We start from the raw sequence: 216277 nt of genomic DNA, 5'->3' as shown, positions 1-216277 counted from the left end.
GAAGAATCATAATCCATCATCTTATTTTACCCATAAAACTATACTGTCTGTTGCCAGCTGTCCTGAAATGTCATCCTTGAGATTTTAACCGATTCTCTCTTCTGGTGGAGGAACTGCAGAAACTCCCAAAGGAAGGAACCTCTTGGGAAGGCCAGGCAGAAGGAGAGCATCGCCAGGGGACCCGAAGGGAGCCTGGAGCACAGGGCCAGGCACTGAGAGGAGGAAGAGTTGGCTGCTGCTTCATGAAGTGGCATGTTGGCCCTCCCAGAAGGTCTTCAGGCTGAGGCTGCCACCTCTTCAAAAGGCTTTGGCAGACCCTGCACCCGGTCAGGCGGGGGTGGTGGTGGTGGAGAAAGGGGTTTGTGTGTCCTTTCCTGGCAGTTCTTGGATGGGTGGACTTCAGTTCCCAGTATTCCCCAGCCATCCAGGCCTGAGGCCCTCCCAGAGTGGCTGAGGCTGGGACCCACTGCTCCCTCCCCACGCTGTGATCCTACGAGAACACCCATACAGTTTGTGCTCAGAGGAGGAATCAAGTGGGAGCCCTGCTTTCCCTTCAGAGAAGATGTGTGCTGGCTGGGGGATTCTGGGATTCCCACACAAACCCCGCCAAAGTTAGGAAGCACCGATTGCCCCGGGCGCAAGCTTTCTCTTCCAAACGAAGTAGAGTAAGGGTGCTCCTGGCTTTCCCACGTGGCCTTTGCCACTGGAGCTGCCTCTCTCTCTGGATCTCTCTGGCTGCATTCAGTCCTCCTCAGTTTATCCCGGAAGCCCTGGGATTTCCTCCTCATGCTCAGCCGAGGTATAAAGTTGACGAGTGCCAAGTTTTCAAGTGGCACAGGCGTGGTTAAATACACACTGGAAACCCTTGATTTACATGGGCTGATGGGAGGAAGCAGAATATCTGCAAAGCCAAATGGCACTTTTACACATGCCTGAAATGGCAAGTGGGATTTCACGCACGCACATCTTAGCCGTTTTAAACACGTGCGGTTGCACTCAGTGTGCGCATTCTGCCTTTTATATAAAGACTTCGCTAAAACGCGGTCCATTACACCCAGGGCTTCCTGCTCATCCCTCTCTATGACTAATTCAATAAGCTAACCGGCTTATGATGTCTCCCCTGCTGCAATATGCACAGGATTGCAGAAATAGTTCCCCCCTCCAAGGAGGACGGAGGCTTCATTTCCCTCACTGGAAACGGAGCAACCATAGACCATAGAGCAATGGGCAGGAGGAGCGCATTAAATTTTTCCTTTATAGATAGACAAAAGCATGGAGGGAAGTGGGCAGAACGTCCTACCATGCAGGGAGCTCCTTCATGCAGGGAGCTCAGCTCTTCTCAGTGACTTCTTCACATTCACGACGTTTTCTCGGTTGTAATAAGGAAGAAAAGGCGAGCCTAGCCTTGTTCCCTTGGAGTTCCTGGTGGTCTCCTATCCAAGGAGCCTATTCATTTCACAGGATTAAAAAAATGGCATACTGTTAACTATAATGTTACATAAGATTTGACTTCCTTTATGCTTTCTTGGTTTAGATCCCTTAAAGAAAGGTTTATGTTCCAGTGAAGTTGTTAACAATTGTGCTATTGATCCTACTGCCGATACATCCGGCGTGCCCATTTTGTTTATCTATTCTATCTTTCAGTGGCTTCAGACGGGAAAATAGTCTCCTTTTAGGCAACTAAAAATGTATTTGATTGGCTCGATTAACTCTTCATTACACAAGCTATCATTTCTGATCCTTATCCTGAGCTTAATAATTTAGCTTGATTAATCTGTTAAAGAGGAACTGGAAAAAGGAGATCCGTAATGAACTGTTTCAATGGCAAATTGGCTAGAGGCTTGGAAATATCAATTCAATTCATACAATTCAATATGAATGAAATATAAAGAATGATTGTAGTAACGCACGAAATTTAATTGTAACCAATCGACATGCTTTCTGGAAGATGTAATGAAGAATGCTTTTGTGTTTTTTTTTTTGTTTAATTAAAACAATAAAAAAAATAAACAGGAAAAAAAATATCACCTCATGTTTCGTTTTAGCTGTCTGAAAATTAGGGTAATTTTTGACAGTTTAATGTCAAATTCACGCACCAGCACAGGGACAAGATGATAATCCGAGGGCTCGATTAATTTCTCGCCCTGCCCCTTGTACTTCGCAATATGAGTGATGCTATTTAGAGGTGCTCCAGAAATGCCACCTGCCGTCAACCGGGCAGCCAGAAGAAATGCCAGGTTCCTAAATAAGAGCTGTGGTGCCCCATTCGTTTGGGGAAAGACCCCTTAGAAGCGGCAGGAATGGAGACCTAAGCAAGCAGCTCAGCTCTAAATCTTCCCTCTGAGAACGCAAGTTAATTGTTGGCACAAATCAGCTGCTGGAGGACGAAGACGGGTCCTCTCGCCACTCCTGTTCAACACATACATGAAGCCGCTGGGTGAGATCATCCGTGGTTTTGGGGTGGGATACCACCTGTACGCTGATGATACTCAGCTGTACATTTCCACCCCGAACCACCCCAACGAGGCCGTCGAAGTGATGTCCCGGTGTGTGGAAGCCGTACGGGTCTGGATGGATGACAACCGACTCAGGCTCAACCCTTCCAAGACGGAGTGGCTGTGGGTTCCGGTTCCCCGGTTCAACCAGATAATTCCATCTCTGGCCATTGGGGGCATTCAACTTGCCCCCGTGGAGCGGGCGCGCAATTTGGGCGTCCTCCTGGATGCCAAGCTGTCCATGGATGAACATGTGACAGCTGTGGCCAGGGGGGCGTTCCATCAGGTTCGCCTGGTGCGCCAATTGCGCCCCCTATTGGACCGGGACGCTCTACGCACAGTCACCCATGCGCTGGTGACGTCTCGCCTGGACTACTGTAACGCTCTCTACATGGGGCTTCCCTTGAAATGCACTCGGAGACTACAGTTGGTCCAGAATGCGGCCGCGCGGGTGATTATGGGGAGCACCAGGTACTCCCATGTGACACCACACCTGCGCGAGCTGCACTGGCTTCCTGTGGTCTATCGAGTGCGTTTCAAGGTTTTGATTACGATCTTTAAAGCGCTCCATGGCTCAGGACCTAGTTACCTCCGGGACCGTATTCTGCCCCATACATCCCTACGACCTATTCGCTCGCACAGAGAGGGACTTCTCCAGGTGCCGTCCACTAGACAATGTCATGGGGCGGCGCCTAGGAGCAGAGCCTTCTCTGTGGCGGGCCCAGCCCTGTGGAATGACCTCCCCCCGGATATTAGGACCACTACAGACCTCCGCTCCTTCCGTGTTAAGCTCAAGACCCACCTTTTTCAAATATCTGGCCTGGCCCAACCATAACTTCGTTACGCTCCTGAGGGGTTTTTAATTCAGCAATTTTATTTAGGGGATTTTAAACTGTGTTTTAACTGTGTTTTTAGCTGTGTTTATTGTCTTTCACTTGCAGGTCTACTCTCCTCCATGCACAAATGTAATTGTCCTTGTTTTTTCGTATGTATGTGTGTCCTATGTGTATTTTATCTTTTTGACTGTACGCCGCCCCGAGTCCTTCGGGAGAGGGTTGCGGCTAATCAAATAAAATTTGATTTGATTTGATTTGAAGAGCGGTGGCTCCTCTGCCTCCCCTCACAGAAGATCCATGGATTCATTTTCTCACCCTTGCACACTCGTAGGCTTTGGCTCTCTCGCAGCAAACTAAATAAAGGATGCAAATGTATTGAGGGTTGAGTGACTGTAAGAAACGAAGCATTATGGTTGCATACCAGAGTCATTTCCTATGAAATCTAATTAAAGGCATGTATTAGCTACAGAGCATTCACATTACACACACGCATCCACTTGCGTTACCCCAGGCAGTGAGAATAACGGCCCAGATACTCCCAAGGAGCACTTAGCCTTCCCCCTGGCCTCCTCACAGCCTTCTCTCCCTGGCCATGGGATCATTCCTAGCCTCCATTCGTGGTCACCAGTGCTCTTGACTTTCTGCCTGGCAGGCAAAGGAAAGGTTTTCCTTTGACTAGAGGAATATATTCCACCTGTACTCCTGATAAATGCACAGAAGATGATCTGTCTGTTGATGGATCAATACATGTTTTTGGAAGAATACAACTTTTAAACACTAGTCACTTGCTCGTCCAGGCAGAAGGTGGAACAGGGCAATTCTGAACTCTTCCCGCAGAGTTCAAAAGTTGCATTTTACGCAAAAAGAATTTAAATCCAAACCATTAAGAGGAAGTAGAAGCACTTCTCTGTCTCCAAGCAATGTCATCTGATTGGTCAATCAATGGTCTGCCACTCCCTCCTTCGGAAATTATTCTTTTGCAGCAGTGGTAAAATTCAATTTTAGCCAAAGCTGACTAGAAATTCTGCAGGCTTTGCTCCAAAAATCTCTGAAATGCACCATGTTGAGGAAGGCTGTTTACTTCCCCACCCCTTCTGGCTTCTTGATTAAAGCACCCCTGCACCAATCTTCACCATAAGCTTAATGTTCTTCCAGGAAAGAGCATCTCGTTGGGGTTTGACAAGCTGGTGTGTGTGTGTGTGTGTGTGTGTGTGTGTGTGTGTGTGTTTTCCCCCCTGCACCGTTTAAAAGCAAGAGCCTCTCTTTGGTGTTCAGGCTGCCAGAAATGTTTTTCCTGATCCCTGTTCTTCCTGGTGCATTTTGACCTTGGCATCAGCTGGGTTGGCTGCATATTTACTTGGGCAGACTCTGAACTACTGCTTTGAAAAAAAAGCCTCCAGTGGTTGGAATAGCCGTTCTTTAGCAGTGAGCCTGCTCAGAAGAGAATGCATGACAAGACGTCAAACGGCATCTGGGTAATCCTTTAAATGACGCCCCTGTGCTTCAACTGCCAGGCATCTGAGCATTCCCACCTTGAGGGATGGGACGGCACCCTGTTGAGAAAACTCATCATTAGCAGGAATAAATGACTGCGGCCCCACTCTCTGCCTCCAAAATAGTTACGTCACACCCATCACTACACAGAAGCCTTTCCAAGTGGCTGCCGCTTCAGAGAGTGAGCTAAACAGGCGGTGAAATTATTGCCAAAGTCCTCTTAACACTGGAGGTTCAAAGGAAAAGAGATCAACTGTTGTTTGATGGGCAGCAAAGAAACCAGGAATCAAAAACCTGTAAAAATGTACACATCTAGCACTTGCACAACTGGTGTAAATAAGCTGAAATCAGTTACTAGTTGCCTCGGTGCTCCCCAGTTTTTTCTTATTCAGATGGCAAATCCAGGGACTGAAGAACTGAAGAGACAAGAAAATTCTTGTGTCTTCTTAGCCCTTCTACGTAAGGAAGGGACACCCATCTTCCGAATATGCAAACCGGTGGAGATTTATGGCTGGACAAAGCAGCAATTTAGCAGCCCTTATTCAATGCCCTGGGATTCAATGGTACACTCTCTCTCCCTCCCCTCCCTCCCTCCCCTCCCTCCCTCCCTCCCTCTCTTTCTCTCAGCTAAAAGATCCTGCTTGCCCAACTGAAGGAGGAGGGCAGGAGCACATGACTCGGAAAGTTTGCTCCTCTCCCTGTCCCTTCTTGCCTGCAGATGTTTGAGGGAAAACAGACGCAGGAGACAGACTTCCAGGGTCCCTGGGTGGACAACGTGCCCAGACGTGGCTTGGAGAAAAGACGGTAGCTGGAGATGTTCAGCAAATGCCCTTTTAGGTATCTGACAACATTTATCACCGTGGAAGTTTGAGAATACTACTTGACCGTTCAGGGTTCAGATGCCAATATTTCTATCCTGTCTGTGCCAATTATCCCTCTCTCCCCGAGTGAAATCTTTTCATGTCGTACATGAAGTCGCTCAAGGCACCCTTCCCTGCAGCCATCGTTCTCTTAGAAAAGTCCGACCCTACTTAAAGCAATTAAGACACACATACGCTCACACACAATCCTCTCCTTTTTAGCATCCCATTAATAATAAGATAATGAATTGAGAGCTGCAGGGTATAAAATCTCTCACGGAGGAGCCCCAGAAGGAGAGGATTTCTCCTCCCGCCGCATCTTAACTTTCCACCCTTCACAATTGGAGCATAATTCATTTTCCACGGTTCATCCAGGCTGCGACTTTTCTGGCAAGGTTTCAAGTAGATATCAATTGTGTTTTTCTTTCGTACAATTATTCAAGCAGTACCCAAGCTTCTTTCAGGCACAGAACTGAAGTAACCAGGTAGTGATAGCAGAAATTGCTGGGATCAATTTAGTTCATCCCTTGTACTCAAATACACAAATGCAACCCACAGAGATCGCTAAGCCAAGGTGTATTTGATCATGGCTTATGGAATAAACCACAGGGGTGCTGTATTTGATGTATTTGATCATGGCTTATTGAATAAAGCGTATGCTATAAACACCGATTCTTGGGATTCACACAATGTTAAAGAACTAAAGAAGTCACAGTAGGACGGCAGGAATCCAGACACATCAACCCTCTTACATACCTGGCCGATGTTTCTGGTATTCAGACTGACGTATGAAACCTCTCCCAGATGGTTAGTTGGGCACTTAAACCTTGATAGGTGCTCATTGCTTGGGAAGGCCTCCATCACGACTCAGCTCAGAAGGAATGTGAACATTTGCAAGGGAAGCATCTCCTTCGTAGGACTTTTGTTTCCCCATTGGCTCCTCAGGCTGCCTCCTAGGGAGACGTGGGGGTGCCGGCCAAGGCTTTCCAGCTGCTGCCCTCCTTCCTTCTTTTTAATGCGAGGAAGCCAGCTGGAGCATTAACCCTGCAAAGACATCTCACGCCAATCTTGTCAAGGCCAGGGGGTTGACTGACAGAGGAACAAAGCACCTCAGTAGCCAAGGCCAGGGTTGATTTCCAGGAGGAGAAGGCGGGGGGGGGGGGGCTGCCTGTTCCCGGGGCAAGGAAAGGCAGATGAAGATGAGATTTACTTTCCTTACAGGGTATTCAACTGTCATTAGATTGTTTTATGAAGATTTATGGATCTCTTGCAAGGTTTTCCCCAATGGCTACTGTGAATGCGCCGCAGAGTTATTTTTACAGTTCAGGAACAATCCCATAAGGGTTGCTACCCTACCTGCAGCCATAAGGTAAAGATAGAGCTTCCCCTCCCACATAGCTGCTAGTCATTCCCGACTCTAGGGGCCAGTACTCATCTCTGTTTCTAAGCCAAAGATCCAGCGCTGTCCAAAGATGTCTCCGTAGTCATGTGGCCGGCATAACTCAATGCCGAAGGTGCACAGAACGCTGTTACCTTCCCACCAAAGGAGGTTCCTATTTTCTTACTTGCAGCACTTTCGAACTGCTAGGTTGGCAGAAGCTGGGACAAGTAACGGGAGCTCACTCCATTATGTGACACTAGGGATTCCAACCGCTGAGCTGCCAACCTTTCTGATCGACAAGCTCAGCATCTTAGCCACTGAGCCACCGCATCCCTTTTCACCTGCATCCATAGCCCACCCCAAAGGGAGTTAGCGGAGGGGTGGAGGTGGGGAACTGCCTGAGAAGCAAAGGCAGCAGGGCTTCCGTTGCCCTTCCAGGATTTGTTTCCTCTCTCCCTCCATTCTCCTTCTGCTTCAATGCTGCAGTTAAAGCAGAGAAATGCACCTGTTCTGCACTGGAGCCCCCACAAGCCCCAGCTGAGCAGAGCCAGTCGGGGGGGGGGGAGAGCTATGAGGGAGCACCTAAGTGGCAGCCCCAAATTCCTCCCCCCTGAATTATGCAAGGTCAGAAGAAGCAAATGCCAGAAGGGAGGATATGGGACCTTCTTGTTACCGAACTTAAGGGGAAATTTTCTACCCACCTGGCTAGAAGTCACTGAATTCAGTGAAATTCCCTTCTGAGAAGGAAGGCTTTGGACTCTGCCTTGACGGACAATCTAAGCACAACGTCCTGTTTTGTCAAAAGCGCAGAGCTCCCTGGACCTCTTCAGAACAAAGAAGAGAAGGGAGCTGTGCGTTTTTGACAAAACAGGACGTTGTTATAACGTCCCTTTTATGATCCCTTCTATAAAAAGGGATACTAAAAATGAAGCAAAACGTAAATAAAAAGAAATACTATAGCAACTCTTTCCCAGCAAATGACTGTACAGGCATCTTTTGACCTGCTTCCAAAAAATGGTAAACCAGACTAATTGTAAACCACACGGATACAGAGAACAAAAATCCACCTGAGCTGAAAGAAAGATTTAATAATTGGTTTATGCTGGAAGCAAACGATTCACATTCCCGGTTGGAATCAGATCTTATTAAGATAAATGCTTACTTTATAAAACAAAGGAAAGTTAAGATTCATCAAAAGGAGGATGAACATAGTTTCTTAAAATAAATGATGAAATATGAAAAAGTTATCCAAATTAGTTTGATATATTGGACCCAAGTGTAATGAAAGCATTGTAATATATAAATATTGGGCTAATGTTTCAAATACCATTGGATGTGATCCAGCTCAAGTTAAATATTTTAAGTTTCATATAATATGCTTAAGTAAAAATCTTGTATACACTTTTCAGTTCAAATGTACATTTGAATAAATAGCATTAGGATCAATAGGATTTTAATTATATAATTTTAAGCATTTCTTAGTTTATGCTCACTTGCACTTTATATGAAAAAAGAAGTTCTGTATTTGATACTCCGAGTTCAGTTTCATCCAAGGGGCTCTGCCTGACTTCAAGTGGGTGACGAGGAAAACCATCATACAAGACCATCGTGAGATCAGCCCTGGGTCAGGGTTCCAAATAGCATCCAAAAGTAAATCAGAGTCCAAGGCAAAGGATTCCTGAAAGTCCCAATTTATGAAGAGAGCCTTGTTGGCACATCTGGGAAAACCCGAATCTGAAAGCTTCCCGGTTTCCCCCACCCAGTTGAAAGTCCAAGATCTTGCCCCCATACCCACAAGTCCATCCCATGGTCCAATCTCCCACTGCCACAAAGACAGATTCCTCCCATCCAGTTCCGGTCAGGTGCAGAGATGCAAAAACAAAGGATGACTTTGGCTTTCTAGAAAGAATTTTGTTATGGCTACATATCATCTAACTCCCGACAATCCCCCCCTCCCATTTTCCCACCATAGAAAATGCATAGTAGAATAATAGAAAGTGTAGCAGGCCAAAGTTCCAAAAGGAAAGATGGCTGCAGGCCTGACACCTTGAAGATCAGGCCATCACAGCCCAACCCGTCTCGGAGGGCCCTCCTGGATGCTCCAGGGTGTTCACAAGGCGAATCCAGGCCTCTTTCCTGACCTTGTTCCTCTCTAGCTTCCATCTGGAGGTGTGTGCTGCTCTCCCCACCCCTTAGGTAGCCCTTTGTCCAGCATAGACAGGTCCCCAATATCCTTCTGAAATCATTCCCCATAGTGGCCCTCACCACCTGTTTCGGTTCATGGACTCCAAAGCCAGTAAAGCCCTGGGTAAATTAGCCTCAGTGAGTGGAGAATATGAAGTCAAAGAAGGCACTTTTGTGAATGTGGAGAAAACGTGGAAAGTAACTAACCCAGGGTCAAAGTAAGCTCAGCTAGGAGAGGCTGTCTTAAAAACCTGCTCAACAAACAAGCACTAATTGTGGGGCGAAATCACAGGGGACTCCTAGGGATGCCTAGTGGGAAATCATTTCCCCCACCCACCCCGAGCAATCAGTAAATGTCCACATGACCCAATAAGTTTTGTAATTCTTTCCCATGGCAGATGGCATTGCAACTATTGATTTTGATATATTGCTGGAGAAGAATTTCAAGTGATTATGTGACTATGAAATAGTTTATACACGTATACTGTATGTTTCCCTCTTCCACCCTGGGCGCATAGGTAGGTGTATATGAAAGCCAGTGGGATGCAATTAATTTGCCAGGCTTCTCCCCTGGGGAAGATTGGGGTGAGGGTGCTGGGCTCACCCTCATTTGATCTGGGTTGAGGGAGCCAGACTGGGCCCCCAAAATGGCCCTTCCATCATGAGGGCCCTCCGAGGTTCTCCCGTGCAGGCCAGAGAGCGACTCCTTCCTTACGACCAGATGGGTCCACTCCGGCCTCTCTGGAGGCACAGCCTGACCTTCTCTCCGGAAGGGAAGGGAAGGCTCAGGGGAGGCCTTGCGGTTCCTCAGTTATGCCCACTGGCCCCGGCTGCAGCTTCCTAGCTGGCAGGAGGTGCTGACTTAGTGGATCCCATGGAAGGGAGGCCCTGCGCTTTGTCTCTCGTTGCCTTGGATTTCCCTCTCCTCCTCCTCCACTCCTGCCCACTTTCCCTGCCCTCCTGCCTGCACAGGCCGAGGCAACGGGAGACCTTCCGTAGCAGTTTCTCCAGTGCCTGAAGTTCTGATGCCTTTTTAAAAGGGAGATTTGCTGAGTTAAGGCACAAGCGCCTCTTTAAAGACGCCTCTTAATAGAGGTCAGCCAATTCACCCAAAGAAGCGATTTTCAGGGTAAGGAAACAAGCAAATCGGTTTTAGAACAGTTTGATCTAAAGCTTCAAAAAGAGCTGAAAATGAGACTGGGGGGGATCTACCACAAAGGAGGTGTGATGCCGCCAATTAAGCTCACATCCCTCAACCAGAAGGTGTTAACGTTCTCCATTTTCCTTTTTTTGCATTTTAATTCATGCAAATTCAATTTGGACTGACCGTCATGGGGCTGCTTTACCACGCATGATGCCAGCCTCCCTCCTTAGGGCAGAAGGGGGAAACCGTCTACCACCTATTCAGCCCTGGGTGTCAGGATGGGGGGGGGGGTCCTGCAGCCAGAAGGCCTCCTCGATCTCCGAGGGCTCAACCGTGCCATTCTCCCCCTCCCCCCCCCACAGTGCAAAGTTTGGTTCCAGCAAAACACGTTTCCCACATTTCCCTCTTCCTGCTTTGGGGTCCTTCGCTGGCCAGGCAGCCTTTCTCACCCTTAGCTAGGATTCTGACCCCTGTTAAAACTTCTTTGTTCCTTTGAGTTTAAACCAATGGTCGCTGCATCAGGAAAAAAAGGAAAAACACAAATTCCTAGAACATGTGCAAAAATAGTGGGAAGTGCAGCTGTTTTCTCGCAAAGAAAGGCTACAGCAACTGGGGTGAAAGAGAAGGGGGAAAGCTGATCTAGAGGTAGGTGGAATCATGCAGGGCTTTGTCCAAAGCTAGCCGTTTTCAGTTGACTGTGGTGGTTGGCTGGGTTCAAGCCCACCCGTGGACTGAGCTGTTGTTGCCAAGGTCACATCAGATGGAGCTGAGGTTAAATTATCATTCTGAACATGGAAATCTTTGCATTAATGGGAGTCAGCCTCCATCAGTTTATGTTGCCTAGGGGAACCCTGGACCCCCAAGTCAGCACCTGGTGTGGCCCAAGGGATCTCTCTCTCTCTCTCTCTCCCTCCCTCCCCCCCGCCTCATTCATCCACTGAAGGAGACGCAGAAGTGAGAGAAGATAACAACATTGTCATATCACATATTCACTGCTTTCTCACTGCTTTTCCCATTGCTGTTGTCCTTTTAGCCACCCTGACTGACCACAGTGATCAGTCAGGATGGTTAAAAGAACAACAGAAACAGGACAGATTCATGGACAATTAGACCATCAGTGGCTATTATTATGGATGGTAGTGATGACACTTTTTGAATCCTAGACAACAGGCTTTCAATCTTGGTTTACGGGAGGTGCCATTGGAAGTTGGGTCTCACTCCCTAGTGGAGTCCAGAGCATGATGACCAACCCTCTTCACTGAAGGTTACAGATTCTGACCCAACATGCTGGTCCAGGGTGGGTCAGTAGATGTTTTCCAACTTGTCCCCCTTTCTCTCTCTGCACACGCACACGGAGGGGGAGGGGGAGAGAAAAGGAGGGAGGGCGGAATGCTTTCTTGCAGCTTTCTTAATTTCCTTCAGTTGCAAAGACATTTTTCTTGTAATGTTATATCCATAAAAGGACCGAGGCATGTCTGTTCAGTGTCTATATTAGATTAAACTGGATATGCACAAGGTGTAATATTTTTGAAAAACATCAGAAAAAGCTGGTTTTATTAAATTGTAAATGCTTTTTTTTTGGGGGGGGGATGCTTGGAAAAGTATGCTTTCATTGTTTCTTCTTCTTGTACTTTAAACATTAATTTGACTCCCTGGGAGAATCTCGCAGTTTGTACAATTCAAATGAATTTAATGGGAAAAGGTTTGGGATTTCCTTTTGAAGAAAGTCAGTCCACAGTACCCGTGGACTAATGCAATAACATTATAATAAAATAATAGCTGGATACTTTATCTAGCTTTTATGTTCAATTATTATTTTATTATTAAAAAATATTATTTTAGGCCACCCTATTGTGACCCAGGCCTTTCTTGTGTGTTACAATTTCTTGGGCTTTATTTGTTGGTTTGGTAATCTCAGTATGTGAGCCTCCTTTGACACCAAGCCAAATCCAGGCAGGGTCTGGTGGAGCTTCTTCTTCCCCCCCAACCCCTTAGCAGCCCACTGCTTTCTTCCCCCTCCCAAGGCCCGGCCTTACAGTTTCCCCCCAACGCTGCCCTCTTCTCCCACCAATTGGAACATTTCAGTCAAATAAAGAAATAAAATTTAAAAAAACCTATCCAATTCAATTTGGACGTCAGAACAGACTTACACCCGGCCTCCCAAATAATATTGATTTGGTAAATTTCAACCAATAAAAAGTCACAAACAAAAAGTTTCCGAATTGTTCAAAACAATTTAGGTGTGTTTGATCTCCCGCTTGATTTTTAGGACTGGGCGTCATAAGGTCCACGGCTCCCATTACAGCAGTGGCCCTGGGTGCAAATAATGCCAGCACAAAAAGGATGAGAACATCTTTTCGTGCTGTGCTTATGTGAAGTCACGTGACCTGGACCTCCAGATGTGGTATCTACAGAAGCCAAAAATCCTGATTTTCCTTCTTTCTCTCTTATTTTTTTTTTTAATCAGGGTTTCATTGCTTCCTGAAATACATTGATTTATGGTCGAGGACAAAGATCTTTAATGATGACTGTAAATGTGGATGAAATTAAAAGAAAAGTAGATGGAAATAGGAAAAAAATTACGTAGAAAAATAGACAGAAATCTAGTTATAATGCTTCGTTGTCCTACATCTATGGAAAATTTTCCATAGCCATCCTATGTTGACATAGTCTATTCAAGGGATCGAGAGAAAAGAAGCTAAACTGGGAATATAGAGCCAGAACTTCAAATATTGCATATAAAGAGTTTATTCTTTTAATGCTCTTCTTACAAAACTATTTTTCTTAAAGGAAGCCTACAGTCAGTAGAATGACTCTTTTATTAGAGAGGCAAAAGTGTCTCGTTTCTTTATAATCTTGGCTCCCTATTTTTAGCAATTGATTCCTGCTTCTTAGGATTCCCTGATTTTCCTACCTTAAAACTATTTAATATTTTTTTTTGTGATGTGATGTATTCATGAAAGAATACCAGGGGATTTTAAAAGGCAAAGCAGCAGAAGTTTGTTTTATTTAAAATACAGCTGGCAATTTCAAAGGTGAATTCTGAGTGTGAGCTCTCTTTCTAGCTGGCCAAAGAAAACCAATTTTCATCTAATTTAAATAAGAGTATGTGAATTGAAAATTAAATGAAAAGGTGTGTGTTGCGTTGAGTTTCTCCGTAATGAGTTCCATGTTTTACCTTCAGGATATTTGGGAGCCGAGATTCTTCAGGGTTTCTATCTGCAAGCTTTGGGTTAAAATAATAATCCTCCCAGTTAGTCACCTATCACCTTACGCTGATCTTACACCACTGTTTCAAGCAAGAACACTTTCAGTCATGTCTGTAAGGGATTAAAGCTTCTGTGTAGCTGGAATGAAGACAGACAAGTCGCTTTTCAGATAATTCACGTTTCATGCTAGCAGCCCGTGGCTTGTGGCCTTCAGGCTGATTTCTTTTGTTCTACCTTTGTCTCCATCAAAAGCAAAACCTGTTTACCAGATCTGGCAGTCAGATCAGGAGGCAGAACTGCAGGCAATGAAGCCATTTGCAGGAACCCCCCCCCCTTCAACTCTCTGAGAAGAAGGGGCCCCCTCTGGTTCCGGCTATCTAGGCTACCAAGATGACAGGAAGTGATTTTAATGGCAACCTTTCCGGGCTGGTTCAGCCCCCTGAGGCTATGACTATGGAAGGGCTTCTTCTGAGCTTTCCGTGTGGCACTCCCACTTTCTCCGCCTGGGGTCTACAGACTGCAGTTCCCATAATTCCCAGCCATGGTGAAGAAATGCCGTTCCCACCTACCTGGAGCGGGCTTAGCTGCAGCAGCCTGGGATCCTGCAAACAATGCATCTCTCCTGGCACAAAGACATCTGCATGGTACACAGTTTGCTGTAGGGAGGGTGGAGAACAGAGCTTAGTTGGGGGTGGGGGCGGGGAGTCCAAATCACGAGCACCTGAAAGGCTACCCCACCAATTGGTAGCGACACCTCTTGAGATGATCAGCAATGGCTGTAAGGTGTTTCTTTTCTTTAATTCCCAGTCTGGCAATAGCAATTGGACGTATATATCGTTTCACAGGGCTTTTACAGCCCTCTCGGAGTGGTTTACAGAGTCAGCCTCTTGCCCTCAACAAACTGGCTCCTCATTTTATCGACCTCTGAAGGACGGAAAGATGAATCGACCTTGAGCTGGTCGGGATCGAATGCCTGACTGCGGGCAGAGTCAGCCTGCAGTGCTGCATTCTGACCATTGCTGGGATTCTTCCATCCGTGTAGAGGGCTTGCCATGTCTGATCCCGGTTAGCTTTTTCAAGAGACCTTCTGCCACCCCTGAGCCCCCACATGGGTGGGGGTCCCTCGGTTGGCTGGATGCTAGAGTTTGGCTCCTTTGAGTTCCTTGCTTCTTTAGGCAGGCCTAAGAAAGACAAAAGAGCACCTGGGACTTCCAGGTTTCCTTTCGTATCGTTGCACTAATAATATTGGAAACTGCTCTCAAGCAAAGCAGCCCTGGACCTATCCCAGGGCAGTCTCCAAGGGCTGGCTATAAAATAATCAAGGTGAGACTGAACTTTCCCCTTTTCTTACCTGCACACTTCTCTCCAGGAGACAGGCCTTCAGTCACATCCTTGTATCCACCATGTGGACTTTTGGGCTTCCTTCCCGACCAATGGGCACCTCTGAGGGATGGCTTCCCAAGTCAATAAATTAATATCAGGGGACATAAAGAACAGACTTTTAAGCTTTATGGCAAGGGTAAGGGGTTCACAGCTCAACCATGGCTTTATAAGGACGCCCTCTCCCTCCCCCCCTCTCACATGCACCATTAAACCTGTGGCAAACACAGCATGAGTGAGGGGTAGATTGGAGTGATTCACAAGTTTCAGGGCAGATGAATAAGAATCCTGCCTGTAGGTGGGTGTGCTTGCTTAAGGATTGCTTTCATGAAGAATTTATAAACCAGGATTTTATCAGTAAGCCTCCTTTGGCAAACTGGGCCAATCAATCTGTAGGAAAGAGAAGATATGGCAGGCTTTGGGTATGAAAAAATACATTAAGCATAACCTGAAGGGGAAGAATGGATGCAGTTTAATTAACACAATCTCATACTGTTGCATTACGCTAACTACATTAGACCCATCAGTCTGCTTCATTTTTTCCCCTCTAGTTTTCAGCGTTATGAAAAAAGGAGGAGCCGCATTTCTACAGAATCATCACGAGTTAAACTGTTTCCTAGGCTTCTTGGCCTGGAAAGATCAAGTGATTTTCTGTAATAATTGTTCCAATAAAACTATGCCATGCAAAATGAAATCAGTAGTGCATGACAGCAACAGTGAATGTTCTTTGGAGTCATATCTTCTTCACATGATTTGGATTAATTTGGACTTTAATCTTTACCCTGTTGGAAAATCTCGAGAACCATGCCCCATGCTTCAGTCATAGCTTGATAATATAACCAAAATGCAGTTTGAAGCCAGAGTGAAAAGTGCACACGCTAAATATGAAAAACCAAACTGTGTCCCAACTTTTGTTCTTCACCTTCAAATGATTTATATATCAAAAGGACGTCATCTCACTCTCATTTATTAGGTAGGTGATACAAAACAAATGCTCTGACTTTAACACACACACACACACACACACACACACACACACACACCCCATTTTCTTACAGGAGCCTAAGGTGGAATTCATTGCCTTCTCTTCCCAATTTAATTTTATGGCTGAAGAAAGTTCAGCCAAAGGACAAGGACTAATGAGAATTGTTAAGCAATCTGACAGCCACATATTAATCACACCTCTCTGTAGGGTTCTTTCTGCCAGGGTCCCCCCAAAGAAATGAGCCTGAAGGACCAACTTATTAAATCCCCGCCCCCCCATCTCCAGGGCTCCCCACCACCTGTCTCAGCCTTCAAGGCAATCTTCCTCCCCTTGAAGGGCCCTTTTCCTCTCTCTTTCCTTCACTGCCAAAAGGGCCCTGGGGTTGGGCTCCCAGCTGAACTTCAAAGAGAAACCCGTCGCCCGCATACATGCATACCAAGTCCCTCTGTATGCATCGTGGGCAGGTATGGCTTTAAAAAGAGGTGGGGGCGGGGGGGGGCATCAGTTCAGGAGCTGCTATTTCCCCAACTTAATTTCACCAATGAAAGAGGAAAAGAAGGACAAAATGAGAGCTTTCAGTGAGTCCTGAAGAAAGCAACATGGCGCTTTGCAGATGGCCTAAACATTTAAACCTTGTTTCAGTAGAAAGTTTATCTTTCTCAAGTCCTTTGAAAGAAAGAAGGTGTTGATTTTTAAGAAAAAGTGTCAGTACAGCCCCTTTCAATAGGAACGATTCATGTAAGTTGTGGAAAACACAAGTGCTGCTTCTAGGGCACAGAAAGAACAGAACGCCAGGCAATCCACTAGGCCCAATTAAAGGGCCCGGGTGTTCTTTGCCAAGCATCCATTTCCTTCTCTGGTTCACAACTGGCACTCTTGTTGGCTTCTAAGACAAAGCAACTTTGAGCAAGACATTAGACAGAGTGGCCTATTGATCATTTTCTTTCTGTTTCCATTTCTACATATTTCTTTCTATCTCTGTTGCTTCCTATTGATTATTTTCTCCAAAGAATTCAAGAGTATATATACATACACACACACACACACACACACACACACACACACACACACGCTGGTCTTGTTGTATTCGGGTCTTTTCCCATGTAAGAATGAGATTGTCTTGGCAACGTTTCGGTGAGGTCTCACTCGCCATCTTTAGGCTGGGTTTGGGGCTATATATATATAAGCCCTCCTATGGTAGATCAGACTAGTTATTGACATGGTAGATTTCCAACAGTGCGATCCAATGCTGTATGGAAGCCATAGGGGTGGTGGAGTAGGGTGCTGAGGGAAGGGGCCCTAGGTTGGAAAACTAAACAATAACACCCTCCTGCTTCTGAGCAAGTGTACTGAGAACAATCTGTGCATCAATAATAGGAGCTTCAGATTTGCAAACAATACAAAGCAAACTGGATGCATCCCAGGTACAAATACAGGCACCTCCTGGAGTAGGACATAGTATGTCAGAGTGACCTTAAAGAGGCCATCATCAGCCAGGCTATGGGAGGTGCTAAGTGTTGACCAGATCCCAGGCTCTTCTGGTTAATCCTCAACCTGCACGTGACAACCAACCAATGTCTTAACGTCATTCAACATTGGCAAAGTGCAGGACCCAAGCCAAGTTCAGCATTTTCAAGAAATACTTAATGGAAAATTCTCTGCCAATCTACCACTTGTAGGAACTATGCTGAGAAATAGATGCAGTCTGGAGATGTCATCACACAGACTGCAATGGCTATATTTGGACACAAGGCTGGTCTGATGAAAAAGCCATCAAAGAGACCATTTCAACAGCCCTCCGGGCCAAGAACAAGGCCGAGGCTGACAGGCAGAGTGACCCATTATCTGTCTCAAAGAAAGGCGAGATTAAATCCAACGTACAGGCAGAACCATGAGAAATGCAGGACGAGCATTGGCAGAGAAGAGGTGAGAAGGTGGAGCACTATTCAGACAAGCAAATCGTCATCATAGACTTAAAGGCAGCTTATGGCCCTTCTAAATCAGGTTGCTCCCCCTTGTTGTCATCTGATGAGCTGAGCCTGATCAAAGACCATGAAGGACTGGGGGGAAAACCCACCACCTGAACATTTTTCCAACCTGCTCATTGGGGCATCCACAGTTGAACCTGAGGTTTTACTGCAGATTCCTCGGCTACCAGTTTTGGATGCCCTCAACCTGCCTCCCTGTGCTGATGAGATCAAGAAAGGGATCTAGCAGGTGAACTCAAGTAAAGGAACAGGGCAGGAGGGCATCCCTGCTGAGATCCACAGCCACCAGGTCCAAATACATCATGTGTTCATGTCTCACAGAGGAGATGCATGGCAAGTGTAGAGAGACATACAAGGCCCCCATCCTGAACCTCTATAAAAATAAAGGGAACAAATCATGTTGCAGACAGTATAGGGGTATTATTTATTAAGTTTACGTGCGGCCTATCTCACAATCACATAACTTTGAACAGTTTATAGCATGATGAAAGCATTGATGTAAAGATCACAACAGTAAAACAGTAAATGTTAAATGACAAGATGGTGGCCGCATGCAATGGGGAGGGGGGGGTGAGGTGGGATCTTCCATGTATTAACAGCTCCAGAATGGCAAAGCCCCACCCAAGCCCCAGACTAACTGGCAGAGCCAGGATTCAAGGCCCTTTCAGAAGACTCAGAGAGTCTCACCTCAAAGGATATGATCCCTTTGTGGAGGGGGAATCACGGCAGAAAAGGCTCTTTGCCTGAACTCCCCTGTTCAAAGTCCCTTGGCAGGCCTCTTCTGCCACTGATAGTTCTTCACCGCTGTCCATCGCAAGCACCATCATTGCTGCCTTTTTCTCATTGTAAGACCCCCCAATGGAAAAAAAAAACCTCTGAGGCTTGAGTTTCACCTCAAAGTTCCATTTTATTAGAGATGTCATGTTGGCACATCTGGGAAAACCCAAATCTGAAAGTTTACAGGTTTTCCCCACCCAAGTGAAAGTTCAGGATCTTGCCCCCACACCCACAAGTCTATTACATGGTCCAATCCTTCATTGCCACAAAGAAAGATTCCTCCCATCCACATGCCTCCAGGTGCAGGGATAAGGCGGCCTTGATTTTTTGAGAAGGAATGTTATTATGGCTACATATCACCCATAATCTGTATAATCCACCCCCTCCCATTTTCCCACAGTAGAAAGTGTGGCAGCCCTGAAATCCAAAAGTAAAAGATGGTCTCCAGGTCTGACACCTATTTACCTTTTTTGGCCAAGGCACTTGACACTGTAAACGCAGAGACTCTCTGGGTCATCCTGAGGCCTTATGGAACCCGAGGACATTTGTAAGGTTGATTTAACAGTTGCACGATGGAATAACAGGGCAGGCTCTTTATGATAGAGACTCACCAGGTGCGTTTGCCATTCCCAATGGGATACGACAGGCTCCGTGTGCTGGCTCTGGGCCTAGTCAAGCTGTTCTCCCCTTGCAGGGTGTCAGGTGCTGTCCAGGGTCCTGAAGGAGGGGAGCGGACATCAGGTACTAACTAACTGAATGGCTGTCACTTTGACCTTCATTGCTTGACTGCATGGACAAAGAACCTCCATCACACAGTCCTTCAAAAAAAAACCTCTTTCCAGGTGACTTTAAAACAAGTGTTAGATCAATCCTGGAAACTCCAGCACCTTTTAAGCTCTTTAAATAATTTCCTTCTGGAACCAGAAAACGAAGAAATAGTCTAATGTAACAGAATGTTTCCTAGTTATGATAAATTCAGTTATTGCTTCTGAAATGCAGGAGTATATTTTAGTGGCTTCATCCGTTTTGTTTTGTTAACTTGGATTGCCCGCCCACCCCCCGAGTTCTACTCTTAAAATAAAAATAAAAACTTTTTTTTGCAAGATTTTGCATTTTAAGGAAACCCTTATCAGCAGAAAGAAATCCATCCGGATCTGAACTCATTACCGTAACTATGCTGCCACCTTCTTGGAATTGCTTAAACACCCCTCCCCCCTCCCCCCTCTGTGATAAATCATAATATTTACATACCAGGAACAATATAATCATCTTATTTAAACTCCCATTGCAGCAATAATAGTTATGAATAATCACTGCTCTTCCTGCAGCTTATCCTGATTCTCCTTTTCTGTACATAATTGGCTGTGATCTCCAACATCTTAGTAACAATCAAGTGGTTAACTCTGCAGCATAATGCAGGTGTCAGTGCTTTGTTTTCATCCTATGCCAAGTTTCTGGATTTAGTGGCGTAGTTGCGTAAATTTAAGGCTTACAATCCAGGGCTCTTTGAAATGACCTCCCAACACCTGGTACAAGCCAGGTTGACATGGATTGGGGCGGCATTTTTCTGCATTCTTATTTCATACCTCCGTATATTAATGTGTTGCTTGGATGGCAGTTGTTTGTTACCTTGTCTATGTCAAAAATATCAATCGATCTTAGATTACTGCTTATTCAGCAAACATGCAACATTATTATAATACTTTTTAAAAGACTTAATATGAAGTTATGTACTGTATATTAATTTTAGCCAGGGTTTAATATTTTGCACATCCATATTCTTTTAAACACTATGCCTATTATATGGAAATTAGTGATCAAAGGATGAAAATGGATCACCTATGGCCTTCCTACAGCTAAGGAATGAGTGTGAATGTATGGCTCTGTTAGTCCGGGGATTGAAGATCTTACAGTGTTTGTTGCCTAGGATCGAATTGCCCTCATATAACTAAGTTTCCCCTCCCCCTCTGTTTCTTTTTATTTCCCCATGTTTTCTTTTTCTAATCTATTTAATTAAATAAGTAAATGGCTTTGTAAAAAAATCTCTAGGGCCGAAAATGACCCAACAGCATCATCCTTGGGTAATGAATGAAAATACAGGGGGGGGGGTAGTGGGTGGGCAGTGTGTGAAAAGGCCCCCAGAATCTTAGTCCCCTGGCGATGGTCTCCCACCTGGTGGCCACTTAATGGCCTTTTAATGTCCTTCTTTGTCCGGGAAAGGGAACCTGGCAGCAGCAGCCACCGTCTGAAGGAGCTCATCTTACAGCAGAATGGGGACTCATCCAGTTCAGCAGAAGGGAAAGTCGTGGCCTCTACCTGCTTCTCCATAGAACTGTAGAAATATGTCAAACCTAGGAAGATAATAAAACCTAAAGGTCATTTTCTGAAGAGTAATTACACAGCGGCGACTCAAATGAGTCCCAGGTGAAGTAAGATTTATGCTGACTTACCTGGTTCTAGCAAAACAAAACAAGTAGAATATATGAGGGGGCTGCCATACCTTTGTCTCAAGGGGAAAATGGGAACAATAAAACAGTCATTTGACTATTATCCAGCGCTGCAACATTGGAGAAGCCAAACGAGAGGGACCCACGGGGGGCCTGTGGGTTCCTTCTTATATCCTATTTACGCAATTTTTTCCTCAGTGGCCATAGCTTGGAGGCTGTTTCTTGAACACATACAATATCTGCAACTTCTATTTAAGTGCTTACCTGCAAAGTGGAGGCACCAAGTAAAATTTTGTTGGTAGCAGCTGTGTGGGTAAACTTTCTCCAGCACAGCCAATTTAAAACGACTTAAAAGAAAGCTAAAGTGAAATCACTTGTTCCCAAGAGCATTACAACATATTGGATAATTGAAAAGAAAGGTGTTTCCCTAAAACACATCCTGGAATTGAAGAACAGAATAGCCCCATGTAATTTTTCTCTTAGGAATTTTTCCTAATTTCACTCCCTTTGCAAAGCCAGCATGTGGTTATTTTCTACTGTATTCTCTCTTTAAAGGCTGGTCTTTCCTCTAAAATGATGTTATAAGCCATCTTTCTTCAAAAACATCTACGAGAGAACCACTGAGCTCAGAGAGCATGAAGGACTCCATATTCATTCATGTTATTTTCATAACTTGGTTTCTTTGGCTATGCAAGTAAGCTAACATTTATTGCTACTCCAACTGCCCATCTGCAAAGAACGAGTGGCAAATGCAAGCTGACTTTTGATAACAATCGATGATGTACATCAACGTTTCCCCCCCCCCCCCTGCCAAAACAGGTGCTAAGGCTTCAGATTCCTAGCAGCTTCGTGGGGCTAATGTGTCCCAGGAGGTTTCAGCTGAAAGAGCGAATGGCTGGTTTTGACTGACCACAACAGCAAAGGCCACGGACTATCCGGACATTCAGGATATCATTTTCAGGCTGAGGCTGAAGGCCAGAGCGACGTCCTCAGCAGTTCTGGTCCCACAGCAGAGAAGCTGCTCTTGAGCTCAAGCATCCAAGGAATCACCTCCCCAAGTTCCTCGGCTCCCCTAGAGGCTTCGTAATGAGAGAATCATTGACACCCCGCGGAAACCACACACAGTCATGTTTCTGCCATAAAGAGGGGATGGGAAGAAAATGCATGTAAAACAACGACATGCTAATGAGAGTGATATGCAAATGGAGTAATTACGCTTTAAATTGGAGTAATTTTTCATTTGGAAATTCTATCTAAGGAAAGAATGGATTCAATAAATGGAAGTACAGTACGTGGCTTTGCATTTAAAAGAAATTCTTTGCTTTGTTTCTGTAAGCAGTTATGTTACAAGATATTGAAAACAGAAACATTAGGGTTTTTTTTAAAAAAATGTAATAAACATTTATAGACTGGAATACTGCTGCAGCGATATAGGCTGTGAAATTGGTAGGAGTTCTAGAAATCTCCTAAATTAAAAAAAATGCACTTTTGACTTGGTTCTTTGTTTATATGCTTCTTTTTTTTCTTTTTACTTCAAATATTAGCTTCTCTGAGTTCTTTTCTTTCTTGTTCAAAATCTAATAAAATATTACACACAGAGAGAGAGAGAGAGAGAGAGGGAGAGAGAGGGGGAGAGAATGAAAGAAAGAAATAAGTTTGCTAAATGAACAAAAAGAAATTTCCGTTGAGGAATTTGCTGAACTCTTCATGGTAAGATTGGGTGGAGCCTGCACCGCCTGCAACCAACATGGATTGTGGGAAGAGAGTCCATGAGGATGACGGTCATGGCAGTGGCAGAAGGCCGTGACTTGGGGAAGGGAGAGGTCTGAGAGTCTTGCAAAGATCTTTACATCTTTACTTTAATTGTGACTTGAAGTTATAGTTCATAAAAATGTAATAAATAGGCTCATGGTTATTTTATTTTTGAGCAGAACTTTTTTTCAGTAAGGTAATAATTGAGGTCTCTGTTTTGTTATAGACTTACACTGAAAAAGAATCTTGGATCTAGAAAACAGGATTAACAGGGGCAAAAGGCTGAGCTATAAGCATTCTTACTTTTTTATACAACAAAACTCTTTTTGGTAAAAACCCTCCTATTGATTTCTAAGATATTGATGACCAACCACCCTCAAACAGTTAGGCCGGTTTAGCTGAACCCTCCCATCTCTCCTTGCAGTTCTTCTTGCCTTGACAGCTGTGATCCAAGCGTTGAAGACCAGTGGGGGAAGGATAAGGAGGAGGAGGAGGAGGGAGATTTACAATAGCCATGCTTGACTTTAACCCAAGAGGTGAGAGTGGGCATTTTAAGGTAACCTTGGTTCTCCTATCAGTGCATCTTTATCATCTATGCAAGTAAGAAATAAGAACATTTAATTCCATCCTAGACTGAGAACTGATCTGAAGAAAACTGCCCCTTTCTAGCTCTTCATCTTTCTTAACATTCAGCGTTTCATCCCCCTTCAGAATTTTTTTTTAGTTTTCTGAGTTCCTCAGACTATTTAATTCAAATACATACAGATCTGCATATAAAGAAAAATAGTGATGGGTAATAAAGACCACATTTTATTTCAGAAAGTTGCCCAAATGAAATGTTTTTCTTGGCCTGAAATCAGAACCCATCAAAGGTCAGCGCTGGTGACAAGAAGCAACATCTAATTTATGTTCTTCTGACATCTGAGATGACTTCTCCCTCCCAGACGCACATGAAATGCAGGTATGATTTTTAGCCAGAGTTTGGATAGAAACATCCTCCTAACAAAGGATGAAGCGGTTGGTCCATGAATGAAAGCATCAAGCAATGAGCACAGCTCACAATGTCTACCTACTGGCTTAGGAGTACAGCAGCCTTTGATTGACATAGTCTGGAAAAAGGAATAATGTCTTTTTCTTTCAGTCGGAGACATAGGGACACTTCCCCATGACTTAAACATAAGTACAAATCGGAGCACAGCTCTGGTTGACTCATTCCTCCCAGGACCTCCCTTGTCTCCTTTCCAAGAAGGTCAAGCCCTGGAGGAAGGCAGGAAACCTGTCCCATACCTGCTTTTAATTTCCCTTCAGAAAATTACATGCTTCATTTTCTCCTGAAGTGCGCCAGCATTGACGTCTGTCCACACGTATGTCTGTGTGGCTTTCTTAGGGCTGTGCCAACATCACCAAACCGGCTTTTGAGGAGCATCTTTCCCTCCCAAAGTCAACAGGAGCCACCTTCCATTAACCCAATGCCTGAGCCCCCCTTCTCCTAATATTGTGCATGGCAGGAGCAGAAAAGCCCAATTCAGTCTTTTTCAAAGTTGGCAACTTTAAGCCTGCTGGGTGAGGAATTCGGGGAACTGACGTCCAACATCTTGAAGTTGCCAAGTTTGAAAAAAACGATGGCTTCACTGCATCTATATCCTGTCTGGTTTGTTTTTTTAAAAAAATCAAAATGATATGAAATGTGGAAGCAAGTTTGTATTATTTTGAGCAGGTAGACCACGTTACCTAGTCTTTGGACTGCATTGAGACAGAGAGAGATATTCTACCCAGAAGTTCATTGTACGCATTGTAATAGGTGACATATGTTTTCCCCTCCAAATGCATACAAAGCATCACATACCAGCTGATCCACACAACTCTGTCGCTTAATTCTTCTTTCCAATTCAAGAGGGTGGCGATGTCCAATTTAGAACTTGCAATAGTTTCACATTTTCAGCATATTTTCTTTCCCAAATTATCTTCTCATGCGTGAAGCTCACAGAGGGAGTTTGTTGGCTCAGGAGGACAATTAACTGGTTTATAACTGAATACTTTTATGAAAGTTCCCCATCATCTCCTGGAGAAAATTGAGATCCAGTGAAGGGGGATTTGAGAAGTGTCTACAGCTGCCGTTGCTAATTTTGTGTGGATGTATGTAGAGTATTAATGTTGCTGACTTGCAAGAGGTTTCTTGTGCCACGCATAGTCTGTAATTATTCCTTGAGCTACATCACCATACACAAGAGTTGGGACAGATAAATATTATTATTAAATACACGCCTATTTGAACATTATTAAAACTGGGATCCACACAGGGATTAAAAGGGGTTTTGAGTTCTGAAAAGAGAAATTGATTGCTAGGTAGTTCTTGAACTTTCAATGCTCCACAGCAGGTTGCAAATTGCAGGCATAGAGAATCTCTGGAGGCCCTTGAACTAATTCCAAGCAATTAATTCAGATTTCTAGCAACAGCCACCCTTGGAGTCCAGGCATCTGCTCTTAATCTTGAGGATGCCAAAATGGGTGTCACGACATCATATGCAAGGATGGAAGAGATGGAATTTGCACTGGGATATTGTGACACACATTTCATCCCTTGTACCCTGCTCTGTGTCTGTAGCTATGAGTGCTGTCATAAGCCTCATTTTAAAACTTTGATTCAACTGCTGTTTAAACCAATCACCCCTTTAAATTGAATATGGGACTCCACATGAATTCAGCTCCACTGACTGACTGGGGGGCGTTCAAGCTGATTGAAAGGCACTTTTGTCTTTGTGCATCTATATTTGCATTGAGTCGAATCAAACCTGCAAGGCAGTTTGATTCAACAGCTTGATTTGAAAACTTAAATAGAATTGAACTGACACTTGGATGAACAGCAAGTCTGAGCTGATGAGTCAAACTGAAATTACAGATTTGAATAATAAATCAGATTATTCCCCCCCCCTACAATCTTTGCCATTCTCCCCGTATCTTTTTGCTCAATTATATATCACCATTTGCTTATCAATTTTTTCTTTCTATTTTTGTTTCTCTGTTCTTTATTTTGCTTCTATTAAACTTTCAGGGGGCTGAACTGCCATTCCACAGAATCAAATGCAAAGTGTCGTATCTCAGTGAGCCCTTTGCACTGAGTTCCAAACCGGATTTCAGTAGACACTGCCGTCTTCACAACAGACTTCAAATAATCCTGTTGTGCCATCCTTCAGGAAGAGACACAATTCCCAGATTCTTCTTTCCCAGGTATATGTCAGCCTGTGTGTGTGTGTGTGTGTGTGTGTATGTGTGTGTATGTGTGTGTATGTGTGTGCACATTTGCAGGAGAGATTTTAAAAGATAAACCAAATCTATAGAACCTTTCCCCAGGACTCCGCAAGGCATGTTCCTCCTGGCCACTGGCAAGTGATCTTCCACTAGACAGCCTCGCACTGACGGCTGCATGTTTGAAATTAAAAGCAGCTGATGCCATTGGAAAGGAAAAGAAGCAGCAAAGAAGAGTTCCCTCCCCCTCTTGGCAACTCCCCTCCCCCCCAAAAAAATATGTAAAGAGGCAAGAGGGGGGGGGGCTTAGGACAAGCTGCTGGCTGGAATAAGGTCCCTGCTCTGGCTCTGCTGGGAAAGACGTCAGGGAGAAGAAGGATGCAGGAGCCGAAATCCATATCACCGGCAGATGATAAATGCAACCGTTCTTTCACTGAATTTCTAGCGTGAGTTTTACAAGGACAGATTCATAAAATCTTTTTTCCCATCAAGGTGAGCAAAGTTAGAATTTGCTAGGTTTATCTTTCCTTCCCGTTTTAAAAAATAAATTTTAAATGGCTGTCGATCAGATATATCAAACATTATAATAAATATACATTTGTGTTTATAAAGTTTAAAAACCACCATTTAGTCTTATTTTTATTCTTTGTCCCTTTGAGCCAGTTTTGACCCCTGGTGACTGCCTGAGCAAGTCCCTGCAGTTTTCATGGCAGGATTTCCCAGGAGTGGAAGCTGCCATTGCCTGCTCACTGGGGTCGGGAGAGAGCGACCGGCCTGAGATCACCCAGCTGGCTTCATGCCTTGGGCGGGACTAGAACTCACCGTCTCCTGGTTTGTAGCTTGTTCCCTTCGCCACCAGATCAGTGCGGCTGTTCTCTAGAGGCTACCCGGAGATATCGAGGAATTGGGTGGATCAAAAATGGATTAAATAAAGAAGGGCTAAGAGAAGAACAGAATATTAACAATAGGCAGGCCTTCCAATGCTTCTGAGTTGGCCTCGTGATTCATATCATTGCTATTAAGACCGTACATAAAGATTACTTAAGAGGAATACTAAAACAGAAAGATATTGCATATATTTGTAAATATTAGTACAAGTTAAAATTAAAGGGTATTATGTACATATATGAATAATTATGCAATATATAGAATAGTGATGTATACAATTGAAATTGAAATAGTCATGATGTAAATACAAGCGATAGCGATACTGGAAGGCTGTTATTAGTGGAAGGGTGGTGTAAAAGTTGGAATATTTAATGAAAACTAATTAAAAAGAAGAAGGCAGCAGTTTGGCCCAGGTTTGGTTTCACGGTTTTCAGCAGAATGAAGTGTAGAATACAAAGGCGGCAAAGAGCAAGAGTTCAAAAGGCCCAAGGATTTGCCATGAAAGGATCCCCCTCTCGGACTTATTTATGGCCAGCATGACTTTGTTCCTGGGCCGAGGGATGGGCTGGAGGTGAAGCCTCCCAGAGCACAGCAGCAGTTGGGCTGAAGCATAGGAAGACCCCCCCCCCCTTTTTCTGGCTCTGCCTGTTTCCCTCCGCTCTCTTCCCAATCCTTCCGGAAGCTGCCAAGGGGAGGAGAAGTGCCCCCAGGCAGAGGGGATGGCACCCAAAGGGGGGCGGCTTGAGAACAGGCCCCTGTAATGGGGAGCTGGCAAGAATCGAGCCGCCTCCCTTCTCTTTAGGCGATTTCTTCCTTCTTCTGGTGCATGGCTGGAAACTGAAACTAACTGAGGAACAGATACTCATGGAATTAAAAAAAAACCAGTCATGATGCGTTTGGTGAAGAACTGAAGGGCAGGAAAGTTTAATGTGTTTCTTACTTTTGTCTACCCGAAAAGGCAAAACTACGCTCTTATCGTGGTTATAAATCTCTGATAGTTTTGCAAAGTGGTCATTTAAATAATAAAAAAAGAATCCATCAACACGGTAGAATTGATGAGAACAAGCAAGCTGAAGCCAGACCGTGTCATTCAGGCGGCTTCCTCTCCCTAGACGTCTGTTGAGGCACACCCAGCTCCTCTTGAGCCTGCAGCCCAGCCAGAGGTCACCAGCCGCCTGACCCTCTCAGAGCCCAGATCAGAGAACCCCAGAGAGGGAAGCGGCCATTCGGCTCCAGAGCCTAGCCTTTGGCTAAGGACCGAATTCCCAGTAGTCGAGGTTTCCCCCGTTAACCCTGCAAGAGGAGGGGAGCCTCCCAGTTGGCTGTGCAACTGGCTTGGCCCCCTAGAACTGCTCCTGCTGCTGTTGGAAGTTTTAAAAAGAACTTTGCTTTTTTGCTTCTTGTATTCGCGTTTTCCTCTCTGGAGTAAGGGAAGAGAGTCTTAATCTCCTCCTATGTGTAGCCTCCTTCTGGGAATGTGCATCTTGGTACGTTTTTATTCCCGGTGCCCTTTGCATTCTTCCATGCGACTCTCAAGTGGGGACTCACTGCAACCCCGGAGTTTGGCTGCCTTTTAGAGCACAAGACCTACTTTTTCTAGAGGCAAACCCTGCACCTCTCCAGATCCACCGTCTCCTTTCCATGCTTTAAGATCTTGGCAATCTCGATTGATGAGACCAATGGTAGAAATTACAATCAACTTATCAATGATTATTTCTACATCTTAAATATCATTTAATAATAATAACAACTGCAATTTGGGTCTGTATATTGGATCAGCCAATCCTTCTTCTCAGAAAGATCTGGGCTTTTCTTTAACTTACACAATATAAGGAAATAAAACTCATATATCATTCATATTTTGACTTTCATTAGCTGCAAAATGTACAGATTGTCATGGCCTGCTACAGTAGAGTATATTAGGAGTCAGCACTAAGTGGCTTTTTATTTGTTTAATTGCAAGACTGTCTTGGCTGGAAATTAGGCATTTCTGAAATTTATTCAATAAAAACGTCAACCGAGGGTTTAAATGTTACACCTGCTGGAAAACCCGGCAGTCAGAGGAGAGCAGCGGTTGGGCTCTTGAAACGCCCGCTGGGGTGACGGGATCTGAGGGCAGAAACAAGGGGTTGGATTCCTCAGAGGCCAGAAGGATCTCTTGCTCTTGCAGAAGAAACACGGCCTGATTTTAGAAAAGGAAGCCTGCAAAGGGAAGGCTCTTCCTCCTCCTCCTCCTCCTCCTCCTCCTCCTCCTCCTCCTCCTCCTCCTCCTCCTCCTCCTCCTCCTCCTCCTCCTCCTCCTCCTCCTCCTCCTAGGGAACAGATTGGCAGAGTTTGTCAACCGATTGGGGTGGTGGTGGAGAGAATCCGGAGAGGAGTTCCAAACTGAAATTCTGGTATTTCCAGATGTGACCCCAAAAGAAAAGAAGCCCACCCACCAAGCCCCTCCTTCCTGTGAGTCTGTAGACCTTGGTTTTCAGCCGATCAGAAAGTGCCAGCCTTCCTGGCCGATGCTAGAACAGGGAAGTCTTAGTGAGCCAGTTCTTTGCAATAACCAAGATCAAACACAAACCAGCTCCTCCGCCAAAAGAATCCTCGGTCCTTGCAAAGGAGATTCCCCTCTTGGCCTAGAAAACTCACAGCTGGAGTAAGAGGGAAGGAGGAGCTGCTGGGGCCATCCAATGCCTCCAGCCACAGTCTCCTCTGAATGAGACCAGGCCAAAGAGTCATCTGAATATTCCCAGGGACCCCAGAAAGTTTTCTGTCCCTCTGAAGTCCAGAGATACCAAAGGAAAAGTAAATCCTTTCCATCTCTCTCCCCTCCCACCAGAAGGAGGGTTTTGCCTGCCTTCTGACCCTCCTTTTTGCCAGTTGGCAGTTTTCTGATCTTTGCTGATGTCATCAATTCAGTCCTTCCTCATTGGCAGCATTTCCCCCTGGACTCAAGGACGGTGCAGCTCTCTTGGCTTACACAACAGTCCCTGTTTTTCACCCACTCAAGGTCCCTGGTTCTCCACAATAGCTTAGTGTCGTGTGTGAATTCTGGTTGTGTGCAAGGTCTCCTTTCTTGCATCTCCGCATTTGTGCATCCACGAATAGTTTTTTTTAAAGAATTTTTTTTATTGTTTTAATTAAACAAAACCACAAAAAAACCCCATTCTTCATTACATCTTGTAGAAAGCATGTCGATTGGTTACAAATAAATTTTGTGTGTTACTATACATCCTTCATATTTTTAATTTACATTTTAAAATAGAAGATCTTTATGTATTTTACCATCAATGTACCATCATTCTCATTTAGCTATAATTATTTAAACATGCGTTTACCTAGAATCATTTGTATTTAAAGACACAACCACCTACTGGCATTCATTAGCTACTCCTATAAACCTCCAATAATTACCCTTTCCTTTCCCCCCCCCCCAACTCACTATTTAAGGCTTATATCTAGTTTCTTTTACCAATGCCAAGACATATAAAAATCATTAAACATTATCCATTAACATTTCCTTATTGTTATTATAGTTATCTAATGAAAAAAAAAGAAAAAAAGAAAAGAAATTGTCATTTATATCACATCTCCTCCCCTCTGACGCAAGAAAAATTACATCTTTATAATAAGGTCTAAACAAAAGTTTGTTAGTAAAGTTTATAAGTGCCCAAGAAAAATTACATCCTTATAATAAAATCTAAACAAAAATATATTAGTGAAATTGATAAATCTTTTCCCCAGGTCCCAATTTACAGTTTATATCCAAATTATTTTTACTAATTGAGATTATTATTTCATTGTTATTATCATAATGAGTTATTAATTAACAAATAAATATTTTAAAGAAAACATTCTAAAAGTGTCTAAGAAATCCTACGTATTAATCACCAAAGGTTAACTAAAGTTTGAGTTATCAACCTTCATCATCAGCCACGAATGGTTTTATTGGAGTAAATGGACTGTACCAACTGTACCAGGTGTGTTTTAGCCAAAGGCATAGGAGAGGTGGTGTGCTGATAAATATACGTCCGCCAAACAGTGCCGGGGGGCGACACCCAGGAGCAGAGCCTTCTCTGTGATGGGCCCAGCCCTGTGGAATGACCTCCCCCGTGACATCAGGATTACTTCCGATCTCCGCTCCTTCCGTGTACAGCTGAAGACCCACCTCTTTCAATTATCTGGCCTGGCTCAATCGTAATTTCTCTTATTCCTCCTAACTGTTTTTTAAATTGTCTTTAAATATTAATTCTTAATTGCATATTGGGTTTTTACAATTGGGGTATTTTAATGCTGATTTTTAACTGTCTAAATGATGAAATTTGTTACCTCCTCCGTGTATGTGTGTTTTGTATTTATGTACGTTTATGTGCTGTTATATATCTTCTATGTTTTATGCTCCATTGTACGCCGCCCCGAGTCCTACTTGGAAAGGGAGCGGCTAATAAATCCAAATTATTATTATTATTATTATTATTATTATTATTATACAACCGGCCTTGTTGGCTCCATTGCCACCGCCACACCATGCTGATAGCCGCTGAAGAGTTGATTGGCAGACTAAGGATCAGGGCCCAGCTCTCCTCTCAACCGGCATGAAAAATTCCAGAAAACCGGCTTTTGTGAGCACGCCAGTGGGTGTTAACCCTCAGCTTCAGAGTTTGGAGCACAAGGGAATTGTTCATGAGGGTTAGCTATGCCAAATGGAGGCTGTCTCCTCTTTAAATGTTCCTGAGAGGAGTTGCTTCCTCTTCATACTAATAAATGCCCTAAACAACTTGTTCATCCTCACCACACAGACTTTAAAGGGAGGGGGCCATTTACCCCCTTCCCCTTGCTGGTGATATCCGTTCCATGTGAGCAGATTGCCTCTGGACCTCTGGCTTCGTTGTTTGTAGAGCACTAAATTTTCCAAACCTTTCAGGCAAAGAAGTGGGTGGGGGGGGGAGAGGGGGACATTTTCAGGCCTGGGAGACGGGAGGATTAAACTGGAACCGTCTGCAGAAAATGAAGAAAGCAATAATGCAAACTTTGTGTTCAGTCAGCCTCTTTGGGGTCCATTATAGATTTGATTGGATAACTTTTCATCAGCCACAATGGAAGTGGATTGATGGAGAAGAAAAACAATTGTAGACATCCAAGCCTTGCAGCTGCCATATTATCATCCTAATGGAATGAAGGATCTGATTAAGGAATTAAAACTCCATTCTTCCACCAGCAAACAGGGATCACCTTTAGAAAGCCTATTACCTGAACAAACAATAACTATCCAATAAACCAGGATATATGCCAAAGCAGTGTGGGTTTCAGGATAGGGAGTCCCTGGCCTCAAATTCAAATCTTTATTGTCAATGCACACAACCTGTGTACCATGAGATTGGATGAGCGACAGAAACAACCAAAGCCCACAAAATCAACAGCAGAGCTGACTTATATCCTAGCCGAAATGCTTTCCTTCCTTCCTTCCTTCCTTCCTTCCTTCCTTCCTTCCTTCCTTCCTTCCTTCCTTCCTTCCTTCCTTCCTTCCTTCCTTCCTTCCTCCTTCCCTCCCTCCCTCATTCATTCATTCATTCATTCATTCATTCATTCATTCATTCATTCGTTCATATTTCAAATACCACTTGCTCCTCCTGGAAAAATGAATAATTCCATCGTGGTGCTATCCTGGAATTATAGGTCCCTCACTTGCTTTAGTAGACTAACCGTGAGCTGCCAGGCATGGCATCGACACTGAAGCCAGGCCTGTTGAGATGAAAGGGGCCAGGCTGGTGTGTGGGGGTGTGGGGTGGGGTGTGGGGGTTGGGGGTTGGAAGATTTGCGAGGACCCCTGGCCTGGCCTGACTTGTATTCTGCAAAGCTCCTAACCATCCGCTCTTTCTTTTTTCTCTTTGCAACCCCCCCCCCCAGTTTTCGGGAACCACCTGACAAAACCCCCATCTTCTCAATGCAGCCTTTTCCCCTTGTCTTTCGATCGCCCTCCAGGGAAAAGGCCTCTCTCTACCTCAGCAGCCGCCTCTTCACTGGCCTGAAGGAAAACCTTGAGCGTATTCAGTCAATCCTTCTCTTCCCCTTGCCTGGTCTGCTTCTGGCTGATGCTGGTAGTAAATCCATGAGAGATTGCCACGAAGATGCAGCCTCTGGAGCAGTTTCCCTCTTCCTTTCCAAATAGCCACAAATCAGTTTGCTTTATAAACAGTCCAATCTATACAAATCTGGGTGGGTTCTTTTATTTTCCTTTGGTAATATTTAGCATTACCTTATATAACGTATAACACCTCTCTACCCATCAACTCTTTAAATCTGATGTTTTTTTTTAAAAAATAATAATTTCACCCATCATCTCAAAAACAAGCATATTTTCAGTTGGTTGATAGGAAATAGTTTCATCAGTCTCAGTCTTCTGCATCAGATATTTGATTGATTTATACATATTATATATTACTTTAAAATACTAAAACCGATGAATTTGGAATCGACAGATATGACACTTTAGGTCTCCTAAGAGATTGAAAGGCTGACTTTGGAACAGTTGTGGTTCAAAGCAATTGACCTTATCAGTGGACTCAAGGGGTGGATTTAGCTAAAGAAAAGCCTCTCGCTGATTTTGGCTAATTTTTTTTGGCAGGTGGAATTAAGCAGAGTCAGTCCTAATTAGGGTTAGATACTCAATGCAAGCATTCAAGTGGTAAAGTAGAAGAAACACTGCTGGTAGGGTCATTTTTCATGATATACCAACCTGCAGGGTATCTATCCATTATTGATTGTTCTACTGGCTCTTTGCGAATGTACAGTAGTTGCATCTTATGCACCTTGAAGTTCCAGTTCTTTCATTTCCAAGCAGTGCAAAGTTTTAGAGAAACGCCATCAGCAGTCCACTCCATGCCCATTTCTCTCTGCCTGTTTCCACTCAGATATCTCATAACAGAATCACAGTGTGTGTGTGTGTGTGTGTGTGTGTGTGTGTGTGTGTGTGTGTGTAAAACAGGTTGGAGAGAGATGGCAGATCTTCTCATGCACATTGTCCTTTGTGGCATGCTTGCCAGCAGATTGGGTTGTACAGCCCCTTCTGCTCTGATCCAGAAGGTATTTGGTCACCATGGATCCCTTATGCTGGAAGTAAGTTACCCTTCCTCTTGACGTGGGCTTTGGCCCATTCTTTGTCTTCCATGAATGACTTCCAGCTCTTGTCACTTCCCCTTTGCTTAAATCGTTGCAATAGCAGCCAGCCGAGGAAGGTTTGTTTTAGGAACAGCTGAAAGGAGGTGGTAAATGTCTCTGAACTCCCTAACTCTGCCAGAGAGAGAGAAGGGTGGAGTGGTGGGGGGGGGGGGAGAGCCCTGACATGGGGTGCATTTTTATCAAGCAAGAGTTTGAGAGAGCTTCAACATGACCCTCGACTCCTTCTTGGATGGATTTCCTTCCAATTATTATTGCAAGCTTTTGCAGCTTTGCTATCCACACTTTGTCCTTAAGGTCTGCTGCATAACAAGGGGTTCTATTCATGTAAATTTTCAATTAGAAACTTATTTATACAGATGCCATTGAAACTGCCCACCATGACTTTCCTTAGTCAGAGGACCTGAATGAGAACCTGAAACTCAATGGCACCAATTCAGAACCAGGTTTTGAAATCCTACTGAGGAACTGAATGCAATGTCTCCTATTTATAGAAGAGGTTGCTCAGGAGCGTTTTGGGGAGAGGATCCCCTGGAAGCTCCAGGCGGCACTTGCAACACACGTACAAAATAACCAGGCAGAGCTTTGATCGCCCCACAACGGGCCGCCATCGTGTCTTTTTTTTTTAATAAAACCACAGCTCCAGAAGAGGCCACATCTTTCTACAGACTTGGCTCTACCAAAACATTTTATGACTTCATACCTTATAAAAGAATAACTAGAATAATGGGATCCTAATTATTTTGGAGGATTTGAAGCACTTTTGAACACATCTGTGTAAAGATCCCATAACTCAGACATCTCTAGCATGTTCACTCCCAGCTAGCTAAAAAAAATGTTAATTTTTGTTTATAATAGAATGGGAAGAAAATTAGTAGGTGTGAATCAGTATGCAAGGAAATACCTTGATCTTCAACTTACTTTTGTCAAACTTGGTTGGCAAGGAAATTATTCTGTAGAGGAAAGAGAGGATAATGACCGAGTTTTTAAAAAGAGCAGCTGATATGGCAGAGTCTTGAGGAAAAACCAGATAATTAAGTTTCTTCCTTTCCATGGAGATGAAGCAGCTGCTCATTTAGGCTGTTCCAGTTATCTCACCCATGCTTTACACGCAAAGGCAAAATAGGCCGTTGTGTGTTGTTGTTCTCGGAGAAAAGCAATTAAGAAAGTGCTCCCAAAATAGAAGGCATCACTACAAGCTCAGCAAAACCATCTATACCTTCTTTCCCCTGAAGACAGCGTTTCAGAATCGATCCGTCCCAGAAATAATGACTTTCCCTGCTGTTTACAGTAAAGCTGCAGCATTTTCTGGGCCGCCAAACATTTGATTTCTCTTGCAAGATGTTCATTTCAAGGCTTTGGCTGGACTGTGAAGGCCCGGATTAATTCTGGTGGAACTCAAGACTGGAAAGTAAAGCTGTCTGTGGCACAGAGGCCTCCTAGGGAAGATGGGGGGGGAAGAGGAGCCCCCGGCTAGATGGCTGGGTAAGATTTCAGGGCACCAAGACTCACACTTTTAAGAGGGATTCAGTTGTGTGGCACCTGGGCAAGCATCTCAGGGCATCCCAGCAAGTGATGGATTCCCATCTGCCTGCCATTTTCCATCATCGCTGGAAAGTCACAATTCTCTGGTGTCTAAAAAGTTCCAAGAGAGCAAGAGGTGGAGCCCAAAGTCCTTAAGATCCAAAGCTGGTTGACCTTCTCCAAATATACTGGAAACTCTGACAAGAACTGATTGCAATGGGGAGACCAAGTAGAAGAGAATGGAAAGAGGCAGCTGTTCCCGTCTTCACAGGCTCAGGGCTGACCTACTGTGGAGGGGATGCTCAGCCTGTTGGATGTTCCTGAAGGCCAGCGTGCGTAAGGAAGGAGCTCTCTCAGCCCCACCGAGGCGCAGGCCTTCAGCCTATAGTCCCTGTGCATTTTAATGTCTCTGAGGTTGGAAGCAAGGAAGGGGTGGAGCTGTCAGTATTTAGATGGAGGACTTTGGCAAAGAAATGAGGAGGTAACTGATGAAGGGATATATGAGTTGTAAAGAGAGGGGAAATGATAACTCAGTCCTGGAAAGAGAAAAAGAGTGAGAAATAAAACACCCCATCCTTTCTAAGATGGGGTGGAGGGAAACCTGGCCAGGATTCTAAGGCCCTAGAATTATGCCCCACAACAATAAACCAACATTCCTGGAAGTGTCTGTTTCCTGGCTTGGCCTACTCCAAAGGGCTGACAGGCTCTGGGCACTTCGAAGGACATAGGCTAGAATAGACATTGGGGAAAAAAAACATATATTGGAAGACATCAATGGCCAGCCCCTTCTGCATTCTTGCGGAGGCAATAACCATCCCTGTGCCAAAGACTATTTTGTACACCTGCGTTCAGAGTAGGTCCCATTGATTAAGGAGGCCTATTTCCAAGAACCTGCATACATAGGTTTAGCCTCCTGCCGACTGGCTAATTCACAGAGAACAGGCAGATGCACAGGAAGGCAGTTGCAGCTCGGTCTAATGGAGAAATTAAACGGTGTCATCTCAGTTGTCCTACCTAAGACAGTCATTAGAGGCCATGTTATGCTTTGAGTTCCAGGTTTAGAGTAAAAGTAAAATTCGAGATTAATTTAAAATTCAGTCCAAGATTAGGATCATTTTACCACTGAACTCTTTCCTCATCCATCTATAGAAGCCAATGAGGTTTCCCCCCTGGAGCACAATGTCCCAATTTTAGGGCTTTTGAAAGGTGAACGTAGAAGAAAAACCAGATAAGGCTCATCTCTCTCCTCTCCCTGACATTGGAGTGATCATTCCAAAATATTCTCTTTTTTTTAGAGAAGCAGCAGATCTGATGGCCCTTTTTCTGGGGGGGGGGGGGGGAGGAACTGGAAGGGAGATGCCCAGGACCAGGTGAGCGATTGTGGGGAGGGGGGGAGGAGCATTGCCCCTTTTGCTTCAGGATCTGTGAGTGGATCTGAAAAGACGAACAGGGCCAGGGCAGCCGGTGAGGAGGTGAGGGGCGGAAAGAGGGCAGAGCAGAGAAATGCAGGCGAAGAAAAGGAAGGAGAAGAAAAGGGGGGGGGGGAGAGAAAGAGAGGAAGGGGGCAGAGAGTAGCCAGGCAGGAAGAGAAACCTGGCAACTGTATTTCATGGGGGTGGGGGTGGGGGAACTGCTCAGGCCAGCCAGGTAATAATAATAATACCAGGGGGGGGGGGGGAGAGAGCTGGAATTTTATCTGCCTCTCCTCCTCCCTGTCCTGGCCTGTATGCTTTGATCTTATCTTTTGGGAGGGCAAACGCTCCCTTTCCTCAGAAGCTCTGGCCGGGCGAGAACCTACGTGATTAAAACTGTCCTCTGGTTGGCCCAGCCTTCCCCTTCTGGGGAAATGCAAAACAAACTCCCCCAGGAGAGGCTCAACTTCCCTGGCCTTTATGGTCCTCCTGGGGTGGCTTTCTTCCTTCCTTCCTTTCACAACAACGGCTTTGCCCAATTTTGCCTGCAGAAAACCTCTTTTTTATGCCTGTCACTTTCATGAACCTTCAGGTTTGTTGCCAATGAATACTTCCTGTTCCTCTACATGCACAATTCTTCCGCTTGTGCTGTTTTACACAAAAGGGGGGGGCTATAATTCAGAATGAAGGCTGCAGGCCGATGGACATTTGCCTGAGAAGAAGAGGCTCTTTTAAGAAGATGTTAACCTTGACAGAACCAAACTCTTGGCTGCATCATGGAATATAGTTCTGGGGCCTTAAACCCATCATGAAACCAGCAGCCAGAAGTGGCTGAGGGAGGTTCCTCCTCAACTGGCAACAGAAAGCCCTTTACCTCAGCTTCCACCCATTGTCCCGTTTGGCTTTTCCACTGTCCAAAGGCCTCCTTTTGGTGGCCGTGGCAGAGAAGGAGCTGCGCTGCCCTCTGGCTGCTCTAGTTTATTTCAGAGCGCAGCTTCTCAAGCAAAACATTGGCCGGGGAGCAACCCCTCAATCTCCACTGGATAGACGTAGGCAGAGCCCCTCTCTCCATGGAAGGGCTGCCTGAGGGGCAAACAAGGGGCCACAGCTGCCATCTTGGTTTTTTACCCTTTCCCCCCCCCTCGTGGAAGCCCCTGAGATGAAGGCTACTCCTAAAGCTTGCATCCACTTGTAATGGAAGCTACCCCAAACAATTCCTGGCCTCACTGCAGCATGATTTTATTACAAAGGAAGGAAAGATGGACTTTCTCTCCCATCCAGATGGTTAAAGTCACAACTAGCCAACATACTTATGAGTTACTCCAACATTCTGGGCTACCCTGATTGAGGGCAACCACCTTGGGAGGACTAGCAAAGGCGTCGAATGAGTTTGCCTGACTAGCTGGTAGGATGCAGCTGGGGAAGCCTCCAGAGCATCCTATTTTGAGGGGAAGAAATATGCATTTTGAGACTAGCAATGTGCCTTCTCTCCTGTTCAGCACTTATAAAAATTCATGGCAATGAAGGAAAATGTGGCTAAGCCCATCTTATCCTGCTGCAAAAGCCGGTCTCCTCTCTATGGATTTTTTTAAAAAAAGAAACATTTTCTCATTTTGAAGCCCCATGGAAATTAATTTGACCCAGGAGCCAAATTAATCCCCGGCCAGGACTTGGATTGGAGGAATCCCAGGAAATCCCAAGGCCGTGGCTAGACTGGAAGTTGGAAAACTTCCCAGACGGCAACAGCAAAGCATTTCCAAATCTCTGCCAAGAATTTCACATGGATTTCACCCGTAAGTGGAATTCCCCAGGAGCCAAGCTCACTTCAAATGAAACTGTGTTTTATTCCCTAAACAAATGAAATGGAGCAAGCCAGATGCATGGCTTAAATCCGGTGCTGACGGGAGGGGGGCTAGGTTGGAAATTGATATTCTATTGACCCCAAAGGGAAATTATTTATTGATCAATTAAATCCATACTAAAGTGCATAGATCAAAAAGATCAATGCCGAGTTATTCATCTTGGTTACTTTGCAACCAGCCTCCATCCGGGATCATCATGCTGGTTAGTTCCAGAACACGGTCGCAAACTGGTTCCCTACAACCAGCCGTATCCAATCCTACCTTCACAATTACAGCTACAACAACCAAAATTCATCACACGCACCCTTTCAATTGACCCCCCCCCAAAAAAAACTCTATTGCAACCTAAAGATCCTCACATTGTCATCACCTTTTCCTTGTGGCTCTGAATCAGCAGCCCTCAACCGTTCTGATATTGGGGACCGATTCATAGATGCATATTTTTCCTTGGACCGGGGAAGGGATATGGGGGGGGGGGAGGTGGAACGCTCAACCTAGACCCCGTGCATGCACAGTGTTGCTCACCCACCGCTCAGCTCCAGCTCTGCAGCCCGGTTCTTAACCGGCCACAGATGAGTCTGGGGATTGGGGATTGGGGGGACCCTTGCTCTAAGTGGTCATCTACAAGCTATGGCCATGTTACTCTCCTAAAGGAACAGCCAGTGAACCACCCCTGTTAGCTGCCAGTTTGGATCTCTGTTGTTGTTGTTGGTCTTCTACATTTTTAGGTCACTTCTGCTGAATTTTAAGCGGGCCTCCTCTGTGCGAAGCTGCATGAATGCTGGTCCTGGACCGTAACAAAGACTTTGTTCATACCACCAATTACACGCTATTAATAACATTCCACTGTTTCCTCCCCCACAGTGCTGAGTTTTATTATCTCCTTGAATAGCAGCCACTTATAACTTTCCTTTACATCTTTGCCTGCGGGAAATGCGGAACAAAAGAAGCATGGGGTTCTGACTGGGTGCGTATCGGATGTGCCTCTGCATCCTGCCCTCACAAGCCATTGTGGCAGGAGCCTCGCACAACCTTTTCCCCACAAACGCCCCAGAGAAACGCCCCTTTGCTTGGCCTGCAGCTTCAGAGTCGCTGGGGGTCCTGAATCGGATTTCATGACGACCCTCCATTCCTATCATACTACGAGTTCGGACAATAAGATGCAGGGATAGCAAAGTTCTTTTTAAAAAAATGGGCTTTTCATAATCCCCCCCATAAAGAAAGTCCTGGCTTGCAAACAGCTCCAAAGGTTATTTTGCTCCCATGACCAGCAGCTCCCAGCGCAAAGGAGCCTTGTGATCCTAAATTCAGAAAGCCATACGTGACTTTGGAAGAAATCAAAGAAAGAGAAAGGAAGAAAAGATGAAAAATAGAGCGGGGGAAAGACGTGGCATCTCATGTTCCTCACAGAAGTCAGAAGAACAAATATTTTTTAACCTTTCTCTCTCTCTCTCTCTCTGAAGAGGAGCAGGTCCTCTTTGGCAGAGTCAGGACGGAGTCGACCCCCTGTCCTTTCAGGCCCAGCGGTTGAGACGTTCTGGAATGTTCTGCCTTGGTCTAGAACCTTGTTCCTGAACCCTCCTGGCGGCCTCTCCAAGGCTGATGCCCTCCCGGCTCAGGCAGGCCCAGACAAGCAGTTGCGAAACTGGGGGGGAAAGTCCTTTACTGTCATGCATGTTGCTAGATACTTGCTCTAACTACAGTGGTTTCCACCAGGGTCCTCTGTTCCGGCGGGAACAGAGGTTTAATCCCATTGGTCGAAGGGCCTGACAGCTCCCTATAAAAGGGCTGCTGTCGGACTCAACCTTCCCTGGATTGTTCTCACTTGTTGTACTTAATAAAGAGCGGTTGTTACCGTTGGGCCTGCATGTGCCTCTCCATTACCCAATCTAACACATGTAATTTTAAAAAGATACTTAGTTTCTACACATACACACCAGTTAATATACAGACAGTTTTCGTTTAGTGACTGCCTTGTACACAATGACCTTTTGCGGTGAGGAAAAAGTAACTTTGCAACCAATCATCTCATTTACAACTTTCACAGCTCGGGAAAGGAAAGGAAAAGAAAGCTGAAGGAACTTTGTAAGCACCATCATGGGTTTCACTTAGTAAATGCTTTGCTTAACAACCAACTTGCCGGTCCCAATTGGGGTCACTAAATGAGGACTGCTTGCACTCAGCTGAAGTCACTTCCATCTCCCAGTGTCACAAAGTTGAGTGAGGGCCTTAAACAAAGCTTCTCTTGGAATAAAAAGCCTTGAAGAGAAAGGTTTTCTTGAAACCTTGAATTTTCTGTAACTGAAAATCACAAAGGGACTGAAAACCGTGATTATTATTATTATTATTATTATTATTATTATTATTATTATTATTATTATTATTATTATTTGATGATGGTAATAGCAATAACAATAATTGATAGTGGATCACAACAGCAACTTTATAACTGGTAAATTATGCTCAGGAAAAGACACAAATAGCAATTGTTGTTTCTTGAAATCTTTCGCCATTTTCCACCATAGAATCAGATGTTAGGAAAGGCTTTGCTTTTGATATGTCAGTTCGTCTTTTTTTGGGGGGCGGGCCGGGCATGAAGCACCTTTGATGTGAAACAAAGCTGGTTTCTCCTCTGACCGACATCAAAAAAGGCCCCTCAGATTCTGGGGTCTTAAGCAAAAGCCTCCCTCTCCCCCCACCTCTCATCTGGCTTTGCAAAGTAAAGCTTCATCCCCACCAGACTTTTCAAAGCAGGAAAACCAGGCCAGGCTCTGCCTTCCAGTTGCTGGGCGTACATGGAGTAGCCGTGATGGATGTCATGATTTCTTTTTCCTGAGGATGGTCCACCTTCTTCAGCGTCCAGCTACAGTGGAGACACCGGGTGTTTGTGTCAGCAAATGGGAAAAGGCCTCTCACGGCAGTGGGGAAGGCGGAGGTCTCTCGCCTCTTTCAAAGGCAGAAGTCAGCCTATTGCCCCATCTCCAAATTAGGCTGACGTTTCCTTGTTTTGCCTTGATGCAGCACCCCGGGGGGCCATTTGGGCCATGAGCAAGCACTAAAATCACTGCACATTCAAGTGGAGGCATGGGTAGCAGCTGTTTAGCATTATTTTTTAATTGGCTCTGTCCCCAGGGAAACATACCAGATACCGTCTCTCGCTTCCTCTTCCAAAATAGAGAACGTTCCGAAAAGCAAGACCTGATACATTCCACCATTCAGGGGATTACAGGGAAGAGTTTCAAATATCCCACCTAAGGAATATATAATCAAGCAGTAAACACCAGCCTCATCCAGGAGCCGGCAAGGACACACCCAACGAAGCCATTAGTATATGAAAGGGGAGCAACCGCACACTCGCCAGCACCAACTATGTTACCTAGTTGGGTCATACAAAGAAAACAACCCATCTCCAGCAGCACCAGGGAGCCCTCGTTTCAACCCTCAGCTACAAATATTCTCTTCCATTGGTCACTAGAAAGGCCTTTGTGCTTTTAGCCTTTCAAGAGAGTGCGGCTTTAAATGTGTTAAAGCTCTTTTATTTCCGTTTCCAGACCATTCAGAGAACTTCTACAATGCTTTGCTTTGGTTAGCCAAGATGGATTTTCCCCAGAATATTGTGGCCCAGAGGGTCAAGGGGGGGATGGTCAAAAGAAACCAAGGCGATGGCTGTGATGGTGCAACCCCAGCTGTGGGTCCCAGCTGCCCTCTTGGCTTCCTTGGCCAGACCCTGGATGAGGCCACCTTCTCCGTGAAAGCTCTGCCCTCCAGAACCAGTGAAGTCTCCCCTCTGGCGGGTGGGGAGGAGGGAGGTATGCGGGATATTGACTTGATGGTGAGCGACTGAGCAATACAACCACTTTGTGCAGTTGTGTAAATTTCCCATTTGTGTGGGTCCTCGTAATGCCTTCTGTTGCTATTTCTCTTCTGTTTTTGTGGTTGTCCCCAATTTCATTCATGACATTATTATGTGTTTACTAGAAGTGCTGCAGCAATTCAGGCGACGTATAAAGCAATTAAATAGGTTATTATTATGATTATATTTATTATTAATAATAATACATTTTGCGCCACTGTTTTTAGCGTCAGGTAGGAGAGAATGTCAAAGCTGCTGGCTGCTCACGGCAGGGGGAGAGTGGAGCATAATTTTAATCCTTTCCTTGTTTCCTTCACGTTCCTGATAATAAGTGATTTAATAATTCATGAATTTTATATTATCTGTAAGGATGTATTTCTCTGCAATAATGCAATACTTGGCAGCTTGTCAGATATTGTGCAGCTGAATAAAAAAGCACAAGATATAGGATAACTGCATCCATTTTCTTTTATTACATTTTTACTATTTTATGAAATTATAAAAGCTTGTCATAAAATTCACAAGAAGATTATTGGTTTATAGTGTAAACTAATAATATTTTAATATATTAGCATTTTGGGAGGTAATTATTTAGTGTTATAATGTTCAGATAAGTGTTAATTTTACCAGTGTTGAACGCCATACAATATCAATGCTTAGCTGCTACATTTACTAATTGTATACATTTATATTATTTTAAAGCCCATTTTATGTATATTTCATGTACCAAGTATTTTATCCTTTCCTTCCTCTTAATCCCCTAATTCTTTGTGTTCCAAATATTTGATATGAAATTGTAGAAAGTGATAGTCCGTGACTAAGTACTTGATTTCACTGTTTATTCAAAGTATTTAAGTGCTGTCCTTCATCAAAATCTAATATCAAGACTATTCCACATAATATCAGAGTGGAAAAAACAGAACCTAAATGAAACCACCTGGCACGGATAAACATTTTCAGGTGCCACATCCCTTGTCTTTTGCTAAGGGTCTCTGTTGGTTCTGAGCAAGCTACTGAAAAATGGGCACCTTGAATCCACCCGTTGTTAGGTCACATTTAGGGGCGAGCCTGGCATAACAACCATGGACCCAATGGTAGAATTAGCTTGACCACAACAGAGTGCCCAGCACTCGGGCAGAAGGAGAGAACTGCCTTGGATGTAATTTGGAGCAACAGAGAACATTTTCTCTTCTGCGTTACAACCTTCCAGGCGTTTGGAGACTCTTCTATCATATCTCCTTGCATCTTTTTTTTGAAAGAAAAATCATACCAGGAAAACCCTCCAACTGTTCCTTGCAGGGCTAGGGCAGATCCTCTCTGACCAAGTGATTGCTCTGGTCCCAAGCGTGGAGAAGATGCCAAGGCTTTTCTCACAGCCACGTGGTCTGGAGGGGTTCAAGGGTTGGACCAGGACTGGGGAAAACCACCCTCAGGAGAGAGGAAACATCTGATGAGATGCTGCTGGGGGATTTTTTTTTTTGGGGGGGGGCTGACACCTTCTCTTAGCCCAGCCTTCCTCACAGGCTCTTCTGACCTGGGATGCCCACAAGTAGACAGGCACAAGTAGCCTCTAAGAAGGACAAAGTAGAGCCATTTCGGACTTTGGTTCACTGACTTTAGAATATTTTATTTGGTAAACAGAATTATAATCCCTTTGGATATGAGCTGGCTCCAAGCTGCCATATGGGAAACAAAATGCCCGGGATGCATATTTTGAAAATGGCATGGAATATTACATTTGGTGGCTTGGGGCATTATTTTTATTACGAGGCATATTTTTCATTCTTATTAAGATATTCTGTTTTATTTGGAAGCTTTATATGCCGAGTTTATATTAAAATACAAAGTTGACTGATATGAGAAATGTTAATTCTGAGAATGAAAGATTGCTATGCTTAGTTCAAGATTGTTCAAGCTCCCCCCCCCCAGTAATAAGTAGGTTGACCCTTCTATTTAATTATTGGAAAAAGCATCCAGGTTGGATAATATAAAGACTTATTCTCACTAGGCATTCCTTATATCACTCTATAATTGGGAAATAATTATGGATATTGTAAGCTTTTGGCAAGGATGGTGTATAGGCAGCATTCTGGACCCTTTGAAGTGCTGTTTGAGAAATATTGAGAAACTGTACTCCTTCCAGATCATCTTAGACTAGACACCCTCAAAATTATCCCCCCTTTCCCTCTCAAATGCTATGGAATTTCTCTGAGTGTTATAAAGCAGGACTAAGAAAAATACCAAGCTCTTTCTTTCTCCGTAAGGACTCTTCTGAGAAAAGCAATCAGGTGTGAAAGGCTCGTATGTTTTATTATCAAGCAATGCCAGCTGACTCAAAGGGGGACTTTTGAGATGCTTCTTCCCCCCCCCCCCCTGCTAGACCTACCTTCTAAAACCACTTCTACATTTCCCAAGCATTTCAATTTAACTTTGAGTCTTATCATTTGGAACAGATTCCTGAGTTTGGGCTAACGAGGTAACGAGAAAGAGGAATCTTCTCTGAAACTGCAGGCGGTCCTGGGCCTGCCTTGCTGGCCTTGTGGTTTGCCCTAGTTCTCGCTTTGTGGAAAGAATGATGTCTTTCTCAAGATGGACATTTGCACATCCTGATTATGAGGCACTTGGACATTCTCACCCTGAAGAGCCAACGTGGCAAATTATTATCAGCATCTATGGTCACCCTATTTAAATAACACCCAAGAAGGGAGGGAATTTTGTCCTTTTTTGGGGGGTGGGGGTGGGGGGGAGGGGCTGATTTTGTAGACAGAAGACAGTTTTCTCCTCCTCCTCCTCAAGCAACAGGCAGGTATCCAAGCTTTTTGTTACGTTGCTCCTTCAGGCAGGGGCCACAGCAACACACCGCAGCCAACTTGCCATGGCCAACTAATGGCACGACAACTCACTATGGGATATAGTTATACTAATATTGAAAAAAATAATAGAATCATTAAAGAAAGGATGGCAAAGAAGGAACAATATGAAATGAGAATGACAAAAATTAAAATATTCTTTAAAAATTATTTTAAATAATTAATTAATTAAATTGAATTGTTGAGTTGTCCTGCAGCGAGCTGGCCGTGGGAAGTTGCCCCGCATTGAGTTGGCCGTGGTGAGTCAAGTGCCATGAGTTGGTCCTGTTCAGGTGAGCCGTCTTTTCCAAAAGCTCCACTCCTGTTATCTTTAAAGGAGCCATCAAGGGAGATGCTGAATCGCTTGGCAGATTGGATTAAATGGGGGCAGCTGTCCCTTTGCTCTGAATGACACCGGATGGCTTCCTCTGCCTTATCCCTCCACTTCTTGTCCTGCCTTACTTAAGAGGGAGGCAGAAAGAGAAAGCAGGGGAAAAAAATGATTTTTTTTTGCTTCAGTAAGTATTCCAGGAAATGCAAAAGACAAGAAGAGCTCATTTAGTTTCCTGGAAGACAGATCAATGGCCAACCAGTCCTTGGACATGCAACGGACACAGCCTCAGAGTACATCATCAAGGCTTCCTGGTGCATGTTTGTGTGCTGAACTCAAACATAATTTATTTGGGGGAGGATTAAAACCTAATATGTGCATATTAGCCAGAAGGCCCTGGGTTGCTGCACTGCACTGGAGCCTAAGAACTCAGATAGACAGGAAGATTGTGGCCGTCCCTTAGGAAACAAATAGAAGAGAAATCCTATCATGTAGCCCTCAAAACCACCCCCAGGCCCCCAACCTTACCCCATCCCTATCCTTGGGAAAAGAACCAGTTCTATGGGGCTAAATTTGGATGGGATGGGATGGGGTTTTTCCATGGGGCAGAAGTTCCTCTGGAAAAGGCATCCCTCCAGGAAAACTGAGCTCAGATATGTGCTGGTTACTTCCCAAGGACTTGTCCAGCTGGAGTCCAACTGTAGCCGAATGACTTTGTCATTAGAGGCTGAGAATGTTCCTCAAAGCAGCCCTGAAAAGGACCCCCTCCCTTCTTCTTACCCACCAGGAGCCTCGTCACCTGAAAGAGGGGCACCAGTTGGCCATCTGCAGGTGCAACACGAGTGGTAAAGTGTTTCACATGTTGCTTCATGAAGGCTTCGCTCTTCATCCTTCACCTGAGGGACTCTCGGCAGCTCTTGTGTGGCTTCACCTCCTCAGTAAACCACGATGACCTCCGAGATCCTCAATCACAGAGCAGCCTCACTGGCACATATTGGCCCAGGCAGGGCCCCTGCGACACAGGCTGGCATGTGGCAGGCACCCCTGGGCCAATCAACATGTGCCTGTCGAGGATGTTAAAATGATATTAAAATGACATAAAACAGTAACAACATTATTATTATTGTTATTGTTATTGTTATTATTAAAGCAATATACAACAAATGCTAAAAAAGAAAGGAAGATCTTGTAAGACCAAGAATTCTGTTCCTCAAAGAACAAATTCTCGGAGCTTCTCTTCCCTTCCATTTCTGATATCCGAAGAAAGCAGGAAGAAGAGAGAGAGAGAAAATAATAATCCTGCTGATTAGAACCAGAAGGATGGATGTCTTGGAAATGCAGGACTTAATTTGAGTTTTTACAAGCTACATGGCTCCTCCTTTGAGTAAACAGAGGCCGATGTTCCCCTCTTTATTCTTTGACTTTGTTTACTAGCTATTTATTTTTCGGGAACGCTCCCTCTTCAGCCGATGGCTTGGATTGTTTTCTTTTTTAGGGGGATGAGAAAACTGAAGGCAATTCTTCTCCAAGCAAAACAAAGATGGAATTTTCAATCTTCTCCATCTTTGTTTTAAGAAAGGGCTGGAACTAAGCAAATGTTAGGGTAACAGAGTGCGTTTCTCTTCCCCTGTGGCTCAAAGGGAAAGTCGCCTTTTATTTTAAACGTCTCCTCTAAACTGAAGTTGTTGTTGGTTTTTTTTATCTTCAGAGGCTGCAGCTGTGGGGCAGCTTCTTTCCTTCCCTACTTTGAATCTAAAGCTGTTTTCATAAAATATTTTGATAATATCAAGAGATAATTAGGCAAGTGATAATGGCCTAGGTTTATATAATCCTGTGCTGGAGAGTAGAGTTGTGTTTGCTACAAAGACACGTTCAAAATGTGCCTGGCTTACAAAAGGAACCTCGTCACAAGGATGAGCATTTCATGGGCTTCGGGAGGGAAGGAGGGAAAGAGGGGAGAAAGAGACTCCATCCGCCTCAGGGAAATGTCTGCAAGCTCACCTGGTGGGAACTAAGAAAGGAGGTGAAATCTAATGGGCTCTTTCGAACTGTGGTTTAATCCAGAGGCGCACCATGAGAAGGAACGGTTGCTAAGCCCACGCGAAGGGCTCGGGGAGTGAAGTGGAGCCGTGGGGCCTAGAGCCCCTCTCTGCATGGAAAACGGGTTATGGAAGCTTATTATTAGCCAAAGCCACTCTGACAAAAGAAGACATCGGCCAGGAGCGTTGATGAGATATTAGCAAAACAGGCTCCCCCCCCCCCCCAGTACACGGCAGTTCCTGTTGGTTTTCCAACCATCCAAATGCCTCAAATCCAGTGAAGTAAATCAGATCGCAGTTCCAAGTCATCTGCCAGAAGTGAGCTGACTGAATATGGCTCTGGATTAAGGATTAAGTAGGCTATATTTAAACTAAAATTATGCGTAGAAGCTCTCAGTGCAGAGAGTGCCAAAAGGCTAAGCGGGCGAAGACTTTCTTCGGTGGTCCTGAGTCAAAATGAAATGGGTTTTAACCTGGCAAGCCTTCCTCCTCTTCAGCCCATCTTCCCCAAAAGGGAGACACGGGTGCATAGCAGCATCTTACGGGATTATTGCAAAGAATGTGGACGTACCTGAAGTGCTTTCAGCATTAAAAAAAAACACTACAAAGTTATTTTTTAAAATATTCCAAGATCTTCTTGGAGAATCTGAGCACGTATAAAGCTAGAATTGTCCTTCCCGATGGACGCCTAGTGATTTCATTGATTTCCCTTTGTGCACTTTTCTTGGCACCAATGTGGGAAGTGACTTATGGTGCCTTTTATAATCCCTCCCAGGGATTTCCCTTTGACAGTCGGATCCTGCTTATCTTGTTGAAATCTCACAAGGTCAGCTGAAAAATCACTCCGCCTCAGACCCTTTCGAAATCATGCATATCAATATGTGACCAAACCCCCTCCCCCCTGGCAACCCCCATCCCAGTGTCCAATCTGCAAATCCCTCAGGTGTCATGTGAGTTCCATCTTCAAGGAGCATCATCAGGTTGGTATGCAGGACGGTTGGCCTTGACCGACACCAAGCACTGATCTCCAGCATGCGCAGTAGACGGTGAGACCAAAACTCCCATTTCACAATCTCTCCTGTACTTAAACTTCCCTTCCCAAATACCAGCCCCCCCCTCCCCGTTTCAATGGCAGCCGAAAGCAAATAGCGAAACAGAGGCTGACAGTGAGAATGATAATAACATTCAGATGCTTTGGAGTTGTGCTTGGATGGCACAGGGAACATTTCTTGCCCTAAATGAGATCTTGTCCCTCCTGTAGAGCTCACTCCCTTCGGTTGACTTGGGAATTGCTGCCTGTTCATATCGGGCAGAACGTGAAAATGGATCTTATTTCTAGCTACTTGTTATTAAAATAATGCCTGCGCACTTATCCCGCTGTTTAACATTTGGCTTTCATTATTATAGTTGGAAACAAATAGGAATTTTAGAGGGTTCTTTTAAGCAGGTAATTTCACATTTGTTCTTTTTTTTTTCTTTTCTCTTCCATGTAGCAGAAAATATAATGTAATTTATGGGCAGCTCCGCAGAACTAAATTTCAGCCTGCAAAGTTTCCAGAAGGAAATAATCCATCAGTCTTCATCGCTTGGATTCCATTTCATTTATTACATTAATGAAATTGTAAGCAAATATTGAAAAGTCTGTGTTGGACTGAACTGGATCCAAAAATGCCAGATTTCTAAGATATTTATATGTATGTGTAAGTGATGAGAGTGAGGGGGGAGGAAGAAGAGAAAATTTGGACAATATGTGCTGCTATGATCAATTCTTGCATGTGTATTTGATTCTACCTCAGCCATTTAAAGACCCAGTTTGATGTCCATCAGGCTAGAAACCAGCAGATCATTAGTTTAATCCCCCTTTAGGCACAAAGCCAACTGGGTGACCTTGGGCCAGTCACTCCCTCTCAGCCCCAGGTAGCAGGCAAGGGCACACCTCTTCTGAAAGGCCTTGCCAAGAAAACCACAGGGACTTATCCAATGGCCAAAAGTCGGCACTGACTCAATAGAAAGAAAGAACTTAAAAGAATAAGATTAATCTATTACAAAAAAACTGATGTTCTACACATTCCTTTACAAAGATCACTATTTTGTCAATTTTTAAAATAAAAAGTGTATATTATACTGGAATCTTGGACATTGGAGAAGGTGTCACCAAGTCACGATGAAAGCCACAAACCTACCCACACATGTAAAATAGAGTGAATGAAAATAAAGACAAATTTGTTAAAGTCGTTAATAAAATCCTTTAGTCCAAAAAGCATCTGCAATATATATAAAGGTAAAAGTTTTCCCGTCCAATCATGTCCGACTGGGTGCTCATCTCGGCTTCTTAGCCGAAGGAGCCAGCATTGTCCGAAGACGTTTTCCGTGGTCATGTGGGCAGCATGGCCCTACGGGGAGGCACAGCAAACACACCGGGAGCCCCCGAAGAAACAGGAAGTGGCTCCTACTCGTATTTGCCTGCTTTCGAACTGGGACAAGGGACTCACCCCACCATAAGCACATTTTCTCCCTAAGTGACGTACATAAGCCATGTACGTGACCTTTGCTTGTTGAGATTGCCTTCTTCCTAGAATGGATGGATAGACAGGCAGGCAGGCAGGCAGGCAGGCAGGCAGGCAGGCAGACGGACGTCTCCTGCATTCTTGACTCCCCCATCGAAGGAGCCTTAGAAAGCTGTTGGGGCTTCATTCAGCAAATGGGAGGGAGTCAGCAATGCAGTCGGACCTAATTTCTGATGAGAAAAAACAAGGGGGAAATTAGCATTTATGCTTCATCTACGGGGAAAACGCTCTTCTGGAAAGGACATTATATTAATAGCTCCTAATAGATCTGGTTCAAGGACTTAATTTATTACACCCCTTTCTGCTCACTTATGTGCTCCTACCCAGGGAACACTCCGTTCGAATGCAGGTAGTTCCAAGCTTCATTTATTTGGGGAGCCTAAGTTTCCAGAAAGGTGAAGAGAGAAGCTGACACGTTTGCTCATTGACTACAAATCACCAGAGATCTGTAAGATGAAGTGAATGGGATGTTTAAACATGGTTTGCTCTGCATCGTTTGACTCCTGTCAACTACTTGGACACATTCATGGCGTCTTCTAACCTAGAGTGGGCAGAACTGGTTTCCCCCTCCCTCCCTCCCTCCCTCCCTCCGTGTGTGTGTGTGTGTGTGTGTGTGTGTGTGTGTGTGTTCATTGTCAAGATCCAGGCCCGGAATCCTCTGGTGGCCTATGATCCAAGGCCAACCTAGCTGAGCATTTTCAAGACAGGTCAAATTCGGCAAAGTGCTGCCACCTAGCTGACAAAATATGAATAATATTAAAAGCTTACATACATATAGCTATATCATAAATACAGCGCTATAGCTTACGAAGCAAAGCAAACCACATTCAGACATATAATATTCTTCATTTAAGAATAGTCCAGAATGATGGTGGCCTTAGTAAGGGCGGTCTGTGGTCCCCCTGCAATCCTCACCTGACCACACTGAGCCTCTGCTTGGAGCTTGGACCGTTTCTCCCCCCCCCCCCCCGAGACAGGAGGGGGCCGAGTGTGTGTGCAGGAAACATTATTGTGGTGCAGGTTATCACCTCTTCAGGCATATGGAGCCTGATAAGGGCAGACTGCGGCAAAGACACAAAGTCTTGAGTGAAAGAGGAGTTGGGCACTAATTGATTGATTGCTTATTTTGCTTGGCAAGACCACCCTACCCCGCAGCTGGTTCCCAAAGATTGAGGCTGAAGATGCTTGTGTCCCCTTTTAAGCAGCAGAGAATTCTGAAAAGTGGGTTGAGCCCCTCACCATTAGGAAGGCATTTCTGCTTTCTAGGTGGAAATGTTAAAGCATCTGCAACCTTTTAGTTGGCAAGTGGCCAATTCACATGGTAATTTAATTCAGACCAATCTTTGTGAAAGGCTGAAAGAATTGAGTGTCCAGATCAATCTTTTCAGAAAACGTCTTGGGAGCTAAGTGGTGTTTGACAAAGGCTCAGTGCTTCCAAATGTTGATAAAAGTTGCCCATCTTTCTAAATGACGTGCAGTTCCAGGCTACTTTCTTTGGCATAAATAATAGGAATGGAGGCTACAAACTATTATGAGCATGTGTTGCCTGTGTCTCTGTTGCTCTGTTGTAATGATGTGTTAATTTTAAGAACCTAAAGCAAGGTTAGGTACACGAATTACCCAAGATCTGCTTTGCATGGTTGATTAAATCAGCTTCAACTCAACAAATCAAGTTTGATTCAGGCAATTGGTTTGATCCATAAAATGTGCCCATGTGCAGAATCTATACCAACCCACAATGAAGATTCCTGAATTCAGGTAACAAAATCAATAAGAAGACTAGTCGATCCTCAAGAGATGAGTCAGGACTGACTTTAAGTGAGTTACCTTAACTGAGTTTCACTCAAGGCATTTCCTGGTTCTGATGGGGATTAAGCCAAACGAACATCAAATAATTTTTGTCTGGCGTCTGTTTCGACTCCTTTCCCACAAATTAACCAGTCCTCAACCAAGCAGTGCCTGCCAGAGAGGGTGGGAGGCCCGCTTGGAGAAAACAGACCATTCGGCAGCTGGCCTCTCATTGGTTTTCCCTTTGTGGTTGGGCCGGCCGGCCACAGAGATGGTTTCAAGGGCCGTTCCTGGAATCCCCAGTCAGAAGAAGAGGACTCCCGGATCTTAAAATAGCCCTCGAGCTGTTTCGGAAAAGTTCCTGGTATTCATCATTCACCCATTTATCGGGATCCAAGTAGCCCAGCCAATTTCTTTTGATCCCTGCGAGTGGAGGAATATTCCGTTTTCCTCTGGTGTTTTAATATGTTTTCGTACCGTAGTAAATATTGTTGTAAGCTAGGCGGAGAGCCTAAGTTGTGGGAGGAGAAAAACATTTTACATGAACACAAACAAAACAATTGCTGGCTTTGCGTGTGCGAGCTGTCTTTTCAAGGGATGTGGGGATGCCTGGCCAAGTGGAAGGAAATATTGCCAGAGGATTTTCAGTCTTCCTCTTTTATATCCCTTCAGTCCTTTGATTCGCATCCTTAATTTTCATTAGGAAGAACTCCCGTCTTTGCCTGTTATCCAGAGCCTCCTTCTGACCGGGGGGTGGGGGGTGGGGTTCAGCTTTCCAGGGACCTCAGCCAGGACTTCTGTGGGGAGGGGATGAAAAATTCGAGATGGCAGCCATGACCTGACTGTCAAAGCCCCACCCATCTCCTGAGCTTTTTTGACCCAGCATCTCGGGGGGCCTCCTAGCTGGAGAAGGAGACGTTGAGGGGGGGCTTATTAACAGCCTCCTGGATGGAGCCGAAAGGGGCATTTTTCTGCAAAACAATGCCCCCCCCCAATTTTTGCCCCCAAGACTGTGGGTGGGAGCAACAATAGGGATTTTGGGGTGGGGGCTTAGGACTGACACCTGAGAACCTCCCTCCCCACTATCCATGCAGGTGGGATAGATTCATGCTCCTTTCCAACAGACAGTCCTCTGAGCCAGGACGCAGACTGCGCAAGTACTCCTTTGCTCCTCTGGAGTAGGAGAACAGCGCTACGAAACTTCCTTCCGGAACTTCTTTCTTTGCTCACCTCCTGTTCTGTAGGGAGAACGAGGCAGGCAGGAACTGAGGCAAGGCAGGTTGAAGCTAACACAACATTTATAGTATAACAAGGCAAAATGTCAGGCAAACAGCAGCATTTGACAGCTGACATCCCGTTTCATACTAGAGCTGTCAGACGCTGAACCAATAGAATGGCTGCATTCTCCCGCCAGCTGGCTGCTCGCGCCTCAACCAATCAGGGGCCGGCAATGATAGTCAATGGCGTCGTAGCCTTGAGGACTTAACACCTCTCCTCATACAAAACAGAACCGGTTTATTTCTCCCTCTTTCCCCTTTTCCAGGACTGAGTTGTCCTTCTTTTCTCCCTGCCTGAGTGTCTCTTGCATTCCTCCATCCACGTAACTCTGAATGCCTCTGCAATTAGCCTGCGTTTCGCCCTTTTCCCTTGGAGAGCAGGGATCCGTCCAGGCAAACCCTGGGCTGGGGCTGGGAGTGGGGCTTCAAGGGCCCCCTCCAAGCTCTGCCTCCCCAGGCGCCCTGCAGCTCCCAGGGTGGGGGTGGGAGGCGGGGGCAGGGTGGCACTTGTGTTTTCAAGGGGGAAGAAGTCAAGGACTGTGATTGGCAGCTGATGAGGCGAGGAAAGGATTTTGTACAGTGGAATTTTTTTCCTGGGGTGAATTAAACCTCAATGAAATTAGTTTCAGCCGTACGTGGCAGCTTTTGTACATTTGCCGTCTCAGACTACTAAGAAATTGTGCCACCAATTTGCATCCAGAAAGATCTTGGGAAACCCCCGAGAGAGAGAGAGAGAGAGAGAGAGAGAGAGAGAGAGAGAGAAGGCTGGAGTTCTCTGGTCTGATCCACAGAAAGAAAACCGTTTTTGCCTGGACACGGATCAGCTCTGGGAGCCCGGCCAGTGGCTGCATGAGACTTTGGCCGGTTCTTTTTAGGCTGGGACCCCTATGGACCCAATGAAGCCTTCAGCTCCCCTTCCCCCCTACTAAGACAGGGAGAGGCCGGGGGGAGAATATGAAGAGCCCCCCCTCCCCCCTATATGTTATTGCAGTGTATCTGAGAAGGGCTGAGAAAGGAGGAGGAAGCCTTCCGTTCTCAACTTTAATATTCTTCTTAGACAAAAGTACCTTTAAAAAAAAAAAAGATTATGGGCAAAGCCGAAGAAAGCTGAGGATTTTAATGCACCGAGGCTGTCTGGCTTACGTCTGAATGATTTTCATTCTGTCTTGGTGGATTTCTGCCAATTTCAAAGTCTGATAGACCCAGACTAAATAAATATAACAGGCCACGTAAAGTGGGCAGCTATGAAAACGAATTAAGAAATAGCTCCCCTATTACATCATAAGAGAACATAATAGAGGCTAGACCAAGAAGGATTTGGGGCTTGCTGTGGTCTCTGCCTTCATGCCCTTCACTTCTCCCCCAAAGTGTAACTATATAGTATAATCTGTGTTGAAATCTTGCAGTCCAAAAACAAGATTTGAGGGATGGGAGGAAGGCTAAAACTTAATATTCACTTAGATCCAAGAAGGCAACCTCCCTTTCTTAAGAGAGTTGGCTTCAAATTCAGCCGCTGGTTAAAACCTAAGCCTAATATAAACAAAAGTCCCTTTTTTTTTGTTTCTGTTAAATCAATTTCAATTTAACAGTGCTTTAACAGTCTTATAACTTGCTCATGCACTTTCAAATGGGAAACCATCTTTGTACAATGATGTCCCTTGTGGGGAGGAATTCTGGGGTCTCCTTTCCACCCAAAATGGTGAGTCCACTACCTTCTCTGCATTGACATTCTCCTGCCTAGAAAGGTCCCCACTCCCACCCAGCCCTAACGGGGCCTTTGACCTCTGCTGCCTCAGATCGATTACCCCTAGTTAGGGGAACCTCTTTCTGCTTAAGGTTTAAAATTTCTTTTCGGTGGAAAATTCAATTTAATGCACTTTACTTATTCCCTCAAGTTCCGTGCTTTTGAATTTATGTAGGAATTTACAGAGGCAAGATATGTTAATATAATAATCTAAATTATAGGATGATTTACTGCTTTGTTTTTGAATCTTTTGTTTTTCTGAAACCCTTTGGTTTTGAATCCTTCCTAAGACATTTATTTTGTCCCTTGGCAAGCCCCACTGTATCCGGTCTTATATATATAAACTAAGTGGTGGTGGGTTGTTTGGGTTTTTTTGCTATTTCCTCTCGTTTTTTCTTCTCCCCCTTTCTCCTGTCATTTTCTCATCATTTTTATTTGCACGGATTGCTTAGCTTAAGTTTGTTCTTGTTGTGCATCTTGGAAGATTGCTTATGTTTTGCACTTTTCTGAAATAAAAGATAATGCTTGAGGAAAAATAAAGCTAAAGCTCGGCTCTATTTTCCCAGGAAGCCCCAAAGGATTTCTACGTAGGCAGCCCATATACGCGGACAGCTGGCTTTAAAGGAGACAGGAGAAGTAAATCAGTGCCTCTCTCAGCCATGCGTTGTTTGTTTAATTCCTTTTATATAACCAAAGCTTGCCATTTCTTCCTACGGGGAAGAGAAAAGCCTGAATTTGAGGTCACAACCCTGCTGGGAAGGGGGCCTGGATCTGGACTAGGAGCATGTGGTGCTCCTCAGGGGTCCCCGCGGCCCACAGATTTTCACTCTGCAGGACGGCTTTTCCGCCTCGTAAGGTGTATTTCTACCATTCGAAGTCACAAGGAGGCCTTGAAGGAAGTAAAGGAAGTTCCTTAGATTGCCAAATCAGATGAAGCCATCTTGAGTTGCAAGGAAGCCAAGGCCTTTAGCCTCTTCTTCAGCCTCGTAAAACAGAAAGAACCAAGAACCAAAGAAGAACCAATCTCTACCAGGGTTTGCTTTTTTTTTAATGCTCATGGATGCGCATGTCAGGCAGCCTTAATCCAGCGCTAGAATTTCTCCCCACCCAACAGCCGACGTCACTCTGGGTGCTGGGACAGAGCTGGCTGACTCTTTCCTGCCAGCCTCCGAGGCAAAAGCTCCACTCAGAGCGGGACGGCCGGGGTGGCCAACGGCCATCCTCCCAGCTTTCCTTTCCTTTCCTTTTTTTTTTTATATAAACGGATGTTGCTCTCTTTCTTCCAGGTGTGGTTTTTTTTCCCCAGTGCATGCAAAGCTTTGGGACTTTGGATGAGGAGGAGGAGCTCTGAGGTTCATGCTGCCATTTCATTCAGTCCAGGAAGCCATAGAAAGAGCATCTCTGGAGGTGCCCAAAGCTGCACGGCTGAACTGCCGGACCCGATGTTTTTATTTCCAACTGTTGGAAACATTTCAAAACAGCTTTGTTTCCAACATTAAGGTTAAATCTGCTGCTGACTATGACCACCAGATGGCAGGCGTGCACTTTTCAGTTGTCCCCCTCCTTGCAGGCTCCGGAGGAAATGTCTGCTTGCCCTCCAGATGGGGAGTGAAGGTGGCCCCAGATGCAGCAAAAATCTCTTCAGAACTCACCAAAAAACACCCTCGAATTTGCTGCTTATGGAATAACACAAACGTCAAAATTGAATGCTTATCTTATCCAAAGGTGGTGAAGAAAGAGAAGCCTGCATCCTGTAGAAGCAAAGACCATTCTTCATTGTCTTCCAAAGTGTGCAAGCTTAAAATGTCATTTTTTCTGTTATATTGCAGCAGGTAATGGGTAAGAGGCAGCTTTTGAGGAGACTTGATAGGATGCTTCTCCACCCACCATCATCATGGATATATTAAATGCATAACTAACCTTTAACCTATTTTATTGGCGCTCCATGGCATATTTTAGAATAGAAAATACCGTCTTTTTTTTTTTTTTTTGGGGGTGAGGCAAATTTTATCATTCCCCCTTTGCTGGCAGGCAAAGTGGAAGACAAAGACATTTCTGAAAGAAGCAGGAAGTGTTGGCTTTCAAAGTGGCCGCCCAGCCCCTGGGAAGGGAACGGTTGGCTGTAAGGAAGCCCCAAACTTCCTCGTGACCAGAGGTGAAGGACCATCAAGGCCATCCTCCTGTTCCCAGCTTTTGCCAGCTGAAGGGCTGAGGGAGACTGCATGCTTCTATCAAAGTTGGCCACTCTGATCAGGGACATTTACAAACAAGAGTTTTGTAATACAAGACGTGTTTGTATTGTTGAGGTCGATGATCTTACCTTCTTTCAGAGATTGACTCTGTCGCTAAGCAATAATTCAGAGCACTGAATTTAATCCCTGGGTTTTCAGTTCACATTTTTCACAGATCTCATTGGAAAGCTGGGAAATGCTGCTCAGTGTTAAAATGCTGTTGAACTCCTACAGAGCTCGCTTGATTCAAAGAGATTTGAATTGCCTGGAGGAATAACCGAACACGGAAGGGCAATCAATAAGAGTCAGTTGCTTGTCTTTAGTGCCAATGAATCCAGCATCCTGGTGAAAGCAGGAGTCCCCCAGAAGCCTCGTTTATTTCCCAGTTGCCTCCAGCAACGGCTCACTCTTTCCATAGCAACCCACCAGCTTCTCTTCAGGCAGGCTCTCCTGTTCGTTTCCCTCCAAGTGCAAAGGCAAAATGCAATCAGCAACACACAAGGAAAGGAAACAGCACATGTGTCTGTCTGCCCATGCGCAATTGTGTGTGATTTTTCAGCCTTTGGAAATGTGCAGCCATGATATACATTGGCCCGTAGGCCATAGACGTGGACCCATTCACAAGAAGGACGAGGGGTGACATGATAACTGTTTTCCAATATTTGAAGGGCTGCCACAAAGAGGAGGGGGGTCATCCTATTCTCCAAAGCCCCTGAAGGCAGGACAAGAAGCGACCAATGGAAACCAGTCAAGGAGAGAAGCAACCTGGAACTAAGTGGGAATTTCCTAACAGCGAGGACAATTAACCAGCGGAACAGAAGTTGCCTTCAGAGGTTGTGGGGGCTCCTCATAACTTTTGACTTCTGACTTTTAAGGCTTTTAAGAACAGACTGGACAGCCGTTAGTCCAGAATGGTGTAGGGCCTCCTGCTTGAGCAGGATGTTGGACTAGAAGACTTCCAAGGTGCCTTCTAGCCCTGTTCGGATTGATTAATATTACACAATTAGGGGAAAATCTACTGAAATTTCAGAAAAATTGGGAACATATTATTATCCCACAAAATATAATTATGGCATCAGCAACAATAATGGCTTCCCTGGGACCAAATAGGGAGATAATAACAGCCGGCCGAGAACGCGGGAACTCTCCCATTGGTGGTTTGGGGACCCAAAAAGAACCACGATAGAGGCTTGAAGGAAGCCCTCCTGGCGGGGGCTGCGTGGAGCTAAGGGAAAAGTGACACCCCCCAACTCTATTGGCTTTCGTGCACTCCACACACCCCATTAAGTTTACAGGGAACATTTTTATGTAAACAGTCCAGACAGCCAACTTCAAATATTTTGAAGAAATGTTTATTTAACAACAACATACATGCTAAAAGAAATGATTTACAGCAGCAATTTCATAACATTTTTCCTGCCCTTCTGGGATTCTTCACTCCCATCTGAAATGGAGCAACATAAATATAGTAGTGAAATTGTTTGTCGTCTGGTAAGGAATGCACTTTGTGCCCTGGTACAAAACAACTGAAAAAACCTTCAGATGACTTCCCCACCCCTCCAGGCTGAGAGGCAGACCTCATTCCTCTCTTTAGGAAGCCCATTTGCCCCTCCGAGGGTCTCAGGCTGGCTGCAGGAGGCCGAACTGATCAGCTGGCACTGCCAGAAATCACATCTCCTTCAATGGAGGCGGAATTCACTTTATTTCCACTAACAAAAAATTAACCCCACCTGCTTCTACAGACTGAAGAGGTTGGAAGCAACCTTGAGTAGATCTTTGCTGGGTCAGATACGCAGTTCTCCTTGATGGCAAGTTTGGAAGAAAACGTGGTTTTTCTATGGTTGATTCTAGAATGCTGCCACCTGCAGATCTGTGCCTCTTCCTTCTTTGCAGGAGGCCTCAGGGAGGAGCCCCCACTGGAGTTAACAATCTTCAAAACAAATCGAGTCCACCGAGAGGGTGCTCAGACCTCCACTGTGTTTGGGAGCCCTTTGCGGGTTGAAGATTAAAGCCTGTCGCTTTTTAGGAGAGCATTGATCATGTAAAGCCACGGTACTTATCGGCGCCCGAGGAAACTTTTCAGGACTCTCTAGAAAGGGAAAGTTGTTTAAATACACGCTCAGGAGGGTTTGTGGGTGTAAATAAGGAGCCCCGTGCAATGAAAAAGTGAAGTTTTTAAAAGACTGACGCACACTTACCTGGGAGCCAGCCCCCTTGGACTCTGTAGGAGGTGACACACGTCAGATGGCTATGAATCTCACTGACTGCAGCGACCTAAATCTTCCGTTGAAACATGCACCTAGAATTATGTGGTGCAATTCATAAAACCTTAACCATCTTCCCAGCCTGGGCCTGAGACAGCCTCCAACAAGACTCCAGTGACTTTAAAAGAGGAACGTAAATTATCCAAGAAATTATCTCCCTATGGACGGGTTCCACATCTCCCCAGGGGATTCTTGTTCTCTTTTATAACGTGAAAATAATATTGCCATTGTTTTTCAAGAGCAGGACATGTTTTGTTGCAATTAGCAGAGGGAAAAGTTCTGGTGCCTCCTCTCTGGTGCCGCCTTGTACCAAGGGCAGAGGCCAATAGAAGCCAAGGATGATCAGAAACCACTTTGGGGCAGGGATTCATTTCCTGGACCTGCACTCGACCCATGCAGCAGTCAGGAGGGGCACGGAGGCAGCTCGCCTCACTCCAGGAGGAGGTTTGCCTCCCTCCGTGAGCAGCAGGGCTCCAGAAGGCAGACTGGCACCCTTGGGCAGCTCCTCCTTTTGTGCCACTTGCGCCCATCCCTGAATGGATTGCTCAGGAGCCCTGGCGCCTTAGGCAATTGAACTGTTGCAATGCACTCTACGTGGGGCTGCCTCGAAAGCCACTGGGAAACTATCAATTGGTCCAGAAGGGGATGGCACAGGCGGCAATGGGCATTCTTCGTTATGCCCGCAGAAGAAGTATGCCCTCTACTTTGGGCTCCCATGAGGCTCCTGGGTGTGATTCAAGCTGCTGGTTATTACCTCAAAGCCCTCAGAACTGGGATCCTTGCAGGTGGGCCTGCACTCACAGGTACCCGCCCTTCCCGCCGTTCTCAGAGGGAGGGCACAGCCCAGGTCGCTTTGTTGGAACAAGGCCATCCTATGGGACCCAGACCCAGATATCTTCTCTGTGGCAGCCCCCGCCCTTAGGAAGGAGGAGGTTCCCTGGGACATGTGTTTGGCCCCAAGGGTGGAAGCCTGGAAGACCTGGCTCTTCCACCGTGCTTTGGGATCACGATGTCCTTTAATTGAATTTGATAATTTATTTTTATTATTTTATTTTATTGATTTCAGTATTTTATTTTATTGATTTCAGTATTTTATTTTATTGATTTGTGTGTTTTAATGTGCTATCCTACTTTGTATTAATTGTTTCTGGGTTTTTATATGCCACACAATCACAGAATCTGAGTTGAGTGATTATATGAATGAATGAATGAATGAATGAATGAATGAATCCATCAGTTTTGCCAATAAGGAGATGACAACTCTTAACCTATGATGGTTTTTTTAATGTTAAGTTTCCTGCCTTTGCTGAAAAATCTATGAAATAACAGTATTATAGTGTTCATTATTTATTTAAAATTAAAAATACAGAATTTATACCTGTTAGGAATTAAGTTTTCACTTGAATGATAAAATCACTGTAAAAACAGGAAGGAAATTAATGAACCTGGGTACGTCAGACTATCAATAGAACCCTAAGCACTGTATTTCAAATATGCAGGCTAAGAATTACGACAGTGAAGTTTTAATTTGGAGAGAAAGAATGTTTATGTTTTTTTGTAAAAATTCCAGCAAAATCCAGATGAATTAATGTCGGTGGCTGAACTCCCAGTGCAATGGAAAGACCCAGCAAAAGACAGATGGGGCCACACAAATAACCCTCTGGCAGCTTCGAAAGGAAATGAAAACAAGTTAGGAGTCCTGAAGGAAGTATGAGAAAATTGCAGAAATGTGCCAGGTAAAAGTCAGAAACGAAAAGTCAGAGAATCAATGAAGCTTAGAAAAAGAACTTTTAGGAAGACTATGAGAGATACGAGATCGCTCTTTGCCTACATTCAATGTCTGAAGTTCATAAAGTTAATTTCCAACAGGCTGCACCATTTAAAAACAACAACATTTTAGTAGAGTGCAAATGACTTTAGACCGTCTGCTCTGGCCCATTTGGAAAATCCTGCATTTGGATGTCATTTATTTCCCAATGGCTTCGGAAGCATCACAGTCAATGAGTAGCCATACTTCAACAACTACAACAGTCCCAGTGCTGACGTGAGCCAGGGCCATTGGGCCTAGGAGCCTCATTGGACCGATACTCAGGGAACCACTAATGCCTTCTCTTCCCAACTGTGCATTACGCATGGCCATAACATCCATCTCTAGTTAATGCCATTATATCTGGTGAATCAAATGCTGGCCCATTTGCACACTTTCCCCACCAAGGCTGGCCAGTGAGCCAGTACGCTCAGCTCCACCATCTGGGGATTCTGCCTTGGCCAGCTGAGGTTTTCCCCCTGATCGGAGGAAGGGAAATTCCTTCCAATGGGACGGGTGAGGCCCTGAAGAAGGCGCCGGTGTGTCTCTGAAGGGAACAAGGCCCAGCCAACGCGGCTCCCTTAGGGAAAACCCAGGGTCTGGAACAGATCCCGCAAAATGCCCTTGTGCCCAGGATCCCCGTGAAAGGGCCTCTTTCCCTTGCTAGGAACAGGGCCCTGTGGGGGAAGGAGAGCTCGATCCGAATGGGAAGGCTGATGCCCACGGAGACACCTAAGCCAAGAAGCCAAACTGAAATATTCCTATTAGGACTGTGATCCTTCAGCCACCCAGGGTCTCCCCTTGCAGGGGTTTCAGTGGTTTGTAGCTGAGGAATAAGTTCACAGGAATCATTATTTCATCCCATTGTCCGTCTGTACATTATACAAGGACAACGTTCACAGGTTGACATTCACAGGCTACATCTGGGGCATTTTGTGGGCAAGGAGTGAAAGAGACCCCCGTTCAGTGGGACAGAAGCTCTTCAGGGGATGCAAACCCTGAGTAGCCACGGGGAGCTCAGGTAGCTGTTTTGCACAGTTCTGCTGGAGTTCAGTCCAATACGTGGATGAATTGTAAGCTATTTTATAAAGAGAACTATAGCTAACTTCAAATACTGAGATAAGGTATAATCAAGTTTCCTTAGTTTTCCTTAGCTTCTCACGTCTACTGTGGTTTAAACAACAAGCCATCATGAAAACCACGACTGAGGGTGATGGGTGAACTCAGAATATTCCATCCACAGTATCTGCCTTCTCAAATCTGCTTCTGGGGCCACACTTCTAAACCTGCTTAATCAAAACTAAAGTCCAGTAAATTCATTGCAAACTCTGTCAAAATAAATGCGACTAGGTTAGGACTGCAGAATAGTTGTATACACACACACACACACATACACAAAAGAAATAATAATATTCACATTCAGATTTAATTACTGCAACTTAAAATGCCTGCTGAAGAATAAAAAAATATGGTGCATTTTGTCATTTGTTTTTAAAGCTCATTACTGGAAGATACATCGAGATTTGTAAAAGTTAGCCCTCCTGTTCAAAAACTGCTGATATAAGTCATTTGTTATCATGAGAAGCTCAGGGCAATATCTTAATAACTTTTGAAATTCTCAGCACACTTTAAATCATCCCAAGAAGTTTGCAAGCTCAGGCATTAATACAGATGCTTCTTGTATTCAAAATGTATGAAATTCTGGAAACAACGCTACCCAAGGTGAAAAAAAGTATACTGGTTTTGGGCCAAACTGAGCAAAATTTGGATAGATCTACTGAAATCAATGGAATTATTTATTAGTCATGATGAGTTTATAGTATAGAGGGGAGAAACCTTGCATCTAGCAATGAAATAGAGTAGTTTCTAATTTCATATGCTTTTAATTCACTACAGGTGAATTGCACACTGCACGTCAGTGTAGACATGACATATGAGATTTACCTTTCTTAGGGTAGCTTGGACAGGATCCTAGTTTTGCTAACTCAGTGGTTTCCAGATTTTTAATCTTCAGGGAATTCACCCTTGACTCCATGTTACATCCCAAGACATAGGACGTGTCCCGTATACAATTATTATTTCAGATCAAATTTTTCATGCATTAACTTGGATTTGTGTCATATCGCAAATATGACACACTATTGTCTACTTTGTAATGTGGGCAAGCAAGTCTGGTGCTTTATCAACTGAGGAATATTTTGCTCCTCCAGACCAGCTGAAAGCCACTGTGTCTTTCTAAGATGTCAACAAATCAAGGATTTTTCATGGAGAGTGTTCTATTTTTGCCATCTATATAACAAGATCATGAGCAGAAGAAATATTTTAATGCTATTCACAATCTTCCCAAATTAAAAAAAAGAAAAGAAAATATACAGCATAAGTCATTTGAGTTTCCCTTCATTGTTTCAATCGGTTTCCCTTTATATCAAAGCATAAGATAAGACAAAGGGGCTCAGACTGAACAGGGGAGAAACCATGAGGCCAAAAAACCCTTTGTCAGGATAGCCCTACTAAGAAATTAGATAAAAGGTACTTATAATATAAATCACCTGCAATTTAGTTGAGTTTGCTTATTGTTTGACTCCATTTCATAAACAAGGAATTAAAACTGAGCAAAAGTAAACCTGGAGCTTTTTTCCTAATTAAAAAATAAAATAACAATCAGAATATCAGAATATTATCAGACAAAAAGCCTAGTCTATCTCCCCACCCCACCCCACCCTCAAAAGAGCTATCTTTGACTGCATATTGGTTGTGGTATATTTAAATAGTTGTTTAATAAAATACATCTTTAAGTCAAAGGTTAGGGAAGTCATCAGTAGTAGGCCCAGAATAATCCATCTGCTGTTGCCACGGCTTCAGGGAATGAATGGCGGGGCTCCATGTGACTCTAATGAGTAATTGCATACAGTATTAATTCCATCTTTCCAGCACATTTATAAACAAGAGAACTAGTAGGCAAAAAGGGTGCATAAGTCTTGCATACAACCAAGTGTGAAGGTTCTGTTCCTTAGCTTTCCAAAATCCATGCAGTACTTTAGTCAAGTTCAAGAGAGGTCCCAGAGAGCATTTTTCTCTCTCTCCTCATAATTCCTTTTCAAAATGGCGGCATGACCCATGACAGTGCTCTTTTCTTCAGTCCAAAGAGAAATGCCAAGTGCATCTCACTGCAAAACCACATGGTTTCAGAGTCAGCTTACGTTCCAGAAATGTTGGGGGTCAACGAGATGAGCCCAATGGGAAACGTTTCAGCAAACCGGGCCCATTTTCAACCAAGTGGAAATCATTCAAGCTTCCCAGCTCTTTGTAAACATCCACGTAAATGCCATAGAAAACGTTCGTCTGTATTGCATCTCATTTCCAGTTATGCAAGGTTTTACTTGGATAAAAGAGGTTTTTTTGGGGGGAGGTAATTGTCGCTCAGACACTTCGTGGCGCCCTCTCAAACTCGTGGGTCCTTCTATTTCTACCTTTCTTATTTTCCTGTAGATGCTTCCACTTGTTTGGGTTCACCTGGGCATTAGCAGGTCTCTGCCGGCGTTGTTTACGGTCCCGTTTCCACACCTGTTCGCAGAATTCATCCATTGTGTTTAGGTTGGGGTGGTTGATGAGCTGCATGAAGTCTCTATACCACACTTTCTGGATGGGAGTCATGCCGTTGGAGGCCTCCTTGACCTTGGAACTGTCTCCTTCTTCTTCTTTATGAAGAAGCTCTTCCAGGTGTTCCGTGTCTATGATCTCCAAGGTGACCTTGAGGAGGGTTTGCATGAAGCCGTGCTCCACAGCGTAGCAGAAGTAGAGTCCTGAATCCTTCCGCTGCAAGCTCCGCAGGAGAAGACCTTGCTCTGTCCGGATCAAACGGTCATTTACTTTGATCTGTGGAGGAATAAAATAAGTTCCTGTTTAAGCAGGGAACCTCAGAGAATGAAACTTTGTTCAGCCATGATAGCTCCTTGGATGAGGCTTTCTATCACTCTAGGCTATTTCTCAGATCTTTTTGAACAGGAGGAGGAGGAGAGGAAAGAAAGAAAGAAAGAAAGAAAGAAAGAAAGAAAGAAAGAAAGAAAGAAAGAAAGAGAGGAAGGTGTTCCAACAGTTTGAAAAATGAGTGCAGACTAGTGTTAGAAACATTTGTTTCATTTATTCTATACTTTCTGGACAAGTTTAAACAATAAATAAACCAAGTTTGTTAGTAAAATCGCTGAGATGATGGCTGTTCTACATAGCATACAGAATAAATGATCAGAATGATTGAGCTACCTTATGTTACAACATCCATCTTTAATATGGAAAGGAACTTTGAAGACAATAAAAGCACTGATGTCAAACTACAGACAAACAATCATTATAACAAATGGATGCCTGTTCCTGCTCTCCTCCGTATTAAGTCAGAGGAGACCTAATGACCAAAGCAATCAGCCCGAGTGACGTTCTCCAAGAGAAGGACGATGGGCTTGGCTAGCAACCTCCTTCTCCAGGGTCCCCCAAATAGGGCAAATTCCTGGACGATGGACTTCAACTCCCAGAGTTTCCTACTGATCACAGCTGTTGCGGAGAATTCCTTTTCCTCCTCTCTCATCCTTTTATTAATAATGTATAAAAGAAACCCCCGACAACACTATAAAAGAAGGGAGCGAAATGCTCCGGATTCTTGAAGTCCTCACATTGGGAAGCTGCTCACACTGCAAAACAGCATTTCTCTTCCTTTGTATTCCCACTGTTCCATAAGCAAAATTAAATTGGCAAGGAGACATGTCTACGTATTTGAATTAAAGCAGCTACACTATGTATTTGAATCCATAATTTCATTGTGTTAAGATTTATCAATAGAAAACATTTCATCAATGTTTTCCTTATGGTTCAGATCAAAATTGATGTACTTTGATCTGTGCTAATCGTTCCCAGCTCGATGCCATCCAGACTGAGGGGATTACGATGGGATTTCATCTTGAGCCAACCCGGAACGGCTGTGGCTGATGGGAGCATTGCCCAACACAAGAGGAGGATACAGAGAGACAGTCTATTTTCCCCCATGCTTTAAAAAATGAATCACTTTGGGAATCTAGTCTTACAGAATGCGTAGCTATTGCCAAGCAACGAATGAACTATGCATCCTTCGCACAAAATATGGTTTTCTGCCTTGTACAATTATTTCCTTTCTTCTCCCTTCCTCCTCCTCCTTCCCCAGCTCAGGTGGAAGCTGACTAGCCTGCTTGGAAGAGGGGCTTTCTCGCTTACAAAGGAGGTGGTGATGTTGATGGCAGCTCCCAAGCTACTCTGCCCTCTTCCTTCTCATTAACCCCCCCCCCTGGAAACACGGAAAGCCCAACCGTATCCCGTGGGTAACCCATTCTGTGGGGAGGAGGCGGGGGACACACCAGGGACAGTGGCTCAGGGGCTTCCCGGCAGAGCCTCCTTCCTCAGTGCCTTGAAACGTTTCCCTGGGCCTTGAAACGGAACAAATGAGCAGGTTTCATTGTTGCCCTTACAGGAGGCAAAAGACAGGCTGGTCTCAGGCTAAATGGAAGTCCCCAGGGGGAGACCGCAATGCAATAGGTGAGGCTGATGATAATGAAGACGGCCGTCAGGATGAAAGGGCCGAGGAGCACCAGATCTTACCTCTTCTTTCCGGTCCTCCTTTGGCTTCTGGAACTGCCAGTAGACCAGGGCACGCTGGGACTTTGGGCTGCACTCCAGGAAAGTACTGCTGTTCTCCACGCCATAGATGATCTTCTCTTCCAGCCCACTCCCGCTCGGGTTATCTGCAGAGAGCCGTAAGGGGAGGCGTCGTTGTTTAAGCCTGGCTGCAAGACGGCCACCTGCATTCCCCCACAGCCCTCTGGGTGGGGGAAGGGGGCTCTGTCTCACCTGGGGAACAAGGGTTGGGGACCAAGAGCAAAGGCAGGTCTTCCAAAGCAGCAATGCTTGGGAAATTGCCACAATTGTGTACATATGTGAGCTTGTGGGCACATTTCTTCTTTAAAAATAAAAATCAGCTCCTGGTGATGTCATAGAAAAAAACCCGGAGGCCATTTGCCTTATCCTGGGATGTTTTCCAATTCCTGTACTAGGAGCTGACTAGATGCCACGGAGGTTGCCACCAAATGAAATCTAGGATTTATGTTACTTACCTCATCTCTAGAATAACATAAATCTGGGGTTTATGCTGCTCTTGTCAGCCCTGAGCGGCCACAGCTGTAAATGGAGGATGTTTGTAGAAGCAGCAATCTTGATTGCTACCTATCCAAACCACGGAAGAGAAGCCTGCAAGGCCAGGATCCGGGATCAGCTCTAAGCAACCAGTTTAGGTTGCTCTGGCAAGTGTCCTCCGGCCCACGGACATTTGGCTTCTGCCGTAGGGCAGGTGGGACTCCAGAATTAATTTGACCAGGTCCTGCCCAACCAGCACTCGCCTCATCCTTAAGATTACAGGCTTAACGTTCTTCTGAAAGGAGGCTCAACTTGCTTTCCAAGCGTGGAGTGAATATCCTTTGGAAACAGTGCTGGTCCTGTGCTGCATAAGGACAGAGAGCCTTTATTACTTCCATGGCCCCCGGGGACATTATGGTGCTCCCGCTACTTCTGCTGACATGTTTTTCATGGCTGAACTTCTCCCTGTTCTTATTTTCAAGGACCGCTGAATCCCTTGGCCATTTGTCACCCATTGCTCCATCTCCCCATGCCTCCAACATGCCTGGATCACGTGTGGGAGGAGAGCCCAAGGTAGGTGGAAATCAGAAGGTGCCCTGTAGGATTTTTTCAGATCAGGAGACTCTCTCTTTCTCTTCTTATTAGATGGCAGGAGCTCCAGCTTCCACACCAGAGGGGCTAAAGCAGCAATCCCTCTGCGCCCGGGGAAGAGCTGGAAGCTGAAGGCATCTAGCAAGACGTGTGAGTTGGCAAAGAGGCTCCTTCAGAAGAATTCTCCTCTCATGCTGGGGAACAGCCCCAAAGTAACAGTGAGGCCATTGAGCTGAGCAGGACATTCCTTCTGCTTCAGCCTCTCCCTGGTTACTTAGTCGGTCCTGATAGGGATGATGGCAAACTGCCCTTCCAAGCATCCCCCCCGAACTCTCCCCACCTGCCCCCTTGCAAGAGGTGCTTTGTCAAACAGGAGACAAAGCCAAGGGGATCCACCGACTCCTGTTGTAACTTGGCCTGCAACAGGCGAGGCCAGCCCCATTCACTGCCCTCCGAAGGTGGAAGAAGAGCAGTTGACAAGCAGCAGAATTTACGCCAGCCGTTTTCCGCCAGCTCAAGAGCGAATGTGGGTTGTGTTTATCTCAGCCGTGGGGAAAAGCTCAGAGCCTGCCTATTTCAGCGGTTTTGGGAAGGCCATTTTGAGGACTCTTTCTGTTCCTCTCATGCTGCACAGACTTAGGCATGCGCAAGTCCAGTCGCTTGGCATGCCTAACTTTACATGGGCCGAGACTGTTTTCCTGTGACCTTCTTTCTTTGGTTGCAGCCGAGTTTGTCAGGCATATTGGGGAAGGCTCATCCCAAGATAAAATAGCTGATCTTTGAACTGCCCCGGGGTCCCTTTGCTTCTGGGGCTTCCACGGAGGGCAGCCCTCCTGTTTGGAGTCCATGGCAGTGCCTGGATCCCCTATTACCTTCTTTAATGGGGGTCTCCTGGGGGCTTCCAGGGGGCGAGAGAGCTTGGCAATCAGAACCTTTCCAGCCCTTTTGTTCTGCAAATGAACGAGACGCTGCCTCCTGCAGGGCCCTCCATTGCCCAGGGTTGCCTGTTGGCTGTGGGCCCCTTTGGCAAACAAAGCCTGTGTGTTGAACGGCCGTCCGTCCGCAGGAGGAAGCCAGCAAGCAGGCCGGTTGCTTTCATGCTGATGACAGGCTAATCAGGCCTATCACCTTGAAGAGCTTCGGCTCTCAGAGCCCAAGTAGGGAAAGTCTGAGGGAAGGAAACAGCTAAGCCAACAGTAGATATTAAGCAGTGAGGAAGGCAGCCATTCAGATCTCCTCACCCTTTGTTCCAGGATGGGAGTGGAATGACTTTCCTTTTTATTTTTTTAAAGGATTGTTTGGAGCAAAACTGATCCGTTGGAGAGAGATGGGGAGGGGCTTGGAAATTACCAAGGGGAAAAAGAGCTGAAAGGAAGAATTAGATGGAATGATGTTGAAAGGCAGATGGCAGTTGACGTTCTGAATCTTGGGCCAGAAGGATCTCTCTGTTCCCGGCTGTTGCAATAGCCCTTTCATCAGTATTTCTGCTAGTAGCCTTCTTATCTGCCTATCTGCCCATCTGCAAGCTTTCTGCAAGCTTCTGCATGATACTCTGCTCCCCTAAACTCAAGTAGAGGCCCTGGGATTGATCAGCAAAACATGGCAATGCCTTTCTTTGTCCAGCAGAGGGGGCTGCTGCATTTTGCAGACTGTCCAATTCTGAATTGGAAGGTAAAGATTGGAGGTGGGGTGGGGTGGGGGTGGGAGAGACAAGGGAGCCTCTCTTATGTTGGGATATCCTCAGGTATAGCAGGTTCATAGCACGGCAGGTAACCATCATAGGCACATACAGGTGAAAAGAAATCAAGTTGGGTGGATTTTCATCAAGCTAAAATGCAAATTATTTGGGGATGGGTGTCATTTCCCCCCTATACGTTTCCAGTAGACAGAAGTCAGGTGTTCCATCGGCTCTTTGGTTCCTGCCTTGTCCAGTCTAGTGTGTTGACCTAACAAATTCCAACTCACCGGGATGTTGGAGGTCTGAGCAGTGAGTGAGAGGGTCTCCATTTCGGATGTCCTGTCTTCTGGTGCGCCTACAGGAATCAGTAAGAGAGAGAGAGGAAAAAACCATATTGTTTCATCACATTCATTGCATTTTAAAAAATGAAATTAATATTCTAGACTATCTCTCTTCTAAAACGCAAACAGATCACAGAATGAAGGCTTAATCGCCCACTGACTGTGTCAAGATATTAAATCAAAGTACACATTCAGGAATCTGATCCAATGCCAAAAAATGGAAGAATGAATTCATCAACATTTGTGAAAAAGATATTATAAATAATTGTCAGCCAGGGCTGTGCCTAAAAATCAAGGCTTCTGACTCAGTATTTCTGGGAATATTCTAGCCAATTCGTGATAAGCAAAATGTATTGACGTGCGTTTTGCTTATCACAAGTTACAGATTGATTTATAGACTGTTGGATCAATAAGAGCGGAATTCGCACATTCAGTGTAACTTTTATAAATGCACAAATAAATCTACAGAGCCTCTTCTTGCTTCTGAAAATAAGACCAGTCAGGCTTTTGCTAACTCAAGTCATTTGACTTTCTCGCTAAAGGAAACTCCACTCATGTGTTCTAATGTCTCCTCTCCGCACTATTGTTCTTGTTATTCTCCACCTCTTCCCTCTGAACATCTGAAGAAGGAAGCTTTTTCAGTCTTGGGGGGGGGGGGGTGTCTTTATTTGCTTTGCACCCCACCTTTCTTCTCACAAGAGGATCTAATCCAAGAAAGGCTGAACCAGGCTGCCACCTTCTCCTCCTCGTACAACCAGTTCCATTTTAGGACCTATGAACAGAACTGGATTTGTAAGCATGCTGATCGCCTCCATCAAAAATTAATGGACTCTTACCCTCTTTCCCCCAAAATAAGCCCTCCCCGAAAATATTGCAACAGAGCAGCAGCCATGAGGTGACCAAGCTCGCCACCTCCTGCACCTCAAAAATAATAAGACCTCCCCGAAAATAAGGCCAAGCGCTTATTTCAGGGGTCAAAAGAAAATAAGACCCTGCCTTATTTTGGGGGGAAACATGGTATTCAAGAACAGTCCTGTCACGGAAGAGACGTTGTCTAATAGAGATTTCTTTGGGCTTTTCTGAAACTCTAAACCCACATTTTGAGAGAATTCTTTGCAAAACCTTTCTCTATTAAAAGAGATGATTGGGAATATAGGTAGTCCTGAGCACAAGGAGGAGCTACAAGAGACTTAATAATTGTTTTCTTTGGAAACATCGTATGTTATTATTGTTTTTAAAAAAGGATGTTGCAAAAATATATTTTTTAAAAAAAACCAAACACTGTTCCTGGGAACCATTCTGTTCCTATTGCAAAAACCCAGAGACCCCCACAAGACCCCCATCCAGGCCCTAGAAGTGGAACTTTTAGGAAAAGAAGAGAAAACAAGGATGCGGCTGGAAGCTGAAGAAGAAAGGAAGGAGAAGAGAAGGAAGATGGAATAAATGAGGAGGCAGCCAAAGGGAGGGAAGGGAAGAGAGGTTGAAGAGGCGGCGGTGGTGGAACTGAAAGACCAGGAAAAAAAAGGGCACAGCTCAGGAATTCTTCCCTTTTTTTTCTGGAAAGCTTAACAGAGGCCAGAAAGAACATTTTGTCCTACTGCTTTAAATGGAACTGGAAGATTAATTAATTGGTCTGGAAAATATTGACCAACACCCAACCCCCCCCCCCCCCCATGAGGACTAGGCCAGGCCTAGGAGAGGCGAAAGGAGAGGAAAGAGAGCCCTTCGATTTAATGAGCCAGTACAGGCAAAGTCAGCAGGGCCTTCGTGGTTTTCCCCTTTGCTGCTTTTTAATTGCTTCCATAAACAACAAACCCCTCACCCTAAAAGCCCCAAAGAGCCAGATAAGGAGGGTCCAAGGATGTGGCCAAGGGCCTTTGTGGGGAAAAAAATACGCCTGGTGTGAAATTCCCGAGTTGGCGGACCCCCAGGGCAAGTGTGGCTTTGGAGGGGCCGGTCCACAAGAGTGTGCCTCACTTCCATGGACATATAAAAGCAGCTGTGTGTTTCTTTCAATCCACCTCGCCCAGTTTACATCTAGGTCAGGCAATGGCGCTTCTGGAGGAAATGAACCACTAGATATTGGCACTAAAACAAACAGAGGATGAACTGAAACCTTGGGCATTTCTGAAAGCCGATTGCCACATGGGTGCCCTCGGCGCAGTCCCAGCACCACCAAAGCAGCCCAAAGAGAGGGCTGCCTGTGGGGAAAGGACCGAGGGAGCCCTGGTCAGCTGGTCAGAGAAGAGGGAAGCTTGGACTTGCCTCTTGGCAGTGGGAAAGTAGCGGGAGCAGGAAGCCCCATCCCAAGCGCAATAGGGGTCCCTGGCCAGGCAGCACTCCGCACAGGCTTTCCCGTAGACGTCGCAGCGGTGCAGAGGAAGCTGGGAGACTCCGACCGCCGAGCCGATGTAGACTTGTTGCTGCAGGATTGGAGAGAGAAGAAGGAAGCAACGGTAAACTACTCAGCGGGGGCCAGGGGTTGCGCTCAAGGTTTTGCAGGGGCAACTTCTTCCACCGTTGTAGGCAACACAAACAATAATATTGTGGGACTTGTGGAATTATGCATCCCCCTCCCGGAAAGAGAAACTCCTAACTTTTCAATGGAAATGGAGCTCCACGAGGAATCTTTTTGCTTATTATTAGACGCAGCAAACAAGACAGCGGAGGGCCTACTTACAGAGGTCCTACTCCACATGTTTATTTCTTCCCCACCAATCCATCCATTTGCACTTCCTCCTGCATGGTGCACCCAATAGCTTTTCCTTCACTGTGAAGGATGCATTTTCTCTCTCTTCAAATCCTGAAATCTGCTTTATTGGGCCTAATTTAATCCCTGAGTGCCAGGAGAAAAGTGACTCTTTCAGCCGATGGATGGAAATTCATCCTAATGTTTTGCACACCATGAGATAATAAATTCATCACTTCCTCCTAAGAAAGTTCCTTCCTTCCCAGAAGAGGAAAAACAAGGCACCCAAGGCTCGCAGCAGCGTTGAAGGGTCTGGAAACAGGAACCAACCTGTTCTCAAAAGCCACTTCGGTGCAAGCGTGTGAGGCCAGAAACCTGTCAGAGCGCATCACACAACCGTGTGGCTAGACTGACACTTTATAGGCCCCACTTTGCACAAATGACTTGGGCTTCCTTAGATGAAGGGCGCTTTAATGTTGGGGATTTGTTTGCCGGAGATGGGGAGGTGGGGGCGATTGTAATCCCTCCTGAATACATGAAGAGAACTTTGATCGAAAATCCTTCCACAAACGCCTAGCTTGTTATACATGAAATTGGCTCTTTTTAAAAAAGAATGTGAAAATAATCAAAAGCAGAGCATTCGGGTATTCACACACGCCTGCACACTTGACACCTCAGCAAAGTTTTCAGAATAGTTTTTTTTCTCACAATAGCACATTCTTCTTTTAAATCTCTCTCTCTTTCTGTCTCTCTCTTTTTCTACAGTGGAAGAAATTCCAGACAAAATACTTCATGTCAAATACATTCATTTTAGACAGACTACTAATATTTAATGGGGTTTCCAGCATATTTATGATCAATAAATCATAAATCATTACAATCAATGTCAATAACACAAACACATACTAGCTTTTAAAAATTTAACATTAAAAATAAAATAAAAAAAGGATTTGTGATAAGGTTAGAAAGGATTCTAAGAAGGCCCTCTGCTTTGCCTGCCAAATATCCCAGGATAAATCTCCAGCAAGCAACCTTCTACTCCTAACCATTAAGGAATCCTGTCCTGCAGCAATTCAGAAACAACCATCTTTTGGTGGTGACACAGAAAGTGACCCCTCAAAGGCCACCTCAAGAACTTAACTTGCCTTCTTGCAACACCCCACATGGTGAAATGTGTTTGGTGTTCTTGAAAAAGTTAAGCAGTGTTGTGGCCCACCAGTGGCCAGTGGAGCTGGGAGCAGATTCAGAGAGTGAGGAGGGCTGGGGAGGGAGCTGGGCCAGTCCTGGAGTCTGGGGAAGGCTCTGAGGAGGGCTCTGTGTCGGAGGCAGAGAGGGGGACAGAGCCATCCGACAGTTATCAGCTGCCTTTGGAGTCAGAGATCAGTGAGGCAGAAGAACAGCTGGAGCCTGTTCCCTGTGTGCGCATGTGCAGAGTTGCCAGACGAAGGGAACATCTAAAGAACAGGGGTCGATTTGGGAGTAAGGCCACAGGTGGACGATGAATGGCCCCTCCCAGAGGAAATAAAAGAGGAGCGGAAGGGGAGGGGAGTTTGCAGGAGACAATTAGTTCACTTAATTGGTTTGGCCTCTCCGAGACTCCTTGCCAAGTTTTGCAGATCTTGGCAAAGGCCAGAGAAGGTCTGTGACTGTAAATCTTCCCTTGAGAGACTTTGCTGGATGTCAATGAGCAGAAATCACAGTAAACTAATAAAAGGGGTTTTTCTTGGGACCAGGAGTTTGCTTCATGTTCTTGGGAAGCCTCGGTCAGAACAAGCAGAATAACAGAATTGGAAGGGACCCTGGAGGTCTTCTAGTCCAACCCCTTGCTCAGGCAGGAAACCCCATACCATTTCAGACAAATAGCTGTCCAATCTCTTCTTAAACTTGCAACTTCTGAAGGCCATTCCCCTGATTGATTGTTCTCACTGTCTGGAAAGGTCTCCTTAGTTTTTACGTTGCTTCTCTCTTGTCTCACCTGCACTGAGAAGCAAGAGCATGGGGAGATTCTGCCTGGAGGGCTGGAGGGCCTGAAAAAGTCCTCTGACCTCAAAGGTTGAACGTCCAATAGGTTTTGCTGCGCGGGTGTGTGTGTGTTCTGGCCGACTTTACTGCCGGTTCGCTTGGATGCCCACATGCACAATTCAATTAAAATTGTTCTGAGCATGCGCAGAGCTCAAAAACAAGATGGCAACAGTGGAGACTGGGCAGCCAGTTCGGGGGCGTGGCAGGCCTGGGTCGCGGCCGGTTCCAGCAACCTAGGCCGCCATACTGCTACGGTTTGGCCAAACCTGGCTGAACCAGTAGGAAACCACCTCTGGTTTGCTGGGACGGGCTCTCACACTTTCTGACCTGTGTGCCCCGAACTTTAGCGAAAGGGAGTTAGTCAATGGGACCTGGGAAAAAAAGGGCCCGATATCAGCTGAAGGGCTGTGAGATATGACTAGGAACTGGGAAAGGCCTGATACCCAAAGAGCCTGGGGGAAAAAAAAGATGTCACTGCTTTAAAGCTAATGCAATCCTTAGAAGAGGGAGAAGGCTCGTTCTTTCACTTCGCTTTTAGGAAAGCATAGAAAAGAACTTTGCATTTTCTTGCTTACAGGATTCCACCTGAGAGATTGTAAATATTTATGAAGAGAAAACGGGGTGGAGCAGAATTCACACCTAGAAAGCCAAATGAAGCACTTTGAAAATTCAATAAATATTTAAGAGTTTAGAGGTTCTGCTTACACTTACCTGCTTGGTGGAAATCTTCATGGCTGAGACAGGTGTGGCTTCCTGAAGCAGAAAAATAAGAGTGAAAATCAAAGGGGATTTGAGGAGCTGCTCCGCTTCACGGGATGCTACCTTTGAGCCTTAAAACCTCTGCATTGCATTTATGGTTGCTGTGGAGGCAATGAAAGGTCCCCACGGGGCAATTCAGTGTATCGTCTGAAGTTAGAGGGCATCTTTTGTAAAGCAGGCGGGCAGGTGTATCTCTGAGGCTGACAAACGGAGCTTATAGGTCATAGGGCTCTGCAATGTTTTCAGGAATGTCTCCTGACACGGGAATCCACCTGCTCAGCTCAGGGCTCCTGGGAGAAAGGGAACCACGGGGTTCATCAGATGGGGGCTCCCGGCAGGGCCCACCCCGTGGAGGAGGAGCTTCCTGCTTCGACTGAATTGGCTTCTACCCTTTCAGCCTTCCAGAAGCATGGAAAAGAGGGGCCTCCCAGAGGACCCCCGGGGAGGCATAAGGTGGCCGAGAGCCTCACAGCCACAGTGGGAAACCAAAGCAACCGACCAATAGACCAACAAGTCAAGACCCTCTCCAGGGTAAAAATCCCCCCTTTCCTTCTTTCTTCACTCTGACTCAGCCAAAATAAGTTCCATCTTATTAGGATTTATAGGCCTCCTGCAATGGTTGCTTCCTTCAAAGCTGCTGAAATTGGTAACAGAAAATGTGGAGCAGAAGGAGGAGGAGGAAGAGGAGGAAGGCTCAGGGTCACTAATTTCAGGTAGAAATGCAGTGTTAACTTTCAATGCAAGTCCAAGTATTAAAACTACTTAAGTTCTTTAATTCCCTAATAGCACTGAGGCTTAGACTGATGTCTACTGCATCATACTCCTCTACAGCCCTCTCTGAGCTGTTTACAGAGTCAGCCTCTTCCCCCCCCACCCCCAACAATCTGGGCCCTCATTTTACTGACCTCAGAAGGCTGAGCCAACCTTGAGTCGGTCGGGATCGAACTGCTGGCAGTGGGCAGTGAGTCAGCCTGCAATGCTGCATCCCGACCACTGGGCCGCCGGGGCTGGCATCTCCTACTGCCTCTGCCCTGCTCCTTCTGGTAGTTGAGCATTGCTGGCAGCAGCTCTGAGGCTCCCGTGTGATTCTTTGGCAGCCGGGTATTTTGGGGTTGAAGCTGGGGAGCGGGTGGGAGCCACCCACAGCTCCCCTCAGGAGCCAGGCTCTGCCACGGGGGCTGGAGGAGGAGGATGGGGGGGGGGATTCCGATTTTAAAGTAACTCCTGACTAGGTGCTAACTGAAGTCAGCTTGGCTGAGGGAAGGGAGGAGGAAAATACTGTATCATTTACATAAAATTAAATTTAAACTAATTTAATATTTTTTTAAAAAAAGCATTTAACTGACTTAGATTAAACTGCAGCACAGAAAGACTTTATTGTCCTCCTTTCCTTGCCACATCTACCCAAGGAGCCTGCACCAGTTTATATAAATAAATCAATGCCTTAGTAACCAACAGCATTCAAACTGGGACTCTCAATTGCTCTGCCTTGGGGGCCCTTCAGCATCTGAAAAACGGGCCTTTTGCTGCCCCCTTGCACTAACGTCGCTGCCCCATAGGCAGGATAAATTCTGCACGTTGCTTTTGGGAGTGAAAAGATGGGCAACGAGGCCTTCAAACGTATGGGCAGAATGCAGGGCTGGCAACACAGAAAAGGAGCCCCCGCAATTCCCCTCACCCGAAAGACGGTGATCTCCTCCAGCAACACTTCCTCCAGATCATGCCAGGTTTCCTTCGGGATAGAAACCACTTTCAAAACAGTCCCAATATCTGAAAGAAAGAAACGGACATTTTTGTTTAAGTAGGATAACTTTTTTAAAATTCAATTGTTTTCATATTATAATTAGCATCTTTCAGAAAATGCAGCCATAAATTTGAGTTTAGTAGTTTGATCCTACTTGGCTCAAGGTCGACTCAGCTTTCCGTCCTTCCAAGGTTGGTAAAATGAGGACCCAGATTGCTGGGAGTGGGGTGGGTGGGTGGTGGGTGGGAATCCTTTAACATGATTTATTGGAAAAATTCTCCAATAGAAGTCTCAGATGAATCAAATATCCACATAACACGGACTAGATTGCAATTAGCAAGTGATATAAAGTATTTAAGAACATTTAATGACATCTTCCAAAGTATCTCAAAATCTACCAGCAAAAGAGGGCGGTGGGAATTCTCTGAAAGCAGTAACTGACATCTAATTAACCATAACTCCTATTAAGATACAACAACTATAATGCATATAGTGTATAACATTTGCTGAATGCCATCCCCCGGGTTGTGTGATAGCACAAAATGTGAACAATGCTTAGGTGAAAGGTTTTTTAAATTTAATAAATTAGGATTTAAAAAACAACAACATAGCATTCCAGTGTAGACAACTATTCAATCTGCTGGAATCACAAATGAAAAGATAATTCATTTTCTGAAACAAGGGAGCAGCAGGGAAAGAATGCTCTTCTTATACTTTTAAAACATTTTCCAATAGCAGAAGAGGATAAAGTTGGTATGTGTTCATGCATAGTCTAAGGAAATTCCGTGATGATTGCTTTATAATGTCGGTGAGGTCCAAATTACAACACGTTACATATTAGAACCCCAGGCATCTGAAATGAAACTTTATCTGCCTTCAGGATCAGCTTCTTCAACTGAGTAATTTTTCAAGCAGTTTCACACCACTGAATCGGTCCTTTCTGTTCAGATCAGAAAGCTTTGGATGCATAACTTAATTTACAAGATAGACATTGCGTTATGAATGTCCATGGACTGACAGACGGACTCAGACTGAGCTAAATGATCTTTCTTTACTTCCTCATTAAGTTACAAGTGCAGACGGAGGTAATAAAAGATACATTTGCTGGAGAAGATGAAATGAACATTTCTTTGTGCAAGAGTTCATTTTAGCCTATTAATTTAGTCCGTAATTCTAAACCCAAATACCTAAGAGCACAAGGGCACCTACTTCAATATAAGAAAATAGTAGAATGGAACGGAACAGAACAGAATATTCTTTATAGGCCAAGTGTCAGGCCTGCAGCCATCTTTTCTTTTGTGTCTTGTCACACTTTCTATTATTCTACTATGTATTTTCTATTGTGGGAAAATGGGAAGGGGGAGTTTACGGAGTTAGATGCTTTGTAGCCATAACAACATTCTTTCTAGAAAGCCAAGGTCATCCTTTGTATTTGCATCTCTGCACCTGACTTGAGCTGGATGGGTGGAAGCTGCCAGCGTGGCAGTGGGAGATTGGACCATGGGATGGACTTGTGGGTGTGGGGGAAAGATCTTGGACTTTCAACTGGGTGGGGAAAACAGGAAAGCTTTCAGATTCAGGGTTTCCCAGATGTGCCAACTTGGCTCTCTTCATCAATTGGAACTTTGAGCAATCCTTAGTCTTGGACTCTGATTTACTTTTGGATGCTATTTGGAACCCTGACACCAAATGTGACTGTCTCCGGTGCAGAAGCTCTCAGTGTACATACAAACAACAAAGTGATAGGTCATTTATCATAAATCATAGTTAAAATAGTTGATCTATGTGGTCAGCATTTATTATGAAATTCTGATTTCATTATGTAGTTGACCACTGGGAATCAATTTCCCCCAAAGCAGCCCTGGAGGGCAACACTCCTGGCCAGCCCTGGGATCAGATGAGATCAGTCTCCATGCAAATCCTCACCATGCTGTGGCATTTCACTGCCACCAAAGGAGAAAAGCGGCCACCAATTTTCCTGACTCAAAAGGCCCTCGTGGAATCCCAGGGGCGGAAGGGAGTTTGGAGGCCTCCCAGGACAACCAACCAATTGATCTCGACAGCAAAATCCAATTGACCTGATTCTATTCATTTGAACGGAACTGGAGCATGAAATGAAATCAGTTAAAACAATCCAAATGATTTGTACCCGTTTTCTGATCCACATCACCATATAAATGACATTGCCCTAATAGACGTTTGATATTCATACATTTATTACGTGTGTTTTCTCTGGGGAAAAAAATGCTTTGTTTGTTGAAATGTTTGCTTAGTTCTCACGCTTTAGCACCCTTCTATTTTAATTAATTCATCACTCAAAGACACCCCCCACCCCAAAAGTGATCAGAGCATCTTAGACACTTTCAATGTTGTTTATTTATTCTGCTATGGGGGGAGGGGGAAATCATGTTTCATTAAATTCTTTAAAAAACCCACCGACACTCAAAGTTTATGGGACATTTACTAGGTTTCCTCCTGCTGAACAAAGTTTTAAATCACAGCTTATAATTTATAACTTACAAATTTACGTACCATTGTACGATGTTTCCAATATATTATTGGAAGAGAAAGAAGTCAGAAAGGACGTTGCTTATTAGAAGTGATAAAATTGTCCACATTTGTATTGCTCCTCTCTTTGGTAGGAGAAGATTAAATGAGCAATAAGCTGCTTCTTTTCAAATTGAAGAAAAGTCCTAAAATTCTCTTAACAATTTATCTAATGTGGCTGCCAAATGAAAACTGGCCCTGTTTCTTATTTCTTTCTTTTCTGGATTTATGTTTCAGCTTTCTTTAAGGATTTTTAAAAAATGGTATACACAGCACTCCCTCCTTCCGTTTTAACGTAGGCGCACTCCAGCCCATTCTGGAAGGAAACAAATGGGGCTGGTTTCACTCTCTGGTCCTTGGTCAATCAAAAAACCCACCCTGGTTCTCAGTGTGGAATTTCGCATTCTAGCAGGTTTGTCAAACAAAACAGGTGAATAAAGAAGCCTCACCTGTGCCGATGAACATGACATCGTACTGGCCGTCTTCTGCGTCTACCCGATCCACCACGATTTGGGTGAACTGATAGTCCAAATCTGTCTTGATCATGATGGGCCGGTTGTTGATAGGGAATATGGGGTTGTACATGGCCGGGTGGCTTCTGGCGAAGGTGATGACTTCATCAGGCAGGTCCTTGGTTGAGTCAAAGCCTCCGAAAGTCTTACTTGGACACTGGTGGGAAGAAGACGAGACCATCAGCAGGAACCAGGGGGGTGGGTGGGTGGAGGAGGAGAATGCCCCATTTTACTCTGCTGCTGTCCGTCAGGCCCTGCGGGCAAAGGCCTGCCTGGTGCAGCACTCCAGGTGCCCAGGAAGTACAGGAACCCTTGCGAAGGCGTGCCAAGGCCTTCCTAAGCAGCTGCATCACTGTGGAGGCAAACCAATTTGATTCAGTCATATGACATGTGACGGAAGTTAATCCAATTTGGAGTTTTGATTGAATCAGTTTCAAACTAAATTACTATGCTTGCTCCCTTTGTGAATTCAAATATGCAACTCCTGCAATGTGCTTGACAATTTCTGAATTTCTAATGTATTTATGCCACTTGAAAGGCAACACATGGTTAAATATGTTCTCCCCTTCTGTTCAATCCTGTCTGACTCTTGTAGACCACTTGGACACAAGCCTGCAGTTTTCTTGACAAAAGAAACTTTTTGGAAATGGTTTGCCCTTCCTTCAGCTGAAAGAGAGTGATTGGCCCAAGGGCACCCAGCTGGCTTTGCGGCTAAGACAGGACTAGAACTCCTAGCCTCCTGGTTTCCAGATCGATGCCTCAAACACTACACCAAACTTAGTCTCATAATGAAATAATAATCTTGGTCAATTCAGAAAAAATATAACTACAGACATTGACTTACTTCATTGGAAAGAAAATTAATCATACACATATCAACCTATATACCACCCACAAATACGTATTTATTTATTTATTTATTTATTTATTTATTTATTTATTTATTTATTTATTTATTTATTTATTTATTTATTTATTTATTTATTTATTTATTTATTTAATGCTTTATTCCTTTATTTATTTATTCCTTTATTTATTTATTTCTTGTCATGTTTATGTAGTGTATATTGGAGGTGGTGACCCTTTGAGAGCTTCATGCAATGAAATTTCATTTTAATGTATCCTGATCAGTGTGTATTCAAAGTGACAATACAGTTTTTCTAAATCTAAGTTCTACGTCTTATAAAGAAAAAAAAAACCCAATAAGATAGAAGAGACTAGCAAGCCAGTTCTATGTGTTTTCTTAAATGTTGGGTATCGGTTCAATGTTTATTTTAGCAACATTGCAATATTCCTCTCCATTGGTGACTATCAAAGCTGAGAGACCTTCAGACCAAATGTGGTTAGAAACGCAGACGGCCTCCCTTCCTTGGAGAACTCTGGTGCCCCATTTCAACACTTAAGCAACGGGGAGAATGGCAGCTCCTTTTCCAGGGAATTCCACCCCACCCCATTCCCTCAGGCAGGCCTAATTTTCTTCCAGAGGGAGGGCAACACTGATTGCTTGCATTAATTAGATAATGATTAATCAGAGAATGTACGTGGAATGGATTGAACAAGGAAAGTAATTCAGAAGTAGGTAGTGTTGACCCGGCATCCTCAAGAGCATGGGTGGATAATGTTCAATATTTTTTTCATTTGTTCAATGACCCGATTTTATAATTTAAATGATCCAGCTTCGTAATTTACAAGCAAGCAGATGCTCATTAAGTGCTAAATTTATAATAAAAAAGACACCACGGGGCTTCCCAAAGTGGGCATGTTCTCCTCCAATGCCTAATATGCAAAATAAAACCAAAATGGCTGATACCCGACCTCAGTTTCCGTGTTTACCACACATGACGCAACTGTTCTGGATTCTTCTATTGACTGACTGACTGACTGATGGGATTGACATGCAGCTTTCTGTTCTCCTGTCCAGTTCTCCAGCTGAGCTTAACTCTTTGCGCCTAGGTGCTTTGTCAGAATGGTTCCCATTATTCAATGACTTACAGAAGTCTTATAGTGACTTCAAACAATACTGTGGAACCTGGCTGTCTCCCACTGTGAAGCAGCATTGTCTCGGACTTAGAAGGGAGACCACAACTAAGAGGTCTGGGAGGTAAAAGCAACAAAAACAACAACCCAGAAGAATACAGTAGCAAATCACTTCCATATTGTTGCCAGGACAATTTCTGATTAACTCCATAAAGTACCTATGAGTCACGCTCAGCTGCAAAAGAGGGCATGCATGCCTTTAACTTTTTATAAGAGTCAAATTAAAACCTAAGTTGTCAGCTGTCTGTCACTTCATTCTGATGCAACAGGTGAGCATGGCAACCCTGGTCCAAGCCCAGCTACAGGCATTCTTATTTCATCTAAATTTCAGGCTGTTTTTCCACGAAAAAAATATATTTCCTGGAAAAGTTGGCCCTATAGCATTCTTGAAAGAAAGGGGTGGGGATCTGATAAATGGGAGAGCAGCAAGAGTCTCGCGGACCTTTTAAAAGGACATCTCTTATATAATTTGTAGGATTATTGCCTTCCGAAGGATATCATCTTCAAGCAGAGGACATCCTAAAGGCTATGATTTAAATAGGGGAGCAATTCCCCCCCTTCCACTTGTTTCAAGTTATTCCTGATGTCCCAACTCAACACCAAGACACCCTCCTGGCACCACCAGGAGGTTCTCCAGTAGGAAGCGCACTTACTGTTCCTGGCCGAGGGTACGGCACCCTTCCTTGGTAGGGGACCCACTGGTAGTTGGGACCATCTCTGTGAGCGTAGGGACCCAGGAACACCCGCCTCACGTCAGCCATGCTGTACATACAAACAGCCGAGCCCTTGAAGATGTTGCTGGCATTGGGGAAAAGCAGAAGAAAAACGTTGAGGCATTTTGTTTTCTAAATTGAGAAGGTTTTAGGAAAGTCCTTGTGATCCACATGGACAGAGCATTATCCTCATTTCTATGTGCCTATTTGCTTCTATGCCTTTGGTCTCAGTCCCCTCCCCCCCTAGATTTCTTCTTCACTTTGACCCGTGAGCCTTATGGTCCTCTTCCCGTATCACTCCGAGTACATGGAAAGATTGCTTTCAGGTTCAGTTTCCTTGAGTAATGGAAAGCCACACAACCAATTGACCTCAGAAAGCTTCAAGAAGAGCCTTGGTGTTGCTTCTAGCACACTACGTTCTCCCAACATCCCAAGCAAGAGATACATTGGCAATGAAACAAGACAATGTGAAATTTCTATGATCCAACATCTGTCTATGATTCATGAACCCTTTTGTACTGTCCACAATTCTTTTTATGACTTTTCATGAGAAAATGACAGTTCATTAACTTTTTAACATTCACGGGATTCTCCCAGTTCAAGGCTTAAGAAAATGTCTTCTTTTCTTCCAAGCCCCCCCCCCCCCCCCCGACAGAGAAAGCTTCTCAAAACAGCCAACCCCAGAAGAACAGCACAGGCCATACCTGGACGTGGTAAATACTGCATAGATGATTGGGTTTTTAGGATCTTTTGAGTTCATTAGAAACACATCCTCTGTCAACAAAAGGAAGAAAGAAAAGCAACTTAGGCCAATTCATAATGAAACATAGGCAGTAGCTGATCAGGGAATAAATCTGTATTCACAACTGGTTCTGACACTTACGGAGTTCGTCGAAATGGGTGTCGATGCCATTAGGTCCCGGCACAGAACACATTAACCGTGCTTTCAAAAAAGTTGTCCATTTGTTGACGAGGCTTCTGTGTCCACCAAAGTCATTCTATCAAACAAAAATATCACACCAGAATTTTAAGAGCCTCCTGATTGTCTCAGCCCTGATTGTGACATCTAAAATTACAATTGGAAGACTTGATTTCTGCCTCGGCCAGTATCCATGTGGGAGACTCTGAGCTGGAGGAAGACTTCCAGAGTAAGGGCAAGAAAAACCTCAGAGCACAAGCCACGGTGGAGCTTTTCATCACAGGAATTCTCCAGGGGCTTTGCTACCCTCAAGCCAAGAGGAGTAGAATTAATACAAGAATTGAATCAGGAGACCGTATGAATTGAATAAAGGAATGAACAAATAAATATTGGGCAAGTAAATATATTTATTATGGCCATGAGATTTCAAAGGGCTACTTTATTTCAGACCTGGGTTTTTTTTTTTTTTTTTGCACCTGACATGATTTTTACCTTACAGATCTGTCCTATTCTGGCATGTGTGGCTTTTCCAGAATGCTCCCCATCAATTGCATTTTCTCGGAAGAAAAAATATATCTTGTCATCTTCTGGATTGTCACTTTCAGGGATCAAATGAACAGTAATAAACCTGGGATCTGTAAAGGAAATGCAAAGCACATAGCATCAGGTTACACAGGGCCTTACTGTAGGATTTCTCAATCTCCGGTGATGAGGCTTTTCACAATGGCTTTTCTCAAAAACTCTAGAGTTTTCTGGAATTTACTGCTGTAGGCTTTCATGACTGGGGTCGCCTGGGCATTGCCGAACTTCAGAGTTTAGAGGAGAAGTTTCTGTATACCATTCTGCCTCTGAAGAAGATGTAGCTGATGAAACATCTGGAAATTTCTTCTCTAGAACTTGATTACCAAACTATAAAGCCCAGCACTAAGCACTAAAGCCCAACACTGCCCAACTTCCTGGAGTTTGTTTACTGCCCTAAAGATTTAGCTGTCACCATATCCTTGAAAGATATTTCAACCACGATTGATACAAATGACCTGGAAAGCAATGGGTGAAGTTTTCAGGACTACGCAATGCTTCATATTCAGTTCTAAACATTGATCTTACATTTCCCTGGCCTAAGAGACAGCAAATACTGTAAGATAATTTCAAGTGTGGGAAAATAAACATTCTTTTTGAGGAGTTCACTTCTCATTAATTCAATTTTAAGTCTGAGAAGAATCTGACTATGATTTAAGCAGTAAGGAATTGAGAGGAAAAACTTCTATGTATACAAGATTTTTTTTTTTTAAAAAGGATCTATTATAAATTGGACTGAATTCTCATAGTAGGAACATAAATATGATTTTCATGGCTTTATATGGTTTTTTTCATGTACGAATTATGGCATTCTTGATGATCTCTGATATTGGTTGTTTCCTTGCAGAGTTTTTGTTACCCAATTAGGTAACATTTCAAGGGCTTTATAAAAGCTTTTTATAATGAGAATTACAGTTTTAACACTTGGAAACTGCTTACGCGCAACAGAAGAAAATAAAGGAAACGCAGGGTAGGTTGCAAAACCATCCTCAGTAGGTTTAGTCACTTATGTGGGTGGCAAAGAATGAAGAGTCTCATTTACTTTTGGGCACCTCTGTATAGGATCGTATTATTAAGCAGATGTGCTCCTTAGCTCAGATCTGGCTTTTCTCTTGCACTTTTACAGAAACCTATTGGCTCCAAATCTATATTGAACGTTTCAGCCGGCAAGCTTAGTGGCCCTGTTTTTGCCTCTGAGGTCTGTTCTGTTTGATCTTGATGGGCTGTTGCATGTTCTAAGCAAAGTTGTGGCATGTGGTTTGTGGAAAAGATTGTTTTGTGCATTTCAGGGACTTTTAAGAACATTCTCCATCGTGAAAAAGGCTTAGTTGGTTGTTTATGGCAGTTTCTTTTGTACCCCTTTCACAAGATCACAGAAGCAATAGCCAGCTAAATAAAACCACAAAATCGAAATGTTATAAATAACATAAAACTTTAGTCACTACAACGTGAAATAGAAAAGTGAAATAAGGCTAAAATTAACAAAATTTCTTTTTTCTGGACTTCTCTTTCATCAGGCCTTTCTTTTCCCTGCATGGCTAATCAGGTTATTTGTGGGGATGGGAATCCCACTTCTGCTCTGTTTCCAGCAACTTTAATCTAGCTCTTGTTAAGTCCTGTGTTTGTGTGTGTGTGATTTGTACAAGAAGTTACGAAAGTAGGTTACAGCAGGAGTAAAAAGTCCCCTTTGACCTGCCAATTATACATCTGCCTTCATCAAGCACACTAGACTGCAGAGAAGACAATTGATTTATACGTATTAAAAAAGAACCACCACAATGAAACAATGTTAGAACTGCAGAATTGGCAAATCTTTTCCCCCTCCCCAGTTTCAGTCTGCTAAACATAACAAAGGCGTTTTTTTAAAGCAACACCAGCCCTACTTCAACGTGATTGAGCCTGATCAAAGGAGGCCGAAGCCACCAGTTGCCTTTAAGAGCAGAGGCTGCTCAGTTTTCTCAGCCTCAACCGGCCTTTGAACTCAGGGCAGGCGTTGGAAACAGACCTCGGCTAACAACAACCGTTTAAGTGAGAGAAAGGAGCACTACAAAAAAGAAAAGGCAAGCAAGACGTAATTCTTTATCGTTGTAGGGGTGATGATGATGATGATGGTGACTGATGATGATGATGAATATGGTCTTCTGGTCAGCAGATGCCGCCTTTTCCTTCCCAGGGGTGGGCAGAATGTCCTACTAGACTCCAATTCCCATCTTCCATAACTAGATAGCCCATGAAAGAGAAGCTGTGTCCCAGCAGTTTCTTGTCCAACATCAGTATCCTGTTGACCTCTTTGTTGTGTCCTAAAGAATTTCTTTTTCTATTGCAATGATTAAAGAAAAAGCAAACAAAATGCTCTTCTCAAAACTATGATGAAATATCCCTACATATCAGCGTGGTAATACCCCAAAACATTTTAATGAGGGAAAACTTTTTTATGGAAAGCATCTGCTAGAAGGGAGAACTAAAACTTGTAGGTCACTACCGAAATAATTCAGATAATTCATTCTAAAATTATTAGCTCATGTGTTTTATATTACTTCAGTCCAATGGAGTGAATATTTAAGTGCTATAAACAAATGTTGAAGTAATAAATCCAAATATCAACCTAAAAAACACATTGATATATAGCTTGCATCTATTCTTGAACTAGTACAATATGAGAAATCCAACTAAAATCAAAGACTGTCTCCAGGAAATGTGAAGTTGAAGGTTAATAGACCTTTAAAAATTCACTTCAAACAAACCAAGGAATAGTGGTGTAAAATAAAATACGATTTAGAGGCTTCCTGAGTCCTGAGGGAAATAGAAGACAAGATGCCAATCATTGAGTGACCCAAAGACAAACAGAAAAGACATCCAACAGTTCAATCCTGACCTGATCCTATGCCTACCCTTACTTATGATCAGACCAGGTGGATCTTCGTTAAAACCTCTCCCCATTTCTCTTCAGAGTAACATGGCGTTACTCTTGAGGCAAATACTTGAGGAAAATATTCCACTATTCAGGAGCTATTTTCAGATTTATTCTTGAGAAAAGTCCTACTGAATTAGAAATTGCAAAACACCAAAAATAGAACTAACAAGACCATATTTGTTTGCTTGGAAGAAACAGTTGTAGTTGTGAGGGGGAGTGTGCATAATGTACAATTAGCTAAAAATCCTTGCTAAATTTATAGTGAAGGGAGATTGTATACATCTTTTAACGTAAGGTAAGCCTCTTTTCTTTTGTTCTATGCTTCTTATGAGAAGGGGGGAAAAACGTCTTTCCCTGGAAAATTGACAAACGCAAAGCTCCATATTCAGAAAAGCCCATTAAGAGGAAAGAAAGGCGAAAATGTTGAGCTGTGGTATAATTAGCAGTTTCCAGGGCCTTTGTTCTTAAGGAGAAAACAATAGTTTTGATTCTCTGTAATGACTAATTATACGATGAAGTGAAAAAAATGAAGTGTGAAATTATATGTAATTCTCCAAGTAAATTAGATTCCTTACAAAACAGTCCTTCTCAGCTGCTTCTCAGCCTCTTTCATTTTAAGGAGACAATTTTCTTTTCTAGCCATGTAGAGATTAGGAATCCAAACAAGGAAGGAGCGAAGTGGGAACCTGAATTTGTACAGAGAACTTTAAAGAATTTTGCTGGAGCCAAGCTGATCTTCGCTGGACTTTTGCATGCAATTTGGCTACTTCCGTTATCGTAGCAAACTTCTATACTCTCCCTTGGTGGTTCAGGTAATGTTTCTCAGTGGACACCACCAGATAGTTCATTTGTCACCTAAGAATTACTGGTGAACACATAATATGGAACAGGTGCCCCATACTAGAGAGGAGGGATCTGTCTATGCCAACAAACTATCACCCAGCACTGACCGTCTCTTTTCCCTTCACCTCTGCAGGCAAATTATAGTGGAACAGAAAAGACAAGAACAGACCAATAAAACAGACATACAGAATTCAAAATTCAGAAACACCAATAAAACACAACTGCTAAATTTAAAATGCAGAAAAAGAAAATGATCTGAAACAATTAATAAGAAAAGGAGGCCACCCAGCTTCTGCAAACACAAGCTATTTGCGGGAAACTTGGCAATCTTTGTGACCAGCCAGGGTGGCGCAGTATCGCAGGCTGGCTCACTGACCACAGCCAGCAGTTCGATCCTGACCGGCTCAAGGTCGACTCAGCCTTCCATCCTTTTGAGGTCAGTAAAATAAGGAGCCAGATTGTTGGGAGAGCAAGAGCCTGGGTGCTATTGCTAATGATTTGTCTGAGGTGCTGTAGAAGGAAGATTGCAATTTCTTGACTGAAAATGAAAATGCTTGGAAAGTTCTGTTCACTTCTTCACCTGGGGGTTCAACTCTGGAAGACCATCGGTAATGAGACCTACTGGTATCGCTCCTAAATAAACTGGAAGCAGGTGTGTGTGTGTGTGGGGGGGGGGTGAAGTGCATTTAACTTAACCCCTTCAAGTTGAACAATAGCACAAAACTGAGCTGGATTTGCATCAATATCTGAGGCCATGAAGGATTTCCACCTGAGGTGGAATGTGGAAGGGAAGCATGGAATGCTTCTACACCTGTCTAGGTATTTGAAGTACTTCTACACCTGTCTTCACCCCAATTTTTTACTTCTCAATGTTTCATTTTCACTCACCTCTCAGATATATTTCCTTCCTGTTCCTTCCTGCCTTTTAAACGTTCAATACTTTGTAGACAAAGACAGCTACAAATCTGGGATCACATTGAATATATTTTTGTGGAGCTTATAATTAATTTTCACAGCTAGTGTAGACAAATTTGACACAAAATCTATTAAAGGAAGATTAAATCCACAGCACAGTAAAGTCTGAAATAAGCTCTGCCTGAATGATTTTGTTTTGCTTTTATTATTTTTTTACACTAACTTGTCATGTAACTGAAATTCATCACAGCATAGAAACAACAGTTGGCAGAAACGAGCACAAAAAATAATCTTCATTATGCTTTTTGGTATTCAGTGTTTTTGCATCAATTATGACAGCCCTGCTTGGTATTCATGTCGACAGAATGTGTAATTTCCAATTTAATTTAGCAGTAAAAATGTGAGGAATAAACCTCAGTGTTTTAGCTTGCAGTTTCATTATTTATGGATGGATCTCTTGATTGATATTGTTGATTCCAATAAAATAAATAAACAAATAAACAAACAAATGAATAAATAAATAGGGGGTGGGGTTAATATGGCCAGAATTACACTGAAGAAAAGGAAACAGAATGGAATGCCTCATCACACCATCCATCTTCCTGTCCCTACAGGTCTGCTCTTTTTCTTCTTCTTCTTCGTACTTTAAAGATGAATTATAGTTCACTAAAATATGTCATAGGCGTATCCCCCAATGCATTCTTTGAAATATTAACACTCTCGCATATTTGTAGGTACTTTAATATGGATGAGTTTTCAGTGTTCTCAATTGGGGTGAGTTAGCCTCTCGTTTCCCCAGGGGAGGAAGCCACTGTGGAAGGAAGGCTGGCCCTTCCATGCTTCCACATCCAGGATGACCAGCTTAAGGGGGGAGGGAGATGATTTCAACAGATTCCCTTTGGAACAATCCATTTCTCTACAGACGGGGAATGGGGAAGCTCCCACAGAAGTGCCGGCCTGTCAGGCGGACTGGAGACCTTTTGCAACCTCCCTTCCATCCTCCTTGGGAAAAGACCCCTCTTTACCAACTTTATTTCAGAGTACTTCCTCTGGCCAGCTTTTCCTCCTGGGTACATTTTGATGCCTGGCGGTTCTGCATTTCGGGGGACCATCGGAGGCAAGGGAAACAATTGAATGGAAAACACTCCGTGTCCACCGTAGACCGAGTCCTCCTTTTAAAAGGTGAGGTAGGGGGATTTGAGACGTAAGGATGGTAAAGAACAGGAGGGGGCAAAACAGAGAGGGAAATAACTAGGAATAGTTATCTAGTTATAACTAGGAATCCCACCTCCCAGGTAACAGAACTCATGGGGAAGATTTCTGCACAACAACAGCAGCAGCAGCAACAGCAGAAGCTCCTCCATTGCAGCCCAATTCTTTGGCTGTATGGAAAAAGCAGCTCCATTGCAGGAATGAAGAAATGAAGGGGTTATTTTTCTAAAGTGGAAATATTCCTCTAGATAGGTAATCACACTGTACTCTTCCACTTCATTTATCTTGCTGTTAAAGTAATTGGAAATACATTTTCTTTACAAAACAGAGACAATCTGTGCAAGGAAGGAAATAAATCATCGGATGCCTAATCCTGACAGCGCCATTGAGGCTGAACTTCCTGGGCCGTGATGTGCAGATGGGTAACTTCCCATCCCCTTCAGATCACAATGGAAAGGCATAGAGATATAGATCTCCCCTCCCCTCCCCCTCCCCCTCCCATCTTTTTCTTAGACGGTATTTCAACTTTTTAAAGCTGACTTTATTTGCCTGTGCACTCCCATCTCTTATTTCTATCACTTCCTGCGATGTTTTCTATCCAATTCCTATTCCTTATCTTTTCATTCGCCTCCTCTGATCTCCTGCATGGGACCCTCATGGGAGCGTTTGATCTTCTTGCCAATCAAGATAACACTCTGTGTGTATTTGCACAGAAGAGGGTTAGGGGAGCACATGCACAGCCTGCAAAAGATTGGGGGGCTTTCCAGGAACCAACCACACACATGGAATAGGACGTTTGTTACTTGGAGGCACAGATTGGGATGAGGGAAGAAACAGTTTTGTCTGATAAAAAGCAGGGGCTCATGTTCCTCTTCAGTACCATCACCCTGTTTCTCAACCTAGGCAGCTTGAAGATGTGTGGACCTCAACTCCCAGAATTCCCCAGCCCTCTGTATCTACCGTATAGATCTTGGACATTTTGTTTCAAGTCACTCAAAAGAATTATTGCCAGCATGAATTATGGCTAACAGACTTGGGCTAAGGTCTTAGCCTGGAACAGTTCCACAGCTGCAGGTATTGCTTTGTGAAGTAGAATGGTTTGATGGCATCTGCAGAACTTAAAAGCAGGGGTGAAATTCAGCAGGTTCTGGAGAACCGGTAGCGGAAATTTTGAGTAGTTTGGAGAACCAGAAAATGCCACCTCTGGCTGGCCCCAGAATGGGGTGGGAATGGAGATTTTGCAGTATCCTTCCCCTGCTATGGCCACCAAGCCTCCCCCCCCCACAGAATCGGTAGTAAAAAAAAATAGAATTTTACCACTGATCTAAAGCCCCAGAAGACCTCATCATGGCAGGCCCTCCTTGTTTCCTTGGAAATCCACTCCCAGGTGTTTGAAGATGGAGCCATGTTCAACCGAGTTCCCCTCTACCTTCCAACTTTGGATTTAGAATTGTGGAAATTTACTACTCTCCTATGTTCCTTTCAAATATAAAATTGCAGCATTTGTTGCTGTTTTGAAGCCTGTCAGAGAATGAGAAATAAGACTGTCCCAAAGGTGCTTTTTTTCAAGAGGCAACTGGATTTTCTGGTTTTTCTTTGAAGACATTTTGCTTCTCATCCAAGAAGCTTCTTCAGCTATGGAGAAGAAGAAGCTTCTTGGATGAGAAGTGAAATGTCTTCAAAGAAAAACCAGAAAGTCCAGTTGCCTCTTGAAAAAAGCACATTTGGGGCAACTGTGATGGGCGACTGAAGAATCTTCATAGGTGAAGAAGAAGATTATTCCATCTCTGTGCAATAATACTCAGATTTTGTGGGATGCTACTTGGGGGCACAACTGTCAAAGTGAGTGATGGGATTAATGGGCAGATGAAACAGGGAAGGGGCCAGAAGCATCCCTGCCACACACACACACACACACACCTTCCTGTATATGGATCACTCAGTGGGTGTTGTAGCCTCTCCTCAGAGAGAAATTAGCACATCATTTCGGTACCAAATAAAGTATCTGTCCATGACTGTGCACTCTGGAACCTATCCACAGAATATCTCTGATAGAAGCAAAGGCATATTTGAAGTCCAGAAATGTCATTTATATGGATGAAGTTAAACGGTGCACATATTTGTGAATAATATACTAAAATTTAGTCTGTAGCCCTTCTCTAAACCCAGTTTTTTCACCCCCTTTAATTCCTTCTGATTCCATCCATGCCTAAAGTTTGCTTTGCATATAATTTGCTCACAATACTTAACAGACTAATAGGTCTGTCGTTTATTTATTTTATAAATAGGAGCAATGATTGCAACCCTCCAATCTGGAAGACCCGAAGTGTCTATAGTCTCCACTATCAGATAATAATCCATACCCCAGAGAAGAAGTTATAAAAAAATACACCTTTCTTTCCATAAAATCACACCAACCTCAATAAATTCAATGAAATTGTGCAATAACAAAAAGAGCCCCTTAAAAACAAAACAAATGTACACCTTTAGCTACACTTGCAGAATGAATGATGTATGGAATTATTTTCATAATTAATGTAATGTAGCAGGGAGCTATTTGAGCAATTGGGGATCTTCTTTTTATTAAACCTTGCAACAGCAACCAAAGCCTGGAGCTTTGTTAGAATTGCAATTTTATGCCCATTTGTTTGCAACCGAAGGCCATGGGGCTTTCCAGACCTGGGATTTCAGAGTGGGGAAGCCGGCGGCTGTTTGAACAGGACTGGCAGTTTCATGGGGCTACATTTGTGCCCCATAAGGCAACTTCCTCAGCCAGGTTGTTTGATTTCTGGGCCATCCCCTGGGAGTCAATGAGCCATGGCTTTCTTCCTCCCCCCTCTCCTTTGTGGTCCATGCGCTGTGGCCTAATCGCACTCGACCTCCTCCAAGGAGAGTTTGCTTCTCTCCATTCATGCCCTGCTCTCTGTTTGTCAAGCGACATCCCGGGGTCTCCCTGGGCCTTTGTGGGGCTAATCAGATTGTTGCCATTGTGTGCACTCCAGGTCGATAATCAGGCTGTTGCCAGGAACTAATGAATTTGCGAACAGTCCCAATTTTGACAGCGGGAGAGCTCCGGTCCAGAGAGTGAAGTCACCAGGAGTGATCAGGCAGGGACGCCTGGCATTAGTGGACACCCCACCCCCACAGACACTTTTCTGTGCAATTCTCCTCCCTCTTTTCACCCCACAGAGACCCTCAGCTGAGGCAGTCAGCTGTTCATTTCCAATGGGTCACCAGAAGAGAAACCGACACAATTAACAAGAGAAAGAATGAAGGCTATGAAGACCTTCCAAAAGAAGAAATCCTTCCATGGAGGAGGCTGTGTTAGGTTGTGTCTAGGAAAGCTGAGCTCGGGTCTCCGTCAGAAGTCTGCCATCAGGCTCTTTGGTGGCAGAGCATAAGCCCCAACTGGGTAATCCATTTCTCCTTAACCTTTGCTCAGTGGGAAGACCAACCTTGAAGATTAGGAGAAGCTTCTGGAAGGCCTGTGGGGCTCCCAACCTCTCCTTTGAGCACAATGCTCCACTCCCCAGGTTATGTCTACTACAGCAAATAAAATCACAACCTCAAATCTCCTGGATCACCAAACTAACACATTTTGTGAGAAGCTGTGGCCTTCCTGTCTCTTGCATAACAGGAGAACAATTCAAAATAACAAAGAATTAAGGATATAGAAGGACAAAACGATATAGGTATCCTTAGTAAGGTGGGTAACCTGAAAGTTGACAGCTATTTGAAGTTACAACTGCCAAAACATCTTAGGGAGACACAATGGTCAGATACGGGAGATTCCATTCTACACAACTACAATGATCATCTCTGCATTTGTGGAGCGGCAGAGGGAGAAGACCTGGCTCACATCCTATTTGATCGTTGCTTGTATAAGGGGGTGAGAGACAGGGACCTTTGTCCATATATCAAAAGAAGGACCCATTGGGATCCCCATATCAAAACAACTTACTTTACGTGCGGCCAGAACCTGAAAATAACATTTAACACAACACAGGACTTAAAATGGTTCGGTTGAGATCTGCATACATGGGACTGATTGGGGTAGATTGTAAGGGTGTCACTGAAATATAATTTAATGTCATTTTATTCTATTTTATATATTCATGTATTAAATTATGTTGTATCTTATCCTATAACTATTGCATTTTGCCTTACTCTTATTTTAACTTTTTTGTATAAGATTTTATTGGTGATATGTGTTTGAACCTTGTGCTTTGATATGGCCCATAGGCTAATCAACAAAGCTATCCTATCAAATATCCTCTTGCAACACATTTTTCAGGCACAGACAGAAGTCTGTGAAGTCTGGGAGTTGCCTTGTTGAGCTGCAGAGGCCTTTCCTCACACAAGGCTCAAAGCAGTTTTTCTGAATTAATTGTTTCAAGTGTGCACAACCTACAGCCTTGGCGGGTCAGATTTTCCAATGTTCAATTTCCAACTCTTAAGGATGCTCAAAAGTTATGACATGCCTTGTGGACTGTAAATAAATGTTGGTTACTTTAATATAATTTAGATGTGCTTGGTATGTAACTACATAAATATCATAACATTTACAATACAATAGCAGAGTTGGAAGGGACTTTGGAGGTCTTCTAGTCCAACCCCCTCCCTAGGCAGGAAACCCTATACCGTTTCAGACAAATGGCTATCCAACATCTTCTTAAAGACTTCAGGAGTTGGAGAATTCACAACTTCTGGAGGCAACTTCTGTTCCACTGATTAATTGTTCTAACTGTCAGGAAATTCCTCCTCAGTTCTAAGTTGCTTCTCTCCTTGACTAGTTTCCACCCATTGCTTCTTGTTCTGCCCTCAGGTGCCTTGTAGAATAGTTTGACTCCCTCTTCTTTGTGGCAGCCCCTGAAATAATAGAATGCTGCTATCCTGTCTCCCCTGGTCCTTCTTTTCATTAAACTAGACATACCCAGTTCCTGCAACTGTTCCTCATATGTTTTATTCATTTGTTTCATTTCAGTTTCATCCATCATTTGCTTCTTTTTCCCAGAAAGTTTTGGAGCAGGTTCCACACAAGACCAATGGCGTCTGCACCGATTTTTAAAGCTATTTGAAAACTGCTGTATTTTAAAAACTTTAACCTATGGAAGTCAGCCACATAGACAATACCATCGCTATCATCCCATGTGTGTCTCTAAGAACCTGTGTTTGTGAAGGGGCAACACCAAGAAAGCTCAGATCACAAAAATGAATAAGAAAACCACAATGTTATAAACAGACCGAAAGTAATAATGAATTTATATCTAGACTATATATCATAACGATATAAACTGATCGAAAATTATTTTTTCTAGAATTAATATGCTGATTTTTTATGATTATGTATCAAGGTTTGATATTTAGATGTAACCTATGAGTTTGGAGGGAGGGGGCGTCTGCCACACTTGCAACTGCCAAAATTTGTAACCATTCCACTTACCCTTTTCCGTATAAATGTTTTTTAAAAAAACAATAAAACTTTTTGTAAAAAAAAAAAAAAAGAACCTGTGTTTGTGTGTGAAAAGAAAATAGGTGACCAGAGTGGGACAGAAGCGAGCAGGGGACTTTATACTTAGGGAAACAGGCATAGCAGGCGCATAGAAGCTGCATCTAAAGCCAGAATTCCCACAGAGTCTCAGCAAAGGATGGAAACCTAACCACCATCTTTCTACATCTCACGTCCGGGTTGTGTTTTTTTTAAAATACACGGTGCATAAGGCTGCCAACAGAGGAAGAGTTTTTTGGGGGGGAAAACCCTTTACTTTTCCCTGGTGGGAATGGAATAATGCGAGAAACAATAATCTTACTAGGTATACATTGCTTTTAAGGCTAGCCAAACCACCAGGACCAGTGATCTGTATGGTCCTAGATTTAGATGGATGGATAATGTTACTGAGCTGCCAGGCACAGGTGTCTTCAGGTGGCTCCCCTGGGAAACCTTGTAGAATAAGGATCGTTGGGGAGAATAAATGCCAAATGTGGTAGAGGAAAATTTCCTACTGAGCCTTTGCTCCATTCTGCAGTGAGGGAACATGGCTGCAAAGCGGCTACCTAGAGAGCCCAAGCCATGATCAAACTGGGTTTCCAGCTCCACCTCAACTGTCCAGATGTGATGAGGTCTTTCGTATCCACCGTATTCTGTAGCTTCCGTTGCTGTTGCTTCTCATCCTGCTTCTTCATGCACGTAATGGAATTTATGAAAACCTTCGGGTTTTTTCCCATCATTTCCCCAAAAGTGCAGCATCTACTTTTTTCTGGTCAACCATGGGTTGGTTGATCCATTGGTTGAAGTAGCTGTTGACTTACTGGCTTGGCACCCGAGCCTGGCATTGTGGTTTGAGAGAGAGGGATGTGTAGGTAAGCATCACCTGTATTCCCATCATGTCTCACTACCTTCTTGAACATCAAATAGTGGCTGCTCTGTTTTGCTGCTGATGAACTGATGTTTTGTGGTTGGCCAAACCTCCATGGCAATCAAGAGGATGCTCATAATAAAAGCCCCCAAATGTCAAATGTGGCAGGGAAAAAATTGTGGGTGGCCCCTAAAATATAGGTGGCTCTGGCACTTCTTAAAAGCTCCCATCTTTTAATAAAATGGGTTATTCTGAAAAAGGGGGCTACCAAACTCCTGGTTTTTGCCCCCCCCCCCCCCACAGAAGGATCTCCTCCTAGAACGACCAACTGAAGCAGCTGATTTGATTCGTGCCTTGTAGGAACTCTCCATGGCAGAAAAACTGATGTGACAACATTTCTCTGTTCCAGCATGGAAGCGGTAACCTAACCTCCCATCACAGAAGCCTTGTGAGAACATTATCCAGATGACCGCAAGCACACTGCAGCAACAATAAACAGACCACCTTTACAACATCACCCATAATAATCAGAAAGTGTTGACCACTCAGCCCACCACAGCACAACCAACACAAGTGATGAAAAGGATGACACAATTGTGTTAAAATATTCATGACTGGGAGAGACGTGGGAACCAGGTCAGCCAATGAATAGGCATAGCAACTAAGTCAGTCAATGAGAGCTTAAACAGATCTGAGTCTGTGCAGAGAATTGTAACAGAAACTTAAGCAGTCTGCTGCTCTGAGAAGTAAACTAGCAGTCTGTCTGGGCTTGTCTGCTGAAATGAAACTGACTGCTTGTATTTGCCTGTAACTCTCCTGCCTTGTGTTTACTTGGAAGAAACACCTGTTGGTATTGTACATTTATTCATCTATTCTTATGTATATAAAGAAGTTAATGAATCCAGCTGAATCGGTTATCTGTGTGTGCTTTCTGGATTTGAATTTATGCAACAAACTCTGACAAATTGCAACCACATGGCATTAGTGTAGCATGCAAACCAACTGAAGCCCTCAAAAAAATCTTAAGTAAACCAAAAGACCCAGCAGCCCAAGAAGAAAAACCAAGAGTCCTCTACAACATGCAGTGTAAGAACTCTAGCAGGCACCAAGTAGGACAGACTAGCAGGGAAGCTCCTTGTAGTACCAACTAGTAGTCAGACAATACAATATAAAGCCCTTAATCTCGCAACACATGGTTGATGGACCACCCAAGACCAAGCTAAATCCCAAAATGGTAGGGAATTCCTAGAAGTTTGGCACTCAGACAAATCAGTGTTCAAGTTTACACACCAGAAGAGTCAGAAAGACTTTCTTACCAGCAATCAACACCCAGATTAGGAAAGGTTACTACTACCACGAGCAACACCAGGCAAACAATCAAGCCATAAAGAACAGCCTAATGAAAGAACCACCAATGAGAAGACAACGTCTCTACCAGCTCTGACAGGACAAATGACTGTATATAAAGAAAGAGCAAACCTCCCTCCCTTCTAGCACTGAAGACGTTACCTTGTGAGTAGCAAACCATCTGCAAGAAAACAAGAAAAAGCAAGAAAACCACCAAGCTCTGAGAGCACCAAGGACCTCACAGTTCAAGCCTGAGCTACAGATATAGGCTCTTCTGTAGGTGCTCTGTAGCCTTGCCTGCACTGATGATAATGCAATTCAAAATATAGACAAAAAGAAATGGTTCACTGATGCATCTGTCACAAGTAGCACACACACACACACACACACACACACACACACACACACACACAAACAGAGCTGCCCAGAACTGATCTTATTCAGACACCAAGCAGAAGCAGCTGTTTGGCAGAGATTCACCATTGTTGTTGTTGTTGTTGTTATTTATATTACATTAGCACCTGCAGGACTCCCAGTCAGTGAACTAAGTCCTGTGGCTCAAGGTGTTGATTTAATTAAAAGGCTTCCCAGCTTCCTTCAGTTTGTAAAAAAAAAAAAACACTTTACAACTATTGCAAACTTTCCTTGTAACAACACAACCGCAAAGGATTTTCATAGATCTGGCTTTTATACTTTATAGACTGTCAGCTGGAAGTTTTGAGAAACCCAGAGGTGCCCAGATGAAACCCCACATAAAGATGTGGCTTAAAGCGGATAAAATCCACATGTTTGGAACAAAAAAGATCATTTGCAAAAAGTAATAAAAATGTCAGAATAGACATGGCAGCTCCCAAAAGACATAAAAACTCTGGTGGAGTTGCAACCTTCATTTATTTTACTTATGTTTCTGTGTGTGTGTGTATGTGTGTATATGTGTGTAGAGAGAGAGAGGGAGAGAGCAAGAACAATCAAGATGTTGGCTGCAACTGTGTGGCCATAATTGTCAGCTGGTGTTTTTTTTTTAAAAAAGTACAACTCCTGTGGATGCCATCCTTCAACACCTGACCTTCCCAGGGTGGCTGAAGGAGGGAACCGGAGGGGAAAGTGAGGCATGAAAGCAAGTAGAAAGGAAAGGAAAGAAAATCTATGAATGGAGAGGGATTCGCCAGCCGCAGTTTCAGGCTCTGGGTGGGAGACCCAGCAGAGCTCTGGAGCTTAGCAGCCCCTTTCCCCCGATCCTGGAGCGTCATTGACTTGAGTTCCAAAGAAAAGATCTGCCTAGTTCTCCTGTATTGTATTTTGAAACAGAAGTCCCCTCTATGCTTAGGCTGGAGCAGAATCATGGGGAGAGTTGCTCTCCTTTCTCTCCTCCCTTTTGGCTGGACGTGACTTGTAACCCAACTGCAACAAATGAGATCAGATTTGCCTCTGGAAACGTCTCTGCTGGGAGGACATTGAAGCCTGTCCCTCCATCCCGCATGCAAATACGCTTCCTCAACCACCGCAAGATAGAAATGGAAACTCCCTCCAGGTAGGTGAAAATTCCTTCTGGCTGAAGAAGAAATGGACAGATTGGACTGAGCCAACCTTTGCATGTCAATAAAAGTTTGTGCAAAACATAAGCCGACTTTTGGTCTCACAATGGAGGGCAGGGAAATCAGCTCATACCAAGTCAGTTACCAGGCCAACCTCTAAGACCAAAGCCAAGGTCAATAGCAATGGCGCTCAGGCGCTCTCTGGCACCAGAAACAGCCCTACCATTAATACGGAGGCCGTGATCTCCATTGAGGTAATGTGACTCCTGTTAATTTCATTGACCGCTTTAACACTGTGCAGCCCTGGGTGCCGAAAGGAGGTCAATAGTGCTAGAATCTGGTGATCATGAAGGAAAGAGAGAGGAAAGAGGGGGCTTACCGTTGAGCCACCGGGAATCGTGCTGCTCGGTCCGGATCGGGTGGTGTTGCCCCAGAGTGCGGAAGATGGCAAAATCTCTCCCCATAAAGTCGGCCGCTGTTCCTGAGTAAAGCTCACCATCTGTAACGTTTCATGGAATTGCAGCAGGTCAGAATCAGCCAAGGAGAAAGCCTCCCGCGACCGTTTCTCAGGGAACAGCAAGGGGGGCTTCCCAGGCTGAGACTTTGGCTTTGCCACTGAAAGCTTCAGCCGGGGGCAAAAACACGGGGCTCGCTAGATTGGCAAATGCCCCTTTAGAGATGGAGAAAGGGACTTGGCCATATCCGCTTCGACTTAAAAAACCTCAAATTTATAGAGCAAAGAATACATATTCATATTAGTGTAGCAAGCGAATGCATATCCTCCTCTTTGTCTCCCCCCCACAAAGCAAAGGGAGGAAACAAACTGGACCCGGAGTTGGTTCATTTGTTTTGACTTTGGAGACTTCCTGGAGCATTAAAGAGGGATAGAGTAGGGTTGTGTGTGTGTGTTTGTGCGTATCTGCTTCGACAATATAAATTGTGAAGTGAGTTGACAGCCTATTGCAGTCTAGGTATTCTGCTTTTCGTGGTCATAATGAATGGCCTAGAGAGGGTTTTATATGATTTGGTTGAACCAACAAGCACACTGACTTCAAGAGAAGCTGGTGTTTTCCGTGCCAGTTTCAGAGGTTGGTGTGGCTACCATGTCTCAGCAAGCTGCCTTCTCCCCACAAGTTCAAAACATGATTTTCAGACAGTCTGCAAAATCCTAGAGGTCAGGAGAGGAGAAATCATGATCGTGCAATATGAAGAACAAGGAGATCAAAGGCAGATCTGGAGGACTTTCTGCCAGAAGATTGGCATGATATCACATCTGAGTGGAAGTTTTGCCTTCATTCCCAATTCATCATTTCTGTCTCTCTGCCACTTTATATTTTTAAAAGGAGAGGCCGTCACTTAATTGTAGCCCTTATTAAGTGGGGAGCTCCAGCAAATGCCTCCCAGGCCTCTCTTGGCCTTCATTTAACTTGGCTGCCATTCACTTGTCAGCCTCTCTCAAGAGATTTGGGATAAATCAATATCAATCAAGGGAAAGTCAAGAAGACTGCTTTTATTTCATACTTGTCAAAAGGGGGGGAAAGGTCACTGGTGTTTGTGTGTGTGTGTGTGTGTGTGTGTGTGTGTGTGTAAAAACTATACTACCACCTGAGCAGGGTTTTCCAGGGCTCTCTGACCATGGAGTGGGACAAGTAGCTGCGGCCAACTTGTCATGGCCAACTGGCTGTGGGACAATTCAAGAATTCAATGTAATTATTTTAAAAAAAATTTTGGGGGGTCATTCACGTTTCATTCTGTCCCTCCTTTGCCATCCCTTCTTTAAAGGTCCTGTCCCACCATTTCTTTGATATTAGTGTAACTCTTGTTGGCCGTGGGGAGGGTGGGGAGTTTGAAGGAGTTGGCCCCGTCATTTGCAGGCAACTATCTATCGCTCCCCCACCCCCGGATTCAGCAGAGGGAGGGGGCTTCCCTGTGGCCTCTCGGTTTGTTCCTTGGCTTCCTTTCTCTCAGGGAGAGCAAGTGGCAGCCCCCTAGCTGCAGGGGAGACAGGGAAAGGGGCAGCCTTCCATGCTGTGGGTGGCAGTTTCCAGATGGGGGGACTTCAACTCCCAGAGTTCTTAACAACGGCCACGCAGGCTGGGGGAATTCTGGGAGTCCATTTGACTGGAGGACACCCAGACTAGGAAGACTCTTCAGTCTCCCTCTTCTCTTTCTATACAGTTTTACGGGACTCAAAAGTCCCAAATGGTGCTTGATTCAGCCAAGACCCAATCTGGATCATTCCTATGGATCTTTGTTCCCAATAACCCGAATGAATGGCTGGAAAGAAATAAAAATCCACCCACATTTTGCCCTAACACTCTTAAGGCCACATTAATGAGCAAAGAGTTTACATATAGGCTATTCGGATTCTGGCCAGAGTTTCCTATGTAGATCCTTCCCCTGTGGCTGGACTGGAGCATTTTTAAGGTTTTATTGGAAAATGCAAACCTAGACATTGGCATGCAAACAGTAGTTGTTCCTCCCATGGCCAATTAATAATAAATGACAGCTGAACAAGGCCTCCGAGCTATTTATTTCTCATCTCAAACTGGCATTTTAATAGCACGGTTGAAATGAATGAAAATCAGTTGCAAGTGCACTGAGGAACAGATATTTTGAATTAAATAAAAGGATTACAACTGCACTAATTATAACATATTTTTCAAAATACATCTGCCTATTGTAGATTTTGAAAAGACTGCAGGGAACAAATCAATGATTTTCTTCTCATGAATTTAAAAGCAAATAAACCTCGGCTGAAGCCCGTCCAGCTGTTCTCTGAGGCTGGTCATGCAGGACTCACAGGGATGCCAAAGGGAGGCGTTGATAACTCAAACTATGATTCTAATGAACTTCAGAATGTATCCCCAGATTGCTGGCTGGAGAATTCTGGGACTTGAAGTCCACCCCTCTTCAAGTTGTCGAGGTTTAGGACGGATATTATGTGTTAAGATTCATCATCTTTGTCTCTTTCTCATAACTCTTTGCCTTTTTTAAAAAACGAAAGAGGGAAATATTTCTAGGTGTTTTTTTTTTAATTAAAGCAAAAAGCCAGGGAACCACAATGCCACATTAGTGTAAGTGCAGATGAAAAGCTAAACTCTCTTCGTTTCACATGGCACAAGATGCCATAAGGGGCTTTGTGCTGATTTTGCCATCCTAGTTTTTGTTCAAAGTCAATCTTGCCCGAGAAACTCCAACACAAATGTTTTCTGCTCCTGGCGCTCAATTATACACCTGTCTTTTAAGGACTTTCCCCCTCCCACCTCGAGTAAATTCAAGGTGCAAGTTACTGCAAAGTGAAGGGATGCATTTTAAAAAGTGCCCTCTGGGTAGTTCCCACTAATCACTTCAATTTCCAAAGGAAGGCAGTCTACTCCATGTTCCCCCGGTGTTGCTTTTAAAAGCATGAAGGATTTGTTAAAACACAGAATTATTTCCTTTTCTTAAGTGCTACAGTAAAAAAAAAAAACAAGCCTGAAATACTTTCCATCTTTCAAATGACACCTGGAGGAGAGATACTTCCACTTTCTTCCTGATGCTTAAATAGCATCGGACTATGAATCATTTCTGGATTTCCTGGGCTTTCGTGGTAACATCGTACTGGCTGGCACCAGCCGCTCTCTCCCAATTTTACTTTGATAGGTTCTAGACCTCACCCGTGAACGCAACCAAGACCCCTGCAGGGAGAAAGGGGAAAAGGGCAGAAGCCCAAGGAGCCTCACGGGCTTAGATCAGCCTGAAAAGAAATTTTCTGTTTGCCGCTCTGAGCAGGGACTTGGATTGCAGGCAGTCCTTGACTTATGACAACAATTTCCATTGTTAAGGGATGCAATCATAAAGCATAACAACATCATTTGGCATCATTTACTGACGGCAGTTCTTGCAATCTTGGTTGCTGTTGTTAAATGAATCCCAGGGTTGTGAGGCCTCCAGAAAGGCTTGCCTGCAGAGGCTGTGGGGGCTCCAACACTGGAGGTTTTTAAGAAGAGATTGAAATGGTAGAGGGTCTCCTGATCGAGCAGGGGGCCAGACTAGAAGACCTCCAAGGTCCTGCCCAACTCTTTAATTGTGAGGCAACAGCCTGCCAGCTCCCCAGAGGCCAGCAGGAAATTGTAAGTTGCAGGTGGTTTGCAAGGAAGCGAGGGGCCGCTGATGGGTGTCGAAGAGCGCACCTGTGTTCTTGTCTTAGCAACAGGAATGACGGATCCAGTTCAAGGTGTAAGACTTTCTGAAGGCTCCCATCCAGGTAGCAACCGGTTCTGACCCTGCTTAGCTTTTCAAGATCAGCCAACTTTGCATAGGGGCTGCCACATAGGTGGGCTTGAAAGAACACGGCCATAAAATAACTAAACTGAAGCTCTAGGCTGGGGACTAGTAGGATTTCCAAGCTCACGCCTCCTTTTCTGATTGAAAAGATAGTTTAATTCTCTCCGTTACTGTGAAGTTGGAGGCAACTATGAGGGAGGCAAGGAGGATGTGAAGGAGCCGCCAGTTAGCATTGGAGCCCTCTACGTGATTTTCTCCTGTAAATTACCCCACGCTCTCATGCAAAGAGAAAGACTGAAACTTTGGGAAAAGAGCATTGACTTAGTTGGAGAAATATAACACCCCCCCCCAAAATAGATTCCATATTTTTTGTATTGGGTTTGTAAACATTGCATTGTCTAAAAGGGTCTTTGGGAGTCCCAAAGCTCTGCAGGATTGCTGCTCACCCATTGATTCAAACAGAGGAGAAGATTTGCACCCTCGTTATAAGAAATGCATCCTCATCTGCAGAGACAACCCATTGCTCTGATGGGAGGGGCTTCGGTTGGCAGCCCCAGGCAGCCCAGCTCTTTCCGAGAGGCCTTAAGCCCAGGAAACCGGCTCTTCTTGCATAAGATCCTCCATTGTCCCTGCCCTTCCCATCCCATTTGATCCAAAGGCCCTTGAGTTGGGACCACGTAGCCTCTAGGCATCCATTTACTCTCTAATATATGCATGTACTTCTTTCTTTTTTAAAAAAACCCAACCTCAGACCTTGAAGGGGCTGCCAATGATCTGGTTTGTCTTAAGATCTTGGATGTAAATCAAACTCATTTGTCCTGTCCCCAAATCTGAAATTTGAATTAGATCAGAGCCGTCTTGCACCGACCGGTCCCAATAATTTGAAGGAACAGAGGTAGAAATTGTGTGTGTGTGTGTGTGTGTGTGTGTGTGTGTTTAAAACCATTTTACACTACATACCTATTAAAAGAGAAGCAGTCAGAAGTTTGGGGTCATAAGGGCTTTTTCCTCTGCCATTTTCAAAATGTGAATCTTCCAGCTTGAAAATGTTGTCCTGTTGAGAAGAAGAAGAAGGGAGAAGCAAATGATTGAGCTGAGCAGACTGATTACTGGAGATGTATAACTTATAAAACCTTTTGTGCATTTATTTTTAAGCCACCAGACAGCTGTTCTTCTTTTTCTTTCTTTCTCATTGGATGTATAATGTACTAGATAACAAAGCAAGCACGACTTCATAAAACTTGGTGAATTGCTGTCTTGTGGACTAAGAGGCGGCTTTCTATTTCTTTTTTAAGCCTCTGTGAAACCTCTTTTCTTGCGTGTTTCTGCCAAGTGTCGTTTAAGGGTCTACGAAGCCATCCTTCTTCTCTTGCTTTCTTCATTAGTGACGTTTGGTGTGTCTTCAAACTCTTTTTAGAGACTTTTCAATATCTACACAATTGCACTAATGTGTCTATATCAGAAATGCATGTCTTTATTTCTAGGCCAATCCCGGTTTTGAGACCCAAGGTTGGGCAATGGCAACGAAAGGTGAACGGGAACTGGGGAGACCTGGGTTCTAGTCTATTCTCACCCACAGAAACTCAATGGGTCCCTTGGGATCAGCCATTCTTTCTCAGAGCAGCCTACCTCCTAGGGTGGTCGTGAGGGGTAGAAAATAAAAGGAAACCCCCTTGTGCAATGGACCAATTTTTACAAAAGAATTTGAAAAACACACAGGGGGCACAACTCCAATAATGCGAAATGCCAAGATGCTCTTTGGGGGTGATTGAAGAGGATGGAAGGCATGAAGAGGACACCTTCCTTCAGGCTGCAACAAGGGAGGAATGATCCTGAGCCACGGGGAAGTCATGGTCCCACTCTTGCAGGTGTGATCCCGTCACTCCACCATCACAAGGCAAGAATGAAGGGCAGAGCAGCAAAGGAGGCGAGGGGCCTGGAGGCAAATCCTATGAAGGGCAGTGGGAAGAATTTGGCCTTCTTAAGAGAGAAGGCACAAGAGCAGCCTTCCAGTCCTTTCAGGGAGGGCTCTTACAGGGTGGAGCCAGTGGATTCATTCTCCCAGCATTTATAGAGGGAGATCCACACTCAACATAAGGAGGAACAGTTTCCTGCTGTAAGAGACATTAAGCAGTGGCACAGGTTGATTTTAGTGTGTGTGTGTGTCTGTGTGTGTGTGTGTGTGAGAGAGAGAGAGTCACCAAAGGTTTCCAAGGCAGAAGGTTGACTTCCAACTGATTATATATATATCTGTCTATCACTAGATCTTTGAACAAGAACCGAACAAGGGAGTGACAGCTTCAGTCCCGGCACTTCTTTGTGGTGTGGTGTGTGTCTGTGGATGTCTTTGTGGTCTGCGTCTGTGATGGCTTCCAAAGGGCATTCTAGTTAATCCACAGGGCCCAAGAACATTTTGGCACCTCTGAACTCTCTGCTTTGAAGCAAAGGGAAACAAAGCAAACATCAGACACACAGGTGAGTCTTCCAAAAACTTCTTGTCTGGATTATACAAGCACATACACACAAAAACAAAACAAAAACCAGTGGGCTGTAGGTAAATTTGGGATTACCGCATTTGAGATGACATTTATTGCCAGGAATACAGTTTATCCCTGTCATTAGTAAGACACACACACACACACACACACACAATCATTTTTCAGGCAACTCGGAGACAAAGGCTTGTGAAAGGAAAGGCTCTCTAGACTTAGGAGGAGCTCCAAAGATGTTTATGAAGTAAGCAGCTAAGGAAAAAAGAGGGGAAAGCCCCCAAAGAATCCATGGGTCAAACTGAAAGGGCCAGATGAAAGACATTCTGGTACACCTTAAAGAGCTAAGGAAGGAACATGAGGGGGAACGTAAAATACATCCGTCAAAAGAAAAGTTTCAGATTAAAGATTACAGGATGAAAAGAAACCAAACCAACAAAACCTCTTTTAAAAATCTCAAAGACTAGCAAAACTATTTTGGTACAATGATTTTGCGGATTGGAATCAACTTCAATAGATAAATCAAGTGCTTTGCTGAATTACAGCATAATTTTATTTATCTATGTGGTTAGGGGCAAAGGATTTGCAATTTTATTCATTTTCCTTCTAGTTCTTTTTTTAAGGACCTTAAAATATACTATTCTTTTTTCTTTCTTAAGACTCGTTTACACATTTAGTAAAATCAGAAGACACTCCTGGGACTGTCTATTTCAGGCCACGGATAATAGATTGAGTTTTTGAATATTTCCTAGAAAAACAAGTTGGAACGAGTTACTAAAAGCTTTCTTGTATGCATTGTTTCTGCTCTTTCTCTCTGTATGTAAAAGAATAAAAAAGAGACAGGGGAAGCGAGGAAAAAAATGTGATGATGTCATCACAAAAATGGTAGAATTTTTGTACTTGGCAACTTTATCAGAAGTCATGACACAAATACATCACTGCACAATTTGGACGATAATGTCACGATGTGCAAGTTGTCACTGAGGCATCATCTTTTTTAGCTTGATATTTATATGCTGATTTGAGCAGCTGCATCTGAGCTTTTGACGGCTTGAAGGGAGGGATGGAAAAGAAAAAGTTGGTAAGTTTGTTAGTAAAAAATATTAGAGGAACAAAGAGCCACAAAGGTACAAACTTGCCTTATATTATATCATCCCGTTGGTTTATCTAACCCAACTTTCCTCAACTCGGTATTCTACCAATTAGTTGAAACTACAACACTTAATGATTAAGAGATGAGACAATCTTTTATCCCTGACATTCCTGCTCTTAAGTTGTAGCCCTGCTCCCATTCTTAATATTCTAGGACTGCTACCATTGCCATCAATGTAATGGTTCCCATTTTCAAGGTATTTTTTTCTCCTTCTGGATGAAGCTTATGCCTTCCCCTCCCCCTCCCTCCCTCCCTCCCTCCCTCCCTCCCTCAATGAGGCTACTCCAATCAGAACTTATTCGAAGCAAACTAATGTCAGGATAAAAACAATGCAAAAGAAACCATACAGCTTTATATATCACCTACATAAGATCAAGAAATGAATATTGTGGGTCTGACCCACGGAGAACTGTAAGGGCTGCAGACAGCACCTTGATTTGAGTCCAGATTTAAGAACCCATCTAGTCCTTAAGTAAAGCATTGCTGGATTTATTTATTTATTCCAACAAATTGTGCCATGCATAGTCAACAATCCAACTTTATTCGGTTAATAACAACTTTATTTTTAAAGTTTTATATTTACCAACTATATTTAACAGGGTGATGCAGCTGAAAGATCAGATGAAGTTCTAGTCAAAATTAAGAAAAACCAGGGTTCCTTTGAATTCTTTATGGGTCAGGTACACAGGTGTAATATTAGATCCAGGCGAAGACTGCATGGCCTGCATGACTCTCTTCAAGTCAAGTGCTGGACTGAGTTATGTTGAAACAACGTGGTGTTTTCCCAGAAGATGGAAGAAGGAAGAATGAAGTTAAAGGACAAGGCCTTCAGTTTATCTGGGCAGAAGCTGTAACTCCAAGGGTGGAACTGCCTTGAGAGTTGATAGAGGGATTTAAAGAGGGACCACGGGACCAGCTGTAGTAATGTCTTCCTGGACTGGATTCCCAGGTCCTTAGGAGGATCCTTTCCGATATTTCTATATTACACTTCTATGAAATTCTGAACTATCCTTCCACCTCACTCAGAAGATCTTACCTATTTTTTAAGGCTACCTATTTCCTGGAATACAAGAGTATAGTTTGTAGGCATGCTCAGCCTTTTCTCAAGGGGAGCCTCACCAACGCACACACATGGATTTAATTTTGTAGTGAAATTGAGGAAAGGGTTTTGTAGCTTAGCCAATTGCTAGTAAACTGAATGGGATTACTTGACTAAGAGACAGGATGCCTTAAGTAGGAAAGGTGGCTTATCCCCACTTGCCATTGAAATTGGGTGACAACAATGAGAGTTGCTATCCCTCAGCCAAGACCATCTCTCTGTCTGGCAGGGCTTCCTTGCCACTTTGGGCTAGTAGGCAAGTAAAAGCATTGCATTAGTAACTGAACTGATGTGGACGTTGGTGCCAAAAAACTCCACTTAAGATAGAAAGCAGGAAAATATTTTTCCCAGCTCTCAGATGAATCATTAAGGGACCTGCACTTTTAGATAGGAGGTTTTGGAACAAATTGCTTCTAGCAGATCTTTTCATAACATTTTGGCTCCTTTTAGGCCCATAAATGTCTTACATCTTGATTCCAGAGTGCACACTTTAACCCGCTCAATACTCTTTTGGGACACGGAGTTAGATGCGTCGTTCTTTGGTTCACGGCCAGTTTTGGGGAGGGGAAGGTGCTTGGGGAGAAGAAGGAGCTATGGGAAGTGGAGGGAGGACTTGGCAAGCAGAGCTGATGAATGGGGCCCCTGACCGAGCATGCGGGATAACTCACCAACTGGTGCAATCAAAATATTTGATGGGCTTGAAATACTTCTGAGTCGTCATCACATTTCTCAGAATGAAGTGCTTACATTGAGGAGATTGGTACCAAATAGAGGATCTCATTCTCCTTGGACATGAATGCCCAAGGTGATCCCGCAGAAGTGGAGCCATCAATTACGGCGAGAGGGTCATGCTAGACTTGACTGATTACTAAGGACGTCAAAAATTCCGTATCCCAGGCATCCCAGACATAAGATACCATCAAGAATATTGAACAATTCTCAGAGGACGCTGAGCATTGGAATCTCTTTGTGTAACAACATGCAGGCTTGTCATGTATAATCTATCACCTCCATTGCTTTCTGCTTCCACACAGGAAAAATCTCTGGAAAAATAAATGCTAGGCTGTAACGAATGTCTGTTTTTTATGTGCAACTTATTAAATAGACGGCAGATGCAAGCAATAAGATATGCAACCATCTCTGCGCCTGACTTATTAATCTTGTACTGTATTTTTCAAACTACATTTGGACAAGAATTTATCAAGTATAATTGTTTTTACAGACTATTTTTAAGTTAATCCTCCAAAATTGTAATGATTTTCAACTGTGATTCTAAACATTAATATCATTCTGTTCCTCTTTCGCCCTTTAGATTTCTTGCAACCATTCGTTTAGTTTAATTTGCTACAGTCAAATAGACCAGCCTACAGAAGTTTTATTCCAATCAACTTTCTCAAAAGGAGGAAACTTCCAAATGACCATAAATGTATCTTTAAAATGTGGTTCTCCACCAGTGTTAGATTAAGTCATGTCAACTGATTTTAGAAATGCAGGATGGCTGATGGTGCAAATGTTGCCCTACGTTGCCCAGGTTTTAGATGGATCTCTGATCCCTGAAAAAGGGACAGGGTAGAAAGGTTGATGTTATGGATCTAGGACAACCCGTATGGCCTATCAGGCTACTACCCAAGTTTGCCTTGTTCTTGTCTGAATACTTTGTCTTCTCTAAAATGTTAGCTCCCAAAATTGTGTCATCCGAAGTCTTGACCATTTCAACTATCTTACCTAGGTCACTGATAAAAATGTTGACCTTCACAGGACTCACAACAGAGCCCTGAAGTACACTCTACTCTGTATTCTCCTTCCCGCTTGTGAGAAGCCATGATCAAGAATGTTGGGGGCCAAAGGGGAGTCCATCTAACATACTATCACCTAGCCATTATTATTTCACTTGATTATTAAGCAGAGACCTTTACTAAAGCCCAGGACAACCAGTCTCTTAATCGACTAAACTAGTAACTCTATTAAAGATGATTAATCTGGCACAATTCATTGGGATTAACCCCTGCTGGCTCTTGATAACTGTAGCATGCATCTCCAAGTATTTAGAAAAATGCTGTTAATCATCTGAAGACGTCGCCTAGCATGGTGTCATTCCAACTAAGAGCAAATCATCCAGATATAGCAACACGTCTCTGTCTCCCACATCTAACTCATGACCACACTAATCTGCACACAGTGCAATACATGAGCTACAGCCATCAACATAAGGGAAGGGCCAATGCAATGACTTTAATAACCTGCAATGCTAAAAACCCATAAATCTGACTTGGCGGATTACTCAGTTCTTTGGACAAAGTGGCTACAATTATGCCCCCCCTTCCCCCCATGACTTCCAAGCCTGTCCAAGGGGGGCTCTCAAGAGAAGGCGGGGCTCCGGATGCCTTGTGAGTCACCAGGTCCACTTGACTGCAAACACACTTATCACTTCTGACACCCACTTGCACCACGTGGCTTTGGTGCTGTTACAGTTCTGTAGCAAAAATAATTTGTTTTTAACGCAATATATTTAACAGCTTTTATAATATTTTGTACTAGAGCCAACTTGGCGCAGGAGTGAAGAAACCTAAATTCAGGTCTTGCCATGGGAGTTATTTTGCTTTAAATTTGGAAGTTGAACAAATTGTGGACTTATATATCCATTTGCTGTGTGACCATCCTAAGTTTTATACATCAAGTCATCAAATGGGAACGGCTACGACAATCTGACTTTTGTTGTCTGACTTAAACCTTAAGTTGAGCTCTCTCTCTGAGCAAGAGAAAGAGCTGTCGTTTCCATTCCTCTTTTCAAAAAGAAATAATAACTTTCCACTAATAAATAGAATGGTTGAAGTATAAAACCGGCTATGAAAAATTGACTGCATTGTATCCTCCCAGATGTATGTTCCAGCAGACATAATTACAACGTCTTCTTTGACAAGTTAAAATTACTCTGTACAATTTGATTTTAAACAAGCTTATAGATTTTCCCCCCCAAGAACATATAAATGGTTCCCTTCTGAATAATACAGAGCTGGCTTATGCAGTAAAATATGTATTTTAGTGGACTCTGGACATATTATATTAGAGATTTGTTTTTGATTCAGGAGTCATGTGAATAATTGTATGCACTGTAACAGATTTAAATTTAGGTTATGAAATGAATTACAGATAGAAATTAGAACTGACATTTGATAACACTCTCATGATAATCATAATAAAAGTGGCCTGGAAGACATATTCTAAAATGTTTAACCATATTATTATTCAAAAGTCTGCTTTTTCTTTTTGTCAAAAATAGTATCCATTTAGTCAAATTTTGAGAGACAATTATTAGTTTTTTGTTCTGGTTTATTCTGGTGATTGATCAGAAAAGAATGACATTACATCTTCATTATTATTTTTGACATTGATTTAATCTTCTTCCAGTTTAATTTTAGTCCCATTTCACACTAAACTCTCTGACATTTACGTTTTCAGCTAACAGGGGAAAATCACCAGCATAATTCAAGTTATTGAAGTTTCTTTAGCCACTTTTAAATCAAACCCATCTTCTTCCAGTTTCATTCAATATGTGTTCTGTGATAGATTCGTGTAGCCTTGTTTCTTTGCCAATCTTTGGCTTGATAAATGTTGGCAATTTGCATGAATTTTGAAATGCAGAGCTGGAACATCTGTTATGACAAATCGATGCTCACTTGTGTTTTAACTACATTTAAATATGTTTCTTGCAATCATATGTCTCTCACAGCCTCATGTTTATGGGATGCCTCAAACAGTGTCAGACTTTTGATGTTGGAAATATAACATATTTGAGGTACTATTATACATATGCTTTGAATTTGTTCTACGGTTGCCCTCTCTTGGTAAAATACTGACGTGATTGTTAATATGATTTTTGCAAGAAAAATAAAGCTTAATGCAGCGTTTACGTAGTGTTTATGTATCAAAATATGTAATCTATCAACTTAGGAAAGATTTTAGACATATCAAGCCAGGAACACAGCAGAAATGATAGTTCTGCATTGTCAGCAAGAAAATGGGACTTACGTGTCTTTGAAGAAATGTGTTGGAATAAGCTGATATTTATGAATTGAATGGAAAGACCAATAAACAGGGGTCTGGGCAGTCAAGGTTTAATTGATTTTGCATATCAATCTGAGGGGGTGTTTGGAGGATTTTTTGTGTGTGTTTAACATTGTTTTGTCATTTGCTGTAGTTCTTACTTTGTTTTTCTTTCCCTTTGGACAGTGAAGCAATAAAAAGAAACAAGGGAGGCCGTACAATCAACATACCCTGAGAAGGATTTTTTTAAACTGCAGCTGAAAAGTCACTTCTCACATCAGGGCATTTGTTTTAGGGACTAATCTGTTGAAACAAATTGAGTAGCTGGATCACAATTATCTTTTTCTGCCACTTTCATATTTTCCCCAGAAGTTTTCCATCTATCCTGTTTTAACAGTTGTCACTGATGTCGGGGGGGGGGGGGGGGAGGAGGAGGAGGAGGAAGGAGGAGGAAGATAGAAAGCGTGGCTGAAATGGAAGATAAATCACACCAAACACTCACGTTCCCTAGATAGGGGGAAAGTGGTGAAAATGAGACCCTCCTAGCAAAGCAAAGGCTGGCTTTGTTGACCCAAAGGTTGAGTGAATTTATGTTGGTCCACCTTCTCTCTGGACCAGGATTGCATCTCACCACTCGGCCTTCCTCCCATTGAAATGCAAATATTTTCAATATTCAACTACAGGAAGAGTTGATTATGAAGTGACACACGTGTTTTCTCTAGATAGCAGCCAGCTTCTAATTTTAAGGCCATGGAATATTGCCCAACTGTCTTTTTAGCCAATTTGAAACAACGGCCAAATCATTAACTGTAAAAACAAAGCCAGCAAGGAGGAGGCAGTGCTTTGAATGGACTGCTGGGTCTGCCATCTTGATATTTGTTTATTTATTACACTTCCAAACCGTCCATCTCACTCACTGTATTCTGCATATCTTGGTTGTATTCCTATCGTTAAGTAGAAAATTACTCTTAAAAAAGCATTTTAGCTTTAAACATAGCTACAGAATTAAGTCACATTCATGAGTTCCATTGGTGAGTTACATAAACTCTGGGGTTAATTACTGATCAAATTAAGCCTCAAAGATAACTAGATTGTCACCCCTCCCCTTTGTCAAAATCGAAAGCATGGGCTACTTAATCCCACTGATATCAGGTGTGTCATGATGTCAGTCTCACAACCATGCAGGAGGGTCTTTGGCTCCCCTTCCCCCACGGATGCTTAGTCACACTGTTAAAAACAAAATACTCAATGCCTTCTCTGTAGGGAGACATGAGGGAAGGACATTGGCAGGTAAAATGGCTTCTGTACCAAGAAATATTCATGGTAGATTTTGGGAGGAGAGCTACATAGGGTCAGGGTTAGTGAGCAATGCTTCTCCTCCACGCAGAAAAGCTGCAGTGAGAAATGCCTTTCATTTCTTTGCATTTTTCTCAAAAGGAAATGGTTGTCCTTAAGCCAGTTAAGGAGTTGACAGACACAAAAAAAGAAGGAAAACTGGGGCAAATCTGGATAATTTTTGAACTCACTTAAGGTAGGAAAGATTATTGACTAAGCAACCTGCTCCCCAACTCAAGCTCCTCAATGGAAGGCTGCCTCTGATAGGACAATTGGAAACTCTGCTACCTGCCCCACAACATTTTTGCTATTGTAAGAGATCAGATTTAACAACTAACATGTTGATTTTCGAATTACTGCAATTACTTGTCTCTTCTCCTCCTCCTCCTCCTCACAACAGCTTGCAGGAGAAAAAGGAAGTTAAAAGATACCTCTTTTGGGTGACTGGATTCCCGCTGTTCTCTCTCTATTGGCCCATGAACCTGGTCATCAGCAATAGTGGCCGGATCTTGGCTAGTAAGTTGACTATATTGGATAGGAAAAGGAAGTCATTTTCCAGGATGGCCATTTCTTTTTTGTCTTAGAACCAAAAATCCTGTTTCTCCCTTAGATTCTGAAGTGGAAGAAATATTGCTTGTTTACTGGAATATTTATCAGAATTCTCACAATATTTAATATGGTCGAGACTTCACCTTTGAAACACGATGTCACTTTGGGTTTCCTTTGCGACACTTATGGAATATATCACTATTCAGGCAAGAGTAAGACCCCATAAAAACCTCCAGTCTCCAAGGCGTCGCTTTACTGACACTCTTCAGACATCTGTTTAAAACTATTTCTTACGTCTGACATTTTTGATACATACAGAACTCACAAAAATCACACAAGTGCCTAGATGAGAATTCAAGGTCAGCCATGTAACTTTGTTGGATTATGTAACATATCCCACAGTATAAAAACGTGTCATATCGTCCTCCCACTTTAACTGAACTTTAACAATTCCTCTTAAAACTCCTTACGTGTCGGTTCCATCACACTGTTATTTTTCTTGCATTGTGTCAACCTTAAGATTGGCAGTGCTGCTTTGGGATAATTATATTCCAATTGCATTTAAATTAGGTATAGATCGCAAAAGCCCAGGCAGGCACTAGAGGGCACAAAGCACTCAGATATGTTGTTTTATTACCATCTCTTGTCATTGGGAGTTTGGCAGCTCTTACCTGGGAGCCAACTTTGAGGTTATACTATGGGGGAAAAAAGAAAACACAATAGCAGCCATCTGATCCAGGAAACATTAAAAAAACCTCCAGTTCGCAGCTTTTATTGAGAGGGAGGGTCTTTCTTCAGGGCATTGGTTGAAAAGTCACGACGGCAGTCACAATGCCCATAGAAAAGGGGCGGGGCTTCAAGTGAACCATCCTGGCTGCCATCTTGTCTTTTCAATCTGTATGGACGTATTCTAGAGAAGGTTTCCCTCCTGAGCACCACGGAGCCATTTGAAATCCTCTCGCAAACCTCGGCTCTATGCACATTCATTCTTGGCAGTGCAAGAATTTCACACAAACCTTTTCCCTGGACTAAGACAAATAAAACAGACCAGGTCAAAACTCTGACAACATCAATAAATGCAACTCACCAGCGCATATTTGGAAGCCTAAAATTTAAAAAGTGAAAGTTCCCCTCCCCCACCCCGGCTGGGAAAAGTCACCTTCCTTGCTTTATTTCCTCTTTCTTCTCTTAGAGCTTTTCAATGCCCATGATCTGAACACACGCACACACACGCACACACACACACACCCCTTAAGGAAACGAGCCTCTTCTTCAAAGACAGCTAAGCAGCATAAGTCATGGAGAGGGAAGGCATTCTGCGAAGAAAAACCCCATAAAAATGATTGATGAGATCCTTTGGAGCAAGAACTCTCGAACCAAGTCAAAATATTAGGACTGCCCAGATGGACAAGGAGACGGACACGTCCTGGTACACTGGCTGTGAAATAAAGGATCAGTTTTATTAACTCAGGGCAAAACTGGACACGATGGAAACTGATGCATGAGCTGGGTTAACACAGGAATCAATATCAAGCAAAGAACGCAGGCAAGTTACAGCCTGAATGGGCCGGGGGAAATTAATTATCTCAGCTTTTCATTCTGCAACCAGGTCAGTCTATAAAACAGAAAATAACCCTGGAAGGAGGCAAGTGGCAGAGACAAGGCCGCTTCCACAAGAGGCCCAGCTGGTTTCTTTCTCATATCTCATATCTTTATCTCGGTCTCTAGATCTGCCCCTATACAGCTCTGTGTTTCACTCTCTAAGTACATCTGTAATTTATTTATTATTGAATATAAAGCCCCACCTTCATTCCAGTAAGGCAGCTAAAATACATGTAGAAAACAGAATTCAAAATATAACCATACAATCAATGCAGTTAAAGCCAAAATCTGAAATCAATTCGTTCATTCGTTCATTCGTTCATTCATTCATTCATTCATTCATTCATTCATTCATTCATTCATTCTACATGGATACCAATTCTCCAATCACCTCATTAAAATAATTCATGCAAAAAATTGTCAATGCATTGAGTTATCATAACTGTTTCAGTTAACAATAATTATCTCACTGTTATTAGCCATGATACTTTCACTGAGAAAAACTATACCTGTAAAAAACAAAAAGTGCCGATTTCATTTTCAAATGGCTTAACAAACTCTTCAGACAGTTCAGCTAAAAAGAAATATTTAAAAACTGCCATTGGTTAATTACTGTTATTAGGACAAATCATTGCGTCATATAAACTAAGCTCAAACCTTGACAAGATTTACCTCAATTACCAAAATAATATATCTATGTAAATGTGTAATATTTTATTTATGAAGAATGATATGGTTATTCTTTTTAACTTAATATAATTTTTTGATATTGTTAGATAAACTATTCTATTCTAGACATTGCATTAGATAAGAAAAATTACCACATCGTTGTCTTAATATTCTTCTGACTGATTTCTAGGAAAAATGCATCTGGCTTACTTGATTCAATATTTGAATTAGACATGATGTTGGTTTATATAACTGCTTCTTCCTTATGGGTATTATATTTCATACTGCAACAGCATCCTAAAAGGCATCGTGATTGAGTAGCTTTCTGGATAATAATCAGCACCATTTATCATTACACTGAAAAACTATTTTTTTCCCCATTTTCTTTTGAAAAGCATAAAAGAAACCACACAGACATTTCATCGTTTCGGCTAAAAATCCCTATGGAAAAAGGAAAGACCCTGCCATTAATCTGACAGGTTGCTCTTTCGCCCTTCTCTCAAGTTAGGGTGCTCTAAAAAAGTCTCCAGAAAGGGGAAGGCCTGAGTCATGAAGGCCAGGACATTGAAAAGAAAAGATGGGCGCCATCTGTCTGAATTGCGTGGCCATATGCCTTCCCTTTCTAAAAATATGTATCTGGTTTATATCATCTTTTGCAGAACTCTTGAGCACGTTTTATTAAGGAGTTGGCTACATAATCAAATTCCATTGATTAAAGTCATTCCGATTTAATCTGAGGAATTGAACATAGCTATCCATATTCAATCGGCTGAATCTCTTTATCTGGAATAAATCAGAAGAGATGAAGCCAGGAACCTCCTGTAATTCTGTTCTGAGACTCCCTTGTGATTTACAACATCTTACACGTGGCTTTCACAAGACTACAGATCTGTACGCTAACACGCCTCCCATCTAAGGGGTGGTGGTGGTATTGTGAACGTGGTACTTCAAGGAACGTTAATTCATGTTTGTGGTTCCTAAGGATCAGCATTTGATCTGTTGATTCATTGAATGCGTTGTGTCTATGTGGGAACTTGGCAGTTGAACAAGAGGAGACAGCAAAAGATGCACAAGGATAAAAGGAGACAGGACTGGATTCAAAGGGTTGAAGAGGCTTATTGGAGATTAAACCGTTTCTTTCATGTCAATAATCTATCAAAGTAATTGATAACCAACCAGATGGATAACTAAGAGTTGTAGAAAGCCCCCAAGTCCCATTGATTTTCAGATCGAATCACTGGTCACGGTTATTTCAAACTGTATAGTTTCTTGAATGGCATTTGAATGTTAGTATAATTTCTTTCCATTTTGAGTTGAGAAATACATAAACACTTTAACATAAGGCTTAAAATTGTGCATATGAGCATGAAAGAGCAAAGCAAAGCCCCAAGCTCCCTACCTCGAAATGAATCTGCACAGGTGATGCTGCCCTACCTGCCCTTTGGTTCTCCACCATCTGAAAACTCTAGAGTGGCCCCAAAATATCTCCCATCCCAGAACAAAAACAAACCCAGTGCCTAGACCTATTTTGTATCCATGGGCGCTTTCCCCAGAAATAAGTAACAATTCAAGAGTTAACTCCATCCATAAACACACAGAGCAAATGCATGATTGGAAAAGTAACCATTAAATAACTAAGTAACCTTCAGTACTGTTAATTACCCCGTCACAGAGCCATGCACTGTTACCCTGCACTCTGATGCAATCTGGGTGAGTTAACCTGAAGGTGAGGGCCAAGGCAACCATTAGCACTTCAACCTGCCGGGGGTCTTCCAAAGCAAGCGGTCGCTGCAGGGAGCCCTGGGCGGGGTTGACGTGTTATAAGTTTGCAGCAGGTTTTCCACTGAGCTCCATTGCAAGAGTTCAGAATGGACTTGTCTGTTTACTAAAATGAAGAGTTTTATAAATAGGCATTCCTATTCTGAGTGTGGAAGCACAAAAGGAGGAAAAGAACCTTCAACGGGGCTCACGAAGATGGCTTTAAGATGGGTTACACTAAGCCCATTGCAGACAGCTTGGTTTTAACTGTGTGTGATTATTATTCACTAAGTTCATCTAGTTATGCAACAAGTGGGCACTAGGTTTCCAAAAATAATCTTCAAATGGTTGATATTTAGCACTAATATGGACAATACAGGAGCTAGGGTTATTGATTGCCGAGGACTGAACTTTGATCACATATTTGTGATGCCATCTCGACTTTTTTTGCCTCCAATGAAATACTATCATTACACTCTATGTGTTCAAAGAATTACAAATTCAATATTAAAATTAAATTAATTAAAATTCATTATTTGCTGTTGTGCTTTCCATCTCTTTCTTGACTTGGGTCTCGCCAGTCTCTTTTCCCATTTTCCTCTCACATAAAGGGATCCTACTAATCTTCCCTTTGGATTTATTGCAATCTCTTTTTCTCTCTGAAGTCGAAGGTAAATGTGTGATTATGCTCAGTGGGTTTTTGTTGTTGTTTCTTGCCAAGAAATGAGCAAATCAAGATTTGAATAGTCAGCCCAGAGTTCTCACTCAAGGCACCGATGCGGAGGCTCAAGTGATCCTCCCATCTTGGAGGCATGTTGTGGAGGGTTCTTGGGAGGGAGGTCTGTAATGCCGTGAAAGGTGGAAGGAGAGAAAATCAGAGGAAGAACGAGATGAAGGCGGATGGGTTTCAGCGCAGCTGTGATGGATGCGTCATTGGGAGATGAGCTGAAGGGCCGGGCTGAAGAGCTAATACCGACCGCATGGCACGTGTGCCATCCACCCCCCTCCCTTTCAGTCTGTCTTCTTCACAGAGAAGAATCAAGGCAAGGAGAACTTGACTTGGGTTTTCATTTGTTCGTTGAGGGAGAAACCTACTGGCAAGGTAGGTCTGGGACTTCCTGTGGGAACCAGACTTGGGAAGGTTTGCTTCTCAATAGATGTTGAGGTCCTTAAAATCTCCCTCTTTATGGCTCTTTGCTTTTCTGGAATATCACTTAGACCAGAAAGTTCAGCTCTTCTTCTAAATGTCCCAGCAATTATTTCCCAGTCATGATAATTGAGATTACTGGATGTTGATCGATACATAATCATTTATGAACTATGTAAAGCAACATCCACCAGAAAATAGGCTATTACCATTGAAACCCAACAAGGGTGAAACCTGATGAGATTGTACCTGCCTGTTCACTTAGGCTAATGGAGTCACAAGAAAGTGCTCACAGGATGCCGTGTGAATAGAGAAGTGAAGAAACTGGGAGACTGTGAATTCTAGTTCCATCTTAGACACAAAGGCAGCCGGGTGACTTTGGGCCAGTCCCTCCCTCTCAGCCCTGGGAAGGCAGCAAGGGTAAATCCCTTCTGAAAATCTTGCTATGAAAAGTGCAGTTGCCAGGAGTCAGTACTGATTTGAAGGCATCCGCAGGCACCCACCCACACAAAGAGTAAGAAATGCTAAGCATTCTTTAATAGCCAGAGTAAATATTGAGCTGTGAATCGTGGTGTGTCCAGCTCCCTCCAAGGGATAAGCAGCTTCCATCCTGCTACATTTTACAGGAAAATGAATATCAGCTGCATTTTAAGATGTGTGTTTGTGTGTGTGTGCGTGTGTGTGTGTGAGACACATACACACACACAGAGAGACAGAGAGAGACAGAGAGACAGAGAGGAAGGAAGGAGCAAGATGGGATTAATGTCTTCACTCTTGGTTACTATGGTGCCTTACAGACAACAAGGACTGAGAAGGCAAAGAATACGTGAAGGCTTTCTCTCTACAGCAATTGCCAATAATTGCTTTCATCATCAGTTCTGTGCTCTGTTATGTAGTTATTATCCTCTGTGAACTATTTTTTTTTATTCTGAGAGGCAGGAAAACAAGGAGTCAAGCAACTCAGCACAACACACAGTCAAAACAGGACAAGGAATCTTGAGTGCTTCCCTGTGGATGAAATTGCTTCCAATTCTAATCTATGCCAATTGGACCTGGACAACCCACCTCTATTCTCCCTCCCCCAAATTTAAATCTTGTATCAAAGCAAAGCTAGCTGGGAATCCTGGGAGCTGAACTCCACACATTGTCAAGTAGCCAACACTGGTCTAGCCACTGCACATCTGGTGATGCCTTTTAATAAAGTTTGCTAGTTAGGAAATATGCTTCCCAAATTTTTGCTTTCATGGCAGTGTCTCCTCCTCCTCCTCCTCCTCCTCCTCCTCCTCCTCCTCCTCCTCCTCCTCCTCCTCCTCCTCCTCCTCCTCCTCCCTCCCTCCCTCCCTCCCTCCCTTCAGCTGTGCCATTTTGCACATAACTTTGTAGCCATGATCTGCAAGTATCTCTTAGCAATGGGGAAAGTCTTGTGTGATATATGCCCCTCCCCCACAAAAGATGACAATATAGAATTCCACTCCATGAATGACATGGATTCAAAGCGAAGGTTGTTTTTGTATAGGGTGACACTCCATTGGGGTGGAAGCAATGGAAGATACACTTCATTCCACAGTAAAAAAACAAAACAAAACTATTCCTAGAGCTAAAATGGTTAAACGTTTCTCTATTTTGGGGGTGCAATAAGAGAATCCAACATTGTTTCAGAATGGTTGAAGTCTTCTCCTTCCACCCCCTGCCAAGAGATGCGCTCGGCCAGGCTGCTCCCCACTCTGAGGCAGCCCAGGTGATCCTTCTACAAGACGGTTTATTTGAGAATTGGCCCTCGGTGGCTTTCCCCCTCTTATCAGGTCAGCTAAGATTCTGAGGGGGCTATTCCTTATTTCAGGGCCTGAATGAAATCCCCCCCTGGCATTCTCTGACAACAGTGAAAGATACCAAAGAGTATTCTTTGTGCTGCAACTGGGGCTTGCCTCAAGGAAGAGCCGAATACGGTCAAAGAGGAAAGACAAGAGGCAGAGATTCAGTTGCACCACTGAGGCTGCCATGTTGGCTTTCTCTGTCAACCACCCCACCCTCAGGACAGCCCTGAGGTGATTCACACCAAATATTTTATCTGTTTTCATTCAAAATAATGTTTTAATCTATGTAACGAGTTTGGACTGGTGGGTTCTTCATTTGTTGACCACGGGATCAACCAAATACACATTTGCCAATGCAGACACAACATCTTCCATGTCAACAGCTGGAGGCTCATTGAAAAAAGTTGGTCAAATTGTAAAATGTTTTCCTGAGAATTTCCATCTCAAATTAAAGGAAATTGCAAAAAAAAACCCACCCCAAACTCCATGGGGTAAAAAGACTTGATTTATCTTGCATGCAATCACTCTTCTTCTTATTTTTTTTTTTTTTACTATGATTGCTTTTTCATATTTCAACTTCAGTGCTCTGTGAGCGGCAGACTTAACACTGGCATCGTTTATTTGCTAAAATTGGAAGGCAAGGGAAGACATGCCACCTCGGCTCTCCTTAAGCAATCTATAATTCTGAAGGATGTGAAAGACTTTTCAAAGCTGATGAATGTCATGGGGTTCATTTAATGACATATAATTTATCTTGTCAGGCACAATGATACTTTCCCTGCTTCATTGCTAGAAATAGTTTCAGTACGTACAAAAGCTTCAAAAGCATCCTTATGTATAATTTGAACAGCTTGTGCTCCATACAGATATACCAGTTAACACAACTGCACGAAACGAATGCAAGGATGGAGATATTTTTCAACCATGGCTGTGTTTTTATTTTTACCCTTAATATAGAGGTGCTAATGTTCAAAACGTTGAATATTTGAAGTGACAAATAGAACTTCTAATATATTCGGAAAGATCCAGACCTGATCAGAGATTCATGGGAATGAATGAAATGCATTAACTTATGGGAACTGTTAAAAGATGTATTTCTGAGGAAAAAAGGGCCAGTGAGGATTAGGAGAAACTCTCACCATTTTTGTGCTGTACTAAAAATAATTTGCAAACTTTTTAACCAATTATTTAATCCAATCTTAAGAGAAAAAAACCATTCCAAACTAAACATTATGGATAAATTAAAGATATAGGACTAAATCTTCATAGAGAATGTAATGCTGATGTACAATATTGAAAAAAATTCTCCTGAATGGAAAAAAACAACCTTTCTCTTCTCTAATTTTTATTTCTATAAATTGTTGATTAATTATCAGCATTCATATATCCACATCCATGAGCGAACCGGTAGTAAAAATAATAGAAACCCACCCACTGGACAGGTGGCTATATAAATTTGATAAAGAAGAAGGAAGGAAAGGAAGGAAGGAAGGAAGGAAAAAAGGAAGGAAGGAAGGGAGGGAGAAGGGGAAGAAAAGGAAGCCATTCCTTTGAGGTCTTCTTTCTCTAAATTTTCTCACATAACACAACATCCCTATGGGGACAGTTAGCATGTGAAGGAGTGAGTGGCCATTGTGTGGCTGAGGGTGGGCTTAACAGCAGCACCATATACCTCCGTACAGTCAACATAATGGTAGTTGCATACCATTGTTTGGTATCTTGCATGCTCATAAAGTAAAGACCTCAGTCTGTCACTTGTCCATCAACAGAAGCTGGACCTGTGACTGATGTGTATGTTAAGGAACTAAGTTAATTAATGTGTCTCCCAGATCCCAAATGAAGCACACGGGATAAAATTCTGTTTGTGCAGCCATCAGCCGCATTCTCGGGGGTGGGTGGGTGAATTTGTCTCCGTGAGGGACAATTGATAATTAACAAATAAGTGTTGAAGGAAAGCATTCAAGCATGTAACAAGAACGTACGCTGAATTCCTGTACAATAAAAGCCAACGCCTAGAAATAAGGAGTCGTAGGGGGAAAAAGGGGTTTTAAAAAATAATGTTTTTTTTCCCCAAAAATTATATATAAATGGAGAAAAATAATCTTCGCAGCTTTTAATATGTTAATTTCTCTGCCAGACGGTAATCTGATGTTTAAGTGATTAGGCACAGACTCATTCACATGAATAATGATATTCTCTTTTTTAAACATTAATTTGCAATCTTGAATGTCAAATCCGTAAGACGGCTGCTAATATCTTAGCAAGTAACTGCTCCATAGCGATCAGCTGAAAAACAGCCCCATAAATTAAATGGCAAGTCTTCCAATGAAAGATTAAACTGGAATTGGAATTGTTCTTGAAGACATCACTGCAAAGGTTACACAAAGGAGAAAGGCGAAACGTTCCTTTTTTTGGTCATAACTGTCTTCATGAGCTATGATTAATCCTTACAGAATACGCTCATGACTTAGTGGTAAGAATTCTTTGCAAACTTTCCATCTTGTCTAACTCCCCTGACAATAAGGGCAGTTAAATAAACTAGAGCTTGTTTGTGGCTTGTTAATAGAATAAGAAGCTGCAGTTCTTATTTTGAATTCCAAATTAAATGAACGGATCCAGACATTTCTTTTGAGGAGACCAAGAATACCTGAGCAGCATGAAGCAGCTGAGTCACGTATCCCCAAGACCTTTGCACAGTTAGAGCCACTTTGTTTATCTTATATAAAAACAGAATAATCAAACTGGATGTGCCACAGAGCCAAGTTCTTACTCTGTGGGGAAATCCAACTCCAACTTTATTGACTGGTATCAAGGATGTGCAGATTTTACCTGGGCACACAAAGATCTCACCACCTGCCTTGGTCGTTACAACCAGAGGCTCCTCTACGGCCCGTGGTTCTGTCTCTGGCGTTCCAGGTGACAGAGACTTCCCTGTGGGACCCACTTCCAAGTTCTTGGAAAAAGTAATCATATCTCATCTGAGTTGTCTACGTATCTAAATATGTGCTCAGTGTGCTCAGCCGTGCCTCATTAGAAAGGTAATACGGGCTAGTGCCCAGCCCCTACTCATCCTCCGTCCTTTGCATCCTCTACTTCCGGTTTCTCTTAATTTTCTTAAGGCCTGGAGTCCAGAACCAAACCCAGGCGTTGAGATGGAGTCTGCCTATTGAAAAATAGATTAGAGCTATAGTACTAACTAACAACTGCAGTGGCCTAAAGATGGAGCTCTTGCCTCACAATCAGGAGGTTGTGAGTTCGATCCTAGGTAGAGGCAGAAGTAAGGTCTCCTGCTTGGGGGTTGGACTAGATGACCTGGAAGGTCCCTTCCAACTGTGTTAATCTGTTACCCAGTAGGCGGTAACCCTGAGTGTCCTTGATTTAGCTCAACAAACAAAAACAAATCCTGGTTAGTCCTTCAGAAGAGGAAAAATCCCAGCCATTAAATTAGACAGGGAAGCTCAAAAGCAAAAGAAGGGAATGAGCCATTATTTGTAATGTCACCAAGAAAATTACATGGACACAAAATCCTCAAGAACTGAATTCAACTAACAAGCTGGAAAGGCTGGAAAGATTTGACCGTGCAGCACGTTGAAATCGCTACGGGTGAATCGGAAATGGGAAAACCGAGAGACAGTTTGGCAAACCAGTTGTGGGGTGAAACTTGTTAATGAGTTCTACATACAGACACTAAACTTGATATAAGAAAGTTTTCTCCTGGGTGCAGTTCAGCCATGGACAAACTTTCATTGCCAAGGTTATAAATATTCTTAAATTGCTTGCATGGGGCTTAAAAGCCTTGAACTTTGGTTAAAACACAAATTTCATTGATAAAATAGGCATTGTGAGCTTCCATGCTTGAAGATTCGAAGACGATTGTCTCCAGTCCTGATTCAGCATTTCCACACTGATTGCACTCTGGTAGAGTCAATAGCAATGAAACAGATTGTACCTTTGCCAGTCATTAATCAAAATCAGGTCTAAAATAACTGACTTGGAAAAAAAAAAAGAAAGAAAGACCGAATTTAGGTGTCCCTCTTACCTCAGGATGTCCTCCAACTTCAATGTAGGTGCACGTTGGATGGAAAGCTCCAGTTCCACAGACGTACAAATGGGTCTGGTTGTAAGCTTTCAGCACCTTGATGAAGTTAGCACACTCTTTCTGCAGAGACAAAACAACAAGAAGGGCAACACAAAACTTTGATTGCTTTCTCTTCTCTTTTAGTTGCATTAGTCACCCAGAGCAATTTTGAATTGGGTGGCCTTCCATATCAAAAAAAGTGGTTCATATTCATTTGTAATATTGTAATTTAATATAATATTTTACTCCTTAATACATTTGGAGGCCCTGTCACATCCCCTTTCCACAAAACTCAAGTTGAATTAAAAAAAAAAAACACCATCCCCTGAAATAAAACAATATAATAAGGAACATTTACAGCTATGGTAACACAAGATATTTTTGAAAGGGAATTTCCTATTGACTAATGAACAGGACTCCTCACACCTGCTTGGAAATGTCACAAGAACGGGGGATTTTTAGACCCCATCAAGTCCTTGGCACTTTTAGACTCTTAAGAAACAATGACAGCCAAACACCCAGCTTAACGTTCCTCAGGCACACAAACACGGAAGACTCGAAGGCTTCTAGAAGACCCAAAGTTTGAGCCAACACTTCCTCAATCAGTTGGGCAATGAAGCCACAAGTTCCAGGTTCTTACTGGAGAAATGTCCAGTCAAAGGGGATTTCCATAGGGGAACGAGAGCTCATAGAACAAGCATTTTACACAGAGCTCTCTCTCTACATCCGTTGGCAGGTAAGGCAAATTGAGGGTTTTGATACATTCATATATTCAGCTGTGAGTCCCAAAGAAAGTAAAATGAAAACCCGCACATCTGCAAATCAGGTTGCGGAGCTTCCCTTTGGCATCTTCGCTCCAAACCCCAAAACTACATAAAGGCAGAAATGGATTTTTCTCAAGTAAAGAAATCGCAGCAAAGGCCACCTTCCTCAGACATCGGACCTTTGTAGGCTTTCTCTGACATAGTGACATAGATGGCAATCAGAAAAAGGAGGTTCAAGGTATGGAACGGCATTGGTTTTGCCTCTTCTTCCGGATATTTTAATGGCTTTCCCAGTTCTGTACTCTCTCTGATTTCATGTGGTCCCTTATTGAGGCAGAGTTTGCATTCCCTGTATGGTATTCTGCTTACATGTCATTGATTTATTATTTTTCATCTCCTTCTGGAGGCCTTTAGAAAAAAATAAGTTACCCACACTGTGATCTGTGTAGGGGAGCATGTTACTCAATCAATTAAAGATACAATTAAGAACAGTAACGGAAGACGTAGACTTCTTTCAAAAATAAGCCATCACCAAGATCCTACCTGACCTGATCCAAGTTAAAACCCAAGTTTTGGAAGTCGGGGAAACCAGACATCCCAGAAAACAAGGCACTGGCCAAGTACCTTTCTTATTAGTACGTTGCCCGGATCTGCCTTCAAGACACCAGCTGTACAGGTCTACCCAAAAGAGACAACACAAATATTTACAAGGTTTGCTTTTCAAAAGGTCCCCAGTGGTGTCTGGTTTGGTATCTGCATTCTTCCCCCATTCCTGAAGCCTGAAATCTGCAGTAATTCCACCTGCTTCTAGTCCGCTTTTCCAATTCTTAGGTAGTGATTCACAGGGCTCCTTCCATTTCCATAGCTACCACGAGTTCAAGCACACTGCAAACAGCTTTAGACGGCATGTGAATGCCCCTCCCCCACCCGGGGCTAAATATGCCCATCAATGCTCTTCTATTACTGTCAGCAGCTTGGACTGGGTTAATGGCAACAGGGCTGCATTTGACAGCAAAATATGCATCCCCACCCGAAATACACACATCCCCTTTACAATGCACCCTGTTTTAGCTCTGGGCTATAGGAATGAAAAAGCCCTGAGAGGGGCTGGTAAGAAGATCAAACTTTCCACTATTAAATGTATTTATTTACTATTGAAAGCTTCCGTTCAACCTCTCGTGGATGAAATAGCTTTCCTGTGATTCCCAGCTGATGGGGATTTTTTTCCTTAAACTTTCAGCTCTACTGGAGCCAAATAACGACCAAAGACAGTAGACGTGGTTCCTTTAGGCGATGCTTTTATGGAGCTGAAAGATGGCATTCAGATGGGTAACTGATGAAAAAAAAGTTATGGCCACTGTTTCCCCTCCCCCCCATGATAATCTGTTCAAAGGCGGCATTTCCCCCACTTCCTGGCCAATACAATACAGATCAATTCACCCCAATGCAATTAACCAGGAGATCCTTTGCATGGTCTGGGGAAACCAAACTCAACGTGGGAGGGAGTTCAGTTTTGGTTAAGGCAGACTTTTCACAGAGCCTGTATACATTGTCGCTTATGAGCATCTCCAATAATACCCAAGTACAAATATTCTTAGAAATGACAATGCACAAATGTCTCACCAACATTTCACTTTCGACCAACCATGTGATTTTGTGTTAATAGTTATTAAAGTTTTTTTTAAAAAAATTATAAGGATGGAAATGGCTTTAACTGACCTGAGGTACAAGAACAGTCCCAGCCTTGTACAATGTGGTTGCCTTCTAGTTGGGTAGACCAGCTCCCAGAATTCCCTTGCTAGTGCGGCCAGTTCTGGGATTCTAGATGTGAAATCCATTCTACGTATCTAGAGGGCAATCTGGTTGGAAAATGCAAATTTGCATTGCAAATATCCATCTTCTGCATATCTGATTGAGCATAATGTTTATAAAGAATCCAACTTTCCTTAAGGTGCAGGAGGGAGAGATAGACATTGAGTTATTGTTATGTCTCCAAGTTTGAGATTTTATATGATCATGACTTCTGCCCCAGTGGGGTAGGGGAATGAATTCACTATTTTTAGAGAGTGTCTGTCTGTTATATTTTTCGCCAGGATTAGTACTTATCTGGTTTCATTCTTCTTATGAATCATCAGATGTATGTAGCCAGATCCTATTCTGTGGCATTCAAACTTTCCACCAGGAATTGAATTTGTGAACGATTGCACTGTAGTTATATAGCACTAGTTTTAAGATTTATCTTAAAAGGATAAGACAAAGATCCTAAGTATTGCAATATAAATTGTTGTGGAGCTAATCGATGAAAGATCTTTCACTACTTCCTGTTCTGTGAAAAGGATTCACCTACAGAAATTATAACATTTAGTAATCAATTGGCAGGCGCCCAATTCAGTTTCATTCAATGAAACAAGTTGATTTAGTAGTTCAGTTAGAGGATTTGATTGAAAGGAAGTGTCAGTTAAGTGAACTTTAACTTGAGTTGCCAAATCATATTTCTTTTATAGCCACTCTATCTGTCTAGTAAGGGTGGTGGGGTGGCGGTGGTTATGCGGGAATGTTTAGAGCCGAGGGAGTTCACTGTTCCTCAGATACCCGGGTGTGAGTCCCTTGGTGTGAGCTGGGGCCCAGGGAGGCAGTGGGGCTTGCTGATTGTATACTTGGCTCCTCGCTATGCATCAGCAGCCCTGCCCGAGCTCCTCGAGCTAATCTCAGCAACGGCAGTTGAGACTCCCAGACTTTTGGTCATGGGGGACTTCAACTTGCCGTCAACGGGAGCGGCTTCCGAGGTGGCTCGGGAGTTCATGGCTTCCATGACGGCCATGGACCTGACCCAATTAGTGCAGGGCCCCACTCACGAAGGGGGCCACACACTGGACCTCATTTTTGTATCTGAACAGTGGACGAGTGATCTGGGAATAGGGGATTTAGTTATCACGCCCCTGTCATGGTCAGACCACTCATCCCTCCGGTTGGACTTCCCTGGCGCTATCCCCCACCGCGAGGAGGCGGAACCAGACTCTATAAACTGGTACCGCCCCAGGCACCTGATGGAATCTGATAGATTCCTGACGGAGCTTGGGCCAATACCTGTAGCCTTGTCCCGCTCCCGTTCCGAGGACCTAGTGACTGCCTGGAATAGGGCGACGACTGGGGCCTTGGACCGGGTTGCGCCTTTGCGACCTCTCCTGCGGCATCGACCCACCCGGGCTCCTTGGTTTACTGAGGAGCTCAGGGTGATGAAGCGCCACAGGAGACGTCTAGAGAGCAGGTGGAGATCCTCGCGCTCCGAATCTGACCGAACACAGGTAAGAGCCTATTTGCGGACTTACCTTGTGGCAATAAGAGCGGCCAAACGTAGACATTGTGCTGCTCTTATTGCATCCGCGGATAACCGCCCTGCCGCCCTGTTTAGGGTGACACGCTCCCTTTTATCGCAGGGGGCGCGGGAGACACCCTTACAGGGTAGAGCAGAGGAGTTTGGGGAATATCTTCAGGACAAAATCGATCAGATCCGGAGCGGGTGGACCTCCGTCAGTGGACCAGACGAGCCGCCAACAGCGAGTCTTGAGAGACCATTCTGGGAGGAGTTTGACTCTGTTGCCCCCGAGGATTTGGACAGGCTGCGTGGACGGCTGCGACCCACCACTTGTTTAACGGACCCGTGCCCCTCCTGGCTGGTACTGGCAGCCTGGGAGGTGACACGAGGCTGGCTCCTGGGCCTGGTGAGCGCCTCACTGAGTGAGGGATACTTACCAACCGCCTTGAAAGAGGCGGTGGTGAGACCCTTGCTCAAGAGGCCTGCGCTCGACCCAATGGAGCTAGCTAACTATCGTCCAGTCTCCAACCTCCCCTTCTTGGCGAAGGTTGTCGAGAATGTGGTGGCGCAGCAGCTCCCACGACACCTAGACGAATCCGACTATCTAGACCCACGCCAGTCCGGCTTCCGACCCGGGCACAGCACCGAGACAGCCTTGGTCGCGTTGGTGGATGATCTCTGGAGGGCCAGAGATAGGGGTTGCTCCTCTATCCTGGTCCTATTAGACCTCTCGGCGGCTTTTGATACCATCGACCATGGTATCCTATTGCGCCGGTTGGAGGGGATGGGAGTCGAAGGCACCGTTTTGCGGTGGTTCGGCTCCTACCTCTCCGACCGGAAGCAATGTGTGTTGACAGGGGGGCAGAGATCGTCCCTGAGGCCACTCACTTGTGGGGTGCCACAGGGGTCGGTCCTCTCGCCTCTCCTGTTCAACGCATATGTGAAGCCGCTGGGTGAGATCATCCGTGGTTTTGGGGTTGAGTACCATCTTTACGCTGATGATACTCAGCTGTATATTTCAACCCCAAACCACCCCAACGAGGCTGTCGAAGTGATGTCCCGGTGTTTGGAAGCCGTCGGGGTCTGGATGGGGGACAACAGACTCAAACTCAACCCCTCCAAGACCGAGTGGCTGTGGTTACCGGCACCTCGGTTCAGCCAGCTGACTCCATCGCTGGCCATAGGGGGCGAACAATTGTCCCCTGTGGAGCGGGCGCGCAATTTGGGCGTCCTCCTTGATGCCCGGCTGTCAATGGAGGACCATGTGGCAGCCGTGGCAAGGGGGGCGTTCCACCAGGTTCGCCTGGTGCGCCAATTGCGCCCCCTACTGGACCGGAGTGCCCTGCGTACGGTCACTCATGCGCTGGTGACGTCTCGCCTGGACTACTGCAATGCCCTCTACATGGGGCTTCCCTTGGGACGCATCCGGAGACTGCAGCTAGTTCAGAATGCAGCCGCGCGGGTTATTATGGGAAGTACACGTTACTCCCACGTAACACCTCTCCTGCGCGAGCTGCACTGGCTACCTGTGGCCTTTCGGGTGCGTTTCAAGGTATTGATCACCATCTTTAAAGCGCTCCATGGCAGAGGACCTAGTTACCTGCAGGATCGCATCCTACCACACACGTCCCTGCGACCTATCCGCTCACACAGAGAGGGGCTCCTCCTGGTGCCGTCTGCTAGTCAATGCCAGCGGGCGACACCTAGGAGTAGATCCTTCTCTGTGATGGGCCCAACCCTCTGGAATGACCTCCCCCCAGACATTCGAACTACCACCGACCTCCGTTCCTTCCGGCAAAAGTTAAAGACTCACCTGTTTCAATCAGCTGGCCTGGCACTTTCTTAGTTTTACCTCCCAGGGATTTATTTTATTTTAGGGTTTGGGGTTTTAATTGTGATGTTTTAAGATTAGAATTATTTATTTCTTAGTACAGCCTATTTCCCCCTCCAAATGTATCTTAAATGTAGTTTAAATGTATTTAATTATTATGAATGATTTTATTATATTGACTGTACACCGCCCCGAGTCCCTTTTTGGGAGAGGGGCGGTCTAAAAATCTAAGAAATAAATAAATAAATAATAGTAATCCAACAGTCATATTCACTGGGAAGCAGAGATCAAACTACATGGGTATAATAACTCTTTAAATGCAGGTGGATATTAAACCTAATTAAATTTGCATATGCTACGTGATTGCCAAGTGGATTAGAAAGCCACCTAGTAGGCAGAGATTTCATTAAGATATTTCCAAGACTCTGCCAATTTATTAGCATTCTTCCTTTCCCTCCATCAAACGCTGCCACGCTAATATCTGAGGCATGTCTTAGCTGTGAAATTTGGCATTCAACATTATTCTCAATACTCGGGACGAGGCATGTCGGCTTTAGTGCAAAGTATCCACTCATGTTCTTGGCCGTCAGCCTGGAAGGGTTCAGCCTGTCTCAAACTGGGTTTTCCCAACTGTTGCTGCCTTTCCCTCAAGGAAACAGGATATTTGTCCTTAATGGGAAAACCAGGGACAGCGGCACAGAGAGGTTGAAATATGCGAAATGCTGGCCCAAAGGGCAATGAGTATGCGCACAGATGCAGACCTCCAATGGGCAGCCGAAGCACAGGATTTTGAAATGCAGGGACACCTGACACCACGCTGGTTTTGAGCGAGGGCCCTTCAAACTATCACAGTCGTGCAAGTGAGGGATGCTGCAACCACTCATAAATGCCAGCTGCCTTCCAAGCACCCAAAATGTAACTTCATAACCGCATGAGGTGTCTGCGCAATTGCAACTTCAAGGATAAGTTTATGTGATTTGTAACTTCAAATGATTGTTAAATAATTGGTTATAAAGTGATGACTCAATTCAAGAGTGTTGTTATCTTTGAGGATAAATTAATATGCCACAAGAAAGATGGATGGATGGATGGATGGATGGATGGATAGATAGATAGATAGATAGATAGATAGATAGATAGATGGATAGATATAGATGGAAGATAGATGGATAGATAGATGGATAGATAGAGATGATAGATGATGGATAGATGGATAGACGGATAGATGGGTGGGTGGGTGGGTGAATTTGCTTCCTTCCAGCTGCAATTAAATGATGCTGGACAGTTGAAATGTCATCAAATGATGCTAAAATGTCAACAGTAATCAATAGTTCATAAGAAATTAAAATAAACAAGAAAACAACTACCCAAGAACATAGTACCTTAAAACTGCCCAAGAATCAGCATTGTAAAATCATAGACCGAATCCCAAATAGTAGATTCAGTAAATATATGGCAACTTTCACAGCATACATTTGTTACTGTTAGTTGCAAAGTCATATCGGACCCATCGTGACCCCATGGACAATGTTCCTCCAGGCCTTCCTTTCCTTTACCATCCTCGGGAGTCCATTTAAGCTCACGCCGACTGCTTCGGTGATTCCATCCAGCCACCTCCTTCTCTGCTGTCTCCTTCTTTCGCCCTCCATCGTTCCCAGTATCAGGCTCTTAAAAGTGTACATTTAGAGCTGACTAAATATATTGGAGGAATTTATCCCAAAGAAGCAGAAAAAAGGTGCCTGAGACGAGGAGAAGGGATTCATTCATGGGCAGGGAGGACAGGGAGAGTCTCCAGAAAGGTGAAGAGCTGAGATGGGCAGGATTCTCATACAGAGACCATTCAAGCGCTCTGGAGAAGCATCTTGCACCCGGAGCCACTGGAGGCTGTGGAAGAGGAAGTCACATAAGTCAGAACTTCCTTCTTTCCTCACAGAAGCTCCTGGGAATTTTGGGAGTGAAGCTGATGTTGGGGGAGGGACACTTGAGGAGGTATTTTTGGAGTCTGACACCTCTCATTTTAAGTGGTTCTCTCTCTCTCTCCTTTCTGAGCAAAGTCACTCAGGTTTATCTTTCTGACTTGACACAAAAGAGCTTATGAGAAGATTTTTCTTCCTCAGTATCGTATAAGACCCTGTCCATTTTAAATCCTCTCAGATAAAGGGAGGAACAGAAAAATATATACAGGAGATAATCCATAAAGACTTACATAACAGAGATAATAATGTATAACTCTGATGTCCAACATTTCAATGTACAGATGAATCAAATGGGTTTAACTGAGCATCATGTCACAAAGTTAGAAATTGTCTGTAACCTCAACTGTGATGCACAAACTCTAGAGAGAGATTCCTGTTGAAACCAAAGAAATTAAACTATAAGAAGGCACATAAATGCAATTCCTGAAAGGAATAATAACTGATATTTTGGCTTATTATATTGAATCCAGATAATTAGGTTCATTTAATAAGCCATGATTGCCCAAATCTTAGACGAACGCAAGGAGCAACTTGACTTAAAGTTTGGCCCTTGAAAAGAAACTTGGCTTGTCTATGAGTGTTGACATGGGGCATCAAATGAGCTTTTGCTAGGCGAATAGCACAATGTTTGGGTCAACGTCCACCAGACACTGGTCTCCGGTAAGTGACCTATCCAAAGGTCCCTTAATCCACTTCCATATCACTGGTACTTCTACCCTCTAATCTCTAAACGGCCATTTGAAGCCAAGCCACAATTCTCTTCCCTTCCACTAAAAGCCTCTTCAAAAGGGGCCACTGCGGAATAATCTCTCACACTGAAACAGCGATTAGCAGGAACGGTGAGGGAAGAGCCCCGATCTGTCAAAAAGCAATCTGCCTTTAAAAGGTCATCTAAGCAGAAAACAACAATAGTTCTCTGCATTCAGACATGCCCGTAGCTGACTCAGAAATAGGTGTCAGTAAATGAACACAACTAATTTTGTGAGACGGGACAAGACAGGTCCTGATTTCTGGTGAAAAGGTGTCAGGTAGAGAGGGGCACTTAGACAAACTCCACCTCCACGCCAAAGGCTGAAAAGAAAAGAAAAACCCATTAATCCCCCTCTCTTCCACTTCCCCAAATGAAGACATATGTTGCAGTCCCCTTTGGGTGTGGCCTCATGAAAGCTGATGCCATCAAAGCCAACACCAGCCAGAGAGAACAGAATGACTCAAAGATGGGGAGACCAGAAGATGGGGAGAGACCACCTGGCCCAGAGAATCACCAAAGGTCGGATGGGACTGAATGGATATAACAACAACAACAACAACAACAACAACAACAACAACAACAACAACAACAATATCCATTTATGGAAACACACCAGACATCACACTGGTTGAGAAAAATAAGGTTACAATCATAGACATCGCAATACCAGGGGATAGCAGGGTCGACGAGAAGGAACATGAAAAAATCGCGAAATACCAGGACTTAAAAATTGAAATCCAACGATTATGGCACAAACCAGCCGTGGTAATTCCAGTGGTAATCGGCACACTGGGTGCTATTACAAAAGCACTGGAATTACATTTAAAACAGTTAAAACTTGACAAAATCACCATCAGTCAAATGCAAAAAGCTGCACTGCTTGGATCTGCACGTATATGACGAAAATACATTACGACGTCCTAGGACCCTGGGTGGGGCCTGACTAGTAATCAATGCCAAATTCGGCGAAACAACTGGCTGCTGTGATACAATCATATAATGATAACAACAACAACAACAACAACAACAACAACAACAACAACAACAATAATATCCAGAATCCAGACTGACAGGCACTTGGCCTACAACACACCTGACATAACAATAATTGAAAAGAAAAAAATTTGGTTCATTGACATTGCAATACCTGGTGATGCACGAATTGAAGATAAACAACAAGAAAAAAATAACAGAATACTGGGACTTGCAAATTGAGGTTGAGCAACTGTGGAAAAAGAAATCGTGTGTTGTCCCAATTGTAATTGGAGTCCTTGGAGCAATACCTAAAGGGCTATTTGGAAATGCTAAATTTACCTGACGTTACCTCCGGCGTTACCTTAACAGTTCCTAGGTCCTTGGTTAGGACTCGAGCTGTTAGGCTACCAACCAGCCCCAAAGGCTGTGAATCTCACCAAAGATTATCATCATCATCATCATCATCATCATCATCATCATCATCATCATCATGAAAATCATCTTGATATTACGTAGACATGGCATAATTAAGTAAAATCCTGCAGCCTACTCTACAGAACACGATGTGTTTGCTTTAATTTTGCCCTTGTCTCCTCGCATGTTCTTCTTGGATCATGCCTGATGCGGTGTTCATGCCGGATTCTCCTGGCAAAGTACATAAGGTAGTTTTTGCCAGCCTGGCCAGATTTATAAACCCCTCAGATTTTGCATCAATGAGCCAGTACTTTTAATCCCAAGGTGGTTTCTATATATCTGGGAAAGATTTCCAGATGCAGCCATTTGCAGTCAATGCACTTCAAAGTTCTCAGCCCAGAAGGGAGGGGGGAACACAAAGTGTTGAAAGAGAGCAACAGATTGTGAGTCTCTGTGAAGCAGTTGCTTAGCAATGTCTATATGTTTTCAACAAATACCCCACAGAAGCGCCACAATGATCTCGCATACACTTCCCTACACAACTGCAGAATGTTTAAGGGAACTTTGATTTTGCCTTTCCTTATTTTCCCACAGGAAAATTTAGAACGAAACACCTTAATAGAAGGAAGTTTAAAGTTTCTCTCTTCAATTAAAATCTGGCATCAAGTCACATTTGTTTAAACAAGAGTTGCCAAGTTGCTTTTTCAAACATTCCTCAGAGGTTCCAAAGCTGTGGAAATCAGTTAATCCAGAAGAGACAAAGTGAGGCCGGAAGCAGAGGTAGGTTTTGTTGCAACAGAGATGAGGTGACTTGGCCTCAAGATGGAAAGAGCATCAATTAACCCTTTGCTTGCATAGATGTACACATTTTCTTTTCTTCTCGGTACAACCAAGACTTTTAAAAGTTAAAGTTACTTTCTGAGACACCACCTGACTTCAGAAGAGTGGAGTAACCTTTGCAAAATCAATGGGATTTACTTTTGAGTAGACACGTACCTCTGGCTCTAATTGTACAAAATTATAACTCTCACTTTGGAGACCTGCATCATGTTCACATCAGGAGACGTTGGCCTCAAGGCCCTGCCCTGCATGTGAATCACGCCGAATAAGATAAATAAAAGCATTAGCATCTTATCTTGCTGGAAGCCTCCTTCGGCTGAAGTGTACACATGAACTTAAGGCCAACAAGGGCATTCAAAGTGCTGGGGACCATGTCGTCTCTGGAGCATCCATGAAGCTGGGTCCTGTAGCCCAGGCTTCTTGTTGCACAAGTAATTTCACATTTGTGGGTGCGACCTTACACAGCCAGTCACCAAAAAGGGTATATGGGGCACATTCCCTTCGGTCTACATGACTGTCAAACAAAGGATGATCTCACCCCACCTTGGCCAGTACTCCATCTGTGCTTAGATCTTCTCACACAAAGGCAGGCAGGGTCCAAGAGGAACGTGTCTCATGAAGGAGAATTATCCCCACCAATATGTCTTGTGGTGGAGGTTGACATGGGATTAGGGGTTGCCATGACACTGCAAAGGTAATCACTTTGATATCCTGAACTGAAAGATCTTTGAAGGTCCACTGGAGTTTTGTACCGAAGGCACATGGATAATTTCTACTTTATACTTAAACAGAGTCAAAAACTTGAATTGAGTCTTAGATAATCTGCACAACCCATGTATAGTTATGGTGCCTTTCATCCTATATGGTAGAAGTAGTCCTTACTCTTTTACGCATCTCTCTTGTATCTATTTCAACTTCTTTGCAAGCTGTGTCAGCCTCCTATTATGTAAACATCCTTCCGTAACAGTTCATTTTCTTGAGCAAGCAAAGTTAAACCTCCTAGGCACAGTTTGAACAATATAACCTGTTATAATTGTTCTGGACAGAAACCCTGAATGGGTCACTAGAACTGCACTGATCCTTCCCAGGCTGAAGCATGGACCGTTTGGCGTGTTTTATATTTCTCTGTTTTTCTCTTCCAACACTGAAAGAAGCTGCAATCCTGATATTGAATTTTGTGATGACTCTTATTATTTAAGATGGGACAGAAGACTGTAGTTTCTCATGCTGGCATCGAGATATGACATTCTGAGCTTAGCACATTTTAGGGATTAAGCAGGCTGGCCCTAAACCAAGGCTGACTTAATGGAAAGAACAATTATAGTCAATTCCCTGACATCCTGTTCAGACAAGAGCCTCCACTGACAGTCTTAGAAACCAAGCAGTCCATGTGTATTGGTGAAGCAGGAATGGATTTCAGCAATCACTTTATCATTTCTTTTAAAAGGCCTTCAAGACTTTAATAACTTTAATACAAAGACACAAACACATGCACACACACAAATAAATAAAAGTTGGCTCAAGTTTGATTTCCTAAATCCACCTGAAGCTTTGGATCTGAGCATCCATCATCTGAAGAGCCCTAATCGATACTGTAAACAATTGTTATAAAGCAATATTTATAAATCTTCCATGAAGGAATCCAGTAATCTCAGATCCAAATGTCTGTTCCAAGTATCTGGGGGAACATTGGTTAAACATGAAGATTTTGGCAGCCACGTGCAAGCATAGATCCAGAGAGATGAAAGTTTCTTAATTTACAGTGGATTAAAGGGCGGGGGCTACCACTGAATTATTTGGTCTCGTTTTATTTTGGAAGCAGAGTCTGCAAAGATGGGAAACAAAGACTGAGAGGCGGCAAAGGTAAATATCTTGGCTTTCCACACAAACCACTTCCCCTTCCCTCCCAAGGAAAAGCATTAAGATCACCTGGCTTCTAATTCCTGGTGAAAGAAAGACGCCCCACTTGTTCTCCTTGCAAGAAAGCACAAGAAAGAAGGGGCCCAGGGGGGTTGTGATTGGTGTGTGTGTGTGTGTGTGTGTGTGTGTGATGAATTATGAATGATGACCAACTCTGAGGACTATTAAATTGGAAGGCAGAATATAAAAATGCATAAAGCAGCTTTTGTGTGCATCATGCACAAGGTGATCAGTGCCAAAGCACCCCCAATTTTTCATTTCTGAATGGCCAATTACAAGGTTTGCCTGGGTGCCCACCTGCACACTCACCTAGACCCACAAAGCACAGGAAGAAAAGCTACCGGTAATAAGCAGCATAGATGCAACAGAGGTTGGCCACTTCTCTATAAGTAAGACAGGATCTCATGAGTTGAAACCTATGCATTTTGAACGTTATGCATGCATGATTTTTCCAGCATTAATTCATGTATGGATATTCTGTTGCAGTCAACTCACAAGGCTGATAGTATGGAGAAAATAGGAGGTATTAGGTATGTTTGCTGGCTATTTTGCCTACCCGGCAAGGGTAGCATGGGCTTAGAGAGAGGGATCGGCCTAAGATCACCCATGGGGATCCCCTGGTTGACAGGTGAACAGAATCCAGATCTCTCCAGTGCCCATCCAACTTCAAATCCTGTGGAAGGATTTGGGGCCTTTTTTTTTGCATGGCCAGAAGAGGGGTGGGTTCTGGCAGGCACTTCTGCTGGTCTGAACCGATAGGAACCCACCACTGGGCCAGAAATATTTCTTTCTCTTGGACTGATTGGGTGCACTGATCTGATTCAAGCGTCTAGATCAGGTTGGGTCAGTTTTTATGAATCAGATCAGAAATGTGGGTCAAACAGAATCAAATCAATGACTCAAACTGGAATGTTCTTAACACTTCCCCAATACAACCCAACTCAGCACACCGGATAACGTTTCCCACAGAGGTGAATGTTTGGATTACAGACATATGAGAAACAGGGTGGCCCATCCGCATTTTCATTTCCTCCCAACTGTTAACTCTCTTTTCTGAAGAAAAAAAAACCCCAGCTGTGCTGTCAGGGAGCCTCCATATTTATCAGTGTCTGGGGGGACCCTTGAAATGTTAGATCCCCAACGATATCAATTTCATGGCACTCCGTGATTGACGTTAACGGGGAAGGCATTTGATGGACTCCAGCAGAGTGAAACCACAGCCTGCTACCCAGCAGAGTTACCTTTCCATCTCAGGTCACGGTGGAAGTCACCAATGGGGTCCTTGCACCCTACATGTGTCGTTCCTGTTCATATTTCGTTCATTTAAGCAATAGAGCGGCTGCAAAGGGCTATTGCTGAGGAAGTTGTTCAGCATAGAACGGTTAATAACTGAGATTCACAATTACTTCATTTCAATTTTTAAAAATGTTAGTTTCCCCCCCCTAAACATTTGTGATTTATTAACTTCTGGGCATTCAAACATGCAAAATACTTATCTTCATAAGAATACCTTCATTATATTGATTTAAATGTTCTTTAGGTTCTATTTCCCATTTCCTCCTTGATAGTAATGAAAGAGAAAGCCTACTGAATATTACTTTTCATTTTTCCCTTGGGGGCCAAAAGGAAGAATTCATTTTCTTTGTTCTTAAAACTTGAGCTTACAAAAGGCATCACCTCTTCTTTTGTGGGGAAAAGAAGTTGCCTTGGCTTAAGTCTAAGGCTCATTATTCTTTAGAAGTTAACCCAGCAGGATCTTTAAAACAGGCCCACTGCATTATTTATGATCTTCTTCCTTCTTTAGTCAAGGAATTTTGGCAAATTCTTTCTGTGGACACAGATCAGCTTTCTTATCTTAAACATTGATCCTGAACCCCATTCTGGTTAATGACTCTAGTTCACTTCCGACTTGAGGGGGAGCAGAGGTTTCTGCCAGCTGCTATTATGAATATTTTACCAAACCATCTCTAAAGATTCACTTGGGACAAGCTCTAGGCTGTCTTTTGCCTTTGCAAACACAGTGATTTTCCCTTTGTCTTGAAAGAATGTGCTCAGTCTCTGTATAATTACAGTGAATTCCATCTCTTTATTTATTTATCCTCTGCCAGCATTACAATCACACCCAACAGCCGCACAATTTCCCGTATTATCTAATGGAAGGGTTGAAACGATTGAGGAGGAAAGAGTGATGATATGAGAAAGAATGCGTAAAATAAATGTCCCCCTCCCCTGTTTTCAACCACAATGGGAAGAAGGAAATTAACTTGGGGAAGGCATCCATGTGTCCTTGTCAAGGGAGACCCCCCCCTGAGGCCTTCAAAGCTTCTTGACGTTAATGACTCTCATTGACTTCACAAAGGCCTCCCTCTTCCATGGGGGCAGATTGAGGGCCTCTGCTGGGGTACAGGAACCAGGTCAAGCTCCCAGGGGCTTCTTAAATAAGGGGACAATTAGACGCCCATTCCCTCGTTCCGTTTACATGTAAATCTACCCTCACAGGAGCGCATGGGGAGAAAACGGAGCTTGACCGATGTCCAAGCTTCACCCAACATGACATTATTTATGAAAAAGGCAACCAGTGAGTGCAAACCAAAGCTTTAAAAAGGCCACAAAATACTGACCAGCCTGACCAAGGAGAAAGTGGGAGATTCAATAAAGGTTTCTACTTACCAGAACATCTTTTCCAGCCCACTTGCATTCATCCCGCCGACTATGAGACACGGGCCAAGCAATCTAAGGGGGTAAAGTCAAAATGGCATCATGTCACTTAGCAATCCAGAGCTGTCATCTCAACCAAGGAAACACCTGGTCTTCTTAGGATTATTTCTTTCTCTAAAGGAACTCCCTTTATGGATTTGCTTGCTTCATCATGATAAGGCCTGCTGTGTTCATCTCCACACCCTACTGGGCAGAATTTTATTTAGATTTTTATACGACTATACATAGATACAGATATAGCCATTTTTTTTGAGATATTAGAACACTGCTATCATGTCTCCCCTAGTCCTTCTTTCTATTAAACTAGACATACCGAGTTCCTGCAACCTTCATATATTCTTCATATATTTTAGTCTCCAGTCCCCTAATCCTCTTGGTTGCTCTTCTCTGCAACAAAGATGTCTAGTTAATGAAAAGAAGGACTAGGGGAGACATGACAGCAGTATTCCAATATCTCAGGGGTTGCCACAAAGAAGAGGGTGTCAAACTATTCTCCAAGGCACCTGAGGGCAGGACAAGAAGCAATGGGTGGAAACTAATCATGGAGAGAAGCAACTTAGAACTGAGGAGAAATTTCCTGAAAGTGAGAACAATTAATCAGTGGAATAACTTAACTCCAGAAGTTGGGAATGTTCCAACACTGGAAGTTTTTAAGAAGATGCTGGATCTCCATTTGTCTGAAATGGTATAGGGTTTCCTGCCTAAGCAAGGGGTTGGACTAGAAGACCTCCAAGGTCCCTTCCAATTCTGCTATTGTATTGCATTGTATTGTTTCTTTAGAAAATGATAGATGGAATAACAGGGGTGTTATTTTAAATCAAAGATTGTCTTGTTTTCCTAGATGGCCTTGAACACATTATGTCACAAACAAAGGCATGCTTGACATACCACGCTTGGTACCTTAACAACCACAGTAATATTTTATTTATAGTTAGAGAGCAGATGGCCAGAATATGGTACACTCAGGTAAAGGAAACTAAAAGAGGAAAGGAAAAAAATATATAGAATTATGCAAGCAAGAAATAAAGTAAGTGGGCTATTCTATACATAGACAACATACTGCTTCTCTCTCTCTCTCTCTCTCTCTCTCTCTCTCTCTCTCTCTCTCTCTATCTATCTCTCTATCTCTCTCTCTATCTCTCTCTCTCTCTCTCTCTCTCTCTCTCTCTCTCTGTCTCTCTCTGTCTCCCTCTCTCTCTCTTCATCCATCCATCCATAAACCCAAACCCCAGTACAACACAGTGATCAAGCAAAACTTAGAAACGCTGTTTCTAAATATGCTGGAGATTTCTGAGTTGTGAATGGATGATAAATACCAACATAAATAGAGGATAAATTAATTCTTTCTAGCTGTATTGTAGATTCTGGAAAAAGTTAATCTGGCAAATCTGGAAAGCAGAAGGTTAGAGTGGATGGATATCACACGTCCTGCGGAAGAAACCCCTGTGGCACCAGCATCTCTCACTGGCTTGTTGGACTACAGTTCCCCTAAACTCAGGGGGCATGGAAATAATGGAAGATGCCATTCAATAATAATAATAATAACAACAACAACAACTAGAAGTTATCATCTCCTGCATTAAAGACGCTCTGAGGTTATTTACCCTCTCGGGTTTGTCCCAATTATTCTACAGCGATTCACAATTTCATTTCTGGTTATGTTTGGGATTAATACTTAACAATCAATTTCATCTTCTAGCGCAAAAGCCCCCAAGCCCCTTTTAGTTAATTATTTATGTCTTCTAAAAAGCTTTTAGAATTGCACATAGAATAAAACATGATCAAATTTCAACATCATGCAATATAAATGGGCCACGTGGTTGGACTATCACCTTGATCTTAAATCAATTTGCAGATAAAGCAGGAAGAAGTTCATTTAAGGTCATTAGGGCAAATGATAGCAAAGGCAGCTGCAGGTTTCATGATGGGAGACATTGCTAACAAAATACACAGGTATTTTTAGGAAGGCCTAAAGCTGTGTTGGAGGAGGAGTCCAAGGCATCTTGGACCACACTGTGCAAAAACTGCAAATGGGGCCAAGGACCAACAATCCCACTTGGTTTTCTTACAACCAGTATCTCAGTAAGGAACCAGAGCACCTTTCCCATCAAGGTCGATGGTCCCTGCATTCACCCACTCACTATCTGGGGCCACCACACAAGTGTGAACAGAGAGTCCATGTGTGAATTCACCCTAAATTGTTTACCCTCTTTTTTTTACTTACAGCAGTAGTCTATTTCTCTAATGACTCCAGATGTTTCTGTATTACATGCTGAGCCTCACAAAACATCCAAATAAATAACTCATTTCTTTTATGGCTGCTCTTGAGAGAATAGGAAATGGCCAATTTTACTTGGATCTTGATCTTCAGAGAATACGAATCTCCACTCAGGACTTGGGAAAAAGGAATTAATGGGTCGTGGATTAACACAAAGTAGAACTAACCTTGCCAGTTTTAAAGCAAGAATTCTTGACTGAGGATTCATGAAAATATAGTTATGTTATGCATATTGTTAATGTTTTATTTACACGCATGCTTTCATAATGAAACGTCTATTAGCTTCCAACCTAAATCTCTGTTTTCAATCAAATCCAAAATTGTCCATTATGTTGCTGCCATCAGTATTCCATCTATAATGATTTATTCACGGCTTTGATCTTCTGGATGGAAGCATCTGAAGTGATAAAATGAAGAATTAAATCAGATTCATTGTCTTTATATAATTTAGTGCTTTCAACTCTCTCTGGCCTCTCTCATCCGCATTTTCCTTCTGTATGTGAACAAACTGGATTTTGGACATTTGATGATCACCATTCGCTGGACTGGATGTGCATCGATTGATTTGGTGCCCAATGTCAGGAACAGATGAAGATTAAATCTGTGAGATTCCCAGGATGCTGAATGGAGGCTCCTGGTGGATGAAACGCTCCTTTCCTCTCTCTTGGAATTTTGCATTGGTTTTCTCAACAGTTCAAAACGGAAGTCCACAGCTCTGTCATCCTTTTTGCCTGAATCAACCGAGAGTAGATTCCCATTTGCAATTTGATTCAAAGAGTCCATTTGAATTTTGTGATTCAGCAGTCAAGTAAACTCAGCTGAATAATTTTAATTGTGGAGTTGGAAGAGTTAGCTTAGACATCATCACCTTTCCCAATCTCCACTTTGGTGTAGGATCCACTAGAACATCCCTGGCAGGACACCGGGCAGCCTCTATTTGCAGACCTCTGGTAATGGAAAACCCTTGTCTTCACGTGGCAGATGTTCCACTGATTGACAACTCATGCAGTCATGGAAGGGACAGACAGATGGCTATCCAACATCTTCTTAAGGACTTCCAGTGTTGGGGCATTCACAACTTCTGGAGGCAACTTCTGTTCCACTGATTAATTGTTCTCACTGTCAGGAAATTTCTCCTCAGTTCTAAGTTGCTTCTCTCCTTCATTAGTTTCCACCCATTGCTTTGTTCTACACTCAGGTACCTTGGAGAATAGTTTGACTCCCTTTTCTTTGTGGCAACCCCTGAGATATTGGAAGACTGTCTCCCCTAGTCCTTCTTTTCATTAAACTAGACATACCCAGTTCCTGCAACCGTTCTTCATATGTTTTAGTCTCCAGTTCCCTAATCATCTTTGTTGCTCTTCTCTGCACTCTTTCTAGAGTCTCCACATCTTTTCTACATCATGGCGACCAAAACTGAATGCAGTATTCCAAGTGTGGCCTTACCAAGGCATTATAAAGTGGTATTAACCCTTCACGTGATCTTGATTCTATCCCTCTGTTTATGCAGCCTAGGAATGTGTTGGCTGCTGCACACAGCTGGCTCCTATTTCAATGGTTGTCCACTAGGACTCCAAGATCCCTTTCACAGTTACTACTATTGAGCAAGGTACCACCTATACTATACCTGTGCATTTGGTTTTTGTTGTCTAAATGTAGAACCTTACTTTTTTCACCATTGAATTTCATTTTGTTAGATAGTGCCCAATGTTCAAGTTTGTCAAGATCCTTCTGTATCTTAAGCCTATCTTCTGGAGTGTTGGCTCTTCCTGCCAGTTAGGTGTCATCTGCAAATTTGATGAGTTCCCCATTTATTCCCTCATCCAAATCATTGAAACTGCCTTTGACTTCATGTAGGTGAAGTTCCAACGGCAGTGATACACAATGTAGAAGACTGGAGAGAAAATGAAACTACTCCTGCTCAGCTTTTCCATGTTCTGCAAGTCTTGCAATGGGTTGTCCTGGCAAATGTATTATATCTGGTTATTTTAGGGTTTTTTAATTTACTGTATTTGTTTTTAGGGGTTTGAATTTATTTTATATCTGCTTTGTACAGTTCTTTTAACTACATTTTAACCTCCTCCATGTCAATTGTCAACTGTACATATTTAATTTAATTTTATTGTATCCTGTTATATTTTGTATGAACTGTACACCGCCCCGAGTCCCTTGCGGGAGAGGGGGCGGTCTAGAAGCATTAAATATATTATTATTATTATTATTATTATTATTATTATTATTATTATTATTGTTGTTGTTGTTGTTGTTGTTGTTGTTGTTGTTGTTATTATTATTATTATTATTATTATTATTATTATTCACGTATTCTACCTACGCCAAATAATTTTTTATGAGTGTTTGTAATGTTGCAAATGGACTTGTGTAACTAAGTGGCTCAACATTCAGCTTCATACCACACCGGTCGTCTTACCCCCATCGACATACCATACATCTAAAGATGAAAAGAGAAGAGATGAAAAGTACCGTTTGAAAATCCTTGAAGTTGACTAGGTTGAAAGAAAATATGTGGTCCTTTGCTCCCACGTAGAGCCTACTCCGTTCCTCATCCAAAAGGAATGTGTGGTAACTAGAACTATTGACCAATCCATGGAAAGTAGCTATATTGCTGGATTCGTACATTTCTGTAGGACAAAAGAAAAAAAGGATTGTTAAAGTAAAGAACAATGACCTTGGTTCTAACAAGTAAATAGATGAGCAACAAACCTATGGAGCTTCTAAATTTACTTAGGCAGCATTTTTCAGACCACTGTCCCTTGGTTAATAGCCGTTCTAGAATCTGGAAGTACAAACTTCAGTTTTAATGTGTCCCTATATTAACTTTTCTATAATGCATGGCGTTTATAGCTGAGGGATGCATTGAATTTATAATTGACCTTTGATGCCACTTAAGCTGCGGGATGATATAAACTACTGCTAATGTGATAGAAACATTCTCCACTTGCCAGCCTAGGAAGGCAGGGAAATGCAGGCCAAGTCAAAAATAGAATTCTTTATTAAAATGAATCATGATTTATTTAAAATGAAGAAATGGTGGAAAAGCAGGAGGATACGCTACAGAATCCTTTGCAGTTGTCAGCCTCCCCAGATAAATCAGACAAGAAACAAGACCGGATGTGCTAATTCTATTTTGTTGTAGAAATACAATGAGTGCCGAAAAGGTTGTGTGGAAATGTCGCATGTGCGCTCACTTGACAGGGCCATGCTCCAGAAAAGCCGAACCTCTGGGTCCTGGCGCACATGCGTGCCTGGTGATTGGCTGGATGACGTTCATGCGCAGGCTGGTTTTTGGCACTGCCGCGTGCGCTAAGTGACTGCGCTCTAGAAAAGCTGGATTTCTGGGTTTGGCCGCGTATGCGCACCTGACAATCAGCTGTCCGATGCGGGTGCACACACCAGTTTTCGGCACTGTCACATGCACGAAGGACAGCTGATCGTCACATGCACTCCAGAACCCTGGAAGACAAGCAGGCAAGTGCGCATGCGGGACGACATGGCTTCACGTGCCACTTTTGGCACACCTGCCATAGGTCTATCATCACGGGTCTAGGGTCTCCTGCTTGAGTAGGAGGTGGTACTAAAAGACCTCGAAGGTCCCTTCCAGCTCTGTTCTGACTGACTGACTGATTGATTATCTGGCCATTCCCTAAGCAGCATCTCCTCACCTGGTTTCTCAAAGTCTTTCTCACATTCCATTGCATCAGGGATGCCAACAATAGAAGCATCATAAATTTGGTAAAGAAGTCTGCAAATTTCATGCCCATCCAGTTTCCTTCTGACTCAAAGATGGATCAAACCCTGTTCAGCTCAATGGCAGGAGATCCTTAGTCTCTTTTGGCATTGGGACGTAGGAAAAACCCAGAAACGCCACTGCGTAGATTGATGGGGAGCAGCAAATAAGTACCATAACCTCTTGATTTACAGAGGAGAGGATAGCAGAGAAAACTGGAGAGGCGGCTTCCATCCAAAGAACAAAGAGCTGCGGTCTCCTTATTTACTGTATTTTTCTTGGTCTCCACATCCACCCACCCACCCCCACCCCCACACCCACCCATACATGGCGCACAGTCACAGATCATGAACCAATACCATTTACATGTTTTGTTTTGAAATGGGAACTGGAACAGTTCCAACTACTTAGAATAACAGGAGCCGATATTAGATGCCTGTGTTAGAACTTGCTTAATACCAGCAAGTGGTAGCTGCCAGTCACACCAATTTTTCCATCATCATTGCTTTGCCTCAAGATATAATATTTCTCAATAAACACGATTCTGAGATTGCAATGGGGTTTTCTGAAATGGATTCTTTCACAAAATGTACTTTTGGAAATTTTCAGGGTTTATTTTACTTAAACTACAATATATAGGTGTTGCCTTTCTCTCTGTTGATACTTTATTGAATGACAAGTTGCTCTTTTGCGTCAAGTTTCAGTCTTGCTTCTGTCCATGTAAATTTGATTGTCATCATCTCTCTGAACATTTCTTTAGTTCACCGGAGGGACAGTTTCCAAAAGACAAACAGGTATAAAGATAAATCTTCTTTCAGTCAAGCCAATATGCTGCAGAAAGAAATTTGCTTGTGTGTTGACAATTTCGGAGTCTTCTTAAAATCAACCCTTATCTTGATGCTTCTATCATCCAGCTACAAAAGGCAGAAGACTCCCCTTGATCCCCTGTAGCCAAGTATTCAGCCAAAGCAAGCACGTCTGGTGACTAGTGGCTACCAAAAAGCCAAATTTCACTTGAAATGTGAGATTCAAAGACAAGGTAAATTTGATCAAATAGATTTACGGGCATTGTTGTAATACAGAAATACCCAAACACCTTAGTTGTTTCACTTTTAGCAGAATGGGAAAACAACACAGATGGTGGCTTCATTTGAAGGCAATAGAGAACATTTCAGATGGATAACTTACAAGGTTTCATTGCACAACTGTAAACTATATTTTAAAATGCTCCCCCTGAACTAAACTAAGATACATAGTATGATGGAAGGAAAAAAAACCAGCATGGCCCTTTTACTCCATCTTGAAAATAGTAACCGTTAAAAAATATTTCAAGAGTACGTTCTTACTAAATAGCAAGGAGTCCAGCACACCTGAAGATTTAATTTTTGGGCCAACAACTTAGTCTCTTTGGAGAAAAACATGTTACCTGCAACTCTTCTCCCAAATGAACCTGCCTAAACACATTTTTAGCAAAGGTGTGAGCTACGAACCCAACTACAAGATTTCTAGAGGTGATATAATTGTCTGAATGAATCCTGCTTTCAATTTCAACCATGCACAGAGTAGCCATTCCTCTCAGCTTTGCCCATTTACAGAAAACAAGTTACAGCAATATTTTAGACCTATATTTTATGCATAAAATGGATCTGAAGATGGGATTGAACTGAACGTCCTGAGTCAAAATATCCCTTTATGCTAGGAAGCTGAAAAAAGCGACTACCTCATTTTAAATAATGCTCTAAAATGGCTTCTAATTATTATTATTATTTTTAAAAAACCTAGTTTTGGTAATGTTCCCATATCATTTTTTATTTTTCTATATTCTGCTAGATCAAATGACTCAAGCAAATAATGACAAAATTAAAATAGCAATAACATGCATTTGTAAAATAGATTGAGAAGTTGAGATCTCTCTATCTTCATAATTATCCTTGTGGATCATGTTGAGCTAATGTTTAGAGATGTTTGGTGAACTCCATGGTGGAAACTTAAATCTATTCCAGTCCTAATCCAACATTTCAACCACTGCCCTACATGGACCTATTTAAGGAAGCCAGCTATGCACCGGTGAGAATCCATATGCAAAATATAGATGTCCTGGCCTGCTGGTGAGAACCCCCTGCCTCGGTGGCTGGATGGATTATATACCCCTCAAGGATCATAGCTTTAAATTGTCTTAGCGCTATGTATTTATTTAATTATTCTTTGAACATTGTCCCAATTGGGAACACTGCTGAACCCTTGAATGGTGAAAGAATAAGTTATTTATGCACCAAGTGAACAAATGCTTCCTTTTATCTAGTCTTGCTTTTCCACAATTCAGTTTCATTGACTGGCCCTGGTTCAAATATTTTGAGAGGAGAAAACTTTCTCCCTTGTGAATTCTTCACCTAAACAGGATCATATAAATCTCTACCATGCAGTAAAATCCCAGTATGTGGCCCCAGGAAGTGGCCTTAAGAGTTTAACCCTCTGTTCAGCACAAAGTCCAGCAGAGATCTCTGGAAATAAGCAGCCAGCTTGACTGTAGGCTTCCAGCAAAAATAATAATGATAATAATAATCATAGAGTGGTAGGCTGTAGAGTAAGGAAACTCTTCCTGACAGCAACTTCCTTCCTTCTAGTTTTAACCCACTGGTTTTGTTCTCTAAGTCCACTTCCTGGACCAACTCCGGATATTGGAAAAGTGCTGTCGTATTTCCTCTCAGTCACCTCTTTGGTAGACTAAACATCTCTGGTTTGCAGCATCCCAGGGTCACGTGATTGTGATTTGTGACATTTTCTGGCAATTTCCAGCAAAAAACAACAACAAAAAAACCACCCTTACAATGGTCTAAGATGGATTTGCACTTACAATGGCATGACTCAACGTAGGGCCGCCTGGGTCAGCTGACCACTACATGACTCAGTTTATGACCACAATGACTTAGAATGGAATTACAGTTTCTGGTCCCAGGTGTGATCGTAAGTCAAGGACCACCTGAGGAATCTAGTGATCCCTGGCACTTATTAGCACTGAGGAAGGGTGGAGATTTCAGCAGGATGATCTGAGAAAGATAGAAGAGGAGGTTAAACTATGATACTATATTGTATTTTAAGACTAATTCCACTGTGCACAGATTTTTTTTCCTCTTCTTATTGACTCCAACTGTTGACAATAAGAAACCTGGTCCACCATGCTCATATTTGGGCCATTTCAAAAAGGACGTTTTGATCTAAAAAGTGCTATAAGAACTGTGAAAAAGAAGGAAAGGGAATAGGAATGCATGTTTCAGATTTGTGTATTGATTTGTGTCAACTACAGTTTACCATTGATTACATTAAAAAAAAAATCTCAGCTGCGTACCATCTCATGGTTTAAGAGCAGATGAGATAATCACCACTTGACAGATGCTTGTCAAATAGGGACAGTTGGATCAGGACGTAATAATTTAAGGGGGTTTGATGTCATCTCACGACGGAGATATTGGAGGCAACCTGATCCCAATCGGGGCACGACTTCAACAGCAGGCCTTGATGTTAGAGAAAGTAGTCTTTGGGGCACATGACCCGCAATCTGGGAAATGGTGCAAACATCCCTGGTAGCAGACTGAATGGCCAAAGCCAGAATCCCTCCCAACTTTACAAATTCTTAGGAATACTTAAGTCTCCCCCGGATATCCTGAGATAACTAAAAGGGCGTAACATCAGGCAAACCCTGGGAATAAGCAAACCATCTCTCCCCTCAGTGGGGTCTGTAATGCCGCTCTATTGTTCATTCGGGATAATCATCTCATCACTCATCTAATAAATGCAGGGGAGGGACCTTTTGCAGCTGTTCAGTCAATCCTTGCTTTCATCCTACTTTATCATCACAACTGCCAATCACAAATTACTGAAAAGTAAAAAAGAAAGAAAAACCACCCATCTGCACTGGACCGGATTGATATGTAAACTTGTTTTTTAACTTTTGAGACAGACAACCACGCTTAAAAAATTCATTTATCATGGATATCAGCACAAGAATAAGTTTTTTTTAAAAGATTCATGTTGGTAAAGAAAACAGGTGAAATAGCACAGCTACATACTGATCTGAGAAATAGTGCAAAGTTATAGACAGGTAGGTTTTGTTGAAAGAAATACATACGATAGCAACATAAAACACGCCTCTCCTCTCCTTAGCCAGACTCAGCCTGGGAAAGAAATCAAGACAGAACAAGAAATGCAAAATTTGAGCAGGAATTTTAACCAAAAGCAGGAAATCAGGAAGGATGTCATCAGGCACCCGGATTTACACCTAGCAAATGCCAAAAAACAGGAGTTTTGCCAGTGAAGTTCAGAAAAAATTACCTGCCATACAGTCATTTTTCAAGCCACAGTAATTTCCCAAAGAGAATGCAATCATTATAAACAAATCACAGAATTTAATCTTAGTAAAAGTCCCATTGACCCCAAGGAGCATTCAGTCTCAGACTAAATAGAGAGCAATGAATTCATGTCTCAAGCATTGGTTGGATCAGGAACAAAGGGTGAGGGAGCATTCCGGAACTCCCGGAGGCCTTCAAAGGCATCAACTGTGCTATTGAAGCCCCACCCCCTTTTGTTGTGGGAGGAGCTTCCGTTGCCTGGTCACGGCTGCTTTCCTGGGTTTCTCAGGCTCTTCCACGAATGCCTCGTTCCATAAAAATGGGGTCTAGTCCCCTTTCCAAGCTCTGCTTTATTTCAAACTTCTTGTTAGAAAGGAGGCTGCATCCAAAGTCTGCATTATGAAACCACTTTGAACAGAGAAGCTACATATCCCGACAACCTCAAATCCAGAAACAATGGCACGGATCAAGAACTGGTTTCCATTTTGACGTAAGCTCCTGAATTCGATGACACCTAGCTCTGAAATGCTGTTTTCCCCACTGGTTATACTTCAAGGCAAAATTAAATTTTTTCTGGGTTTCACTTCAATGTCTGGTAATTATAAGAACATTTATGGGGTTTTTTGCAACAAAAATAAATGCTTTTTTTCAATTTCCCAAGCTAACTCTGGGATTTGTTGGTCTCCAATTCAGTCCAGCTTATTTCAAGATCAATCCAAGTCAAGTAGCTGTTGACTGTGGAGTCAACAGTTGACGTACGTACGTATGTATGTAGCAGGAAATATAACACAGGGCTCAACTTCCTACTCATAGTTTAAAGATAGACAAAAAAAGGAGGAAAGGGGACTGGTGTCTATCAAGATAAGCCAGCACAGATCTGCTTCAAAATGTATTTTAAATAAATGCAAGGAAAAATTGGCAATGCTGCCCAGACAAAATCTGAAGACCTCTAAAGCAATTCGCAGAGATTACAAGCAGCAATCCCATGCCAGGTCTATTAGATGCTTACAGATACCAGAGTCCCATCTAATTTGACTCCAAATGTTCTAATGAACATCTCATCCACATCCAATCTCAAGTAACAACAGGCCTATGTCAAGTGAGGCACACCCTGAATGTGCCCCTGGAACACTATGGTGTTAAACAATGACTGCGTTCATATATTTCATTAGCCCGTGGTTGTGTAATCATAACTTCTTGAGGAGAACACAAAGGGTGAGGTTTTCACAACATGCTAAACCATCAGCCATAGTTTACAAGACAGTGCTGAGATTTATTCAAGCTGCTAGGCCATCTTCACGAACCAGACATTGAGTTACATAAATAATAGTTGAGCACACAATGAACAAATGTGCTAAGATCTCATGGTTTGCTGAGTAAACTGTAAGTCACATAATCTGCTAAACCATAAATTATGATTTGCAAGCCACGAGGACTGAGTTTGGTGAAGTTCACTAAGCCAGAATAAACAAACCATATTTCACTTAGCACAATGGGGGAAGCAGCTGGCGTTTCCATACCGAGCAGACAACGTTTGCCTAAAGCTTGTATTATTTACTTAATGAGTAATACTCTGGAATCTCAATCATGTCTCCAGAGTTCAACCATCCCTTCACTTTCCATGGATTTAAGAATGGATTTTTCGCTTTTCACTCAGAAATTATGATTTCCTTTATTTTTAAAGCGGAGGATGAGATACAGGTGCATAACAATACTTAGGCATCAGGTAATCCATGCAAAGATAACAGCCATCAGTCACTGTCCATAAGAGCCAATCTCGTCCTCGGAAAACCAGCTGGTTTTGATGGACCCTGGCCAGGTTCCCCCCTCCCCCCTCCCTCTCTTGGGTGCTGCCTGAAACCTCCTCATCCACCCCATCTTCAAGACTTCATTACCAGCACCCTTTCTCACGTTTGCATCTGCTTCAGCAATCTCCTCTCTGGTCACCTATCCAGTAGGAATTATTTAATTATCCCGAAGGCCAGATGAGGCGCACCTGTTCAGGGGCTTTCATTCTATTCTCCAATGAAGCAGAAAGAAAAAAGAATGGAGATCCATGGTGGAGAGACAGAGAGAGTTATGGCTAAATTCTTTCTCAATTAATATGCTTCACTTGCAATTTGTGGAATGCTAGTTTCCTTCCTTTGGAATGCTTCCTACTAAGATCCCTGGAGTTGGTCAGGGAGACCCCACCAACTTCCTTCTTTCTTGGTTGGCACCAGACAGACAGCAAAGAAAACGAGCGACACAGTCGGGTATAAAACTGCTCTCAAGGCCAAAGGACAGTTATGGTAATCGCCTGTTTGTGGTGATTTTCTGCCACATAGTGTTAACCACAGACTTCCTGCCTTGTGTACATCGTGGCTTTTAAAGAGGTTTTGGCTGAAAGCTTTTGTTTCTTTCTGGATCTGTCTGCCATCAACATTCATCAGGCTACATATACATCAAATATTACTAACATCTGGCCTTTTTTGCCTTCTTTTTTCATGCACATGTAAAAGCCAAAACATATGATAAATAGACTCCTACAGGACATCTGTTCTTGGCCCGAGCCACTTCAGAACGAAAAGGAATCAAATCTTTGATTGCTTTCCCATATTTTCAAAAGCTCTTCACACAGGAAACTCACACACTCTTAAGTTGTTTTTTTCTTATAACATGCTAGATTTGTTTAGTATACGAAGGAACTTTTTAATGTTCAATCCATTTCCATGTCTACAGTCTGGTGAGGCAGAACCCACATTTAACTCAATCACCTCCGTTCACTGAATTATATGGATCGACTTCAAATTGCTGCAAAGGTTTGAGTGAAAGCTATGTATTTGCAGAAAATATATTCTGTACCAGGACACGTTTCCCCCCCACCCACTGAGCTGAATATATTTTGTCTAAGCAGTAATATGGCTTCCAGAATAGCAACTTGAAACTTTAGATTCACACCCCTCAAATTATTCTTGCATACCCAGGAGTGAGAAAACGAGCCTTCTTCAGATAACTTTGCTTCTAGACAAGCTTTAATTATGCAATTTCCTCATCTAGTTTGCATAATTAGGTTGGGTGTGGAATATTTAGATAATTATGTTTTCCAAGTACAAGGCTAAATATAATATACTTCTATTGTTGACAAAACATAGGTCTGATATCATGGATCTGCAAATCATCCGAACAGATTAGGGGAGTTTGAATTCTACATTCCCCAAACTCAGAATAATGGTTCTGATTTGGGGAGGTTTGGGAGAAATGAATATTCTGAGGTCAAAAGAGAGCTCTTTCAAGTTCAGAGCATTTCTGAAGTGATGGGAGCAGCTCATTTTCTGTATGATGAAGCAGCTGTTTTGAGCTTGAAAAATGAATTTTGAGCATAAATGTTGAACTTAAAACACTTCACATTCTTCTAATATTATTAGGGGACTAGAGTCTAAACATTTTACGTAGGCTGTTGGGAGCTTTGTAGAAGCAACAAATGGTTAAAGACTTCCATTTCCACAAGTCACCCACCAGGGGTTTCCATGAAGAAAACACACCTAGGATATCTCTGTTGCCTCTTTGATGGCACATTGGAGACTTATTTCTCTAGATTCTAGAGTCTAGAAGAATCTTAGTTATTTTGTTTCAGCGCTCTTCTGTTAAAGTGTGATGAGATCTTTGAGAGGTATTCATTTGCCTGTCTGTGCCCTTTAAAGAAGATGTTAACTGCCCCTCCCATTCCTTCAATGTCTCACCAGTGATCTGAGTTACCAAATATATTCTCGAGAAATGGTTACGCCTTTATCAAAGCATGCACCTTGCAATGTTTTTCCTTTGACAGAGTATTTACTTCAATCTGTATTTCCATCAGGTAGAAGAAGAAAAGTTGAAGAAGAAGAAGAGGAGGAGGTGGAGGAGGAAGAAGAAGAAGAAGAAAAAACCTATGGAGGTTCTCAGCCAGCCAGGTCCTGATTGAAAAAGCACCTTTGGGACAGGTGAATGTTTCCTTCACTCTCTTTAGAAACTGACCCAAAAACCTGTTATCCATTTGGGATAAATATCTTTTGGATCTGTCAAAAGAGTTTAAAACAAAATTCTTCGGGGGAAAATATTACACTTTCTCTTTCTCCCCATCCCTCTCTATTAAAAGATCCATGAATCAAAACATACTAAAAGAATGTACAGAGGTTTTATTCAGTATTAAATACAATTGATTTACATGTTAAGATCACATGCCCAGTAATGCATTGAGAATTAATAGGTAATCGAATACTCTTGGGATTTTTAAAATATACACATCTTTCTGATGTTCACAGTATTAACTGTATTTGAAACAACAATCTGGTCTTCTCAATCTATAAATATTCCTCAACTTTACACACAACTGAGCATATAAATGGAACACTTTAATTGCTATTTCAGTTTATCTAAGCAATCTAAACATTGAGTCCCCCTTTTATACTGAATGACGCAAAATAAGGTAGCAGAGAACTAGAAAACCAATACTTAATTCTGAGGGTCCCAGTATTCAGTTTGGGATGGATGGAAGAAAAGATGGATTCAGTATTATGTCTAAAACATGTCCATACAATTTGTGGGAAAGTTTAGCATAATCCTGACTTTCTCCTCTGTAAATTCCATTCTCTGTAAAGATTTTCTCCTCCACTTCAAGCCCATCGACTCCAGTTTAAAGCTTAGTATCTAAGATTTAGTAATAATGGACTCTGTTATTGCTCCTAATTTTTAAATTGAGTCAGAAATATAAAATTTCTTCCTATTAAAACTACTGCGATACAGTTTGGAATAAAAATATCCGTAAGAGGGTTACAGATTTACAGCAATATTTCATTTGTTTCCAGACGTTGTTCCAGGAACATGGTACAACTAGAGAACTCTTGCCAACGTAAGAGCATTTATGTGTAGCCAGGAGAGAAAAATTGCTAAACAGAGTAAAGGGAAATAATACTAAAGGGATATACGTGTATGAAAGTTTATATTATGGGATTAAGGTGAAATGTGATGACAGTAGCAGTTAGATTCAGAGTCAAAGAACTGCAGCTTTGTCATCACATTCCACCTTAATCCAATGAGATAAACTTTCATAATTGGGTGAATTTGTATATTGGAAGAGAAACAAGCTAAATAAAAACATTTATTCCTGTCTTGGCCCCTCCTGTGCCTTCATGAAAGCTAATCCACTTACTTAGCCTTTTTTTCAATACCTCCGTTCTGTATTTTGCGTGATTGCTCCTTTCCCTCCACCTTCCTTCCTCCTCATCCCACCTTCAGGCTTTTTGGAAGGGTGGGAGGGAGGCTGGGGGGGGGTGAGGGGTGGGTTGCTCCCAGCATTAATGCCAGTTCAGTGCACACAAAAATTTGGTGCACGCCAGATGCGCGCTCTGCACGTATGCAGATTTGCTCATAAATAGGGGTGCACATGTGCAAAATGTTAAAAAATGGGGGGGGGGGAATTAAATTTGTGCAATGAAAATTGTTCTGCGCATATGCAGAACCGGAAATCAAGATGGCGCTGCTGTAGGAGAACCAGTTCAGGGGCGTGGCAGGCCTGGGATGCTGCCAGTTCCAGCGACCCAGGCCGCCAAACCACTACTGGTTCAGCTGAACCAGTCCAAACCGGTAGGAACCCACCACTGGTGGGGAGTCCAATTTATTAGGCAGGCTATATTCCCTTTGGGGCAAGAAGCAGGAGTGGGTACTTGGAAGGAAGACGGCCAGGCCCAATCTCAGATTTTGGGTTTAGGCACACACGGAGAAGTTGGCAAATTGGCCAAGATTCGGTTCGTTGAGTCAACCTGTCTGTGGAGGATTCTCAGTCACCCAGGTCCTTTTTCCAAAAGGCAGCTGAAGCTAAAGGAAGCCCAGTTCGGGGAGAGGGGGCGGTCTATAAATTCAATAAATTCAAATTCAAATTCCAGTTGCCTTTTGAAAGAAAGCCCCCGTGGGTTGGTGCATCCATTTGTCTCAGAAAGCTAGGTCAATGGGAAGGTTGCAATTCAATTGTCACCTGGAACTACCTGACCCTGAAGAATCTGATTGTCAGTCTGACTGAAAACGTGATTTGATTGGGACACTCTGCTGAATTATTTTTTAATCCAATTTCCAGATGCAGAGCTTGGTAGAGTTTATTCACATTAACCCTCCACCCTTTAAAAAAAATCTTTCTCCCTCCTCTCAGGCATTCATGCTCAAGGTGTGATGGTCACCAGCAGCACCTCTTATGCCACAAGGATATCGACACAAGCTTTAAATAGCACACAAAAGCCGCAGCCTTGTAAAACTCAGATGCACAATGAGTAGCCAAACATTGAGTGTGTGTGTGTGTGTGGGGGGCAACTCTAAGATTCTTTTTCCACTTATCAAAGAAATAATTTCCAAAAGGTGACTTGTTCTGCAAATTGGCTTCCAACGGACCAGCTTTGATGTCCCAGCCATTAAACTGACCCAATGGTTCATTTAAAGACATACATTAAAAGAAAATGCACAGCAAAATGTATTATCTCTTATGTATCAACTTCCAGAGGATTTTTGTTGTTGTTGCAAATTACTGTGAATAGTTACACATTTTAATGGAAAAGAAGTATTTTAAAGGACAAATAAAATGAGTGAAAAATATAGCAACGAGAAATTATAAACATGCAAATTTATTTTAACATATGTATGATCTTCATAAATACCTTAAGATTGGGTATAGTGACCAGCCAGACACTGAAAGAAGTGAGGAAGATATTTTGTGAAACTGAACGGCCAATATAGAGTAGAGTAGAGTAGGGTAGGGTAGGGTAGGGTAGGGTAGGGTAGAGTAGAACAGAACAGAATTCTTTATTGGCCAAATGTGATTGGACATGCAAGGAATTTGTCTCCAGTGCAGAAGCTCCCAGTGTACATACAAACCACAAAGTGATATATCATAGATAATAAATCATAAGATACAAACAAGTGATAATCATAGTATACCAATATACTGCAGAAAAACCAATTACTACCAACCTGCCTTCCATTGAGGACTTGTACACTGCACGAGTCAAAAAGAGGGCTGTGAAAATATTCACAGATCCCTCACATCCTGGACATAAATTGTTTCAACTCCTACCCTCAAAACAATGCTATAGAGCACTGCACACCAAGATAACTAGACACAAGAACAATTTTTTCCCAAATGCCATCATTCTGCTAAACAACTAATTCCCTCACCACTGTCAAACTATTCACTGAGGCTGTATTACTATTACTATTAGTCTTCTCACCTTTCCTATCACCCCTCTCCTCCCACTTATGACTGCAGGACTGTAACTTTGTTGCTTGTATACTTACGATTTATATTGATATTGATTGTTTCCTGATTGCTTATGTGCAACCCTATGACTATCATTAAGTGTTGTACCTTATGATTCTTGACAAATGTATCTTGTCTTTTTATGGACAACGAGAGCATCTGCACCAAAGACAAATTCCTTGTGTGTCCAATCATATTTGGCCAATAAAGAATTCCATTCTATTCTATTCCACTCCACTCCATTCTATTCTATTCTATTTGGAGAAGGCAGTAGGAAAGATGAGAAGCATGAGAAGATGAGGAGGATAGCAGCAATATAGCCCTACTACATCTTTAGACATAAGACAATGTCGTGGGAACTAGGTGTTTAGCAGAGTGATGGCATGGGGGGAGGGGGGGGACTCTCTTTGTGTTTAGTTGTTGTGACATGCAATGCCCTATAGAAGCTTCTTGAGGGGAGAAGTTGTAACAGTTTATCTCCAGAATGTGAGGGATCTGTGTGAATTGGAGATAGATGGACACTGGACCCATCTGAAGAGCAGCAGCAACTGAAACGTTGATGGCCATTTCCTGCAAAAGTTCAGTCTCACTAAAGTCTAGACACCTTCCAAAGGGGGTTACGAATTACAGTGAAACAAACCAGTTTTCCTGTTCGGAGGTTCCTGCCAATCTCCTCTTTCAAAAGGACACCTCTGGAGCATTTTCTGGATCAGGCATCCGCCAAAGGAATCCAATAGGAAATGTGTGGTTCATATTTCCAATGCTCCGAGGTCCCATTCACGCACCACCTGAAGACTGGACCAACGTAGGTATTCTCTGCAGCTGTTTTGAAGAAGGGTCTTGCCACACACGCCAAGTCATAACTGCACCATTAACGTGTCAGCAACTGTAGCCTAGGCAGACTCGTTACTGGCACGCCCACCTTACAAACATCTGGAACATCGTTGCAGTCAAAGGAGATGGGAATCAGATGGAACAGCTGCGGGGTTTTCGTTCTTGAACTGAAGGGGAGATTCCCTGATTTTAACCTTTCCTATCAGATTCACAGGAACGTTGGCCATTCCAACTCTGTTGTGCTATTGATGGATAGGATCCTTACAGTTACCTCTACTTGACCCTTGTTTTTCCCCTTTTACTGGGAACTGAACTAAAGATATGGAAGTTTTCTCTCTCTTCACCTCTCCTTCATTCCATGCTACTGAAATGATTTAAACCTAAATTAGATTGGATTTAATGATGTCACACCAGCAACAGAGGATGACGTTATCTGATACGTATCAATTAATTCATGGTGGTTGTGTTGTGATGAAACTAAAGGGGATGCTTTAAGACTCAAGGTGCCTTTTTGTTTTAGTGCAAACCCTTTTCACATTTCATTTCCACAGTTGCTACAGAGCACAACTCCTCCTGACAGGTTGGGAGGAAAGAGGGGACTTCCTCCAACTAAGGTCCAAATCACTTCTCCACAATATATCTTTGGATAATTTTTATGTTTTATCACAAGTATAAAAAGATATAAAGTACACCTGCAAAAGCAACTCTGGGGCACACCTTCTTTTTTCAGGTTGGTTTGGATGCTTCCATTCTTGCTGGGTTTCAGAAAGAGTTTTTTTAAAAATAGGTTTTAGGGATGGAGATATCGAGTTTCTCTTTCCTGTAATCTGGAGATTTGCAAATGCAGAGGCATTTCCACATCTGGTGCAATCCTTTGCATTTTTAATCTCATTGATATGTAATGCAAACCACCCACACCCAATTTCCACTGAGTGGTACAGAAGCCCTGCAAATAAATAAACAATTATTCACAGAAATTATATGTTGAATATTCCTGAATCAATTCATCTCCTCCTGCTCCAATTTGAATCTCTTCCTCATTTCCTAATTTGAAACCATTATGTCTAATTTGACTCAAAATTGAGTCAAGCACACCTGCAATTCTCTTCAACGTATGCTATTTTGTCAATGGCTATGAGGACTTCTGAAAAGAAAATTTCAAAATAGCCACTTAAACCTCATTTCATACTTAAGTCTTTAAGCGTTCATAAAAGCTGGTTAGCGGCTCAAGAGGAAATTAAACCACGACGCTGAAGTGCCAGGAATATTATAATGAAATATTATCATCACAGCTAACCTTTGCAATCTTTACGTGACCCACAAAAGCATTACACACAGCGTCAGGATAAGAGACGGTCCCACAACTCATTTTCATTTTTCCATGCAGGCTTAAAAAGCTTTACTGTCACAATGTTGTTGCTCTTTTGAATAAACAGGCTCTACCTTAAGATCCGAATTGCGTTACTGGAAATAGTCACATCGTCCCTCTCAAGAAAACAGCTTGGATTTTGAATGCATGAGACTCCTAGTGTAGGGCTTAGGCTGACACGGCTCTCTGCAGAGGAAGGGAGTCAAAAAAGTCAACACCGCCCTACTAAAGCCCCCCTCCCCTTTTTATCCCTGGCCCCCATCCCACGGCCCACATCCATGCCAAAACAGGCCCTTTCCTCAATTCTGTCCAATGTCTGATGTATCAAAACATGTTCAAAATACTCATAAGCAAAATTCCACATGGATCAAATCTAGGTTGGACACCCAATGAGATCCCAGGGCTGAGGGCAGACTTGAACCCAAGTCTGTCTCGGGTCATAACCTCACCCTAAGTAGCACTCCACCGGCCGCTTAGAAGTGATCACAGAAATGGCTTTAGAATTCCTCAAGCAGAAAGCTGCTTGAGGAAGAAGAAAAGCGTCAGGGAGAGAAGGGAATTAGCTGTTAAAATAGGTAATCCAATACACTGCAAAAAAAAAGAAGAAGATTATAAATCACAGTGCCAGTACTAAAATAGAAAAGCAGGTATCAGTGAATATTAAATATCTTTTTCCTTGGCACTCCTTGGAATTCCAGTGCAGTTAATTATGCACACATACTTTTAAAACACCTTTTTGTTCCATTTTGAGCAAGAAGGTTTTGCATCCTCTTTTTTATTATAATTTTTATCCAGAGCAACTTTCAAAATCAGTTCAAGGTACTCTAGAAAAAATAGAACGACAGGAACTTGACTTTGCTCAAAAGAAAGTGGGTACAATTGTTCTGGCTTTAGCTTTAATAGGATAAAACTTTTCAGATGATGCAAGCGTTAGAATTAACTCTTGATAATCCAGGTAGGGGGCCAAATAAAGCGCTAAACAAAGAAGAAAAGCCACTGGATTCATTTCCTAGCGCAGGATAAAAAGTTGCCATCTCCAACACTAAGAATAATACCCAGCGATGTTTTGACTAATCCAGTATATGCACCTTACTTAACTTCTCATCGTGTAACCAACTTCCCTCTGATAATTTGGATAGATAGGAGCTGAAACAATGTCATATCTGATTCTACAACAAGTTTAATGTGTTGAAGCAACTTTCCTCCAACTCAGCTTCACTATATTTTACTAGTGAGGTGAAAACTCACTAGGTTTCCTGCTCTTCATATTTTGGATTAGATCTATGCTGTAACCAGCTACTTCTTTCTACAGACAGGAAGGGATGCTTGCCAAGGGTGTCCTCCTGAACCAGAATGCCAGAGGATCAAGATGTTTCCTATAGTTGGTGCTTTCTGTTGGTTTGCCATGGATCTCATTCTTCTCCTTGTCAGTCCAACCCTTTGAAGTTGTCACCAATTATCCCCTGTTTATGAGAACAGGAAGGTTCCCCCCCCCATATAACACAGCCACTCTTTAAGCACACCTGACAGAACGATAGAGTTTGATATCAAATATTCCACCTTAATTGTTCGTTTTTCGCCATGAAATTCAATGGAGGCCCCAGGCTGGAACACAGGACCACGGAGAGACACGAAGGGAAAATCCCTTCCCCTTCAGAGTCATCATCCTGAGAAATTGTGGGTTTTCCCAACCGAGGAAGGCTGCTCCTTTGTTGAAAGTTTGTGTAAATGCTGGTATTGAGGGAAATGCTTCATTTGAGTACATGTTCTAACCTATATTAAAGGGACACATTTATGTAATAAATGAGGTTATCAGGACCTGACTCCTGTTTCTTGCATTTCTTCTGCTACTATACATTACCTGGTCCCTCTTCTGCTTATTTGGCCATAAACATATTCGTTAATCTCATTGGCATCTATCTGCTACTTCCAGAAGAGGGAAGGACCTGAGTTACCTGCCTTGGCTTTGGCTACCAGCCTGGCTCCAGCAGGAAATGTCCGGGCTCTGGACTGTCTGAGAAAGCTGGGGGGGGGGGGACCATGGAAGCCTGCAAGAGGCAACCTTCTTCTCTGTTGCTGCCAGGAAATTGCTTGGAGATGTCCTCGAAGACCTCAGGAGCTCAATTCAAAGGAGAATTTATCTTTTTATATTTGCTAATAGCTCTGCACCAAAAAGGACCCTGTCACGAACACACAACTGGAAAGAAAAGCAAATTTATGCCTGCCCTTTGAGACAATCCAGCGAGGAAAGTAAGACAATATTCACTAATGCTACATGTCGTTTTTTACAAGTTTAGAGTAAAAGAACTTTGCAAGTCTGAAAGCTCTTATGCCCCTGCCTCCACCTTTACTTCCCAAGGAACTAGGGTTGGGTCTCCCCCCCCCCCGAGACCCTTTCCCTCTGTGGAGTCAGCTACTCTCTTATCTGACCTTGGCTGGATGTCTCTTCTTCCTGCCTCCCAGGGTCATTCTCACAGCCCATTGCAGCTTATGAAAGGGTAATTCATGCAGGGCAAGAGCAGGTGCAGGAGCAGCCCGAGAGGACAGCTCTGCCCCATTCTGTGAGAACGGCCCAGTGGACGGGTCCAGTTACTTGGGCATGGATGCTATTCAAAAGCCAGATGAATTGTGACTTGTGGAACTGTGGCTACAGCTACACTTAGCAAGGATGCCCTACAACTGAACCCCAGCCAGGATAATACCCTAGACAGGGAAGGTGTCACTAAAGAAGATAATGGACAGGCAGTTAAAGTTGGATTCTATTATGAGTGCTTATTTTATAAAGGCTGCTGGCATTAAACACAGTTCTCGCACCTGAAAAGGCAACTTAGCTCTCTTTCTTCTATTTATGCGCAGCTCATTCATTCTCTAGAAAGATTTAGTTACTAATGCTGAACCCTGCCTGGTGGGTCCTAATGTGGGGCCTCTCTAGGTGTGCTGAGACTTGTAACCTCAGATAATGGATACTATAAACCTCCTTCAATTGAAAGCAGAAGAATCACCTCCGTATCATGGTGAACTTACTTTCTTGGTAGGTAAGATCTCTGCCTTTTTATGGAGAGCACTAATCAAAGCAATTCTGCATATTATTGAGTTTTAACTACTGGGATTTAAGTCACATGCAAGATGGGCAGTTAAAGTTAATCCTCATTTGAGGAAGAGAAGATTCCAGGGAACACAGAATAAACCCATTCTGATCCCAGACCATCCATTCTTGGAGTCAGATGATGTCTGAAACATCCTGAACCACTTCTGGTCCCAGAATATTCACTTCTGGAAGATTCAGGATCACACGGATCAAATCTAGGTTGGTCAGAAACACAGACCTTCTTTGGTCTTCCTGTCCCAGAAATTGGACATTTTCCGCAGCCCTTGGGGCAGCCCTAACACTTCTGGATAAAAGGTACTTGGGGTTAATTGGGGGGAAAAGATAATTAGGATCACTTCTGGCTGTCACCCAAATTCGTGTTGCTTTAAAGGGACTAGTGAGGCTTGGGAGGCCCAGAGAGATTGGGGAGGCCCCCAACTCAGTGGAGTGAAGCACCTCATTTGGCTTCAGTGAAATTTCATGGTGAAGCCCATTTTCCACACTTGGCTGCTGTGATTTGCCCACCGAGAGTTCTGCGCCCCCATTAGACATGCACAGGGGCTTGTGGGCGATTGGAATGAAGTCGTGTGGTTGTTTGTGGCAACAAGGGGCATCACTTCACTTTTGAGTGACACCTCAGCCAGCCAAAGCTAAACCCAGAGCAAGAGAAGCTTCTCTATTTTCTTGCTGCCTATTGAACACCAAAATTTGTGGGCTGGACTGTGAAGTCCACGAGACGCCCGAGAACTGAGCTCAGCTGAGGGAGGTTGGCTAGACAACCTGCATAAGAATAAGGATGGCTGCTTTCCCAGTTTGCTTCCGGCCTTCCTGGGGACCCCCGTTTGGTTATGCTTCTTTAGCTGCTTCTCAACATTTAGCTGCACTCCCTGATTTAGGTCCGATGAAGTCTAAGATTTAACTTCACAGGAGGGACGGTGGTGAAAATGTGCATTCTGCTTCCACCACTACAGGGAGACAGAGAAGTCCAAAGGAGCTTTTCCAGATTGTCAAGGGCCAAATGCAGCTTGAAACTTCTGCTTGATTCTTTGCTTTAAAGTTGCCAGGCTCTGCACCAACCTGAATGGAGTCGCAGGCCTCTGCCTGTCCAGTTATAATGGACATTTTTTTCAGTTTGTATAGCCTGAAGCTATGGAAAGAGTCCTTAAGAGACACGAAGCTTCTAACTGGGCTCGGAGTGATGGAGTTAGGTTGTTACCTCAGGCATCTTGGCTAGCTAGTTTACTCATTGATCGTTCTTATGGCGATACGAAAAAAAATGAATTAAAGGTAAAATACAAGGTCTATTTCCAAGATAAAATAGGTAAAAGAAAACACAGTAATAAAACACATATATACAAAACACAAAGCTCAATGTTCATATAAACACATGGCCTTTACACAATACTCTGATCTGTTTACTATAATGGATTTTTAGCTGAACTCCCTTGTCTGTAAATGTAGGAATTTTCTTCTCACAAAGTGTATCTTACAGCCCCGAAGGGAATGGGATCTAATTTGCAGAGTGCCTCTAATGTATACCTGAGGCAGTGGATTTGCAGAAAAAACCAGCTAGGGGTATTTTACTTAGTGCATTATTGTATCTTTTTTACAGCCAGGATAGAAGTCATTATATTCTACCAGAATAGGTTAATTTGGAACAGGCTTCCTTAGACTTTGATGGAGTCTCAAACTAGGCGACCACATTGAGTGAACGTTGACTAATATCAAAAACTTACAGTAAGGACCTATTAAGTATTTGGATAAGAGACTACCAGGAAATTCCAGAACTCCAGGTAAGATCATGAAGTTTAAAAAGTTTTTTTTTTAAAAAGCCCGTCTTCTCTAAAGAAGTCCAAGTCCACTTTGGTGAATCTTCCACAAAACCTCCATGGCTCTGTCCCTTCGGGCCAAGCTCAGCTGGACTCAGCCTGTACATCTGCTCGGCAGGAAAATATTCTATGTTCTCTCCCCCCCCCCCCAATTTCCCACCAATTAAGGAAGGAAAGCTGCACCTTAAATGCTGTTTTCCAAATTGCACAAAGGGCAACAAGGAACGCTGCCTGGCTCCCATCTAAGGATCCCAGGAAGACCAATACGAAGGGGCGGGGGGGGGGGTGCATTTCACAGGCGTGCTTTCGGTTTCGTGCAAATATTGACACTGAGATTAGTTTCCCGTGGCGTAATCATCAGAGACAAGCTCCTAATGCTCATTGCCTTTATTGTTTCAAGCGAGTCTGTGGGATAACATGAATATGACAGAAAAGAGAAACCTCATTAAGAGCTCCGCATGAAATCATTTCCCTCTGGATCATCTGATTACACGGACATTTCTATCATCCAATTCCCGACTAAGTGCTACCAGCTGTTTTAGGGACCAGTAAATATTATTTTGACACAAGGAACTCAGGCCTCCCATTTAACCTCTGGGCTTTGTCTGCATATATTGAGTGTGACACACTTTTGCACAACTTAATATTTCTGCATGAATCTATGTACTTGAAAAGTATTGCCTTTTGGAACCCAAAACGCCTTTTGGAAACTAAAAAAGGCCTTTCCAGGTGCAAATATAAATATAGCTTATTCTGTTCTCTCTGCCAGGTACATGTTGCAATCTGGGTTCATCACCACCTTTATAATTAAACATATCCCGGCATATGCTACGGATACAAATTGTTAACTCCCTGTTGCAAGAAGGACTCATTTTTCATCGATGATTATTAAACTGTAGGCCTGAATAAAAATTTTATTTCCAGATTTTGTGAAAAACTTGTTAAAATAAGTAGAGTAAAAATAATGTAACACATTGCAAGGTATGATAAAAGTGTTTTCAGCACCCACAAATGTGTGTCCTGATCCATCTATTTTCAGGGCAACTTTTTTAAAAAAAATCGCTTTTCACTATTCTAAATCTCTCATTGTCTATCAGTTAAGGATTTGTTAAATAATTCCTGTATTATTATTTTTTTGCCACCTAGATTAAAATGGCTACCAATGTGCCAGCCGCCCTTTCGTCTCTCAACCACACAGCCACACCTGCCCTTTTGAACCATGCCCTCCGGATCTTTCTACTGGCACAGCAGCTACACCTTTGCTAACCAGGCTTCTAATCTTGGCCTATGTTACTTTTGTTCAGTCTTTCTGTGGCTTAACATGTTTACAAACCCAGTCTGCACTGCAGGAACCTAGAAAACGAGTAACTGGGTTTTGTGTGACATGAATGTTGCCACTTGAAATTTGAGGCCCAAGAAAAGAAACTGAGGTCACCCAAGTCTTCAAACTGCACATCCTCGGTCTAGGCTGCCATCACAGAGTCGAGGACAATTGAAACCATTTGGCACAAGCTCCAAACTTCAAAGAGAAGAAGAACTTTGAAGGAAGGAGAGGGAGGAGAAAGACAATCCACTGCATGGCATTTGGACCAGATTCCCTTTGGATCTGTTGGACACTCATCACCCGAATCCAATGTACTTGGAGGACACCAAGCAATAGGGTCCCCCCCCCTTACTTCTCCCTGTAACAAAGGACTAAAAATGCTGGAATAAATCCATAGAGATGGTCCTGCCACCTCCTTCTGAAGGCCTCTGAAGGACCACCGATGGCCTCTTGCTCGCTGCCGGGTTTTAGAAGCCTTTGAGAGACTCGGTCTATGGCACCCAACATTACCCCTTGGAGGGAAAACTAGGCCTTCTTCGTGTAATAATTAGCACTGAATTTAAAAGCTAAATCTCCCTGTGCTGATTAAAACCGACATTTTAAATCAAAGTTACAGTAACAATGATATCAACCTTTTAACCAATCTTTCACGGTCTGAAGTATCTAAACATTAGATCATTAATAACCTCTAGTCAACACTGTATAAATACCACCGTATCAAACTACCACCATTTATTATGTATGTCTTATAACAACGTAATAAAACACATTTAAAAGGGGAAAAAAAAGAAAAGAAAAATAAAACCTCTTGGCCAGAGGCCCTTGGAGCCCTCTCCATGAAAGGGGAGCTTCAGGTCAGGCTTGGCCTCCCGGTCAAGAAGCTTTCAGAAGTCCGTATGCTTTGTAAACTGACCTCTATTAAATTAAGCAGCCTACGGGGGTGGGGGTGGGGGTAGGGAGTAAGGAGTCGCCTGCTCTGTGCCTCAGACTCATAAATATGCAGCCATGTAAAGATCCCTCTGATCCCGGCAAGTCCAGAAGAGCTCTTGCATTTCATCCTTAATGTTGCTCCACACTTTCACTGACATCCATCTGGCCTTTCAGAAGGACACCTAAGCTCCTCTTATCAGGTAACCTGTCATGAGGGAATGGCTTCCAAAGGACACACGTGATGATGATGATGATGATGATGATGATGATGATGATGATGATGACAGAATCTCATCTTCTGAACCTCATCTGGAGGACCATAATTTAGTGATGGTTTATTAAAGCCCCCCCCCTGAATCCCCCCTTCCTTTTGGCAGTTGCAGACCTAACAGAGAACCCACGGCAGAGGCCACAGGGGCACTAAACGAAGAAGAAGCAAGTGCAGGTGTGACAATCTACCCTCGGTCTGAACCCAAGAAGGAATGGGATTCTATGAGTCAACCTTGGCCAATTTTGAAAAGATAAGTTGGGTCGGAACCGGTTAGTAGTTGAAAAAAATTAAAAGTAGTCAAAAGGACATTTGGAATTGAACACTATTAAGTCACAATTTGAAAATAAATTGTGTGCTAATGATGAACATGCAATTGCTAAAATGTATCAACTTTTATTAAAATTTAAAACAGAAGAAGAATAAGAGTGTATGACAAAGTGGCCTGCCAATTTTGTACTGGCCTGCCATGGTGTACTGATGGGATATGTATTTTTGGGAATTAAGATACCATCCTCCGTGCGACCACCATCTGGATGAAAACGAAGGCTCAAGGTGGAATGCTATAAGCCCTGGCCTGTGTGGTGGCTTTTTTCAAAAGATATTTCAGGGCACGTGAGTTGTGACTCTTGTCTGCAACACCTTATAGCAGCTGTTCCCACATGCTCTAAAACACCCGTTGAGAATGAATCTGAAAAGATTGTTCTTATACCGAGTTATTCTTTCAACATCTAGGACTTTTAACTAGATCCTCTCTCAGCATTCTGAATGGGTACTGGACTTTTTGACTGTAATAAATATTTGACTTGGTTTTCAACAAAATAATTATTTAGCTGCATGGATCATCCCAGTTACCTATTAGGTTTAAAATATGTTTTGTTTGTGTTATGATTTATTTAAATAAATTTCTTTTAATAAAAGTATTTCCATAAGCACCTTTTTCATATCATCCACAAAAATCAAAAGCATTAGGCCCAAAGTAACCCACTTCAGATACTTTATGCAAAGATCTGGAGAAGGTTCCAATGTCGGAAGAGCTGGAAGGAAAGAGAAGGAGGAGGAACAAAGGGAATGGACTCAGTTTCAGGTGGAAGACCTCAAGGGCCCAGTGGGTCAGGGCCATTTCTTCATGGAGAGGATCTATCCACGTGGTTGACACTGACTTGATGAACACAACCGATCAATCAAGGTCACTGGATCTAGTCTTTGGTATCTCCAGCTGAAGCAGAGGCAGATACCTTCCTCTTTCTGAGTCTTTCTGAGTCCTTCTCTCTGCCATTTCCCATGGAGCACGCCTGGAAGCTTCTCCTCTACCTACTTCTGGTACGTAGAGCTACAGATGGGGACTCTTGACCAACACTACAACATCTGTTTGCAATCAAGTTCTCATCGTGGACAATTAAAGGATCCATAAGCAGGAGAGCGAAGGGATCACATGGGGCTGCATTATTTGGAAATGCCGTTAGAACAAGAGAAGCCAGGAGAGGCCTTTGGTGGATCTCTGCTCAGTTTCTTGAATGGGAAGCTTTACAACCACAATATTTCTGCAAACATTGTATCTCTATAGTAACTTTGGTTGTATGCCCAGGACTGCTCTTTGTTTCATATATATTTACAGTCTCTCTCTCTCTGTGTGTGTCTATATATACAGTATATTATTTTAAAAATCGTGATCTGGCAATGTTATCTGCGGCTCTGACTACCGGACTTGTCACAATGAGTGATTCGGAGAGGCCAGAGATGCAACAGGTTAGCCTTCGACTGGGAAACTTCAAAGGATCCTCGCAATGTCTGTTTTCTTACGAGAAACCTTTTCTCCAACAACAAAGCAGAGCCGTATTTCTTGGATGCTTCCAGTCACAAGAAGCTGGAGGAACAACAGGGCCTGTCTTGGCAGCTTCCCATCCGTGCCCTGCAAAGGGTGAACTATCCATGAACGCAACAACTGCACATCATGTGTTCCACACCTATGACTAACAGCCTCTCCCGACTGCAACCAGAGTGGACTTCAAGTAAAGGAATTAAGACCCATCCTGCCCACTCCGAGAGCTCAGGGGCATCCTTGGCATTAGCTACCTCCGGTTACAGTTGCAGGACAGAGGTAACTTTTTCCTAACACTTTTGTTTTTCTTGCCAGATCTGCAAATCTTTCCTGTTTTGTGTTTCAAACTTGTTTGGTTGCTTGTTGATGCTCTTTTTCAGAATATCGACTGGCTTGTTCAGTCTCTCAGCAAAGTGGAATAATAGCAGACACTATTAGACAGACAGAAACAAGAAACCCAGCTCTAATTTCTTTTTTTTTTTAAATTGCAGAACACGGAGTGAAAGGAATTGATGTTATTTTAGATTAGTGCCTAAAAGCCATTCAGGAGAGTGAAAGAAAACAAATACGCTTTCCTCAGTCTGACTGCCAGTAATGAAAAGGTTTTCCTTAAGTTTATAAAATGTTGACCAACTTTGTGGAGCTAAACGTGATTATCCATCTGCAGCTAAAAAGAAGCCCATGTGGCAGGAACAAGTTTGGCTTGTGTGAGCAGGGGGCCAGTTGTGCCCATATCTTGATATTTAATTTGTACTTCTCAATGTAACCTAGAATGCACTTTCCTATTTTTTTTTTTAAAAAGTATGATTAAATCCACAGGGTTTTTTTTTTTAGACATAAGAGCTTAAAAATGTGCATATTAAGAAAAAGTGCATTTAGAAGCTGTCAGGTTAAATTATGAACCAAAATTTATAATGCCAAGAAAGCATCATTTGCACAAAAAAAACAGTCCCATTCATGCCAGGAAACAATAAAGATATGCATTAAATACACATATATGTACTTACTTTTTTTTAATTTTGCAAATCGATGCAGAAAAAGAGCAAAAACAGATGCAGATTTCAAGACTGAAGGAAAGCAATGAAGCATGGTGTCTATGAGGGCTCAGTTAAAGTGTTGTACGTCACCTGTGGTGAAAGCTACCTTGGAAGGAAGAGCCTGCTACTTCCCTAAATATGCCCCTAATAAGAGACTTTCCTTATAGAATAGCTGGGTTTTAATGGAACTACGATTCTACCCCCACCTTCCTCATTGCTACTTGCTCCTCAACAGACCGAAAGGAAAAGAACAGATGGCGTGAGAAACAACCAAGCTGCCAGTTTCAGAAGACGGTCAAGTCCCAAACGGTGAAAGGACGGATGCTTTTAAATAAGCACTTGAACACTGCGCTTGCTTGTGCATCCTCTTTCCCTGATAATATTGAACCATTCCTGTATGGTTTCCAAGCCTTTGAGCAAAATTCTATTCCAGACAAAAACTGCAATACTCTGTCTGTGAAAGAGCCGCAGTGACACAAACTCCCATTCATTTAATGGGCTTTTTCTTTGCAGCCCATGATGCTCACACCTGCCCCTACAGGGTGTGGATTTACACCACGGATGAGAAGACGCCCGGGAAGGGCGACTTCCCTGCCTGTTGCACAATGACACACTGAGTGGAGAGAGTTAGAAGTGGGGTATGGACTTCAAAGATGACATCCATTCTGAGTGCACAAGAGACTTCAATCGTCACATGGCCTCCATTAATTAAAGCCAAAACAATTAACTGCAGTCAGACTTTTTCTCCCAATTTTTACAAACACAAGAAGAATTCCGAGAGCCAACGCCAAGAAAAAAATGAACCACAAATATTTGCAGAACCCCAAAGCTAAGTTGTCACAGAAAGTTTTCTCCTTCAGTTTTATCTGCAAATTTTCCCAGAGTTACTAAAAACTAGAACAGCAACTTGAATAGACAGAGGGTTATCTTGGGTAACAGGCGATGGTTTGGGGGAGCCATCCATATCCACTGATATTATTCAAGAAGCAAAGTAATATTGCAGTCTGCTTTTGCACACTGTATATTCTCAAAGTAGAATGTAAGATTTTCCTTTTTCTTTTTACGGGATTTTTTTCCCTTGATGTTCAACTTGTAAAGTAATGCAATAACATAAAATTGCAATCCAGTGACAAAGAGAGTTGGTTTGATTTGAAGCCAGCTAGAATTTTACTGGGTCACTCTGTCAAGTTAGCCTTTTATTCGAACATGAATGAGGAAAAGGATGACATTTATAGCAAATGGGATCTGTCTTTATCTAGGATACAATAGAAGAGGATTATAGTTTCAAGAAACTATCTAGAATATCTGTTTAGTCAGAGAGAAAACTGAAGCACTCCAGGAAGGAAGATCTCAGTTGCTTCTTGACCAGCATGTAGTGACAGAGCCAAGGTAGGGCAGGAAGGATCTAGACATAACCAGGTCCCATCATCACAACTGAAGAAGCATTATGGAGTCTCTGGGATTTTGGCCTCCCAGCCAAGCAGGAAGATTTCTGTGGGCCAAAGAGAAGGGAAACTGCCCAAGACCTCCATTCCTGATGCCTCTCTTCCTCTGATTAGCAAGATTCCAGTTAGAAAGACGGAACTCTGCCTCTTGTAGCATCTGGGTTACCAAACGGACCTGATTACAACCAGGTCTATCAAACTATCATGTCTCACAGTTCTGAAGATGAATCCTACTCAGAATGTAGCTTTTGTTCACCAAAAAAAGTGTTCTAGCAAATGCCTTTGGGTGTGGATTGTATTAAAAGAAACGAGGAATTATTCCAGTCATCTTAAAACTCTGGTTTTTACACCTACTGCTTAATTAAGGGAAGAAAGCTAAAAAAATTGCCTTGGCAACCGATTAATTTATGTGCGATCTTCCCCTTCAAATTATTCTTGTGTTAGAAGTTTAATACAGAGGATCATTCCGATCTTGGAAATAAAGTAGAATATTTTGCATTTGTTTGTGATGGGATCCCTAGATAAGAAGCGTGGACGCTCAATAAGAGGTTGTGTGCAATGATCTTACAATGCAGGAATAACAGGAACACACAAACATTTCTAACAAAGGAAATCCAGTATCAAAGTACGGTACAAATTCTAACTCCTACAATATTCCTGTGGCACGAGGGGCTCTCTTTCCCTCAAGTCCCGAGTGCCTTTTGAATGGAAGAAACTTCTGGAAAGCCAAGAAACCTGCCACGAGTTCAGGGGGACCTCAGATTCAAAGCACTTTTTAGTTATTTATGCAACAAAGAAGAGAATTCACAATGGGATGCCCCCTTTTTTCCCCTTCAGATCAAAGCCAACGTGGCATATGGGAGTATTTATGCCCAACCTCAGAGGCCTTTTGTCTGATTTTTGCAACCTTCCTTAATGAGCCCTTGGTCTAAATTTGTTATGGTTGTTGTTATACCGAAAAAAAGTGTCCCACGTGAAGTCAGGGACATCAATTCGAGGCAACGGCCTCACCTGTTTTGTTTTGCAGAAGACTTCAACACTAGGAGGTCCCTTCCACATCACGTACGTAGGCAGGACCTGAAGCCCCCGTAGACATTCTCCATATTTATAATGTCATCCAGACTACGGGTGACACGATAGCACTCTTCCAGTATTTGAGGGGGTCAAACTGTTCTCCAAAGCACCTGAAGGCAGGACAAGAAACAACGGATGGAAACTAATCAAGGAGAGAAGCAACTTAGAACTGAGGAGAAATTTCCTGACAGTGAGAACAATTCACCAGTGGAACAGCTTGCTTCCAGAAGTTGTGAATGCCCCAACACTGGAAGTCTTTAAGAAGATGTTGGATAGCCATTTGTCTGAAACGGTGTAGGGTTTCCTGCCTAGGCAGGGGGTTGGACTAGAAGACCTCCAAGGTCCCTTCCAATTCTGCTATTGTATTGTATTGATTACAGAAAAGCCCTGTATCTCAGGAAAGGAGACAAATCGATCCGTGCAGACATTTCAGAATGTAGAAAGCCATTCTTAGCTGTGCCACACGGAGCACCTGGAGGAAATATTTAGTAACCAAGGTCCATTGCTCCAGCTTTAACTCCTGCAAAAGGTTAGTCTCATGGAACAAGCAGATGTGCACACAGCAGGGTCTAGGAGTTTTACGGAGTGATTTCTGTTTGTATTTGATAACTGTAATAGGCACACCTGAACAAAGGCAGTTACAGAATCTGTTTTAGGAAACCGCAGGAGTTTTTCCCCTTTAAGGCCTTTGCTTTCTGGAAACTATGGAGAATGGAGTTAAGTGATCATTTGAAGAATTAGGATTTTCTTTAGATAACCCTAACCCAGGCATGGAATCCTCTGATCTTTGCTACCGGTCCAGAACTGGGAGTGCTCGCGCGCAGAACCTTTTGCGCATGCGCAGAGCGTCCATGATGACATCTGGGCAGGTGGGCGGAGCCTCCCGCTGCCGCCACTATCGATTCGCCTAAACCGGGGCCAACCGGCAGTTTACCACTTCTGCCCTGAACCCTTGTTTTCTTTTGAATTGTATCTTCCAAATTATGTATTCTTAGAAGCAGACTCATGCAATAGAAATAGGGAATCCTAGTAGCCTAACTGTAAAGTTACTAAAAGAGCCTTTTTTAAACACTATGCATGTCCGATCCTGGCCTCTAGATGACCTCTGGGGTGGAATGTACCAGTTATTATGAGCGTCTGAATCATCCAACATCTGATTTGAATTGTTGGTTTGATGTAATGTCAAGTCCATTTGATTTCTATTATTGTTTCTGCTCTAAGCGTTGAACCGATTCACATTTTAAAATCCATTTGAATGGTTAATCTCACAAAAATATGCATGCATCTAAACAAAAGTCCACTCATTTGTGGAATTAGTGTGAAGGCACCAGACTCAATTTGATGATTCACTTGAATTGTCTTCTTCGCATGGGAGCTTTGAAGTGAAGCTTCGCAGCCTCTGTTTACTCCAAAAGTTCCCACAGCCAATTCTCCAACCACCGTGTCTTCATTTTCTGCACTGATTTATAGGTGGACAGGTGGGTGTACATAGGGTGGATATAGCCGCAGTTCTGTAGGCATTTATTATTGCGCCAAGAAGCTGAGCGTCAAGGCCTTTGATGCAGCTACACGACATGCTTCAATGAAAAGTGTGTTCTACTCCTTCTTTGAAAGAGAACGAGCCACATTTCACCAGGGAATTGAATTTCCAAACTCATCCAAACGTCTAAGACTCTAGTTATTTGAGTGGGTTGGCAGGTTCCTTGTTTCTTTATAGAAAATGAAAAGCGAATTAAGACATCAAAAAGGCCAGAGAAATACAAATGGTGCTACTAAAGATTTTTAATATGATCAGATTCCCATGTCACCAAAATATAGAAGAGAAAGTAGTTTAAAACAAGATCAACTGCCACTACTTCCTTTAACACAGACTTTTAGGAGATACTCACACCTGCTGCTTGAGCTGTTCTGGTTCTGTGCTTTTCATGGTGGTTTAAGCCTAAACCAGTTTAAGAATGTCCAACCTGGGAGGAGACATTTTGCCAGATATTGCCAGACATTCTTCCAAGGCATCAAATGCTGACTGCAGGCTGGGGCATTTTCCCATATGGGGCACTTCCTGCTACCTTTGTGTTCCATGAACTCACGATCCTTCTGTGCAGGGATTGTAATGGACACGTACACTTTTATAAGAAAAATCACACACACACATAGAGTTATATGTATATATGCCTTCCAATATTTGCAAGTAGGCACCACAACACAGTCCAGAAGCTACCACATGAGAACAAACAATGCATTGTAAAGATTGCCTGGAGAGAGAAGATACTTCCAATATAATCTACTGCGTGGATTGCCCCTGTGACTATGGAGGGCAGGTGGGGAGTGCAAACACCAGCTTCTCTGAGATTCTATGGACTTCTTTTTCTTTTTGTAAGAAATAACTTCTAAGTTGGCAAACAGGGACATTCTGCCTTCTTTCAAACATTTGATGTGATCATGTGGAAAATCAGAAATCGTGCTTTAGTTGCTCCAGATATCGAGGGAGGGAGGAAGGGAGGGAGGGAGGGAGGGAGGGAGGGAGAGAGAGAGAGAGAGAGAGAGAGAGAGAGAGAGAGAGAGAGAGAGAGAGAGAGATGTCTCATTGCTAAGCCATTTAAACTCGGGTCTCTTTGCACAGACATTTCTATGAGCTACAGATTTATTACCATTGATTTCACACAGGAGTGAACCACAACAGATCTCATGCAATATTAAGTTTGATGGATCATAAAACCATCAAGTTTTATGATAGGTAGATATCCAAAGGATGACATGACATGAAAGGAATGTTTTCCATTAGGTATGGGAACCTAAATGAGCCATAACATAAAACTGGATAAGAAACATATTCTGCATCTGATCTCTGTGACATCTGGAAGCCACATCTTAAAGGAGAGTGAAAAAAATCTTTTTGACTCAATATAAAGGTCCATGACATTTATATTAATTTAAACTGCTATAATTGAAATTAGAGACTTCCGGGGGTTAAGAAAATGACAGATGTCAGTTTCTCCAATCACAATAACGTGTTAAAACTAGTCTCAGACTATGTTAGGTCCAGCTTCAGTGAAAACAAATTTATATATCTGAAACAGAGACGACAGGGGTGGGAGTATAGCAGCCTGATCTGTTGCAGGCAAGGCTGCTTTTGCTAGATTCAATAATTCAAACATTTCAAGTCAATGAGTCAAACTGGGTGGAATCAAATTCGGAAAGTTGATTCGTTGCAAAGCCTCATCCAAACGGTCAAAATCCGGACTGAATGCTCTCCTTCACAATGTTTCTCCAGATCAAATCTTTGTGTGACCTTCATCCCTACGGCGTTAAAAGAACTATGGAGCTGCACAGGAGAAGTTTTTTATTCCACCCTTTGAGTCGTCTCAAAAGTTGAGGCTCCAGATCAGCCCTGCCTAATACCTGAACAGAAAATAATTCCAGGGATAGATAGTTGACTAGGAAACCAAAAAGAAATCTCAGAAAACAACAACAGCAAACAATTCCTTCATTCTTGCCAGGAAAACGTCACAAATGTTCTCACTAGTACTAGCTGCAAAGGGACGTTGCCTTTTAAATAAAACAAACATTTCTTAAAACCAATTTTAAATTTTGCTGCTCATTTCAAAGGACTTGACTATCCTATGAGCTCCCGTCTTTTTACACATAGGTCAGTATTGTCTTGAAGAAGCTGTCCAAATATTTAAGACCTTTCAGATTTAAAAGTACCAATAAAGGAGAATATTTGTAGCTCAGGGTTGACACGAGGGGTCCTTGGTGCTCTCTCTGAGCTGGGTGGTTTTCTTGCAGACATTTCATGACCCAACTAGGTAACACCATCAGTGCAAGGAGCAGGACAGCGTTACCTAGTTTGGACCCTGAAATGCCTGCAAGAAAACAACAAGATTTGGAAATGCGGACTACTTACAAATAGGAAATACTTGCTATAAGGGACAGCCTAGAAATTTCCCAACAAGTGATTTTTAATATTTTAATTAATTTGAACATACCTTGCCTCTTTTAAATGTTATATACTCTTTTTATGTTTATAATGTTTCTTTGCATACCACTCTGTGAGTGAAATGGCTGGTTCTCAAATAGGATAAATGAAGAAATGTGTGTGTGTGTGCATGTGTCTGTGTGTGTTAAACGTATTGTTGTGGGATGTAAGCTGTTGCCATCCAAGCTGCCTCTTGCAATTGACCAGGGGTGATTTTGTCAATGCCGAGAGTGTTCAATAGTGCTCCACTTGTTCCAGGATTGTACCCAGAGCGCCTGTGACTGTTGGTTCCTCTCTCTGTTTTATCCTTCTACTTCTGTTCACAGGTCTTTCAGGGAAGGTAACACAATAGATCTAAAGAAGCTTCTGGGGTGAGGAGCAAAACAAAGCCCAGTTGCCTTTTGAAAAGTCACCTCTGGGAGAACCCTGACCCTCCAGAGAGACAGTTCTTTCTCTTCTGCTCTGCCGTCTCCAGCCACGGCCACATCCACTGCCCAGAGTTCTTGCCTTTCTTAATGACAATTGCTAAGTCCGGGGTGTCGGGTGCCTGTCTGTTTATGATGATGATGATGATGATGATGATGAAAGACGGAGCAGCCTAATATACAGGTAAGACTCGAAAAATTAGAATATCGTGCAAAAGTTCATTTATTTCAGCAATGAAACTTAAAAGGTGAAACTAATATATGAGATAAGACTCATTACCTGCAAGGCAAGATAGTTCAAGCCGTGATTTGTCATAATTGTGATGATTATGGCTTACAGCTCATGAAAACACCAAATCCACCATCTCAGAGAATTACAATATTGTGAAAAGGTGCCATATTCTAGGCTCAAAGTGTCCCACTCTAATCAGCTAATTAAGCCATAACACCTGTAAAGGGTTCCTGGGCCTTTAAATGGTCTCTCCGTCTGGTTCAGTAAGAATCACAATCCTGGGAAAGACTGCTGACCTGACAGTTGTGCAGAAAACCATCCTTGACACCCTCCATAAGGAGGGAAAGCCTCAAAAAGTCATTGCAAAAGAAGTTGGATGTTCCCAAAGTGCTGTATCAAAGCACATTAATAGAAAGTTATGTGGAAGGGAAAAGTGTGGAAGACAAAGGTGCACAAGCAGCAGGGATGACCACAGCCTGGAGAGGATTGTCAGGAAAAGGCCATTCAAAAGTGTTGGGGACTTTCACAAGGAGTGGACTGAGGCTGGAGTCAGTGCATCAAGAGCCACCACACACAGACAGATCCTGGACATGGGCTTCAAATGTTCCTCTTGTCAAGCCGCTCCTGAACAACAAACAACGTCAGAAGCATCTTACCTGGACTAAAGAAAAACAGACCTGGTCAGTTGCTCAGTGGTCCAAAGTCCTCTTTCCTGATGAGAGCAACTTTTGGAAACCAAGGACCCAGAGTATGGAGGAAGAATGGAGAGGCACACACTGCGAGATGCTTGAAGTCCAGTGTGAAGTTTCCACAGTCTGTGTTGATTTGGGGAGCCATGTCATCTGCTGGTGTTGGTCCACTGTGCTTCCTTAAGTCCAGGGTCAACGCAGCCGTCTACCAGGAGATTTTGGAGCACTTCATGCTTCCTTCCGCAGTCGAGCTTTATGGGGATGCTGACTTCATTTTCCAGCAGGACTTGGCACCTGCCCACACTGCCCAAAGCACCAAAACCTGGTTCAATGACCGTGGGATTACTGTGCTTGATTGGCCAGCAAACTCGCCTGACCTGAACCCCATAGAGAATCTATAGGGCATTGCCAAGAGAAAGATGAGAGACCGAGCAATGCAGAAGAGCTGAAGGCCGCTATTGAAGCATCCTGGTCTTCCATAACACCTCAGCAGTGCCACAGGCTGATAGCTTCCATGCCACGCCACATTGAGGCAGTAATTGCTGCAAAAGGGGCCCAAACCAAGTACTGAGTACATATGCATGCTTATACTATTCAGAGATCTGATATTGTTCTATGTACAATCCTTGTTTTATTGATGGCGTGTAATATTGTAATTTTCTGAGATGGTGGATTTGGGGTTTTCATGAGCTGTAATCCATAATCATCACAATTATGACAAATCACGGCTTGAACTATCTTGCTTTGCATGTAATGAGTCTTATCTCATATATTAGTTTCACCTTTTAAGTTGCATTGCTGAAATAAATAAACTTCTGCACAATATTCTAATTTTTCGAGTTTCACCTGTAAGTCAGAAGACGCTTACTGGCTCTTCTGCAAACTGTGCCAGCAAGAGAATGGGAAGAGATTTGCCAGAGAATATTGGAAGCAGAAACACTTGGACACTCAGCCCATCTTTTCCTCTACCTTCATCTGTGGGTAACAAGAGACGACGTCTCTCCCCTCCCACAGAGAAGGTGGCTGTGCTTAGATTCATGGCACTGTCATCCCCCCCCCCCAAGGGAGACCCTTCTCCAGCTGAATGCTGGCCCACACGGCCCTCCTTCACCTCCCCTGCCTCCCCCTGGCGTTTTCCCTTCTGGGACTCCGCTGGTCAAAGCCACTTCCTCCCATCTGCCGAGGGGATGCGCTGAAGGAGACTGGTCTCAGCACAGGAGATTCCCAAGGTCAGGGCCTTCTATTAGGAACCTTAGCAGAGCGGAGGAATGTTCTTTTTCTGCTTACATTCTGGGGCCATTTATTAGTTTTTAACCTGTTCCAGGGAATTCTGGGATATGGCAGGTGCTGAAGAAGACTTCCTCAGAGAGAAGTTGTCCTTTGGCCCCTGCAAGGGGTTTCCCCCAGGATTCAGCTCTGGTGGCCCCGGATAGCGATGGACCAGGGTTTATAAAAGGGCAAACGTGAAATCGGGATAATCCTACCAAGCCAAATGGGTCACTCATATTATTCTTTGTTTGAGTCGCATCTTAATTTTATCTAATGCACCCATGCATTCTGCTGTGCAAATATCCAACTCTGCACAGGTGCCCTGTTATTAATAATGCATACTATATCAAGCATATTATTAACAGCCACTGAGTTGTATTGCATGAACACATGCACAAAGATGCACAGACACACAGACGCACTTACAAACAAAAGTGGACCTAAAACAGAACTTGCCTCTGGTTCTCCCAGCATGTGGCAGATGCACCCTGGCCCTGAGGCAGACGAAAGACTCAGCTCTTCAGGAGCCTCCGCCAATAAGGATTCCCCCCCTCCCCCTCCCCATGGCATTGTTTGGGGAGGGTGTCTGTGGGTCCCCCACTCTTTGCTCCTTGATGGGGGAACTGACTTTGTCTCTTTGGGCCTTCAGGCCTGCAGTGGGCAAAGGCCTTGGGGAGAGGAGCATAGCCCAACAGAAGAGGCAAGAGAGGACCTTGTGCTGACTAGGAAATAGCATGAACCTCTCCCCCACACCCCGTGGTAAGCCATGGGGAGGGACACACAGGGGACCCGGGACTGGACTGACACATCTCAATCAGTTGTCACGTATTTCAATGGTGCTGGTGTCATCCTGGAAGTTAGAACTGGTTCTGGGTCAACACCAAAGAGGCCAACAGTACAAATGGCTTCAGTATGGCAGCTATGCCAGAATTTGGGGTGTTAGGAAAACACAATTATGCTACTCAACATCACAGGCAGAAATGGAGAGTGATGTGAGTTCTGCATTTTCTTCTAAAGGTCAAGCACTGAATAAACAATATTAGCTCATTCTTACATTGAATGAAGCCATAAACTATGGTTCCCAAATCAGAATCCATGGGATCATGCATCATGCTGACCTCCTTCCCTTCCCTTCCCTTCCCTTCCCTTCCCTTCCCTTCCCTCCCTCCCTCTCTTCCCTTCCCTTCCCTTCCCTTCCCTCCCTCCCTCCCTCCCTTCCCTTCCCTTCCCTTCCCTCCCTCCCTCCCTTCCCTTCCCTTCCCTCCCTCCCTTCCCTTCCCTTCCCTTCCCTTCCCTTCCCTCCCTTCCCTTCCCTTCCCTTCCCTTCCCTTCCCTTCCCTCCCTCCCTCTCTTCCCTTCCCTTCCCTTCCCTTCCCTCCCTCCCTCCCTCCCTTCCCTTCCCTTCCCTTCCCTCCCTCCCTCCCTTCCCTTCCCTTCCCTCCCTCCCTTCCCTTCCCTTCCCTTCCCTTCCCTTCCCTCCCTTCCCTTCCCTTCCCTTCCCTTCCCTTCCCTCCCCTTCCCTCCCTGTGAGAGCCACTTTACAGGTTTAAAACACATACAAAAGAGATGACTTAGAAAAGAGCAGCTGGGAAAATTAAAAAAGCAATATTTTACATACTCAAGAAAGGGGCTAATGTATAATTTTGTACTGAATGGTTGCAATATCTTTATGGATCCTTCTGAATATCTTTAAGTAGAGGGTACTCGTAGTTCACAAAATTGTCCTAGCTGCATATCAGTAGCATTGTTGATAATGTTGGCAATTTATACATCTTTTGAAATTATTAGCATAATAAATCATAGGGTTTAAAGTACTTTTTATTCTTACCAAAATTATATTTTCGTGCAGACTCTGAACTGAATATAAAAGTGACTGACTTGTATGGAAAAAGAAAAGAAAAGAAAGAGAAGATTGGGTTATAGAGAGGGAATGAACGAGGACTGAATTACAAAACCCATCCATGGGGAAAGAGCGGAAGGGAAGGCTGAGGAAATCGTGGCTGATGAGACCCTGGAAGGGAAGGAAAAAAAGAGCATTCAGAGGTTTGGAGGAAGAGCAACACCACGAAGAAGAGCAGAAGGAAGGACAGTTCACAAGGACAGGAGGGTAAACTTCAAAGGACCTTTTCTTCATCTTCATTCTTTTGCTTTTCTACTCTACTCTTCCCACCTTTAGCTTGGCTTAACCTCAAAGCGAACAGCATGATGGACACATATATTTGGGTTACAAAAATAGGGATACGTGACTCCTAGATGGCAGGGGAAGAGTTAGCATCTTCTACCTTTCTTTGCTGCCATCTGCTGGTCGTCTGGATTTCTGCAAAACGGACCCCTTGGCTCTATGTCTCGGGGCCTTCCACGTGCCAGGTATGCTTTCCATTTGGAGCTGAAGCCCCCCTAGATTATATTTCTATCCAAATGTTCTGGTATTAATAATAATATATGTGTGTATATATACCTTTGGCCCACTCACATCTTAAAGCAATAAACCCAGTGGTGTACATGTCCTGGAAAACATCTGTCAAAATAGGTTTGCTGTAGAAAACAGTCACACTGGTTTGACTTCTATCTCATTAATATTCTTTACCTACCAAGAATCTTTTGGGTATATGGGGAAACAGGAGAGAGGGGGGGGGAGGGAGGGAGAGGGAGAGAGAGAAAGAGAAGGAGAGAAAAGAAGAAGGAGAAGGAGAAGAATAAGAAAGAGAGAGAAAGAAAGGAAGAAAGAAAAAGAAAGGAAGGAAGAACGAATGAACAAATGAACAAACAAATGAACGAACTGATTTTGTACTCAAGCAGCATATGCGCCCTTCCTATTTAAAGATCAGAGATGCACAAAAGAAGCTGTTAATGTCTGAATACGGAGGGGGCCCAGAGCAGCCAAGGGAAGGCCTGTTGCAGCCTTTCCATCAGAATATGGGGAAGGAAGTCTTCCCTTCGGTCGGATGCCTTAGGGAAAGCGTCTCCTTGGAAATTCCATCCAGCCGGCATCTTTACCTGCCCATCTTCAACCCTCCACGCGCTGCCTGGGGAGGCTGGCAGAGTCCCGAGTGCCGGTCCCTGGGGGTCTGCAGGAGGTGGCAGGAAGTGCTCGGTGGCCCCTCAGGAGGAGGGCAAGGGAGGCCACACGTGTCGTGATGTCATTGTGGCCCCTATTGAACACCTGGCTACTCAGCAGGCTCCTCTGTGCCCTCTGTTCCACCGGCCAAGTGACCCAGGTGGCATTGGCTCCCTCGTTCCACTTGCAAAGCTGAAGCCTCTGTGAAGGAAGGCAGCGTTTCCCTGCTCCTCCCGCCCTTCCCAGCCAAGCATCCGACCCAATTCGGGGAGAGTCGTTTCAGGGGTGGTGCTCTCACTAAAGGAAAGAGCCTGTCCACCAGGGGTGGCTTCTGGCCACCATTACTACCAGTTCAGCACCTGAAAAGTTTTGTGCCCTCCGCACACGTGCACAGCTACCGTTAAAGTGATCTGTGCATGCGCACAACATTAAAAAGGAATAAAAATGACATTTTTTCAATGAAGATTGTTCTGCGCATGTGCATAACAGAAAACCAAGATGAGCCCCCATGGATCGAACCAGTACGGTCACGTGTTTGCCGGAGTTACTACCTATTTGGCTGAACCAGACCGAATAGGTAGGAGCCCACCTCTGCTGTCCGTACATGGAGGGCTTTGACCAGGGCTCCAGTTTAACAAAGGCTGCTAAAGGGAAGCGGCTCACCGGGGTTTCCTCTGGGGGTTGTTTTTTTCAAATCCAGTCTAAACTTTGGTCTGGTCATTTCCCACCCAGGTTCCAACTCAACCGGGTCCTCCTCAGCTTCTGAAAGCGGACATGGTTGGTCAGGTGCTGCCACCTGCTGTGGGGGCCCAGGTATTGCTTAACAGCAAAGCAGGGACCCTCCGGAAGGGCTAAGGCTGCTGGAAGAAACGTCCTTCTGGGTTCAGTTCCATGGGGTCCCGTCCACCATTAAAACCACCTTTCCAAGCAGCCTCTGTGTTTCCAGGGTCTTTCCCCCCACTTGGAACTGAACCCAGAAGGACGTTCCTTCCAACAAGGCTGCCCCAGCTTTGCAGAAGGCACAGATCCCTTTGGGTTCCTATTTTGTAGACAGCAGTAGTGGAGAAAATGGGCAGCTCTATTGGGGTGAAGTGTTGGGACTTTGTTGAGCATACATTGGCAAACGTTGAGCAAATGTTTCATGGCCAGACTAAAACTCTATGGAGATTCTCCGTCCGCCAGGCTACGGATGCCCCAAGGATGTTTTTTCAAGAGGCAACTGGACTTTCTGGTTTTGCCTTTGAAGACATTTCTCTTCTCATCCAGGAAGCTTCTTCAGCTCTGACTGGAGGGTGAGGAATGGAAGGATTTATACTCCTTGCAGAACTTTTATAGAGATTCATTGACCTCCAAGTGGCCTCAATGACTTCAAAAGGATGCAAATGACCAGCTGTCTGCAAGGAGTATAAATCATTCCACTCCCCACCATCCAGTCAGAGCTGAAGAAGCTTCTTGGAGGAGAAGCGAAACGTCTTCAAAAGAAAAAAGGAGAAAGTCCAGTTGCCTCCTGAAGAAGCACCTTTGGGACATTGCCAAACTATCTAAAGTTTCCAGGGCTCTGACCAAGGAAGAGGAAAGGAGGATGGCTTTATATGGGGCAGCTGGCCCAGCCAGAAAAAGCCCACAAATCACAACAACCCTGGTCAAGGCACCCGTCTTTGCAAATTTGGTGAGCAACAGGATTCCGACAACCTCGTAGGTAGGAGACTTTTGTGAAGGTTGCCTGAAAAGGAAGAATCTAAAATTTGATCAATGAAACCTGCAGCTTTATGACAGGTGAACAAAATAATGGGCCTTGTGAAGGGAACTTGCTTTATTTTCACTGGCCTCTGCTGTCTTTCTCTGCTGCCACTCTCCTTCCCAGAGTTTATTTTCTGAGGAAGCAGAGAATTCATCTTAATGCCAGATGAAAGGAAGGCAACGGGGCGGGGGGGGGGGGGTGTGTGAAGGGAAAGCCACCGGGCCACCTTTTCCCAGTTAATTGTCCTGGAATTAGGCAGCCGGAGCAACAAAATGACTGATCTCAATCCTACACAAAGCACATGATAAATACACAAGAAATAAAAAAAAAAGTTCAGACAGGCAGACTTGAGAGACTTTTTCCTTTATACAAAGAGAATCTGAACAAAAGTTTCTTTTTTAAAAAAAAATCAGAAATGTTCTGGGAGGGGAGAAAGGGAGGGGGGATTTCAACCCAAATCACCTGAAGTGGAGATCTCACAATTGGCTCCTTTTCATCCTTAGGAAAAAAAGGGAAGAAGAAGAAGGGGAGACGGTTCTCCCTGGCTGGATGTAGACATAACTCTCGGGTTCTGCAGCCGGGGGGGGGGGGGGGGGGAGGCTCCACCAGGGACGGGGGGGGGGGGGTCTGCAAAAGGGGGTGGGATCAGAGGCTGCGTGAGCGATCCCGCTTGGGCCCTGGCCAGTATGACTGGAACGTCCCCAAAGGAAGGCCTCCCTGCAAGTCAGCACAAGGCAGGCAAATGGTGACAGCTCTAGCGACTGCAAGCGACAGCGAAAAAGGAAAAGGGGCTTTAGCTTCCCTCTAACCATGGTTAAGGTGTGAGGATTAGCAGAGGTGCGAGGGAAGGAACCCACCTCCTTTGCTTTCCAATCGAACTAGTTAACCATCAACGAAGAGCCACAACTTGCAGGTTTTACTGTGGTTTTAAACGCTTGATGGCATTTTCCCCATGCTGGTGACCAAGATTTGTTTTCAACGCCTTAAACAACCATGGAAGCTGCCCGGAGAATATTATTTACCACTGGACAATGAGGAAGATGAGCTGGACTTTAACAAGGAGGCAATTCTGCAACTGAGGCAGAAAACTGAAAGGTGTGGAGAGTGGAGGGGAGGACACCTGACTTGATAGAAGAAAGTGTGTGTTTGTGTGAGCGGGGGGAGGGGATCTGGTGTCCTCCTTGTGGACCAAAGTTAAGCAGGGTAAACAGCAAATGCTCTTTCGGGATGCCTTATTAGGAACACAGAGTGCAGATCACACAAAGCGGCAGTTCCCCTCTACTCCCCCTCGTCTGAACCCACTTGGAAGGCTGGGTCCATTTCTGGTCACCAGAGTTCATAAGGGACGGAGGCAAAACCGCAGCATCTTCAGAAGAGAAGCGGCCAAGAGGACCAGGGGTCTGGGAATCAAGCTCTCTGAAGGACGGAAATCTTCGGGCAGCTGAAGAGGAGGAGCAGGAAAGCTGAAGGACAGTCACACAGGGGAGGAAGTTGGCTTGTCTCTGATTTCCTTAGAGGGCAGGACCAGAACCGAGAGCTTAAAATTACAAGAAAGGGAGTTCAGGTTGGATGTCAAGAACTTCCCAACTATACAAGCTATCATATGAAATTGCCAGAGGATTTTAAGAGTGTCCACTCTTTTTAACACTCTTAAAAACCTCTAAAATGTCATATGATAGCTTGCATAGTCTGTCGGTGATGCTCAAGAAGAATCCTACAGAAGGTTTTTGAGGAGATACCTCCTAAGATCCATTCCAACTCCGTCGCTCTATCAGGAGCCTTTCACGGAACTGATGATGATGGTAACTTTGGTTCTTCCCTTCTACTGTAGCTGTAGATTCATAATTCTGACCTTCAGCTCAGAGAGTTAATAACAAAAGTGTCAAAGCCTCCTTCAAATGGAGCTCATGTTGATGCCTTCACGGACGTCCCTTGTCGCTTTCTTGGCAGAAACCCGGAAGTGGTTCCCCACCCCCACCCCCACCCCCGGGACGTTGCTCACTGCTGTGAAATCCCAGCCTTCCATTCTTCCCTGGGATAACCCAGAGGTCCCCCATCTAAGTCTTACCCGAGTCAGACCCCACTTGGCTTCCAGAACCACACATGGTACCGCCACCTCCTGACTGGCACTGGGAATTTTTATAGTGATTAATTGAAGAAAGAGAAGAGCCAGGTTCTTCCTTGGGTTGGGTTGGGTTACAAGCTAGAACTGAGGCAGTTGGCACTGGGCAAGGAAACCTATGCAGGCTGAGTTTTCTCTTGGCTTACTGATGGGATGGAAGGGCTTGAATAGTTGGGAAGGGTCCCCAGAAATGTGAAAATCCAAAACTTTGAGAGGACTTTATTCAGTCTTTATCCCTAAGATGTATCAGCTGGGACTTTTGTCTTTTGGGCACTGAGTGGAGAGCTGCCACCAAGGTCGTATAAGATGCAGGAACCTGAGAAATGACAGAGCTACAGCAAACCATAGAAAGATAAAGCAGGGAAGGATTTAACGTTTGAAAGTTTATTCACAAAAATCCCCTTTCTAATTTCCATATATCCATCTCAGGAGGAGAAACAAAGATCTTCTAATGAAGAAATCCTTACTATTATTTTGCAGTAGCTCACTGACCACTCATAACCACAATCCCAAAAATATTGGCCCTAACCCAAAATACTTGATTGTATATAAAATACTGTAATAAGAAGGCAGTAACTGAGATAATAGTGGCTTGGCATATTTCCAGCACCTACATGTAGAGGTTAAGCATGTGCCCACATATACATGTGTTAGTTTCACCATTAAATTCACCGGCCCAAAGCATCTTGCCAGTAGCCCAGGGGTCGGCAACCTTAGACACTCAAAGAGCCACAAAGGTCCTAACCTGAAGCCAACCGGAAGTCCGGTTCCTCCCACCATAGAGTCTCCTCCTAGTCTGGCTTCCTTTGTCCTCTGCCTGTCCTAACTGAAAGTCATACCAATTGTGAAGCCAATCAGTGACAGGGAGCTGCTGCAGCAGAGGGATGGGAGAGCCACGGAGCCCTGCACCAGCCAAAGGGCCAGGCGTCCGTATTGTAAATAGCACTTTAAGAAGCCAAACGCCCCAGCTGTCCCCAGGGGTGGGAGCCTACCTTGCTGAGTTGTCGTGCCAAAACCCACCATGATGATGTGTTCAGCACATTCATCTGTTGCTCAACATCTCTCAGCAAACATGCAGGTTGCTTAGGGAAAGGGGGGGGGAGGGGAATGGAGAGACCGCTGGGCTTGTTTCACACAGAAAGTACTCGCAGTATGGAAGCACAAGGACTATTAAGTTCCCCGTTTTATTAGCCGAGGTTGCCTAGATTCTCGCATCCCCCAGGAACTGGATATTTATGGCACTTTGACACGGCTTCCCTGGACGCCCAGTCTAATATCCAAAGAACGAAATCAAGTTAACAGGATGTGATGCGCTAATCAAATCGCTGCGTGCTTCATATTAGCCCCCCAGGCGCCTCTCTTGCGCTGACCTCAACCTGCCCAGACCAGGTATGCTCCCAGGCAGGTGGCATTAGAAACCCCAGCTAGGCCATCCTGGTTGATAATGATGGATACCGCTCTCCTCCAGGAAGGTCCCAGTGGAGTCACACTGCCTTCTACTAACCTGTGTACAGTTAAAGCTTTTGCTTGGGGACTTGATCAAAGGATCAAGTAGGACCCAGGATCTCATTTGTGCTGTGACAGGTTCAGACTCCAGAGGTTGGGCAGATTCAGTGTCAGCCTGGAAAGTCAGCAGGTGTAAGTAGACTGATAACCTTGTCACCATTATTAACTTCACCGCATTGGGGGGGGGGGGGTTCCCAGCTGTAGCCATCCAGTTTTAATCTACCTCACAGGGATGTTGTTGATAGCACAATAGTAAGGAACGTGACAGGCCCAGTTTATCTCATTTGAAACATTTTGCACGCAGCTTCTTTTTAAGAACTTCCAAGAGGTTTAAAATAAAACCACAGCTGTGTGGACTTAAAAGATTGAAAATGGAAAATAAGTAAACCGGGTAATGTAGTTGTAAACTCATATTTGGGGGAGCAAATCCAACTGGATGTAACACAACTGTTTAAATCAGAATTCGGTTAGCAATAGGCTGCACCTCTTCCAGCCGGATGTAAAAGTTGATAAATATTAAAATGTAACGGCAGAAGCAGGAATCCACCACAAAACAACCTCCCAAAAGTCACAAGAAGAAGCGCGGTTGTTCAGCTGGGCATCCAAACCGAGGAGAAATCGGATAACAGGGCAACCCACAGCACAATCGGAGGCGGGTCCGTTTTAAATAGGGGCTTCATCCCGGATCCAGGCGCCTCTCCTGCCTCCACTCACCCGGGAACGCCGGCCGTCCACCTGCGCTAAAACCTCGGGGCAGAATCGCTCTGCGGCGGCGGAGTTAAGCCACAGGAGGCGGCTTCCGACGAGCGGCGGTTCTTGTGAACAGATTGTTTTTAAATCGGCAACTTTAATCCCGTCTGTGTAATTGCGTTTCAATGGGAACATGGCAGTTAATTAGATCACAAGCAATTGAGAATCTATTTAGAGGAACGTAGAAGTCTGAACCTGGAATTAGGCGGCAAAAGGTAACTTGCTGAATTCGTTCCTATTCTATATTTAGCCGCCTCTTCGCGGCAGCGTAATCCTCCTTCTCCCAACGGCGACAGAAGGTCGCTTTACGCAGAGACGGTCGCCTGTAACGCCGCCACACACTCTCGCTCACGCCCGCTTCTCCATTCGGATGCGCGCTTTCCCCCTTCTTCACGCGCAACCTTTAGGCGCCCTTTGCTCTGCCTTCTCACCAGCAGCCGCGGCGCCCTTTCACGCAACCGGCACCGGAACGTCCCCCCCTCCCCACCATAAGAAATGCACACCCACCTGCACACACACACACACACACACACACACACACACCTGTGAAAAGAGCCCGTCCTTGGCCGGCTCCCACCTGGGGAAGGAGGCCCAATGAAAGCGTCGCCCTTAAAGAGAGAAACCTCTCCTCCGCAGGGCCACTTCCAGGGGCTGATGGAGACAAGCGGGGGGGGGAGGCAGAGAGAGAGCCAGCAAGGAGCCTTTGCAGCCCAGCGAGGGAGGCGGGGCACAAGTGGGTGTGCCCCGAGCGGGGAACTTGGGCAACGCCGCCGCATCAAGTTGACTGCAGGCTGCAGCCCCTTCCCCTCCCCTCCCCTCCTTTCGCCGCCCGCCCGCTCCCCGCGCCTTTAACTTCGGCGCAATTCACCGCCCCCTCCCCGCGCCGCTCCGCCAGACAAAGTTGGAAGTGCGCAGCCCCCGCGCCCGCCTGCTCTTTGCCCGGGATTTTGAGCGACAGGCCCCCTTCCCCAGGAACTCTTCCCACGTCACGCAACAATCTATCGGGACACTCGCGGAGAATGGGGGCCGGGGGGGGGGCGGGAGGCAGAGGACGCCCGAGTGGGGGCGGGGGCGGACGAAGCCGTCAGGACAAAAGAGCAGGGAGCCCCCCCCCCCGTGGCTTCCCTTTGCAGAGGGGCAGGCATGGCTTTTCCCATTTTTGACTTGGCAGCCCCGGCCTCTCCCGGTGGTCTCCCATCCAGGCACCCATCCACTCCCGCCCCGCTTGGCTCCCGGGAGCGAAGGAGCTGGGCCCGGGGCGGGGAGCAGCGCGGAGTTGCTGGGTCAGGGTAGCCCAGACTCCCCCGGAGACGCGCCGGGATGCCAGGGCGAGAGCTCCTTTGTCTGCCCGCCGCCTCCAGGGAGGGAGCCCGCAAGACCCCCACGCCGGGATGGTGGGGTCGCCTTGCCAATAGCCTCGGGAGGAGCCCCTCCAAGGGGCAGAGGTGAGGCGGGAGGGGGGGAAGTGACCAGCCCGGTCTTACCTTTGTAGGACAATTTCAGCCTGGGCCCGTTCTTCTTGGCCGCTTGGGCGCGCTCCCGGCCGGCCAGCATGAAGAGTCCCAGGAGCAGCGAGCCCACCTGGGCGGCCGGGCCCATGGTCAGGCGGAGGCTGCCGTCCGTCGCCCGCGGCCGAAAGCCGGGCCTCCCGCCGCCGCCCGCAACTCCTGCCGAGCGCCCCAAAGGCGGCCGGGGAACAGGTGAGCCGCCCGGGCGAGCGCAGAGCCAGGCAGGACGGAGCCGCCCTCAGCTCCGCACCATCCTCGCCGCCGTCTTCCCCGCGGTCCCGGGAGTGAAGCTCAGCGCCCTGCCCGGAGGGGCTCCTGCCCGGCGGCGGGGGGCGAGCGGAGCGGGGGGCGCCGTGGCGGGAGGCAAGGAGCTCCCGGGTGCCCAGCGGGGGATGGAGCACAGCTGTCCGGGGCTCCAGCGCCCGCCTCGCCTCGCCTGCCTCCCGCGCTCGCTGGCGCGCTCCGGGGCTCCTCTCCGTCGGGGCTCGGCGGGCGCAAAGCTATTCGCCTCCTCCTCCTCCTCCTCCTTCTCTCCGGCTTGGCTGGCGGCGCAGAGCGTGGCCGGCGAGACTCCGAGCTGCAGCCCCACGAAGAGACAGGCGAGGGGAAGGCGCGGAGTTTCCCCCGCCCGGCTTTGGCTCCGGCCCCTTCCCCGCGCGTCCTCCCGTCTCCCGCAGCCCCGCTCGCGGCTCGCTAGGGCGGCGGGCGGGCGGAGCGCAGCCCCTCGGCTCCTTCCCCGCCTGTCACCGAGCAGATGCCGAGAGCAGCTGGTAGCGCAGAGCAGGGACCGCGCGGGGAGGCAGGCGGGCACCTCTGCGATGGGTGGACGGGCGGGGACCCGGCCTTGCTCTGCCCTCCTTTCCCCCTCCTCCCTTTAAAACGGAGGGGGCTTTTTCTCCTTCAAAACGCCGGAACCACCTTCCATGGCATCTATCTATCTATCTATCTATCTTTCTATCTATCTATCTATCTATCTATCTATCTATCTATCTATCTATCTATCTATCTATCTATCTATCTAATCTATCTAAACTATCTATCTATCTATTCTATCTAATCTATTCTAATCCATCCATCATCTCCATCGCACAAGGCTCTTAAAGGAGACTGCAAACTCCAGCAGGGACAATCGGAGGGTGAGCTGAGCAGAGCCCCCTCCCCCCCCAACTCCTTTCCTGAAGTCTGAGCCAGCCTCCTTGCAAAAAGTCCCATCAAGGCAGAGGGAGGAATCCAGTCGGTCTAATAAGTTGGACAGGAGAGTCTCCAAGTTCTTCCCCTGTCCTGTTAAAGCCCTCCCCTCCCCCCCATCTTTGGCTCTAAGAGGGGAAGGCAGAGCCAATGAACGTTTCCATGAAGAACACACAAGCACACCCAGAGATGGGGAAGAGGTGCTGGGGTTGCTGAGAGTGTGAGCTGCCATTTACTAGCATAACAAGGCTTTTTTTTTTTTGTTACAACCTGTTGTGGTTGTGACAATGCTGGGGAAGACTGGGATCCCTGTTTTCCTTTATTATTATTTTTATTTTATAAGACAAGATTTGTGTTAAGGCAGCAAACAACCAGACTTTTTAAACTCAAGGTGAAAGCTTTCAATGACACTCAATGGACTTTTTTAGGGACTCCCAGTTGTGTGTTTCCCTCCATTCACTAGGTGGCAGCACGGATCTGGCCTCACCTGGGCCCAGAAACTAAGGCGGTTTAGGCATGGTTATTGGGGAGCAGGGAGGGAGACGCACCAAGAAGTTTCACAGCTGAAGTCAAGATGTCCAAAAGAAGAAGAAGGAGGAGCTGGTGGTTCTTGATCTTGGCAACATTAATCAGCTAAGCTGGGGGATTCTGGGAGTTGAAGTCCACACAGCTTAAAGCTGTCCAAATTGAGAAACTCTGCTTGAGGGACTCCCAGGAAAAAAAGCCTCAGGTCCAATGCAGAGTTTTCTGTTTCTGGATCCCCGGTTTTTTTAAATGGCACACGGCATCATCAAGTATGCAAGAATCCTATTTTCTTCTAAACATGTTTATTGTTCCAAAATCTACATATGTTTTAGTCTAGTTACGTAGCAATTGGTCACAAGGTTACCCACATAAGCAGGCAAGTTCTCCTGATTTAAAACATCTTTTTTCAACTTTCCTCCTCAAGGTTGCAAAGCTGTACAAACCATTTGATTTTTCTTAAAGAAAAACGCAACAACAATGAGAATATTGCAACCAGGCTGTAAGCGAGCTTAGCAATCCACAAAACGCTGGACCCTGATCTAGGTGTGGGAAGGGGCAAATACTTATGGGGTCCCTGGGAGAAAGGGGACAGCCATCCAGCTCACGAATAGGTTGGGGTGCCCGTTGTTGAAAGACTTGCAAAATAAAGCCTCTGTATCTCTTGCAACCATCCATCACGCAATGCAACTGGACCTCTGGAGGTTTCAGAACCTGGAAACCTTCAACCATCAACCACCGGGTGCCTTCCAGATGTTCGGTTTCCACATTAGCATGCCAACCTGGTTCAACTGCTACAATTTCTGACCAGTATGCCCCGTGACTATTTAGGCCGGTTAAACTGGGATTATGGGGGATACCAGCCCCAATTGGGCTGTTTTGCACCTTCCTCAAGGACGCATCTCTTGTGCTTTTCCCATCATCTGTATTGTATCTTCTGTGGATGCCAGGAAAAATGCCCAGATGTGTTCAGAGACGACTGGGTGGATTTTCACTAGTCCTTAAAAACATCCCTTGGTTTTAAAGGGAGACCAAGACAGGCCTGTGTCTTCCCTGACTGAGGTGGCTTATTGTTATCAACCCCCTTGAAATCCTGGTCTTCTTCTGTGGAATCTCCTGCCCAGATCCCGGCCCATTTGTGTATATGGCAGGTTGGCAGCAGCCTCCAGGGGGCGCCATTTCCCATCCCTGGCAGTGGCTGGATTTTTAAAAAAGTCAAGACACCCCCCCCCCCCAAGCACTGGGAGAAGACTGGATAATAATTGCACCATAAGGCTGATTTGGCACCAGGTTTTGGTTGTTTTTAGTGTTTGAATTGGTTTGGTTCTATAGTTTTAATATGATTTTATAGGTCTTCTAATTTTTTGATTGGGAGGCCCACAGAGCTGGTCGAAAGATGGATGGCTACATAAATGTTTTGAATGAATGACAGAGAGGATATTTCAAAATCTGCAAAATACTAGGATTCTGCTGTTCTCTCTGAAAAAATACTTATGAGAGACCTTTAATGCTTGACATTTAAAAGATGGTTCATTCTTAAGTAAAAGAACTCGGGCATCCATGTGTTAAAATCAAATCCCATTATCAAACTGTTTCTACAATTTATAGTGCTGGAAAATATTTTGAACATGGAGGACAATTAAACTAGGGCAAGTTTGGGTACAAAAGAAATGAAGTCAGCTCCTGGAGGAGGAGGAGGAGGAGGAGGAGGAGGAGGAGGAGGAGGAGGAGGAGGAGGAGGAGGAGGAGGAGGAGGAGGAGGAGGAGGAGGAAATGTCCTCAAGTTTTGTTCACTTTAGTCTGGATGCCAAACACAACATGGAGTACCTTTTTAAATTTGCCAGCAAGGACTTAATAATTGATTTAGGAAGCAACACCAAAGCATTTTCTCCCTGACACTTAAATGTTTCAACCAAGCACCACCCAAGCATGGCAAAGTGGCCAAAGGCCTCTCCCTACAGGCTTCCTTTTCATAGAGGAGAAGGTCTGTAGCTCAGGGTTGAAATGAGCTTGGTTCTTTTCTAGCACTGATGACGTTACCTAGTTTGGGTCGTGAAGCGTCTGCAAGAAAACAACCAAGGGCTCCGAGAGCACCAAGGTCCTCGTAGTCCTCCTCCTCCTTCCTCAGCTGAATTCACAATTGCTGTCAAACCTCTTATCTGACACACTCAGACGTTCCACTGACTGGTGTCCCTGTTGAGCAAACAAGATCCGTGGTGGGTCCAAAGATGTCAGCTTTGCTCCTTCCCATCTGTGTGGCCTTCCTGGGCTTCCGTGCTCATTCTGGAGCCAGGGTTGAGCCCAGGTAAATGGCCAGAGACGCTGCCCCTTTCTTTCCCATGGGCGCAGGCAGGCCTTTGCTTGAGGGAGCCACCCTCTGACCCATGGGGGCAATTGTGCAGAGGGGCCCCAGTGGATCACACTTTTGCGTTGGGACGCAATGCAGACCATACCCCAAAGGAGGGGGGGGCACCATTGGGCCTGAGCCCGAATCCTTTCCTCTGTGCTGCCCGTGGCTGAAATAAAATGTAGCATCTTGTCAGCCTTCCAAGAAAGTCAAGGGGAGATTTCAGTCCATGGTGACTGCAGCCTGTCTGTTAATGGGGTGTGTGTAGGGGGGTGGGGGGGTGGGGTGGGGAGAGAATTCTGCTCATTGAAAAAAAGATTCTGGAGCATCTTCAATTGGAAAGCAGCTCAAGCGTGAAGGAGTTTCTCCCTGACTTGTATCCCAGTAGCCTGCCAGTTATCTCTCATCATCTTCTTTGGGGTGAAGATTTATGGGGGTCGCAGCCAGGCAACTGACTGCTGACTTTGGCTAATCTCAGAAAGCTAAGCAGGACCAGGCGTGTTTAGTAGACCAACAAGACATTTTGGGGCACCAGACTCAATTGGGAAGTCAAAACAAAGAGACCAAGAAGCAAAAATGTGACGGGAAACAAGTTGCCAAGAAAGTAGAGCGGCCTCACTGCGAAGCCACCGGGAGGGAGGGAGCCCGACTTCAAGGAGGCTTCAGCTTTTGGCCCAGTGGAAGTTGGGGAGGCCAAGTTAAGGACGGATTTGTTAGAGCAGTCCTAACACGCTTGGATACTAGGGATTATTGGCAATCATATAACTCTGTTTCCACCTTTTTCGTTTTTCGTTCTTCTTCCCTACAAAAGGCTGACCTTTTTATGTGTGTTTTAAAGTGAAGCCTTCCTTTAAAAAGGAATAACCCAAACCGTACCCAAAACAAAAAAGGGTGCAGCGGAGACCTTGAAAAGAAAACGCCCGTTCTTTTTCCAAGGTGCTTTAGAACTTTCCTTGGTCTCCCTTTTGGAGCAGGGGTCACTGGCGTTCAGAGGTTTAGAGTTTGGGCCATCCTATCCTTTGGGAGGTCACCGGACATCCTGCCTGGTTTCCCAAGTGCCTCGGGGGGCCTCTGGGCCCAGCCTGAGAGTGCTCCAAAGCCTTCCACAGTTTAAGCACCAACCCTACTGTTTTGTACAGTGCTTTATCGTACCTCTGCTGCCCGTGACAGGGTTAAGCATGGAAGAACTGTCTAAAACCACCCACTAAGTTCCTGGGAAATATAGCATGTGAAGAAGGATCCCCCCCAATAAACCAGCTTAGCAAAGAGATGATAAATAGTCTAATTCTGTGTAGGATTGAAGGCCCTGGTTGTGATCCAAACCATGCACAAATCTCGGAATTTTGGTTCATTGAAACATTCCTTAACAAATGAAGCATCGGAGCTCCTGAGTCAAGGCCTCTCCCTTCTCCCCACATATTCAGAGGTCACAGCTCACCCTGCAAACAAGTTACTACCTTCTTGCAATAAGTTGACCTTCTACAGGACGCAGCATGGAAAAGGGGGGTGTGGGTGGGGTGAGGGGTGGAGAGGAAGCCTTCCTGCCTGTGTCATCTGGACACAATTTTTATCCAGTTTCAGCAACCAGAGAAGTAACTGTAAGTCGTTTCAGCTCATAATCCTGAGGGTTCAAAACAATTTATGCCAGGCATTTTTAAAATTGTCCCCCCTCCCCTCAAGCCAGTGGATTTGAGATCATAACTGTTTTTAAAGGAAGATTTTGGAATTCTTTTAAAGCTGAACTTGTTGGTCAAAGTCTCTGTTTTCAGGTGGCAATTCGCTTCGTAGAACAAGCCCCCTTGACTGAGAGGCGAAGCAAAGGGAGGGGGAGGGGGGAAACTGGTGACCTAACGAAATGGAATAAACCCAGGATTTTAATAACTGAGCAAGAAAGAAGCAGCCTATTGAGCTTTAAATATTTTGGACCACAGGGGGGCAGAAATTTTCCTTTCTTCTTTGTCCCCACATCAGTGAAGTACTTAAGCAGATGCTTGGCTTTTAAAACTAGCTAAGGCCCCTTTGGTTGCAAAGTGTTTCCTAAGGTGTCCTTTAAAGGAAGGGCCCAGAGAGAAAGGAAAGCCCCGGTTGACTCAGAAAACTGCCCTTCCCCTTGGAAGGAAAGAGAAAGCCACCGACATGGAATGAAGGCCTTGCGAAGGGAGCAGGGACCGCGTGTGCCTCCGTTTAGGTGAGACGCACATCTTGAGTTGAAGTTCATTGAACTCAGAGTCTGCTCCGGCTACGCTGCCAGCACCAACATAATTATTTTTGCTTTGCCTCCGAAAGTAAAGAGCTGGGTAGAACTTACTCCAGGAGTTCTGGAAAGATCCACACCTCATCTTCACCAGGAATCCGTTATCCGGGCACTTTTTTTCTTTGACATAAGGACACATAGATACCTGCGGATTATTTAATGGAATGGACGGTCCGACTCCTTTTTTTCCCTTCCTGGGAAACATGCAACCATATGCATTTTCATGAGGACGGGGGATGGAAGGTTAATCCCTTTCCTGTGGATCCCTCCCCCCCCCTTACTCCCATCCTCCAAGAACGTCTCCATTAGCATCAAGATCAGCTTGACAGCAGGATTTGGGGACAGGGCATTTCTGAAGGAAGGGTTAAATCTGCTGTTGTTACATTGCAGCCCCCGTGAGAATCTCCCCTTCTTACCACTTCTGCTCTTACTAGAAACTAGGAAATGGAAGACCTGGTTGCTGGTGATGTCTAATTGGCCTCTGAGTATCCCTCCTTCCCAGGTCCTGCCTCAGCTTTTAGCTTACTTCAGATAGCCAGAAATTAGTTCCCAGTTTCCCAAATATTTCTTTATTTGAAATACTTGGGAAGATGAAGAATCACCAATGGGTGTGCAATCCACCACTGTCTTAATGAATGGTTAAGATGCTGGCCTAGAAACCAGGAGCTGTGAGTTCTAGTCATGCTTTAGGCATGAAAGCGGGCTGGGTGACTCTCTCCCAGCCCAGTCCCTCTCTCCCAGCCCAACACACCTCACAGGGTTGTTGTTGGGAAGAGGAGGAGGAGGAAGAGGGGGGGGATATTAGATATGTTTGCTGCCTTGTGTTAGATATACAGTAATAAAAGCAGGATAAAAAACTAATAGCTAAACTAAATAATAGTTAAACACTGAACATTGTTTCTGAATAAATCCATTTTCTGAATAAATCCATTTTCTGGACTGACAGGAATACTTAGATTTGCACAACATATGGAGACACACACAGAGAAAGACCTGCACAAAATCTAACTAAGCTTAGCCAGTTAAGCAAACTAATCGGCTACATTTTTCATTAATCACGGTTAAGCACTTTGGCTGAGAGGATGGCGAGGAAGAAGAACCTTGGAAAGGGCCGAGGAGGGTATGGAGTAAAGTCCCCCCCCCATCGCTTCCCTCAGCCCAACAGCTGCGCTTAACTGGGTGTCTCTCTTCCCCTCTCCATCCAGCCTCCTCCAGATGCTTTCAGGCTGCTTGTTCACGATTAGTATCTTGAAAAATTCCACAGAAAAAATTATATAACAGCTGGTCGTTACCACAAGTGCTTTCTGTAGCTGATCTCCTTCCTAGGTGGGATGGCGAGGGAGAAAATCTGTTTAATGAGGCCTTCTCTGGTGTGAAATGGTTGAAGGATTGATTCCAACACTCTGTGTGTGTGTGTGTGTGTGTGTGTGTTTGCACAAGAGTGTGCAAACCAAAAGAGACCATACAATGAGTTAAAGGCAGGTAATTGGTGTAAATCAATCTGAGGTCCCCAAACTGTATATATCTCCTCTGTGCTGAACAGTTTCTGCAACAAAGTGGAAAAAAGACCTTCTGCTCCTTTGTCTCCCAACAACCTGTGAAATGGGGGGTTTTCAAGTGAAACCGAGACAAAAGGATGAAAGCCTCTTTTCAGAAAAATTATATAACAGCAAGGAAACCAGGCGGAGGGGCTGAGTTAGCCATAAAATGACAACAACTCAAAGGATGTATAAAGTTTGTCTCAGACCAGGCACCGTTGTGTGCTGTTTTGCAATTAGACCCAGAAAAGGGCAACACCAAGGCTACAAGGTGGGACTAGCATCTTCATGGGGAAGGCAAGAGGCTCCTCTCTCTCAGGGGCTCTGATGCCAGCGAGGATCACAGCTGAACAGGTTTAACCTTTAAAAGGTGGAATCTTCCCCCCCCCAAAAAAAACCATCTGAGGCATTGAAAGAACAGCTTATTATACCCACCTTTAGCGTTGACTGTTGGGGTTGGTTGAGGTTTTGGACTCCAAGGCATGCAGATGTTCCAGAGAACGTCCAAGTGGAACAATCTGCCCATCCACAATACCATGAAGCATTTGTCCCCACCCCCTGAAGCCAAAAATGGGGATCTGCAGCCCAATTTTGAGAAAAGACACCTTTGGTTTAAGGGGACCAGGTATGTCCACAAAGAGAAGGTCAAACATGTCTAGATGGGTGGCCATAGTCACACCACTGAAGCTTTATCTTTTAAAAATATATTACAGTATAGCTGCAAAAGAGATGGACTTGGCTCACATGGTTTGGCCAGCATCTGGATATTTTGACTTCTCCAGCACCCCCAGTTGGGTCTCTGTGTGGGGGCCCCCTTTTACTCAGGGTACCAAGTGCTACCAAGAGTTTATGACAGCACCTGGGATATTGAGAGTATTCATGTCGGAAAAGAGCCTGGAGAACTCAAAAGTGATCCAGAAAAGGGCAACTTAGGTGGCAAATCATTTGGGAACTGAATTTTAGAAGAAACAATGAGATGAGCATGGTGAGAAGTGGAGATGATTTAAGACGGAGGACAAGAGTAAACTTTCAAATTTCAGAAGGACTACTGTGGAGAAGAAACAGTCTGACAACTGCGGTCCCTGGCTGAGAATAGCGTGGGCAGAATTATCAAGAAAATAGAGTTTGGGGAAACATTAAGATACAATTCTTAGGAATAAAAGCTATCTGGGGTAGAGATGATTCAGAATATCTGTAGAAATGTCCAGATATGGGTGACTAACATTATCCTAGATAACATTCGCCTAACCTCAAACCCCCCAAACTTTAACCTAAGGCTGTCTACCGTGAACCTCGCCCCATTCCTAAGAGGTCTCTTAGGGGGCGTGCATAAGCGCATCAGCATGGCTACCATCCCTGTCCTACCGTCCCCGTCCATTTGAATTCATTTCTTATGTGTATATGTATACCTGCTTATACTTATATGTTTATGTGTTATATTCATACTTATACTTGTTTTCTCATACATACTTGACAAACCAAAATAAATAAAGTAAATAAGTAAAAACCTTGGTAGAAGAGTCCTTGCTGTTAAATTTAGAGAACTTGGGAAGGAATCTCACACAGTCTTCAAACATCTAAAATTATTGCATTGTTTCTTTTCCTGTGATCTCTTGCCCAGATGGACATCACAATATGTGAGTACGAAAAAAAAGAGTGCTTTGGAGATTCAGTTTGTGCGCAACATATCCACAATTGCATAAGGACACTCTATAGGTCTAGGTGTTTTACCTGAAAACATAGTCTTTTTTTCTCTGTCGACTGGCTCCATAGCAACTGGGCTCCTGGACATCATCATCCTGATTTTGGTCGTCTCTCACCTCTCTCTCAGTTCTCTGGTCTCCTAACTTTTTCCCCTAGGATATGTTGGTGGTCTCCCATCCAAGTCCTGATCAATTCTGAAGCAAATTTTAAATATATTTTCCTATTAAATCATCTTCTAAAGTGTTTATCTTCTACAGCCATCACACCCTTTAACTGGGATTCTCCAGGTTGAAGTAAACTTTCATTTGATTAGCATTCTTTCCCTGGGTTAAACTTTTGATTGTTTCCCATCGAGAACTCTGAAGGGTCGTTTTCAAGAAAAACCATGAAGGATTTTTCACAGTCATATACCGAGATCTTAATCTGCAAATGTCGGCCATCAACATATGTTACTTTAAACTCCTTTCATAGATAGCCCAGGAGAGTTCATCTCATCACACTACATTGCAAAGTCTGGAACCAGGCGGGGCCTTAAAGCTGCTTGTTCTGCTTGACCCACAAAGTTATCCCAGGGAGGGAAACCGCCATGATAAGGCTTATTGGTCACAAATTACAGGGAGTGTGAAAACAATGGGGGGTGGGGGTGGAGGAAGCAGCCCTGCCTTTAGGCCTTTCCTGCCTTAGGGGCTAACGGGGGGGGGGGGGGGAACAAAGCCATCCAGTCTGGGTTCAACCAAATCCTTAGTGTCTATGCAGTTATGGCACAACACAGAACATTTTCCACCCAGCCCTTAAATTTATCCCAAATGGATCCATTTCCCCCAACATGGGGCTTTTGAGACGTGTTGAATCCTCAAAACATCTAAGGAAAAGGCTGAAAGAGGAGCAGAGGCTGAAAGTTTCTTGCATTCTGCCCAAATCCAAAACTATCATTGTGGGCAAGGAGCCCCGATGAAGAAGGGCCAAAGAAATGGGACAGCGACTCCATTTTGCAAATCCAGTCTGAAATGCAGGCAAGGAAAAAAAATGGATCTTATTTTGAAGAGATTTCTCCAGGGCTCTCCCAATGGACTTCACTTGTTTTAAATTCATTCATCCAGCTAGCCGTGTTTGTATTACGCATGAGTTACAAATGGACTGGTTTATCACATCACCTAAAGGGGAGTAGGTGCTGTGAGACACAATCTGAAGAGTTGCCAAAGATGCGGGCCAGAATAAATGATTCCTTGTGGACCTGAAGAAGGTGACATCAACAGTGAGGTGAGGAAGATGTTTCTCCATCAAACTGACAACAGATTGGCTGTTAGTAACCAAAGACCATTTCAAATGTTACATATCATTCTGGAGAGAGAGAGAGGGAGAGGGAGACGGAGGGAGGAAGGGAGAATGAATGAATTACCAGAATTCTTCTCGGTGAAACAATACAGAATCTGGGAAGAGAATAAAACATGAGGAAAAACTGCAAGATTTCTCCTCTTCACCTGTCTTTGGCTAGGGCTATATATAGCCCCGGAGGAGGAGGGGAAGAGATCCGTTAGATGGGGTAATGGATAGGCACACGCAGGCTCAACGGTAACAACCGCTCTTTATTAAAGTACAACAAGTGAGAACAATCCAGCGAAGGTTGAGTCCGACAGCAGCCCTTTTATAGGGAGCTGTCAGGCGCTTCGACAAATAGGGTTAAACCTCTGTTCCCGCCGGAACAGAGGACCCTGGTGGAAACCACTGTAGTTAGAGCAAGTATCTAACAAGATCCTACCTAGCAAACAATCCAAAAAGAGAGGAAGGAGCCCCCCAAGGATGAAGGGCCAGAAGGAGGAGCCTAGAAAGGACCCACCCTAAGGAGTCAGATGGTTATTGGGATGGTGGTGAGTTTGTACGACTTGAAAAATTCTGTTAATGTAGCCTCACAATAAAGGAAATTTTGTGCATCTGGTGGTGTCGCCTGCCTGTCCGGTTTAACTGGCTGACAGGGGTGGAAGGGGAAACGCTTTCAAATTTCTGCCTTTACAGCCACTGTCATTAAAGGAGGACATTCCATGTGGCCTCTGTCTTCTGATTGGCCAATCTTGAAGGACGGACAGAATGAAAGATGATGATGATGTTGTTGTGGCTTGGAGCTTCCATACAAATTTCTCTTTGATCGGTTCTTTCCCGGGGTAAACGCCTCATTCCCACCGTGTGTTTGTGTGTGTGTGTGTGTGGGGGGGGGGGGGTTCTGCCTTTTCCCTTTCTGTGGTTCATCCCCTCATTCGTCTGGATGCACTGGAGGAGTTCTGGAAGGGACTTTCCCCAGTCAAATTTTGGTGAAATTGGCAGTCATCTAGAATACTTACTTAGAATCGCTGTCATTCAAATACATAATGCAGGCCAAATTGTTTGAAACGGGAGAGTAACATATTGAAAATATATGTTGCAGTGATGTACAATTACCATTCAAGTCATACCAGGTACCTTTTCTCTCTCTCAACTGATGCAGCTGACAATAGTTATGCATAGCTAGGACTGAAATAAAAGGTCTTGAACTAATTTGCTTCCATAAGAAAAAAAAAAACTTTTGGAGTCAGGGTTCAGGCTCATGTGTTTTTTGAGTTAATTTTTTTAAAAAATTGGCCATGATCTACTTCCTCTGAGTTTTATGCACGTCTAATTGCTGATTATACTTATTTGCTCCTGCTAGTTGTTATCTGGACAGACTCTCTAAATATAAAAATTGAGTACCAATTTCCTTACAAATTCCATTTTTTCCAGATTGCTTTTTAAAAAAAATAATAAAAATACATCCACAGAGATACTGTTCAGATTATGGCAAAGTTTACATTGAACCCCCTCAACGATGATTGCCAAAAACTGCAACAGCATTTTTATTACAGTAAAAGCATCAGAAATTATTAGTTGTAAACAGAACAGATTGAATTAAGTGGGTTTTTCCATCTGAATGTGATGATCAACAGTGAGAATTCTTGTTTATTATTAGAATTCATATATATATATATGGGATGTAGTCATTCCTATCCATCTTTTTATAATTCTGCAGTTCTCTTGTTATTTTATTGCTTCTTTATGCTTTATAGTAGAGTACTATAAAGCATAATTTTAGTACTTTTTAGTACTATAAAGATTTGTTTTCTGTATCAAAAGCTACATACACTGTTGTATTTCTTGCATGTTTTCACAGCCCTTGTGTGCACCATCTACAGAAACTGGTTTATTCGTATTTTGCTAGAGCTACCCGTATGTGGTAGAAATCCAGGCAGAACATAGTAAAAGAGGCATGACGGTTTTGTTGCTACTTCAGAAACTGGGGAAGGACAGCAACTGAGCACATGTAAACACGAGTCTTCTCTGAGCTTCTTACAACTCATGCACATGACTTCAATCCAAGGTTGTTCCAGGCCTACTTGAGATGCCACTAGGATGCCTGGGGGCAACAGGGCATCATCATCTGGCAACTTGAACTGAGGGCATAGAGATGCTTCAATGAGTACATTTCTTTAAAGACTGCCCTTCCTAAGAATTGAATCTTCTCCTATTAGGTCCTTGGAAAGCCTCCCTTTCCCTGAGAAATGGAGATGATGAATCAAAGCATTTAACAGAATAACAGAGTGGGAAGGGACCTTGAAGGTCTTCTAGTCCAACCCCTTGCTCAGGCAAGAAAACCTATACCATTTCAGACAAATGGCTGTTCAATCTCTTCTTGGAGCACCCACAACCTCTGAAGGCAAGCTCTTCCACTAATTGTCATTGTCCTCACTGTCAGGAAATTCTCCTCAGTTCTAAGTTGCTTCTCTCCATGATTAGTTTCCACCCATTTTGCTTCTTGTCCTGCCCTCAGGTGCCTTGGAGAACAGCTTGACTCCCTCTTCTTTGTGGTAACCCCTGACATATTGGAAGACTGCCATCATGTCTCCCCTGGGCCTTCTTTCCATCAAACTAAACATATCCAGTTCCTGCAACCGTTCTTCATATGTTTTAGCCTCCAGTCCCCTAATCCTCTTTGTTGCTCTTCTCTGCACTCTTTTTAGAGTCTCAACGTCTTTTTTAAACTAAGCCACCTTGGAACTACCATAAATCTACCCAGGAGCCATGGCAAAATGTCTGAATTATAAGCAGGCAACTTAGAAAAGCAGCAGGTTTAAACCTTGGATGGCATGCAGTCTGGTCCACTCTACAGCAGATATAGAAACACTGGTCAGTTGGACCCAAGGGCAAAAATACAAAGACATTTTTACAATAGAAAAGTGTGTAATAAGAACCAGCCGTGCTTTAGTTTTTTTGCAGAAATGTAATCATCTCCTCCCCATACAGTAATATAATAAATCTGAAACCTCCCAAGACATGGTGGGACTTCTCCATTTCTCCCACCCCCTCTTTATTTAAGTTTCAGGATGTTTAAATCACCCTCAACGTTTTTTCAAGAATCCCATAAGAAGAGATGCATTTCAGGAAAGAGTTTTGGACAGGAAAAAATAGAAGTGCTAACTTGTATTAGAGGAAAAGGTTGCCCACGGTATACAGATGTCTACGTGTCTAATAATAATTTTAAATATATGAAAAACAGAGAAAAAAGGATCAAATCTAATTAACTATCCTTTATCATCACCCAGCAGTGACCATGATTTCAGAAACAGAATACTGGTTGAGGTAATCATAAATATCAAATATAATTTCATGGTTAAACCGAATGTTAGTTTTCTCCACCACCACCCCCTTCCTCAGTCCAGCTGCTCCGGATTTCGATCTGAAGAGAGACAGTGGGCAGGCAAAGGCAGCCGATCTTCCAGGACCTTTAGAGTTCCCAGAACAAGAGACTGCATGGGGGCTACTGTCTGCCCCTTCCCCACCCTCCACCCCCACCCCCACACCAAAAAGAGCCCCTTTGGATATGATGTTGTAAATATAACATTCAGCAAGCGGTAAATATAACATTCAGCAAGCGTTTCCAGTGCCTGGTACTGTGCAATCTTACACAGTCACTTTATTCTTTTATTTATTCTTATATAACTGCCCATCTCCCATAGGTGACTCTATCTTGCAAGATTGAAATGCAGACAATACCAAGACCAAAGCAATAATCGTGCAAGTGTTAAATCATGAAAATAATTACATTTTCCTCTGTTGGTATATTCTTCTTCTTATTCCAATTTTGTGCATATGTTATTCTCGCTGCCATTACGATATGTATAATTAAATATTGTGGATTTTTGTCATAATTCCTTGTCAGTATTCCCAATAGAAATAATTCCACTTTCATATCTATTTGTTGTTTAGTAATTTCTTTGAGCCATTTTCTTATTCTATTCCAATATTGTTCTAATGAAACTGTTAGTGTGTGCAGAGATGGACAAACTTACAAAAGAAATAAGGAGGAAACAGAATATTAAATGGAATGGAACGAGTGCCACAACAACAACAACAACAATAATATTAATAATAATCTTCATCCTCCTCCTCCAAACTTCTGGCACAATTTCCAGTGAATGATCTGAAGATCATTCACTGGAAATTATGCCAGAAGTTTGGATCTGAGTACAGGAAAAACCACTGGAAACATTGGGTTGAGAAGGTTCTAGAGCAGATGTTCTCAACCTTCCCAATGCCGTGACCCTTTAATACAGTTCCTCATGTTGAGGTGACCCCCAAACATAAAATTGGTGTCTCGGTTCCTAAGACCATTGAAAATATGTGTTTTCCGATGGTCTTAGGCGACCCCTGTGAAAGGGTTGTTCGACCCCCAAAGGGGTCCCAACTCACAGGTTGAGAACCACTGTTCTAGAGAATGAAAAAGTCAAGATCTTGTGGGATTTCAAAATTCAGACTGACAGGCACTTGGCCTACAACACACCTGACATAACAATAGTTGAAAAGAAACAAGTTTGGTTCATTGACATTGCAATACCTGGTGATGCACGAATTGAAGATAAGCAGCAAGAAAAAAATCACAAAGTACCAGGACTTGCAAATTAAAGTTGAGTGACTGTGGAAAAAGAAATCATGTGTTGTCCCAATGGTAATTGGAGCCCTTGGAGCAATAATACCTAAAGGGCTACCTACTCGCTATTTGGAAATTCTAAATTTATCGGTCTTGAACATTCTGACTCTACAAAAAACCTCCCTACTTGGAGCAATTTATATCCTCCGACGTTACCTTGACAGTTCCTAGGTAGTCCTTGGTTAGGACTCGAGCTGTTGAGCTACCAACCAACCCCAAAGGCTGTGAATCTCACCAAAGATTAACCACGCAGTAGTAGTAGTAGTAGTAGTAGTAGTAGTAGTAGTAGTAGTAGTAGTAATAATAATAATAATAATAATAATAATAATAATAATAATAATAATAATAATAATAATAAATGTTGCTAATATCAGGCTATCCAGCTCTTATGCATAATCAGCCCCCAGCCTCTGCCTTCAGCATATGACTTAGGATTCTAACATTGGGAAAGTCCCTTTGGGCAGCCACCTCATGTAACCATCATTTATGTCCAAAGAGTTCTTCACGTGAAGCAAATGGAAGCAGGCTGAGATAAAACCAGAGCTGAGTTCAAATGACTGTATGAAGTTTTCTGTCACAATTGAGGGCTGGAGAGGTTTGGCTGGAGGCCTTGTCCCAATTTCTCCAAGAACTATAAGCATCCTTGAAACTTTTCTTGGGGAAGGCTCCCACCCACCAAGTCTTGACAGTAGGATAAGTATTGGGGGGGACGGGACCCCAGAGGGAGGTTTGCTCTCTAGACATCTTTCTCCAGGGCTTAATTGAAGCGTGAGAGGCCTGGGACTCTGGCAGTCAGAGCTAAGCCTCGCCCATGGAAGGAGGGGAGTCACAAACACACGCCTTGGCCATTTGGTCACTTAAATGAATTAAAGGCTTAAATGGGCACCAGATCATTATATTCCACCCAAGAGAACTTCTCGAGCTACTCTTCTTTCTTCAAAGAATGGAAACTGATAGGGGAAAAAAGGCAGAGAATGATGTAAAATAAACCTCTATGCTTTTAACTATCTTTGGTTTCTTTAAACATTAAAAAGTGCACTGGTGTTTTTTCACTTCAGTAGTAAATCTGCATTATCAGCTGTTTTTAATTATGCTAGCATGATTCAAAGAATTATATAATTAAACATAACATAACATAAATATAATATAATATGTCAGCTTGCTAACTGTTTAAGAGAGCAAAGAGAAAATTTGTGACAATGGTCGTAACAGCCAGATAGCGTGAACCAGATGGCCCTGCTGCCAGCTTGGTCCGTTGACCTCCTTGGTGGATCCCTTCGGTCCCACGGAAAACCAGAAGCGAGGAGGGATGGGGGCTCTGGGAGGCCACGGCTGCCGCTTCTCTGCTGTTTTTGGTGGGACCATGGAGTCACCCAGCATTGAGCTCAGCTTGAAGAAGGTGGTAGCTTTGCTGAACTTTTAACAGTGGAAAGTCTGTGGCATCTTGCAACCAAAGCGTCCCGGATGAGTCAATGAATGGCCGGCTCTCTGCATGGGCCTCTCTTAAGGAGCTTAGTCTCCTTTGAATGCCCAGATCAGAAGACCAAACGCGACCCTCCCCCACCCCTCCAAAACCTGAGTGACCATTGTTAGAAAAATGGTTCTGGACTAAGCAGCCTTTTGTCTGCTTAAAAAGGAGGGCTGCCCATTTCCCCCTGGGGTTTCCCCTTCTTACAGATGCAGAGGGGCAGCGAGGGGGCTGACTAAGTGACATCATTTGCTCTTCTGATCCAGAGGTTCATTAAAAGGAGACAAGTGGGCTTCTTCTGCTAGAAGTCTGACCGTTTTGTTTATTAGAAAATTGGCAATACAAAATGTATTGTGTGCAGAAACAATAGCCACACAAACAGAAAAGCAAGTCCTGATACGTTCTTTATGAGTCTGGACATATTAACCTTCATTGTGTTTCCTTATGGGACAATGGAAGAAACACAAATTTTCACATTCACTAGTAAGCAGCATCTGATTCATATGTCAGAAGAGCAGTGGCATAAATGCTGAACTATTCGCTGTGCTCACAAAGAAAACGATGGGGGCATTTCAAAATATTGCAACAGAAAGGGCTGCAGCTGCATTGAATTTCAGCTCGCACAAAAGAGGCCATAAGGAGTTGGTGAAGTTTCTTTGATGGCACAAAGCTGGAATTCACTTATAATCCATCTTGCCTGAAGTGTGCTGGCAAGATTAAGAGTTTTGAGGTCATTTGCGAGATAAACAAGGGCCATGATTGCATTGTCATAGTAGTTGACAATGGAGGAACATGAGCTACAAGGGTGGAGATGCTGGGGTCAATGAACCAGCGCGTGGGGGGGTCAAGAGAAAATGACAAGGCCACCACAGACTACATTCATCTCGATCCCGTACAACTTCTGGGTGGACATCATGGCCACATCAAATGGCTTTTGTCTTTTCTGTCCAGCCCATGGAGCACTTTGGAAATTATGGCCAAGAAAACCGCATAGACTTGTCTCTGCCGCCACCGAGATTCAAGACTAACTCAAAGGCACCAAGAAGGAAAACGAAAGAAGAAAGGAAATGAACAGCTGTTCAGAACAACGTGAAGATGACTAACACTGACGGTAAAAGAAAGATCTAAATTAAAAGAAAATGCAACATTATTTTTAGTGCTCTGGATCGGTCTGAACTGAATTTTCTCCCAGGAGTCTTTGTCAGTAAATTCAGGGAAAATATTAGATTTGTGACCTCCTTCTGTTAACTACCATAAGCCAACATCTGAGAAATAGTGAATATTAAACTTTCTTTCCTCATGCAATGGGTTGTTACAGTGAGTGTTTGGAAGCCTGGAAGCCATACCCACAGTTTCTGGATTTTCTGATACGATTCTCCTGCAAATGGAAATTATTGGGGATTTCCAAAGAAGTGGATTAATGGGAGGGGGATTACAATGTGAAAGCAAGGACCCCCTGAGAGCAAAAGATTTGAAAAGGTAGCAAGCATGCCTACCTTTAGCATAGCCACTAAGAGTTTCTGCTATAAACTAGGCAGGAGGGGAGAGCTATCTTAGGCTATGGCAGCCAAAATGCCACCATCAAAGCTGACACCAGCCAGAGCCCGGAACAGTGACGGCTAACCTTTTTGCCATCGCGACCCCTCTCCCCCTGCTTTCGGCGTGCAATTGCACGGTGGACCCATTTTTCGCCCTCCCCAGGCTCCAGAGGTTTTCTAGGAGCCTGCAGAGAGCGAAAAAGAAAGCTGAAATCAGCTGGCCAGTGCTCACATGCACACTGGAGCTGACAGGGCAATGCCTCGCGTGCCCTAAGAAATGGCTCCATGTGCCATCTGTGGAACAGGTGCCAAAGGTTTGCCATCACAGGCCTAGAACAACTCAGGGAAGAAGTGCACGATCGGAAGAGGTGGACAGACTTGGCCCAGAGAAACGCCCAAAGTCGGACACAACTCAACGGATAACATAATCAGCCAAAATTCAGAAGGAAACTCTGTGGCAACTTCTGAAATGGATGAAATGGAGGGACTGAAACTCACAAAAACTTGTTGATTTTTTTTAAGTTGGAAAAGAGGCTACCAGATTCCTTCTGCTGTAAATTAGACATTCCTTGGCTTCAGATCTCCAGAAATTCAGAACTACAAGCAAGGAGGGTCTTTCTTTCATTCTTCTAGGCCTTGTAACATTTAATTTACAATGTTGTCTCACATACTGTATATATTCCGTGAATGTTAATACCGGTTTTCTTCCACAAATTCTGGCCAGATAAAACTGTTCAAGCTGAAAAAGCATTTATGGGTAATGCAGACTGGCTGCCAAACGTTGTAGCAAACTATAAATAATTGATATTATTCTATCTTTCGGTATTTTTAATGACAGATTTTATGTTGTTTGGTGGTTGTTTTTCTGGCAAAACAATAGTATTGATAAAATAATATTTTGTTTGAGTGCAGCTGACATTTATACTTCATTCTGTACATACTGAGCCAAAATATAAACTTGGCAATAGAAAAAGATGGAGTTAAGCAGATGCTAATTTTTAGGCCTGGTTCAGATGTTTTACATCTGCCTGAGAGCACTTAGCACTTAGACTTATATACCGCTTCACAGTGCTTTACAGCCCTCTCTGAGTGGTTTACGGAGTCAGACGATTGCTTTCAATAATCTGGGTCCTCATTTTACCCAGCTCAGGAGTCAACCTTGCGCCAGTCAGGATCGAACTGCTGGCAGTGAGCAATGAGTTAGCCCTGCAGTAATGCATTCTCATCATTGCCCCACCACAGCTCTTACAATCAGGATAATGATGTTAAATATAATGAATAACATTGATAAGAATAATAATGAAATAAGAAATTCTTCTGAGAACAAATATAAACACATTCACACATCTTACTTTATTATCTTTTAATAAAATATTTAGAAAAGAAAGAAAAGGCAAAAAAGAGAGGAAGAAGAACCCCTCAGAAACAAAGATGGGACCAGGGAAATAACAAAAACATGTTGTGTTATAAATCGCTCAGCTTAATTTTCAAACACATCTTGTGTGTCCATTGCGCCAACAGAGAAGCAGCTCAAGAGCCAGCAAATATTGGCAATTCAAGGCTGTACATCGAAGCTGTCCTTGAGTTTCCAGCACCAAGGATTTTTATGCTGCCTGCCTGCCTCCATGTTTGACACATTTATAATCCTCTGGCTAGTCATAAATTCCAACTTTTGGGCATATAATCACATCTTTAAAATATATTGATCTTCGCAATGCTACATTAACCCAATTTAAGCCAAAATGGGACACTTATGAGGTACATGTGTATCCCATCACCCATTTTACACTTGCAGAATAATGAGGCTGCCAGCCAGAAGTTTTCAAACGTGATTTTTTTCTGGACGTTGCGGAATTGAATTGCCAAGGCAATTTTGGGTCTGGTGGTGAAGGTGCTGGCCTATATATGAGATTCACCTTCCCCCCCCCCCCTTGTACATAAATGAATTGGAAATTGTTCATTGAAATTGAAATTATTGATAAGCTGAACATTTTTCATTGATCTCCTTCCCAAAAATCTCATAAATTCTCCTTCATTCTTAATTGGTTCTAAGAAACAGATATAAGAGGACGGACTCAGGAATTGTTCCCCTATGTAGAACCTAATACATGGTAAGTTCTTCAGGTAGAATATTAAATATAATTGAAAATGTATTGAATTGTAGCAAGTACAATAACCTCTGAATTTCTTTTTAACAGTTGGAAAAGAATGAAATTTAACAGGAAAAACTAGTTTACTGATGAAGAACTCAGCAGGAAAAGAATGCTTTGAAAATGACTGAGCTAAGCACCAGCAAATCTTTATTCTTCTTAAAATCCAAATGAAATTGGTGCATAATTTCGCTGACTCCTGTTCTCTTGTCCAACAAATTCACTTTTGTTGAAATCTAACCTTTTTCTGCATCATATTTTATGCAACTACGCTCCCCCCTCCCGACCTCCCAGTGCTTAACGTAACCCAAAGGCTAAGTGGAAGAGGAAGAGAATCTAGCTATTCAATCAGTCCTTTGATCTTGGCAATATCACTTGAGGAATTTTCTGGTTCCCTCTCATGCTGAAGACTGGGCTGCTTTTATAGATTACCCTGAACTGATCCAAATAATGACTTTAGCACTTCCATATCTCACATGACTCAGGCATTGGATTAGTACAACCCAGATGGCCTGTGCTTTCTCCTTAATGCCTGCGCTTAAACTATTCCCTTGTTCAGAAGCCACGTTCCTGTTATGGGAAAATACTTCCAGTTAAATATGTCTTAGAGCACAGTCCCAGGCAGCAAAGTCCAGCAAGACGAATGAAAATATCTGTCTGCACCATATTGGAAATATGTCACCAACAGCCTCATTGCGTGCAAATAATCAAGGAGTTTTCAGCCCCCAAACATGTCAGTGATGGCAGAAGAGACTGGGGAACAGGTTCGGGGGCGTGGCAGGCCTGGGTCGCTGCCGGTTCCAGCAACCCTGCCCACCAAACCATTACTGGTTCAGCCAAACTGGGCCGAACCAGTAGGAACCCACCTCTGCCCCCACCCCAAGAAGAGGCTACTGGTTCCCAGAAAGCGAGAGGAGAGTAAATGCCATCCCTCCCTCTCTGTTCACCTCAGGGGAACAGAAGAATCCTGGGGAATGATTGGACCTCTTGACATCTATACTGGGTGGGCAGGGACCCCAAACCGATGATTAAACAGAATTCATTTAATGGAATATGGCTAGGAATGCAATTAGCAAGAGCCAAGCATGTGTTTGTCATAAACAACTCATGCCAGATGAAACTTCTCATTCTTTCTCTCATTCTGCCCCCCACCCCCACCTCCAAGGTTGGGGAAATGCTTAACTAGATTGGGGATGGTCACAATGAACTCCTATCTTGGCAAAAGCATTTCATAAAATTCTAATAATATCCTCATTAATGAAGTGGTAACTAAAACGAACCAGAGAATCCAATGTTAGATTGATTCGTAATTGGCTAAGCAGCCTCATCCCAACAGCATTCATGAATGCTCGAGCACTAGCACTTAGAGAGGCTCTCATTTTCTTTTGACCCCCAAAATAAGCGCTTGGCCTTATTTTCGTGGAGGTCTTATTATTTTTGAGGTGCAGGAGGCGGCGAACGTGGTCACCTCATGGCTGCTGCTGGGTTGCAATATTTCCAGGGAGGGTTTATTTTCAGGGGAGGGCTTATTTTAGTGCATGCGCTTAAAAGCCCGATTGGCCTTATTATCCGGGGAGGTCTTATTTTCAGGGAAACAGGGTATATACCACTTCACAGTGCTTTCCAGCCTCTCTAAGCGGTTTACAGAGTCAGCCTCTTGCCCCCAACAGTCTGGGTCCTCATTTTACCCACCTCGGAAGGATGGGAGGCTGAGTCAACCTGGAGCCTGGTGAGATTCGATCTGCCAAGCTGCTGGCAGCCGGTGATCATCAGAAGTAGCCTGCACTCTAACCACTGCGCCATCACGGCTCACGTTGGCTTGGAATGGCTGCACGTTGGCTTGGAAAATGTTACTGAACAGACGTTGGTGTTCAACATTTTGATTGAATGAGGAAAAATATTTAAGGGTATCTGTGAAAACAATCTAGACATTATAGGAGATCCAATCGAGCTAACAGTGTAATTGCAGCTGCTAAAAATACAGATGCTATGTTGGCTTCTGTTAAACATAGTCTATGCTTCTATGATAGCTTCTCCCAGTCTTCTTTTCTGCAGACCAAGTTCATCCATTCTTTCACCATATTTGGTTTCTGGATTCTCAATCCCCTTTATAACCCTCCTCTGAACTGTGTGTGAGTCTTTTTAGTCCAGAAGTCACAATCTGTTTTATACAGAAATGGCAGAGAAAAATGAAAATAATCCTGGATACGAAGTGGATATTAGTGAGTAACTCAACATGCTGGTTATTAGGAAGAAGGGTGGGGAAGGAAAGGGGTGAATTATTGTACAAATTTGAATTATTAGTGAAGACATGTGGAATTGCCCACCTAAAATGAGATGCACATTTGACAGAATCAGATCTTAAATATACATTCAGAGCATTCCAGGAAGTATTTCATGGAAGCTATCATTAGAGTAAATCCCCAAAGGAAGGCATTTACAAATCAAAAGCTGTAATGAAAATTACATGTTGTAATACAAGCCTAAGACAGGAAACGAGGAATTCCGATGACACTGCAGCCTCAGCCTTCAGCCCTCTCGGCTTTTATCCACAATGCCAGCAGACAAGAGAAGCCAACGCTCCCTTTGATCAGCATTCATTCGCTCTGAATCCTGCCCGGGGTGTGTGCAAATTGTTTATAATAGACTGACTGCACCCAAAAGAGCTAAGCCAATATGTTTAGGGAAGACTAGTGCAAACAAATTTGATTCACTGGATGAATGCTTTGTCAACTGCGCTCCCCAAACGCCAAGTACGTTGTTTGAACAGGGGATGGGGAGCACTGACATAATTTTCCAAACAAGATCCTTCCTCATTAATATTCATGGCCCTGCCATCCCTCTGTAGTGCTCCCCCCTCCCCCCCCAAAAAAAAACCAAGAGAGAGAGATTCGCAGCCCCCTCCTCCGCGCTGCAGTGGGGCCAGGGAGACATTCAGAGAATGATCACGGTCAGATTAACTGGAAACTTTGGCTTGTTCAGAAACTGTTTGTGGGTTTGTAGGTGGTTTCCCCAGCTGGCTTCTTTGGTTGTGGCTGGAGACCTTTCAGTGTATGGGTCGTACAAGAGGTTTTCTCAGGTTGAGGGAAGAAAAGTTTTGATTACTATGTTCTTCTACTTATTTTCAACTCATGCATTTTTGTCTGGCACAAAACACATTTGTAGTCCTGTACTGAGTGCTAAAACCGACTTCCAGGGGCATCTGCAGGAGAAGAGATCAAAAAAGAAATGATTACATGAGACAATCATGTAATCAAACTCCCCACCTTCTTAATTTGTGTTATTTACAAATATTTTGCTTCTAGTTAAAGGAGTTTAAAACTAGAAGGGAGGGAGGGAGGAAGGAAAGGAAGGAAGGAAGGATTGCTTATCCCAATCACTCTCCCTCCCTTCTTTTCCAGGTAAATCCTGGAGAAAAGTGACACAGATTCATCCTGATGCTTCCTGGACCAAAAGTTAGAAACATGGGAAGACTACTTGCAGTTGTGAACTTGTGGGGCAAATGTCACTTGCAGGTCAACATTGTCACACAAACGTCCCAGCTCACGACTTGTATGAGATGTTAGGACATAAGCACACATGGTTGGTATTTATGTGACGATGTCCAATTTCTCAGCAATCGTGTTTATATCCAGGCCCACTAAAGACGTCATGCCAGCTGTCAATAGGCCTTGATTAGCCAGTAAGTCCATCTGGGAAGGGCTGTTGGAGGAATCGGGAGTTTTTATCTGCTGATTTAGAGTGGGAGTCTCTTGCAAAGAGGGAGGAGCAGACTGGCGGTGGCTTCTGACAGTTCCTGCTTCTAATTCTAGCTTCACTTCAGAGGCAGAAAAAGGCTCAAATGGGCTCATTACAATAACCGTCTGCATTTCCTGGCCCAAAGTCAGATCCAGGGATGAGTTCTTGGATCCTTAACTGTTTCAGAGCTTTCTTACAGGTCTAAAGATCATTT

The 216277-nt window shown here is 43.7% G+C and overlaps 1 protein-coding gene across 2 annotated transcripts; it reads right to left on the bottom strand.

The window, feature by feature from the left end:
* Positions 1-64518: 64518 nt before the first annotated feature.
* On the bottom strand, positions 64519-192354 carry SEMA3A (semaphorin 3A). 2 transcript variants are annotated; one of them, XM_081957244.1, is made up of 17 exons: positions 191601-192354; positions 146458-146615; positions 141648-141710; positions 126152-126271; positions 105414-105507; positions 100564-100683; positions 84976-85118; positions 84448-84562; positions 84269-84338; positions 83505-83649; positions 80752-80971; positions 77690-77781; positions 75964-76005; positions 72807-72964; positions 70488-70555; positions 67401-67543; positions 64519-65657 (listed from the first exon to the last, which is right to left on the bottom strand). In XM_081957244.1, the coding sequence occupies exons 1-17, from the start codon at positions 191713-191715 to the stop codon at positions 65202-65204; spliced, it is 2322 nt and encodes a 773-aa protein (XP_081813370.1). In that variant the 5' UTR covers positions 191716-192354; the 3' UTR covers positions 64519-65201. The 2 variants fall into 2 exon arrangements, with proteins under 2 accessions (XP_081813370.1, XP_081813371.1); XM_081957245.1 differs by lacking the exon at positions 191601-192354 and adding an exon at positions 168686-168840.
* Between the last annotated feature and the right edge of the window lie 23923 nt (positions 192355-216277).

Source organism: Natrix helvetica (genome assembly GCF_964273705.1).
Source record: "Natrix helvetica genome assembly, chromosome: 6".
Lineage (NCBI taxonomy): Eukaryota > Metazoa > Chordata > Lepidosauria > Squamata > Natricidae > Natrix > Natrix helvetica.
This window is presented reverse-complemented; position numbering and strand designations above follow the sequence as displayed.

Bases quoted from the DNA above. Each gene is read 5' to 3' on its own strand.
- SEMA3A (XM_081957244.1), bottom strand. From the start codon at position 191,715: ATGGGCCCGGCCGCCCAGGTGGGCTCGCTGCTCCTGGGACTCTTCATG. The intron at 100,684-105,413 runs GTATGTAGTGTA...GAAACGTTACAG, and splicing joins GACTGCTTCTCTTTTAATAG to ATGGTGAGCTTTACTCAGGA. The intron at 77,782-80,751 runs GTGAGGCTTCTT...TCTTTCTTTCAG, and splicing joins TGTCATGTTCATCGGCACAG to ATATTGGGACTGTTTTGAAA.